This window comes from Balaenoptera ricei, chromosome 16 (assembly GCF_028023285.1).
Source record: "Balaenoptera ricei isolate mBalRic1 chromosome 16, mBalRic1.hap2, whole genome shotgun sequence".
Lineage (NCBI taxonomy): Eukaryota > Metazoa > Chordata > Mammalia > Artiodactyla > Balaenopteridae > Balaenoptera > Balaenoptera ricei.
Genome location: NC_082654.1, coordinates 35,933,030 through 36,221,387, shown reverse-complemented (window position 1 = coordinate 36,221,387; position 288,358 = coordinate 35,933,030). Strand labels below are relative to the sequence as shown.

The window sequence follows — 288,358 nt, the reverse complement described above, 5'->3', positions numbered from 1 at the left end:
GGCAGGAATTCCAGTCAGAGACATTGGAAGCAGCACGATGCGTTCAGGACCCGACAGAGCTAGAGAGGAGACCTGGCAGGGCGTGACAGCGGGAGTGGCAGGTAGGAGGTGAGGTTGGAGAGCAAGCACAGACCAGATTTGGGGAGGTCTGTATGTGGTGCTGTGGGATTTGGATCTTTCCATTTACTTTTTCCTTTATTTATTGCCGTGTTTGTTCTGACCTGTTTAATTATTGCCCTTCTGTGCTCTAACACAGACACAATTTTATTCTGAGGGGTAGAGTTTGCGGCATCATAAACTTCAGGCATCATCAGAACTGATTTCCCACAGTTCACACCAGTAGAAGTAAGACCCAGTGGTACATCCAAACAGTGGAGTAGTATTCAGCACTTTAAAAAAATGAGCTATTGAGCCATGAAAAGGCATGGAGGAAGCTTAAATGCATATTACTGAGTGAAACAAGTTAATCTGAAAAGGCTACATACTGTATGGTTCCAACTATATTACATTCTGGAAAGGGTAAACTTTGGAGACAGTAAAAATATCAGTGGTTGCCAGGGTTTGGGATGAATAGGCAGAGCACAGAGAATTTTTAAGGCAGTGAAACTATTCTGTATGATACTGTAATGGTGGCACATGTCATTATATAGTACGTTTGTCTAAACTCATAGGATGTACAACACCGAGCATGAACCCTGATATAAACTATGGACTTTGGGTGATGATGAGGTGCATCAGCTGTAACACATGTTCCGTCTGCAGGGCATGTGGATAATGCAGTAGGTGCTGCATGTTGGGGGGTGGGGCGCAGTATGGGATATCTCTGTACTTTCCTCTCACAGTTTGACTGTGAACCTAAAACTGCTCTAAGAAATAAAGTATATTAAAAAAAAAAAAAGATTCCAGTGACTCTGAGCGCACAGCTGCCACATCTCAGGCACTGAGCCCTGGGCTCCCAAGTGTCCCCAGGCAAATTCTAAGATTCCCTACAAGATGCTTTCTTACATGTATTATTAAGGTGACCAACTCATCCCAGTTTGCCCAGAATTTCCCCAGTTTTAGCACCGAAAGTCCCATGGCCCAGGAAACTCCTCAGCCCAGGGCAAACAAGGGTGGTCATCCTAAAGTGTGGTTAGGCATCTGTCTGACTTGCTCATGTTTTTCTGCTGAGGGGTCTCCTCAAGTGGCCAAGCCACAAGCCGCTGCCTTAACCGACACCCCAGGGGCTCTGGTGGCCTCTGGCAGCTCTGGGCAGCCAATCTTTGTCAGGCGACAGATGCTACACTTCTGACTTTGGGAAAGGAGACACAGCCCTCCTACTGCCACTCAGCTCCAGGCCTGAATATCCCATCCCCACCCCCTCACACACACCTTAATTTCCCACAGCCCAACAGAGGAGTGACAAAACTTCAGGAAGGTTTAGGGATAATGGAAGGAGAGCTCAGCGTCGAGAGTGATCTCAAGTGTCAGCAGAAGCAGCTCCCTGAAGCACACCTCACCAGAGCCGTTCTCAGTGTTTCTGGTACCTGGCCTGGGCTCCCCACGGCGGAGTCCAGCTCACACCTGCTACCAGAGAGTTCAGGCCCAACTGTCAAATGGCTTTGCGAGAGAAAGTACTTCTCTGTCTCTCCATGTTCAGTCCTGCTTGCTGGAGAGGCAGCAGCTACTCTTGCCCCCCAATATTCATTCTCCTGCCTCCTTAGTAGTAGCACCCCCATTTATTGAGGGTGGCAAAGTGCCCAGGTAAAAGACTATTCCTCAACCCCTCAGTCAGCTTTGGAAGTGTTTGGGAGACTTTAGAAAGGGCTACTTAAAGGAGAATCAGCTGGGCATCCTCACTCTAAAACACATTCACTTACACACACTATCTTTTCCTCTTCCACTTTTCTTCTTTCCAGTCTGTGATGTGGATATGATGGTTGGAGCTCTAGCAGCCATCCTGTGACCTTGAGAATGGAAGTCATTCATTAAGGCTGAGGAGCTACTCTAACAGCTCTGACTGCCTACTTCTAGACTTTCTTTTAGAAAAGAGAAACAAACCGTTATGTGTTTAAGACACCCTTATTTGGAGTTTAACCTAATCCTGATATAATTGGTCTTTCTTGGGAATGATTGATGGTGGGAATTTCTCCTTCCTTAAGGAGCAATCCCAACCCCTACCACTAGGGGGTGACCTTGCCCTATATGCCTCAACATGGCAATTACTTGAGCCCAACCTCTGTACATTCTGTATAATTCAGTGTGCACGTGACAGCTATGGCCCAGTATGGATGGGCTGAGCTGTGCCAAAGTCCGTCGAATTCCTCTAGCATGACACCTGGATCTCAAAGTTTTCTTCTATTTTCTCTACCCAGATCCTCAGCTTCTGCAAGCAATGTCCAGAACCAAAGAAAGTATACACAGAGGCAGCTCTGATTCAGGCAACACTAACTTTTATTTCCAGATGGAACAATGAGCTTCCAGTCTAAATGACATTCAGGTTAATGGTAACTTTACACTTTACAACAAGAAGCAATGGGTTGATACTGGCTTTACATTTGTGTACATGAAAGTACCTGTCTGGGGGGTCTAGTAAAGGAAGATTCTACTGTGAAAGGATGATTGAAATCTTCACTTCCTACGAGGCAGAAAATCGATTGCAGCACTAAGTGACTGTTTTTCCAGTTTACACTCATCAAAGTTTCAAAAATCTCCAGGCAGTGAGTTTCAGTCATTAAAAATCTGTTGCGAGGGGAGTCATTATCTAATTCTCACTCTGGCTCAGGGCAAGTTGCTTTCTCAAAATGAAAGTACAGTACCAGTGCTGTAAAAAACCCACTCACAACTAACCAACAAAGGAATCTGCGGTGGGAGAGGCGGTTGTAAAACAGTCCTCTTTGGACAGTTTCAGATCCTATCGCTTTGCTCTCATCTGTGCTTTCCTTGGGTTCCTCTAGTTTACATCACAACACTGTAGAGTTAAGACTTGGGGGGCTTCATGGAGACCTAATCATCCTGCGTTTCTCTTCTCTGTTTCCTTACTGGATTGCCGTGTTAGGTACAAACAAAAATGTGCCTGTGGAATTGAGAGAGATTCACTTCTTTCTTCTCCCATCTCCTTAAAGATCACACAGGATAAGAACCTGCTGTACAAAAAAATTAAAAATAAATAAATTAAATTAAATTTAAAAAAAAAAAGATCACACAGGAAGTTTTCATATGTAATAAAATCAGTGTTCACTGAGCAATCTCAGAGTAGGAGAAAGGACCAAAACTAACTGCCCACAGGAACAGAATTAGGTATCTACTCCCTCAGGGAGTCCCTTGGGGGTAGGGTTTAGCGAAAAAAAAATACAGGATGCCCAGTTAAATTGGAGGCCCCCCACCCAATATTTGGGATACTCTTATACTAAAAAGTTATGCATCGTTTATCTGAAATTCAAAGTTAATGGAGTGTCCTGGATTTTATCTGGCAACACGGTGTGGGGTAGAGGGAAAGCAGGAAAAAATGAGCAGATTCTGGACCCTCTCAAGGGGACTGCCCCAGGGAAAGTCACTGATTAAAAACAAAATAGCCACCAACCATTAGGCCTGTGGGCAAGTGTCCCAGAGTAGCTAATGTCTTCTTGGTTTGTACCTTGGTAGAGTCTCGGATGCCTTCCTGCGCTGGGTATATTGAGAGCTCAGTTAGGGATGTTGACCAGCTGGCTAGTCAGTAACCACTGAGGAGGAGAGATGAGGTATTTCCTCAAGCCCCAGGTCTTCGGGATTGTGTGTTCTGTACTTTCAGACATCTCTCTGCGTGGGTCTGGGATACGACGTGTCCTCTTCTTAGAGACAAGATAATCAGTTGTTACTAAGAGGTCCAGCCTCCCCAGATGTCTTTCAGAAGGCAGCTTGTCCAAACTATGGGGTAAGAAAAAGATTTGGTTTGACATCTTTCTTGAGTTTGCCTGCTCCGGTGCGCTCTTTCTACCAGCTCTGCCAGGCATCTGTTTTCCAAATGCCTGGCTTACTCAGGACTCCCAGTCAGAATCCATTGGATACAGAGATGGGAAGATACGCATCATCTTCTGGATCCAGGGAGGATACAGGTGGGCAGCATTCCATTTTCTGCCTTTTCCGTGTCCACTCCAGGCTTTGCAGACATGATCACATGAACATACTGAACAATGAGTCACTTTCAGGAGGGAATCCCAGCTAAGGATCCCTTCCTTCATTTGAATTCCCTTCTGACGTTGACCCCTGCATTCAGTAAGGTGAAAGGTATCACCGACTGTAAGTTTCTTGAGTTTCACAGGGAGGTACCTGAAGACTTGGGCCTCTCTCTAGGATGAGGTCCTTCCTCTCCCTGGTTCTGTCCCACTGCTGACTAAGCTCACTGGCCCTCAGGCTTTAGCCCCTCCCCACCCACATTCTTCCTTACATCTTGCCTAATCTTTGCCCCTCTCCTCTAGAAAAAACCTGCCCTTATCTTTTTTTAAAAATAATTTATGAATTATGTTTTTTTTTAATTAATTAATTAATTTATTTATGGCTGTGTTGGGTCTTCGTTTCTGTGCGAGGGCTTTCTCCAGTTGCGGCGAGCGGGGGCCACTCTTCATCGCGGTGCGCGGGCCTCTCACTATCGCGGCCTCTCTTGTTGCGGAGCACGGGCTCCAGACGCGCAGGCTCAGTAGTTGTGGCTCACGGGCCCAGTTGCTCCGCGGCATGTGGGATCTTCCCAGACCAGGGCTCGAACCCGTGTCCCCTGCATTGGCAGGCGGACTCTCAACCACTGCGCCACCAGGGAAGCCCCCGTCCTTATCTTTAGCGGGAGGTATCACTCCCTGGATTCACCCTTCCTTCCCATGCAAGATCTGAAGTCTGTTTTTCAGTCTGATGTGGCACCACTAGATGGTCAGAGATGTCCATTGCCACTGAAATCTTTTATTTTTTTAAATCTCATCATCATGGGTAAATGTGGATCCCTCTGGTCAAAATTTCATTTCATTTCCCAGTATGAGCTGCAGGCACACCAGTCCTTTTAATCATGGATCTGTTAAATTGGGCACATACACTATCTCAGGGATAATGTAGTCTGAATTCTCATCGAGAGAGGCCTGTTTTCCCATTGGCAGGGCAACCCAGCCCTATTATCGTGCAGAAAGGCTTTCCACCAGGGGCCAAACAGCGTGGAGAAAGGAGCTAGGTCACCCGTTAACGGATGCTCCCTTGGAAGAGTCAGGAAGAACGCTAGACTGGATTAAATTATTTAGGTTCAACTTGTCTCCTTCTGGGAAAGGGAAGGGGAGTGAGTTTGGTCGCTGTTCTTCTTATTACATGGACAACAACAAATGTTCACCAGGGCTTAGTTTGGGTCCTCGTTTTCTTTAGAGCAGCTTCACTGAGTTTGGTCCTCTCTAAATTATGAATGAAGTTGCTTTTACAGTGGGTTACACTGTAAGATCAGTCACTCAAAATTAATCTTATTATTTCCACCTTACGTTATTTCTTATCAGAACTCATAGAGTCCAGTTCTACCGTCTTCTGATGTCTCTTCTATAATTCTCCACTCTTTTTCCCATGTACTCATGGTTCCTGCCATACATCTGGCTTTCTTGGACTTATAGATCTGGGCACATACTGTCCTTCTGGTCTGGAATAATCTTTTTTCATCCCTTTTGCATCTGACCTACTCATACTTGTCCTTCTCATGTCAGAGTAGCCATGAAGACCTCCTTAGCAGGGCTTCTCAAACTTTGGTATGCATAAGAATCACCTGGAGATCTTTTAAAAAATGTTGATTCCTTCTTTTCATCTCTGTACTCCTTCACCTAATTCTGATTCCGTGCATCTGGGATGGGAGTAATTTAAACAAGTTCCCAGGTAATTCTGATAGTGCTGGTCTGCAGACCACACACTGGGAACTGCTCCCCCGGACTAAATGAAATTTCCCAGCTCTGTGGTCCTGGAGCTCGCGATGTGTACTCTATCAAAACATATTATTGTTACTATCCCTTTAGTGTCTGTCCTCCCTGATAGGCTGAAAACACAGCAAAGGCAGATTGTGTCTATATTATTTGCTACTGGATCTTCATCAATTAGCACAAGGCATACTATTCAGCACATGGTATGTGCTTAATTAATCCAGTATTCCTAAGGAGGTGGGAGAAACGGAAGTCATTGCATGCTGAGAATCTTCAACACGTGGACATGTGGCTTCCAAGGCCGTTTTCAAAGTGAAGTCCATAAAGTATTGAACTACGGCCTTTGGAAGAAAGATCTAGACAACTCCAACAGTAATTTTGAATGTCATTATTTGCATTATTTCTACTGTCTTTGTGGGGGAAAAAAATCTATGGGACAGTGTTTATCTTTGTATATCTATGGACATATCTGGGTAATAAGCCAGATAAATTCACTCGCTTTCCACTCTGATCATCCCTTGCATGGAAGGCATGGTTGTAGAATAATATGTGGGCAGAGTATGGGCTCTGGAGTTAGACAGACCTAGAAGCCTAGTTCTACTAATTTCCAGCTCTGTGACCTTGGGCAAGTTAGCTTAACTGTTCTAAGCCTCAGTTTCCTTACCTATAGATAAGGATGAGGATAAAACGGTACCCATGGAGAGGCAGTAGGGTGTAATAGTTTAGAGCACAGACTGCCTGGGTTTGAGCCCTGGCTCCTCTGCTTACCAGCTGTATGACTTTGGGCAAGTCATTTAACCTCTATATGCCTCAATTTCCCTATGGTAAAATCAATTCCAAAATTATTATATCGAGTTAAACTATATTAAATTTCTATTTTGTAGGTCAAAACAGTTGAATATCAGTAATTTCAAATGATTCAAATTAATACCTACCTCCTAGGCTTATTAAGAAAATTAAATGAGTCAATTTTTAGGTCAACAGGTTTAAAATGATGACTGTTCTATATTAAGCACCATATAAGAGTTAGTTATAATTGCACAGTTGAGTTTGTTAGGAAATCCGATGAATGTGATAGTGATAACACTTAACACAGGAACATTGTAAGCATTCAATAAAAGGCTACCTGTTGTTAGCTTTTCATACCTATTATAATCCCTTCTTAGGAATATCTGACTTTAAAATTACAAATGCTTGCAAATGGCTGTCTGCGCACACCCCTAAGTCCTGCAGTTCCTGAGTACATACAAGCTTGTTACCATGACACTCAGAAGGAGGCTGGATGGAAGCTAGGAAGAGCAGGGACAGCTCAGGACAGTGGACCTTGGAGAGACAGAAACCCAGGGCAGGGACACTGTACCAAGTGTTGGCATGTTAGCCTCTTGCTCCCAAAATGTTAGACTGAACCGTATGAAACTGTCATTTATGTAGAGCAAAAGTGGCTACGTATTCAAAATTCCATACAGTTAAACATAATAGATTTCTCTAGCCAGCCTGGATTTCTTTCACATTCTTGACAGTCTACAACTGGAGATCTATTATATGACTCTTTTTTTTTTCTTCTTCGCATTTTGACATTTTTGACATTGGGATGCATCTTACAATCATGTGTGTCTTTAATATGGTTGATTTTTCTTTCCCTTCTTTCTTCTGAGTCCCTAGGTTCTGGTAACCCCACGTTTCCCCCTCTTTGCCCAGTGTCCCTAGGAAGGTAGCTGATTTACCCCAGTCCTGGGGTCAACAGCTTCTACCCATAATCTTTAATAACTAGGTTGCCTCAACTTCCATTTTGTTCTTCCAGCCTTGCAACATCTGTGAAACAATTCCATATGTTAATTCTCCTCTGTTCAAAATACCTAGCCTGGGGCTTCCCTGGTGGCGCAGTGGTTGAGAATCCGCCTGCCAATGCAGGGGACACGGGTTCGAGCCCTGGTCTGGGAAGATCCCACATGCTGCGGAGCGGCTGGGCCCGTGAGCCATAATTACTGAGCCTGCGCGTCTGGAGCCTGTGCTCCGCAGCAAAAGAGGCCGCGATAGTAAGAGGCCCGCACACCGCGATGAAGAGTGGCCCCCGCTTGCCGCAACTAGAGAAAGCCCTCGCACAGAAACAAAGACCCAACACAGCCATAAATAAATAAATAAATAAATAAATAAATAAATAAATAAATAAATAAATAAATAAAATTAAAAAGGTATCTTAAAAAAACACACACACACACAAAATACCTAGCCTGGTTTCTATTTTCCCAACTCTGCAAATGTGAATTTTAAAAGCATCTCTTTATTTTTCATTTATTTTTTTAAAATAAATGTATTTATTATTTATTTATTCTTGGCTGCATTCGGTCTTTGTTGCTGTGTGCAAGCTTTCTCTAGTTGTGGCGAGCAGGGGCTACTCTTCATTGCAGTGCATGGGCTTCTCACTGCAGTGGCTTCTCTTGTTGCAGAGCACAGGCTCTAGGCGCGTGGGCTTCAGTAGTTGTGGCACGTGGGCTCAGTAGCTGTGGCTTGCGGGCTCTAGAGCGCAGGCTCACTATTTGTGGCGCACAGGCTTAGTTGCTCCGTGGCATGTGGGATCTTCCCAGACCAGGGCTCGAACCTGTGTCCCCTGCATTGGCAGGCGGATTCTTAACCACCGTGCCACCAGGGAAGTGCCTAAAAGCATCTCTTTAAATGCAAATAAGGGAGTTAAACATTCACATAGTCATGTGAATTATATATGTCAGATTACTTTCTTTTTTTTTTAAACATCTTTATTGGAGTATAATTGCTTTACAATGGTGTGTTAGTTTCTGCTTTATAACAAAGTGAATCAGCTATACATATACATATATCCCCATATCTCCTCCCTCTTGCATCTCCCTCCCACCCTCCCTATCCCACCCCTCTAGGTGGTCACAAAGCACCCAGCTGATCTCCCTGTGCTATGCGGCTGCTTCCCACTAGCTATCTATTTTACATAGATTACTTTCCTTTTATCATGATTTTTTATTCATTAGACATTTATCGAGCATCTAGTTTGGACCAGAGCCTATGCTCCCACCACTGGTAAAAGGATGAAAAAGATAGTTCTTGTCCTAGAGGAGCTTAGAGTGGGGGCAGGCCTGGGACAGCAGAAGAGACAAAAATCACAGTATAATAAGAGCTGTGGGAGCACCCGGGATGAGGGGGCCCTAATCCATTCCAAGGCAGGTGAAGTCAGGGAAGCCTTCTCCACAGTGTCCTGCATGCCCTGCCATGGAGAAGAGGAAGGGGTAGGGAAGATTTTCCAAGAAGAGTGAGGAGGTAAGACCCAGATCTAGAGAGCAGGGTTCTTTTAGGACGCTGAAGTGTTTCCGTGAGGTTGGGGAAGAGGTGGAAGATAACAAGAGCTAAAGCTGGCATGGTAGGCAAGGGATCAGATCGTGAAGGACGGAGTACCTGATACTGAAGAACTATGTGAGACTTTGTCTTTATATTGAGGTCACTGGAAAACCATTGAAAATAGTGACTGGCTCAAGTTTAGAGATAGGAAGTTACCACTGGCTGAAAAAGGAGGACAACATATTTTCTAAAAGCTACCAAATGACCAACTGGCTAATTAACACAAGTTAAGGTATTAATGGATTCTTCTTTTATTCGCCAAACATTTAATGAGCATCCATTATATATCAAACACTATATTTGGTTTGGGAACAAAGATAAATGAATTTCATGCCTTCAAAGAGCTCACCATCTCATGGGGGAGAAAGAATCTTAAGATAGTTGTGATAAGTATCATAGAAATACACAAGAGAGAGAGACCAAGTAGAAGAAAATGGAAGAGCTTACAGAGGAAGTGATAGTGCCTCAGATCCCGAAGGATGGAGCATGGGATGTAAAAGAGCAGGAATACAGCTTTTCAGTGAAGGAGAGCACCCTTTGCATCAGATGGGGACACAGTGCTCTGGATGTGCTCAGGGACTAGCAAAGAGTCTGAGGTTCCTAGGCTACGAGGAGATGAATTGGTTGGAGGTGAAGTCCTAAGACCTGCTTATAAAGAAGCCTTGTTGACAATGATACCTTTAGGCACCAGGCAATCACTGAAGGCTTTTGAGGGGTGGTGTGAGGGTGGTTGATGAATTCGGATTCACATTTCAGAAGATTATTTCTGGAGAACAGAACTGAAAAATAGAGCCCGGCATCAGAGACCAGTTATGAAGCTGAGGCAGCAGTTCAGATGGACGCTGACAAGAACTTGAACTATGAGAAGCAGTAGGGATGGAGAGGAGCAAACCAATCCTGGGTCCATGGACTCCATCCAAGAAAACATGTTCATGTTAAAACACCCATTAGTTCCTAAGGGAAGCCTCAGAAATGTGCTTTTATTCATCTTTCTCAAAACTTGTTAAAATCTGTTGAACTGTGTCTTAAACTTCATGCCCTAGTACAGCAGTCTTTTATCATTCCAAATCCTTTTGGAAGGCCTCCTATGGAACAGCCCGCAGAACTAAGGGAAATGCTGAAAGGGAAACGTGAGGATGCAGAGTTCAAGTAAATACTCCATGGGATGCAGGGAAACAGCTTTTCAAAGAAGAAAGGGGAGAAAGGCTGGGGTGCAGAAGTGGGAAAGACCTGAGTGTGAGTGAGACAAGACACTACGGGGATTCTTTTTTTTCCTTCTGACTGAGGGGGGAGAGAGAGGAAAACTCTGGGAGCAAATGGTGGTCAGAGGTTATAAAGGCAAACACCTCCAAGAACTGGGCAGGTGGCATAAATAGTTCCATGAAGCAGATGTGGTTTAAGAACATGGAAAGCATGTGGTCCATGAAAGGGACAGATACCCACAAGCTCCAGCCAATTGTCACATGGAAATGCAGTGTTGCCAGATCTTGTGACTTTTCAAGAGAAGCCAGAAATCTAGATGTTCCTGTAAAATTACCCAGTGTCTTCAGTGTGAGCAACTAATTCAAATTTTTTCTAAACACCATGCTGGCCAAGTAAAACACATTGGTTACAGTTTGCCCTCGGGTGGCCAATTCATAACCTCTGATCTAGAGGGAGTAGGAGGGTTGTCCTTTGAATAAATCCCACTAGCCATGGCAGATATGCAGCCTACTTCTGCTAGAACATAAACAAGGCATGAGAGGATACTGTTTCCAAAAAAAACCCCATTAAAGCTACTGACTAATTTTGGAAAGATGATACAGAATGCACTGATATGTAAGTGTGGTCTTGTTTTGGTGGGAAAATTTTATAAAGCTAATGTAGAAGGAAGGGAATCAATCTTCTGCGAAGTAGTCTCTATCATATCATTAAAAGCTAGCGTTACAGCAATCCCACCTCTGGGCATATACCCTGAGAAAACCATAATTCAAAAAGAGTCATGTACCACAATGTTCACTGCAGCACTATTTACAATAGCCAGGACATGGAAGCAACCTAAGTGTCCATCGACAGATGAATGGCTAAAGAAGATGTGGCACATATATACAATGGAATATTACTCAGCCATAAAAAAGAAACGAAATTGAGTTATTTGTGGTGAGGTGGATGGACATAGAGTCTGTCATACAGAGTGAAGTAAGTCAGAAAGAGAAAAAACAAATACCATACGCTAACACATATATATGGAATCTAAAAAAAAAAAAAGGCTCTGATGAACCTAGGGGCAGGACAGGAATAAAGGTGCAGATGTAGAGAAGGGACTTGAGGACACGGGTGGGGAAGGGTAAGCTGGGAAGAAGTGAGAGAGTAGCATTGACATATATATACTACCAAAAGTAAAATAGATAGCTAGTGGGAAGCAGCTGCTATCTCGGTGAGATAGCTCGGAGATCAGCTCGGTGCTTTGTGGGATCACCTAGAGGGGTGGGATAGGGAGGGTGGGAGGGAGGCTCAAGAGGGAGGGGATATGGGGATATGTGTATACATATAGCTGATTCACTTTGATGTACAGCAGAAACTAACACAACACTGTAAAGCAATTATACTCCAATAAAGATGTTAAAAAAAAAAAAGCCAGGGTTAAAGAGAGTGACACTTTTGAAGATCATGGTCTAACGTCTCTTTCAAGAGCTAGCACTGGTGACGAAAGTCAATTATTTTAAGATATATATCACAGACGAGGTATGAAGAGTTCCCAGGAATCAATAATAAGGCAATACCTTTACAGAACATGGACAAAGAATGTGCACAGTTCACAGAAAAGGAAATATTATAGATTTTTCACATATAAAAATGTTTTGATTTACTTCACTTATTGTGTAAGAAATCCAAATTATAACAATGTTTTTCACCTATAATACTGGAAAAAGTTAAAAAGAAATTTGGATAATCAGCTGTGCAGACAAATGTGTTCGGAAATGACACTATCGTGCATTGGTGGTGGAATTGTGAATCAGCATGGCTGTTAAGGAGAGCAAATTAGCAGTATCCACTAAAATTTTAAAGTATGTGCACTTCTTGAACCCCAAATTTCTAAAGCAGCTGAAAGGGATAGAGCTCTTTGGGGGAGGAAGGAGACCAGCTTGGTGGAAACAGGGGGTTCATTATATAGGAAAGAAAGGGAGTTCAGTCTAGATAGGACTGGATTGCAAAGGGCCTTGACTGCCAGGTTAAGTAATCCAAACCTTGTCTTACAGGCAGTAGGGAGCCTTAAAAAAGCCTGTAAGCAGGACACTGAAATGTTCAACGTGGTCTTCTAAGAAAATTACCCTGGTGCTCATTTGTAGAAAGGCTTTGGGATGGGGGGAGTGAAATGGGAAGGGAAGGAAATGGGAGCCAGGAACTAACTGTGAGATAAAGGTCTCTCGTAGGGGTCAATGCACTGACTGTTAAAGGCATATTGAATGCAGAATTGACAGAACGCGATGGCTGGGTGTGAGAACTATATAAATGGTATCAATGCAAGACATGGGACTTGGAGTCTGGATGATAAGGTGAATGGTACCATTCACCTGGGTAGGATAGTTTTTGAGATATCAATTTGCATTTTGCTCTTTGAGTTTTTCCCAACTATTGTCCCTACCTCCAATCCCCATTAATTCTGCACAAGTAGGCAGACTTTTCATGCTTCTTCGCTTGAAGGATTTTTTGCCTGAAGAGCTTTCAGCTCTCCTTGTCTTTTTATAAAGCCAAAACTCACAAATGGATGATATTGAATATCCTAGAATGATGAGCTCTAGTAGCAGAGAAAGGAGCTCCTTCAAGGTCAGAGGGAGAGAGGGCAGCAAAGGTGGATTCCAAGAGGCTAGGAAAGCATCCCATGAAAAGCATGTGCCCGGTTCACCACCTCCAGGAAGATGTCTAGCTTCAGAGAGGCTGGTGCAAGACGAACCTGGAGAAAGCAGAAGCTAGGTCCATCTGGAAGAGTTGAAGATTCCTATGCCTCCCATTTAAAAGTGTGAAGAACAAAGTGTGGGTGAGGCGGAGGAGGAAGAGGAATGCTAATTGTTGTGTGAGTATAACCCACATGGGAGAGCAGTTTGGCTCTGTCTGGAAAAACTGAAGATTCTCAGAAATCCCCTAGGTGTATACCCTAGGAAAGCTCCCACATATATGCACAAGGAGACAGGTACAGTAATGTTGATGGGCAGCATTGTTTGTAAGAGTGGAAAATTGGAAACATCTTCAAATCCAAGAGAATGTTTAAATACAGGGTATATATTCACAAAGTGGACCGCTAAGTGAATGAACTAGAGCAACATGGATAAATTTCAAAAAACACAATGTTGAGTATAAAGAACACGTTTCAGGAGGAAATTACCATTTATATAAAGATTTCCAATATGCAAACCGTGCAAAAGTATATCATGTATTATTTATGGGCATACACACAGAGCAAAAGAGTAAAGCCTGCATGGGCTCCACAGTCATTAAAGTCATGATAGTGATTTCATTTAGGGGGATGGGACAGGAGGGAAATTGGATTAGAGAGGGGTCCCAGAAGCTTCAGCTGTGTCTGTAAATTTTTTTTTTTTAATTTAAAGTTACTATAACAAAATGTTAATATCTGTCAAAACAGTGGTGGGTACACAGATGTTTGTTATATTATCCTAAATGTTTGTCTGAACTTTTGAAATATCTCACTCAAAAATATTTTAAAATTACTTTAACAGCTTTATTGAGATATAATTAAATGCATAAGTTTAAAGTGAATAATTTGGTGTTTTGACATATGTATACATCCTTGAAACCATCACTGTAATAAAGAGGATGAACATATCTATTATTCCCCCAATTATCCTCATGTTCCTCTTTAATTACTTTTTCCCTCTCTCCCCTCTCCACCCCCACTCTGAGGCAACCAATGATCTGCTTTCAGTCCCTATTAATTCATTCCCATCTTACAGATATGTACATAATTAGAAGCATAATTAGAAGTGTACATAATTAGAAGTATGAACTCTTGTTTGGCTTTTTTCATTCAGCATAATTATATTAATACATAGTCCCTTCCTTTTTATTGCTGAGTAGTATTCCACTCTATGGGTATACTACAATCTGTTTACCCATTCATTTGTTGATGGACTTTTGGATTGAGATCTGAAAATTCTTTATAAATACTAAATAGAAGTCATTGATCAGCTATGTGATTTGCAAACATGCTTCCCAGTCTGTGGTTTCTCTTTTCCTTTGCTTAACAATGTCATTCAAAGAACAATGCTTAATTTTGATAAAGTCCAATTTATCAATGTGTTCTTTTGTGGACTGTGCTTTGGTTTTGTAACTAAAAAAATCTTAGCTAAGTTCACAAAGATTTTCTCCTATGTTTATTCCTGTAAGTTCTATAGTTTTAGGTTTTATATTTAGGTCTATGATCCATTTTTTAGTTAATTTTTATATGTGGTACAAGCTATAGATTTAAGGGTTTTTTTGTTGTTTCTTGTGTTTTTAATTAAAAAAAACCTTTTGCATACAAATATCAATTGTTATAACATCATTTGTTGCACCTTTGTGGACCATCAGTTACCACATATGTTCAGGTCTATTTCTGTACTTTCTATTCTGTTCCATTGATTTATTTGTCTATCTTTATGTCAATACCACACTATTTTGATTCCTGTAACCTTAAAATAAGTCTTGAGGTCAGGTAGTGTAAGTCCTCCAACTTTATTCTTCTTTTCAAGGTAGTTTGGCAATCCTAGGTCTTTGTCATTTCCCCATGAATTTTAGAATCATCTTATAAATCTCTACAGAAATAAAAGCCAGTTGCCATTTTGATAGACTGCATTGAATCTACAGATAAATTTGGGGAGAATTGGCATCTTAACAATATTGAGTCTTCTGATCCGTGATTCTATTTTTTAGGCCCTCTTTAATTTTTTTCAGCAATATTTTGTTGTTTTCAGTGTACACATCTTGCATATCTTTTGTCAGATTTATCCCAAAGTATTCCATCTTTTTTTTTTTTTTTAATTTATTTTTGGCTGTGTTGGGTCTGCGTTTCTGTGAGGGTTTTCTCTAGTTGCGGCAAGCGGGGGCCACTCTTCATCGTGGTGTGTGGGCCTCTCACTATCGTGGCCTCTCTTGTTGCAGAGCACAGGCTCCAGACGCGCAGGCTCAGTAGTTGTGGCTCACGGGCCCAGTTGCTCCGCGGCATGTGGGATCTTCCCAGACCAGGGCTCGAACCCGTGTCCCCTGCATTAGCAGGCAGATTCTCAACCACTGTGCCACCAGGGAAGCCCCTATTCCATCTTTTTGATGCTACCATAAATGGGTTTGTTTTTGGAATTTCAGTTTCCAGTTGTTCACGCAAACTTGCAAAACTCACTTATTACTTCTAGTAGCTTTTTTATAGAAATTTCTACATGGACAATCATTTCACCTGTGAATATTTATTACTTTATTTCTTTATCTAGATGCCATTTATTTATTTTTCTTGCTTGATGGCACTGGCTAGCACCTCCAGTTTAATGTGTTCTGGTTCTTTTATGTGATGGTCAGTCTGATGCAGCCACAAGAGGAAACACAGGAGAGGCTCACAAAAACAAAGGTTTATTATACTTACAGGTCCTAGAAACAGGAGGCATAGCACACCATGCTGGGCCACATGGGGAAGACTCAGTTGGATAGGTGGCAGAAAGCAAGAGCAAAGATAAAGCTGAGGCTAGAGTCTTTATGGGGGTTTCTGCAGGAAAGGCAAAGCAGGGCAGGGTGAACAGTTTAGGACTGATTAGTTTGAATAACTTCTGCTGACTTTGGGCTATAGAGTGGTCTCTAGTTGCCCAGTACTTGACCATGGAATGATTAAGGCAGAGGAATATTGCCTCCTCAGTGCACAGACCAGATAGAGGAGGTTTGGGTCTGAATCAGTTTGCACATCAAAGGGTACTTCCAACTGAGCCCTTTGTTATCTCTAGGAATTGGCCAGCCCCAAAGATGTAAAAGCATCATAATGTACAGAAAAAAACTTATATATATATAAGCAATACAAATGTAGAATTGAAGTGTTGAGAGTAGATATCCTTGCCTTGTTGCTGGTTTTATGGGAAAAGTATTTAGTCTTTCCCTACTAAATATAATGTCATCTGTAGTTTTTTTGTAGATCCCTTTTATAAGGATGAGGAAGTTCTCTTCTACTGCTAGTTTGCTGGTAACCCTGTTGTTTTAGTGGAGGATGATATTTAGAAGCCAAGATCTGGGTATTGTGTTGCTCACTGCTATTGGAATGTTGCTGCTCCCAGGTCCTCTCAGTGGACAGAGCTAGGAAATCTTCATAGATACATACATAGAATCACAAGCTCATACCAATGCCTCTGATACCAATCCATCGCCACAGGGTCATTCTAGTTTTCTCCTTCCTAACACTGCTTAGGCTCTGACACCCTAGGTTTCCCTCTCATGTGAACACCCTCCTTAAGCCTCTTGAACTCTAACTTTCCATGCCAGACACCCCACTGGGTTTCCTCCTATGCAGATGCCCTTGTCATTCTCCTTGGCCTCTGACATCTTGCTCTGGGACATGATATATTCTGCCACTCACCTCCCCACCCCCAGCATGGATACCAACCTCGCTCTGCCCCATGAAATACTTTTAGGATAGAATTATTCAGAAAGGGAAGGTTAAGAGAAAGAGCTAAAAATATCCTTTTAAAAATAATAAAAAAGAAATTCCTGTGTCTCAGGTGTGACATGGAAGTAATAGAGTGGTTAGATATTAAGGGAACTTGTGAGTTGGGATAAGGAATATCTTAGTGGGCACCTTAAGCTTCCTTAATGCTCGAGCACTGCTTGAGATCCTAGAAGGGACCTCAGTATAACCTTTGAGGAGCAGGGCTTAGACTCTATAGTAAATGAGAGAATTTCTTGCTGGCTTGGAGGGATGGCATTCCAGAGTCAGATTCATACTGATTTTTTTAAATAAGAAATGTAATATTTCCTGACTTCTTGAGTTCATGATTGCAAAGTCATATTAGCTACAAACAGAAATAGAGAAATTGGAAGGAAGGAAGAGTTTGGAGGTAACAGTGGAAGAGTTGACCAGGCGATTAAACATGGGGGACTGGAGCTGCAAAGAGAGATCAGCACTAAAGGTTGTAGATTTGGTGAATGGTTGCCTAGTTCAAGTACTAGTTAAAGCAATGTGAATAGTTGAACTCTCCAAGGGAAAGAGTGGAGACAAGGTCCCTGCCTCGCATGTGCAGTTGGGATGGATGGAGGAAAGGGAAACAGCAAAGATTTAGCCATGCTGAGATAGGTGGGTAAATCGGAATATCCCAATAACCAAGAAGCCAAGGGAAGAAAGAGGAGGTTGATAGTATCACGTGCTCAGAGCGGGAAAACAAATTGAGACTGAGGAGCCATTAGACCCAGTGACTGAGAGATGGCTCATGTTCTTGTATGTGCAAGTTTAGTGTATTGTGAAAAAGTGGCCCATTTCAGAGACTTGAGACAGTGAGGATGAAGACACCTCTGAATAAGTGTAGGTCATTCTAAGACTGGGGCTATGAAATGTAGGGAAATTGAGCAGTGATTTGAGGGAGAACATGAGTAAATGTATAGTCATCCCTTGGTATCTGCAGGGGATTGGTTCTAGGACCTGCCACTGATACAAAAATCCACAGATTCTCAAGTCCTGTAGTTGGCCCTCCGTATGGGCAGTTTCCCATCCAAGGATTCAACCAACCACAGATTGTGTAGTAATGTATTAATGGAAAAAAATTCACATATAAGTGGACCCGTGCAGTTCAAACCCGGGTTGTTCAAGGGTCAACTGATAAAGAAGTTTCTACTGATAAGAAATACCAAAAATGTATGTTTAATAATAACCATTTTCACTATCCTCAAATATTACTATTGTGAAACATTGTTACAATTCCAAAGCTTTATTTTTAGAGAGATGATTCACTCAATTCACTCACCAAGTGTAAAAATAAAGAAATCTGCATTTCAAATGTAGATGTTAGAAGCAATAAATATTTTCAAATCCTAAATACAAGTAGAAAAAATATAATTTTCTTTTTTCAAAATCAAGGGTTCCAGAAAATGCTTCCTTTTTACTTAACAATTGCTAGTGCAAACGAGGAGGGGAATTGGGGTGCTTCGTGAGAGAGCTGTGGAATCAGAGGTGTATGAGATCAACTCGGCAAATGGCCCGGGGCTCAGGGAAGTGGGCCCCTCTTTGGGAGCTTCTGCTGCTTTGCTAGCAGCATTGGAGGAATGCTGGAAGCTTGCTTGTTATCAGCTTTCTACAGCTCACAGTTCTTCTCTCTGTATAATGCAATATGCTTCGTGCATAACACATTTTCAACAGAGCCCTGAGAGAACAATGCAGAGAAAATGGTAGAAACTTGTGTGTGGGATGCTAATGCTCCAGCCCAGATCTTCTCCTGTTTGAAGTCAGTTTGGAGGGATCTATGTGACTGGAAGCAAGAAAATTAAATCTGAATTCACTGCAGATAGATTATTTTTCTATTCCTATGTTTAAAATAGAATGATGAGACCATAAAAATACTGGAGCAGATGAAACAGGACATGGAAGAGAATTATGAGCTACTCATCCTATAAAACCAGGCTACTCAGAGTGTGGTCTGTGGACCAGCCAGCATCAGCATCAGCCGGGAGCTTGTTAGAAAAGCAAAATCTCGGCTCCCGCCCCAGACTCACTAAATCAGCATGTGCGTTCCCGGGTGATATGTCTGCATGTGAAAGTTTGAGAAAGTGCTGTCAAAAACATTCAGGGATGGTGAGAGGGTTGGTACCTTAAGAAGTTCTTTAGGGATCAGACAGCTGAGAGGCAAAACGAGTCTCTCTGGAGGGAATCATCAGTAGATTAGTGAGACATCCAACAGGGATTAATCAACAAGGACTTATAAGGAAATCGTAAAGAGAAGAGGAAGCTGGCAGCTAGGGAAACTGAGTAAGAGGCTGAATGTGAGAACCAAGAATAAATCCTTTCAGCTTATTCATGTTGGCAGAATCTGTGGTCTAAGGAGAGATCAAGTTTATCTAGGACTGAAAAGCTGGACCCAGAACAATAAGGAATTTTGCCCAAGCCAAGTCCTGGAAGTTTCCTAGATATTTAAGTGAGGAGAGTTTGAACAAGGCGTAGGGCTGGAGAAGGAAGGAGGGACCAGATGAGGGTGCTTATCTTGGGGGCTGAGTCAGTGCCAGGCATGGTCTACAAACCCGGCTCACTCTGTCTTCCCTTTTACACTGAAACCCCGATCATGGGACTGGAGTTGTTTGGACCCTCTCCACCAACTGACTACCTCTAAACTAAAACAAGATAGACCAGAGTACAGCTTTCAGGAATATAATTTTCACTGGAAATTCTTTATCCTCCCTGGTGATTGGGAGGATCAGACAGTTACTCCCAATGAGACACAGGTGGCAGGAACTTGGCTGGCAGGAGGCCCCTGTGGGGACTTGGCTGGCAGGAACCTCCCTTTGGGCCACATGCACTTTGTACTCATCTCAGGTCATCATTCACACTTGAGGGGCTGGGCTACTTGTGCCCATGACCCTCCCTTTCTAACCCAGCTTCTGCACCATTGTCCATCCATTCGAGCCTCTAGAATCTGCCTTAGCTGCCCCCGACCCAGCTGCATTCTTCCATCCTCCTGGTTTTCAGATGTTTGGTACCATCAGGATTACCTGGGAACGTTAGTATAAAATGCTGATTCCTGCCCTCCCATCCCAGGGCCCTGAGGGATGCTGATAGTGGGGGTCCAGAGTGGGATTCAGAAAATGCTTCAGACAGTTCCCACCAGATCTCAGAAGCATTGCTTACCACCCTCCTTCTGTGCCACTCCTTCACTGCTCAGATCTTACCAGTTGGGTTGGTGACGGTGGTGAGGACGTGGAGACTAGCAGATATACTCTGGATCCTCTACATTATCCATTCCCTCTTCTACCCTCCCCTTCGTGATGCCAGTTTTCCAGACCATATCCCTCCCTCCCTGCCCCCATCACTCCTCCCCTCTGCCCTTGCTGCCTTCCCCATGACCTTCAGACAGGTGCAATCCACCCATCTGCAAATTTCCAGCCCTCACCAGCTCTCATCCACTCTGAAATCTCCCTAATGTGTTCTCAGTCTTGCTGTTTCCAATTCTTGCTTTTGGAATTCTCCTCTCAATTCCAGCCAGCTTTTACCCTTCTTTTCTACAGCTTCTTCAAGTCTCCAGTTACCTCTTCAAGGGCATATTCAAAAGCCTCTTTATACTCCCCCTCCTTTACTTCACAGCTGCATCTGCCACTGCCAATCACCCTCTCCTCTGAACGTCCAAGCTCTGCTGGGGCGGTCATTTCAAATCCACATCACAATTTGCCTTTCTACGAATCGATGAGCCCAGCTCCTCCACTGTGAACAGATCTCAGGATTTCACAAGCATTCATACTTGTCACTGCCTCACATGCTTCCTTTAATCCCCTGAATATTGGAATAGCACTGGGGAGCCTCAAAGAGGGGTTCCCTCCACAATCAGTTGTCTTACTGGGGAATGCTCAAAGCTCTGGTCTTACTATCACCCATGAAAAGTTGGGTCCCCTTGTTTAAAAAGTATTAGGAAATTTCAAGACGGTGACAGCAGACATTAAGCCAAGCACAGGGCCCTTTGAAGCATGGAGTCCTATGTAATCACATGCTCAGGAAGCCGGCCCTGCTTGCAGTTGCCCCAGCCTATTAGCTCAGTGACTATCAAGACCAGATAAGCTAGTGAGAACAGGGTAATAATTCTGATAGAATCGGAGCTGGCATTCCCAAGTTACCCGCTAGTTTTGCCAGGGAAACCCCCCTCCATGTTCAGTCTTCACTTCTCACGGCCGTCAGATCTCCCACCAGTCTTGTCGTCAGGAGCAGGGAGGGGAGCATGTGAATGACACAGCAGAGTTCTTCATCCGAACGACTCAGGAGAAGCAGCTCAGCAAGGTAGATCAGAAGCCTCGGTATTATCATCACCGTCATCATCATCATTACTGTTCCTTTAAATTGGAGTCTGGAATACATGAAATTTAATCCTAAATTTAATCCTGCGCTCTAGCTTTGGCCCATTTCAAGCCCCTAAATCCCATAAAACCAGACCGGAGATAGAAACTAGGATCTCAGCAGCAGCAAGGCTCTCTGCTTTCTTTGGGGCAGCGCCAAAAAGAGATAAAGAAAGTGTTGTATTAGGCAGCAGTAAACAGGCAAGGGACAAGCAGGCCTTTAATAAAACAGACCTTTATTGGGGCGAAAGTGGCCCCGGGCTGACCCCACCCTAAATCCTGGCAGTGTCCAACGACAGGAATTCAGAGGAACAAAAACGCTGGCATTGCTTGCTGTATCCCGTGCATACATAACAGAAAGCATTGCAGAAACCCGCAAGCAAGGAATACATAAATACCATTATCCAGCATTACAGCCCAAACTGATTTTTTAGTCCAAACGACTAAGCTATTCTCCCTTCTCTGCCTCAGATTTCTGTCCTGTGACTCATAAGGAAGGCCTTGGGGACCATGAAATATCCCAGGGACCTAAAATAGGTCCTTCTTTCTCCCTCGCTCCCTCCCACATCAGGATGAATTTCCTACGGCATCTGTTTTTTCCTTTATTAACCAGGCATGAATGATAATATTGCCTGGGCTTAAGGACTCATCTCTGTCACTGGTAAATATAAATAATGAGCCACGTTCATAGAAAAGCATGCCAGAATTTCATTGATTAACATCCCATGCCACGGCCTCTCTTTGAAATTAAAAACACTTTCAGTGACACCGAACAGAAAAGGCACTGCATGAAAAATATTTTGAAGACGAGGTTGTCATTAAAGCATGCCCAAAATAGAACTGTTTTTATTTAACCATCCTTTCTCCTCTCTCCCACCCCCACCCTCGCAGGCTGGGAGGCTGCTTGCAGTTAAATCACAAGAACTACAGAAAGTAATTCCATCCATTTGAATTTTAGAAGCTACAAAATCAGACCTATGGAGAGTGCTTCGTGACTATGTCTCTTTCCCCCACTGCAAGTGATCACTGAGGAAGGGATCTGGCCAGGCTTTAAATCCAGCTGTTTAGGAATCTATAGGAGAATTTTTAAATATCTTAACTCAGCATCCGACTCTACCCCACTGCCAGTGTCCTTGCTCTGTCCCTCCTCCTCCTCCACACGCGGCCCCCAGTAGGTCTCTTTGCCTACAGCCTTGTGTCCTCTTTCCATTAGGATTCCACGGCCTAAGAGAATTTGCAACCTGGTCATTGGAGGACCAGGCTCACTGCAGACTTGGCTTTGCAAGGATGGTGGGTGCTTTTGTTTGGTTTGGAATTTTAGATTTTGAAGGCCTTTAAATGGAGCCTGTGTCCTCACTCCCTTGTCTGCTCAGCATTCCCTCTGACCTCACGCTCTGGCCTCTGGAGCCCCATCTCCAACAAACACTCCTTCTTCTTCTTTGATGCTCCCGAAGACGTTGCAGTGGTTAACAATGGTCTATGAAGTCCAAGGTCTTCCATCTCTTATTCAACATCCTCCACCATGTCACCCCTGTCCACTTTCCCATCTTTACGTTTCATAAGTCTTCTACCTCTTCCAGCCCTGGTCTCCTCTCCCGCCAGCCTATCCCCCTCTGCACTGGGCCGGGCTCTTCAGCTCCTCACAGCCCCCTTTCCTCCAGTTCCCAACTCTGCCTGCAAACTTGGCTCATCTTTCCAAGCCCAGTGGAAATGTCACCTTCTCTGTGAACCGTTCGTTCATCTTTGCAGTCCAGTGTGATAGAAAAAGCAAGGACTCTGGCATTAGGCAGACCTGAGTTTGAACCCCAGTCTTTCACTAAACAGGTATGAGAACTTAGCAATTTTCTTCATGTCTTTGAAACTCCACTCATTGATTTGTAAAATGAGGTGTGATTTATACTGCCATCATAGGCTTGTTTTGAATATCAAAATAATGATGTATGTTAAAGTTCATATAGAATTCCTGGCACAGATTATTCTTATTATTAATTATGTGCTTTTCTGCTTTCATAGAACATATTATGAAACATATTATGAAATTCAAAGACATTTTCAACATTTGTCTTTGAATGAAGATATTTGTGCAAATGTCTTTCTCTTCTACTGAGAAGGACAGAGCAGGGACCTCGTCTGTTACATCACCACATTCCCCACAGTGCCCACCTTGACACTCAGTGGAGATTTATTAAATGTGTGCTTGCTCAAATTGTCTGTTCTACTTTAATGAAACCGACAGTCATTTGTTTAGCTAATACCCCATGGGAGAAACAGGGCTGAAAAACTTGATGTCAACTCACGCAATATTTAGAATTCATTCCTCATTTTTAGATTTTTATCCACATGATTTAGATTTTAATCCCCCAAATTATAATATAATGGCAATAACTTATTAGTTATACATATATATGTACTTTTATTACTATTCATTACCTATGAATTTTTATTACTTTTATAGTGCTTCCTGTGTGCCAGGAACAAGTCTAAGTGCTTCACATTCATTCCTATGTAATCCTCACAACAGACCTAGGAGGTAAATGCCATTTTTACCCCCATTTTACAGATGAGGAAACTGAGGCTTGGTGAGATTAAGTAACTTGAGCTACGCTGTGCAACCAGCACATGGTAAACTGGATCCAAACCCAGGAGGTCTGGCTCCAGAAAACAAGGTGTTTCTCACTGCCTTGTACAGCCCCTAACATACAACCACCAGATAAACCATGAAACAGAAAGTAAATGGGATTGATCCAGTTGGTTACTGTTTCATGAACACTATAACCTAATTTGACTGATGTTTTGATTGGCCAGACTAGGTGCCCACGTGTGAGCTTGAAAAGGACTGACAGATGCTCTGCCCCCCCGCTGCTCTGGAGGCCCTGGCGAGTAGCACTGGGTCTCCTGGAAGCCCCTTCTCACCTCTCCTGTGGATTATTATTTGCCGAGAAGAGCAGAGGTGGATCCCAGAGGTGTGTGGGAGTAGCAGGGACCACTCTGGCAGAGGCCAGCTCCAGCCCAGTAATCCCAACAGAAGCAGGGGCAGCAGGGAGCAGAGGAATAGGCTGCTACTACAGACTCTTGGCTCAGTCAGTGTCAACCAGAAAGTCTTGGCCCTGAAAATGACTCAAGGCTTAGAGCTGAAGTTGTCCAGAGGATTCATGGAGTTGATAGTGGCAGCCTCAGGCCCACAGAGCTCAGGACCGTTTTGTGGCTCCTGCGGCTCCAGATATACCCCCCGACAGGATGTGACTGCTTTTGTTCCAGAATCTAGGATCACAGCACACCGTTTTCCATGCTGTAATCAGTAGCAGTGCCTATCAAACTTTAACATGCAGACAGATCACCTGGGAATCTTGTTAAACATGCAGATTCTGTCTCAGTAGGTCCAGGGTTGCCTGAGATTCTGCATTTCTAGCATGTTCCTGGGTGATACTGATGCTGCTGGCCCATGGACCACACTCTGGGTTGCAAAGGATCCATGGAACACTAGCTTCACAGGAGAAGTTCATAAGAGATGCTATGGTTCTTAACAGAGGACCTCTTGTGGCGGGGGCATTGCAAATCTTTAAAAAGAGTCTCTATTATACAGAACTTCCAGAATTTATTTACCCAAGAACCCTTTTTAGTAGAACATCTATTAACATCTCTATTAGATTAGGTTCAATTTCTACTGACACACACACACAGAAAAGAAATCCAAACTAACAGTGACTTTTTTCCTTCCACATAAAGAAATCTATATTGTCTACATAGGGTTGGCATGGCTCCTAACAATGTCAGAATCCCAGGTTCCTACTATGGTGTTGTTCTACCCCCTTAGCATGTAGCTCCCACATCAAGGTCCAAGACGGCCGCTCCAGTTCCAGCCATAACAAACTCATATAAACCAGCAGGAAGAAGGAAGGGCACAAGAAGGTCATACACACTCTCCTTTCCAATGACAGTTCCGAGAAGTTGCACATACTACCTGTGCTTTCATCTCATTGGCCAGAACTTCATCACATGGCAAAGATGCAAGGAAGTCTGGGAGATGTGGTCTCTATTCTGAGCAGCCATATTTATAGCTAAAAATCAAGGTTACTCTTACCCAGAAGAGGGCAGTGGATATTGGGAAAAAACAAGCCATTTCTATCGCAGTCTCATAAAGAACTAGTAAAAATAGTTTGGGAAATGATGCTCTGGTCTGACCCCATCATTTACCACAACTTGTTGGTGGATGAGCCAGGACAAGCATCTCTTGGCTTCCATTCCAGGTCTTGCTCATTTACTCCATGGTTCCTCTCTAGACAGCATCCTTCCTATCCCACAAGGCCAAGAGACCCCAGGGAGTCCCTATCTTCGCTGCTTGAAGCTGCAGCCCTGTTAGGAGCCCCCGGGGTGATGGGCTGCCATGCCTAGCTCCCCCTGGACTCAGAGAGCAGACTAGAGAATGTTGTTTTGCTCTTGGACAGATCTGCACCAATGCGCAGAGGACAGCATCAAAAGTCATGTTATCATGCACTTTTATAGTGAACCCAGTCTTTGTGAAGGCGCCTCTGTGAATTTCTCAGTGTTCCATCCTTCCATCCGTGCTTTGCTGTCTTTAAATGTCGATGACCTGCTACAGGAGGCAGTGAGTCTCCCTCTCCAACACTGAATAGTTGAGCAAAATCAGTTATGCTTCAGTGTTGCGATTCCTGTACTAAATAAGAAAGGAATAGGATGGGGGCTGGGGAGAGGGAGACAGAACATTTACTGACTGCCAGCTATGTGTCAGGCACTAGCCTAAGTGTTTATATATGTATCTCATTTAATGCTCGTTGCAATTTATGACCCAGACTGGCAGTGACCCGTCTGGGAGTTGAACCAGGTATCCATGCCTCTCAAACCCATCTCGTTTTACCAGGACAGAAGGTAAGAGCCTTCTACCCTGCTCACTTTCTTTGTCTCCCCTGCTCTACCCTTCCCCCCCACCACATACTTTCACACACTGACTTTGTGTTCATCTTTTCCCAGTAATTAGTAAATTATAACCCCCGCATCTCAAATTCTTGACATTCATTTGCTGTTTCCCAGTAATTCATTCCACTTGGTATTTGCTCTGAAAGAGACACAGAAGTGCTCGCTAATGCGGCTCGCACTCCCTCGCCTGGATGAGGCTCTCCACCTCATTTATCACATTGCACTGTGGTCCTGAAGTCTGACAGGCAATTCAGGCTTTCTGAATGCAATTCAGGCATTGATTTTAATCTATAAAGCTTTGGCGTCTGGGTCCTGGCTGCCATGGAAATGAAATAGCTTCTTGGATACTTTTCTACACGCCGCTAACTGTTCTGAAATGCGGGGCTCCCAGAGACATGTCTGTGCTTCTCCTGATGTAAAAAAATGTCCAATACGAATAGCTTCCTAATTTTAACCATTACTGTTCACATGAAAGAGAAATCTCCAACAAAGACAAATACATGGAATGCGCTCAGATGCGTAGGCCGGCAAACTGAATGTATTGATTACACCGGTTAAAAATAAATTTAAAAATACAGCCAATGAGGTGGCCAATGCATTTGATTTCCAAACAGGAAATCCCTAAGCCTGAACAGGACACTGGGTGCCAGGAAGCCAATGGGGAAGCATGATGTTTAGACTTTCGTGTGTAATCTGATTTTCTCTCACCCGCACAGGGAAGTTGGTGGTGAGAAAATGACTCTAAGATGCGTGCTTTGTCAGGGTGGGGACAGGAAGAGTGAAAGCTTGGTGCTTACACTAAAAGTGTGGTGGCAGGCAGCATGCCCGGGAACATGACACCACCTTTGTTCCAGTCCCTGGAGGCTGGGAAAGTGGGGAAGAAGATCAGAACTGTATCGGGGATGTAAACGCTCTCCACCAGAGTTCTGCTTTCCTTCTCTTCATCAGAAGGTTCTGGCTCTCTGCCTTACCGCTCACGTGGCATTCATTTCAAAATGCGATTCCCTGCTTCAGCTTTTTAAATTCTGACGACATCGGCATTAGCAAAGAATGTGACAAGGCCGTTGATATGTTGACATGTATCCCTAAAAGGACGGAGCTTTAATTTCTTCAAACAAGAATGTGTTCAAAAGTCAGAAACTTTAATTCCTTAAAACAAGAATGAGTAAAAGTAGAAATAGCAAAGGATAAACCTGAGGTATTTCCAAGCAACAAATGACAATTGAATCCACTCATGTAGCTTTATTTTTCCATAGAAGAAGGCTGTCAGACCATGGCTGATTATAGAGAGAGAGTTGGATGGAACATGGGGTTGGTTTCCTAAACCATCACTTCATATGAAATGTTTGGGGGCACATGTAACTCAGCAGGCGGATGCAGTAAAGGATAAACTGGGCTAGAGTTTTTCAGGAGCTTCTACCTGTCCTTCTGCAATTATCCAGTTCTGTTTAGAAAGTCCCTGTGAACTACAAGCGCTACAAATGTAGCAGCAAAACGCTTCTCTTTAGGCTTTGGTTTCCGCAAAGCCAGGCCAGGCTGGGAGATAGAGCTGACATCAGAAAGCACCAGATCAGGGCTTCCCTGGTGGTGCAGTGGTTGAGAATCTGCCTGCTAATGCAGGGGACACGGGTTCGAGCCCTGGTCTGGGAAGATCCCACGTGCCGCGGAGCAGCTAGGCCTGTGAGCCACAACTACTGAGCCTGCGCGTCTGGAGCCTGTGCTCCGCAACAAGAGAGGCCGCGATAGTGAGAGGCCCGCGCACCGCGATGAAGAGTGGCCCCCGCTTGCCGCAACTAGAGAAAGCCCTTGCACAGAAACGAAGACCCAACACAACCAAAAATAAATAAATATATATATATATATATATATATATATATTTAAAAAAAAAAAAAAAAAAGAAAGCATCAGATCAGGGAAATGAACACTGACTTTTTTCCAAACTACAAATTGTGGCTTGGTTTGTAAGATATCAAAACAACAGTGTGATTAAGTCAACTCCATCAAGACTCTCTCAGGGCGGTTGCTTGGAACATAAATACCGTGTGGTTCATCACGGCTCTTTGCTTTTCGTTTTTTTTGAAATTATTTAATTCGTTTTTTATTTTATTGAAGTACAGTTGATTTACAATGTTGTGTTACTTTCTGCTGTACAGCAAAGTGATTCAGTTATACATATATATGTACATATTCTTTTTCATCGTCTTTCCCATTATGGTTCCTCACAGGATATTGAATATAGTTCCGTGTGCTATACAGTAGGGCCTTGTTGTTTATCCATTCTATATATAATAGTTTGCATCTGCTCATCCCAAACTCCCTCTCCCACCCCCACCCCCTTGGCAACCACAAGTCTGTTCTCTGTCTTTTGCTTTTCAAATGCGAACTGTGTGGCCTCAGGTACATTAGGGGTGAGCAGTAGGCAGGAAAGAGAAACTCACTTTCTATTTGGCCAGTTCCCAGCCAGCCCCTTGTGAAACCAGTCAGACAGCTGCCGTGTCATGGAGGGAGGTGTGGAAACTTGGGATAAGCTGAGCGTGGAATGAGAACCTGACCACTATTACCACCACCACAGTCATGATTCCTATGCTCTTAAGGCACTTGGTGCATGTTAACCCTGCCCCAGACGCCCCCTAAGCCTGAGCTCCTCCCCCATTGTAAGGTACACACAATGGGCAGTTGCTGGAAGTTTAGGGACAAGCTCCCTTCAACCCCACCATCGTGGAGCACACACAAGGGCCCTGTGATGTACCCAGAGGTGTACAGGCATTGTCCTGGTCCTTGAGATGCTCACAGACATGTCTTTCTTTCAAGTCAGCTCCCTTCTTATTGGGAACAGCATGACAGGGTATTACCTGTTTTCTCCCAGGAAAAGGCTCTGAGCTCAAATTCCCATCCAGATTCTTGGACGTAACAGACTCCAACTGGAACTCACAGTGATTCTCTGTGAGAATCACTTGATTCTCTGTGAGAGTCAGGGCTTTTCTCTCTCTGATAAAAGCCCTGACTCCAGAGGCTGGGACCCAAGCAGTCACGTCTGTGTTACATGGCCCTGTACCTTGAATCACTGACAGATCCAGGGGAAAAATGAGCCCTAGGTGCATGCATCAGGACCCCACCTTCCTATCCACGATCAGTTACCGTATGGGTAGGTTAAAATGTCAGCAGTTTGCTCACGACTAGCAACTGTCCTTTAAAATTGCCATAACTTTGAACTGGGATACCTAACCTGGGTGGGCCAGCTCATTAGAGTATGTCTACAGAACCAAAACTAAAAGAAGAGGGTCATCTCTCCTCTGGAGGCAGAAGCCACAGGGCAGGACCTTAACCCTGTCAGCAATCTTGTCCCCGCTAACCTGAAGATGATGGTCTGCAGTTCAAGGCAGTGATAACTTCTCTCTTCAGACAAGACAGAGATGAGAGACAGAGACAGAGAGTCCTGGGGACATTTGATCCTTGGGACCCAACTGTCCCTTCCCCCTTGTGTCGGCAGTTATATGAGTCAGCCCCTTATCCTTTCAATAAATTCTCTATTGCCTGTTAATTAGTGATGGGTTTCTATCACTTGCAGCCAAAATGACACATTGGCAACTTTTCTCATCCTGACAGCTGGCCTATCCCACAATTAGATGAGCTTTCCTGTTTGTTTGGTTAGGTGGTTTTGGTTTGTTTTGCTTCAAATCATCCGTTTGTCCCCTTTCCTCAAGGATACCTCTGAGTCACAACCTGCTATATGCGGCACCCAGGTGTTCAAGATTTTTTGAGGACACCATTCCAGGTGGCCCAAAGTTCCCCATGGCATTCCTCTCCCCTACTGCAGGTCGCGGCCTTACCACCCCACTATGGGAGGAATCCTGTGTCTCCTGACTCAGTACCCTCCCATTCTGCTACCTCAACAACCCCACCCCTTCTCTGTGCTTGCTTGGGATTTCTAGCAGGTGACAGCACAAAATTTAACAACGATGCCCCCTCCTCCATCTAGAACTGTGAACTCCCCCTGCCTCTAAGAATTCTAATCAGCCTCCTTTCTTCCTCCTTCCCCTTTCCTCTGTTAGCATTAGATCCAAACCTTTGGACAATTGAAAATTATCTCCTCTTTTTAAAGCCTGAGGGACCCCTGCTTTAAGGCTTCGTTTGAAATATTTGACCTTGATTTCAATAGACTTTTAGGGATCTTATTTCTAAAGATTATATGTAGAGGTCCTTGACGATCTCAGATTGAATACTCACCATTTCCCCATGTGGCAGACATTTTTTTCGCTATAGAACATTTGAATTTTCCTCCTATTTTCCTAAAATTGGTGGAAGAGAGAACCCACCTCCTCCTATAGAAGCTGAAAAGAGCTTCACTCTTCCAGCCTCTCTTGCAGCTAGAATGTAAGCACCCAAATTAGGTGTGGCCCATCAAATGCACACATCTGAGACTTAGAATCAGAAGCTAATTAGGCAAAGACGAAGGGGTCACGAATTATCCATTCTGGCAGTGGCAGCAAAGACAGCAGCAACATCCAGTCTGTAGAGGCAGCCATGGCCTTGATGCCTCCAGTGGGGCCCAATGCCCGCAGCCCGCCAGCAGTGTCCATGTTGGACAACTTCTGTGGCATTGATCTTGGCTGAGGACTGGCTGCCTAGCTACACTTTGTGCCTGCTCATTTTCTCAACTTGGTTCTCCAGCCGTCCCCAAGGATTGTGTAATGCTCCCAGTGTTCTTTTTTCTTTAAATTGTTCACAACTGGAAACCATGAATGACGCACCCTCAAAGTGTTCATGATAGGCAGCAATTTGTTTTTTTCTTGCGGCACAAGTTGAAATATGTAATCTGGAAGGCTAACACGTATGATCTAGTTGCTTCCCTGGTGGGTGAGCCTGACTCCCAGGATCCACAGCTCAACATAACTTGATTCTTTCCTTGTGAAATGGTAATAGACAACTTGTTTCTTTTTCTGGTGGGGGCAGGGGAGGAGCCACAGCGACTCAGTTGGAGCTGTGATAGAATTGATAGAATTGCAAAGAAAGGAAGAGCTGGCTTGGACCCAGAAAATAGCTTAATAAATGACTTCAGTCCTGTACATAAAATATAATCATAGATCTCATGCGATCGCTTCAGCAATGCTTCTCCCATTTTATGGGGGAAATTAGCTTCTGTGGTGATCATGTGACTATTTCGTTTATCAACGAATCCAGGATGGTGTGGACAGTGAGGGGAGATGCTATTAATGGGAATGCTGAAACAACAGACAGAATGGTCACCCTAAGTAGTAGAGTGGAGACTTGGAGATTCTAGTTCTCGGGATCTATCAGGCTGAGATATCAGCTGTAGTGCCTGGCCCACAGCACCCTCTCTATCTTCTTCAACCACCTTCTCCTTCTCTTCCTTCAGGTCCAAAGCTGGAGATTGACAAGTGTCAACATGCCTGCCGCTTGCACACACACCCCCCATTCATGCATCTGGCAATATATTCTACATTTGCATGCGTTCTTACAGGGGTGATTTCCATAGCAACGGTAGGAGTATAAAAAAGGCACCTGAGTGACACCTTAAAGATAAATCACCCTCTTGAAGAAGCCCTCCATCTAGGGAATTACAGGCTATTGCCACTTCAAGTTTCTTAGCGCCCCGTCACATATACACATTTCTAACTCCAGTTCACTGTCTTCCAGTGTAATGAATTACAAACATTCTGGCCTCCCTTTTAGGCCAGAAGATAAAGAGAAATCCTGGCTGGAGAGCTGTGGTTCATGAGTACTTTATGAAACAAGAAGGAAGGAAGAAAAAAACTTTCATGTTTTGAGTACCTACAAGGCACTTGGCACTTTTACTTATTTTATCTCATTTTCATAAAAACCCAGGCAGAACAAGGACTCTTCTGCAGCACAGGCTGAGCCTTGTGCGAAACCGGCAAATTTCACATCCAACTTCCTATTCCTGTGTCTCGTCACTGAGAAAGCCAGGGAAGGAGGAGCATGAAATGGTTAGAAAAAGAGGGTCTGTGTTGGGTGGGGATGGGAATGAGAGGGGTAGGGGACGTGGATGTCAGCAGGAGAGCTGAAAACACAAGGCTCAGGCTGGCTGTTCTGTTTCCAAATCCTTCGTCTCATCAGAGCAGAGGGGACAGAAGGAGGAAAGGATAGTATTGATTCATTTTCTGATCTGAGGAGTGGTGTCCTGCAAGTAAAAGGCATTGAGTAATTGGGACTTGCTTCCTGGAAATCTGTCAGCCTCAATGGAAAGAAATTTCCATTCTAGTCTTCTTTCTCTATTCTTCGTTTTTTTTTAATGGAAAGAAATTTGTACACAGTGCTATATTTTTAAACAAAACAGTGGTAAATTTTCAGCTCCCTACAAGAATCTTTTCATTTTCTTGAGCCTGTGTCACTGGTTTTTAAAAAATTTTTGCACTTGGGAGCAGATGTGAGAAAGGTTTATCTCACGTGTACTTGAAATCTTATTTCGTTCATTTGTTTATTCATTCATTCGCACAACGACTGTTTATTAAACTCCTGCTTTGTGTCGGTCCTGGTGCTTTAGGCTGAGAAATGCACATAGACATGGGCCTTGCCCTCTCAAAGCTTGTCATCTTATTGAAAGAAAGAAAAGAATCAGTTAATTATGCAATTTTATAATTGCAAATTGTGATGACAAGGGCAATGAAAAACAAGAGCGCATGACAATGTTAGACATGCTAGGGCGTGACCCTTGTTCCTCCAACATTCTACCACCAGGATCTATCTGTTTGAAGGGTGGACAAGTTCACACATTGAGTCATTCACCATGTAGCATGAATAAGTTCAATCACATTGTTTTCCATCGAACAAATGTGTGAGATCAGTGTTCTGAGGAAGTGGGAGGATTAATGGAATCAGTGGAGAATAAAGGAATAATTGGGGGACACTGGTTGTTGTTTGGTGGGCAAATCTGGTCAGGGAGCTCCAGAAACCCTATTTGCAGCAAGAAAGCACCAGATGCCAGAGAGGGAGGGAGAAGGACACAGAATGAGAAGCTAAGAGCACAGAAAACAGATCTGTCCTAAGGAGGGCCTTCGCCGACACTGCACAGACGGAGATAAAGGATGACTGCTCTAAGGTATAGAGAGTGATCTTAAATTCACTCATCATTAGTACCTGAGCTATTCAAAGGTAATTTTCAATGACTTCGTGATTAACAATAGACACAGGTGTTTGGCATGCTCTCTGAAATCAAGTGACATCCTTTTATTAGTGGTTTTCCAGATGGCCACGTTGGATTCTGCCAACTAACACCAGATGGGAAGGGTACCCTGAGCTGGACTGAATCTGCACGTCCCTCCAGTTGTTACCTATCAAGCTTGGGCTCCTGAATGAGATAACATGGGATATGGTTGGGTTAAATGAACACTCTTTATTCCTGGTTATAACTTAATCCCTCTTGGCTCCCTTATCTTAGTGAATCAGATCGAACAACATACAAACTCAAAGTCTCTCCCCCTTTCCTTTATTTTAGTCTGAAGTCTAAGCCAGAACGAATTATAAGAAATCAGTCCTTTGGTTTGCTTTGCCCTGGGCTTCCACCTGGCCCTGCATATCCTTCTGGATAAAAATACCTCCTAAGATGACGGCTCAGCCAATGCTGTTTTACCATTCTGAAGGCAGGATTGATAAAAGAGTTTCCCTGGGGTTATCTGTCATTCATTCACCATGAATGGTCTCCATTGCCAAGTCTTGAGGAGGGTGTGTGGACCCTCTACTAGGGCCATGTAAATCTCCTCCCTGAGTTTAGTGCTGGGGAAAGAGATTATGCAAACATTGTCAAATTTAGGGTCAGTTGGGACCGTTCATGCAAGAGCTGTTATTGTCAATAAAGAGCTAATGTGGGTTTCCTCTAGCACTTCCCCTTCTCTTAAGCAATTCTGAACTTCTCTCGGAGTCTAAATGTCAACGGGATATTGCTTTATGTAGATTGAAACCTTTCTCTACTTTTCAACTTTATTTTAAGTTAAGCCATGTCAAAGAGCTCCTTCCATGTGCCTAAGGTTGAGTGATCCCAGGAGGGCCGGACTACATCTTATAACACTTCATCTACACGTGGCTTGCCAGGAGGCTTTGCAAAATAAAAGTTGAACGATTCAGTCATTCGAATATAAGGCAACTTCTCTGCTTTCAGGAAATGTATAATCTGGTGAGAGAGATAAAGGCACGCATACATAAAAAAGATATATAAAGTAGTGTGCTACAATGAGAATTGTTCTAGGCTGGAAATCAAGGGCCCATGTCACAGTGGTGGTTCTGCCATTTGTAGATGGTGACTCGACACTGCTTCTCTGAACCCCAGTTCCCTCCTCTGTAATGTGAAGGATTTGGACTAGATAATATCAGGTGATTCCCTGTAGACTCTCCTTACAGACCACATCCCAAATCTACTCTCTTGCCTCTGTGTCCAATACTGCTCCTGTCCACACTAGCACCATCTCTTTCCTCTACAATCATAAAAGCTCCTTGTCTTCCTGCTTCCATTCTTGCCATCCTTGAATTCATTGTCACAGCCAGAGTAATCTCTAGAAAACACAAATCATATGCCCCTCCCTACTACCTAAAATTCTCTGACCGGCTCCCTACTGCATGTAGACTAAAACAGAAGCCACACAGCAGGCCTTCCGTGACCTCCACGGCCTGGCCTCTGATTAGCTCTCTGACTTTACCTTCTTGTGCTCTCCTCCTCGTTCACTATGGGATGACCACCTTCCTTGCCCAAACAATGCCCATACTAATTCTGTCCCGTTCTTCCATCCAGAAAATTCCCTTCCCAATAGACTCATATCTTCTTGGCTTTTTGCCCCACGCACACCATAGTCTTTCTCTATCCCTCTAAGTGGGACCACGGGACCAATGAGATAAGTAGAAGAAATCAAGATTGGATTCTAATCCAATCGAGAAATTAAGTGGAGGATGGCATCAAGGTTTCTCATTTGGGAGACTAATGGGGCAGGAGACTAGAAGAGGAAGAACAGGTGTGGGACACATTAAAGGAATTTCCAGTGGATCCTTTATTAAACCCTCGCCCTTCTTTTGCTCCCTTTCCCTTATCTAGGATACGTAAGCATAGTCATCGCTAAGCTAGTTGCTATGTTCAGCGTCTGGTCTGATTGGTCAGTGCCAATTTTTAACATCGTGGCTGCTAGTGGTCTTTGAAGTGCCTTGTTCCCCTCTCTGAATCATTTCCTACTCTATGCTAGAAGGCCATCCCCAGGCAGAACTTTTTCCCCCTAAAGGCAGAAATTCCTAAATTTGAGATTATGGGGCCACCCAAGAAACAAGCCGAGTTTATTTGAAGACTCTCTTCTTTAAGCCTTACAATTCATCAAAATTTGCATTCTGCTTCATAAGAAATCTGTATTTGTTTTAATATAAAAATAATGTGTTAAAGTACTACCAAGCTTTGCAGTTTAGAGAGTGGGCTTTGCAGTCAGAATGGTAAGAGTTTGGATCGCTGTTCTGCCTTTTGGTAGTTGTATGACCTTGAGAAAGTGCCTCGGCCTCTCTGAGCCTCCAAACTCCTCGTATGGTTGTTGAGCACATGGTAAATAGTCTATGGATTGTGAACCCTGAGGGCCAGAGTCTGTGTTTTGTTCATCTTTGTATTCTTCACAGAGTTGAGAAGAGTGTCATATCTATAGAAGTCACTTTATATGTGTTTATTCCTCTACAGCAGACATATGCGCACCTACAGTTATCCCATTTTTACCACTAGATGGAGAGCACGTATCCTAGGAATTTCAATCCATTGGTGAGAAAGCAAATGTTTGTCTTTAGTGTCTTAATGAAATCAACGTATGTATTGATGACAGTATCATCAAAACTGGCTCTCAAAAAAATGCAACTGTAAGATACCTCTCAGACCTATTTGTTCTTAAAATAATTAGAAGGCAGAGGCAAGGAAGAAACACTAAGTTCAGGATAGCAGTTACCTCTGGGATGGGATAAATTGGAATTGGGTGGGAATGGCCAGCTCTAAATGTATCTAACTGCTGATTTCTTATTTCAAAATAGATTTGAAGTCCCAAAATGTTAAGCTAGGATGAGTTCTGGGTGGTTGAATAGTTAGATGTATTTCTCTGTGTTTGAAAATTTGAACAACAGCAAACTTTTTTTACTGGGGGCTGAAGGGTGGGTGGGGAAGCCTCTAAGATGAAATTTATCCTCACTGTTTCTATCTCGATACATCTGCCTAACAAGCTTTTCAATACTCTCCTCAGATAACTGCAATTTGCAAGAAAAACTACAACAGAGTCAAAACCATACAGTGTCTCTCCTGTCACCACCCTCCTACTATATTTTGCCCTGAAGTTAAGTCCACTACAGGCCATCACTTAAACTCAGTTGGCCAATTAGTTCTTGTCTCCGAATCGGATTGTTTTCAACTAAGTTGAAAGATGAAGAAAACCAGTTTTCTGTTCTGGTTACATGTCTGTTCTGGTTACTACGGCTATGTAACAAGCCACCCCAAACCTTAGTGGCGTAAAACAACCATTTTGTGATGCTCATGGAATTCTGTTCCATGATATCTGGGACCTCAAGTTGGGAGACCCAAGTTGAGGGTGACTTGACAGTTGGGAGTATCTCGCTGGTTGGGGGCAGAAATCACTGGGAGGTGTCTTCATTCTTGTGGCTGGTAGTTGATACTGGCTGTCAGCTGGAACTTCAGCTGGGGCTGTCAGCTGAGCCATCTACTGGTGATAAACAATGGTTGGCCCAGATTCCATGGTTGGGGACAGAGTCACTATGGTTGAGAGTCACTATGGCCCAGATGCCATGGGAGGGGACAGAGACACACTGCTGTCAGTGGGAGAGGTGTCAAAGAATTTGCAGGCATATTGTAAAACCATCACAATATCTTCTTGACTCTGCTATCACAGTGAAGTAGAATTGATAAACCTGGACCCTGCTTCCTCTTTGTCCACTCAAGTGATCCATATGGAGGAATATCTGAGTGTATCCACTCAATTATCTAGGAACACGTTCGGTCAAGTTCAGGTGGCTCGGGTATAAGCTAACATGGTAATTTATTTTATCAGCTCTATTCCTTTTGAAAGCTGACTAGTTATTTCTTATGACCAGTAAACATAAAGGTCATAAATAACACATATACTAAAATCTTCACCATAATGAAATATTCTCAAAGGGGAACTTTATTAATTATCTATTGTCGCATAACAAATTATTCTAAAATATAATAGCTTAAAACAACAAACATTTATTATCTCACAGCTTCTGTGGGTCAGGAACTTGTGAACAGCTTAGCTGAGTGGCTCTGACTCAGGGTCTCTCATGGTGTTGCCATCAAGATGTTGGCCAGGGCTGTGTCATCTGAAGACTTAACTGGGGCTGAAGAATCTGCTTCCAGAGTGGCTCACTGACGTGGCTGTTGGCAGAAGCCCACAGTTCCTCATCAGTTGTTGTCAGGTGACCTCAGCTTTTCACCATGTGGGCCTCTCCATAGAACCGCTTAAGTGTTCTCATGACATACATGACAGCTGGCATCTTCCAGAGAGAGTGACCCGAGAGAGAGAGGGAGGAGGAATCCATAGAACCTTTTATGTTCAAGTCTCTGTAAGTGACACAAGGTCACACCTGCCATATTCTATTCATTAGAAGTGAGTTACTAAGTCCAGTTACTAAGTCACCCTCAAGGAGAGGGGAGCTAAGCCCCACCTCTTAGGAAAGGAAGCATATCAAAGAATGTGTGATTATATATCAAGACTGGCACAGGGAGTCTGAGAAAGGTTTCTCTCACTCTGTCCTGAAGGGATCTGCCTCAGGACACCTGTCTTTATTTATACAACCAATGTGGGGAAATAAGTAGTTTCCATGTGGAAAATTAGCAATCAATTTCCACTCTGCCATTCAGATGGGAAATACTTCGGACTGCTCTCTTCTACTCTGCTCCTATCTTTATAGGATGGGAACTATTATTCTTGTCAATAAAAGCTTGGAGAATGCTCTAGAACATTGTGTATTTTATCCTTACTTGTAACTGTGGTAATATTACAGAGGCATGGGCATTCCCATGCCTATTTCAACCACCCCATTGACACCAGGGTCAATTTGGCCACCCAAGTTGCCTAGATAGGTATGTTGTTCCTTGTAATCCATTCTACAATGTATGTTTCAAAACTCCAAACTTGAATGGTCAGGATGGTAGATGAGGCTGTGCTTCAGGCCAAGGTGGCTCATAAGATGCAGAAAAATTACCATCTTCGAAAAGCAAAACCCAGAGAAATAAAGTGCAATCTTGAGTAACTGTTTCTCATCCTTCATGAGAGGTAGCAGAAGAGAGTCAATGACTCATTTAACCGAGAAAAGGAAACTTAAGTGGCACCCAATTCGGATATCTAAAATGAAGATCTTGTACGAGTCCTAACCTGGGAAATGCCAGTCCTTGGGATGAGGTAGCCAGGTCCCTGACAGAGAGATGGGGGTAACTCCCAAGGAAAAAGGGTCGAATTGTGTCTGGTTCTGGAACTAATTCAACTTGACTACTTAGCAGTAAAGGTAAATTGAACCCACAGAGAAAACTGCAAATAACATTTTCCTGGCAAGTCCTTCAATGGACTTAGTGTGTTTAGATACATGAGTGGGTGAATGACCTTTTCTGCCCTGGTGTTTCGCATTTTCGTTTTTCCAGGACTGATTTTCCATCTGGCCTAACCAGAGCCCAAAGTTGCTGAATCAAACAGAGCCAATAGGCCTGACTTGAGCTGGCTAGAACATGCGCAGAGCTGGGTAAGACAAATACGCTCCTTTCGGAAAGGCCTATCGAGCAGAAACCTGCTGCTCCCTGCCCGCCTCAGAGCACAGCCCTGAAAGAGAGCCCATCCAGCTCTTCACCACCCCTGCCGGTGGGGCGATAGCAGGCCTGGGGGTGCTTCCATCTGAGAAGCTGGCTGTGTGAAGAGGAAGGAGGGCGTTATCAAGTGTAAGGACACTATTACACAGGCCTGGTTCCCGTCCCAGCGTCCGGGGGTGGTCTACTGATCTCCAGCAGCCCCAGAGAAAACTTGGAGGCACCATGTAACTCCAGAAGGGCTCAGGAGCAGCAGAGTGCTGATAGACCCTGCAAGTATCTGGCAGAAGTAACAAAGGGACAGTGGAGCTGAAAGCAGCTAGACCAGACGGGGTCACGGACTCCCCTGGGATGCCAGCAACCAGAGATGGGATACATCTCAAGAGAGGCAGCCTTTGCCAGGATGCCATGTAGGTTCTGCACGCTGGGGGAGAAGGAGGACGGTAGAGAAAATCCAGGATTAACTGAACTTTGAGATAAAAAGACTGAGAAACGAGAAAGCACAGAGGTTTTGTAGAAATGATTACGATTGCATATTCTGACATTTAGCATATTAAGTTTCATTGCAGAAAATAATGTTATATTTCTTGCCTACCCAAGTTTGTGGCTTAAGAAAATCCGAACTTGTCATTCTTTGTTTCTTCTTATACCTTTCCCTGTTTTTCACATCATATAGAGGGAAAAGGCTGTTTGGGGTTAGTGGGTCTCTCAGCATCTCAACAGATGACTATAGCCATGCAGTGTGAAGTCAGCACCAGAAAGTCTTCTAGATCAGAGGTCAGAAAATATTTTCTTTAAAGGGCCAGATGAGGAATACTTTAGGTTTTTCAGACTATACAGTCTCTGTTGCAACTCTCACCATTGTAGCACAAAAGCAGCCAGAGACAATACATAAACGAATGGGCACCACTGTGTGCCAATGAAACTATTATGGTCAATGAAATCTGAATTTCATGTAGTTTTCACATGTCACAAAATATTATTCTTTCTTTGATTTTTTTTTTTTCAAGCATTGAAAAATGTCAAAACTACCCTTAGCTTTCAGGCCATATAAACACAGGGGGTGGACTGGATTTGACCCATGGGCAGTAGCTTGCCAACCCTTATTTTATACTGACCACTGCTCTCCACACCATCGAAGGGATTAATCTATTCACGTGCATGGCTCTGGGTTAAAAAGGTCAACTCCTTTAAAAAAAATGCCGAGACATAAAGTCTCCCTAGGAATCACAGAATCTTTTCACACAGTATTTCCCTGGGAATTACCCTTTTTACATGGTTTCAAGGCAAGTGACAAGCTTTAAACCTAAGAAAAGCCACAACTCATATACAAACTACTGTTGTGTTAGCAGAAGGTATCAGCTGGGCTCTAAGCCTCAAGTAGACAGGGCCTGTGTCTGTTTTCCCTGCTGCTGTATTGCTGGGGTCTAATGTAGTATCTGACACAGAGTAGGCATTAAATAAATATTTGTTGATTGAATGATTGAGTGACTGAAAAGTCCTTTTCAGCACTTTTCAAAACTGTTTTATTCCATCATATGTGTGTTACATAACTCTCACTTTAAAAATGCCTGTAACTGTGATTTAGAATTCAGAAGAATCATCATGCATAAATAGAAGATCTTCTTCAAAAGTTGGACCAAAATTCCATGCCAGTGTAAAACTGCAAAGCCATTGTTGGCTCTGTTTAAGGGGGGACCTGTTTGCCCCAAGAAGCTAAGGAAAGATAACTGCAAGTATGCGACTGTTCTTGGTAAGAATGGTGTTGCCTGTGTCGCTCTCCTGACATTAATTTTGACCTACGGTGGCCTCCACCATTATGCCCAGGACATGAAAGAGCTACCTGGAAAACTTACCAGGACCCACGACGTGGTAGGAGCCGATTTTGAAAACCCCTTTGCTCTGTGCTAAATTGGCACGTCTCTCCCCATTAAGCCACACAACATCTAGGCAGAAGAGAGCAAACTCAGAGAAAATCACACAGCATTTGGCTACTTTAACTCAGTGTTTAATACGAATAAGCTTCTTAGCTCTCCCTTTAAAGTTTTCTTTTTTAAATCCCGAGTAACTTTGCAGAGGGCATCACGAAAACGTGGGAGACTTTGGTATGATAACTAATGTGTGGTACCAAGAAGAGGCAAAAGAAAAAGATCAAAGAGTTGTTTCTCTAGGCTGGGTGGCACCTTGGCACTGAATCCTGGGAACAGATGCTGGCTGATTTGAATTAAAAAAGCAGGACTAGCCAAAGATAAGAAATAATTGGCTAAAAGATACAAAGCCATACTTTTGACTGGGGACAATAAAGTTTTCCAAGCAGAGGTTGGAATAACTGACTTAAAAAAAATAATAACCTCAAGGAAAACTAGGAGAAGAGAAGCATTGCTAAATATCTTTCCCCTGAAGTTTGAATTAAGACATGGTCAGCGAAGAAGAGACCCTTTCCAAAGCCTCAGCAGGATAAATCAATCTAGTGGAGGTCTTTGTGTTCCTGGAGAATGATGTCAGAACCCATCCCAGGAAGAAGAAAGAGATGTTTGCTCTAAAGGTCACTTGAGAACTATAAAGATAAATGCTATTTGTAATGACTTGAAAAGGCTTCCAGGAAGGAGAGAAGTCAACTAACTGTTTTAGAATCAACGGAAAAGGAAAAACTCTCCTGGCTGAAAACTTTCAGAGGGTCCTTTAGACATTCTTGAAAGTCTGTGAAACTTTGAGGGGAAAGAATCCAAGAGTATGATTATGGAAAAATTATGTTATATCCTTTAACTGTTAAAAGTAGGTTGTATGTTGACACATGTGTTGGTCATTAAAAAATAATTGAAAAGGCTCTGGCAGTAATAAGTCAGGGACTAACAATCCCTCCACACTGGTTATTAATTGACCCTGAGAGTCCTTAGGTCAACCAGATATTCATAGTGCAGTGAGATATCTGGGTATAAAGAGTTAAAAACACTAGCTTGTGATCCAGGAGACCTGGGTTCACATTTCAGCTCCATTACCTTTTTTTTTCTTTCCTTCTTTGTCTCTCTCTCTCTCTTTCTCTCTTTCTTTCTTTCTTTTTTTCTGGCTGTGCCTCGCGGCTTGTGGGAGTTTAGTCCCCCAACCGACTAGGGATCAAACCCGCGTCGCCCCCTGCAGTGGAAGCATGGAGTCTTAACCACTGGACTGCCAGGGAAGTCCCTCTTTTTTTTTTTCTTCTTATTGAATAAAAGATTCTTTAAATTCTGTAGTGCTTTACAATTTTCAAAAATTTCACACACATGATTTCATATAATCTCACAATAGCCATTTTTTCCCCACTCCTACTTTGTCCCTCTCCTCTTCCTTCTCCCCACTGGTAACCACTAGTTTATCTCTATATCTGTGAGTCTGCTTCTGTTTTGTTGTATTCACTAGTTTGTTGTATTGTTTAGATTCCATATATATAAGTGATAGCATACAGTATCTGTCCTTCTCTGACTTATTTCACTTGGCATAATGCCCTCCAAGTCCATCCATGTTGCTGCAAATGGCAAAATTTCATTCTTTTTTATGGCTGAGTAGTATTCCATTGTGTGTATATACCACACCTTCTTTATCCATTCATCTGTTCATGGACACTTATGTTGCTTCCGCACCTTGGCAATTGTAAGTAATGCTGCTATGAACGCTGGGGCACATGTACCTTTTTGAATTAATGTTTTTGTGGGTTTTTTTGGATATATACCCAGGAGTGGAATTGCTGAGTCTTGTGGTAGTTTTATTTTTAATTTTTGGAGAAACCTCCATACTGTTTTCCACAGTGGCTGAACCAATTTACTTTCCCATCAACAGTGTACCAGGGTTCCCTCTTCTCCACATCCTCACCAATATTTGTTATTTGTGTTCTTTTTGATGATAGCCATTCCCATAGGTGTGAGGTGATATCTCATTATGGTTGTGATTTACGTTTTCCTGATGATTAATGATGTTGAGCAACTTTTCATGTGCCTGTCAGCCATCTGCATTTCATCTGTGGGAAAATGTCTATTCAGTTCTTCTGCCCATTTTTTAATTGGGTTGTTTGTTTTTTTGGTGTTGAGTTGTATGAGCTGTTTATATATGTTGGATATTAACCCCTTATTGGTCATATCATTTGCAAATATCTTGACCCATTCAGTAGGTTGTCTTTTAGTTTTGTTGATTTTTTCTTTTGCTGTGCAAAAGCTTTTAAGTTTAATAGGTCCCATTTGTTTACTTTTGCTCTTGTTTCCTTTGCTTTAGGAGACAGATCCAAAAACATATTGCTGCAATTTATGTCAAAGGCTGCTCTGCCTATGTTTTCCTCTAGGAGTTTTACAGTATCCAGTCTTGCATTTAGGTCTTTAACTCATTTTGAGTTTATTTTTGTATATGGTATCAGAGAATATTCTAATTCCATTCTTTTACATGTAGCTGTCCAGTTTTCCCAGCACCACTTATTGAAGAGACTGTCTTTTCTCCATTATATATTCTTGCCTCCTTTGTCATAGATTAATTGACCATAAGTGTGTGGGCTTATTTCTGGGCTCTCTATTCTGTTCCATTGATCTATGTGTCCGTTTTTTGTGCTGGTACCATACTGTTTTGATAACTGTAGCTTTGTAATATAGTCTGAAGTCAGGGAACATGATTCCTCCAGCTCTGTTCTTCTTTCTCAAAATTTAGCTATTTGGGGTCTTTTGTATTTCCACACAAGTTTTAAAATTATTTGTTCTAGTTCTGTGAAAAAGGCCATTGGTATTTTGATAGGGATTGTATTAAATCTGTAGATTGCCTTGGGTAGTATGGTCATTTTAACAATAATAATTCTTCCAATCTAAGAACATGGTATATCTTTCCATCTGTTTATGTCGTCTTCAATTTCTTTCATCAGTGTCTTATAGTTTTCCAAGTACAGGTCTTTTATCTCCTTACATAGGTTTATTCTGAGGTTTTGTTTTTTTTTTGATGTAATCAACTCCATCACCTTCTAACAATGAGAACTGCTACATATCATTTATCCTTTCATAGTCATAGTCTCCTTATCAGTGAGGTGAAGATAATGAGTGTTCCTTGTAAGGTTATTTTTTTTTTAATATTTATTTATTTATTTAGACTACAGCAGGTCTTAGTTGCAGCACATGGGATCTTTGTTGTGGCATGTTCTAGTTGTGGCATGTGGGCTCTTAGTTGTGGCATGCAGTCTTCTTAGTTGTGGCATGCAGACTCTTAGTTGTGACATGCAAACTCATAGTTGCGGCATACATGTGGGATATAGTTCCCCGACCAGGGGTCAAACCCAGGCCCCCTGAACTGGGAGCGTGGATTCTTACCCACTGGACCATGAGGGAAGTCCTCCTTGTAGGGTTATTTTTAAGTGAAGTCCCTAGAGTGGACCCATAGTAGATGCTCAGTAAATGGCCTTGAATCTGTTGCACTTGAATCAACTTAGTAGCTAACTACATCGAGCACTTACTATGTGTGAGTGCTTTGTTCACACTGCCTGGGTTTTCCCAATAGCCCTATGACCAGGGCAGGGATTGCTATCCCCTTTATACAGGTGAGAAAACTGAGGCTCAGAAAGGTTAAAGAAACTTGCTCATGGCACAAGCTAATGGGTAGTCAAGCCAGCCAGCCTGGCTCCAAGGCCTTGTTCTTACCTGACCTGATATCAGGGAGAGAGAGTGTGACTGGACTTACATCCCCTTCTTCCTCTTTGTTCCTATTATGACACAGGGAATGAGATGAGGAGGTTTTCCTCTCTCAGTAGCATAAATAGCTACTGACCTCATTCCAATAACAAAAGTTAAAGGGAGTGGCCTTAAATATAAAAAGTACAGTCAAAGCTAACGTTTTATGGTCTAGGTAGTGTTCTAGATGCTTTATTATATGGATTCATTAATTTTCTCAGCGTTATGAGGCAGTTGCCACCATCTTTTCCTCTTTGTGGAGACTCTAAGCAAACATGGAGCTCCAAGGCCACACTCACCATTACACTGCACAGCCTGTTAACCTCGGGCTTTCTGCAGCGAGCCAACAAGCAATTATTGGAGCTGCCCTGGCTATGTATCGGGGGTGGGAGGAGCAATGTAGTTTCAGAGAGAACTGTAAACTGAAGTTGGAAGAAATATATTTATTGACAGCTTATAATTTAAGTGCATAGGGACATTTTAAGTTAATATGTCCTACCTAGGGTTCCAAGTCCTTGGACTTCACCAAAGATAATAGCAGGGGTCTGCGAGCTATTTTTAATATTTCAAAATGCTTATTAATATGTCACAATCACATAAAATATAGTCTTTGTATATGGTAACAAAGTCTTAAAGAAGAAGACTTTTAGAGACAAATTTCATTTCTAGACTTGAGCAAGGTTTCAAGAATTCCTAACTCTAGAAACGAGTGAATTTTTGTCCTGTTAGAGTTGAAATAGACTTTACAGATGTCAGATTTGCCCTAATAGAGAAGATAACTCATTATCAAAGAGAATTCAACAAGACTTAAAAACTTCAAGAAGGGATTTGCCGACAGACATGAAAGGCAATTTTAGCCATTTACTTAGATTTGCCAGTCACTGTATGAGCAGAAGAGGCATTTTTCTGCCAACTGGTTGAAGCTTGTGCCAGTATGATCCTGCTGTTTCTTAATTGTCCTAAAAGCTGTAGCCAGCAATTTCCCTGCCAAGCCTGACCTCACTTTCATGTTTCTATAATATGCAGATCACAAAGTGTCCCATTCAGAGTGGGAAAACGAGAAATTACTTCCTTGTCTTTCCTCTCTTTGGAACTCACCACCTAATCTGTATAATGTCTCCCTGTAAAATAATACATCAATGGCCATCTCAAAACCTTGGGTACCATTTTCTTAAAAAAAAAATCCTTGAGTACCGTTTAATGTGTGATTAATCCTCATGGCAAACTTATAAGGTAAAGGAGGGGAAAACAGTGTTCCTCAGTTTCTGAGTAATACAGTTTCTGAGTAATAAGCTAACAGAATTATGACTGATGGACATAAAAATCTCTGTGTGATGTATTTAGTTGCAAATTGCAGATGAAATATAGAGTAAACTCTCATTTTTATTAAAAAAAAAGCCACATAAAAACTATGTGTGTGCACACATATGTACGTGTGTGTGTGTGTGTGTGTGTGTGTGTGTTTGGGGGGTGGGCTGTGAAGTCATGGCAAAAATCTTGCAGCATACACTCTAGCATAATCATTGGTTACTTCCCAAGGTGGGAGTGAGTGAAAGGGGCTATAAATAAGGATGTTCACTTTCATATTTGTCTACCTCTGTATTGTTTTAATGTTTTACAATAAACATATTATTTTTATAAATTCAAAAATAATTCTAAAAAAGAAAAAAGTTTGAAGTAGATGATAAATCTACTACTACAGCCTTATCTAGTTCATTCTGTTGGATTCATATTTTCAAGAGTGATTTCAAAGAGATGTTGGAACAACCTGTCCCATCTCTGCAAGGAAATAGTTGCATGGTATCTGAGTCTTGTGAAAAAGCAACCTCTGCTCAACCCTTCTTGGAGGCTTTGCTCCTGAATAGAATGGAGATTGAGTTGGGATGATCAAAGGATTCCATTGACCATCTCTTTGGCTCCAAGGAGTTCTTTGAGGAGCAAAATTTAGATTCCAAAAAACAGAATACAGTCTTCATGATTTGTTTAGGTTTTTGTAAAAGCCTTTGATAGGATTCCATAATAAAGGCAATTTGGGGATGAATAATTCACATGGCAAAGTCCTTCCATCCCAGTAGGAATGTGACCAAGGAACTGTGGTATATTAGAAAGAGGAAAACTTTGGACTATGACAGAGTTACATTCAAATCCTAACTGCTGCTTAAGAGTGGTTTGGCCTCAGAGAGTCTACTTAATTTCTGTGAAAATCTCTTTCCTCTACTATAAAACAGAATAATACAAGGGTGAGGGGTTACATGTAAAGGGCACTGCACTATACCTGGCGCGTGGTAGGTGTTCTAGAAATTAGAGGCTCTCTAATGATAACTTTTTAAAGTGTAAATGAGCTTTAATCTATACCAATACTTATAGTGAACAAATAAGGGAACTTAGAACATGGATGCCCTTTCGACAGCCCCTAGGAGGATAGACAGGAAATGGCAAAGGTTCTGTCCATGGTCTAGTTTGCTAGACCATTATGTTTCATTATGTGTCCTAGACCATTACGTTTCCTAGACCGTTATGTGTCCATTTTGTTTCCTATCTGGCCAGATTAATCTATCACACTGTCTAAAAACTACTTGAAATATATGTCTTACTAAGGAAGGGCCGAAAGTGTCAACTCCACATATGAAACAACTAACATGCAAAAAGTAGAAAGCGACCCATTTGTAGACTTATTTGGGTTGTGTTTGCAATTGGAGGCATCTTGCTCTGCCATCTTCTCCAACATTCTGCATCAAATAGAGATGGCAAATCCTATTAAATTTCTCAGGGACATTTCTCTGATGACTAGACTTGGCCTTGGAAGGTGAAAATCAACCAAAGGAAAATGTCTTGGCACATATTGGATAAGAGGCAAACAGATGACTGAGTCATTTCAACATGACAAATTCAGAGAAAGTACTTGGGAAGAACTAAACCAAACCATATCTACAGGATAATTGGTTGTAGGTTCTCCAACATAACCTTGGAAAGGCATCTGGGTGTCACTCATTCAACTCATATTTGTGAGCAAGATGCCACATTAGGCCCCATGGGAGATTCAACGATGATAAACATGGGTCTTGCCCTCTAAGAACTCACAGTCTTGTCACATTGCGGAAGACCCACAAGATCATCAAAGATTAAAATGTACTGGTTTTTATCTTCATCAAATAGCTTCCCTGGAGAATGTTTTCTGCTTCTATCGTTAGCTGCCATGGGTGCTTTCACATGGAAGAGAGCTCCATGTCTTGCAACAAACAATCAAAGAAGATGCAAAAGAGGACCACAATGACCCTCTGTAAGACCACCATCCTGGAGCTGCAGCCTTGCTTCTTTATTTTCCATCTCCCTTCCTACAAGTTGATGCTGCTACTTCTAGCAGTATCACAGTCAGTCACTGATTTAGAGAAGTGACTTTACAACAACATGAGCAATATTGGAACATATCTCAAGGGAGCCTGGGTCAGGACTAGGAAATTTTAGAATCCATCGTTTCCTATCCCCGTTATTTTTTGGTCTGGCTCCTTGAGTCTGAATTTTTCTCCCCAATCCCACTTGCTGCTGCTTCTCTCCAAACGCTGAAGACTTGCTCTCAGCTCTCCTTGTCCCAAGGCAGTTACACCATCTGATCTGCCCCCTTCAGGAACCACTCGTAGATCCTGAGAAAGTGGGGATCTTGGGTCCCCTGGGAGCCACGAGGGAGATGTTGACACTTCCTAGTCAGCACACCCCGAAGTTCTCCCCTGAACTCGTTCCTCACAGGCATCGACTTCCATACTTTCTCTTGCTTTTCATAACTCTCTTCTCTCCTATAACGGCTGCCAGCACCTAAAGCCTGCACTCTTAATTCAAAGCCTGTGCCAGGTCAGTTTGAATTTAAATTACAATTTATTTAAGTGGACTGATAATCAGATCGTTTCTGTTCTCGTTCTGTCTCCATGGCCACAGGCGTGACGTTTCACCTCTCCAAGCTCCAGGTGACTGGATGGGAAAAACTCCATCATTGGCAAAGGCGTGTTCACCGGGCACTCACATGCAAACATACACATATACACTCATTCTCAGTATGAGTTAGGAAGGTAGTTTGAATCCCAACCCCTCCGTTTACTAGCACATATAATCTTGGGCAAGTTAGTTTTTTGAGTCTCAATGTCTTCATCTGTGAAGTGGAGAAAATATCACCTCCCTCAAAGGGTTCTATAATGATGGAATCTTCTAGGCAAAGCACTTAGGATTGAGCGCGGCACAGAGGAAGAACTTAGTAAATGTCAGTGTGCATCGCAAGCTCTCCTAAGGCTCCCTCCCCCCAATCTTCTTTTCTATCATTTTAACTGACTGATTCTTCAGGTTTTCCCTCTTTTTTTTCCCCCCATTTCTGCTGCAAGTGATAGAGGGCTGGGAAGAGAGTGGATTTGTGTTCTTTAAATGTGCCTACTTACACTAATTAAGAAATATCAGTGCTTGTACCCACATGCTTCTAGCCTTGGTGGCCAAAAGAGACAATATGATTAAACTGTGGAACTGGTCCTGAGGTTAACTGAGACTGTCTAACCATTTAAATCCCAACTTCATGAAAAATGTTTTATTGCCATCACATCATATTCTTGCAAGGAAACGCCAACATCAACATTAGATGACTTCCTAAAAGTATTTTCTCAAATCTTGTTTTTGGTGAAAATTACACTGTAGGAAAAAATGTGGAGCAGTATAATTTTAATAGCCCTTTTATTTATTTTTTTCTTAAAATTTACTTTGGCTTCTCTGACTATTTATTCTAGAAAATTAGAAATTACAGAAAAATATTTGGAGAAGATTAAAATTAAAATTATCCATAATTATACTACCCCCAAAACAAATATTGTTGGCTTTTTGGTATTTCCTTCTTTGCAAATGCTTTTATTTTAAAGTTAAGGACATTTTTGTATACGTAGTTTTGTGTCCTGTGAATATTTTATGATGCCAATAAAAAACTGTTTAATAAACAGAAATTTTAAGATGTGTCATTGTCTCCAGATTTAACCAATTGCCTATTGTAAGGCATTTTGTGGTTGTTTTCAATTTTGTTGTTTTGTCTACCCTACATCCCTTCTCCTTTTTCCTCTTTGATTATTAGTGATGCTAAGTATTTTTATATGTTTATTCACCATTAGTATTTAAGAATTGTCATTTCTGATAATTTTTCTAGTGTTGGGGGTGTTCATGGTCATTGTTGTCATCATATCATTTGGGGCCAAGAATGGTCAAGGCCAGGTTAGCACAGACACTTGGGTAGAAAAGAGAACCATAGGCTAGAACAGTATTTGTCTTCCTGATACTGGCATTTTCCTGGGACCAGGTGGTATTGAAAATAGTTATTTTTGTTGCCAAGAAATCTATTAGAAAGTGAGTTTGCAAGGACACCCAGGCCTGGTGTGGTGCCTGGAGCTGAACAAGAAGCTACCAAGTCATGAGACTTCTCAGGATAGCTCTATGCTCAGCTAAGAGAAGGAAATCCTAGGAAGGATAATTAATGGAAGGAAAACAAACAAACAAACAAACACCGAATCTTTCTTATCTCTAAGGAGAAAAATCATTTCTCCAGGGAGGAATTAATTTTCTCCTAAGTAGTTCTCTTTTTGCATGAGCCTTTACCTGTAGGCTCAGCTCAACTCTACTTGGAAATCTATAGCAGGCAGAGAATAGGGAATAAACACGATGCTCCAAATTTGGGATCGTGCACCAACCAGGACCTCTCCAAGGCCACCTGCCTGCCAAGCTCACTGATCACCAGATGGGACATATCAGGGAAGGCAATTGTAGCTTGAAGACAAGAAGGAATGTTGGCTCATTTTCCAATGATTAAAAACTACTTATTTCACCTGCCACCCTAGAAAGACTGGGCTTTCCTGCAGCATATTTCCTGGCCTTGATGCTTGATGACCTCCACAACTTTGGGGCACAAGAAAACACTTGGTTGCATCTGTGAAGACATAACACTCTTGAAGTCAGAGATGAAATCTACAACTTCTTTGGAACTCTCACTGCAGGGAGCCTGTCCAAAGCTGTTGGACTAGGAATCAGCCAGAAGGCGTATTGCTTTGCTAGATGCCGGGTCTCTGGAGGGCTGGGTATCACTGAAGGGGAGGAAGTGGGCTGTAGCAAAGTCAGAGGCTAAGGATAGCATCAGACATAACTCAGCTCACATCACTGCCCACTCAACACCCTCCTCCCACCCCATATCACCTTGAGTAGAAGCCAGTGTTCTCATGATGTCCTCCAAGGCCCTCCATGATTTGGCCCACAATCCCCCTTGTAACTCATTCTTTTCCTTTTCCTACTACTATTCAGGCCACTCTATGTTCAGTGACATAAAGGAGCCGGGGTGGGGGGTGCGGGACAATGCTGTAACCCCAGCCTGAAAGAGCATGGCCTCACTTGAAAGTGAGGGCAAATCCTGACATCACTAACAGCTGGGTGCTCTCAGATAACTGCACTCTGCATTCTCGGTAGCTGAAGGGCAAGTTTCTTTTTTTCTTTCTTTCTTCCTTCCTTCCTCTCTCTCTCTTTCTTTCTGCTGCTCCGCGCAGCTTGTGGGATCTTACTTCCCCAACCAGGGATCCATCCCAGGCCTTCGGCAGTGAAAGCCCAGAGTCCTAACCACTGGACCACCAGGGAATTCTGCAAGTTCTTTCTTAAAGGGAAATCCATGGCTTCCACTCTCCCCAAAGTAATTTTTTCCAGGAGTCTTTCCCCATCATCACCCCACAACCTGCCAATCATGTCTGGGCTGGATATCCTAACCCTGTCCCTCCCAGCATCCTGGACTCCTGCCTCACTGCACATTCACACTGAGTGCAAGCGCCTGCTCCCTCTCCTCTGCCTCCCACTGGACTGAGGACAGCGGCTGTGTAATTTTATTCACCATTGTATCCCCAACCCTAAGATTTGGCACGTAGAAGACATTCAGCAGATGGCTGTTGAATGAAAATATAAATGAATAAATGATTACCAGCTGTTTCTATTCCCTTAACCTGCTGCAGAATTAATAAACTAATCTTGAACCCAGCAGATATATGAAAATAAAGGTATCACTGAGGACTATCAGGCCAACCTTTCTGTACTGGTTGCCATATTTTGCTTGCTGATTTATGCTAATAATTACTGCTACTTTGACTTTGGATTTGGATGTAAAACGATAACATTACTTGAGAGAAAGCTCCCAAATTTCTAAGCATGGGGACCCTGTGGAGGACATGGAACTTCAAAGGGCTTAGAAGAAATTTCAGTGTGCACACGTATACACACACACACACGCACATACCACTTTGTAAACATCTAGCAGACCACATCTAGTAGAAAAATTCCATAGTGAAATTTTTATCTCAAACCAATTAGCTCCAGACATTCCAACCCCATGGCTGAGCCAAAGATGGCATCCTTGTAAAAATCTGAAGGAAAATATGAGAGAAGGACCCATAGTTTCCCTCTAGACCAGGGTATGTTTCTAAACCTTGGCTGTGCAGTAGAAACCACTGGTGGGCTTTTAAAAATGCCAGTGCCCTGGCCATACCTAAGACCAATTACATCAGAGTTTCTGTGGCTGGGAACAAGAGAATGATATTTTTTCAAGTGCCCCACATGCTTCCTCTGTGCAGTAGGCTTGAGAACCACTGCTCTGGATTCTACCTTGTGCTGAATTCCCTCATGGAGCCCTGCTGTGTGCCAGGCATCGTATGAGGCACTGTCTTCCCCTTAATTTGTTGATATAAAATGGTATTTCATCCATTTTACAGGGACTGGCTTGCACCCTGGAAGGGAACCAATTTTATAAGTCTCATTATTTACCCTATACTGTCAGAGCACAGGAAGAATAAGAAAAAAATTGTGTATACTTGCTTAAACTAGCCCCTTAATGTCTGAGGACAATCCTTTAGCTCAATTTTTTTTAAAGAACATTGGAACTAAAGCCATTCCATAGATGAACTCTATGGAGTTTATTTTTTAAATTTTTTATTTATTCATTTATTTATTTGGCTGTGTTGGTTCTTCGTTGCTACATGGAGGCTTTTCTCTAGTTCTGGCCAGTGAGGGCTACTCTTCATTGCGGTGCATGGGCTTCTCATTGCAGTGGCTTCTCTTTGTTGCAGAGCACAGGCTCTAGGTGCGTGGGCTTCAGTAGTTGTGGCTCATGGGCTCTAGAGCACAGGCTCAGTAGTTTTGGCGCACAGGCTTAGTTGCTCCATGGCATGTGGGATCTTCCTGGACCAGGGCTCGAAGCCATGTCCCCTGCATTGGCAGGCCGATTCTTAACCACTGTGCCACCAGGAAACACTTCAATTTACATGTGATGGGATAAAAATTATGAATGTTTGGGAGATCACAGCATTCTCTCTCCACCTTTGTCCACTCAGCTCCTTAATTCTCCCTCACTTTCTGTGAAAAAAATGGGGAAAATAATCCAACTCTCATGAGAAAAGCCATTAGTAAAGACACAACCCTCCATCCTTAAGGTGCTTTGTGGGACTTGGGGGTGAGTGGGACTCCTCTGGAGCCTTTGTAGAGCTACACGTGGAGAGAGAAGAGAGGGGACCCAGGGACCAGGGCAACAGAGACAGGGCAGAAAAAAAAACTGCAAAGAATGTAAGGGTCCTAAAGATAGAAGAGGACAGGAGATTTTAATGAATTTCTAAGAACTAGGTTTGGGGATCTGCTTAAATGTTTGTGAGAGAGTGAAGTGTAAAAACTAAAACTCCTGTGTGAATCATGCTACCAGCTCTCACCTCCCCTGGGCAGGACTGCAGAGGCCATACCTTTATGGGAGTTACTCAGACATGCTCTGCGTGCGGGTCCTCGGTGTGGATTCTGACTCCTAACTCCCATCCCCTCCTCCCCAGATAACGAAGAGACACATCAGGAGTGACAACTGAGACTCTCTGTCCTGCTTCCCAGGGAATTCTGTTCTTTCTCTGTCACTCTGATTCCTCACCTTCTCATCTTCCTCTTTCTCACTCTCTCTGCTCACGTCTGCTTCTCACGCACACTGGCTGCATCCTGGTATCGGTGTTGCCTAAACAGAGTTGCCCCAACATACATTGTAGTTTCAGATGTGGTCACTTATACTCCCATCTTCAAGGCTGTGCACAAATCAGACCCTTATTTATTGAACACATATTCACTAAGTGCCAGCTGCGTGGCCACCGTGGCAGAAGGTAAGCAGGATAGACACAGTGACACATCCCTGGCCTCACAGAGCCTATACTCCATCAGGGAATGAGGTGTAATTTTAAAAGCAAGAGGCTTTTTTAAGTATTACCTTCAATATAGGGCAAGAATGGGGTGCACACTGCAAAGCCTCACAATCACAGAAAACTGCCTGAGGAAGTGACGTTGAAGTTGAAATTGGTGATGCTAGAAATGGTATTTTAGCAGGGAGGGAAAGTATGTTGGAAGCCTGGTAAGGAGAGCAAAGAATACTCAAGGAACTAAAAGAAGTTCAGCATGCCTGGAGAATAGTGCTTGAGGGGAGGTATGGACTAAGACAGTGACAGAGGTCAGGAAGGGCCAGGTCTGGGTTTTGAAGCTATATTAAGGAATCTGAGCTGCATACAAGGGCAAAAAATCCCCCTGCAGCTGCACTATCCAATAGTGCGGCTATTTTGGTGATGATTGGAATGCTGTATATCTGCTCCATTCAATATGGTAGCCACTAGCCTCATGTGGCTATTGAGCACTTAAAATGTGGCTAATTTAACAGAGGTACTGAATTTTTAATTTTAGTTAATTTAAATAGGCAAATGTGGCTAGTGGCTACCCAAATTGGACAGCACAGCCCTACGGTGTTATAATCACAGGACATTTACATACATGTACATTTGTTGGCACATGTATGGACACCTACGTAATGGAAACGGTTTTATATTTGCACATGATTATACACCCTCATACCTCAAGAATTCACATATAGATACAACTAGACACAACTGCATGAAACAGACCCTTGCCTATTCTTATGGAAGTATAAGAACAATGAAAATTGAAATTGGAAAGAGTACATGGGTCAGTCTAAGGAGATTTGACACAGGAAGAATTGGAGCAAAAAGGATACGGGTGGGTCAGAAAATAAACTGAATTGGGCATGATATTATTTAACTGAAAACAAGAATAAAGGAAAGAAAATCCAATGAGACCACCAGTGGTTTGGGAATCTAAACTTTGTTTCCTTTGTTCTTTTAATCACAAATGGTGCACATCCTTCTAAGGCAAACTCGAACTAATAGGATGGCCATGATGACTGGGAAGAATTCCAAGGGACATAGACAGAGTAGAGGAAGAAAGCACTTCTTAACAAGGACGACCTGATTCTCTAACTGACATTCATCCACCAAGAAGAATTTAGGCACTCTGGTTTGCAGCAGAAATATTTAATTCAAAGGTATTAAAATTATATGAGATGGAATAGATGAAGTTCTAGCTATCAGAATTATTAGTTTACCTGAAAGCTTTACCATCCCATGGACTAGAATATTGCCTTTTTCCTTGTTGAAAAGGTAACTAAATTCTACACACATGAACTAAACAATAACTCCTCCATCTAATAAGTGGTATAATGGTTACCATCTGGAGATGTTATGATTCGCTTTCCAGTGCTCATCTCATCCATCTAAGTCTCTGGATGGCTACCCTTTACCAATACTGGCCTTGCAGTTCTGTCAATGTGCTATGCTCCTTCCTGCCTCTGAGTCTTTGCACATGCTGTTCCCCCTACATGAAACACTCTTCCCAATCTCTTGCTAAGTTAGCTTATGCACATCCTTCGGGTCTCAACTTACACACCACTGCCTCGGGAATGTCATCTCCAATCCATCCCAATTCTCCCAGATTAGATCAGTTCTTCCTCTTTCATGTTATCATAGCATCCCATTCTTCTCTTTTATAGCACATTTCCCAGTTATAATTACCTAATTTTGTCATCATTATTATTATTATTTTTTTGGCTGCTTTGGTCTTCGATGCTGTGCGGGGGCTTTCTCTAGTTGCGGTGAGCGGGGGCTACTCTTCGTTGCAGTGCGCAGGCTTCTCATTGCGGTGGCTTCTCTTGTTGCAGCGGACGGGCTCTAGGCACGCAGGCTTCAGTAGTTGTGGCACACGGGCTCAGTAGTTGTGGCTCACGGGCTCTAGAGTGCAGGCTCGGTAGTTGTGGCATAGGGGCTTAGTTGTTCCGCGGCATGTGGGATATTCCTGGACCAGGGCTCGAACCCATGTCCTCTGCATTGGTGGGCGGATTCTTAACTACTGCGCCACCGGGGAAGCCCTTATTTGTGTCATTATTGGCACAAATTTAATTTAATTTTATCTTGTCCTCAGGATTGTTAGCTCCATGAGGTCAGATATTGTAATCTGCCTTATTCGTCATTTATTTTGTCCCCAGGATTTAGTACAGGTCCTGGCAAATAGTAGATGCTCAATAAATATTAATTAAATGTTCAGTACATGAATGAATGTATTTAAATTTCTTCACTTTAGATTTACTTATCTAATTCCTCCCTCCCTTCCTTCCATCTTGCTGTATCGTAAACGACATCATTATATATTCTATACAATGGTAAACAAGTAGAACGAAACCCTAAGCCCTGTACATGGTTGATTAATTCTAATATTCCTTGTTCAGTTCCATTTAAGATCTGATAGACCATCTGGTGGTAAGTCATTAAGCTGCAGCAGCTATAAACATGTTCAGTCCCAGCATGAACCTGGTCTGACATCCAACCAGTCTTCTGGACGTCGCAGAAATGCCTCCATCTATTTCAGAAATGTGCTTACTACAGAAAGACACTTTGCTATATTTATGAGATACTGAATTTCCAGATGCCTTTCATCAATAGAAAATACACATTCTCTTTTTACCTGAAGGAAAGAGTGATGTGACTGGCTGTGAATTTGGGAGTGAGGAAAATAAGATGGCTCTCAGAGAATTATTTTAATCAGAAATGTGCTAACTTACCTTAGAGAGAATGGCTTGCAGACAGTTAGCCTTGATTTTAATAATAATTATGGAAAAAATTTTAAATACATGATGGTCAAAGGGGATTAATCAGAGGTGGGGACAGAAAGGAATCAACAGACACCAATAAAGGAGGTGTTTGTTGCCCTCACACAACAGACCTTGAGGAGCTATAGTTTCATTGGCAGAACCTGTTCTCCCTTGAGAGAGGGTTGATCAGCTATCTACATCCATTGAGATTAAACATCTATTTCATCTAACTCCTTGTTTTGAATCCAATCACCAAGCTACCTTAATTTGGTTTCTTACATATGTCTGTCTACTGGGAGAGAGTACGTTAATCTTGTCAATATGCACACCCCTTTTGGCCTAACAGTTCCATTTCCCATTGGAAAGACAGGCATTGGTACATCAGTCTTGGGAACTTGGTTAACCTGAGTCCCCCCCACCCCCGCCGAGAGGCACATCCTCTACTCCAGTTGTTGAGAATCAGGTGGCAGAGCATGGACAGCTGAGGCCAGCCCTAAAGCCTGGTGCATCCACCACAGGGCTGCCCTGGCAAGCTTCCCAAAGAGTCGCCTCGCCTCTCCCCTCTTCTGGCAAAACTCCAGCCTTGCCCCACACGATTTCTGTCCAAATTTCAAATGGAGACTAGGGGAAGTGAAATGTCTGTTAAAACTGGACACACTGTCTTAGAGATCCTTTTGAAGATTTCAATTATGAGACATGAAATTCAAGTCATACTATGGTGATGAGAACTAATGCCTCAGGAAAGAAAATGAAAATTGGGAGGAGGACAGGAGAAGGAGTGTGGAAGGAAAGAAGAAGGGGCTAATATCCCCATGTGAGGAACTGTGGAGACAAAAGACACTGTGTCAGAGTTGAGGAGAAATGTGGTGGCATATAAGGAAGTTACATGAATAAGCAATAAAAGAGGTAAAAATAGAGTAACTACACTGTGATAGGTACATAGATGAAGAAAGAACTAAAAATAGTAACTACATTGTAGTAGATAAATACATGGACCGAGAAAGTAAAATGAATCAAATCCAGCTTTATCCTAGCAGGGGGCCAATAGATCATGAAAGTAGAAGGATGTATTTAGAGATCTAGGGGTAAACAGAAAGTATAGCTTTAAAAGTTCTAAGTGGTTACCTCTGGAACTGTGACTGTATAAGAAAGGTTGGGGCAAAGGAAATTTTTTTATGTTATTATTGTTATTATTTGATTTTTGATCATGTGCATTTTTTTGATTCATTCATTCAACAAATATTTATGAAGTACCACCTATGTACAAGGCAGAGTCTAGGCACTGGAGATACAGCACTAAACATGGATAAAAAATCCTGCCTTCAAAAACATAGTAGAGGAGACAGAAAATAAACAAGTAAAATATATGGTATGTCATATGATGTTAGGTGCAATCGAGAAAAATAAAGCTCTTTTATATCAGGTGAGAGATTTGAACACAGACAGGAAGGAGGTAAGAGATGGAACCATGTGGATTCCCGAGGGAAGAGTGTTTCAGGCAGAGGGAACAGCCAGTGCAAAGGCCCTGGGGTAGTAGTGCCTAGTGAGCGTGCAGAACAGCAAGAGGCTAATGTAACTGGAATGGAGTGAGTGAGGAGACTCGATCAGAAGAGACAGTGGTGGTGGAATGGGGGGAGGGACACACTGTATAAGGCTTTGTAGCTATAGTCAGATTCTGACTTTTACTCTGAGTGAAGTAGGGAGCCCATTGAAGGTATTTGAGCAGAAAAGTAACGTGTAACAAGGGTTTTTTTTTTTTTTTTTTAAATTATTCTGACTTTTTGTGAATTGGCTTTTTGGAGATAGTCAAGGGAAGGAACAAAGGGACAAATAAGGAGGGTGAACAGTTGAAAAAAAAATTGCTATTAAGAAATGCAGTGGTAAAAAAAAAAAAAAAAAAAAAAAAAAAAAAAAAAAAGAAATGCAGTGGTAAAAAAAAACTCTCCTCCTAATCTATCATTTAATAAAAAGGTATGTTTTCTCATTTTTAACATGTAAATGTCTTTAAGTGTCTTTCATGACACAGTGGAAGAACTTTCTACAGTTGCCCTTGGAGGTTCTTTAAACATGCTTGCTCTCAGTGGTCATTCATCTTCCCCCACTGCACCTGGGGAGGGGTTTCTAGAAACTGGAGACTTGATCAGCTCCTCAGATATCCCAACCTCCTCCCTTGACTTTGAGTCATAGATATTTCTGTCTCTGTGGTTCCCAAACCTGGCTGAACATCAGAATCACATGGGAGAGCTTTTTACAAATATAGACTCCTGGGCCATCCTCCCAAGAGATTCCAAATATTTTGGTTCGAGGTGGGATCTAGGCAGGGATGCACCAGGGGCTGGGTGTCGGGAGCGGTACACCCAGGTGTAGAAGGTGAGTGGGGAGCACTGTCTTTAGAGAATTAAAGAACGATAATAGAACCAACAAAAAGTCAGCCTGCTTTTCATTACCACCATGTGCTGACAGCTCCAAACAACGTCGGTGAGAAAATACCTCTCCTCCGAAACCTTTTCTTGGTCTACGTTCTAAGCACTTGCTGTTGAGTTTAAGTAATATTTACTCAAGCTTCAAACTGCACATTTTTATTACTTACCCTTTAGTAAATGTCGTATTCGGCATGCACATTAATTTACTGAACTCCCAGTGATACAGTCAGCCCCCAACACACAGTCTCACCTACACATGCTCATTCCCAGAGAAGATTTTTAACGGTTGGAGTCCGAGGCTTGCTTTGGGTTCAGTTCATGTCTCCAGCACCTATAGTACATTTACCTGCATTTATTCAAAATAAATAAGAATCACTCATGATAATAGCCTGAGTTAAGACAAAGGAAAAGAACCTGAATTACATCAAATTTGCCATTCTGTGTAATCATCTGGAGTTTTTATTTGTATTTCAAATTTGAAATGGTGAAATAGAGTGTAAATTATGAAGTACAACATGCTATTTTGGAATGGGAAAATTTTATTCTGTACGTGAAACTATTCTATTGAATAATATTTTAAAATTGAAAGTTGTTATTTCTAATTAACTATAAAATAAAAATGAATCAAGAAAATAATGTTATTTTATATATAACATTATTTTTAACTTTATTATATATACATTATGTATACCATATATTACATATAATATGACTTTTATATATGTTATATAACATAATCAGTTATTGTTGATTACATAACTACTATTTAAATAATTTTGTCACATAGAGGAGGGAGATTTTTATCTGCTCCAGGTGTCAGATGTGCTAGATTCATCATTGGATCTAGAGGTCTTTATCTCTTAAAAGTTCCCCAGGTGATTCTCAGATGCAGCCAGGTGCGGGAACCACTACCTGTAGCACGTGTATCACTTGTTCTCTTTTTCTATATTTCCCATCCTCCTTCCCTACACTCACTCAACCCCCAGTTTTCACTACATTAGGTCCACTGAGGACTCTAGATGAAGGGGTGCTAATTAAAACTCTTGGTGCTTCTAGGCAGTGGTGTGCTGGAAAACACTTAATAACCAGCTCTCTGGGGGATTTATAACATTTACGGATTTCCACAGTGTAAAATACCGCGAACCACCAATGAATCTCAACCTCTGTGGGAAGTTCCCGCAAATTTAACAACCATCTCTCACAAGCTTGTAGGAGTCAACTGCAGCACACCACTGCCCCCAGGGGTTCCTAAGACATTCTGCTAGAAGGATAATGGATGCCCAAGGAAGAGTGTTGTTCATTGTTTAGAAACTATAAAGTCTCGGTTTTCTGAATTCTTTCTTAAATTTGTGAGTGCATCTTTTAACTTAGACTACTCTTACATACACTCTCCCAACAAGGGTCAAGAATAACAACCCTCCATGTTCCTTTCTGTATCCACTTTATGTGACACATGACAGCCCCATATTCAGAAGCATTTGGGGATGAAAAGTTGACTGGCTAGCAATCTGTTGTGGCAGCCCACAGGCTCTTTTTTCTCCCCCTAAGTTTCTAAGTAACGGAGAGAATTTATGCTGCTTCCTCCATCCCCAGCCAGCCTGCTCTTTCATATAACTCAGTTTAAGCCTTTTTTCATTCCTTTTTTTTTTTTTTAAATCTGTATACTGGCTTAAGTGATTTACTTTCCACTTGTGAATTTCTCTTTCCTATAGATTCTTGCTTCTCTTCATGAAGTCTTTCTTCATTCTTTCCTCTTGGAAGGAGGTGCTAAGAGATGAGGCACCTTCCCATCCTGATTTTGAAGCATAAGCTGTAGCCAAGCAGACCTGGGTCCAAGTCCCAGCTCTTTCCACTTACCTGATGTGAGACCATTTACCCACTCCAAACCTCAGGGTAGTCGCTACCTCTTAGGGTTGTTGTGAGATTTAAATGAGATGATACTAGCAAAGTGTATTGCCTGTGTCTGAAATATAGCCTCAGCATGTGCTATTATTCTTCGAATTACCTTGATGAGTATTACTGTAATTAGTCCCCTAGACTTTCCAGTTACCATGGGAATGAATAGCTGAGATGCTGATGTTCAGTGAGATACATACTCAGCTGGACTGAATCCAGCTGAAGGATCTTTTCCTATTGCTCAGTCCTTCCACTTATAATTACTTACCAAGCATTGTTTAGAAGCAATCCTAATGTATATTTTCTCTGTATTGCTTTGTATAAACAAAGTCTCAGTACGTAATTCCTTCTTATTACTTAACTGTTCACGTACGGTGCTTTGTTTTCTTAAGTATTTTGTGAAAACACAGGAGCCAAGTCTCATTCCTCAGTGAGCACCTTCAAGACATTTAGCAGAAGTGCCTTGTATGAAGTGAGTGTTCAGTAAATATTTGGTTGACTACGTTGTTTATAGAAAATGTTTGCACTGCACCTTTGTTGGCTTGCTTTGGTGCTGTAATTCTGTAATATTTCCTTATTCTTTTTTTTTTAACATCTTTATTGGAGTATACTTGCTTTACAATGGTGTGTTAGTTTCAGCTTTACAACAAAGTGAATCAGCTACACATATACATATATCCCCATATCTCCTCCCTCTTGCTTCTCCCTCCCACACTCCCTATCCCACCCTCTAGGTGGACACAAAGCACCAAGATAATCTCCCTGTACTGTGCGGCTGCTTCCCACTAGCTATCTATTTTACGTTTGGTAGTATATATAAGTCCATGCCACTCTCTTATTTCATCCCAGCTTACCCTTCCCCTCCCCGTGTCCTCAAGTCCATTCTCTACGTCTGTGTCTTTATTCCTGTCCTGCCCCTAGGTTCTTCAGAACCTTTTTTTTTTTTCTTAGATTGCATATATATGTGTTAGCATAAGGTATTTATTTTTCTCTTTCTGACTTACTTCACTCTGTATGACAGTCTCTAGGTCCATCCACCCTACTACAAATAACTCAATTTTGGTTTTTTTATGGCTGAGTAATATTCCATTGTATATATGTGCCACATCTTCTTCATCCATTCCTCTGTCAATGGACACTTAGCTTGCTTCCATGCCCTGGCTATTGTAAATACAGCTGCAATGAACACTGTGGTACATGACTCTTTTTGAATTATGGTTTTCTCAGGGTATATGCCCAGTAGTGATATTGCTGGGTCGTATGGTAGTTCTATTTTTAGTTTTTTAAAGAACCTCCATACTGTTCTCCATAGTGGCTGCATCAATTTACATTCCCACCAACAGTGCAAGAGGGCTCCTTTTTCTCCACACCCTCTCCACCATTTATTGTTTGTAGATTTTTTGATGATGGCCATTCTGACCTGTGTGAGGTGATACCTTATTGTACTTTTGATTTGCATTTCTCTAATGATTAGTGATGCTGCACATTCTTTCATGTGTTTGTTGGCAATCTGTGTATCTTCTTTGGAGAAATGTCTATTTAGGTCTTCTGCCAATTTTTGGATTGGGTTGTTTGTTTTTTTGATATTGAGCTGCATGAGCGGCTTGGAAATTTTGGAGATTAATCCTTTGTCACTTGCTTCATTTGCAAATATTTTCTCCAGTCTGAGGGTTGTCTTTTCCTCTTGTTTATGGTTTCCTTTGCTGTGCAAAAGCTTTTAAGTTTCATTAGATCTCATTTGTTTATTTTTGTTTTTATTTCCATTTCTGTAGGAGGTGGGTCAAAAAGATCTTGCTGTGATTTATGACATAGAGAGTTCTGCCTATGTTTTCCTCGAAGAGTTTTAAAGTGCTGGCCTTACATTTAGGTCTATAATCCAATTTGAGTTTACTTTTCTGTATGGTGTTAGGGAATATTCTAATTTCATTCTTTTACAGGTAGCTGTCCAGTTTTCCCACCACAACTTATTGAAGAGACTGTCTTTTCTCCATTGTATATCTTTACCTCCTTTGTCATAGATAAGTTGACCATAGGTGCGTGGGTTTATCTCTGGGCTTTCTTTCCTGTTCCATTGATCTATATTTCTGTTTTTGTGCCAGCACCATACTGTCTTGATGACTGTAGGTTTCTAGTATAGTCTAAAGTCGGGGAGCCTGATTCCTCCAGCTCCATTTTTCTTTCTCAGGATTGCTTAGGCTATTCGGGGTTTTTTGTGTTTCCATACAAATTGTGAGATTTTTTGTTCTAGTTCTGTGAAAAATGCCAATGTTACTTTGATAGGGATTGCATTGACTCTGTAGATTGCTTTAGGTAGTATAGTCATTTTCACAATGTTGATTCTTCCAATCCAAGAACATGGTATATCTCTCCATCTGTTTGTATCTTCTTTTATTTCTTTCATCAGTGTCTTATAGTGTTCTGCATACAGGTCTTTTGTTCTCCCTAGGTAGGTTTATTCCTAGGTATTTTATTCTTTTTGTTGCAATGGTAAAAGGGAGTGTTTCCTTAATTTCTCTTTCAGATTTTTCATCATTAGTGTGTAGGAATGCAAGAGATTTCTGTGCATTAATTTTGTATCCTGCTGCTCTACCAAATTCATTGATTAGCTCTAGTACTTTTCTGGTAGTATCTTTAAGATTCTCTATGTATAGAATCATGTCATCTGCAAACAGTGAGAGCTTTACTTGTTCTTTCCCAATTTGGATTCCTTTTATTTCTTTTTCTCCTCTGTGTGCTGTGGCTAAAACTTCCAAACCTATGTTGAAGAATAGTGGTGAGAGCGGACAACCTTTTCTTCTTCCTGATCTTAGAGGAAATGGTTTCAGTTTTTCACCATTGAGAACGATGTTGGCTGTGGGTTTGTCATATATGGCCTTTATTATATTAAGGTAAGTTCCCTCTATGCCTACTTTCTGGAAGGTTTTTATCATAAATAGGTGTTGAATTTTGTCAAATGCTTTTTCTACATCTATTGAGATGATCATATGGTTTTTCTCCGTTAATTTGTTAATATGGTTTATCACATTGATTGATTTGCGTATATTGATGAATCCTTGCATTCCTGGAATAAACCCCACTTGATCATGGTGTAGGATCCTTTTAATGTGCTGTTGGATTCTGTTTGCTAGTATTTCGTTGAGGATTTTTGCATCTGTGTTCATCAGTGATATTGGCCTGTAGTTTTCTTTGTTTATGACGTCTTTGTCTGGTTTTGGTATCAGGGTGATGGTGGCCCCGTAGAATGAGTCTAGGAGTGTTCCTCCCTCTACTATATTTTGGAAGAGTTTGAGAAGGATAGGTGTAAGCTCTTCTCTAAATGTTTGATAGAATTCGCCTGTGAAGCCATCTGGTCCTTGGCTTTTGTTTGTTAGAAGATTTTTAATCACAGTTTCAATTTCAGTGCTTGTGATTGGTCTGTTTATATTTTCTCTTTCTTCGTGGTTCAGTCTCAGAAGGTTGTGCTTTTCTAAGAATTTGTCCATTTCTTCCAGGTTGTCCATTTTATTGGCAGATAGTTGCTTGTAGTCATCTCGCATGATCCTTTGTATTTCTGCAGTGTCAGTTGTTACTTCTCCTTTTTCATTTCTAATTCTATTCATTTGAGTCTTCTCCCTTTTTTTCTTGATGAGTCTGGCTAATGGTTTATCAATTTTGTTTATCTTCTCAAAGAACCAGCTTTTAGTTTTATTGATCTTTGCTATTGTTTCCTTCATTTCTTTTTCATTTATTTCTGATCTGATCTTTAGGATTCCTTTCCTTCTGCTAAGTTAGGTTGTTTATTTGAGATGTTTCTTGTTTCTTGAAGTAGGATTGTATTGCTATAAAATTCCCTCTTAGAACTGCTTTTGCTACATCCCAGAGGTTTTGGGTCATCATGTTTTCATTGTCACTTGTTTCTAGGTATTTTTTGATTTCCTCTTTGATTTCTTCAGTGATCTCTTGGTTATTAAGTAGTGTGTTGTTTAGCCTCCATGTGTTTGTATTTCTTACAGATTGTTTCCTGTAATTGATATCTAGTCTCATAGCGTTGTGGTTGGATAAGATACTTGATACAATTTCAATTTTCTTAAATTTACCAAGGTTTGATTTGTGACCGAAGATATGATCTACCCTGGAGAATGTTCCATGAGCACTTGAGAAGAAAGTGTATTCTGTTGTTTTCGGATGGAATGTCCTATAAATATCAATTAAGTCCATCTTGTTTAATGTATCATTTAAAGCTTGTGTTTCCTTATTTATTTTCATTTTGGATGATCTGTCCATTGGTGAAAGTGGGGTGTAAAAGTTCCCTACTATGATTGTGTTACTGTTGATTTCCCCTTTTATGGCTGTTAGCATTTGCCTTATGTATTGAGGGGCTCCTATGTTGGGTGCATAAATATTTACAAGTGCTGTATCTTTTTCTAGGATTGATCCCTTGATCATTATGTAGTTTCCTTCTTTGTCTCTTGTAATAGTCTTTATTTTAAAGTCTATTTTTTCTTACATGAGAATTGCTACTGCAGCTTTCTTTTGATTTCCATTTGCATGGAATATCTTTTTCCATCCCCTCACTTTCAGTCTGTATGTGTCCCTAGGTCTGAATCATGTCTTTTGTAGACAGCATATATACGGGTCTTGTTTTTGTATCCATTCAGCTAGTCTATGTCTTTTGGTTGGAACATTTAATCCATTTACATTTAAGGTAATTATCGATATGTACATTCCTATTACCATTTCCTTAATTGTTTTGGGTTTGTTATTGTAGGTCTTTTCCTTCTCTTGTGTTTCCTGCCTAGAGAAGTTCCTTTAGCATTTGTTGTAAAGCTGGTTTGGTGGTGCTGAATTCTCTTAACTTTTGCTTGTCTGTAAAGGTTTTAATTTCTCCATCGAATCTGAATGAGATCCTTGCTGGGTAGAGTAATCTTGGTTGTAGGTTTTTCCCTTTCATCACTTTAAATACGTCCTGCCACTCCCTTCTGGCTTGCATAGTTTCTGCTGAAAGATCAGCTATTAACCTTCTGGGGATTCCCTTGTATGTTATTTGTTGTTTTTCCCTTGCTTCTTTTAATATTTTTTCTTTGTATTTAATTTTTGATAGTTTGATTAATATGTGTCTTGGCATGTTTCTCCTTGGATTTATCCTGTATGGGGCTCTCTGTGCTTCCTGGACTTAACTATTTCCTTTCCCATATTAGGGAAGTTTTCAACTATAATTTCTTCAAATATTTTCTCAGTCCCTTTCTTTTTTCTCTTCTTCTTCTGGGACCCCTGTAGTTCGAATGTTGGTGCATTTAATGTTGTCCCAGAGTTTTCTGAGACTGTCCTCAATTCTTTTCGTTCTTTTTTCTTTATTCTGCTCTGCAGTAGTTATTTCCACTATTTTATCTTCCAGGTCACTTATCCGTTCTTCTGCCTCAGTTATTCTGCTATCGATTCCCTCTAGAGAATTTTTAATTTCACTTATTGTGTTGTTCATCATTGTTTGTTTGCTCTTTAGTTCTTCTAGGTCCTTGTTAAACGTTTCTTGTATTTTCTCCATTCTATTTCTAAGATTTTGGATCATCTTTACTAACATTACTTTGAATTCTTTTTCAGGTAGACTGCATATTTCTTCTTCATTTGTTTAGTCTGCTGGGTTTTTACCTTGCTCCTTCATCTGCTGTGTGTTTCTCTGTCTTCTTATTTTGCTTCACTTACTGTGTTTGGGGTCTCCTTTTCGCAGGCTGCAGGTTTGTAGTTTTTGTTGTTTTTGGTGTCTGCCCCCAGTGGCTAAGGTTGGTTCAGTGGGTTGTGTAGGCTTCCTGGTGGAGCAGACTGGTGCCTGTGTTCTGGTGGATGAGGCAGGATCTTGCCTTTCTGGTGGGCAGGACTGCATCTGGTGGTGTGTTTTGGGTTGTCTGTGACCTTATTATGATTTTAGGCAGCCTCTCTGCTAATGGGTGGGGTTGTGTTCCTGTCTTGCTAGTTGTTTGGCATAGGGTATCCAGCACTGTAGCTTGGTGGTCATTGAATGGATCTGGGTCTTAGCATTGAGATGGAGATCTCTGGGAGAGCTTTTGCTGTTTGATATTATGTGGAGCTGGGAGGTCTCTGGTGGACCAATGTCCTGAACTCGGCTCTCCCACCTCAGCGGCACAGGCTTGACACCCGGCCAGAGCCCCAAGACCCTCTCAGCCACACAGATGTTCGCGGGGGAGGTTTCGGTATCACTGGGTTGCGGAGCCTCCTGCAGTCGGTTACTTCAGACTCTGGGCAGTGCTTAGACTTCTATTTCCTTATTCTTGATTCCCAGGGATTAAGGATTGTGGACAAAACAAAGCTCCTCCTTTCCTTTCCCCAACAGAAATGTACATTATTTATATTAATACAATGGATAGATAGATAGATAGATAGATAGAGATATGGATGTGTTCAGTTAATGAAAATGATATAAAGAATATAGTTTTATCATCAAAATGATAATAATGCACTAAGGATCCTCAGACCTATTGCATTTATCTGTGCCTCTGTTAGTCACTCAATTGCCCTCAAAGGACACTTTGAGAGCTGACCCAGGCTGCCCATGACTGTGTGTGCCCAGGTGATCAGCACCTGCCTGCCTTAAGACTGATCTGGCCATACTGTTTCTATAGTGGAAATGGGGAACAGGAAGCCTAAAGAAATTCTGGAGCCTTTGTACCAGGTGCATGGCTCTAACTAGACGTATAGAGGGTACTTGCTGAACTTTTGGCTGTGTGGGGTGAAGGATAGAAAGAGTCATGGATGGAGCCAGGTGTCTGACTTGAACCTTAGGGACGAATGTAATCTACTGGGTTGGAAAACCCTGGCAGAGAAATAGGTTTTAGAGGGAAGAATATAGTCTAGTTTTGGAAACATGAAGTTAGAGATGCTTATAAGTCATCTAATTGCAGATGTCAAGGAGGAAATTGGACCTCAGAGACTAGAGCCCTAAAGAGGAGACTAGGCTAGATACATAAGTTGGGGGGTCATGAACACAGAGATAGCATTTGAAAACAGAAATGGAAAATTCACCTGGCAATCAAACTGAGAAACTCCTGTTTAGAAAAGGCAACAAGAAGAGTGGAAGCCTGAAAAGAAGCAGATAGGGACTGATGCAGAAGTGGGAGAAAAACCAAGAAAAAGTAAAATCACGGAAGCCAAAGGAGGAGCACTAGAAGAGGAAGGTGTCTCAGGCTGGTTTCCCGGGGAACAGGCTGTGAGAGCAAGCTGCACGGGAAGTGGGGGAGAGCAAGGACCCACTAGAACCTGTGAAGACGAATGGAACCTGTGAGGACAAACCAAAAGCATAAGAACTAACCCAACCTTGATCACACAAGGGACCTGCAGGAAAAGCTGGTGTCCTCTACCGTGGAGATGCACACACAGTCAGGCCCAGGCTGCAGAGAAGCTGAAGGAGCAAGTGCAGTGGGAGATGCAGGGGCTGGAGCCCGGCTGCTACCCCAGGCCAACTAGGGTAGCCAGCAGACCAGTGACAATGTGCAGGAGCTGCCACCGTGCCTGGCGGAGAAATGGCGGCTGCTTTACTTGTCTTCCAAATCTCATCCGCATTTCTTGTGTGGACAACCCTAATCCCAAATCATACAGAGAAGTCCTTTCACTTCTCTCAATGTACACAGTGAAAAGCCACCACAGAGCCCTGGAGAGCACAAGAGCTATCATTTCCTTGCAACAGATAACACAGGTTAAATCCGACAGAGTGACAGGCATACAACTGGTCCCTAATAATGAGAAGGGAACAATAATGCTGTTGATAATAATAATTTGTTAAAATGTTAATTTATGGTTTCTTTTCCTTATATTTTCCTTTATATTTCAAACAGATAGCCCTAATTTTCTCTGATTTATATTCTCTTCTTCTTGCTATTAGAATTCCCTCCAGTCCTGTATTTCTTTTGCAGCCAGGTGTGGTCTTATGAATTAGTTCAGTCAGTGGTTTGGGAATTAAAGTGACCTGAGAACTTCTAGATCATCTCCTTAAAGACAAGTTACAGGTCTTGGTCTTCTACTCGTTCCCCTCTCTGCAGGATGGGTCACTGACATGGAGGTGACCTAGCCTTGGGCATATAGATGAGGACGACCCCCTGGGGACAAGTGGAAGGAGCCTCCATCCCTACAAGACCACATGGAAGAGATAAGCCCCATCCACCCTACTGCTCATCTCCAGGCTGCTATTCGAGTCATCATACATTTGGGTCTCTTGTCATAGTAACTGAGCCCACGCCCTAACTAAAACACATGCTATTTCCTAGCACCCAGGCTTTTTATTTTTCTGAAGGCCTAAAGCAGAAAAAGGATTTTAAAAATAAATATATATATATTTTTATTGAAGTATAGTTCATATATGATATTATAGAAGTTATAGGTGTACAGTATAGTGATTCACCATTTTAAAAGTTTATGCTCCATTTATAGTTATTATAGAATATTGGCTATATTCCTTGTGTTGTATAATATATCTTTGTAGCTTATTTTACACATAATAGTTTGTACCTCTTAATCCCCTTCCCCAATCTTGCCCTTCCCTCTTTCCCTCTCCTGACTGGTAACCACTAGTTTGTCCTCTATATGTGTGAGTCTGCTTTTTTGTTGTTGTTGTTATATTCCCTAGTTTGTTGTATCTAAAGCAGAAATAGTTTAAATTGTCTCCTAGTTTTAAGTACCTAAACTCATTAAATAGATGTTCCTGGGAGGGAAGGAGAGAGTGAAGAATGACTTGAGGATAAAAAGAAAGAGAGCTTTCTTCCAGAGAAGAGGATTGAGATCTGCAGGACTTGTGAAGAGTGGCAACCCTTATTCTGCTCTCTGGCAGAATCCCAAGAGGTGGCAAGTATTAGGGGGAATGATTGCATGGTATCCTAGGGAGGCTGGGCCCTAGCAGACTGACTCCAGTCTCATCATAGATTACCATGGTTGACCGCAGAGATGCCAGATATGGGGGACCATTTGGACTGGGACAAAGAAGCTCTTAGCAGTAACCGTCAATCAATTAGCAGAGAGGTCGTGCTGATGCTCTGCCATTGGAAGACCCAGGAACATTTTACCCAAAGGCAATCAGGATGGAGGCTCCGTAACAATTAAGATTTCCCATTAGTTTGTAAGATGTGGACTTTGAGTTAGATTTAATATTATTTTAAAGAAAATACAGAAATGTGATATTTCTGGCATTCCTAAGTTTGTAGATGTGTATTCAAATGGATACATCATCATTTTAATTATTATCCAAGAGTCATACCAGATGTTGTGTCTATACCAGGGTAATCCCCACCCTGGCTTAGGGACTGACTAAGGCTGATGTGCAGAGTATAGATTATTAGTGTCCACAGTGGGAGGGACTGGGGTTCACCAGGCAGGATGCACTCTTATGGTCTCAAAGGACTGTGGCTCCAGGGTTGAGTACTCTATTCCATAGTTCTTGTGCCTCTGACATCCACTAAGTTATCCTTTTCTCTCCCTAAAGTGCCAAGCTTGACAAAAACAAACAGGCGTAACTTGGAAACAGTGGCTACCCAGTGTCCTCCATCTCAAGCTCCTCTTGGAGCAGTGAGTTCCAGGGTATCGGCTTCACCAGGCAGGTGGGCATGGTCAGGGCATGCTTAGAATTACGGGAGTGCCACAGCCAGGAAGGGCTCTGGAGACCCTATAGCTCAACCTTCCCTTCATCCAGATGACCAATCGAGGCCAAGAGAGGAGAGACTTGCCCACATCTACACAGTGAGCTGGAGGCAGAGATGAGATGGGCACCAAAGCTCTTGATTTTCAGACTAGTCCCTAGTTTATTACACACAGGAAGGACCTAGAGGGATTTTTTTCCATTTATTTTATTGGGGACCATTTAATGGGGGATTCAATTCCCATATCCCCCTTCCATAATCCTGCCAAGGTGCCATACATAAACTTTCAGTATTCATTTCAACCCATGAAGCCTTAAGCCCATAAGCTCTTATGTTGACATAAGCAGGAACAGAGCTCCATGTGAATGTGAAAGGGCATGTGGAGGCCAAAGATGCTGACAGGTGGGCAGCCAGAGGACACACAGGGAAGCTGTCTTCTAGCATCACACACCTCTCTCTCTCTTTTCTCTCTCTCTTCATCCCTCCCCCTTCCTCTTTCCCTCTCCCTCTAATACACATACACCCCATCCCCACCTAGGGGAGGGTACAAGAGGGGCTGGGGTGACAGAATCAGAAGGCCAGCTCAGAAGATAGAGGTCCCTCCCAAGGTAAAATACTGAATTTTCCTAGTGGCCAGTACCACCTACAAACCTTGAGATGTTTCGTAAGTTATAAAGGGCTAACAAATTGTGGAGAGGCTCACCATAAGGGTCTGAAATTTAATGGCCCCAAAGCAGATGTAATAAACACCTGTAGAAGACAAACAAATCTGCTTCTTGGCAGCCAGGTGCACTTGTCCTGGGAAGTGGGGTGACCAGGCCAGCTGTCTGTTCTCAAACCCCTTCCTTCCTTCCTTCCTTCCTCCTTCCCTTCCTCCCTCTCTCCCTTCCTCCTTGCATTCTATCACTCATTAATTCATCCAAAAACATGTATTTGAGTTCCTTCTATGTGCCAAGAACTCTTCTTAGATACTATGGTTACAAGGACAACCTTTAGTCTCTGCCCTAGAGGACATTGCACCATTTTTATAGATTATTCATTTATTTATTCATTCTTTCAAAACACATTTATGAGTTACTGGGTTAGGAAAAATACAGTCCCCCTGGAATTGGAGCTTACATTTTTACATGCCCTCCACAACTAGCAACTCTCTTCTACCAAGCATGCAGAGGAAATACACAGTTCTTCTACAGACTGATTACAGAATCATCTATGATTCTATTCCCCCCCTTTCTCAACTCCTAAATGTACCCTTCTATTCCTGTGTCCACTAATTTTTCTTCCCCAAAAGGGAAATAGTTTGTGCCTGAAATTTTAAACTCCCTGATTTCAGACAAGGCCTGGGAGAGTATAAATAAGCATATGAATATTTAGCAAAAATGACTGCTATGCGAAGCTCGAAGCACTGTTGTCATAATGCAGAGCCCGCTTTAATCACAGCCACAGGGAAAGCATTTGTCGCTGTCTTATCACAGAGGAATGATTTTCCCATTGGTAATGGCAGGCTGCCAGCTGGCTGTGCAGCCAGTGCCTTATTGGTCCTTTGGGTCACAATACCAGTTGGCATGCTCCACCACTGCCAGGCACTGACATTTCTATTTTTGCAGGAGGCACCAGGTCAGGAAACAAAACTGCAGAATCACAGGCTAATTCTTATTTATATCAAATGTGAATCTCATTTTGGCTCAGAAGCCTATGAATTTCTGATCCTTATAGTTCAGTACATCAGGATGACTTGGAACTTTGCTGATCAAAGTTGTCTGATAGTTTTGGATATGATCATTCCCTTTAAATTCCCAAGGTGGGTAGTAGAGAGTAAATGTACAGTAATTTGCCTTTTCTAAATAAAGCAGCAGCTCAGCTGGGGCACCACTTTCATCCACGCCCAGCTCAGAATGAGCACAAAAGAGTGATGGCTTATATGGGGAAACTGAGTCCTCTGGGAGTAAGGTTTGGAATCATCATTAGTTGTCTCCCCCACAGAAGACTGCCAAGGGCTTCTTGAGACCTTTACGTTGGAAAATTCATAGTCATGCAGACTCCCTCATAACTGTGTCTTGGAAATATTTTAAGATTAGATTGGCACTTCTGATTCTAGCCAAGATGGAGTAACAGGGACCAGATTTACTCTCCCACATTAAACAAAAACTAGACAGAGTATATGAAATAACAGTTTTCAAGACACTAAACACCAGGCAGTAAGGGATTTGTGAGAGCTGGGAAACAAACAAGACGAGCACTAGGATTGCCTTGGCTTACTGAGTTGAACAGTTTCACAGGTTGCAGTGCAGTGGTGAGGAAACACAGGTAGAGTTCGATGGACGCCTTGAGTTGAGGGATGTGGCTGAGAGTCTGAGAGACCAAGGCAACTAGAGTTTGCAGGACTGCATACTGGGGAGGAGGAAGCAGCATGCAGAGAGCACTCTGAACATCTTCAGAGAGTCCCCTCTGAGTATTCAGCTGAGTAATGATCAGTGCATGCATGTGAAAAAACTGCATGAGGCTAGGAAAGAAACACCCAAAAGAATTAGAGGTAATACTGCCCAACAATCACATACAGCTAGGAATAGTACCTGTTCCCACAAGCCAGACTGGAAAACCTCATTATTCATGGAACACTGGGTAAAGTACCCAGAAAGGACTTATTTCTGTAGTGGGGAAAAATTAGCCCTCAACTGGTCCCTGCTCAAGTCCTGCCAAATCTTAAAAGCAAGACTCAAAAGGATCAAAATATTTCTAAATAACTTAACTGGGTCTCAGGAAAAAAAGGTCAAGAATATTTATAGGAATACAAAAATATTCAGCACCCAATAAAGTAAAACTCACAGTGTCTGGCATCCAGTGAAAAACTACCAAGCATGAAAAGAAGCAGGAAAATACGGCTCTTAATGAGGAGAAAAAACAATTAATTAAAATCAACCTAGAGCTGACACAGATGTTAGAATTAGCAGACAAGGACATTAAAACAGCTATTTTAACTACATCCCATATGTTCAAAAAGTTAAATAAAGGCTTAGAAAATATATCTTTTTTAAAACTCCAGTTCAGCTTCTAAAGATGAAAAGTACAGTGTGTGAGATGAAAAATACTTTGGTTGGAATTAGTGGCAGTTTAGACGTTGCAGAAGAAAAAATTAGTGAATTTGAAGACAGAACAATAGAAACTATTCAATATGAAACACAGAACAAAAAGAGAATTTTAAAATGAACAGAGTAACAATGAGCTGTGGGAAACTTCAAATAGCTTAATATAAGTGTAATTGGAGTCCCCAAAGGATGGGTGGGAGAGAAAAATATTTGAGGATAATGACCCAGAATTTCCAAATTTGATGGAAATTATAAATCCACAAATCCAAGAACATCATCAAACCCTAAGCACAAGAAATATTTTTAAAAAGTACACCAAGGGTCATGAAATCAAATTGTTCAATATCACTGATGCAGAGAAAATCAGGGGGACAAAGGAAAGGATAACAGTAGATTTCTCATCAGAAATAATGTGAGTGAGAAGACAATGGAGAAACGTCTTTAAATTACCTGAAAAAAACCTTCAACCTAGAATTCTATACCCAGAGAAAATATCTTTCAAAAACAAAAGTGAAATAAAACCGTTTTCAGAAATAAAGAAGCTGAAGGAATTCATCACCAGTGCACCCACACTACAAGAAAAATCAAGGAAAATTATACCAGGTGGAAATATGGGTGTATACAAAGGAGAGCTTCAGAAATGGTAACTAGATGGGTAAATAAATAAGATTTTGGGGGAGACCTTCAAGATGCCGGAAGAGTAAGATGTGGAGATGACCTTCCTCCCCACAAATACATCAGAAATAGACCTACATGTGGAACAACTCCTACAGAACACTGACTGAATGCTGGCAGAAGACCTCAGACTTCCCAAAAGGCAAGAAACTCCCCACATACCGGGGTAGGGCAAAAGAAAACAGAAAAAACAGAGACAAAAGAATAGGGACGGGACCTGCACCAGTGGGAGGGAGCTGTGAAGGAGGAAAAGTTTCCACGCACTAGGAAGCCCCTTCACTGGCAGAGACGGGAGGTGGTGGTGGTGGGGGGGGAAGCTTTGGAGCCACAGGGGAGAGTGCAGCAACAGGGGGTACAGAGGGCAAAGCAGAGAGATTCCCGCACAGAGGATCAGTGCCGACCAACACTCACCAGCCCGAGAGGCTTGTCTGCTCACCCGCCGGGGCGGGCAGGGGCTGGGAGCTGAGGCTCAGGCTTCGGAGGTCAGACCCCAGGGAGAGGACTAGGGTTGACTGTGTGAACACAGCCTGAAGGGGGCTAGTGCACCACAGCTAGCCGGGAGGGAGTCTGGGAAAAAGTCTGGACCTGCCTCAGAGGCAAGAGACCATTGTTTCCTGGTGCGTGAGGAGAAGGGATTCAGAGCACCGCCTAAACGAGCTCCAGAGACTGGCGCCAGCTGCGGCTATCAGCGCGGACCACAGAGACGGGCATGAGACGCTAAGGCTGCTGCTGCAGCCACCAGGAAGCCTGTGTGCAAGCACAGGTCACTCTCCACACCTCCCCTCCCAGGAGGCTGTGCAGCCTGCCACTGCCAGGATCCCGTGATCCAGGGACAACTTCCCAGGGAGAGCACACGGCATGCCTCAGGATGTTGCAACATCACGCTGGCCTCTGCCACCACAGGCTCGCCCGGCATTCCGTACCCCTCCCTCCCCCCGGCCTGAGTGAGCCAGAGCCTCCGAATCAGCTGCTACTTTAACCCTGTCCTGTCTGAGTGAAGAACAGATGCCCTCAGGTGACCTAGACACAGAGGCGGGTCCAAATCCGAAGCTTAACCCCAGGAGCTGTGCGAACAAAGAAGAAAAAGGGAAATCTCTCCACCAGCCTCAAGAGCAGCAGATTAAATCTCCACAATCAACCTGATGGTACCCTGCATCTCTGGAATACCTGAATAGACAACGAATCATCCCAAAATTGAGGCAGTGGATTTTGGGAGCAATGATATACGTATATTTTTCCTTTTCCTCTTTTTATGAGTGTGTATGTGTATGCTTCTTTGTGTGCTTTTTGTCTGTATAGCTTTGCTTTTACCATTTGTCCTAGGGTTCTGTCTGTCCGGTTTTTTTATTTGTTTGTTTGTTTGTTTTAGAATAGTTTTTAGCACTTCTTATCATTGGTGGATTTGTTTTTTCGTTTGGTTGCTCTCTTCTTTCTTTCTTTCTTTTCTTTTTTTACTTACTTTTTAATTTTTTTATTTTTAATGATTATTTTTTACTTTAATAATTTTAATTTTATTTTATTTGTTTCTTTCTTTTTCTCTCCCTTTTCTTCTGAGCCGTGTGGCTGACAGGGTCTCAGTGCTCCGGCCGGGTGTCAGGCCTGTGGCTCTGAGGTGGGAGAGCCGAGTTCAGGACATTGACCCACCAGAGACCTCCCAGCTCCACATAATATCAAATGGCAAAAGCTCTCCCAGAGATCTCCATCTCAATGCTAAGACACAGCTCCACCCAATGACCAGCAAGCTACAGTGCTGGATACCCTATGCCAAACAACTAGCAAGACAGGAACACAACCCCACCCATTAGCAGAGAGACTGCCTAAACTCAAAATAAGGTCACAGACACCCCAAAACACACCACCAGATGCGGTCCTGCCCACCAGAAAGACAAGATCCAGCATCATCCACCAAAACACAGGCACCATTGTGCTCCACCAGGAAGCCTACACAACCCACTGAACCAACCTTAGCCACTGGGGGCAGACACCAAAAACAACAGGAGCTACGAACCTGCAGCCTGTGAAAAGGAGACCCCAAACACAGTAAGTGAAGCAAAATGAGAAGACAGAGAAACACACAGCAGATGAAGGAGCAAGGTAAAAACCCAGCAGACCAAACAAATGAAGAGGAAATAGGCAGTCTTCCTGAAAAGAATTCAGAGTAATGTTAGTGATGTTGATACAAAATCTTAGAAATAGAATGGAGAAAATACAAGAAACGTTTAACAAGGACCTAGAAGAACTAAAGAGCAAACAACCAATGATGAACAACACAATAAATGAAATTAAAAATTCTCTAGAAGGAATCAATAGCAGAATAACTGAGGCAGAAGAACGGATAAGTGACCTGGAAGATAAAATAGTGGAAATAACTACTGCAGAGAAGAATAAAGAAAAAAGAATGAGAAGAAATGAGGACAGTCTCAGAGACCTCTGGGACAACATTAAACACACCAACATTCGAACTATAGGGGTCCCAGAAAAAGAAGAGAAAAAAGAAAGGGACTGAGAAAATATTTGAAGAAATTATAGTTGAAAACTTCCCTAATATGGGAAAGGAAATAGTTAAGTCCAGGAAACGCAGACAGTGCCATACAGGATAAATCCAAGGAGAAACATGCTAAGACACATATTAATCAAACTATAAAAATTAAATACAAAGAAAAACTATTAAAAGCAGCAAGGGAAAAACAACAAAAAACAAACATGGGAATCCCCAGAAGGTTAAAAGCTGATCTATCAGCAGAAACTATGCAAGCCAGAAGGGAGTGGCAGGACATATTTAAAGTGATGAAAAGAAAAAACCTACAACCAAGATTTCTCTACTCGGCAAGGATCTCATTCAGATTCGATGGAGAAATTAAAACCTTTACAGACAAGCAAAAGTTAAGAGAATTCAGCACCACCAAACCAGCTTTACAACAAATGCTAAAGGAACTTCTCTAGGCAGGAAACACAAGAGAAGGAAAAGACCTACAATAACAAACCCAAAACAATTAAGGAAATGGTAATAGGAATGTACATATCAATAATTACCTTAAATGTAAATGGATTAAATGTTCCAACCAAAAGACATATACTGGCTGACTGGATACAAAAACAAGACCCGTATATATGCTGTCTGCAAAGGACACAATTCAGACCTAGGGACACATACAGACTGAAAGTGAGGGGATGGAAAAAGATATTCCATGCAAATGGAAATCAAAAGAAAGCTGCAGTAGCAATTCTCATATATGACAAAATAGACTTTAAAATAAAGACTATTACAAGAGACAAAGAAGGAAACTACATAATGATCAAGGGATCAATCCAAGAAGAAGATATAACACTTGTAAATATTTATGCACCCAACATAGGAGCCCCTCAATACATAAGGCAAATGCTAACAGCCATAAAAGGGGAAATCAACAGTAACACAATCATAGTAGGGAACTTTTACACCCCACTTTCACCAATGGACAGATCATCCAAAATGAAAATAAATAAGGAAACACAAGCTTTAAATGATACATTAAACAAGATGGACTTAATTGATATTTATAGGACATTCCATCCGAAAACAACAGAATACACTTTCTTCTCAAGTGCTCATGGAACATTCTCCAGGGTAGATCATATCTTCGGTCACAAATCAAGCCTTGGTAAATTTAAGAAAATTGAAATCGTATCAAGTATTTTTTCCGACCACAATGCTATGAGACTAGATATCAATTACAGGAAACAATCTGTAAGAAATACAAACACATGGAGGCTAAACAACACACTACTTAATAACCAAGAGATCACTGAAGAAATCAAAGAGGAAATCAAAAAATAGCTAGAAACAAATGACAATGAAAACATGATGACCCAAAACCTATGGGATGCAGCAAAAGCAGTTCTAAGAGGGAAGTTTATAGCAAGACAATCCTACTTCAAGAAACAAGAAACATCTCAAATAAACAACCTAACTTAGCAGAAGGAAAGGAATCCTAAAGATCAGATCAGAAATAAATGAAAAAGAAATGAAGGAAATGATAGCAAAGATCAATAAAAGTAAAAGCTGCTTCTTTGAGAAGATAAACAAAATTGATAAACCATTAGCCAGACTCATCAAGAAAAAAAGGGAGAAGACTCAAATGAATAGAATTAGAAATGAAAAAGGAGAAGTAACAACTGACACTGCAGAAATACAAAGGATCATGAGATGACTACAAGCAACTATCTGCCAATAAAATGGACAACCTGGAAGAAATGGACAAATTCTTAGAAAAGCACAACCTTCTGAGACTGAACCACGAAGAAAGAGAAAATATAAACAGACCAATCACAAGCACTAAAATTGAGACTGTGATTAAAAATCTTCCAACAAACGAAAGCCCAGGACCAGATGGCTTCACAGGCGAATTCTATCAAACATTTAGAGAAGACCTAACACCTATCCTTCTAAAACTCTTCCGTAGTATAGCAGAGGGAGGAACACTCCCAAACTCATTCTACGAGGCCATCATCACCCTGATACCAAAACCTGACAAAGACGTCATAAACAAAGAAAACTACAGGCCAATATCACTGATGAACACAGATGCAAAAATCCTCAACAAAATACTAGCAAACAGAATCCAACAGCACATTAAAAGGATCCTACACCATGATCAAGTGGGGTTTATTCCAGGAATGCAAGGATTCTTCAATATACACAAATCAATCAATGTGATAAACCATATTAACAAATTAAAGGAGAAAAACCGTATGACCATATCAATAGATGCAGAAAATGCATTTGCAAAATTCAACACCCATTTATGATAAAAACCCTCCAGAAAGTAAGCATAGAGGGAACTTACCTCAATATAATAAAGGCCATATATGACAAACCCACAGCCAACATCGTTCTCAATGGTGAAAAACTGAAACCATTTCCTCTAAGATCAGAAACAAGACAAGGTTGTCCACTCTCACCACTATTCTTCAACATAGTTTTGGAAGTTTTAGCTACACCAATCAGAGAAGAAAAAGAAATAAAAGGAATACAAAGTGGAAAAGAACAAGTAAAGCTCTCACTGTTTACAGATGACATGATCCTATATACAGAGAATCCTAAAGACGCTACCAGAAAACTACTAGAGCTAATCAATGAATTTGGTAGAGCAGCAGGATACAAAATTAATGCACAAAAATCTCTTGCATTCCTATACAATAATGCTGAAAAATCTGAAAGAGAAATTAAGGAAACACTCCCATTTACCATTGCAACAAAAAGAATAATATACCTAGGAATAAACCTACCTAGGGAGACAGATGACCTGTATGCAGAAAACTATAAGACACTGATGCAAGAAATTAAAGGTGATTCAAACAGATGGAGAGACATACCATATTCTTGGATTGAAAGAATCAACATTGTGAAAATGAATATACTACCCACAGCAATCTATAGATTCAATGCAATCCCTATCAAACTACCACTGGCATTTTTCACAGAACTAGAACAAAAAATTTCACAATTTGTATGGAAACACAAAAGACCCCAAATAGCCAAAGCAATCTTGAGAAAGAAAAATGGAGCTGGACGAATCAGGCTCCTGGACTTCAGACTATACTACAAAGCTACAGTAATCAAGACAGTATGCTACTGGCACAAAAACAGAAATATAGATCAATGGAACAGGATAGAAAGCCCAGAGATAAACCTACGCACCTATGGTCAACTTATCTATGACAAAGGAGGCAAGGATTTCCAATGGAGAAAAAATCTCTTCAATAAGTGGTGCTGGGAAAACTGGACAGCTACGTGTAAAAGAATGAAATTAGAACACTCCATAACACCATACAGAAAAATAAACTCAAAATGGAATAAAGACCTAAATGTAAGGCCAGACACTATAAAACTCTTAGAGGAAAACATAGGCAGAACCCTCTATGACGTAAATCACAGCAAGATCTTTTTTGACCCACCTCCTTCAGAAATGGAAATAAAAACAAAAATAAACAAATGACATCTAATGAAACTTAAAAGCTTTTGCACAGCAAAGGAAACCTTAAACAAGAGGAAAAGACAACCCTCAGACTGGAGAAAGTATTTGCAAATGAAGCAAGTGGCAAAGGATTAATCTCCAAAATTTACAAGCAGCTCATGCTGCTCAGTATCAAAAAAACAAACAACCCAATCCAAAAATCGGTAGAAGACCTAAGTAGACATTTCTCCAAAGAAGATATACAGATTGCCAACAAACACATGAAAGAATGCTCAACATCATTAATCATTAGAGAGATGCAAATTAAAACTACAATGAGATATCACCTCACACCAGTCAGAATGAACATCATCAAAAAATCTACAAACAGTAAATGCTGGAGAGGGTGTGGAGAAAAGGGAACTCTCTTGCACTATTGGTGGGAATATAAATTGATGCAGCCACTATGGAGAACAGTATGGAGGTTCCTTAAAAAACTAAAAATAGAACTACCATACGACCCAGCAATCCCACTACTGGGCATATACCCTGAGAAAACCATAATTCAAAAAGAGTCATGTACCACAATGTTCATTGCAGCTCTATTTACAATAGCCTGGACATGGAAGCAACCTAAGTGTCCATCAACAGAGGAAAAAGAACGGATAAAGAAGATGTGGCACATATATACAGTGGAATATTACTCAGCCATAAAAAGAAATGAAACTGAGTTATTTGTAGTGAGGTGGATGGACCTGGAGACTGTCATACAGAGTGGAGTAAGTCAGAAAGGGGAAAACAAATACAGTACGCTAACATATATATATGGAATCTAAAAAAAAAAAAAAAAAGTTCTGAAGAACCTAGGGGCAAGACAGGAATAAAGGCGCAGACATAGAGAATGGACTTGAGGACACAGGGAGGGGGAAGGGTATGCTGGGATGAAGTGAGAGAGTGGCATGGGCTTATATATACCACCAAATATAAAATAGATAGCTAGAGGGAAGCAGCCACATAGCACAGGGAGATCAGCTCAGTGCTTTGTGACCATCTAGAAGGGTGAGATAGGGAGGGTGGGAGGCAGATGCCAGAGAGAGGAGATATGGGGGTATATGTACATGTATATCTGATTCACTTTGTTATAAAGCAGAAACTAACACACCATTGTAAAGCAATTATACTCCAATAACGATGTTAAAAAAATAAGGATTTTTTCTTATTATTTAAATCTCTTTTAAAGGATAATTGTTTAAACAGAAAGTATAATGATGTAGTATGGGATTTATAGTGAGTGTGTGCACACATGCATGTACACACACATGCATGTGTGTAAAATGTATGACAACTGTACCATAAAACCTGAGAAGGGAGAAGTAAGAGTATATTGTCATACAGTTCTTATACCCCACATGAAGTGGCATATTATCACTTGAACATAGAGTCTGATAAGTTAACGATGAATTCTCTAACCCCTAAAGTAATGAGTAAAATAACAAAACAGTTAAAACTAATAAGCCAACAAAGAAAATAAGACGAAATTATAAAAAATTCAATTCCTCCCCAAGCTATATTGTCTAAGATATTAAAAACAAATCTCACTGAAGTTTGAGGGAGCAGTTGGCAGGACATGAGAAGTGGCAGAGGATCAGAAGGCTGTGAGAAAGAGAGCAATTGACTGAGAGCAGGAAATGGATACTGGGAAGGATGGGAGGGTAAAGAAGGGGTGTAGGAAGAAAGCAAGGGAAATTGCAGCAACAGAAGGTCAAGCATGAGGGAGGTATTTGATACATCTACAGTTTACCATTTTTAAATGATAAAGCCCTGCCCCTTTCCCTAACCTTGGATTATACAAAAAACAAGTTAGTCACTACATCTTTCCTCACTTCTCAATACTCCTCCACCCCTACATTCAACGGATGACTTTATCTCATTTTACATTGGGAAAAATAGAAAACATTGGGTGGGAACTCTCTGATCTTCCCATGAGCAATTTTACCATCTTACTACATCTGCCCCTAACTGCTGCTTCCTGCCTCCTGGTTCAAATGAAAAAATATTGACCCTCCTTTCTCTCCTACTCATCTTACCTATGATTTGGCTTTTTCTTTTGCATCATTGTCTCTCCCTGATTACCAGGTCATTCTCTGTGATATACATGCATACTCTACTATCCCTATGCACCCTGCTTTCCACCACATGATCACTGGGCTAAACCTCCTCCCAACCTCCACCATGCTGACCCAGTTTTGTGGCCAATCTTGAGCCTTGGTTGCCTGCCATGAGCTCCAGTTCTGACCCTTAACCACTGGGAATTTTGACTATAGCTCTGAATTTTGCCTACATCACATACGTTCTCTCCACAGCCATGTTCCTCTTCCTTGTTCCCTGTCATTTGTGACTATATTAAAATTATCCTATGATACATGCAAAGAAAATAATAATATCCCCATCTATGGATAACAAAACTTAGTGAGGTTGAATGATTTACCCAACATTACACAGTAAGTGGAAGATCTGGGATTTAAGCCCAAGTGTTCTGATTACAAATCATTTTATTACCCATAAGCAGTTAAGCTAATGGGAATGGCCACTGTCTCAGGTGAGCTTTGAAATTCTGACCCCTCTTTATTTATTTATTTATTTAATTTTTATTGGAGTATAGTTGATTTACAATGTTGTACAGTACAGTAGGTCCTTATTAGTTATCTATTTTATGTATAATAGTATGTATATATCAACACCAATCTTCCAATTTATCCCTCCCCATCCTTACCCCCTGGTAACCATAAGTTTATTTTCTATATCTGTAACTCTATTTCTGTGTTGTTGATAAGTTCATTTGTACCCTTTTTTTTAGATTCCACATATAAGCAATATCATATGATATTTGTCTTTCTCTGTCTGACCCCTCTTTAGAGTGTACCTGATCTGGGAAATTTCTGAGAGGCTGATTCCCTTTAACAATTATGACAGCTCTCCTCTCCCCTCTGCTATTCTTCTATCCCTCCAACTCTCAGAAGTCCAGCCCTTGGGGAGGAGGAATTCCTGTTTTGTCTTTGACTATAGGTTATTTTGATCAGGGATAGGGAATGAGGTGTAAAAATCAGTATAAACCAAGTTCATACAAAATGTCCTAACCTACCTGAACGCCAAGAACCGACGCAGCAAACTTGTGAGAAGGGGTCCAGAACACCATTTATGTATGTATGTATGGGTACATGCATGCATATTTGTATCTATCACTTGAACTAAAATGCAGTTCACTAGATATTTAATAAAAATATGAAAAGAATACAGCAAATTGGAGTACTTATATTACCAGACATGAAGACTTACTCATAAGTTAAAGTAATCAAAATAATGTGCCACTAACACAAAGAGAAATTGAGCAAAGTAAACACAAATCACACAGTGTAAGATTTTATTTAAGCTCTAAAAATAGAAGGCATAAGGTCATTATTATTCCTACCACATATAATATAAAATAACATGAAGGACCTAATTTCTAACATATCAGTCATATCAACAATTGTAAACAGGCTAAAATCATCTGTTAAAAGATAAGACTAAATTCAGTTTTACAAGATTCAAAGAGTTATGAAGATGGATGGTGGTGATGATAGCATAACATTATAAATGTCTTTAATACCACTGAACACTTGAAAATGGTTAAGATTGTAATCTTTATATTATGTGTATTTTACCACACAAAAAAATTTTTACTTATAAAAGATAAATCCAAGTGTATATTGTTTATGAGAAACATATGACAGAGGACACAAAAGACTCAAACAAATAGAGAAGTATGCTTTGTTCTTCGATAGGAAATATCAGGTCATAAAAATTACAATTCTCCCAAACTTGGCCTATCATCTTTAAACACTATGCAATAAAATTGCTAATAGGAATTATTTGAAACTAGACAACCTAGTTCTAAATTTCACATGGGAAGAAATTTAGCCAAAGGTATTCTGAAAAAAGAAAAGTAATAGGAGTGGGTAGTAATATGTGTTATGAAGCTACAATAATTTAAGCAATGTGGTAAATGAATTAGCAAATAAGTAGATCAGAATAAAAACCCAGGTCATATCCAAATAAATTGAGAAATTTAGTAAATTTTTAAAAGGACACTTCAAGTTAGTAAGAAAAAAGTATTATTCAACAAATAATGCTCAGACAAATGGGTAGCCAGCTGGAGAAAAATAAAATTGAATCTGTGGAGCATACCATACACCAAAATAAATTCCAGGTAGATCAAAGATTTGAATGAGAAAGTAACCCATTAAAGTATTAGAAAAAGAGAACTCTCTAAGTTTGACACAAATTCAGCCATAGAGTGTAGGTTGATAAATTTAACTCTTTAAAAACATGCACGTGCACACATAATACATATTTACATGTCAAGAGACACCACCAAAAAGCCAAAATATAAATGACAAAGTGCAGGGGCGGGTATCATATTTCAACAAAAGCTTAACATAATAATAGCAAGTACAAATCAAAAGAGGGACAAGAATGGAAAAATGAACAAAGTTATATTTTTCAGATATGTATTTTAAAATCCCCTGATGCAAGATGATTTTCTTTCATTTTCCAGACTTCTATCCTTCTAACACCTCTGATATTATCATTGTTACACTTTATTGAAAACATCACTAATTTTCCAGATGTTCTTTCTATATCTTCTCTGTTTACTCATTTAGCCATCCTAAGATACCAAGTACTCAATACAAATGTCACCATTGCTGGCTTCCCTGATAACCTATGTCTTAATCTGTTTGGGTTGCTATAACAAAATACCACAGACTGGGTGGCTTATAAAGAGCAGACATTAATTGCTGACAGTTCCGGAGGTTGAGAAGTCCAAGATCAAGGTGCCAGGATGGTTACCTTCTGGTGAGGGCCCTCTTCCTGGTCTGTGTCTGGCACCTTGTCTCTGTGTCCTCACATGGTGGAAGGCACCAGTAAGCTCTCTGGGGAATCTTTTATAAGGGCACTAATCCCATTCATAAGGGCTCCACCCTCAGGACCTAAGCACCTCCCAAAGGCCCCACCTTCTAGTACCATCATATCAGGCATTAGGATTTCAACATATGAATTTGGGGAGAACACAGACATTCATACCATAGCATCCTTTAAGGACAAGTCTAGGGTTAAGCAGTAAATTCAAGTTGACTCTCTTCTACCTTCACAGGCTACCCAGATGCATCATTAGCTTAAACCCAAGTCTATTTAACTTCTCAATATGGGTTCTTCTCATTCCCAATCAGTAGGTCTGTTGGATATATCACAAATACCTGCCACATCTCCTGCTATTACTCCTTAGTAGAAATCACTAATTGATCACATCACTCTTTCATGTTGAACCCATAAAACATTACTCTTTTTCAAGACAGACTGCAGCACTTCAAAAACATGGTAACATTCACAGTTCCTGCCCAGGATGGATCTAGGTCAGCTTCCACCCTGGGTGGCATTTACCATGGAGTTCGGGGCCTTCATTCAGCCCTCCCCCAAATGTTCCAGTTGCACTCACAAGGCCAGTGCTCCAACTGGTGCCCTTCTAAGTTCATTGATCTTCCTGTGTTGATGAAAAACAGTAACATATTTTTTATTTTATTTTTGTTCTACTTCTAATCCAGAGGAGTCCCTAAACCCTTCTGCCTACAGGATCCCCATCAGGTTTCCACATCTGTAAGTATTTGTCCTGAACCAAAGTCAGCCTGGATTTATATTTGAAATTTCCTAAAATGTAGAGAAGAGGAAGAGGAAGGAAAAGGATGTTATTGTTGTTGAATGCCTATCCGCTGAGAACAGCAGAAGGACCATTTTTGGTTTTGCCAAAATTAGCATTGCTAGATAAATGAGAGCCTTGTATCTTCCCGGTTGCCAGGAGAGCATGCCATCTAATTTTAGCCCACTGTGTAAATATAACCGGCACTGGTATGCACTGGCCTTTAACATTTGACAAGGCTCAATGACATCCGGTAGCAGCCAAAGAAGTGCCTGTACTGCCCCACGATTGACCGGGCTTCCTGGGGCCATAGGCCCCTGCTCCTCCTAGACATACTGATTTTCCACTTGGAAATGACTTTGGAGATCCTTTGGCCTGACCCCATGCATGGAGTGTGGCCTTCTCCACTCTCCAAGCAGAAAACTGCCCCAGCAAAGGCAATTTTAATAGGCAACATCCTTAATGAGTTGATGCTTGAGTTAATATGGGTAAAGCATTTAGAAGAGTTCCTGGAAGATGATAAACACTTAATAAATGTTAATTATTATTTTATCATTGTTGTGGGTTGAAATCACAGCTCCTCATTTACCAGTTGGATGACCTTAGGCAAGATGACATAAGCCTTGATTTCCTCATCTGTAAAATGGTCATAAGGAAAAGCCCTACCTGATAGTGTTGCTGTTAGGAGCGAATGAGTCGAAACCTATAAAGGTCCTGGCTTCTGCCTGGTACCTGTGTATGCCCAGGATGTAGCAGTTGCTCTTGGTATCTCTTCAGACACTCGAGAGTCTGAATTTTCAGTCGACAGTCATACTGACAAACCACTCAACTTAGATTTTTCCAGAAACAATTTCAGAGTGACTAAAGAAATTCAGAGGAGATGTATATGTGTTCATTGTCACCATTTTTTCTTGATGGCTACTGAGATTAAGATCATGATAAAGACAAAATGGTTCTCAAATATGTAAAAATAATCATAGAAAAGGGTTCAAGAAAGAAAGGAAATATTTCTGGGTTGGTTTTTTTCCCCCCTTTATCTTGTTGTTTCTGGGTGGGTTTGGTTTTGTTTGTTTTTATCTCGAAGTTAGTTACAAGAATAAGAGTGATAGAGTAATGGCTAGAGTGGACTAGCTATGCTGCCATTCTACTCCGAAGGTCCTTGAAAGACGTAGATAATAATTGAGGTAGGTAAAAATGGCATATGACTTCTCTACAGATTATGTGTATCTGAAGAAAGCCCTGAAGGGACTAATATAAACTGATGGATAATCCCCCAGGTTTTCTTCATTGGTTTAAGTGTGTATCATGTTATTTCTTTTTAGCAACCAGTTAATTGTGCTAGCTGTGTTTTTGCTTAGGCTAACATTAGCTGTCATTATTTCCTGAGCCAGCCAGGCAATTGGTACAAGATAGCGACATGAGAAAGGAGTTGGTTCAGAGTTTTAAAACTGGCAACAGAACAACTGCAAGGCAAATAATTCAGTATTTAAATGTGGAATATTGCTAGATCATTTTCTTTTCATGGAGAAGCATTTCTTTTCGGTAAACTATTTCTACTATTACAAAAGTGTACTCCCAGGAGTTTTCCCTCATTTGTAGTTTCTTTTAGAGGCAAAGACATCATGGTAAAGACAGAATTGCTAAGTGTGCTCTTTGGCAAACACCTCTCTCCTCCCTCTCAGGGACTCTCAGGGGAGCCATGGTCAAACTGTGCTCCTGGGTAATAACAGGTCATGGCAAGTAGGGAGACATTTCCCCTTTCTACCTCGAACCCAGTATGAGGAGACTTCTCTTTATGCCTCTAGTGAAAAGAGGACAAGGCCCAGAAATCAGACAGACTGAGTTTAAAACCCCACTCTATAATCCACAAGCTGTGTGACCTAGGGCAAGTTACTGAACCTCTCAGAACCTCTAAACAGGAACAGTGGTCCCTGCTTTGCATGCTTGCTTTTAGCTCAATAAATGTTAGTGCTTTGCATGCGTAGTTCTGTTTAAGCCTCCCAACACCTCTGTGAGGTGGGTATTAGTATTAGTCATATTTCATAGATGAGAAAACCAAAGCTGGTCAGTGGTTCAAAAGTCATGCGTTGCTACCGTGAGGCTTCTAGCATGCCAGCCGTGAATGCTGCCCGTGGCATGATGAATTACCCTCCCTGATGGAAATTTGGTTCAGATACTCCAAACAGATGCACAGTACTTGCCACTAGCAGGAGGCAGAAGGGAGAAGATGAATATAGCCTCGCTGCATCCAGCCTCCTTTCTGCCGATCCGGCTCCCTCCCCTTTCCCCGCTCTATGTTAATGACAGTTTTTCGGAACTGTCAATTGAGTTGACTAGAGTAGCTGTTCTTCTTAAAGTAGCAAGATTTGCATCTCATCTCTCCTGTTAACAGACCTTGTTGCTCAGTCCCCCACTGCAACCCCACCACACACACGTGCACACACACGAACCGCTTGGAATAGGCCTGTCTGCAGTAGGGGATTCAAAGTCCAACACAGAAAGAAACAGAGACCAGCAGAAAAGAAAAACGCATGTGAAGGCAACTCAGGCCTCTTAAGGAAAAGGCCATTGAGTCCCTGTGTCTGAGGTCTCTGGGCCCTGCCCTCCTGAGGCCTGGTTGTTCATCTCTTTCTTCAATTCTGCAAGCTTCTCAGAATCCCTCCCTCCCAGCTACCTGAACCTGAGTTTGAGAAAGCAAATTGGAGTTGGGTATTTGCAGCCAAAGGAGTTCTATTTTAGTGTACTCAAGTCTTCCATCAGAAAGTTGAGGAGAAAGAGAATTCTAAATGTAAATATACTTTTCACATTTCTGAGGATGGCTCTACACTCGTTCATTCAACACACTTGAACTGAATGCTGACTCCTTGCCAGACACTGTGCTAAGGGCTGGCAGTCCAAGGATGGATGAGACACGGTCCCTGCCAGAAAGGAGCTTACAGTCTAGAAGAGGAAGATGGACACTGAGTAAAAATGCAATCAAACATCACCTGTGTTTCAATAAAGGTCATGGGGAACTATAGGTGTGGGAAGAAAACAAGTAGTCAATTCTTCCTGGACGTTCCAGGAAAGGCTTCAGAGAGATAATGACCCTTTGCTGACATCTGAAAGTCAAGTGTGGTCCAGGACTTTGCTGTTCAAAGTATGGTCCAGGGACCAGCAGCATCAACGTCTAGAAATACAGAACCTGTGGCCCCTCCCGAGGCCTAATGAATCAGCATTGGAATTTTAACATGATCCCAAGGTGATGCCGTGGGAAACTCTGAGAAGTGCAGATCTAGGCGACAGGAAGGGCAGAGGAAGAGGAATTTCAGGCAGAGGGAAGAGTTTGAATGAAGGCTGGCAGATATGATAGCACATGATCTGTGAGACTATGAGCCACAGCAGAGGGTTTGAGGGAAGCTTTGTGGCAGTAATGAAGGCCGGTCCAGCCCATAGAAGGCCTTATAATCCATGCAGGGAGAGCTGGGATTTATCCTATGGGCAGTGGGAGTCAATAAAGTACGTAAATTAAGAGTGTGACAACATCAGATTGCATGCTTAAAAGCAGAGTAAGAAACCTTTCTGTCAAGCAGAGCAATAGATGAAGTTTGGACATGATCCTGATAGGAGGGGAGCCACGGAGAGATTTAAGGAAAGAGAGTACAATGATTTGATTGATTCACTGCCATGCGATTTATTTTCAATTCTTAAAGCTCAATGCCTGACAATAGTGTGGAAGACGGATTAGAGAGAGGGTCATTTGAAAGGCAGAGAGGCCAACTGGCATTCTCTTATCCTGGTAAGAGGTGATGAAGATCTAATCTACAAAAGCAGCAATGCACATGGAGAGGAAAAGATGGCTTTCAGAGAGTAAATGAGGCGGAATCTGCAAAACTTCCTCCATGCTGGGAAACTGCACTCCAGAGTTGGGTGGAGCAAGGATTTCTGGCTTATATGACAGAAGAGAAGAGTCAGTACTGGAAGCAAAGCTCCTAAGTTCTGTTCAGGGTCTGTTGAGTTTGGGCCCTCTGTGGGACGTAGACGTGGAGATAAACAGACACGACATGTTAGCATCAAACACCAACCTTCATGTACAAGGCCTCTCTTGAATTTCCTCAATTAGAACCTTCTTTACTTACTTAGAAAGTATTTAATTAATTCCATAAATAATTAGCTCCGATGTAGAATTCAGTGGCGGTGAACACAGACTCCACACCTGGAAGCCAACCTTCTACCTCTTCCCTCTGCTTCCTGCGCACATGGCATGCAGAGCCATCGAAGGGGCAGCCAAACACAGAGTGTGATGGTGGGGACAGGACAGAGAACTTCTTTCTGTCCTCCCTAAATGCCCCCAGATCCCTGAAGCCTTAAGTACAATTCAATTTAACAAGTAATAATTGAGCACCTGGCACGGCTCAAGCCCTGTGTTAGGCACTAGGGTTACAACAATAAACAAGAGGAAAAGTGTTCTTGCCCTCACGGGGCTTCCATCTAGCAAGGAAGACACTAGTTAAACAGAAAAGAAATGTGGTGGATGCAAAGATCTTCGGTTCAGTTCTCCCTTCAAGAAAGGACTTGCTGCCCAGCTGTAAATAGTGTGGTTAGGGACTTCCCTGGTGGCTCAGTGGTTAGGAATCTGCCTGCCAATGCAGGGGACACGGGTTTGATCCCTGGTCCGGGAAGATCCCACATGCCATGGAGCAACTAAGCCCGTGCACCACAACTACTGGACCTGCGCTCTAGAGCCCATGAGCCACAGCTACTGAGCCCTCGTGCCACAGCTACTGAGCCCTCGTGCCACAACCACTGAAGCCCGCACACCTAGCGGTCACGCTCTACAACAAGAGAAGCCACTGCAATGAGAAGCCCGCATACCACAATGAAGACCCGATGCAGCCGAAAATAAATAAATAAATAAATAAATATTTTTTAAAGTGTGGTTAGCTAACAGCCTCCAGCACTTAGCACCTTCAGGTCTACCTCAGCCTATAAGCCAAAGTCACTATTCTCACAGCAGCTCCCAGACGATGGCTGAGCAAAGCAGCGGTAGCTGAGAGCATGCACTTCTTGGGGTGACCCCCAGCTAGAGTTGCCAGATTTAGCAAATAAAAACAAAGGATACCCAGTTAAATTTGCATTGCAGATAAGCAGTGAATATTTTTTAGTTTAAGTATGTACCAAATATTGCATGGGACATGCTTATATTTAAAAAATTATTTATCTGCAAGCAAATTTAACTGAGCATCCTCTGTTTGATCTGGCAACCTTACTCCCCAGCCTATGGCTGAGCGAGTCAGTAGTATACTCAATCTCAGATGGTATTAGCAATCTTTCCTCCAGAGCTCTTGTTGGGTTGGCCAAAACTTTGTCATGTCTTTATCCTGGTCTACGGCTCTCTACACAATCCTGATTTGTCTCCTTTTCCTTTCACAGGTGTTACTCTCCAATAAATTTTCCACACTTCTAACTCCATTTCAGCCTCTGCTTCTCAGAGAACTCAACTTCGACAGTTGGTATCAAGAATGACCTGAGAAAGCAAGTGACGAGACAAAGGTCTGGGGACTGGATCACTCACCACCCAGCTGGTTATGAAGACCCGCATCCCTGGTGGTAGGTAGTGTGCAGATAGCCCTTGGTATTAGATGGTGGTCCAGTTGTCAGAAGTTTCATCAAGGGTGAGCTGGGATGGAACGTAGGCAGGGGGGAATGTACTGATTCAAGCATTTGAAACGAACATTGGGATCTGTAAGTATAAAGATGATGGAATTGGATGATTATCATTAAGTTCCTTGATGCCCTACAGGAAGATAATGAAAAACTGAGAACAGTTAACAGTTGAAACTAAGTGTGAAAGGAATCTCTACAAAGAAGCCCTCCTACTGTGGGTGAGCAGAAAAGCTGAAGATGGAACACAGGATTTAATCGTGTCACAGAACATCAGAAACCATTGAATGTCCAACCAAAGCGGGGCTGTTATGCCAAAGGCACGGCCTAGTTGGCACAACCTGGGACCGTGACATATGGGACTGGAGCATTTGGGTGGTTGCTCCCCCAGACACCTCTGAACCTTCGGAGCCTGTCGGTGCAGCTCACCTCTGTCAGGTAAGAACTAGCATGCTTCTGTGCGTGTAGACCGTACAGCGGGCTTACCGCGAAGAGACAGCACATGGCTCCCTCTTCCTCTCCTAGACATTGCGCCTATCATCAGGGTTAAGTCACAGCATAACCCAGCCAGGGATGTGCTGCGCCTGATAAGGGAAGAAAGGGGCCGCAACCCCAAAGGAACTGCAAGACGGGATCGGGTGGTTGATCAAGGGGCCTGGAACGTGTGTCTAGATAAAGGAGAGTGTCTGTTTTTTTAACTTTGGTCACTCTCTTAAGATACAGGAAACACCCCAGGAAACAATACAAACTTGCTGCTAGGGGGGATCCTAGAAGCCTGGAGAAAACAATGGCCCATACTGAAGGGTGGACATGCAGACATAGACGAAGAATGAAAAGGCGCAGGGAAGTGGGCTTGCAGGGATGGTTGTATTAGTGAGGCCAGAAGACGCATCAGAGGACACACTATCTCCCAAGGCCACTGAGAATGTGCTGGAGAGAAGGGAGTGGCCAGCATCACTAAGCGGTTCAGTGGTGGCCCTCCTGGGGCCGGGGCTGACAATAGAAGAATCCATCACAAAACTTGGCTCACTGATGGCAACGGGGGTGTTTCTTCCCTCTTCTGGGCTGAATGGTGGCCACTGGGTACATACATACATACATACATACATACATACATATATATATATATATATATATATACACACACACACGCACACATACAGGGTTGGCCAAAATTTCGTTGGGGTTTTCCCGTAAGATGTTACAGAAAAACACGAACGATCTTTCTGGCCAACCCAATATATATCCACCTCCTAATTCCTGGAATCTGTGAAGATTACCTTATTTGGAAAAAGAGTCTTTGCCTATCTGAATAAGTCAAGGATCTGAAGATGAAGAGATCATAATGGATTATCTGGATGGGCCTTAAATGTAATCACATGCATCCTGAGAGGCACACAGAAGAGAGAGACACAGAGAAGGCAGAGGAGGCGGAGACTGGACTTATGCAGCCACAGCCAAGGATGTCCAGAGTCCCCAGAAGCTGGAGGAGAAAAGTAACCAATTCTCCCCTGGAGCCTTCAGACGGAGTGCAGCCCTGCTGACTCCTTGATTTTGGACTTCTGGCCTCGAGAACTGTGAGAGAATAAATTTCTGTTGTTTCAAGCCACCCACGTTTGTGATAATTCGTCGTGGCAGCCACAGGAAACAAATACACTCCCCTTTTCTTTTCACAACTGACACTCCCCAGTCTTTTCCACTCCTAACTACAATTCTGCGTTTGCTTTCTGGAGACCCCAACCTGCAACAGCATGATAGAATACAGCTAAATTGTATGACTGGGGAGAGTACATAGGAAGGATGCTTAGCCCAGTCTTGGGGGAGTGGGAGGGCTTTCCGGAGGCAGTGACATCTCAGGTGGCCTGAAGGATGGGTAGAAGTCAGCCAAATAAAGACATGCCAAAGAGAGTGTAACATACTCAAGGAAGCAAAAAATATCCATTATGGGGAGGAGTTGTGGGAGATAAGGGCAGTGAGGCAAGGAGAGGCCAGATCAAACTGGGCTTTGTAAGTGATCCTGGGTCTTTGTACTTAATCCCAAAAGGATTTTAAACAGAGGGTGCCATGATTGCAGCATTTCACTAATAAAGATTAATTCCTTTGACTTAAAAGAATTGCCAGAATACAGCTATTCCTGGGACAGATACGACAGTAAAACCTCCTCGTGTAGCGACGTCCTTTGTGTGACTAGCTGTATCCAGTCCTATCCTAAGAATGTTTTTGCTGGGGAGATGGAAACATTATGATGGCCTCAAGCAGCCCTTGCTTCAAAATTTGATAAGGACAATTCACAGCCTCTTCTCAATCTTAATATAATAAAGTGCTATGCAAAGGCAGTTTCAAGTCCTCCCTTCCTTCCAACAAGCTGGGTAATCCTAAATCCCTTCTATTAATTAATTTATTTATTTAATTTTGGCTGTGCTGGGTCTTCGTTTCTGTGCGAGGGCTCTCTCTAGTTGCGGCAAGCGGGGGCCACTCTTCATCGCCGTGTGCGGGCCTCTCACTGTCGCGGCCTCTCTTGTTGCGAAGCACGGGCTCCAGACGCGCAGGCTCAGTAATTGTGGCTCACGGGCCTAGTTGCTCCGCGGCATGTGGGATCTTCCCAGACCAGGGCTCGAACCCGTGTCCCCTGCATTGGCAGGCAGATTCTCAACCGCTGCGCCACCAGGGAAGCCCCTAAATCCCTTCTAAAGAGACATTCTGGAGCTGTCTTTGGCCATGGCCTTCCGGACAAGAAGAGTTTTCAACACAGGGAGGAGTAGAAAGGATGCAGAAAACAGCACCACCATCTGCCACCTTGGAATCCTCCCCAGGGACTGAGCCCCCGGGGACTGCAAGGGGTCGTTATCTCACCAGCAAGTGAGCTAGCACAGCTGCAAGATATGACCAGTCCCAGGCAGGAAGAGACATCAGCACCCACTCTAGGAAGGCCTAGCCTCCACAGGAAATTGTTACCTTACCTCCCTTGGGGAACAAAGAACAAACTTTGATGCGGCATCAAAAACGAGTGACCTGAGGGCCATATCTGTGTACTTTTTCTGGTCCTCCAGTGCTATTGTTGTCGTTTGTTATGGAACCAACATTCATTTTAGAAGAGTTCATGGGACGGTCCAGACTTCCGGGTTCTCTTGTCCAATCAGGAGCCCTGGCTTCAATTCACCCTCATTCCTGCAGTGACTAGAGTGCAGCGGCCACCCCCTTCACAAGGGACAAACCAGCTTCCACCTACACTGTCCCTGCCCTCCCGATTTTCTCCTCATCACAGAGCCGAGTGTTTTGTTTTTCTAATGCAGGTCGAAGAAATATTTATCTGTAGTCATATTCCCAGCCAAAGTGGGAAAATGAATAGTACATTGAAAAAACCAGAACTTCTAGACAAGCAGACAAGGCTACACAGTGTTTTCCCTCTGACAGCAGCCAGCTTCATTCATTGAATTCACGTGACCAAGTTTGTGACCCTTGATTTAGATGTTTCTGGGGCCTCAGCATCCGCCCCCGGCCTCCTGGTCCAGTTCCTCTGTTCTGCCTGCAGCATTCCCTCCCACCCTCCAGGACGAGCCTCCAGGCCTTGCCTGCATCCCGGCGGCCGAGCATCGCTGCAGAGTGGAACCACACCAGAGATATATCAAGGGAGACGTTCCTGGGTCCCTGGGGAAGTGCAAACTTCTGGGAAGAAGCCACAGACAGAAATACTGGGGGAACGGCAGGGAGAACTTTGGCAGAGAGGCTCTGATCAAAAAGGAGATTATTTCAGTTACCCCTTTCTTCTCTGCCTTCCCTAAGTTATGGTTAACCCACCCGGGCACCCAGTCTAGAATTGCCTCACTGTTCATTGTACCGAGAAATGGAACTAGAGTCTGCTCCTGAATTACCCTTCCTTGTTCAAAACCACTGGGGCGGGGGTGTGATGGGGGGTTGGAGGGGATGATAATTGACCCAGGAGCTCACAGGCAGGGTGGCCTCGTGGTGGGAGGGGTGCAGTTTCATCTGCTAATTCTCCAGGCCAGAGTGTCCTGCAGGGTAGGGTTGGGGTGGGACAGGTGAGAGGTGAAGCAGAGCTCCCTGGCAGGGAATATTTCATCACTGATATTGTTCAGAATCTCCGGCACAACTCGGTATTCACTAATTCAGTGTTGGCAACAATGCTTTCTATTCCGTTTTATTAGTGCTTGTAAATCCTCCACAGAAAGGGTGCCCTCTTATCGCCTGCACCCAGGGCAGCCCACCCACCCTCCTCTACCTTGAAGTGCCATTGCTCCCCTACCTCCACTGAAGCTCCAAGGCCCTCCCAGAGCCACACAGAATAAGCCTATGAAACCAAACCTCGCTAACTCACATCTCATCGGATTGAATCCTCCCAGCACCCCGCAAGGTCCTGTAATCATGCTCACTTTTTCAGATGAGGAACTGGGGCTTAGGGAGGGGAAGTGACTCTCCCAAGGTCACAACTAGGAGGTGGTGAAGGACAGATGAATCCAGGTTCTCAGGACTTCAAGTGCTTGTGCTGTACTGACCCGCTCACCCACTTGGTTTCTTTCCGGGCAGGCTCCCAATCTTGCCCACTTCTGGCCTGGCACCTGCACTTTCTGTTTCAGCCTCGGCTCGCCCACTGAACAGAGCGCCAGGGCACCTCTTCCCTGACTCAGACCTTTGCTTTTCTTCTCCACCAAGTTTAGGATTCTCTCTCTTTCTGTGTTGCCTCTAGAGTTCCCCAGGAAGATTCCCCCACCCAATCCAACCTGGCCGGAAGGAGGTCCTCCTACCTCGTGGGCTTGCCCATCTTCTGTGAATACGATTTGAACTGCCTGGTAATGCATGTGTGTGGGCAGGGGTGGGGGGGGGGGAGTCTGGGGGTATGGAATGGTATAGATGCATGGGATGGGGCAGTCCTATTAGGACAGAGTAGGTAGGTAGAGATACCAGGAGAAAACTAGGAGTAACAGACTTGCCTGGCTGCCTGTGAACGCTTTATAAGCATTTCTTCCACACAGATTTCCTGCCTGCAAGACCATTCCTTGAGTTGGCCTCTCCTCTTCCTGCCTAATGCTATTCAGGAACAATTCCTTTGTTTTGCTTCCTGAACGCGCTGTCAGTGCTCAATCCATCAGTGCAATTCCCCAGCAGCAGGATAATAAAGAGGCATTCCTCCTTGGCCCTTCACTAGGTCCTCTATCTCGTCTCTCAGACCCAGGACCTTAGGAGCCGGGCGTGGGCACCTGCCACCCCTGTGCTGCTATGCAGGGAGGACATCGCGGTGTCCTAATACGAAAGAAGGAACAGGGAAAAAGGTATATTTTAAATGAACAATGCCATTTAAGTACTACAAAATGGTTTTAGAAGTGGATTTTAACTTCATAAGTAATGCATATTCATTGAAGAAAAATTAGAAAATCTATTTATGCAAAAAGATAAAAATCTCACCACACATATGGGAACCATTGATAATCTCTGATTGCATATTCTCCAAGACTTTTCCCATTAATATGATTATGTATGTCATGTATGTGTTTTTATAACAAGCAGGAGAAGTACAGGCAGTTTTATAACCTGCTTTTCTAAGGAATTGATTATTACTCCTTTGGTATAGTTCAATCATTTTCCAGAGATACAGGTTTCCCTATACTACACGCTAACTTTTTGTAATTTAATGCATCATTTACCACACAAGTGACTATAGGTGGGCCAGGAACGAAAAGAATTAATTTTTTTTAATTATTATTTCTGACCTAAGGTCAGCCTATTATGTGCTGTGAGCTGTATGCACCATCTCATTTAATCCTTACATTAAGTTGATTTATCACTCTCATTGTATAGGTAGAAAAAAACCTGGGCTTAGAGAGGTTCATTAACCTTCCCAAGGTCACACAGCTGGGAATCGGCAGATCCACTCCTGTCTCTCTGACATCAAAATCAAGCTCTTTCCAAATTAATGATGTCGATGAAATAGACCTTGACTTGGCGCCGGCAGGAGACATGTGTACCAATACTGATCATGTGACGTAGACCGTAAAAGAAAGCACCCACCGTTACCATGGACCCATCACCAGCACTTGGTGTGAATGTCTCTGATGGAGGCCCACGCTGAAGGTCAACTTCAGTCTCTACTGATGAGCCTTCTCTTAAGCACGCCAGGCAAACTGAGGCAGCTGAGCCGGCTTATTAAAGGGCAGAAGCAACTTGACCTTCTCGGTATATAGAAAAGTAGGCACATATGATCATCAATTGGGATAACATCTCAACTGGCTGGAGCTGACTGGCAACTGTACCAGCCCTGAGATGGTCTCCAGGGAACCCTGGGCTAGCACACTCAGGCGCCATTAAATTCAACTTCTCCTTGGGAAAAGGGTCCCTTCCATTTCTTGTAAAAACTTAGGATAAAACAGGCGAATTTCCCGGTGGTCACCCCTGGACATTGGCTGACCATATTCTGAATGAGCAGGACAAACAATTACTCCATATTAGGGCATCTTTTTTTCTTCAGGGGATGAAACCCAAGAATGCATGTGCCCACTTGCAGACTTTGGTATTTCTGCTGTAAAGTTGGAAGGATTAGCACTCTATAACTTTACTCTTTGCTTGTATGGGGAGTAATTATTTGTTAGAACAACAGCCATTTGTTTCCTTCAATGTTGCAGTCATAACTAAACTATTTTAATGTCTTTGAAGAGAATTAATTAGCTCTTCTGTTGATACTTCTAAAGAGCTTTAATACAGGTCTGTTATTTTTACTCAGCCTTTAAAAGAACTTCCATGGCAGCCGTTTAACAGATAACAGACTTTTCAGGAAATGCTCAGTGCTTTGTAGCATCTGAAAGGAATCATGTTTGATAGACATTTGTGCAATTAAGAAATATAATTACTCATTGATAAAAGGGTACTGTTGATGAAAATTCCATTTAAAATTAAAGGTATGTCTTATACTTGATTTTGTTCTTAGTCAAAAAATAATGGCATGGCAAATTAATTATAAGGAAACTTTAAAGGATAGGGCAGTACTCAGTGTCAGGAAAAATCACACATTATTTAAAATCTCCAGAGTAAAATTCATTATTTTTCCTGGTGGTATATTCCTATGTCTGACAGACAGTTTCATTTCCATTCTTCTTTTTAATGTATCCTGAAATCAGATTTATTGAAAGCCAGTAAACACCTGCTATATGCCAGTTTAATGTGGCAATTATTATTTTAAATAATTCTCAAAACCGATTCCATACAACAGGTAGTAGTAAAGTCACAAAATACCCCCATTTTCCAGATGATAAAACTAAAGTTTGGGAAAATCAGTTGACATGGTCCAAGTCACACAATTCTAAGGTCCAGAATCAGAATTTGCACACAGATCTTGAGCCTCCAGTGCCCAGCTAGCCACAGCTGCTTTGCTGTGTGCTGTGGAGCTGCCGTGGAAGGGTAACCCACTCAGTCGCAGGCACACCCGTCCCTTCTCTCATCCTTTTCCCTAGGCCAGGGCTCAGGGGCTACTTCCCAGGCCTACTGATTGGGACCCTTGGCTTAGACCCTGGGCATCTTCATTTTTAAAGCTTTCCAAGTCATTTTCAGGGAGGAAGAGTTGTGAAACCTGAATAAATTCCATGAATCCAATGCCTTTGGCCTCTGCTTACAAATCTCATTTTCTGCAAACCATCTTCATTTTGCCGCGGCTCCCTTTGGGACTTAACCGTCATAATTAACGTGGAGTCGCCCTGTAAGAGCCCGCCAGCTTCAGGAGACAGAATGACAGAACTTGTAGCCTGTTTCCTTCCTGTCAAACCTTCTCAATATGTTCTTACTCATTCAGTGTTTAGGTAAAAAAGTTCAATGACTTTTTTTCAGAAGCTAAGAGAGGTCTGTAGGTGTACGTGTGGAGGCAAAACACATCCGTGTAATTGAAAGAACATGGAAAGTCAACAGACTTTTGTTCAAATCCTTGTGATGTGATTTTGGCTACATCATTCACTTCCTCAGAATCTATAAAATAGGGATAATCACAGATACCACTCAGAGCTATTGGGAGTCATGTATGGGCCTCAGATAAAACTCAAAAAAAACTTTCTGCTTCCCACCCTGCCTAGGCAGAGCGTCAGGCTCAAAAGAAACAAATCAGTTCCAAAATATCTTGAAAAGCAATGTCTATCTATATGGAGGTCTCTTTAAATATGACAAGCAGGGCTTCCAAGTGGCAGGACACGTATGAATAAGCCATGAACCAAACTGCCTAAATTCAAATTTTGACTCCCTTCCTTCTTGGTTGTGTGTCCTTAGGCAAGTTGTCAGGTCATTTCCATGCCTCAGTCTCTTCATCTGTGAAATGAAGGTGCTAACAGTACTTCCCTCACAGGACTGGAAACTCCAAGAAGTAGAACAACCGTAGCAGAAGGAATCCTTTCGAGGCCTACTGTCTTGTTTCTTGGAAACCTATCTTAACTGTAGGCACACTAGACAGAGCTTGCAGAATTTAGATGCAGGGCCTGTGTCTGCCCCCTTTCTCTTTCCTATGGTCCTCACCACCACCCCGCCTCTGCCCTAACATCCGCTTCCAATGGTGCTGAACCTCTGGGGGCTCTGCTTCTCCTACAGCCAAGGCCTAGAGTCTAGGATTAAATGTATGACTAGATGTGAAGAAGAGCACCTGGGAATAGTCTAGAAAGTGTTTGCCATGGTAGCTATTGTTGCAGCCTGTGACACAGAGCAAAACAGCCTTAAAACCCTTGACCCAAGTTAGTAAGTCCCTAAGGCGCCACATTGGGTAGCAGCTGCCCCAGTCTCTCATCTCTTCTTCTCCTTAATACTCGTGTCTGCCTAGCTGAAGCCTCCACCTGCCTCTCAGACATCTTCGACCCATTGCCCTGTCCCCAGAGGCTCCCACTCTTTCATAGGCAATGTGGTGTACCCCTTTCTCTACTTCTCTTGTTTCTCTAATCTAGCATCCCTCATCTTTACTCCCATCAGCCTACCAGATGTTGTCAAGGGCCTGGGGAGGCAGAAGGTGGCAAGATATTTTTGTCACACACACACACACACACACACATAATATATATATGATATATTATAAATAGATATTGAGTGTCTGGCGGGCACTCAATAAATATGAGTTTCCTTCTCACTTTAATATCATTTACAGAACAATAAGGGCAAAGCGACCCATTTCAGATGTTTACAGAAAGTGTCCGATACCACCAGTTCCTCCTCATTCACAGAATTAAGACACCCACCTCATGACATTTGTTCTGAAAACCAGGAACAGAAGCGGATCCACAGGCTCAGGGCATATGCCATGTGAGGATCTAGGGTTGTGTTCTACAACATGATAGCCACTAGCCATATGAGCCTATTCAATTTAAATTAATTAAAATTAAGTAAAATTGAAAATTCAGTTGCCTCAGCCATATTAGCCATAGTTCAAATGCCCAACTGCCAGATAGGACTAGTGACTGCTACATAGGACAGCATGGCCATGGAACAGTTCTGACACAGGAAATTCTACTGGGCAGTGCTGGTCTCTAGAAGATAAGCACATCATGACTCGGATACCCTCCTTCCAGCCCTTCCTGAGCCTCGAGGCCTCGGCTGTAGAAGAAGCTGAGCCCCAGAGATGTAAGGCCATTGGAAGTGGATGTCACGGCAGAGGCCGAGGTGGTGGTCAGGATGGTGGGAAGGAGAAAGGGGACAGACACAGGCCCTGCATCTAAATTCTGCAAGCTCTAGTCTGCTTTAAGATCAAGATAGGTTTCCAAGAAACATGGTAGCATGCTTTGAAAAGACTCATTCTTCCTCAGCCAGAGGTACCTCTGAACTACCCCTTATAACTGAACTGCTTGGGAAAGGAACTCCGAGGTTATTTCTTGCCTTTTATAGTGAAGTGGCAATTGGGAGCAATTATCAGGCCATTTCAAAGAGAAAAATGTCTGAAATAAGTTATCAGCATTGTTGATGCAAAAGTAAGTTTTCTCCCCTGAATTATCCAGATTATGGCTTTGATTCTTATGTAGACACAGTCTGAGAATGTGTTGCCCACCCTTGCTTGTGATTTCTTCCCACTGTGACATGAGAACCATAGGAGGTGGGAATGGAAAAGACAGCAAAAAAGATGGGCTGGCAATCGTGGGTCGGGCAGGTGGCAGAATGTGCAGAAGGGGGTCTTGGCTATCAACTGGTTCTTTAGAGGTTAGGTTTGAAAGGCTGCGGAAACTGGTTCTCAAAGACATTCTTTCCTTTCCAGGGCCTCCTGCCTACGGGGCCTCTCTTTGCCACTGTCTCCGGGAGGTTCCCAAGTGCGGAGCTGATGAGTGGGGATCGCCAGCTTTTTTACAAGGTGTATTTCATCAAAGACTTCCATTCAGGGAGGATCTGCACTCAGGCTCGATGGGCATGGGTGACATCTCAGGTACTTCTAAGGTGGGATAGCAGCTGTCCCAAGTGGTCGTGTGTCTGAGGGGGGGTGAGGGGGGTGCATGGAACCTACCACCTCCAGGCAGGACTGTAAGTGTACAAAGCGGGTCAGCAGCCTTGTTGGCACCTGGCAGCTTACGGAGACTTCTGAAGCCCCTGCCTTAGTTTCCCTTCTTATTCTGTCCCCTCTTCCTACACAGGACCACAGAGAGACACATCCTGGCACTTATACAACATGTGAGCCTTCTTTAGGAAAAAGGGTAAAAAGCTGTGAACACAAATTAGGTAGAAAAGTGAGTATTTATTTAGACTTCAAATTTCAGGAATCAGAAAAATTCAGGACCTTTCCCCTGAGACCTCTTCAGGCAATTTACCAGAGATGCTTATGAAGACATGCTTCCTGGCTTTTCCTCTCTACCTAGAACATTCCATAGCTCCCCATAACAACTAGCACTCACAGGAACCATACAAGCAAGGGGCTCTGAAGCTCCGGATTTATTAGTTTCACAGTAAATCCACCTCTGGCCATAAGTTACAGGACTGTGGATAAGATTATAGGCTGACCCCAAGTATTCTAGCCCTTTATTTTTTTTCCAAATAAGAAAACGACCCCAGAGGAGTAAAGTTATCCCATCGCTTTTAACATTAGGGATGAGAGCCAGGTCTCATTCCCAGCCTGCGTTCTGGTCTCTAAAACCACTTTGTCTGATCAGATGTAACATCATGAAGTAAGTGGTCAGAACTCGAGCTTAGAGTCTGAAGATTCAAGTTACAAATCCTTGACCTACATCTCAGGGGCAGTAAGATCTTGGGCAAATCATACAGCTTCTCTGAACCTAGTTTCTTGGTCCAATATGTGTCTCTTGGGTGCGTTGTGTGCATTAAGTGAAATAATGTATTGAAAATGTATAAAATGTGGTAGGTGCTTAATAGACATTGATTGCCTTATTGTCTCTAATGCCTTCCCTTGGACTCTGCCTTTCTACACGAGGATGTGTTTTGTTTGTTTGTTTTTAATTAATTAATTAATTTTTTGGCTGCATTGGGTCTTCATTGCTGCGCACAGGCTTTCTCTAGTTGTGGCGAGCAGGGGCTACTTTTCCTTGCAGTGCACAGGCTTCTCATTTCGGTGGCTTCTCTTGTTGCGGAGCACGGGCTCTAGGCACGCAGGCTTCAGTAGTTGTGGCATGCGGGCTCAGTAGTTGTGGCACAGGGGCTTATTTGCTCCGCGGCCTGTGGGATCTTCCCGGACCAGGGCTCAAAACCATGTCCCCTGCATTGGCAGGCTGATTCCTAACCACTGCACCACCAGGGAAGTCCCCTGAGGGTGTGTGTTTGAGGCAAGAGAATGTGAAATTAAATGCCACAACAAAGCTTTCTTAAATCGTTTTTTGCAAGTCTAAAGGAGAAAGAATCACATATCGCTATATCATTTCTGCAATTCAAACAACCCAGGTGTCGAGTTCCCAGGGTAAAATATGGCTATAAAATTAGCTCTAACCATCTAGGAAAATAAAGTACAGAAGTAATTTACAATTAATATATTCTCCATTCTGCTTATGAAATCTTCATGGCTAGTTTAATGTATTTAAAAATATGAATTCAAGCCAATATTTAAAATATGGGGTATTGATTCTGTTTCCTATTTTACCTCATGACAAAAGAGATTTCGTGCTGTCATATACACATTCAAGCAGAAAGCCATTTTGCTTTTTCCATTTGTTTTCATTACTTTTTTTCTATATTTGTTCTTTGACACTGTTTGTATTGAAACCAGGGTTTGCCTTTTTTTCACTTTATCTCTCCATGGCAACAGATAGATTGCAATACCACACACAAAAAATGCAGAATTACAACCTCCCGGCCAGATCAAGCAGAAAAAACTGTATACAGTGTAACCAGTAATGGAAACTTGGGATAGTTAATGAATAAGCCAAATCCTTCTCTTTCAGTTAGAACATAAATCACAATTCCTTTTTGTATCTTCTCTTTTCTCCCTGGAAAAGATCCTGTAAATATGTGTAGAATGAATGACGGATTGACTCTCACCCTTTCCTTTTCCAAGCTCTCACCAGTCAACTGATTAATAATGTATTTGAGAAATTGTAACTCTAATTATTATAGCTTATTGAATGCTTTCCATCTACCGTGCACTGTACTGAATGCTTTACATACATGAGTTTATTAAATCATTGCCACAGCCCTAGGAAGGGGTCCTTATCGTCTCCTGTTTGCAGATGAAGAACCCGAGGCTCCGAGAGGATAAGTGATATGCTCATAGCTACAAAGTGGAGGAACTGCAATTTGCTCCTTCAAAGTCTATCTGATGCTAGAGCTGAGGTTCTTAACCTCTCTGCTGGCGTACTCGTCCAGAATTTTGCTGGGAGATCAAGGTCAATTCTATAGATCTATTATTTCCAAGTGCTGCTGCCCCCCACTTCTATTTTTTTTAAAGAGGGTACAGTTATTCATCTCTAATGTGTTCCCCATGCTTCCTCAGAGGTTTCTGACAGTGGCTCCACTTTACAACCCCAATCTCGTTGAATGTCTAGGATTTGTTCAATACAGACACCTTTACTCATCTGAAAATAGCTACATGCCTTCTTTCTTTATGGTGTTTGGTATCATCCTTCCAGTGTCAATCCAAGTTCTTTGCAGAAGATTATTTTCTTTGATGATTCATTCTCCTTAGGAATACTTACAAGGTATTGATTGACATGAGCATGTGCTTTGAGCTCATGGGGTTGAATCCTATGTGACTTGTCAGGTTCTAGAGCTTCATGAGCCTCAGTTTTCCTCTTCTGTAAAATGGGAATTAGTAATGTGGTATAAACCTTTTGGTATTCTTCAGTGCTCAACAAATGTTACCCCCTTCTTTGTTCCTCTTAGGACAGAAAATCAGGAATTTGGCTCATCCTTCAGTCTCATCTTATATATCACTTAAATGGAGCATATCACCTCACCACTTACTCTAAGTAGAAACCCTTCCCCTTGTCATTCTCTGTTACCTCTCACTATTTTTTTTTTTCTTGGTAGTGCTTAGCTACAACTTGTCTATTTGTGTTACTTACTACCCAAGCTCCGTGAGGTCGGGAAACAAAAACTGTTTTATTCACCACCTAGTACAGTGACTAGCACATGGTGTTTGCCCAATACATATTTGTTGAATGGATTTAAAAGTGAATGAATGAGTGAATGCATATTCTTGCCTCTCCACCAGTTCCTTAGCAGAGTCGGAACAGGCTCTTAAACAACCAGCCTCAGAACTCACGTGCCATGTTTTCTCCTCCTCTAGGACTTACTCCCAAGTCCTGTTGATTTTTTCGCTACACCCTCATTCAAACCTGCCCTTTCTTTCCCAGTTCTGTAGCCTCTATCAAGTCAAGACACCCCTAAATTATCGCAACAGCCTCTTGAACATCTTTCTTTAAGATCTCCATCCCACCCAGTCTCCTGCTAAAACATTTGGGATTCTGCTGTTTAGGAACTTACTGCAGCTTTATGTCTCTTCAAGGATAGGTGCCAAATCCCTTCACCATCCTCCAACTAACCCATTTTCTCATTCTTCCCAAGGTCAGACCTAGAATAGCAAATCTATAGGTCTCTAACATAGGGCTTGCTCATCTCAGCCTCTAAACTCCCCCTGTACCACTCTTTCGACTGAAATTTCCTCTCCACTCCTTTCTTTCAAAACTTATCCTTTCCCTATAAATCCTTAGTTTGAAATTTACTTCCATGACTAGAGACCTAGCTTTCCTCTCAACTCATTAACTAGTTTGGGATCATGGGTAAGCCTCTTAGATTTTTATCTTTTTCTGGCAATTAGCCAGAAATGCTTACATAGAAATGTTTCCCCAAAGATTGACTGTCCTGGGCTTCATGGTGCCCTGGTGGATGAAGGCTTCCTTTTGGCTTGGTGCCCAGGAGGTTTTACACCTTGAAGCAAGACACCAAAGAAAGATTTTAGATAAACAAGGACTATGTCTTTTGTAAAGTGGGAAAACGGGCCACTTCTCAGGCAGATCAAATTTAATAATAATGATATAGAAGCTAAGGATGTGAAAGTAGATTCTCTTCAAATATCCAATGAAAAATCTTCTCATTGCCCTAGAAATGCAAATCCTCCAGATTAAAGATCACTGGGACTAGAGGGTACTTGAAGTCTTTTCTGATGATAAGATTCCATGCATGTAATCTGCATTTAAGCTTATATCTGGGCATCCTGTAAAGTGCAGATCCTGAAGCCAGTTGACTGACATTCAGATGTTGGTGTTTTATCACTGACCCCCTATGTGACCTTGGGCATGTTACTCATCTGTTCGTTGACTAAATGGAAATAATAATAGTACCTCTTTCATAGAGATGTTGTGAATAATAAAGGAGTTAGTGCAAGTAAAGCACTTAAAACAGTGTCTGGTGCATACATTATGTGTTTAATAAATATTAACTACTCTTACTACTATAATGAGAGAGATGGCCTAGCAAGAGCTTGAGAAGTGAGTCATATGTGTATGGTTGAGGAGGTATCGGCACACAGGTGGTAATGAAAACTGTATGCAATGATGCTTCTAAGAAAATTCTTTCATTCAACAAATGAATATTGATCACCCACTACTTCTGTGCTAGCTGTTGAAGAACAGATAAGTCAAAGCCCTTGCCCTTCAGGAGCTAAACCTTGGAAGGGAAGGTTAAGTCAATGCAGGTATCATGCAATTAATGGGCAAAATGGTTGGTAGACCATACTTGCTACAGGAAGTCAGAAAAGGGAAGAACAGTAAGAGCTGAGGTTAAGGAACTGACAATGACCTCAAGGAGGATTCAATTTGGATAAATGTGGAGAGGGCTGAGAATTTTACCCATGGCCAGAACATCAAAGGAAGAAGACGAGTTAGTATAGAAGACTAGGTTGGTGAGAGAGAGGATAGGAGCTTGCAACCAACACTGAATTTTAATGAGAAAGGGAAAGGGCACCAAGCCAGGAAGATGGCAACTGATAGTGATAAATGCAAAGTCCTGTGTGCATGTTCAACATGTCAACTGCACAAATTCAGGAGTAGGTAACCTTAAACTGATGGCAGTTCATGGGAAAAATCCAGGAAGAGGGAAATTAGGGACCAGTTGATTGGATGGTAAGTTCAATATGAGTAAGATTTTTCCAGCCTGAGCTGAAATTCCTAACCCAGACTAGGAGGCTATCACAGGATCAGGAAGATCATTGTTCAATGTGAGGTTTTTCGTTGCCCTTGAAGTGACTTTTGAAAAGACTATTCAGGGTTAATTTTGGTTTAAAATTTTGACATACAGTGCTTTACAATATCTATTTTAAAAATCTAGCTCTTAAGCTTTTAAGTTAAACTTGCAAAATCTATCATTCAATTCTAGTAGATTTAACAATTATTTTTAAAGGAGTTTTGAATAATATTTGGCTCCAATTAAATTTAAAGACCTTAAAAATATTTAAACTATGTTTATAAATGTAATACAGCCTGTTATATTTTTAAATATATATATATTTAAAAAATAATAAATGGTATTTATAAATGTGATGACCCAAATTCTCTTAAATATTCTAATACTGTATACACACTTATATATGTGTCAATTCATTGATATAAAAGTATTAATATCCTTGGTTTGATTTTCTTAAAACATGTTACACAATTCTAAATCTTTCCAAGGATGGAATGAGTTTAACCCTTAAGTTAACTACATTATTATACAATTTGGGGGATTACCTTCTGGGGTACTGTGGGGAATGGCTTCCTCTGCATGAGATTACAAAATGATCCGAGATTTCAGTGGGGGGCTGTCTGCATTTTCTTCTTTGGAAAGCTTGATGGAATGCTTTGAACTCAGTTAGCTTTTATGGAAATGACTCCATAACTTCAAAGTGTTTATGGGGTAGAAGAAGGGGGAGAAGAGAGGACAAGTAACCCATTTCCCTGGACTCAAGTTTTATATATTACCTAATTTTCATTCTTCTCACAGATGTCTGCAATTCCTACCCAAATTAACCATTTGGCCCAATTTTGCATTTTTTGTTTCTTAAGAGAAGTGTGTTTTTCTTCTAATTCTAAAAGGTCTTATACTTAGTGGCATATTCCAATGTTTTTCATGTATTTGTGATAGCCTTAGGATCACACAACTCTTGCAATTAATTTGTAATAATATATATAGTTAGATTCTGGATATCTCTCTAGGTTTTGCCTTACCTTTCATCCCAACCTACAGGGCCACACTGGTGGTCCAAAATCACCGAATTTGGTGCTGGACAGACCATGTCAGGTGTCTTCTGTCCAGTGCTGCTCCAGGTGATTTAAAAGATCGTGACAACACAGTGAACGGCTTCCAAGGACAGCCATCTGGACTGCAGTGTTGACATTAACGCTGAAGGGTGAAATAGGGGGTTTAGGGAGACATAATAACTCTCTGCAAACGTGTGACTGGCTATCCCATGAAAGAAGGATAGACTTCTTTTATTTGACTCCTGACACCACTGGATAGATGTGACAGAGTAGCAGACTCAGTTCAGCATAAGGAAGAACTTTCTAACAATTGGGTTTCTCACAGGGGAAGAGATTACCTAGGGAGATAGCCCTTAGTCACCAAAAGAATCCAAGTGAACCTGGGTACTCATCTGTCAAAGACGTACTAGAAGAGAGTCTGTCAACAGTCACAAGGTTGATGTAAATGATTTATAAACTCTCGTTCACCTTTAAGAATCTTTGATTACAGAAAACAGTTCACAAAGCTAGATGGCTCGTAAGAGGCATCTAAATGTCGAAAAAGTAATGGTGTCATTATATTGCCACACCTACTGCAGCATGGGCATGTCAAACCTCTTGATGCTGAAAGCCTTCCTCTTTCCTGGGACAGAAAGCATTTTGAGTTTTACAGAGAGATTAGAAATGAGACGGACCAGGGAAGTGGTGGAGGGAAAAGGGAGGGGAGGCGTGGCAACAACAGCTGGAAGAAATTAGAGCCACAGTAGAAATCAAAAGGAACAGATACCCTGAAAGGAGAGGAAAAAACAGTACCACTGTGCAGTTTGGAAGGGGGAAATAGTGGAAAAAGCTTTATCACAAGATAAAGCCCTTGAAGATATAGGCATGCATATATAAATTGGTGTCTGAGTGTGTGTGTGTGTGTGTGTGTGTGTGTGTGTGTGAAATACACAATGAGAATTTGACCTAAGGATAAGTTAACCAATTACAATTTATCAGGTGTGGGACAAAATAAGTCATTTGCACACTTCATCATTAATCATTATGTTATATTTTCATATTACTATTAGCTGAAGTTTATTTAATGCCTGCTTCAGGACAGGGGCTACACCAGGCATTTTCCATTTTCTTTCCTGTTCCACACCAGTGGCAGTTTCAGCATGACACAGCGATCAAAGAAGACAGGAAAGCGTAAAGAACATTGTAGAGAGATGTCCATTGACCACTCTTCAGAGCCCACAAGCAAACTTTCAGATTCTCTAGTCAGGTACCTGGCTTTGAAAGCCAGCTCCACCATTTTGCTAGGTATGGAAATTTTAACTTCTTAAAACCTGTTTTCCTAGATGTAAAATATGGATAAATAACATATCCATTATTTCATAGTGTTAAAAAGAAAACAACAAGCCCAAAATGGAGTTCCTTACGTTAAGCCCCGTGTCACCAAACCAAGATTTAACTTAATTACAGTTTTGGCTCTCCCAGAAATGGAATTTTAAACCAGTCAATCAGGAATTGCCTGATCAACACTAGTTAAGTACTCTGCCTGATGTATCCCTGCCAGCCCCTAAAGGAGAGTAACCTTGCAATAACTAACCCACTTTTTTGCCTAGTATAACTTCCTTGTTCCTGTTCCTTCTGCCTTTAAAAGTCTTTCATTTTGTACAGCTCCTAAGAGCTCCTTTGTATCTTCTAGATTAGATGTTGTAAGATTTGAATCAATTTTTGCTCAAATAAACTTAAAATCTTTAAATATGCCTGTTTATCTTTTAACAATAGGAAGAGTTGTAAAAATTGAGTGAGGAAACTCATGTAAAATTATTTCTATAGTACTTGCACACAGTAAGTGTTCAAGAAGTAGAAGTGATTCTTCTCTCACAGGGATAGGAAAACTTCCTCTGTAAAGGGCCAGAGAGCAAATATTTTAGGCTTTGTGGGCCATTCACACTCCGTCACATCTACTCAACTGCCCGATTACTTCATTTATGGACACTGAAATTTGAATGTCATAAAACTTTCACATTTCCTATAACATACTTCTTCTTTTATATTTTCAACTTTTTAAAAACACGAAAACCATTCGTGGCTCACAGTCTGGGCCATTGTTTGTGGACCTCAGCATTCAGAACACCTTTGCCTCCATCCACGGTGGTCATGAGCAGGGGTGCTCAGGCCTCAGACCATATCACCAGGAGAATTCTCTTCCTCCTTGAATATCTCATCATTTCTTCTCAGCTATAAAATGGAAAAAAAAATCTTTGCTAAGCATCCCCACTGTGCTAAACGTTGCAAGAGAAACAGACTGCCCTTTGGTACTTCCAACCCTGGTAGAGAGACAAAGGGTAAACTTCTGGAAAGCCAGTGGCCACTTTTCCTTCCTCTCTCAGCATATCTGTCAAAACCTGTCTGCCTCTTCCTCATTAGGGCATCTTCACACTCCATTTCTTTCTTCCTTCCCCAACCTAGATCCCATGGTAACTACTTGAAGTTGACCTTTCAAGCAACATGGGCTCCATTAAAGTTTTTTTTTTTAATGTACACAGATCAATAAAGGGAAACACACAGCTTGACTAAGCTCCTTTTGTGGGCTTTCATTACCACCTTTTTATGGGAACCCTGTTCATGGAAGACCTCTCACATAAATTATTATTTCTATCCTCATGCAGATTGAAAGGAGCCAGCAGCAGGCATTTTACAATGCACGAAGGTGTACACACAAATTCCCTGGAGAGTGACTTGGCAATATCTATCGAGAGATGATTAATGTTGTGGATCCTTTTGACTAGGTAATTGACCTTCTAGGAATGTGCCCTAAGGAAGTCGTCATACACACACACACAAATTTATGAACAAGATGTTCATCACAGCCTGTGTCCCTCAGACTAAATTCTTGAGAGAGATTAATTAATTGCTATAGCCGAGTGTATGGTTTTTCCCCCATGTGTCAGATGCCTACTTCTGGTCAAATCAGCGACAACTGAAATGGTTGAGAGGCGAGCAGGGTCATGTGGTAATCAGGGCTGTCCCTTCCAGGGGTTGTGGATAGGGAAACAGTACTTTTCATACACTGTTTCATGACACAGGAAAACAGTCATATCATGGCAAGTGAAAAGAGGAGGATATAAACTGTACATATGATAGACCTTAATTTTAAAAACACAAAACTGTTTGAAAAGAAATGGATACTTACAAAAATGAATCATGTAGAAATTAAGTTCTATATGAACATATAATCAAAATCTATTTCTACTCCTACAAACCATTAATATGTGCTCTTCATGCCACGCTGCCCCCATCAGTTCTACAGTCTAACTCATTCTGGCATCACCATCCACAGTTAAAGTGACCGTCGGGATTTATTACTTCAGTTCCTTAAGGTTATGAATTAAAGTAGTACAAACATAAAACTTTTTGACATATGCCTACAGGTAGAAGTTATATGGTATAATGAATGTTGTAATTTGTTCAATTATTTTTTAATCAACCTGCAGATATATAACACACACACATATACACTTTGCACATGCACACAGATACACACACACAGAAAAAAGAAAACACTAGAAAGATGTACACCAAAATGCAAATGGTTATTATCTCCTGGTGATGGGCTTACCATCATGGTTTGTTTCCTTCTTTGTGTCTTTCAGTATTTTATAGATTTTCTGCAATACACATGTATTTCTTTTTAAATAATAAACAGTAAACATTATATTTTTCTAAGATTAAAAAAAGAACTATTGAAGGGGATCAGAATCTGCAACCCCAAAATATGACTGTAAGAGTTCATGACATACCACCCCAAAATAAGCCTCTTTGGTATATTGATGATTTTGAATTGTAGGCACTTGAAAAACAGCAAATGCAGTGAAAGGCTTTCTCTGAACTCCCCTTATCTGCCTGAAGACAGATCCTCCAAAAAGAACTGAGTTATCATCAGTCCTCTCCCCAGGAGATTCATCGACCAGGGAAGATTGACTCTTAACATAGGAGAGGAGTCTAGAAGTTGACACCACACCCAGACAAACTTTTTCACAAACTATCATATCTCCCATCTCTTCCTCTAAGGACCCATTCATCTTTACTAGAAATCATTTACTCCCCTTCCTTTTCCCTATTAAGATGGTATTTAAGCCTGAATTCTAAGCCACCTCAGGGAGTTACCCAATTTTTTTAAGTATCTCCTGTGTATTAGCAAGGTGTACATGTTAATAAACTTCTGTTTGTCTTTCTGTTGTTAATCTGTCTTTTATGACAGGGGTCTTGGCTGAGAATTCAGAGGGTAGAAGAAAAATTATTTTTCCTCCCCCACGGTGTTCTTTTGCAAAAAAAATAAATAATGACCACGCTAGGTACCAGCTCTGAGCCACAGCCTCCCACGCTGTCTTTTCTCTGTTCTTATATGTTGGAGGTGGAGCCTCATTGTTGGAGGAAGATGCAAAGCTGTATGGATCAGCCTAGAAATGTGCTCTATGCTGAGACCTTCCATTCGTTTCTCCAGATCCACTCTCTCCTCTACACTGCTCTGTAGACTAATCTGTATAGATCCGTACTCACCAGGCTCCTTTGCCCTCTGGCATCAGTTGGATCTGGCCAAACCCAAGGCAGGGAAATTGAGGGCAGCAGGATCTGCCAAAAACCACAGTTCCCCAGTTCCCACCAGGCAACTCTCTCTGTTAACTTTTCTCCTAAGCCCTGGCAATAGGTCTGCCTGTCCCTGCAGGCCTGGGAGTGATAAAGGCTCCCCACGATGACCGCTCCAGAGTCCTGCACCATTCCTTGTTAAGTTCCCTAAAAGGTTGAAATCAACCTTTTCTTAGACTCTTCTTCTTCTTTTTTTTAAAATTCTTTTCCATTATGGTTTATCACAGGGTAGTGAATATAGTTCCCTGTGCTATACAGCAGGACCTTGTTGTTTATCCATTCTATAGATAGTAGTTTGCATCTGTTAATCCCAAACTCCCACTCCATCCCTCCCCCCATCCCTCCCCCTTGGCAACCACAAGTCTGTTCTCTGTGTCTGTGAGTCTGTTTTTGTTTCATAGATAAGTTCATCTGTGTTCTTAGACTCTTCTTAATGACCCCACTTGAGTGTGCCCTGTGTCTTCTGCTGAGTTGCTGACTGATAAACACTCACATTGCTCTACATATCTGGCCTCGTAATACTCACCACCTGTTTACATCCATCCTCCTGACTTTCCAGGGTTCTCCCACGATGAGGTCCTCACCACATGCCCAGCTGTGTCCTGGAAGTCCTCAGGCCTCACATATTACTTCCCTCTCAGCTCTCTCCCCCTGAGGTCAGCAAGTCAGAGGACGAGGCCTCTCATGGGTTCATGGAAACAATTCCCCTGGACAGTCTCTGCTCCTTACTGCTGCCCCAAAGTAGGCCCATTGCCCAGACTGCCATGACACCCTAGGTGTCACACCACTGCCCTTTTCTCCTTTCCATTTCATGGTATATTGTCCACTTTTATTTTTAATCCTCAAATCCAACCTTTATCTTGCCCCTCCCCACCATGCACACAGAGGCTTTGCATATGGTATTCAGCTATTTGTGAAACTAAAAAGGAAAAAAAAAGAGAGAGAAGTATTTATATACTCAGGATACTGTCCTTTGTTACTTGTATGTATTGAAAATGTCTTCTCCTAGTTAGTGACTCATTTTTCTACACTCGCCACCTTAAGTTTCCCTAAAATCACCCTGGTGTACCTCTCATTATATTCAAAATGCATATGAATTTGACCTCCAGCCCTCATCCTGGAACGAAGTTTGTGCATCTCAACTCTCTTTCTTGGGAAAAATTCCTTTCTATCAGACTAGAGACACTCACGTAAATAGACTCCCAGTAGGCTCACCCATTCCCAAACATGCCCAGAAAGATATGAATCTTCATGAATGGGCCAAACAATCCAGGAATGGAGTTAGTGAATGGAGTCAGCCGATAGAATGAGAAGCTTACAGCTCCACAGTGAGGGTGATTAGCAGACACACAACCTGCAGGGAGCTAGAGGGATGGAGTAAAAGGCCGGGTTCAGGTTCACTTCCATCCACACTATGGAAAACCACCTCTCTCCTTGACCCTTCAGTCTCAGTTGTTTTCCCTCCTCTTTTCCTCTCCCCTTCTCTCCTTCTGTCCTCATGACCTTTCTTCTCTTCCCATTAGGGTGGTGCTGTTTACAGACCACGGCAAACGCAGGGCAGCCTGGCCTAAGACATTTTCTCATCACATTGACAAATATACCAAGTGTTCAACGAAAACCTTGGTGGGAACTTTCAATCGAGTTTTGACATGCTTGCTGTTCCACAGCCTGAAGATCTGCCATGATTTGGGCCTCTTCAGAGCATTCCACTTGCGAAGGTACCTGTGTGCAAATACGTTTTGTTCATTTTCTCCTTCGTGTTCAACACTGGGAGCATTAGACTGTATCTCCTCTGAACCTCCCCGGCTGACCTTCAGGATCACCTTGGAGGAATCTTCAGTTCTTTTCCTCTAATTCTAAATGCTCATTGACTCTCTCTATGAACCTAAGCTATTTCAGAAAGCAACATGGGGATTGCCATCTAGGTGGAGAACATTGGTATAAGCACTGTGGAGTATGTAGGGTATTAACAGGGAGCTTCCTAGCGAGTTGTAATTTTTTTAAAAAAGACGTGTAGTGAGGAAGTTAAATAACAGAATTTAGAAACAGTTCAAGAAGGTCCTCAGAGCAGGAACTACGCCCTTGTTGCTAAGGTTTTCTCTATAGAGTGCCTGGCATGTAGTGGTAGCTACAAAAATGTTAGTCAATTAAAAGCCCAAAGAAACCTCCCAAGGTGCCCCACAACCAGCCCCCTGGTGTCTCACCACCTCCCTGGCTCTTCCTCACCAACTTCAGCCCCATCCCCATCTTCAAGAATCACTTCCCACCTGTCTTAGTCCATTTGTAATACTGTAACAGATACCATAAGCTGAGTGACTTAAAAAACATTGATTTTTGATAGTTCTGGAAGCCAAGAAGTCCAAGATCAAGGCACCAGCAGAGAGCATGCCTTCTGGTTCATAGATGGCCATCTTTTCACTGTGTCCCCACATGGCAGAACAGAGCTCTGCCATGGGAGCTCTCTGGGGGGTCTCTTTTATAAGGGCACTAATCCCATTCACCAAGGCCCCACCCTCATAGCCTAATCACCCCTCAAAGCCCCACCTCCAAATACTATCATATTGAGATTTAGGGCTCCACATATGAATTTTAGGGAGACACAGACATTCAATCTAGAGCACTACCCATCCCACTTGGCATATTCCTCTCAATTTAAATGTTCAGGCTTTCACAAAAACAAGGAAAAGAGTGTCACCTCAAGCAGCTTCTGAAGTACAGTCCTACAAACACCCTGGAGGACAGGAACACCAAGGAACAAACACTGGTTAAGAGCTCCATGTATCTCTCTGCCACACCAGTCAGGAGAAATCTCCCTCTATCCTGCTGTTCTGAGATCTCATTGGTGTCAGGACTGGGCAGTGGGGTTAGGGGGTAGGCTGTTGGTGGTAGGACAGTGAGATACACCCAAGACTGCAGAGCCTTGACCATTTGAACTGCTTACTTAGATTTGGATCACATGTTGCCTCATGGCGATTCTGTTATTGTCTTGCAACCCTGTTTAGTTCTTGAATTCTCATTTCCCTTATTACAGTTATATATCCTACCTTGCCAACTACACTCTAATTCTTCTAAGAGCAGGGATCTGGATATATACCTCCTTATATGACACACAAAACTCTACAGGTGCTTGATAAACACCAATCAAATTAAACTGTGACTTTTTACACTTTAGACAAACCCCCTCTCTTTCCAAAGTAAGATCCTGATTATTTTAGTATTTCTTCTCTTATATGTGGTTCCGCCAATCTTGAATAATGATAGTTACTAATCTCCAAATAATCTCCCTTACATGCAAAGAAAAGTGTTTCAGCTACAGAAGAGTCATGTTTTTAGAGACACAGGTATTTTTTAATGAAATACTTTGTATTTAAATTCCAAAATTAGGCTGATGAGACAGAGCATCTTCTTGGCCATCTAAGATGAGACAGTGTACTCAGGGATCAGCCTAAGCATGTGGTTCTCAAAGTCCCTGGTGTCCCTGAGACCCTCCCAGAGGATCAGCAAAGCAAAAACTATTTTCATAATAATACTGAGAAATTATTTGCATTTGTTACTGTGCTGGATTGGCACTGATGGTGCAAAAGCAATGGTGGGTAAAACTGCCATCGCCTTAGCTCATTGTGTTCTTCACCACCATGCACTCCTGGTTAAAAAAAAAAAAAAAGCCAATTTCACTTAAGAATGTCCTTGATAATGCAGTAAAAATTATTAATTGTATTAAGTTTTAACCCTTGAGAACACTAACTTGTGCGGCAAAATGAAAACTACATAACTTCTGCTGCATTATAAATATGAAGGTTGTCTTGAGGAAAAGCACTCAGGCATTCGAATTATGAGCTACATTTGGTGCTTTTTCATGGAATACCAGTTTTACTTGAAGGATGCGTGACCAAATATGGCTACAGTATCTGGCAGATACTTTCTCCAAAATGAATGAAGCAAGCCTGTCACTTCAAAGAAATAAAACTGACGGTATTTGTTGCCAATGATAAAATTGGCATTTTCAAGCAAAAATTAGAATTTTGGAAAACATATATCCTTTACCGAGAACTGGACAACTTTTCGATGCCTAAAGCCTTTTCTGATGAGATCTGTAGCGATATTAACAAATGTGGGTGTTTATATTGTAGAATAAAATATCAACATTTGGAGGATCTACAGAACTCAGTCAATCAATAATTTCTAAATAAATAATCCACTATGTTACACAAATTACGCATGGATTTAAAGTTTTAAAAAAATTCAAAGTGCAAGGTAAACCAATGGATTTTAATATAACAGAATATCATAAGATAGTTAGTATGGTTTCAGATTCCACATTACAACTAACCTCTAAAAAACCACCACTTGGTGAGTTTTAGTGTAGTATCAAAGAAGAATACCCACAATTACCTAAAAAAGGCTATGAAAATATACTCCTATTCTAAATATACTACTGTGTGAGGCCACATTTTCTTCATCTACTTCAATCAAAACAGCATTGCAACAATTGAATACAGAAGCAAATATAATCTACCACTCTTTTCTCCTAAGTCATATATTAAAGAGATTTCTAAAAATGAAAAAACAATTCCATTCTTCTCACTAATTTTTTAATTTGGAAAAAATAGTTAATTAAAATTTTTTATTTATATTAACATGTAATGGATTTATTGTAATTTTAAAATAAACTAATAAATAGCTCTTTGGAGTCCTCAATAAATTTTAATTTCTTGGTCCTGGGACCCACATGTTTGAGAACCACTGGTCTAGGATAACTCAACTTGTAGGTCTTCTTTGATCATAACTTACCAGCAGGGCATAACGTCTTTAATGTATTCACCCAACATCTTTAAAGTATAAACCAGATTATTTTTTATCCATGTGTCTGATCTGACCCTGGCCTACACTGAGGCTCCTGAGTGGTGTTTATGGTGGCATTTATGATGGCTCACAGGCATGATTGAAGAACGTCTTCAATCCATTTCTCAGAGGTGCTTAGAGTTACTTGAAAATTTGGAGGTCTTGCCTTTCCAGGTCATTCATAAAGGTATTGAGTAGAATATCCCTCTATACTTATTACCTTTGAAAGGCACCCATTTAGCTTTATATGTTTTCTGTCTCAAAGACATCTGCCTTTGACTAAACGTTGCCCTCAGTTTCATGAAATCTTAACATCAGGATTGTCTGTGGTGTGCAATCTAGTGAAAGGCTGATCATTGTCGATATAGACCACATCCATGGAGACCCCATTCTCAGTAGACATATGTGACCCCTCTGGGGGTTCCTAGGGCATTTTTCAGGCATGATTTCTCCTTATAAAACAATTTCCCCAGAGAGTTTATGCTTGATTCAGTATTCCTTGATCTCTTAGCTTGAGTGATTTATTTCAGAGTCCTAGTCACTCAGAGCTGGCTCATATGAAAATGGTGTTCCTCGTTCTACATGATCCTTGAACTTCTGACTAATTTTTGATGTGAATTTGATCTGATAGAAGTTATATGCTTTCCTGTTTCTGTCATTTGTGGAATGTCTCCCTTCTCCTGTGAAACTCTTTACCTCTCTCTAGTGATTTCATTTACTGCTCTAGTCAACAGCGTAGGATTTTTCCTCCAACATCTAATTTGTACAATTGGTGACATTCATTTCTTAAGAAGGTATTTTTAAATTCTTTGTATTATTTAAGAAATGAACTACAGGTATTTATTTCAATCTAACAATTTAATCTTATTTCCTTTTTAAAATTAAGCAACTTAATGGATTTTTTCCTTCCTTTTCCTCTCCCTCTAGATCCTGAATTCAATCATGTTGTCACTGTTACATAACAGTTCACCCACAGCTACTTCCTGTAGCTGTTCCTAATCACCACTCAGGACAGAATACAATATGTTTCTTTCCTGTGGATTTAAAGACTAACTTTTTACAGAAAGAATCTGTATTATCCCAAACTCTTTATTTCTTTATCTGGTCCTGATTCAGGAAGAATTGCTACAATTTGTATAAATCCTTCTTTGAGGCTAGGTCCCTGGCTATATCATTTGGTCTAATTTTGTAGCTTCCCTTCTTATTACAAAATACCAGCTCATGCTCATCATTCGATCCAATAAATGTGTGTTGAACACACACTGGAATAAGTGCTATGGGGACACAAATATCAAAGACAATATAAAAGCCTAGGCACACCATGGTCTCTGACCTTCCAAGAGTCCATTCTAATGGGGGAGACCAAGGCTGACATGAGCAACTCCAGCCGACACTTACAAAGTGCTTTGGGAGCACAAAGGAGGGCAATAGGAACTGTGGTGCCATTGCTGCATTACCGGAGGTGACTGCCTTCAAGGTCTCTATTAACCACTTATGTAGACCTTACTTCCCTGAACTATACCGGTCTTCGCATCTAAGAGGCTCAGGTGATAAGTGCAAGGGCATTTGTGTACTTCCCCATGTACACCCTTCCCGTGGGTTCTTTGGCTGTTGTCATTCCGCACTGCTTCTTCTAACGCATGCCCAGAAGCCCACTGTACCCCAACACTGCGACCATGCCTTCCAGTGCCTTTGGTGCTGGGCTCTACTGCCCTTACTGCAATCACTGAAGGAGTTCTAGAAGCTGGGAAAATATTTTAATCCAGTCTTTGAGGTCTGAGAAAGTAGTCAATTACAGTTATTGGGTTAGCCAAAAAGTGCCTTCGGTTTTTAAGTAAAAATAAAAGACACGTTTTTCATTTTCACCAAGAACTTTATTGAACAACGTATTCACCCTTTTGTTCCACTACCTTCTGCCATTTTTCAGGCAACTTCATAATTCCATCTTCCCAAAACTTTTTATCTTTTTGAGCAAAAAACTGTTGCAGGTGCCTTTTACAGTCTTCCAGGGAATTGAAATTTTTTTCCATTAAGAGAATTTTATAAAAACCGAAATAAATGGAAATCCGAAGGTGCAGTGTCTGGTGAATATGGTGGATGAATCAGAACTTCCCAGCCAAGCTGTAACAGTTTTTGCCTGGTCATCAAAGAAACATGCGGTCTTGCATTATTCTGATGGAAGATTATGCATTTTCTGTTGACTAATTCTGGATGCTTTTTGTCGAGTGCTGCTTTCAGTTGGTCTAGTATCAAAGAATAATACCCAGTATTGTTGGAGTACTTGTTGGCATTAATTGTTTGGTTTTCCGGAAGGAGCTCATAATAGAGGACCCCCTTCCAATCTCACCGTATACACAACATCACTTTCTTTGGTGAAGACCAGCCTTTGGTGTGGTTGATGGTGGTTCATTTCACTTGTCCCACAATCTCTTCCATTCCACATTATTATACAGTATCCACTTTTCATCGCCCGTCACAATTTGTTTTTAAAATGGAACGTTTTCATTACGTTTAAGAAGAGAATCCCATGCGGAAATATGGTCAAGAAGGGATTTTTCACTTAATTTATGTGGAACCCAAACATCAAAGCAATTAACACAACCAAGCTGGTGCAAATGATTTTCAATGCTTGATTTGGATATTTTGAGTATGTCAGCTCTCTCCTGCGTGGTATAACGTTGATTGTTCTCAGTGAATGTCTCGATTTGATTGCTATCAACTTCAACTGGTCTACACGACCCTGGAGCATCATCCAGCGAGAAATCTCCATCATGAAACTTTGCAAACCCCTTTTGAGACGGTCGATCAATCACACCACCTTCTCCATACACTGCACAAATCTTTTTTTCCTGCATTTCAGTTGCATTTTTACCTTTCTTGAAATAATAAAGCATAATATGCTGAAAATGTTGCTTTTTTTCTTCCATCTTCAATATTAAAATGGCTACACAAATTCACCAATTTTGATATCTTTTTTTAAATGCACACTGATATGACAGTTGTCACATACAACCTAACAAAATTGTTTTGAATGAAGTTAAAGACAACTAAGTGCTACTAGAGCCATCTTATGGAAAAAAACGAATGAACCTTTTGGCCAACCCAATATTTTTAAGTGCTTATAATGGCCTCTTTTGCTTAGCCCTCAGGAGAGGGACTTGGTGAAAGTTCTGCAGAGTGGGGATGGAGGTGGGAGAGATGACCTAAGAGTCATCATCATATGCATTGAGCACTCATAAGTATATTTTTTTCTCCTCACAGTAAATGCTCTGCCTTCCTAGAGGCATACTGATCCCAGAGGTTGGGAAATTTTATCTCCTCTCTATTGAGCTATACTACCTAGGGATCCTAGAATCTGACTATCAGCTTCAAAGTCCCTTCAAGATTTATCCCAGGAATCAAGTCTCCCATGCAAATAGGAGTCTTGATGGAGATGGCTTGACTATTTCCACGTGATGTGGGTGGACTAGTTATACGTTTCTAAGATCCGTGAGGGCAGGGACAGTGTATGTTTTGCTCATCACTGTAATTCTAATGCCTGGCACATAGTAGGTACTCAATAAATATTTTTGCCTAGAAAACCTGATAGAGTGACCAACTGTCCTGGTTTGCCTTGGACTGAGAGGCTTCTGAGGACATGGAATTTTCAGTGCTAAAACCAGGACAGTCCTGAGCAAACTGGGACAGTTGGTCACCCTACTTATCAATAAACCCAAATGGGCGAAAGAATGAGTGTCCACATGTATTGAAAAATTCAGTTTAGTCTACTGCCTTTGTACTGTGTGCTTCCTCCCTGTGACTTTTGTTTACTATTCACACAAAACACTTTACTTGTGGTCACCAGATATGTGGAGGTTTTCCCCCACACCAAACAATTCTCTTTGATACCAGGTGGATGTCCTACAATTTAACTCAATTCTGACAGTATGAATCCCATAGGTTAAGGGCTCAGATCCCATAGGTTAAGGGCTCAGTCCCACAAGACTGCCCACCCCCCCCCCCCAAAACCCCCCACACTTCAGAGGCCAGTCAAAAGTCAGGTTATCACCTGTGCTTCAGACCAACCGGCTATAGATCAGAGGTTTCAATGACGCTCTCTTTGGGTTTGATTAAGTTGCTAGAGTGGCTCACGGAACTCAGGAAACACTTACTCATATTTATTAAAGAATATGTTAAAGGATACAGATGAACAGCCAGATGAAGAGATACACAAGGTGAGGTCTGGGAGGATCCTGATCACAGGAGCTTTTGTCCTCATGGAGGTGGGATGCATCACCCTCCCAATGTGGATGCATTCACCTACCTGGAAGCTTCCCAAACCCCATACTATTGGGATTTTATGGAGGCTTCCTCACGTAAGCATGATCAATTATTAATTCCATTTCCAGCCCCTCTTTCTTCTCTGGAGAATGAGGAGTGGAGCTGACAATTCCAAGCTTCTAATCATAGCTTGGTCTTTCTGGTGACCAGCCCCCATCCAGAAGCCCACCCAGAGTCACCCCATTAGAATAAAAGATGTTCCTAATGTTCTAATTACTAAGGGAATTCCAAAGGTTTTAGAAACTCTGTGCCAGGAACTGGGGGCAGAAACCAATACATATTTTCTATTGTCTCCCACCATGGTTAACCGAGGAATAAGCTGTTGCATTTAGGATTAAAAAAGAAAGTGAAAATTTTCATTGAGTTTGTTTTTGTAGGTTATTAACCAAATCAAGCTAACTTAATGAAACAGTGCCTCTCCATAAATTATACAGTGATATTTTAGAATCTATAACAACATTAAAACCACCAAGAGTTTGCAGAACTTATAAATATAAGATTCTCCCTACACTATGCCAACACAATCTAACAGCATCCCAAAGTGAGAAACCATAAAAGAATTTTCTTCATTAAATTGCAAGTCACTGCAATGTCTTCTCTCCCAAAAGTAATCTGAAAAAAATCAAAGGCCCTGTTGCTCTGGAAATGAAATAATAGTGAAAGAATACTCGTCTAATAAAACAACTACTTCTGGTGAGAAATGTAAGTAATGAATTTGTATTACATTCAAGACTCAACAATTAATTTTTCTAAGATACCCTGAACAGCCACACAGATTTTCTATTTCAAATTAATATTTATTACATTCAAAATGTGGGGGAGGGGACAACAGCATAGCTTATTTAATAAGTAAATAATATCATTTACCACAAAGTGTCCTGTAATTTTCCATGATTTACCCAGCCACAAACACAAATTCCCTCAGCATTCCTATATATTGATAACTTTTCACTTCCAACTGAAATCTTAGTCTCACATGTGGCTTCTGCCTCATTCTTCCTCTATGTCAGACAAGTCTTAAGAGTCTGCCTTTATGATACTTTTCTAATTCTTTTCTTCTGCCCAAATTGATCCTAGGTCTAACATAATGAGAATAGAAATAGAAAGTGGATCAATTTATAGTATTTTTGGGTTTGTTAGCCAAGCAGTGATGAAAAAAAAAAGAAAGAAAGAAAGAAAGAAAATACCATGTACTGAGTACCTACAATGTGCCAATAAATAAGTTTATTTAATCCTTAAAATAACTCTGCAAGGGGGGTATTGTTATCCCTGTTGACTTATGAGGAAACTGAGGCTCAGAAAGTTTGAATATACTGAATGAGGTCATTCAGCTACCAAGCTGTAGAATTCAGATTCAATTCCAGTCAGTCTATCTCTAAAGGTTATGCTCTCCCACTGTATCTTATCTGGGTGAACATACCCAGGTGGCTTGGTAGTCTATGATAAATGAATAATTTGGACTCACATAATTAGAAAGTGAATTTTCCTGGTTTTAACTAATAAGAAATGTAAGAAAATTACCTTGTATAAATGTGTAATCCTACTTTTAGATTTTATTATGGACATGATTTTATAACTTCCTATTTTGATTAAGGTCAATTAATAAGCTGCCTATATAATAAATTTTGCTTGCCCCTCTCCCCAAATAATAAAACTCACCACTTTGTAGATAAACCTGCTCTCTTATTTTAGCTTCAGTGTATATTAGTAGATTAAATTGGGATTTTATATTATCTCAGAAGTTCATCTAATTTAGGATATCTCATTTTGGACCAAATTATCTGATACATGATGCAATGGATCACCCATAAAGCCACCATTGCTAAATAATGTTTCTTTCATTCAAAAAATATTTAGCCTCAAATGCTTAGCTTTATTAAAACTTACTTTACCCTGTTATATTATATTCTTTGTTAGATTATTTTAAAATACTAATTTTATTTACTTTAAATTATTTTTAGGTTATGAAATCTAAAATATATGTCATTATCACAAATTAAACAATTCAGATGTGTATAAAGAGAAATGTTATAGAAGAGATGAGGTTAGAGAAACAGGCAGAGGTCAGTTTATGTTTGTCCTGTGGGTCAGATAAAGGAGTTTGGATTTGACTCATATTCGGTAGGAAGCCAATGGAAGATTTTAAGCAGGAGAATAACATGATCTGATTTATGTTTTAAGAAAAACACTCTGGGCTTCCCTGGTGGTGCAGTGGTTAAGAATCCGCCTGCCAATGCAGGGGACATGGGTTCGATCCCTGGTCCGGGAAGATCCCACATGCCGCGGAACAACTAAGCCCCTGAGCCACAACTACTGAACCTGTGCTCTAGAGCCCATGAGCCACAACTACTGAGCCCATGTGCTGCAACTACTGAAGCCCACGTGCCCAGAGCCAGTGCTCTGCAGCAAGAGAAGCCACCACAATGAGAAGCCCGTGCACCACAATAAAGAGTAGCCCCTGCTCGCCGCAACTAGAGAAAGCCCACACGGCAACGAAGACCCAACGCAGCCAAAAATGAAAAAAAGAAAAGAAAAGCACTCTGGTTGCCATATGAAGGGTGGATCACAAAGGAGGGCAAGAGTGGGATCCAGAAGGCCAGTTGAGATGTGGGCTTAATGTTAGGGAAAAGACAGGGGTAACTGAAAATGATGGGGAAACAGTGGAAACAGACAGAAAGGATCATGTTTGGTACCTTATTCGTGGGTTGAATTGAAGGTTGGGCTGGCTAGAGAGAGCAAAGTGTCAAAGATAGCTACTAGGTTTGAGGACTGAGCTATGGATGGCAGCGTTTTCTGAAACAGAGAATAAGAGAGAAGCAGGATGCTTCCCTTGTTGCAAGATTTATATGTGTGCATGCTTGGGGGATGGAGTGGCTCCTAGAATTTAATCCTACTCTACTGCTCACATACATTTTGTAATTTTTCAATTGTGGCCAGTAGACTCTAGGGTGGTCCCCATGATCCCAACTTGCTGGTGCTCATGCTTTGTGTCATCCTCTCCCCTTGAGTATTGATACCCATGATTTGCTTCTAACCAATGGAAAGTAGCAAATGTGACAGAATGTACATGAACACATATTCATGGCTCCATTACATAACATTGTAACCCATTTTTTTCTAGGAAACTCTCTCTCTGGTTGTCTTTGGAGAAGCAAGCTATTTATTATGAGCTAGCCTATGAAGAGAGCCAAATGGCAGCAACTAAGGGCAGTCTCTGATTAAAAGCCAGCAAGAAACTGAGGCCCTTAGTGCAACAATCTGAAATGAATTAAATGCTGCCAATAACTACATGAGTTTGGAATCAGATCCTTCCCCAGTCGAGCCTCAGATAAGACAGCAGCCCCAGTCAACACCTTGACTGTGGCTTTTTGATACCCTAAGGCAGCTAAGCTGAGCTCAGATTACTGATCCACAGAAACTGTGACATAATAAATGTGTCATTTTAAGTATATTTGAGGTAATATTGCTAAGTAGAAATAGATAAGTAATATACCAATTTTCTTAAAAAAAAATATAGTCATAACAGGATTCAGATTTCTCCCATATATAAATTCCCATTCCTGTTTTGAAAATTTTGCTTTTTATAAGTATATAATATTTGTAAATGTGTAAGTCTATATACTCTTTCCAATAACATACATATAAAAGTATTGCAAATATCTGTCAATTTAACACTTATAGAATTATAAGCTACAAGGAAACTTGGATAGGTGAAGCAACGTGCCCAAGTTCCTACAGCTAGTTAGTGACAAATCCAAGAACAAAACTTACCACACTGAAATGTGATTTTCACATTCACATAACATATAGGAAAGTCTTGACAACCTTCCACTTTTAAAGTGTATACTATCAAAACCTTTCGAGAACTCCCAAAAGGCAAAAATTTTCTCACCTAGAAATTATACTGCCACACGTGAACTTTAGCATTATGAAACTCATCAAAGCTGAATCAAATGGCTTTTATTGTATTTGACTCCTTCCTTCACTCTAAATTTTTTAATAAGAAAGGAGAAAATGGTTTTTAGCTTTTATATTTTACTCAGGATCTTATTAAATACACATGCAGCCATAAGAGATGCTGGAAAAAAAAGGAAAGCACAGCCTCTGCTCTCAAAAAGCTGCTAGTTTGAAGTGGCACAGATAGATGTCTTGGCTTAATATAAGGCTGTCTTAAAATGTTTCATTTGGCCCTGATAAGAAAGCATAAATGATAATGCATGCAAAGTGCCTGGCACAGAGTAAATGTACCCATTACTGTTATTACCAAATGGAAGGGACAAGGGAGGTGCCCAGGGACAGTGTGTACCAAGTTCTAAGCAAGTGATGAACCAAACCTCACCACCCTATTACTTCATAATTACCCATAATTTAACTTTCAACAGTTTGTCATCCTATTTGATAAAGACCTTGATGAAAAGAAAAGAACGTTCAGCAGCAGTAACTGGAAATGATTCATCAAAGGGAACAATTGCCCAACCCTTGCCAGGTGGAGAAAGTAGCAGAAAGTTGCACCAAAACAAACAAATACTTTTGGGCCGACGCTAGAAGCCTGAGTAATATTTATAGGCAAACTGCGGGGTTTAGCAGGCAAAACCTGATAGCTCTTCGATTCTTTTTGGCAGACATATATTGAGCATCTACTGTGGATCAAACCCCGTGCTAGACACTAGGGATGTAAAAATGATTAAGAGGCAGTCTTTGGCTCCAAAAAAAGAAATTGTAATAGAGTTCTGTGATCATGGGGTTTCTTTATGGGTTGATGAAAATGTTCTAAAACTGATTCTGGTGGTGGTTGCACAACCTTGTGAATATAGTTAAAACCATTGAATTGTACATTTTAAATGGGTGAGCTGTATGGTATGTGAATTCTATCTCAATGAAACTGTTAGAAAAAAAGGCACAGTAGATGTTGGTTTCTTGAGTGCTCAAATGGCCTGAATACTTCACACCTCTCTGTGTCCATGCCCTTTGCCATGTGACTTTCCTGTGATGGGTGGGGAAATGAAAGAGTCATTTCCCCACCCATCAAATCTGGGTTCACCTTATGAATTGCTATTTCTCATAGAATGCAGGGAAATGACTTGGTGCCAGTGCTGAGCCTGGGACTCAAGAACACTTGCATGTTTCCATTTGACATTTGCTTCACTGCCATTGCCATGAGAACATGCTTAGATAGGAGAAGAGAGACATGTGGTGCAGAGCAGATTCTCTTTAATCATCCCAAGGTCATCCTAGATTAGCCAAAAGCCAGCCAACTCCCAGACATGAGCCCAGTCACGACAAGAAAACCACCCAGTCAAGCCCAACCCTAGTGGTCAACGTTCAAACTTACAAACTCGATATTTTTGGTTTAAGCCACTGTGTTTTGAGATTGTTTGCAGGATTTTTTTTTTTTTTTGGTAGAAATAGGTAACTGATACAGTGGGATAACACAGCATTCAAGTGTCGTCCCATAAACTTGAAGGAAGGCGATAGGATAATGAATGAAATTCAGAGCTTCCTAGTCACCTTCTCTTACAGAGGAGGGGTGGAAGGATTAGAATACATATATTCAATTGTGTGTGTGTGTGTGCGCAAAAACATACATAAAAATATAAAAATACTCGTCAAAAGTAGTACAAGGTGGTTGGAAATTCCACAGTGACATTTCAAAAATGAGAACGTTACCTTAATTTTTTCAGCATAAAAGTTTTGCCAAACAACATCACAGATATGACATTCATACTAAAAAAAATGCATAACCTCAATCTATGCATGAGAAAATGTCAGAGTAATCCAAATTGTGGAACATTCTAGTTAAAACAACAACAACAACAAACTGGCTGGTACCTAGAAGCGTTAAGGTCATGAAAGACAAAACAACAACAACAAAAAAAAATTGAGCTACTTTACAAGATGGGAGGAAATAAAGGAGACATGACGATTAAATGAAATGGGGAATCCTTGGATTCTAGAACAGAAAAATGACATTAGTGTAACAATTAGTAAATTTTGAATAAGATCTGTAGATTAGTTAATAGTAAAAAGTAGTAAATCAATGTTAATTTTAGGTTTCAATAATTGTTCTATATAAATAAGTTCTCAACATTTGTAGAAGCTGGGTGAGGGATTATATGGGAACTGTGTGTACTATTTTTGTAACTTTTTTCTAAGTTTAAAATTATTTCAAGATAAAAGTCTTTTTAAATAAGAAAGTTAGGCCAAGGGTAACGTGATCACATTTATATATATATATATATATATATTTTTTTTTTAAAGAGGGAAGAGTATATAAAAAACTGTTAACAGCAGCAAATAATGTGTTGACATGCCAGGCACTATTCTAGATATTGGTGGTATAGTAATCAACAAGACAGAAAAATCACTAGGCTCTCTTGTAAATAGACATATACAGGATAATTTCAGCTGGTGCTAAATACTATGTAGAAAATAAAACAGGCTAAAAGTAGAAACGGATTGGGTGAGCTACTTTAGATTAGGTAGCCAGGAAAACTCTTTTCTGGAAGTGTTACTTGAATGAGATCTGACTGACCCAAAAAACCAACTTTGTGAAGATATGGAAGGGGCATTCTAGACATGGAAAAGCAAAGCAAAGGCCCTGGGGCAGAAGCAAATATGAAGAATGCCAGGAAGAGAAAGGCTAGACTAGCCAGGGTAGAATGTGACCAAGTCAGACTAGAGCATAGGCATTATCCATAGTAGGTAGGCCTGGGTAAAGAGTTTGTGTTTTATGTAAAAAATGAAACCACTGGAAGGTTTTAAGAGGGGTCGGACATGTGACTGACATTCTTAAAAATGTTGTTTCATTTTTTGTGGAAAATGACCAGCAGGTAGACAAGAGTGGAAAGAGGGAAGCCTGTTGGGGGCAACTTCGACAGTCTAGAGAAGGAGGTTGGTGGCTTGATTAGGGTGGTCACTGAAAGTGGAAAGCAGTGAATGATGCCAGATATATTGTGTTGAAGGTGGAGCTGACTAAATTTTGCAGATGGATTGTATGTGGGAGGTGAGGGAAGGCAAGGAATCTAGGATTCCTTGTTTTCTTGTGCAACTTGGAGGGATTTGGGTGCCAATTACCTTGGAAGAGTGATGGAGGAACAGTATTCTTGGGGGAAAAAAATCAAGAATTCTGTTTTGGATACATTAGAGACATTAGACCTTCATTATTTCAGGGTGTGTGTGTGTGTGTGTGTGTAAGTGTATTTTTTTCAGGAACTTACAGTTTGGAAAAATAATGAAGTTTAGGAACATTCAAAATATGTTAGACCAACCAGGTGCCCCAATGATTCAAATAAAGACAGGGAGCGTATCTCACCTGGAAAAGTTACTGAGCTGAGACTAATATATAGGACAGATGGCTCCATCCTTAAAACAAGCAGTTATAGAGGTCACAAAGAAAAGTGATGTATTAAATTTGTTCCTGAGCGTGAACAATGGTGGGCATCCATGGGTGAACCTTTTTACAATTGTCATCACCCCTGTAAATACGACACCTTTCACGAGGAAAATAAATGAAACCGTGCACATGTTCTCAGGTTTAGGAAAGGAAACTCTGACCAAATGTGCACGTAGTTAGAGATATCATGGTGATTTCTTTTTCTTTTCTTTTCTTAAAGGAACAGTGCACAGGGAACCTGGGGACTATAGGAGGGTAACTATTGGAGGGACTATGGTATTGCGGCCAAGGGGGTAGACTGTTGAGCCCAAAAACCTGCCACTCCGCCACTCACTGGTGGTGTAGCTTGCAAGTTCCGTAACTTCCCTGTGCCTTAGTTATATCATCTGTAAAATAGGGGGACGATATACAGTAGACCCTGTAGCGCCTGCCCCTTCCCTTCCCCAGATTCCTCTTCTCGGCTGCTGGAGTGTTTCCAGAAGATGGCATTCACGTATTAGCCCTCTTTGGGCATTGCCATGGCTGAGGAAAACTGTCTCTCCTAAGGTCACACCCCCTTCCACGGGCAGCCCACATCCAATGACTGATCAAAAAAGAGTATAAAGGCCTGAACCTTCGCCCCAATTCAGGGCAGCTGGAAGAGCCTTCCCAGCTCCAGAGCTCCATGTGGGGTTGACTGAAGGCTTCACTGGGCTTCAACCTCAACATCCCACCCTGCCCAATCCTGCTTCCTTCTCCTCCCTTCCCCAAGAGTGGATCCCAAGACCTCTCTCTGAGAAACTTGCAATGCTAATCACCCTCACAGAGTCTGCTTCCTAGAGAGCCCAGCCTGTGAGGTAAGAGTACCCTCCTCCTCTTAGGGGGATCCTTAGGAATAAGTAAGTCACTATAATAAGGCACTTAAAAGAGTGTGTGCACACAGTAAGTGGGATATAAGTGTTAGATATTGTTATGGAAGTGTTTTCTTATGAGATTATCAATGCCTACAAAACTACAAATAGTTTTCCCCTTTAGCCATAAAAGGTTCATCACAGTGGTTTGAGTTAATTTTCCATAATTGTGTTACATACAAATAAAGTTAACTTGCTTGTTTTAGGTGATGAGAGGGAAGAAATGTATTTCTGGCCTATTTGTTGCTACTGAGATCCCCTCATTCTTGATTGTCAGGGGGCATCTCTGTTTGCAAACTGACTATAAACACTTTCTCATTTATACATTGGGCTTTTCTTTTTAATGGAGAAAAGGTAGATGTGAATTATATTTTTATTAGGCTGTGATTACATACATCTCCTTGATAGAGACTTCTTCATGCCAGGAATTGGCATTTGTAGGGTCTTCTGAGATGAGGGTCTCATCCTCTGAGATGAGAGGGAACAAATGTCTTGAGCTTAGCCCCATTCTGTTCAGACAGAACAGTTGTGATAACCAGAGGGAGGGATGGATATTAAGCTCATTTTGTCACTGCATTTTTTTTTCCTGGTTCATAAGTACTTGATCCTTATGGACTAAAATAGAGATGGAACTTTTCCCATAAAACTGAAGGTTCTAAAACAAGAATAACCAAAGAGCTTCTGTACTTGAAAGCAGTGAATACAAGATCACATATAGCTAAATTTGAAAAACAAATGTTAACCCAAAAATCAGATTATACATTAGATTAAACCACAGTCTAACACATCAGGAGAAAGAGAGAACTGACAAATGCAAGCTGGATGAAAAGTAGAGGCTATTGTGGGTAAGAATTTATCTTTGTTTTACCCGTAATTCTTCAAAGAGCATTAGTTGTATGATTTGGTTAAAGCCATGTATACAATGTATACAATGTATATAACATGGCTGTATACATTGTATACAGCCATGTATACAATGTATACAATGTATATAACATGGCTGTATACAATGTATACAGCCATGTATACAATGTATACAATGTATATTATATTCTTCTTCCAATTAGAAAGCCAAAAAGTTTGTGATTCCATTCCCCCATATGGGTCTAATATTATTCCCTGATACAAAGCCTCCAGCCTGTGAACAGTTTGGGAAATAATCACCAAAAGAAGTGATCCTCCTGTCCTGTTCAATGGGAGTTCTGAGCTGTTTGCTTCTTATCTACCTGTGTTCATCTGAAGGCCTATGGCTTGCATGAGACTCCATGCCACTACCCATGGCAGTTGGGGTACACGTCTTCACTCCAGTGGGCACCTCGTTTCTCAGCCACAAGTTGAATAAGTTGGGAGTGGCTGGCATAAAGCTTGAGTTTATCATTAATGTCCACCCATCCCACTTTCTTGGCATCGTCACCAGCTTCCAGAGGAAGATGACCCATTGCCTCCCCTGTTTCATCGTGGTAGTTCACAGCCTCTGTCTCCATCCACGTGTTATCGTGTTCCGAGGATCATCCACATAGCCTTTATAGACCACAAATTGTTCCTGGCTGAATAGTTTGTGCAATTGTTTCTCCAAATCCTGTGTTTCTGCTCTGGATTTCTGTAAGGAGTTCATGGCTTCTTCACCAAATTCTCTCTTCATTGTGGTACTAATCTTCTCTCCTGGATCCACCATCCCCCCTGGGATGGCCCATGCCCCACAGTCCTTCCTTTTGTTGGCTACAAATTGCAGGATGTTTCTCCCAGAAACAGGGTGGGTAACTGTATTTCCCTTGCTATCCTTTTTCCACCTGGTTAAGATGGGATCTGCAGCATGATTGGGGCCCCAACGCCCCAAAAGCCCTCAGCCAACCAGCCCTGGCCGACGTGCAGGATTTCTAGGTCTACCATTTTCAACCTCATACCAACCGTTCTGGCTCCTTCTCTCAACATGCCCATCCTTTTCATTAAATTTAAGAGAGAAGTTTCTTTCACCCAAAAGAGGGTCTGCCCACCTGGGTCCGGCCAAGACTGAGCCGGAAGTGTACTCAACAGCCTTGTACTCTGGCCACACAACCAGCCAGCTCACTTTCTCGCTGGGGACCTGGCTTCGCCCCACTTTACAGCCAGGGTAAGGCGATGTCCTGGCCTTCTTGTGGGGCGTCTCAGCAGGGCCGTTTGAAATGGACATGATGAAATTTGGAGGAAACCCATGTGAGGAAAACGGGCTCTAGCCGGCTGAGATGTTAGGGCAGCTGCTGGGCCTGACTGCCGCAGAGGCCAAGGCCACAGAGAGAGACACGGTCGCTAAAGCCTTTGCCAAGCAGTGTCCAGCCATTCACCACCCAGCAGGCTGTAAGGATTTCCGTTGCTCTCAGGTGGGGCGCTTCCAGTCGCAAGGGCAGGGCTCCTGAACTTGCCAGTAGGGGGCCAACGGCACAGCTGAGCAGCGGGGGATGAGGGCCTCACCACAAACCCCGCCCAGCGCCCCCTTGGGGCCATTGCTGCGTTTGTACTTCATTACATTGAAAGATTTCAACGTCTGGAAGGGATCCTAAAGGGTTGAGAACATTGTTCAAACACCACCAACAAAATCAGCACACAACAACAAAAGTGCTTTCTTGCTTAGCAGGGTATTAGCCTTATGGGTAGACTTAGTCACTAGTCTAGGACCAGTATCTGTTTGGGAGAAGGCAGAAAGAATGTGTTGGAGGCTCTGGGGGACAAAAGGCTCCTTATCTGGGATACTCAAAAGCCTGGTGAGGATGCCCTTGAAGGAGAAAGCTCACTTGGTGCACCCTGCATGGTCCTGGTGAGAAATCTATGAGGTGTGCACACATGGTATGGCGGATGGTTCCAAATCTCAGGCCCATCATTTTACTAGCTGAATGGCTTAGGCAGGTTGCATAAGCTTTATGTTCAAAGGAGTAATAGATACCGCATACCAGGAGCTGTCAAGCACAGAAGATTGTACTGAGGTCTGGACCATAATGCCTCTGCTCTTAAAGGATTCTGGTTGAGGAGGCAGCACATACATTTAAAAATAGAAGTAGGGACTTCCCTGGTGGTGCAGTGGTTAAGAATCCACCTGCCAATGCAGGGGACACAGGTTCGCGCCCTGGTCCTGGAAGATTCCACATGCCGCAGAGCAACTAAGCCCATGTGTCGCAACTACTGAGCCCGCAGGCTGCAACTACTGAAGCCTGCGTGCCTGGAGCCCGTGCTCCGCAACAAGAGAAGCCGCCGCAAAGAGAAGCCTGCGCACCACAACAAAGCAGCTCCTGCTCGCCACAACTAGAGAAAGCCCACGTGCAGCAATGAAGACCCAACGCAGCCAAAAATAAATAAAGAAAAACAAAAATAGGAGTAACATGGGAAGGGCAGTGCACAGTAATCCTTAAGAGTTGAACACAATCAGGTTCAAGTCCCAGCTTTCCCTCCTTAACTGGGATCTTCTTGGGCAAAGTTACTTAAGTTACATAAGCTCACTTCAGTTTCCTCAAGTGTAAGATGGAAATAGAAATATCTACCTCATAGAATTCTGGTGACAATTAAGTAGGTTGTTACATGTAAAGCTGTTAAATAACTGGTCCATCATACATATTCAAAAATGCTAGTTGTCATTACTATAGTTATCATTAACTTTTTGACCCTGCACCTTGCAAACTGTAGATCAGAACAGGACAGTTGAAATGATCATGGGAATTGAGTGTGGCTCACATATAAGACCAGAGTTAAATAAGCTACGATTCTCTGTCTGGAAAAATTCAGGCTGAAAAACAACAGCGTCTAGGTCCTGAAATGATATGTGAAGCAGCGGTACAGGCTAAGTCATTGTATCTAAGAAAACAAACCCTAGGGAAAGGTCTCTGAACATTTGAAACAGATAGTTCTAGGACAAATGGAGTACTATATACTCTAATTTAAACCCAAAGGATATTTAACATTTCCCAAAATTTGTTCCATGTTACACCACTCCTATGAGAAAGATGTTCAAGGAATAAATGATTTGATGGTCAAATATGTTTGGGAAATTCTACATATTTTATCACCCTCCTTTAAGAATTTAGGATTCATAGAATGTTTTAAAGATCCTGTGAATTCCAGTAGAAACAAATCAACCCAACAGTTTAATTCTGTTTCATCCAGTATTTTCCAAACTACCTGACTAGAGAATGCAATAGCTGGTATTATTTTTAAGAACACACTTCCTCAAGTCTAGAAGAGTTTCAAAATACATATGTGTGCTTTGGGGTAGATCTCTAATCATTTGAAGTTATCATCATCATCATCACTATTGGAAGACAGCTACTGAATACCCACTCATCACCCTCATAAACTGAATGAGCCAGGCTTCCAAAAGGCTTGAAACCCAGAAACAGCTGGGACTATAGAGAACAAAATGGTAGAAGAGAATTGAAAGCAGACAAATATGAGATCTGATCATCATTAACCATTGTCATCATAGTTGAGAATTTGCTGTGTGCACTGTACAAAGTACCACTAGAAAAGAAAGATGATCATTAAGGGACATGGTCCCAGCTCTGAAACTCATGTCTTCTTATGGCTTCATTTTTTCAATCATGGAATTCCTATTCTTCTGAGCCTCCCGGAAATGTATTAGGAAAACCACTGACATGAAAATTTAAACATTTTGGGAGAAGACACTTGTAAATTCCTCATATTATTATTTCCAGGTATCATAATCTAACTCGCAAGAAACAAATGAAGCAGAAGTATTGGGTCTGGTTCTAGCTTCCCCATCATAGGCTGTGTAGCTCTGCATCCGACCTTGGCTTCCTTGGGTCCTGATTCTTCATATAAAAGGAATCAGATGGCCTCTGTTATCTACAAAAGTCCTTCTGGCTTTAAAATTGTATGATTCCAGGATGTATGAAAATCTCATCATTGGAAGGCCAAGGTCAAATGCTATGAAGCAAAAAGACCAGATGTTCAAATATAAACAACCAGATGCCAGGGGGCAATGACACTCAAGGAAGGCAAGGGAGCAAGGAAGGCATGGTGTGTCAAGTAAATTCAGAATTAGACTGGGCCAAAGAAGAATTGATGGAGCACCTGGAAAGGAACATCAAAACCAGTAATGAGGGGTTTGTTTTGCTTTTAGCATCATCAAAGGGAAGAAGACTTAAATCAGACCATTTGATGATCACAGTGCAAAAGGTGCCCTAAGGGAAGGAAATGAAATACTATAATAGAGACCAAAAGAATTATTTGTTGGGAAACCACTGGGGAGATTCTCTTTCCTAAATTGTCTTCTGAGGCAGAAAAACAGAGCTAGACAGAGAGAATGTTCTGGTCCCATCCACGAGAAAGCCCTAAAGGAACTCTAAGTACAATCAGAGAACAAATCTTTGACCTGTCACTATGAACTATTCCTGGACTAGGGACTGCCTGTGTGATTCCCATTTTATCAAGAATATTATGGGGACGGGGAGGACCAGGGTGATTACAGGGCCCTAGCAGCGCAAGAATCCCTGATCATCCTTCCAACCTCACTTTGGGAAGCAGAAACAAGTGGTACCAAGCCAACTGGATTATCATGAATTATCCACCTCTTCCCAAAGTGATGCTAAGGCTCAACTTCTGAAAGAAATCTGGAAGGAAGGCAGAGAAAAGGGTTTCTCCTCTCTTTAAAGTGATAATACTCATAACAAATAACAACAATAAAATAACTATCATTTACTAAGTGCTTTCTATGTACCAGTCTGTGGCTTACAGGTTTGCCCAGGTTTGACTGCCCAGTTTTGAATCCTGGTTCAGCCTCTTCTTGGCTTGTTGATCTTGGGAAAGTTTCAGAACTCCCTTGGACCTTAGTTTTCTCATCTAGAAATAATAATGGAATCTATGTTAAAGGGTCACTGTGATATAATTCATTTAAAGAGCTTGGAATAATGCCTGACCCATAGTAAGACCTCAACAAATATTACCTATTACAATGATTATTATTAATTACTTTACATTTATTATTTCACCTAATTCTCAAACAACCCTATGAGTTAGGCACATATACTAATAATATCACCAATTAACAGACTGAGGATATGGCAGTTCACAGAAGTTAAATAACTTGCCTAAAGTCACACAGCTAGTTACTGGTACATGCTTCAGAATTGGAAAAGCTTGACGATAATAAACTTGTATTTCATTGATAGCATAAATGCATGTTGGATTTGACTTTATATGGCAAAATGTCACTTTATTATACCTATTAAAAAATTTAAGTTATATTAAGATGGTTCTGCTAGGTTCACTCTGTATAAGAGGAAGAGATTGGCGAGAGACAATGAAACCATTAGCAACCTTATTGTAGTGACACAATTGTAAAGAGAAAATGCCCTGAATCATGGGCCAGTTCAGACTAGAAAAACAAGTCAGAGATATCCTGATGTGGAAGGGGGAGGCCTGAAGAGAAGGAAGAGTCAAAGACCACCCATTTTAATCTTAAAGGGCCCAAAGGATGGTGGTAACAGGTAGAAACAGGGAAGTCAGGAGGACAGTTGGCAATGGGGAGTTCGCTTTTAGATGGACAGAGCATGGGGTGATGGCTGGGAATTCGAGATTCTGCCACTGACATCTCTGTGCCTTAGTTTCCTCTCCTACAAAATGAGGAGTTGATCTAGAATTAATCCTTTGGAGTCCTTCCAGCTTCCTAGAGGATGCATGTAAATGAAATAGAGGAAGTGGAAGAAATATCGGGGCTTAAAGAGTCAGTGAGTGCTCAAGGTATTGGGTCATTAGTCTGACTTTGATTTAAAAGAGGAAAATGGGACAATGATTGACATTTTTAAGATTAAAGAAAACTGTGCCTTTTAAGAAATTACTTAGGTGGGATAATTAATACAGTCATATCTAGAATGGAGGCTGTCTCCAAATTAACCCAAGAAATCTAAACTAAAATGTATAAGAATCAAAGTCAAGTAGCCTTTATTTGTCAGAGAGATAAACTTCAGTTTGTGTGGTGTGATGTGAAGGTGTTACGAAAGTCCAGCTGCCCCAAAAATATCTTTCTGATCCTCTTAAAATGTTGCCTGGATTTCCACCATTAAAATAAATCCCTTTGAATGTGGTTTGTCTTGTAAAATGCACATTTATTTCACATTCAGCTGTTGTCATGCTTTCTGGTGAATTAGTGAAGCAGGCTGACAACTAGCTAAGGACAACCAACCGAGGAGACAAAGCTTTGGAGGAGGAGGTGGAAGGGATCCTTTCTTTTTTTTTTTTGACATCTTTATTGGAGTATAATTGCTTTACAATGGTGTGTTACTTTTTGCTTTATAACAAAGTGAATCAGTTATACATATACATATGTTCCCATATCTCTTCCCTCTTGCATCTCCCTCCCTCCCACCCTCCCTATCCCACCCCTCTAGGTGGTCACAAAGCACAGAGCTGATCTCCCTGTGCTATGCGGCTGCTTCCCACTAGCTATCTATTTTACGTTTGGTAGTGTATATATGTCCATGCCACTCTCTCAGTTTGTCACATCTTACCCTTCCCCCTCCCCATGTCCTCAAGTCCATTCTCTAGTAGGTCTGTGTCTTTATTCCCGTCTTGCCACTAGGTTCTTCATGACCTTTTTTTTTTTTTTTCCCTTAGATTCCATATCCTTTTGATATGTGTGGCATTGCTCACATCAGTCAGTTCAGCGATGTGTGGGCTCCTGTTGTGCCCAGGTCCCGAGCTACGTTCCAGAGGTGAAAACGTTAGTAGATTGTGGTTCATTGCCTCAAGATGCTTACAGTCCAGAGAGTGGGCTGCATGAAGGTCACGGAGCTGGGGGAGTTTTGAAAAGCGGGACCAGAGACTCAGAAAGGAAAGGTGGAGGAGGGACAAAGAAGATTCTCTACCATCACAATCTCATTGAAGGATTGGACACTTGATTCAAGGAAGGCTTTTTCTTGATCTCAGTGAGTTCCCCTAAGGAACCACCAAAATTTAAACTGGCAGGTTTGATACTACATTGGCTGCAGAATGACAGATCATTCCAACTCCTTTAATTAAATGATTTTTTTGGTCCTTTGAAATTTAAATTAGTAAAATTTGACTATATCAGAACTTGTCAGCTATATTGTTGACTACGAAACACACGTCCGTTGCTATTTTTCATGTCCCTCTCCTCTTGCAGAACTTCACATATGCAGGACTGACCGCACAGTGGGATTGCTGAGGCTGGTGGAAATGTAGAGGAATGGGAGCTAGAAGGATAACTGAGCACTTCTTTAAACAGCAGACCAGAGGAGCACTGCAGTCCCATAGATGGCATTCAACAAGCACCCTGAGACATAACTTCTAGTAATGGAGGGGATATTCAACTACGGCTTAAAAGATATGGGGGACCAGTTGTGGCTCTGGTATTTGCTAGCTGAATAACTATAGGAAAACGTTACAATACTCACCTATATTTATTGAAGACAGACTATATGACAGGTACTGTGCTATGTGTTTTACTTGTAAAAACATTTAATTCTTTCAACAACCCACTGAGGTAGGTTCTATCATGTTTCCTGTTTTATACATGAGGAAACTTAAACACAGATAACTTCAAGATCATATTACCTAACATTTGTCAAAGCAGGGATTTGAATACAGGTAGTCAAACTCTAATGCCCGTGGTTAACTACTATGATACACTAGTTACCTAAGTCTTTGAGGCCTCAGTTCCCTTAAAAATGGACATGTTGGGTCAGACAATGTCTAGATTTCTTTCTGGCTTTAAAATGTTATGATTCTAATTATATGAATTATACCTGTACTTAATGTACTTAGGGTTAATCTCTGTTTCTGAGTGGTCTGTCTTAGAGAACTCAGCTCCAAAGACAAATTTCTGAAATCTGGTCTTATTTCCTAGCCATCTCTTGTGTTTCATTCGAGTTGGACCATATTATTCGCTGCTCCACCAAGAATGTTCTTCCTCAATCTCCATCTATTGAAATTCTATCCAGCCTTCAAAAACCAACTGAAATGCCACCTCTTTCAAGTAGCCATTCTCAATCTTTGGAGATTTAGACTGGAGATGTATTAGACTGTTGGGGGTTGAGATCTAGGAAAAATATCTGTGGTAATGAAAGGAAAAGATGTAGGATAAGGAGAAGAAAGGGTGGAGGGAAACACTTGGAGATGAGGAAGGTTAAGAGGACCATCAGCAGTGTCGTTGGTGACCCACACCAGCAAACCCTTTCCTGAGATACACAATCATGAAGCCACCAAAGTTCTATTCAATGATGCCTAGCTAGTAGGTGTGAGGTGAGGATTAAAATGAGATAACATAGGTGAAATAGTGTCTAGAGAGGCAACAATGTTATAGTTCCGAACTCCGTTACCTACATAGGAACTCGCTCATCTCCTTCATGCTGAAGAAGGCTGCCCGCCTGCCCAGGAAGGAGTAGGACAAGCAGAGGTGGGACGGGACTCAGTGGGGGAAAAAGAGGTCAGGAGGAGGTGTATGGGAACGCAAGGAGAAAAATGAGAGCCAGAGATAGAGAAGTAAGAGAGAAAAAGTAAACATACAGGAGTCATGGGAGAGAAGAGGATGGAAGGAGAAGTGGAAGCAAAAGGGCAAAGAGAAGAAGAAAGAGCAAGGGAGTTCTGGGGCTTGGAAAGAAAAAGTTTGCGCTGCCCTGGCAAAACCCATCCCCCAGAGGAAGAGTCCTGGAGGTAAGCAAGTGAAGCACCCAAGTCCAGAGCGCTCTCAGATTCCTTCTCGTTTCTCTGTTCTCATCTGTTATTGGAGGGGTTCTGACCCCTGCCCTCTGCTGCTTTCTACCACTGGGTGGTCCTGGAAGGTGAGAGGAAGGAAGGAGCCAGGGGATTCCTTCCACTCTCTCTGCTTTGGGAGGCATCTCCAGCAGTAGTTGCACTTCCTTCATGGCTCCAGCTCCCACTGGACAAGCCTTCATGGTTCTGGCAGCCTCCTCCCTTTGTCCCTCCAGCCCTAGGGGAGGAGATGTACCCAGCAGTTGCTAATCTCAGGGTTGCCTCACCTTCTCCTGGTTGTAATTCTAGTTCTTTCAACAGCTTTGTAACTAATGCACTGCATTAAATTATCACTATTGAAGTACCTGGAAAAGAAAACTTTACTTTCACTTGGATTCACCCTTGGAGTTCAAAGACAGCTCTCTCAGGGAAAGCCATGCATTTCGTGAGAGAAAGAAATCCAGCCATCCCAAGAGTTACGAAGGGTCAGGGGCCACTTCTCCAGTATTTGATTAGAGAGTGATGAATCCACAGTGGCTGCCAGAGTTGAGGAACTCTTAGCCAGGGAATTATCTGTAAAATGACTGGGTTTGTGGCCATTCGTGTCCATTCCTTCATGATTTACTGTACTCACTTTGATCACCTTGAACCTCAGCATACGGAACATCTCAGTTTTATTCCTCCAAGGGTTATTAAGTGCCCGTGATGAGTATAGAGGGCACATAGCTAGGTGTGGTGAGGCGGAGACACAGAGACATATTGGGAGGACATTCTCAGTTTTTGGAAGTGTTTGCTTTTTGCAAGATAAGGTTTGTGGATGGTCTATCAAGAGACCCTTTTGATACTCTCGTGAGGTTTTGCAGTTCCAGCAGAGCTGCAGACACTCAATTTTATTCTTCGGGCGTTCATCTCTCCCATCCCCAGAGCCCTGTTAAAACCAGGTTCCTGTTCTTAGGAATTCACAGCCTAGTGGGGACACAGAGTGGGCACACGACTGACCCTCAGGCCAGGCTGATGGCAGCCACAAGGGAGGATTCTGCACAGGCGTCGGGGAGGCTGCACAGAGATGGTGGACAAGTTGAGTCTATTAAAGTTTGACAGGTAGAGGGGGCTACGGGTCTTCTGGCAGAGAACAGAGCAGGATCAAAATCAATTGTGAAAGAACAGGGGCATCTGAGGTGTTGTCTGTAGACAAGGGTTTTGGGGGAGAGGGTTGGGCACTGGAAGAGAGGCTGAAAGGTGGAGGCCCAGCTATGGAAGACTCTGAGACTAAGCAATTGGGGTTTGAGGCTACGGGAGTCATCGGAGGATATTGAGCATCATGTGGCAAGGTCAATTCTGGGATGGCAACTTCGAATTCTGCGCGGAGGACGGATTTACACGCAGAGAAGCTGGAGACAGGCGAAGGAACTGCGAGGTCCCAGAGATAGCTCATACATGGGAAGCCTCAGCTTGACCATCACCAAAGGGGCATGTAAACCTCAACTGAGCGGCTTTTCTCTCCACCAAGGGCAAGCGTCCTCCGTCTCTCTCTCTCTGTGTGTGTGTGTGTGTGTGTGTGTGTGTGTGTGTGTGTGTTGGCGGGGGGCGGGGGGGAAGGAGAGAGGGGGAGGGGGGTTCCTTCTACGGCTGGAAGATACGAGGACTCCAGCCTCCGAAGTTTCGAATTTCTCCTTGCCAAGGTCGGGCCCCTACAGGTGGGCGCTTTCGAGCCCCGGCCCAACGTGCGGGCTCCGCGCCCGGCCGCCGCCGCGGCTCGTCCCCTCCAGGCCCGGACGCCGCCGCGGGCCGTGCCGGGCAGGGCGCTCCGGGAGCTGCGCGGCGGCTGCTCGAGGAGGCCTGGCGGGCGGCGGCGAGAGGCTGTGCCCCAGTTTGTGTCCAATCAGGGAGTGCGGGCTGTGCCCCGAGCCGGGCAGCAATGCGTAAACAAACCCACTGCAACTCCTCCGCCCCCTCGGCGCGCTCGCCCCGCGCCCGCCGCCGCCGCCGCCGCCGCCGCCGGCTCTGCTCGCCTCGCGCCCGCCCGCCGGGCCGCCCCCCCAACCGCCCCGCCCGCGGCCCCGCCCCGCCCCCGCCGGCGCGGGCGCCCTCACCTACCGCCCCACGCGCGCGCGCTCGCGCACCACGCGCCCCGCGCGGCCCGCCCGGCTCGTGGCCTCCCGAGAGCAAGGTAAGGGCGATGCGCCGGGACGCGGGCGGTTCCCCCGCCCGGCGTGGCCGGGGGAAGTTTCTGGCGTCGCCGTATTCCGCCGGGCCGGGAGGAGGCCCCCGGTGGCAGGGGAGCCCAGTGAGCGGGAGGGGGCCGCCAGGCGCCTGGGGGTCACAAGTTGCCTAACCTGCCATCGGGGCGGGCTGGCGGGCTGCGCGGCGGGGCGGGCGTCGCGCCGAGAGGGGCTGGAAGCGCGGCGGGCGAGGGGAGGGCCCCGAGGAACTTTCTCCTCCCCGGAGGGGCTCCTGCCAGCCCCGGCTGCGGCCCGGCCGCCGGAGCGGCTGGCTCCCCGGCTGGAGGGAGCCCGTGAAACGTGTTTGAAGAAGCTGACGCAGTTTGTGACGCTCGCGGCTTCCTGACGGGGACCGGCAGCGGCAGCGCCTTCTCCGAGGAGGGACGAGCCGAGGCGGCGCTCGGGCCCTTCCCCCCGCCCGGAGCCGCGCGCCCCGGCGCCTAGTTGGGGGGCTGGGGGCTCGGGGCGCGAGCATCCAGTGGAGGCCGGGAGTCGGGCCCCGGCAGCGCGCGTCGCTTCCGTTTTGATTAGCTCGGGTTATTATATAAGATGTCACGGAGAGGAAAGGGGCGAGCGGGCGGCGCGTTGGCCTTCCGCGAGGGGCGGGGAGGGGCGGGAGGCAGGGCGGGCAGGGACCCACCTGTGCGCCCTCCGCGCCCCCTGCGGGTGTTGCCCGCGCGCCTGCCGGGGACGGGGAGGTGCGGGGCGGCGGCCGGGTGGACCGACGTGCCCGCCGCTCCCCTCCCGCCCCCGGGAACACTCGGGCAGCGGCCGAAACGTGCCGTTTCCTCTCCGCCGCCTTGCCTGGGTCGACTCGTTTCTAGCTCCGGGCGTTTGTACTTTGAAACATTTGTTTAATATTAAAGAAGCTGCGTGTGCGGCCGTCCTAGTGCGCCCGGAACGTGTGGCCGTGGGCTCCGGGGCGGTGAATGAATCATCGGTCCGCAGACTGGGCGCCGATGATTCCTGCGGGGTCCACCCCGCGCGTACTCGCCGTGTGCCTCTGACCCAGGGACGGCGACCCTTCCTCGGCGGTGACGCCTTGGAGGGCCGCGGGAGAGGGAATGCAAAAGGGCGGCGGCTTATTTTTCCCCCTCCTTCCGCAATTTGGGGGAACTTTGGGGGTGTCAGAGTCCCCACATTTCCCGAGGCTTGTTTCCCGTTCTTAGAAGAGTTACAAGATTCCACCTGGCTGTGTTGATGAGTCGGTGGAGGAGCGCTGATTCGCTGCAGGGTTGGATCCTCTCTCATTCAGAATCTGGATGGCTCTGAAGGAATCCTTCTAGTAATTGCCTCTACTTAAGTACCAATAAAGTAATTAGCAAAAAGTTTAAAAGTTAGCGGATCTTAAAAGAAAAATCAGTGGCTCCTAAGTAGAGGAGTTCTACTTAAAGGTTTAGGTTTTGGGTTTTGTTTTGTTTTGTTTTAATGAGCCAAATCCTAAAAGGAACCTAGTTTGCCAGAAATTAAGAACTTTTGACCACTGTGACCACCCTTGAAGACTCAACTTGACTCATTCCCACCATACCCCCACACTTGTAGGATTAAGAATAAAGTCTTCTCATCATTTAGGACTCACCTCAAACGGCATCTACTCAGCAAGGCCCTCTTGATCACCTTAAGTAACCTCTCACCCCTCACCCCAGGGACCACCCCCAGTCCTATTTTATTTTCTTCATAGCACTTAATCGCTATCTGAAAGGATTTTCTTGGGTGTTCTTTAAGTCCTGTCCCTCTGCACTACAAGGTAAGCTCTACTCTGGCAGGAATTTTTGCCTGATTTGTTCATTGCTATAACTCTAACACCTAGAACAGTGCCTGGCATATTAGGCAGTCAGGATTTGTTGACTAGTGAATGAATAAATTCCTTTTTCCTGATTTCTTGGTGGGACTATCTTTGACAGTTGAAATTTACTGCCTTGTGTGGGCAAGGCACTAAGATGGTACAGTTCTAATTTCTTTTCTTCCAGTTTTCTTTTGATTGATTCATTTCCTCCTCTATGCTGTTAACTTACAGCACAAGATGGGTTTGAGCATCATATCCTAAGATGCTGAGTACCAGGCATGTGGAGCCTTGTCGAGAGAAAGGGTGTTAGCTGTATAAGTTAATGGATGATTAAAAATATTATCTATGCTAGTTGAAAAAAAGGTACAGGATATTGAAAGGGACTCGGCAAAGTCAGATTCCCACAGTGCTATATGTTTCCACTTGTACTTGAAATACTGATATTTCTATATTCCTCCCTCTCCACTGCCTGCACACCAACCTCAAATTGAGCTGCAGTTTGGGAAGGTCCATAGTAGGTAGCATTTACTATGAAGTATTAATTTAACTAAACAAATACAAGATATACATCTCTGCAGGGGCCTTAACTCTGTTGTTGTTAGTGTCAATGGCTTAACTCCGTAGAAGAGTAGATAGAAGGAGTTATTTTAAATTATATTTTAATTTTAACATCTTAAATGAATTGTAAAGAATTAAGTTAAAACTATGTCAGTGATATAATGGAAGAAGGATTAGAATGTCGTGCTTCATACTTCCTCCTTTGAGAATAAATTTTAGTAAACTTTTTTATTATAAATAACAAACTTTGGAGGCATATTAGTTGGCTTTATACTTGTAGGAATATTTTCAGAACTCAGTGCCTCCAAAGTCACTGCCAAAGAAGAGTGGGCTTCCAGGAGTTCCCTTTCCATAGCAGTAGCTGCGAGCACTTTCAGAAGTGTAATCTCAAGAGTGAGCTCAGACATAATACAGTTTGAAAGCTAAAAGGGACCTTGAAATTGGTTGGCATAGTTCATTCCTTTTTATCAGTCCCTTTACTGAGGTAACTAAGGCACAGTGAGATGACTTGTCCGGTGTGCAGGTCTGGGATTAGAACCAAGGGTCCTGACTTCTTGTTGGAAGCCGTCAAATCAGCCAGAGGTCCTATAGTTGGGGGACGAGTGGTCCCTCTGGTTAGTGGACTGTCCGCCTCTTGCTGGTGAACTCTCAGGGAGTGAAATGAGGTCGTATTCAACTTTGTAGCCTCCGATGTGCCTTGGACATCTAGGGGCTCAACACATACTTGTTGGGTGTAGTTGGACAAATGTATTTTAAGTTGAAAATATATTTAAGGATTGAGAAACCAGAAAAACATATCTCTTTTCCAGAATGAAGATGTTTTTGATAAGAAAGTCAGAACGTTGGCAGTAATTAACCTTAGAACTTTTATAGTAATGAGGTTGCTGTTTAATTTTCACGCCTCCAGAATTTCAAATAAAATGGCTTACAACTTGTGAGTGTGTGCACTTGCTTAGGTGGCATAATTATTCACTGAAGAAACAATCGGAGGCTGTTTCAGGACACCTGGTAGGTCTTGCCTTTGCCACGGTGTCCAATTAGAAAAGCCTACAGCCAGATAGAATTGGGACCTAAGCTCAGCTCTGCCCCTAACAAGTAGGGCTCTCTGTAGCAAGTTACTTAACTCTTTTGAGCATTCTCTTGTCTCTGAATGGGGGTAATACCACCTACCTTGAAGGACTGTTGTGACACTGGGGTAAGGTATGGAAAGTGCCTCATGTACACTAGGCCCTTAATAAATGGTAACAGTTGTATTATGATTTCTGATTTAAGTGACCAGGGGAGCAGCTTAATTTCTTAAAGCTTCAGTTTTATCAGCTGGAGAGTTGGTGATTGGCTTGGAAGGAGGGGAATTAAATGATCTCTAAGATCTTATCTAACTGTATAGTTTAAGGAACTGATAAAGAATGCACAGTTCTACAATTTTAGTTGAAATGATTCATATATCCTTGATCTAACAAGAGCAACTGCAAAAATGGTTAATTTCTAGGCCTTCCTAAGAATTTGGCTTAATTAGCTTTGGTGATATTAAGTACATCTTCATTATTTTATATGCTATATGGTGGATACAGAGTTAACTTGAATATATCCACCTCTCATTCAGCTTACTATATATAAGGCAGTATAAGGAGTATATGGGTTAATCAGACATAGGCACCCTTTCTTTGAGAGGCTTAAGAGGCATGTAGGGCGCATAAGACAGGTGACCAAAGGCTTTATTATATGGAGGCACTGTTACAGAGGCATAAAGAAAATGCTTTGTTTTTTTTGCTTTTCGTTTTTTTGTTTTTGGCCACGCCGGGCGGCATGCAGGATCTTAGTTCCCCCACCAGGGATTGAAGCGTGCCCCCTGCATTGGGAGCACAGAGTCTTAATCACTGGACCAACCACCAGGGAAGTCCCAAGAAAATGCTTTGTGATTTCAAGGAAGGAACACACTATTTCTAGGCAGAAAAATTGGGGAAGATTTAGTGAAGGAATCTTGAGCTTTAAAGAATTGGTAGAACTTCAACTGGCAGAGATGTAGGGCTCAGCCTGTGCTAAGACTTGAAGGAAAGAGTATATGAGCATATCCAGGAATGGAGAGGAATGTGGTTAAGCTGGAGGGAGAGGAGCCTTGAGGCAGGATAGTGGGACAGCAGGCTGCCTGGTAGAGTTAGGACCATATTGTGGGCATCTTGAACACTGGGCTCAGGAGCCTGTTTAGTAGGCAGTAGATAACTATCAAAGGTAGTTTGAGTGGGGGAATTAAAGCTGTGCTTTAAGAAGATTAATCTGTATTGGGGGAGTCATGGATAATCCCACTTTGAAAGCTATTAAAATAGTTCCTGGGAGAGAAGCAGTGAGAACCTAAATTAGAGTGGGGGCAGTTGGGTGGGTGAGACCCTGTAGAAATAGTAAATGCAGCAGGACTTGTTGGCTAACTGGAGGAGGGAATTGAGGGAGAAGTCAGAGACTGAAGCGGAGTGACTTTGGATGGTGATGGCAGAAATTGAAATAGTTGGAAAGGCCACTAGTAAAGCACCTGTAAGTAGTATGCAGTCAGTAAATATTTGTCTAATGGAAGTTTGGATTTGGATATGTTAATTTCTTTGTGCCTATGAAGCTGTCCAAATGGATGGCAGCCATTAAAAACAGAGATGGATTTGAGAGCATCCTTATGAGGGGGGATGGTGAAGCTGTGAGAAGGGTTCAGAGTATGGGTGAGAAGAGTAAAAGACCAGGGCAGAGTCGGAAAAACCATGTTTTTGGGTTTGGAGGGAGACAGAAAGAGGCTGACAGGATGCCGAGAGGAAAGAAGCTGGAAGAGAACAAGGAAAAAGGTAGGGTAAAGGAAGGTGAGGAAAGAGAATTTAGACGGGACAAATAACGTCGAGGCACTGAGATTGAAGACTGAGAAGAGGTTAGATTTGTCAATGAGACCATTGTCAGTAGCCTTTGCGGATCAGGGGCAGTTGGGCAGTGGAGATGGAAGTCAGCCAGCTACCTGAGAGGTGCCTGAGCAGGAAGGAAGCGGAGAGAGTAAGTGTAAATGAGGATTGGTCTGTGAAAATTGGAGAGGACGATAACTTGAGGTGATGAGAGGGCCAGTGAGACGGTCTTAAACAAAACCGTGAGAAAGGCCCGAGAGTGTTGTGGGTCGAGTGGTTGTCAGTGGAGAGGAAGAGGCTGAGCATCAGGAGAGGGAGTAGGAGGGTGGTGCGTGCTCCAGGTTAGTGCTCCTCAAGTAGGAGGGATGGGAGCTGGAGAAGGTGACCACACACCCGATTGCCCAGGGCAGCCTCCGTTCACACCTGCTACCCCAGTTCAGTTATAGGATAACAAATAATGCCTGTTTTTATTCTAAAACAAAGTCCCTTTTGGAATACTAAATCATTTGATCATGACAAAGATAGTTATTCATGGAAAAACAGATGTGACATGGAGGGAAGAAGATTAAATGAAGGCAAAAAGAAACAGACTTAGAGAGGAAAGTTGGAAGCTGGGAGGGAGTGTGACTGCATTTTAAATGGGTTGGTTCCCCTTTTTAAAAAGGAAAGAAAAACAGAGGAGGCCAGTTCTCTTTGCTGAGAGTACGTTGAGAGTGAGAGGTAAAGCTGGGAGGTGGAGGAGAGGGGGAAGGGTTTGGAGTAGCTGTGGATATGAGCGTGACGAGAGCCAAAGGTGATGAGGGCCTGACAGGTCGCAAAGGTGCCTTAGCCTTGTGATAGAACGAGTCATGCCTGTATTTATGACTTTCTCCAGCAATACTGAGAAAATTGGAAGTGGAGATGGTGTGAGTTTCGTTCAAACTGCCAGCTCCATATGGGTCCCGGGTTGAGTAGGAAGGCAAGTGAAACTAGTGTTGATGGGCTGGGAGAATGAGCAGGAGATGTGAGATTAGACTGTGTAGTGGCTGGTTGGGCAAGAATGGAGGAAAGGGAGAAATGGGAGTGTGGAGGGGAGTCCTGGGGCTGGTGGCCAAGGGCCTGAGGGACTTCTTGAGTAGCTTATCATGATGGAGGGATCAGTAATGAGCAACGATGTGAATTCAAAGCCTGGCTGAACCTGGGAATGGTGAAATGACATCAGCATGAGGTAGAAGCTCATTGATCTTCAGGAACTATGAGGCCAGGGTGTCAAATGATTATATTATGTATATCAATGTCTATAGCTGTTGTAAAAATTCTGGAATACATTTATTAAAGCCTTTCTGAGCTTTTAGTCCGTAGAGTTGGAGAGTACCCTAAAAGAGGGAAGTTATTCCTTCATTTAAAAGATGAGGAAGCTAAAGTCTTTTAAAGGCTTTCTAGGAAAATTGAGACCTGCCCCAGACTGCAGATGTATGTGGCAGAGCTGTCTCTGGAAAGAACCGGAATCCCTGAATTTCAGTTCAGTATTGCCCTCCAGGACAGAAGAAGTAATTAAAGTATCCACTGAACAAAGTTTTAGAATGCTTCCTCACCACACGGCCTGCCTACTGCTTGTAGAGCCCCAGTGTTTGCGGGCACAGAAAGCCGCTGAGGAGAGCTGTGGAGTCGTGTCCACGTGCTCTGACTTCTAACCGAAAGGCAGGTGATGGCGTCTTTGAGGAGGACACATGGAAAGCACCCCTTCTTCCCCACTAATTAAAAAATCGATAAGAAGCAGCAGGTTGTCAAAAAACTAACTTCGTTACTGATGCAGCCTAGGCTGGAAGACACAGCTTGGTGTGAAGCCCACGTTGGTCTTGTGTACCTTCTACACCCTAGGCTAGACTTTGAGACAGCCTGCTGGATGGAAAGTTTGAGGCTGCAGAGCAGCCAGAAATGCCCAGGTTTCTGCCTTTCACTGTTCAGACAGAGAAACAGAAAAGAGGCCAAATCTCTCATGCCAAATATCTTTGATAGAAAAACTCCATCCATTTGTAAACTGAGAAACAGACCCATGGCTGTCACACACCAAGCAAATAAATTCCTCCTCCTCTGTAGGGAGAGTATGGTGCAGGGCAAGAAGACAGGCGTGGATAGGGGATATCCCCCCTTTGGAAACCCTGTGAGTGGCAGAGAGGCGTTTGTTCCCCTTGAAACAGGTTATAGACCACTCATAACTTTTGTGTTTGTGTTTGAGTTAAACTGACTTCTGAGGCAGCAGGTGCATTTTTATGTTAACTAGGAGTGAGCGAAATGACTCAGAAGGTTTGAGCATAGTCCTTAGTTCATCGATTTCATAGAAATGCCTAGTTGTTTTCTCATTCCTCTCTGGGGAATCTCAGGAAGCTCACAAGATATCATCGCAGAGACCACCAGCTTTGATATCCTGTTTCTGAATCCAGGACTTTAGAGAAGTGGAAAGTTCTTTCTCCTCATAAAATGTTTAAGGAGCCTTTCATTGGACATACGGCACTTGGAATTTGTCCTGATTCTGTCACTGTTAGTGACCTTACTAATTAACTATTACAGTTTCCTCATCTACAGCATGGGAGAACATAATGCCTGTTCTGTTTCCCAGGTATTTGATGTGAAAGCTCTTTGCAAATGAATAGTGTCATGCAAATGTAAGGTATCAATATCACCATATGGTATACAAGGTAAATTTTGAAGTTTAAGAACTTTTTAAAAATAAAATGTTTCAAATAAAACAACTAAGATGACTATTGAAATTTGATGGGACCCTGGTTTAGGCACTAAAGGTAAATCATGATAACTTTTCTCCCTTTATCCATGTCAGTGTGTATAACAATTCTGGCTAAGTGTGATTAAAGCACTGTGTTTCATGACAAATGAAAAATTTGCCTTTTTATCTGTTTCTCTTTTAACTGTTAAAAAGGTCTTTTTTTTTTAACTGTAAAATATAACACATATATAACTTTTGAAATGTAAATGTATAGTTCAATGAATTATTAAAAAGTGAACATCCATGAAACTACCTCCCAGCTCAAGAAATAGGACAATTTCATCCCCCACCCCTACCTACCATAGGAGTCTTTTTTCTTTGTTAGATGCTTGGTTTTCTTTTCAGGGAAGTTTTGAGTAGTAGCAGGAGGCAATTATAAATATTGACAGGTCCAGAATATGTGCTTCTTTGAGTGGAATTAGATCAAAGGTGTAATATTAGTGTTTTACTCTAGTTATTTCTTATAACCATGAATTTAGTGTTTCGGACAAGTCCTGGGTTTTCAGCCTTACAGATCAAAATCTTCAGGCTTAGAGCCTTCAGATTTGAATGGGAGTGAAAAGGTTGTGATCCTTTGGATGTGAGAAAACTTCTAATGCCTAATTATTTGTTCTGATCATCCCTCCTTTACCTGTTTTTAGAAGCAAAATAACTAAGACTCCAGTACTGATGATGACTTTGTACAGTAGTCAAAGGTCTTCTTGGAAATACTTGAATATTATCAAGGCAAATACCTTTCAGCTCAGGCCACCATAGGCTAGATTTGAAGTCGCAAGAAGGAGTCAATGAAAACAGCTTTATTGCATGAAAACAACCTGTATTTTCTTTAATTATAATCTAGTGTTCTAAATTCTACCATCTTTTAAGGCTTAATTAATGAGTCAATAAATCAGAAGTATTTTGTGGTATCCAGAAAAGGATTCTCTGTTTTGTTTTTTATGCTTTTATGATTAAGACAGAAAATGATGGTAAACATTAAAAGAATTGGGAAAGTATCTTAGCTAATCAGATGCATCTATAAAAACAGAAAAAGCATAAGAGTTTCAAAAATTGATAAGGAAAGGATCATCTTTTGGGGGCAGTTTCTGTGGTTGTAAGATTGAGTTATTGGGATTCAGAAATTTGGTGAACTGAACCTGTGTTTATTGTCTGTCCCTCCTGAAGCGCCACTAGAGTGATGGTAAACAAGAGATGGGAGACACCAACACATTTTTGGAGGATGAAAAGCAGACAGACCTGTGGCAGCTGACTTAGTGTAGTGGAAAAAGTTGATACCTAAGTGCCCTTAAAGGAGGTTGGGAATAGATACTGGGAAGAAACAGCCAATTTATCCCTCAGAATCCCAGAAGGGCTCTGGAATTAGAGGCTCTGGAGCAGGGCATGGGGCTGAAAATAAGGGATTGATTGAGAGTCCATAAAAGGAACTAGACTCTCAGTTCACTTTCCCCATCCCATATAGCAAGAGGAAGTCCTGGACATTTTTTCTCTGGAGAAATTGAAATATATTAACAGTTCTGGATTTAGGGATAGCAGGCAAAAAAAAAAAAAGAGGGTAAGGGTGAAATGCTGAACTGAAAACAGAGGAGTTTAATGAAATTATGCATACCAAACAGTGAGACCTGGAGTGTTCTTTTTAACCCACCCCCAATCCTAGGATAACCAGGTAATCACCAACCCAGGCAGCATATTGAGGAACTCTTTTCTGGGCAAAGTGAACAGCCCTAGAGAAAAGACCTACAGATACTGATATATGAGGTCCCACAATGAGAAAACTGACTTACTACCCATTCTTCCTACGGTGAACCCTCGGCAACAACCCAACTCCCCCTATTCTGTGAACATGGAACTTGCAACCAGTTTTTTAGTACCTTACTCTTAAATACAAATAGTCAGTGAATATGAGACATTTGAAGAAAGCATTCAACAACAAAAAAGGCAGTAACCAGAACAAATGAGAAAAAAATCATGGAGGAAACAGAAATGCAAAAAGAAGAAAAAAAATGGAAATAATCAAAATCAATCCTCCTAGAATTAATAAAATAAGAACTGGACTGTAAAAAAGTAATAATTAGAGAATAAGAAATAGGTCTTGGAAACGAAAAATAAGATGGCAAAAAAAGAAATCATTGGAAGGACAGAAGATAAAGTAGAAACAAAAGCAAAAAGATAGAAAAAAGAGGGAAAAAGTAGAATTAGAGGGTCAGTTGATCAGGTATTATATCATATTAACAAGAGTTCCAGGCAGAGACTACAAAAATAAAAATAAATCAATAATCAAACAAAAATTTACAAAAAAGAAAGAAAAAAAAAGAGATTACAGGGAAAAGTAAAGGAGAGGAAATTACCACAGACATAGTACAAGATATTTTCCCAGGACTGGAAGACATACAATTGTAGGTTAAAAGAGTTCACAAAATAGCCACATGAATGAATGAAAAAAGATCCACACAATCAGTGTATAAGACATATCATTGTAAAATTTTGAATACTAAGGAAAATGAGAATAAGCTAAATTCTGTGGAGGAAAAAACAGATCACATACAAAAAGACTGGGAATTGTAGTGGCACCTAAAGAACAATGGATTAATTCTTTCAGAATTCTGAGGAAAATTATTCTTAATCTAGAATTTCAAACATAAACTGTCAAGTGGGAGATACAATAAAGACATTTTGAAAGTGTGAAAGTTCTCAAAAGTTTACTCTCTGTGCATCTTTTTACAGGAGGCTACTGGATAACATCAAAATGTGGGCATAAATGTACTGAAACATACAGACTATTAACCCTGACCATACATGACTGCAAAAGAGGCTGGGAAAAAATGTTGACATAACTATATCTTAGGAGTCTGGGAGAGGATAAGCTAGTGCATAATAGGACATCACTAATTTTATTAATTACTGAATTAAAGTCAAAAGTAAATCAAGAAATATTAGTATATGCATACTGTTTAGGAATATAAAATTAAATATCAAGAGAGAAATAGCTAACTAATTTTAAAGTAGATTGCCTTTGGGAAGTGGGTTTGGGGGTGAGTGGAGACATGAGAGGTTACTGCTGTGTTTTCATTTTAAGCCTGATAGTACTATTTGTTTAAGTAATTTGCATGAGTTATACTGGTAAAAATAAAGTTAGTAGGAAAAAAGAAGTAATGCAGTTCTAATAAGTGAATTAGAGAATGATTTACATGGATCCAGAGCTTTAAAATATATACATTTAAAGTTAAGAAATATTGTTTCGAAGTTAGAATCCTCCCTCACAGCTGATTCCAGCCCTCTGGAATCACCCTGTCTCAGAATCATTTGAGGGAGCTTTAAAAAAATTCAAATTCTCCCTCCATCCCAAAATTCGGACTTATGTGGCTTTGGCTGGGCCCCAGGGAATCCTTAAGTTTTAGAAGAACCCCAGCTGCTTCTGAGGTATATCTAGGGCTGACTCCTAGCCAAGTAGTTTAAATACCCTTGCTTCTGCTGCTTAAATGTTTCCTGTATTCTTCCTATCCTCTCTCACTGCTTCTGCTTCAGGCCTGATCTTCTCTGTCTCTCAGTTCTGAACCAATACGGTCTATTTGGGGTTGGAAGAGTAGGAGGAGAGAAAGAAGAGACATGGGAGAGGTCATTTGGATGACTAAATAATGAGAATGGCTGTACAGAGAGCTGATATTTGTTTCCTTTTGTTTTGCAGAAACTACTTAAATTGATGGCCTTATCTTGAATTTCTGATGGAGTAATTTTAGAGTTCAAGTAAATTTGAAGTTTATGACATTTTGTTATTTCTTTGTTGCCTCCTGGGGCTAAATCTGTTCCCCCCTAGGTTGCCCTCAAGTTTTTTTAATCTCCCCTAGGTTTTGCCCCCAACGCTCCCAGCTGTGGTCTGTCAGATGTTCGCCAATAGCATTTCCATTTTGCACCTGGGATCACCAACAGTTTTCATAGCTCTCTAGTTTTCTGTGAGGGAATTCTTAAAAAGGAGATTAGCAAGCAAGAGATGAAGGAATATAAGAATTATGTAATTTCCCAAGGTTAGAGGTCTTGTTGAATTAGGCTTTGACTACAGAGATTTTGTATACCTTTTTTTTTTAATATAAATTTATTTTATTTATTTATTTTTGGCTGCGTTGGGTCTTCGTTATGGTGCACGGGCTTCTCATTGCGGTGGTTTCTTTTGTTGCAGAGCACGGGCTCTAGGCGCACGGGCTTCAGTAGTTGTGGCTCGCGGGCTCTAGAGTGCAGGCTAAGTAGTTGTGGTACACGGGCTTAGTTGTTGCACAGCATGTGGGATCTTCCCAGACCAGGGCTCGAACCCTTGTCCCCAGCATTGGCAGGCGTATTCTTAACCACTGCGCCACCGGGGAAGTCCCGGATTTTGTATACCTTAAAGGAGAAATGTTTGTTGTGTGGATGAGAGAAACAGTTGAGACCTAAGGGAAGAACTTCTTTTTTAAAAAAAAAAAAAAAAAAAGAAACCTAACTTTAGATTTTTTTAAAATATCAATAATTATAGACATAGTTTCTCTTGTACCTTTTCCCAGTCCCATTTCTGCCTCCCTAGATTGAACTGCTCTTGTGAATCAGGCATCAGTGATCTGCTTGTAACTGTTTCACATCGGGCCAATGCCCTGCACCGTACAGTGAGAGGACTTACCTCTAGCATTCTGTTCAGTATATAAAGAGCTGTCCTGGCTGGTTTCTGAGGGGTTACTTTACATTTAATACATTTATGCAGCAGGGCCAAAGTGTGATCTTTATCACACTTTGATAAATCCCATCAATAAGTCTTATTCAGAGCTTGCCCACTTAGTGCAAGTCTCTTCTAGGTCAGTGCATCTCACACTTCAGTGTGCACGCAAATCACTCGGGATGGCGTTACACTGCAGATTCTAGTTCAGTTGCTCTCAGGGGAGGCCTGAGATTCTGCATTTCTAGTAAGCTTCCAGGGGATGCTGCTGGTCCTCAGACCACACTTAGAGGAACAAGGTTCTGGCTAGTGGTTCTCAACTCTGGTTGCTCTGTAGAATCATCTGGGGGCTTCTAGGACCTATCCCTGGTGATTCCCATACAGTTGGTCTAGAGTGAGGCCAAGATATGATATGTGTGTGTGTGTGTGTGTGTACATATATATGTGTGTACGTACATATATGTGTGTGTACATATATGTGTTTACACATGTGTGTGCGCATATACACGTGTGTAATATGTGCATACACATATGTGTGTACATATATGTATTTTTTTCTAACTCCCCAAGTAACACTAGTGTGCAAATAGGTTTGAGAACCACTCTTACAAGCTCTGCACACTTTAACTGTGACTCACAGGTAAAGATCTTCATGTGTGGACTTTGTAGCAGTCTGGGAAGTATCCATAGCCTTTACATATGGATACACCTGCTTTATGGATAGTCCATGGAGAAGGGATTCCTCTTGGATTGCTTGGTTCCTAAAGAGCAGATAGAGGTGGCTATCAGAGGGGGCATACCTAAGAAGAAAAAAAGGCCTTTTCATTAAAACCACATGTCACTTGATATAGGAAAGATATTTAAAGTGATGAATAAATACAAAGTTGGTATCTCTTTTTTCAGGGGATCCTTCTGTCTTCTACATCCTTTCAGTAAGAGATCATGGGAAAATTATGTTATAAACTTTGATGCTTCATGTTTTCTCCAGAGAAGGCTATACATTTACTTACTATGTATATGTTTACCTATAAATATATGTACTTGCAAAGGTTCGGTATAGCTAGAATTCTAGTACTTTTCCTTTGCCAAATACTTAGAAAAATTTAGATTATCTCCTATACGTTTACTTTTAGGTCTTAACTTGTCCTAAAAATTGAGTGACTTACCATCCTGGTGAAGGAACAGTTGTTACTCTCAGGATCTTCCAGTGCTGATGGCAATTGAGGACTCGATTTGCTCAAAAATCATAGGCCTTAGCTCAGTTCAAATGTTAATTGTTTTGTTATTATTACAAAGATGATCCTAGAAGCAGATGATACAATTTTCTGTATATTAAAATTATGTTAACTACAATTTCTTGGAAACAATAAGCATTAAAACCAGTGGATTAAAATTAAATATAATTGTGCTGCTAAGAAATTGCAATCCTCTCCTCCACCTCCCCACCATTCAGTCATAAAATAGGACTTTGATTTTATTTCCTTAACATTAACTTGTCTACTTCATGGCCTCTGACTTCGATCAGATTCTTATTATTCTCATTCATGTTAATTTCCTTACTGGACCTCCCTCCATTCTTGTTCCTTACAGCTGTTCTGCCAGAGTCCTCTATTGTGGAGGTAAATCTGTGGCTTTCCCTTGTCTGAGGGTAAAGTCGGAATCTCCAGAGTATCATGTAGAGCTCTCTGCCCTAGCCCTACCTTTTCTCTACCCTCATCACCTGTCGCTTCCCTAGACAGTGGTTTATTCATCCCTTAGCTGAGATTGAAAGTAGGGGAGAAAATATTGGAGGCTTGAAAGAAGGTAACGACATGGAAGAGTGGTTTAGGACGGGGGGTGGGTGGTGAGTAGATCGCACTGGGGACATGAACTGTGATTGCTGGGCAGCAGTGATGGTCTCCTGAGGTAGGTGATGACGGATGTAGAGTGAGACCGGCTGGCATTGGCTGCAGGGGTACAGGTGTGGGGAATGTGAAGCCTTGCATCCTGCCAGTTGCCTGACTACGCCATCCCACTTCTTGTCTCTACTCTTGCACATGCTGGCTCTCCATCTAAAACACTTCCCTTGTCTTTGCCTGGAAAAAAGTCTCTTAAGAAACCCCATTGGTAATTTTCTCCCCTTTCCAGACATTCTCCCTTGACCCCCATGATATCTGGTCATCTCCCTCCATCCCGTCCCCACTGTTCCATTAGTCAGCTGCTGTTACTGCACTACCACGCCATGGCAAGCATCTGTTCTTACTTGTCTCTACTAGACTGTGGACTTAACAAGGGCAGGGATGCGATCTTTCGATGTCCAGTTCATATCACAGTGCCTGGCACGAAGTAGACACATATAATAAATTCTGGATGAATCAACACAAGATTTCTCTGTAGAGTGTTGAGAATCTGTTCTTGCTGGATTGAAGGTCACTTTAAAAGTGAATTCCACTTAGTAGTAAATGACACGAAAAATTGTGTTGCTTTAAGTTTTAGTCTGATCTACCCCTACCAAATATCCAGGTTAACAAGATCTTTCCAAATGTACACACATATGTGCATGTGTGTATATATACATACTTATCTACATGAAAATGGAGGAAAGTATAAATAAATATTAAATGTCTGGGATAATAGATGTCACAGAGGCCTGCGCAATGCACATGGTTTATCTGTTCTCCTTCAGATGGGCCTCCTTGGCTAGTAGGAAACAGGTTAAAACCTTAAGGAACATGTGAGCCAGTATTAAACACATCTATGTTTTCAAGTTGCATTGAAGTTATGAGTATAAAAATGTAGTTTTGAAAAGGTTTTTCCCAATTGTGTAGAAACATATGGAGATCTTAACTGCCAAAACAATTTCATGGCATTTACAAATGAATAAAACCTGGAGAGAAATTAAGGGATACTTTTTTTTTCAGAGGTAACAATTTCACATTTTTCCTTAGGAGTGAGGGGACTTGAGTTCTGTCGTGATGTATCATTAAAGGGCTGTGGTGTCAGACAGTCTCCCCACCTCCCTAAGCTTTAGTTTCCCCATGTGTAAAATATGAGATTTGGTCTAAATTATTACCAAGGTCATTTTGAATCATCTGTGATTCTGGAAACTTATGAAACATGTCCTGTAACCATGGAGAGGAAAGTTGATTGGTGACTCCAAAAACAGACTTATTTTCTCCTCCTGCATAATGTTGATGCACTCCCATTGAGGAAGTCACTCTGTGTATATTGCCTTAATCAACCAATTTCTTGACTTTTTTTTTCTTATTGCCAAGAGCTCAAAAGTGAATGAAAGATTGTCTTAAGAAACACCAAACAAATAGCTCTTGTCTCTTGTTTTAAATATAGAACTGAACTATTGTGCTCTTTTGCATTCCTGTTGTAGGTATTCAGAAAGCAGAAGGTGGTGATTTGGTAAATTTAGAAACTATTTCGCATCATTTCCTGCTGTCTTTTGTGTTTGTGTGAGAACCCCATTCAAAATATGTCTTATTTATTCTTCCCTTAAAATATGCTTTCCTTCATTTTTGCCTTTCTGCTGGCAACAAGTCCATGTCTATATATACTTCCAGGTTTTGTCAAGATCCTTAGGTAACAATTACTTTCCTCTATTAACATATAAGTAATCTAGTGAGGTATCATTATGTTTTATCCCTAAGCCCTTTGATTTCTTAGTGTGTTGCAGCATCAGCCTGTCCTCAGTGCAATGATGTCCTGAGGGGGCCTCCTCCAATCACTCTGAGGTCGCAAGGTCTGTGTCCACGCCAAGACCTCAGGGACTGTCCCCTCTCTGGAGCACTCCACCTGGAATGAGATGTCTTGACCTAGTTGGGCCAAGTACGGTGCTGGTAGGCAGAGTCTTCCTGTCTGTCAGCATCTGTGCTGGATCCAACCCTTTGAAGCAGAGAATCAGCTCATTAAACGAACATTTAAAATACCTAGAGAGGTTACAGAAACTTAATTTTCACTGTCTCTAGTCTGTAAGAATATATATCCAAAGTATCACATCACTGACTAGCTGTGTGAGGTTAGACAAGTCATTTACCCTCTCTGAGCCTCAGTTTCCTCCTCTGTGAAGTTTGGATTTGATCTCTAAAATGACTTCGGCTTCAAAAAATTTTTTTTCTTTTCTTTCTTGCTTTGTCATACTCCCTCTGACCCTAAACTGACTGATGGCAACCAGTAGTCTTAAACTTCAGCAAGTATCAGTTCTTTCTCATGGTACTTCCTCAAACCAGTTTGGTTCATTTTCCCACCACACAGGCATTTATGGAGATATTTAAAAAGCATTTATGATGAATTTAGTCATTTATTTTTCTGTGCATTTTGAGACCAGATGAACTCAACAACTCAATTTGTTTTGCCTGTGTACCTGGATAATAGCATAAAAATAAAGCATTCTTACTTGTGTAGCAATAACAAACATTTTTTTCTAGCAAACATTGCTGTCTTTATAAATGAGAACTGAGCTAGTTAGATACTATTGACCTCAGCTATGGAGCAATGTTAAGAGAGCAGTCCTTTGATATTTATCCATATTCCTCATCACCAGTCAAGATCTTTGTTCTAATAAGTGGTTTCAAACTATTGAAATTAAAAACAATCTGTGGAAATAGGGTTAGAGAATGTTCTAGGACAGGACAAGTTTATTTATTCATTCAAGAAATAATCACTGAGTGCCTTCGAGCTAGTCTTTGGATTATCAGTGAACAGAACAAAGATTCTTGACCTAAAGGAGTTTATTTTCTAGCAGGGGAAGACATATGATAATCAGTAAGCATAATAAATATTTGTTATATGGTTTGTTATAAGGTGGTCAGAGCTATGGAAAAATGAAAAAATTGAGCAAGAAAGGGAGATGAAAGGTGATGGGGAGTGGAGAGCTGGGTTGCCGTATAAATGCCATGGTCAGGAAAGGAGGTGTGGTGGGCAGAAAGGCTCCCAGAATGTCCATGCTCTAATCCCTGGAACCTGTAAATAGGTTAAGTTCCGTGGCAAAGGGACTTTGCAGCTTTTATTAAAGTTACAGGCCTTAAAATATGGAGATCATCCTGGATAATCTGGGTGGCCCTTAAAAGCGGAGTAAGTGGTTTGAGTCAGAGAGATGTGGCTGAATTTGGAGCAGATCAAATGTGAGAGAGACTCAACCCGCCAGTGCTGGAGAGGGGCCGCGTGGAAAGCGTGAGAAGAAAAGAGGGCAGCCTTGAGGAGCAAAGACCAGCAAGGAAACGGGACCTCAGTCCTGCCGCTGCAAGAACCTGAATCTGGCCAACAACCTGAATGAGCCTGGAAGCATACTAATCCCCAGAACCTCCAAAAAGGAATGCAGCCCTGCTGACACCTTGTGAGGCCCTGAGCAGTGGACCAGCAGAGCCTGGCTGTACCCAGACTCCTGACCTACAAAACTAGGAGGTTATAAATGGATGTTGTTTTAAGCCACTGATTCTGTGGTAATTGCTCATGGCAGCAACAGAAAACTAGTACAGCGGCTGAGGACAACTAGCCAAGGGAAAGAATATTCCAGCAGAGAGAACAAGGAGAGCCAAGTTCTAGAGTGAAGTCCACCTGGAGGGTTAGAGGGATAGTGAGTGGCCAGCGTGGCTGGAGTGGAGGCAGCTAGGGACGAGTAGGAGAAGTAAGTGAGAAAGGCAACTGGGGAGGAGGGTAGGGACCCTAGGGGGCTTCGGCTTTTATTCCCAGTGACCCAGGGGGTCCTTGCAGCATTTCGATCAGAAAAACAATGTGATTCAACTTAATTTTTAAAAAGATCATGCTGGCTGCTCTGAAAATGGACTGTAGGGGAGAAGCCAGAGACCAATTAGGAAGTGACAGCAGAAATCCTGATGCAAGATGGTGGTGGCTTCGACCAGTGGTAGTGGAGATGATGAGAAGTGGCCAGATTATAGATATTTTTTGAAGATAAAGTCTACTTGTTTGCAACTTAGATGTGGGATATGAGAGAGAGAGAGAGAGGAGTCGAAGATGATTCTATAGTTTGGGGCCTGAACAACTGGAAAGATGCAGTTGCCATCAACGAAGATGTGGAAAGCTGTGGGTGGAGGAGATCTGTGATGGGGGAGAATTGGAATTCAGTTTGGACGTAGCGAGTATGATGTCTGTTAGATATCCATCTGGATCTCTGCGTGTGGTAGGCAGAATAATGGCCCCCAAAGATGTCCAGATCCTAATCTCCAGATGCTGTATATGCCACCTTAGGTAGCAAGAGGGAGTTTGCAAGTGTGATTAAGTTAAGGACCTTGAGATGGAGCGATTAACCTGGTTTATCTGTGTGGGTCCAGCCTAATCACATGAGTCCTTAAAAGTGCCTTTCCTTTGGTGGTCAGAGGGAGATGCAACTCCAGAAGAATGGTCAGAGAGGTGCCATGTTGTTGGCTTTGAAGACAGAGGAAGGGGGCAATGGGCCAAGGAATGCAGGTGGCTTCTAGAAGCTGGAAGTGGCAAAGAAACTAATCTTCCCCAAGAGTCTTGAGAAAGGGACACAGCCCTGCCAACATCTGATTCCAGTGAAACTCATATCTGATCTGCAGAACCGTAAGATAATAAATTTGTGTTGTTTTAAGGCACTACATTTGTGGTAATTTGATACAACAGCCGTAGAAAACTAATACACAGAGTAAGCAGTTGGACCTGAGTTTGGAGGGGAGGGAGAGAGGTCTGAAAGCATAGAGATGGTATTTAAAGTCCCTGGGGGCTGAAGAAGATCACCAATAGAATGAGTAGAGAGAGAAGAGAAGAGGACACAGCACTGAAACATTGGCACTCAACATCAAGAGGTCAGGGATAAAGAAGGAAATAGCAAAGCACACTGAGAACGATCAACCAAGGAGATAGGGGGCAGACAAAGACGGGGTGCTGTCCTGGAAGGCAAGTGAAGACAGCATATCAAGGAAGAGGGAGTGGTTGCTTGTGAGAGCTTCTGCTGATGGGTTCAGACGAAGAGTGAGGCAATGCTAATGAAAAGATTTGCTGTGAAGGGGAGCAAAGAAAAGGGGTGGCAACTGTCAGGAAGAGTGGTGTGAAGAGAACTTTGTTTTTACTTTTATTTTTATTTATTTATTTATTTTTAAAATTTTATTTATTTATTTAGTTTTGGCTGTGCTGGGTCTTCGTTTCTGTGCGAGGGCTTTCTCCAGTTGCGGCGAGTGGGGGCCACTCTTCATCGCGGTGCGCGGGCCTCTCACTGTCGTGGCCTCTCTCGTTGCAGAGCACGGGCTCCAGACGCGCAGGCTCAGTAGTTGTGGCTCACGGGCCCAGCCGCTCCGTGGCATATGGGATCTTCCCAGAGCAGGGCTCGAACCCGTGTCCCCTGCATTGGCAGGCAGACTGTCAACCACTGCGCCACCAGGGAAGCCCCTGTTTTTATTTTTTTAAGGTAGCGTTCAGGGCATGTTTGTATGCTGATGTGAGCTATTCACTAGAGAGCAAGAGTTGCTGGTAACAGAAAAAGGGAGAATTGTGGGGAAATGTCCTCAGGTAGGCAGTAAGGATGGTATGTTTGTAGGGCATGAGTTGGTATCTGCTTTTGGTAGGAGAATGGTGAGTTCATAGTGGAGGGTGGGTGAATGTGGTGGGAGTGTGTGGGCATTCTCTTCTGATGCTTCCATCTTCTTAGTGGAATAGGAAGCAGATGAGAATGAGAATGGAGAAGGTGGTTTGGGGGATTAAACAAATTAGGGACATATGGTAGGATCACCTGGCAGCATTAAAAGCCCATTAGAAATCTGTGATCATGAATTCAAAGGACTAAGTGCCACCACACACCTTAGAGAAAAGTGCCTCCTAATATTAGATATCGCCTCCCTCAAAAAAAAAAAAAGCCAAATATTAAAGGAAATTGTGAAGTGCAGTTATGCAAGGAAAACCCAATATTTCCTTATTTTCTTATCATTTCTATCACTGCCTACATTCCTGAGGCTAACTTGCCTTAAAGGGTTATTAATATTCCTAAATTGTTGAATATAAATCATATTTTACTAAATCAAATTTAAATGCTGTCCTAGCCTGGGTTCCTCTAAGTAACAAAACCTGGACAAGGCTTTATGGACAGTTTATTTTGAGGAGTAATCCCAAAGAACAGGATTGGCCCCTGGGAAGAGTTAACAGGGAAGGAAGGAAACTCAATCCAAGATTTATTCAGCAACTTGGTCACCACTGTGGGTAGCTGGGACTTGATCCCAGAGGGGACCCTCCAGGAATGTGCCTGAGAATTGTCTGATGGAGAGACAGACTGGAGGAGGGGGTAATTCATTTTTCATTCACTTGCTCCCTTCCCCTGCTGGTCACGGGTTGTCCCATGGGGTGTTAAGTCCATCACAGGACTGTGCACATGTCAGAATACTCAGTGGTTCCTGCAGGTGACATGAGGGTGCAGCTAAAGTTCCATGAGGGTAGCTTGACCACAGGATCCCCAGCACCACATGGAAGGAGCTAAGTCTATACTTGGTTTTCATAATTCATCTTCTTGTTCATTTTTTTTCCATGCCGTGTGGCTCATCTCGCCCAGCGAAGCCGCTTACTAAGTGAGGAACTCTGAGGCCTTGGGGATTCACGGGTGGATAAGACACAGTCCCTCCCTCGAGTCTCCCACTCTGCCATGGAGCTTCCCGGTTCTTTTTATCCTCTGCATGACGTGGAGCTCCACTGGAGTCCTTTTTAAACAGAAGAATAACATGATATGGTTTCTATATTAGAAGCAGACAGGGGCTTCCCTGGTGGCGCAGCGGCTGAGAATCTGCCTGCCAATGCAGGGGACACAGGTTCGAGCCCTGGTCTGGGAAGATCCCACATGCCGTGGAGCAGCTAGGTCCGTGAGCCACAACTACTGAGCCTGCGCGTCTGGAGCCCGTGCTCCGCCAACAAGAGAGGCCGCGATAGTGAGAGGCCCGCGCACCGCAATGAAGAGCGGCCCCCGCTTGCCTCAGCTAGAGAAAGCCCTCGCACAGAAACGAAGACCCAACACAGCCAAAAAGAAAAAAAAAGATTAAAAAAAAAAACAAATGTTCAAGTACAGTTGGTGTCTAAAAAAAAAAAAGAAGCAGACAGGGAGTCATTAATGGCAATGCATAGGGTGACAGACCCACCGCAAGACTTGTCTCTCATGGTTTCTGTGGGTCAGGAGTTTAGAATCTGGTTGCCTATGTGGCCTGTCCCCATAGGCTCCAGGGCTGGGAGCAGCATCGTGTTAAGGCTCGCTCACTTACCTGGCGCCTGGCCTGAGACAGTTGGGCTCCTCGGACATGTCCGTCTCTCTGTGTGACCTCTCCATGTGGTTTGTCCAGCATGGAGGCGTCAAGGGACCCAGACTTGTTACATGGCGCCTTGATGCTCCCAAGGAGCATGTCCCAAGAGAGAAAGATCCAGAGGAAAGCTATGTCGCCTTTTATGATCAACCTTGGAAGTCACATAGAGTTACTTCTGCCTGGTCACAGGCCTGCCCAGATTCAAGAGGAGGGTTCACAGACACAGCTCTTGAGGGAGGAGTGTCTGCACCGCAGCGTAAGGAGCCATGTGGGATGGAAGGTACATGTTGGTGTGGCCGTCTTTGGAAAATAAAATCTCACGGACAGTAATATCATTGCAGTGACTGCTGACATTTGCTGAGGGCTTACTGTGATCCAGGCATTGTGTTAAGTGCTGGATGTGTTAATATTATTTACCCCCCAGCAGGTGCGATTTGTAAGGTAGCCCCCTTTTTACAATGAAACGGGGAGACTCAGCTAGGTTAAGTGACTGGTGTAAGCTCACAGAGGATTTCTGAATTCAGTGATGAAATGGCTAAAGTTGGTGAGGAGGAGGTGGGAGCTCACTTCCAGAGGGAAACGGAACCTCGGGTCCCTCTCTGACTCCTTCTTCAGCAACTCCTGACAGACTCCCCCGACCCCCATCCCTTCCCTCTTCTTCCCTCCAGTATGAATATATTTCCATTTTGTTCAACTAAATTTCAGTGATGTTTTCCTATACCATTTTCCCCTACTGTGCACGTAGATCATTTCAGTTATGTTTTGAGTCTGTGGGTTGATAGGGAAACATAAGTATTATGAAAAGATACCTAAACTGATTTTAAAAAACTTTCTAGATCATAAACTATTGGTATGTTGGAAACCTTTATATATAAAAAGGACACACTTCCTTATACTGGTGCATCTCAAACTTTTTTTTGCACCCAAAAGGCACCCCTGAGAATCACCTAGGTAAGCGATTTTCAAAGGGGATTCTGTATGCTGATAGGGAGGGAACTGGTGTCGTTTGTAAATGCTCTCCTCCCTTCCGCTGCTTGCCTCCAGCCCTGAGAACGGCCAGCCTGTTGCATCCAGGAAAGGCAGTCACTCTGAATCCTGTTCATTTTAAACCTCATTATTGAGCATCTCATAGACACTGTCACTCAATATGTGTTTAATGAATGATTTCCATACGTGTAAAACCTCCCAAACTGCTGATGCATCTGTGGTTTTCCCCGCATTTAAGCGTCCAGGTTTTAGAAATTAGAAACATGTTTTTAATCGTGGGCGCCTAGGTGCCTAAAAGAACAAGTAGATAATTTGTTGTTTTGGCCTCACAGCACTGATTGAAACAGCTTCAGAGGAAGTAGAAACATTATTCTCTTTGTCTGAATTCATCTTGCCATTTAGAAGAGTTCTTCAGGTTCTTCTCAAGATGACCCATTCATTCATTCATTCAATAAATGTTGATTATCTACTAAGTGGCAGACGCTGGGGGAATCTACAGCAGTGAACAGAACAGACAAAAATCATCTGCCCTCATGGAGCTTACATTTTAATGGGTTGAGACAGTCAATAAATATGTAATGTGTATACTTTGTCAGATGGTGAGAAATGCTGCGGAGAAAAATCAATCCAGAGAAGGGAAATAGAAGTGTCAGATTATGTCACTCTACCCAGTTGTGTTCCCGGGCCTTCCCATCTTCTCCAAGTAGAAGCCACAGTCCTTACCATGGCCCAGAAGGCCCTGCATGACTTCGCCCCTCATCTCCCTGACCTCAGGCCCTCTCAGTTCTCGGCCACACCAGCCTCCCTTTTGTTCCTCGGGCATCGGTGTCATTCCTGCTTATGGCACTTTCGTGTCTCTCTGCGTAGCCACTCTTCCTTCTGGTAATCATAAGACTAAGTCCTCATCTCTTTTTGGTCTTCGCGCAGATGTCATCTTCTCAGTGGTGCCTTTGCAACTTAACATCTTATTTTACATTTCAATCTCCCTCCTTACCCACCCCTGGCATCCCTTCTTCTCCAGGAGGTCATAGCCCAGCAGAGGGGGTGACTGGATGCCACCAGCTGGGCACAGCCATTGGCAGAGCAGCATCAGTGGCTTTCTCTCCAGGGAGCAGCTCTGCCTGTAGTTGGAGAGCCAGCTATGTCACTCAGTATTGTTGGGAAAGTGTCAGGAAAGGCCCTGCCTGTGGCAGCACGATGGGACTCTCCCCAGCCTGTTCAGGAGCGTGATCTAACCCTGAGCTTCGTTAGTGGGAACTCCCGGAACGGCATTGGCCTTGGTCATACCGGGGGAGAGTACCTCTCACGGGTTGGATGTAGTCTCCTGAAGTCGAGGGCCCTCTTTCAGATGGATTATGTCTACCCCATGATTATTGACTGGGTGTGTATGGTATGTTTAGTCTGTTTCTTCTCCTTGGCAAGGACATTCTTGTTTTCCTTCTCTGGGAGAGATTTCTCTCTTTCATCGCCCTCTGTGACTGCTTCATCTGAGTTCTCAGCATTCAGTTTCACTGACTATGCTGACCTTTTATGTATTTCTTGTTTTTGTTCAGAAACCGAAACTGCATCTCATACCATACATAGCTTGTCTGTATCTGCCTCATTCCCATTTTATTAAAAACTTTGCTTTATTTCCCCCTTGTCTCTACCGCTTCCTGGTCTCACAGCATTAAAAGGAACCTCCCTGCTTCCCCAGGCAGAGTTCCAGAGTCTGTGATTTTCATGACATCATAAATAAAATTTAAAATGAAATTGTCACAGGTGGGGTCCCCTAGGAAGCAGACTGTGAAGTGGGGTTGAGCGCTCAGGATGTTTATCAGCCCTTCGAAGGGTGGGGAGGAGGCAATGGGGCCAGCCCAGCGGCAACCTTGGCGGCCCCCTGGGGAGCTCTGGGGCTAGAGTGGCCCCTCGGACTTGGCTGGACTTGGGGCTGAGATGACCAGGCCTTTCCACGCGTGCATCCCTCAGTCAGTGCGTGATGGCGACCTTGGGAGTGTGTGACCTTGGGAGTGTGTGACCTTGGGTGAGAGGATCTCTGCACCGGAGGCCATCCCCACAGCAGCCACCGCAGCCCTGCGAGCTCGGCCAGAAGGACCTCGCTGACGGGCATTCGGGCCGTGCCGCCCGCTCCCTCCGCCTTCACGGAGCTGCGGCTCCAAGGTGGGGTATAGTGTCTCGTTTAAGAAGTAGCCTCCATCGTCAGTTTTAGTTCGATGTTGCAACGTGCTTTACTTCATTGAAAGCAAAGGATGTTAGAGCCTGAAGAGGCCCTAGAGATCCTCTATCCAGCTCTGGTGTTGATCAGATGGAGAAATGGAGTCACAAAGGAGAGCAGATCTCAGTTTGCCTTCCCCAGAAAGAGACCCCAAGACAAGGATTTGAGAGCAAGCGGTTTATGTGAGAGGTTCTCCCAGGAGTGTCAGCAGGGAAGTGGGCAAGTGGGACAGGGCAGAGGAGGAAGCCTTAAATCAAGGTGCATTTTCAAGAGAATTACTGCTGTGGGTACCTGGAGCTCAGTCCCTCGAGGGAACTGGGGGCAACAGTCCACACACTTGAGCGTTATCCTCCCCCAGGGCAAGGGAGCGGGAGCACTCGCCCTTGACTGAGGGCCGTTTCCTGGAGGCATTAGCTGCCCTGCACTCCCAGCTCACTCTCTGAGCCGGCCCAGCCTGCGCCCAGAGCCACCGCCTAAGCGCAGGGCTCACAGAAGGCTGCCTGCAGCATGGAGAGGGGAGGCTTGAAGACCAGGAGGGGTGGGGGACAGCAACGGCATCTTCCACAGGGCATTGCCCCAGGCGGGACTAGAACTCAGGGGTCCCGACTACGGCCAGGACTCTTGACGCTGAGGGTTGGACATCTTCCGACACTGTGCCCAAACCCATTCTAGGTGATCTAGTGAGGAGAGTGAGGATGTAGAAGCACAGGGGAGATGGTCCCTCGTTTTGAGAAACAGCCTAATTGGAGGGCCAAACACACATGTGTGTCTGAAAGAACACGCAAGATGATTTCATGAGCGTCAGCATCAGCGTGTGTAGATGATATTGTACTGAGAGCTGAGCATTGCGTGTGTGAGGTGCTGCTATGAAGGGCTGCTCCAGAAGGAAAGGGGCTTTGTGTTCTGTTTTGGTTTGGTTTTGAGAGGTTGAGTCTGGAACAGTGTCTCAGGGAAATTTTGAACAGGGATCTCCTGACTGAGAGGCAGGACAGCGTACTGGTTAAGAGTTGGGGGCCCTTCGGGTGGGCCATCTAGTTTTTCATCCTACTTCCATCACTCCGTGGCCATTGGACAGTGAGCTGCTCTATAAAGTAGGGCCATAGTAGAATCTAATTCACAGGGGTGTTGAGCACAGTCAGTGAAGGAGTTACGTGAAAACATTTAACCGAGAACCTGCCGTGTAGAAGGAGTTTGGTAAACGTGAGCAGGGGTGGTGACGATTGTTGACAGAGGAGGATGGAAAGGTAAGGTCGTGTGGGAAAATGATTAGGGCATGAGCTTCGAGAAGGAAGAGGAGAAATGCTGTGAAGTATTAATATACCTTCTGGGATGCTGGGGAAGTGATGGGGAAAGCTTTCTGAAGTTGAGAAGGGCTGCCCACTCAGACCGAGTTCTCACGGGAGCCTAGGTCCCATCAAAGCAAAAGTTTATGGGGAAATCCAATATGTAAAAAATATAAACAGAACTGCTTGCTTGAAGGTGGAGTGGGGAACTGGGGTCCTGTCTCTTCCCCTTCCCCATCTACCCACAGCCCCTGAGGGAATTCTGAGAAACCCCAAGCTACAAGAACAAAAACAATTTCTACAGAAAGGTTTTAAAAAGCTGCTGTAACACCTCATTTGTTCTGTATTGAGTTTGTTTTCCAGAAAAATATTTTTTTAGAAATTCATCTTGGATGAAATTTTGCTTAAGTGTGTTACTTCTTTGCCTTCTTAACAAGGCTGAATGAAAACCTTTTAACCTGTTCTCGATGACTTTTGATTATAGTAATGAACATTTCGTTATGGGTCTGTGCTTTAATGTGGTTATTTCCAACCTCAGAGGTTCTAAAGAGTTAGGACTGTTTACTTGTGTTATGCTTTTCAAATTGTTACAAGAAGCAGCATGGCATCAGGGGAAGGTCCTGGACTTGGAAGCCAGGCTGTCCAGGTTTGCGTCTCAGCCTTGCATCTTCTTAGCATTGTGACCTTGGGCAAGTATACTTAACCTCTCTTTGCCTCAATTTCTTCTTCTGTAAATTGGAAATAATAATCATACCCCAGAGGGTTATTGTGAGAAATAAATAAGTTCTGTATGTTCATTGCTTAGAATAGTGCCTACATATAAAAAGTATCATACAAGTGTTGTTACTGTTAATGTATCTGTTTTTATAATTCTGTCTTCTCCATTGATGTAGCATAGTGGTTTAACCGGAGGGCTCCGAAGCTGAATAACCTGGATATGAATCCCACCAGCATTGTGATCTTGGGAAAGTCAATTTAATTCTCTGTGACTCAGTTTCTTCATCTGAAAAATGGGGCTGATAATACAAACTAGTTCGCAAGATTGTTGTGAGGATTAAACAGGATGAAATTTGGAAAGCCCTTAGCACAGTATCTGGCACATTGTAGCATAGCCATCATTACTATAAACTATTAAGGCTCTAAATGAGGGATACTGTAACTGTAATGTAATATAGAGCCAGAAGTTTTTACTATATTGACCCCTTAGGAAGAAGCCTTTAGAAAGTTCCTTCTTAATTGTTTTCCAGTTAGGAGAATTAAGTTATTATCTTAAATAACAAATATTTCATTATGGTTTTTAATATTAGAATAAGGGGTGGTTGGGTAGAGGGATTAACCAGTTATGCTATAGAATATGATGCTTATTATCAAACTCTGACTTAAACTTTTAGATGTATTCATGTTGAAAGAGTTAGATTTTTTTTTTTTTTTTTTTTTTTTGGTTAAAAGATTGACATGATTAGCAGGAAATTTTCTGAGATAGAAGAAGAGAGGCCAAGTGTGATAAAAGCAGGCAAGCAAATAAAGAGTGATTTTGCAGCCTTGGCGGGGGGTGGGGGGTGTTCATCTACCAGCCACCAGTGTATGCCTTGCTACTAGCATTATAAGGGCTAATTTAGGTCTCTGGACCATGCCATTATCAAGACTAACCATACATGTGGGTTTTGTATAGTCAAGGTTTTACTGCATATTAAAGTGTTAAGAAAAATCATCCAACACTTGGGAATGAGGCACACTGGTGATTGCATGTCCTTTCAGTGATACGCTGAAGCATTGGCAGACATACCCAGTCACGGATCACATAATTTGCTAGGAAACTGTACCTTTGTTTAACTTACTGTTTACTATTGATTAGGACCCAGATTTTGTGAAGTTCGATGTTCATTGTAGATTGATAACTTGCAAATAATTTTTGTCTGATAGAGAAGATAACCCTGAAAGTTATAGTTTTATTGACCTATAGCATATTAACCAGTCTTATATATGTATTAGCAATCTTATTTCAGTATTCTGTCTTTCATTGACTATATATACTTCAGGCTTTCCTATACTCTACTGAACTGGATGTATCATCCTGCTGATTTCATCATTAATGATTTAAATAAATTTTTGACACATGCTCAATTTATATTTGTATGAGACTTAGGTTTTTAACTCCTTGACAGTGTATCCTAACAAACTATCTATCTGTTAATGGGAATTTCCTTTCTTACTGTTTCCTGCTTTCTCTAACATTTTTGTTTATTCTACATTGTAATTTCAAAATTGAAATATATTTTATAGCTCTTTCATTCTTTTGATGTGGGCATTCTGTGAAGAGCAGAAGCAAGTGTAGGTAGTCAAAAGCTTTAAAACTGATTTTTTTTAGGCTGTTTACTTGTGAACCTAATGATTTCAGTAAGATCCACATTTCTAAAATGAGTGTTATGTTAATATAAGCTAACGTGACACTTTTATGACAGTTTTCATAATGTGATTTTGCAACTAGTTACTGTTTATTGAAGGTGTTTGAGTTTATGGAGCATGACATAAAAAACTGTAAAAGTGTTCCATTTAGTGTAACCAGAACTACAAATGAGGTAGTGATAAAATTTAAAGAACATGTTTTTAAACATGTCTAGTTATTGGCTTTTATAAAGAAATTTTTAAAAATTATGAATATAGTGTTTAATTTGTGTACATTTCTATTCTTTACTCCTTATAGAATATTCTGACAAACCTTGCAATAGAGAAGAGGGCTATTTGTTAGGGATGTCTTAGACAGGATCCCAGAATTGGATAATACAATGCATTGAACTTAATGACCTTTAAGGTCATTTTGAATCATTGAAGTTATGTGATCCTGGGGTTTTTATGAAAAACTTTTTATATTAGTCCCTTCTTTTGTTAGAAGTTTGCTCTCAGCTGTTTTAGATCCTCTTAACTGTGATATGTACTTAGTAGATACTTGTTTAATTAATATTCAGTTCCTCTGGAATGTAAGCTCCATGAAGACGGGGCCATGTCTGCCTAATTCACCTGTGTATTCCAGGCACCTGGCCCAGTGCCTGGTACAGGGTAGGCCTGCAGCAAAGTAGTTGTGGGGTGATTGAATGACTACATACTCACTTTCACTCCATTACAAAATAAGAACCGTGTTTAGACCTTGATAATAGATGATTTTAAATGCTGACTGCATTTCATCCAGCGCCTTACCAAGCTAGGAGAACCATAGAGCCATATAGCACAATCCTTTACATTCTCTTCTTAGTCATCTGTATCAAACTCTTTTATTTTCTGCAGTGTTTTTGTTTTTGTTTGTTTTTAACTAGGCTGTTTGGAAATTACTAAAATGGAGAATAAATTGATATGAAATGGTGGAGCCATTTCTATCCAGGCAAACCTTTGCCTCTCAGGAGTTTTGGAAAGTGACACACATAAGAACCCAGAAAATGCTAAGAGGGATAGCTCAGAGAATAAAACTTTTTGTACATAGCAAAAGTTCCCCCACTCCCAATTCATTGTTCCTGTGTCCTTTTTCTCTCTCTTCCTTAAACCCCATTCCCCTTTGACTGCCTCAGTTTCTTTTTCTGAAAATGAGTACTTTTGGTATTGATTTGGTACTGTGTAGGTCACCAAGTTCAAGAAAGGTAATAAACTGCCTTTATCTGGGCACAATGTTGAAGGTTTCTTTGGTGTTCAGATTTTAGCTTCTTTTTCATAAAATGCCAAAAAAAAAAGAAGATTTTCTTAAAATTCAGAGTGTGTAGCTATATTTAAATTGAGTATATATCTAAATTATCTAGTAAGTTTGTAATTTTTATCTATATAAACAACTTTTTAAAATTTTATGGGTGTAAATCAAATCGTATGTAAAACAGGTTTAGGACCCTAGTCCTTCCAAGTCCAGTGAGATCAGATCTGTCAATATAACTGTTTTTAAAGCATCTAATATATTTCTGTCTGTCTTTAGAGTCACTAAGTTGGGCAAAATCTTTATTTCTTTGATTCTCCATGTCATCCATCCTTGAGCACGGTTGCTCCCAAATAGTTTGAAAGGATACTATTAAATCAATCTCCTTTCTTTCTGAGTTTCCAAATTACTACAAAAATTTAATCTCTGTACACTTGGCTTCATTCAGCTAACAGGGAGCAGATATCCGCCACTCCTCCCCAAATCAGTCATGATACTCTAAATCCCTCATAAACAGTCTGCGAGTGAAAACATACCTGCCATCCCAGATATCCATTTTACAAGTGACAAGGTTGTATTCTGAAGTTCATTTATGAACTAATGGTTATGAACCAAGCTCAAGGTACATTTTTTCCTCTAGAAACAGTGTTATAAATATTATAAATGATGGCTTTCACAGGCCAGCCCACACAGCTCCTATCTAATGTGTGGTCGGTCATCAAGTTAACCATCCCTCCATCCATCAAATACCTAGTAAGTTCCTACTGTGTGCCAAGCACCACGTCCCGCATCAGACTGCATCTGAATCAGTTACAATATATTTACAGTTAATAGAAATGAGAGGTACAGTATATTAACATTTTGGCAACCTCCATCAGCTTAATTAATAAGAAATTGCCTTTTTAATCTTTTTCCCATAAAATGCTGTCCCACAAATATTTATTGATGAACTACTATATGCTAGGTCCCTCGCTTGTCACTAGGAATAAAAGAGTGACCATGATGACCCCTGCCTTCAAGTTGCTTAACAGCAGAACTTGAAGAAAAGCAGGTTTGATTAAAGGAGAATGGAGAGGTAGGTGCCAGTGTTTTCTGAAGCACTTTCTGGGCATTTTCGAAGACTTTTTTTTATGCTAACGGCGCTAATGCTTTGTTGTGACTCAGCCCCCTTCAGAACTTAACATCTGGGAAGGGATAATGACTTCTGTGAGAACCAGCACTGGATGTTATAAATATGGCTCTTAGGTTGATCAGCTATGATGGGGCTCCTTTTTTTTTTTTAAACCTCTCAACCCAAAGAGAACCTTTTGGAGACCTTTGCATGAGGATTAAATGGGAGTGGAAGGAGAAAGGAATTGGGCAGAGTGTTTTTGAGTACGGAGCCTGAGGAAGAAACAACCTGAGATGGCTGGCAAAAAGGGGAATCGTGCTTGAGCCTCGTGCTGAGCAAGCACACTTGGCTGCTTCCCCACGGCAGTCCCTTCATTACAGGGCTGGGTAGTTGGCTGTCCAGAGTAAGATGGACAGGTGGGAGGCCCCAGTCAGCGTACCAGAGTAAACAAGAAAGTCTTGATGATGGTCTGGGAGGGACTCCATGACCTCACCACCTCCAGTCTCCCCCTTAGTCTCTCTGCGCCAGCTTGTGCCCCATCCTGCCGTAGTGCCTTTGCACGTGCTGTGCCCTCTGCCTGGTATACACTCCCCCCAGCCACCCGTACAGTTTAATCCCTCACCTCATTCAGGTCTCTGCTCAGTGTCACCTGGCTAGAGTCCTTCTCCAAACATCTGTTTTAAATAGCACTCCGTCTCTGTCCCTGTCAGCTTTATTTTGCTTTATAGCACTTAACTACTACCTGACATTGTTTGTTTATTGTCTGTTTCCTTCTACCAGAACGTAAGCTCCATGAGAACAGGCCCTTTGCCTGCTTCACTGCTCTATTTCCTGTGTCAGGAACACGCCCTGCACATTGTAGAAGGAATTAGGAGCTGCACTTTCAAAGAAGAGGCTTGTAGCCTAGAAAATGCTTTTTCCTAAAACTCTTATAAAGAGGAGTTTTATTCAGCCTGGCACTTACCTGTATTCAATTTCAAGACCACTCTAGGTGGGGGAGGGTACAGTCGGTAGTGGTATTCTAACTCTTCTAGAAGGTTGTAGGATGAAGGCCATTTTTAATTGCATTACTTTTTGATCTTTTGCACTTTTTTTTTTCTATTTCCGACTTTTTATTACTACAAATTCAAAATCTACAGAAAAGTTGCCAGAATAGTTCAATGAACACCCATGTACGTTTCACTTAGATGAGCCGTTTGTTAACATGTTGCCACATTTGCTTTGTCTCTCTCTCTATATATATACATATTATTACAGATCTCACTGAACTATTTAAGAATAAGTTGCAGATATGACCCTTCACCTCTAAATACTTCAGTTTGTATCACCTAAAAAGGAGATATAGTTACCTTATTCTGGAAATGTAACATTGATACAGTGTCATTAGCTAATGTGCAGACCTGTCTCAATGATGAACTCTTTAACAGTAATATCCATATAACAACAAGAAGGAAGTCTCAATCCGGGAAGAAGCCTGGGATCACACATTCCATTTAGTTATCAAGCCTCTTTAATCTTTTTCAGTTTTTCTTTGTCTTTCATAACATTAACATTTTTGAAAAGTACAGGTCGTTTGCTTTGTAAAATGTCCCTCAATATGGGCTTATTTATGTTTCCTTATGATTAGAGTCAGGTTTTACATTTGGGGGGAGAAATATTACATAAGTGCTATTGTATCCTCCTAAGTGCATCGCCTCAGCAAGTACGTATGTCAGGTGGTCCTGTTCCTAGTGATGTTAAATTTGATCACTTGGTTTAGGTAGTGTCCAATAGATTTCTCTACTGTAAAGTTGCCTTTATCCTTTTGTAATTCATAAATAGTATGTGGAGAGATACTGCAAAACTGTGTAAATATCCTAGTCCACCAACAAACGTTCACCTAATGGCTTTAGGATCCCTGGAGATTCTTGCCTGAACCATTATAATGATGGTAGTTGCAAAATGGTGATTTTTCTAACTCTTTCATCACTTATATAGTTATAAGTTGGCCTTCCATTGTAAAGAAGAGCTTCCACTTACCCCATTCAGTCATTTGTTATAAATATGGACTCATGGCTTCTTTTCTTTAAATTCAGTGTGTTATAATCCCTTACTATCATTCATTTTGATGCTCAGATCGTCCTAGGCTTGGCCTAACTGCACTGACCCCTAGCATGTGGGGAGAAATACCTAATCCCAGGAGTAAGAAATATTTTTAGTACATTCACAGTGCTTCTGAAATTTTAATTGCATACGAATCACCTGGGGCCCCAGATTCTGCATTCCTAACAAGCTCCCTGGTGGTGCTGATGCTGGCGGTCTTTGGACCGCAGTTGAAGGAGCAAAGGTGTAGGGGTTTGTAGGCTGATCTGGAAGACTTAAAACTGTCTTGCTCTCCCTGTATTACCATGAAAAATTCCCCTCATTAACATGGAAGAGACTGATTTTTTTTTTTTTTTTTTTACAATTTAGTGACATTTTTTCTTTTTCAATTTTTTAAAAAATTAATTTTTTTTTTTTACAATTTAGTGACATTTTTTCTTTTTCAATTAATTTTTAGCGGAGTATAGTTGATTTACTATGTTATGTTAGTTTCTGCTGTACAGCAAAGTGAATCAGGTATACATATACATATATCTACTCTTTTTTAGATTCTGTTCCCATATAGGTCATTACAGAGTATTGAGTAGAGTTTCCTGTGCTATACAGTAGCTTCTTATTAGTTATCTATTTTATATATAGTAGTGTGTATATGTCAATCATCAAAAAATCTACAAACAATAAATGCTGGAGAGGGTGTGGAGAAAAGGGAACCTTCTTGCACTGTTGGTGGGAATGTAAATTGATACAGCCACTATGGAGAACAGTATGGAGGTTCCTTAAAAAACTAAAAATAGAACTACTGTATGACCCAGCAATCCCACTCCTGGGCATATATCCAGAGAAACCCATAATTCGAAAAGATACACGCACCCCAGTGTTCATTGCAGCACTATTTACAATAGCCAGAACATGGAAGCTACCTAAGTGTCCATCAGCAGAGGAATGGATAAAGAAGATGTGGTGCATACATAAAATGGAATATTACTCAGCCATAAAAAGAACGAAATAATGCCATTTGCAACAACATAGATGAACTTAGAGATTATCATACTGAGTGAAGTAAGTCAGAGAAAGGCAAGTATCGTTTGATAGCACTTACATGTGGAATCTAAAAAAATGGTATAAATGAACCTCTTTACGAAACAGAAATAGGGTCACAGTTGTAGAGCCTGATCTTTTGAAGAGTGTATGAGCTCTGGTAGGCATGGGGGAGAGAAGAGCCATGCCCCTGCTACTTGATTCCCAGAAATCATGATGATGAGGAAAGCTGTATTCCTCTCACTCATCTTATTTTTGCATTTCTCTAGAAATCCTGACCTTCCAGGGAGCTGGCTTCAGCTGATTCCTGGGATCAGGAGAAATAGTGACAACCTCAGTGGAGGGCGTCTCTTCTGGTGTTCTCCATTAGTCAGATGGAACCTTATTGATACCAAGGGGAGATAGGTAGTTTCAACTCTCCTCATCAAAATATAAATGTTCATTTTCTTCCCCCTTTTTTTTTCCTCTGTTGGAGTTATGAGCTTCTTGTCATTGGTAGATTTCAGTGGCCTTTATTCAAATAATTTCCTTTTTCCCATTAAAAGCTATTTCTAGACAGATGGTTGTTGGCACCTTGGCCATCTGCAGTTTGTGACCACTACATTCATAAAAATTCCAAATGTATGTGGTATTTTGTACCTGCTTAGTCATCTTGTATAATCTATTTACATTTTTATCAGTAATCTTTTTTTTTCTAACATCTGGCCTCTAACTTTCATATTTCCCCTACTTTATCCTATTAAAAATTGATGGTGTCTTCCTTACAGAAGCGAACTTTACAAGTGTGGGAATCCCTCTATGGTGGTCTTAGAGGACACATGACAAATCAGAGGACACCTAATCTTACCGGCTGAATGTTTGTGTCCTCCAACGTTCCCAGTGGTGAAATCATGTCTCCCCACCCCCAATATGATGGTGTTAAAAGGTGGGCCTTTGGGAGAGAATTAAGGTTAGATTAAGTCCTAAGGGTGGATCCCTCATGAGTGGATTAGTGCCTTTATAAGAATCATGAGAGATGGGACTTCCCTGGTGGTCCAGTGGTTAGGGCTCTGGGCTTCCACTGCAGGGGGCATGGGTTCAAATCCTGGTCGAGGAGCCAAGATCCCACATGCCTTGCAGTGCAGCCAAAGAATCACGGGAGAGCTTGCTTCCTCTACTCTGCTCTTCGCATGTGTGAGGATACAACCGTGGTCGGCCACCTGCAAACCAGAAGAGGGCTCTCACCAGCACCCAACCATGGTGCCACCCTGATCTCAGACTTCCAGCCTCCAGAACTGTGAGAAACGTTTCTGTTGTTTATAAGCCATTCCAGTTTATGGTATTTTGTTCTAGCAGCCTGAACTAAGACACCTGCTGTTATCAAGTTATAGTCTTCCTCATTTAGCAGGTACTGATCAGGCTTGGGGAGTGAGTCAGTGTGGAACCAATGTGCACATGCCAGCTCATTTAACAGAGTTCAGAAGATTTCCAAAATGAGTGTTTGTTTTTGTTTGTTTGAATCTCTACCATTTGTATTTTCTGCTCTTTCTCACATTTAAGGAGACAGGTGATAATAGTAGTAGACTTCAGAAAAGCTTGGGCACTTTCTCACTTATGAATTGTTTACAACTTCGTACATCCCAGGGCTCTCCCTTCGCTTCCCCTTCTTTCCAGGAGGCTGGCCCCCACCTCCCTGCTGAGGGGTGCTAGGCCCTCTTCCCCTTATTGCAGGGAATCTACCTGCTGTCAGAGCCCCCTTCTCTGCCAGTAAGTGCCATTGCTCTTGTGATTCCTCTCATGGTCACAGCACATATTTGTGTGCTCCTTCAACTGTGCGGAGTTAGTAGGGATTTTATTCTCCCTCTGAGTCATGTATGTGTTACAGAAGGGTATTTAATATAGCCACACTCTGAAAACATTACATCTAAAAGCTAACCTGGCAATCTCCTAGTAAGATATATCAACAAGTAAATACCCTTTAAGTGTTCTTTGTTAGAGTATGCCACCTGAAGGTTTCTAATATCAAGCTGTATAATTGGCTTAGCCCAGTAAGAGATGATTGTCCCACAGAGGTTCAGTGGTTGCCATAGAAGCATGGGGCCAGCAGAACCTGCGGTCTGTGCAGTCCACTGTTAGGGTACTCAGGGGCTTGGCCGTGGCTGGGTGCCAAGGCCCTGTGGGAAGCAGAAAGGCTATCCTAGTGCCTCGTGCTAGACACCTGGTACCGATTAGACCACACCTGCTTTCTGCTGTTTGGTCCCTTTCTTTCCCTCTCCTGTGAGTTACTCTTTAAAAAAAATCACGGAAAATCAGAAATGCTTCAGATTCTGACCCATATCTCTGTGTATCTTTATAACTTCTCAAAACTGCGTTTGAATTCTGATGATATTCAGAGTGCAAGTTTCACCTCATTCAAATGTAAAAGCATAAATAGCTCATTCTGACATTGAAAAATTCTCAGGTGAGCTGCTTCACCAAAACCTGTGTGGGACTATGACAGCATCCTTCACAGTGTCCCAAACAGTGTTTAACGTGTAGGTACTAGGAAGAGTTTGTTAAATAAATGATCCAGAGCGAAAAAGAACGGCAACTGGGTGCATTTGATTTTCATTTTCCATCTTGTCAGCCTTTTCAAAACATCATTTTGATTCCAACAAACTGGGATCCCTCGTTCTCTTTCCAGTGCTGTGTTTGAACACTGCTCGAGTGTCAGTCCCTGGCTGTTTACACTCTCACATATGCATAGACTGGTGCTATCTAAACGCAGAAATGCCTTCTTAGTTGGCATGATCAGCTGGGGAAATTGGTTGTTCAGTTGAAGAACACTCTGGAAGTTATGTGCGCCTTTACTTGTGCCCCAAAAGTCTTGAGATGATTTCCCAGGTGTTTCATGACAGGGTGCTGCATTCATTTTACTTAGTGTATTGCCGTGAGGTTGTTATAAAATCAGCAGCATGTATTGAGCATCTGCTCGGTTCACGAACCTATGCTGGGTCCTGTCTGTCCCTACCTCCAGGGTGTTTTCCCACCTGACCTGGTAGACCGCATAAACACCAAACGTCAGTACTCATCCTAAACTCGCTAAACATCAGGTGCACGGGTCTCTAGCAGTTCTCAGAAAAGAGAGACTCAAATGAGGTGGGAAGGCTGGAAGAAGGAACAATTTGAGAAGATGTAGAATTGTAGTTGGCCTTCCTGGATGGTGAGGAGGAGGAACTAGAGCATCCCATTTGGTGGGGAGCGGTACAAATAAGCCAAGGTTAGAGGTTGGTGTTCACATTGTGTTTGCGGGACAGTGAGAAGCTCGCTGCAGCTGTGGAGAGGAGGTGCTGTGTCGGAGAGAGTGGAGCTAGGGTGATGAAGGTTGTCTGGTTCCAGGCTCCAGAGGTGCTATGCTTATGCAGGGCAAAGTGGTCTGGAAGGTGGTCCAGCAGCACCAGAGCAGTTCTGGAACTGCCCTGCGGGGTTCCACGCCTCCTCCATCCGTCGTGAGCTGTATGGTCCTAGTTGTCATGCAAACCCTCTGTGCCATGGTTTCATTTGTTAGATGAGGACATTGCTGGGTACTTGGTAGAGCTCACTACATTATTTGTTGTTGACCAAGGGAGAGAAGCAGTGGCTTTAGAAAGCTGACTCTGAACTGTAGGATAGGTTGAGTGAAGCTTGAGGAGGGTTCGTGGGGCTGCCTTTTGCCTAGATGGCATCTGAGATAGGATTTTAAAGGTGTCACCGAATTCCAGCCTTTATGTACAAGAAGGAGCAGGAAAGCATAGAGGATGACGGCTTGAGTGAGGCCATTCCGTTCCCACCACATCTCCATTTCACAGATTTTTAGGAATGATCATGCTTGACAGTCATTCAGGAATGATTTGGTCAGAGTAATTGGCAGCACCCCTCAACGGCCACAGGGAACTCTTACGCTGGTTGGTTAGAGGAAATGAACTATTGGGCCAGAAGTAACTGGAAGTTTGTTTGCTTTTTTTTTTGTCCCCACTTGGTTAATATTTTGTACTGCGTACCCAGAGGCTGCGGTGCTGACAGGGATGAGATAGAGAACTGAATCTGAATAACTCAAAGTGGAAAATAACTATGAATATCCCTACAAGGATTGTAGTGTCTAACTGCGGTTAACTCATGCATGCTACTTCTGTCTGTTGTCTTTACACTTTGGGCGGGTAAGAAAATGGAAGGCAGCTCCTTATATAAAAACAAGAATTCTGTTTCATGCCTTTTCTTGAAGCTTTTCTTTCTTTTAACTATAAAACCTTTAGCTGAAAATAAGTTGAATTCATCGTTGTACTAGGAAGTTTGCATTTTTACTAAGCTTGGTGTCATCTGTCGTTGTAAAGATATAAGTTGCACTTCAGTCCTATCTTCATGGTAGAAACTGTATGAGAAAACTTACAGCATGAGCATTATACTACATGAAGAAACAGTATCTTCAAAGGATAGCACTGCAAAACACTCACATTTTTGTTTATCACAGTAAGTTTTACTTCCTAAGTGCTACTTGTCTATATTTTGATTCTGAATATTATAGATGTTACCATATGTGGTATAGAGTGTTCTTATGTGCAGTTTAAATGGTTTCCAGGGTCAAGGTTTACAAATGCTTGTAGTTCTGATACATTGCTGCAAACGTAATGCAGGCATTGACTGGCATCATCAGCTGTTAATTAGTCTTGATATTTGTCTCTTATAAAGCATAAAAGTGAGTGTGAGTCTACTGTTTGAAGAAATACATCTCTCTAGTTCTTAGCCCATGCAGTCTTTAAAATATACCATGCATATGTGTGTGTACATGTGTGTTTGTGTATATATGTATCAAGTAATCTCTGTAACTGTTTGGTTATATGTAGCACAAATTAATTCTATGCCAGATATTGTAAATATTAATCTATATCAGATTTCCTGTGAACTGATCAAAAAGAATATCTAGAATTAAGTGCAGTATAAATTGATTTTAAAACAACCATATTCTGGCTTGTACACTTGGGAAGATTACATGAATGTGAATGGGGATTCACTACTCCTCCCTTGCTTTTCAGTTCAGTTGGCCCCTTCTTTGTCTTCCTCAGACCCTAACGTAATCACCCTTAGCTTTCTCTCAGCTCCATTCCTATACCCCATGTGTCTCCACACGTGTTAGCCTTTTGGTCAGTCCATTCATCCGTTTGTCCGTCATGGCTGTCTGCCAATCAGTACTACTGGAAATATGGTCACCAATTCAAGTGGATTCTCAGTGCTGGGTTTTTTGTTTCTTTGTTTGTTTGTTTCTAAATCCTTCTATGTGTGCCTGGACAGGTTCTCTCTCATGTCCTGTAGCCGTGATCCGAAATTTGATCAGTGTCCTTGAGTTCTTTAACCCAGTGGTAGCTGGGTCGTAGTCCCTCCCGGTGGAAACACGCCTGGAGAGAAGTTCCCTCCCCTGCGGCGTGCAGTTCTGCTGCTGCTGCTCCAAACTCTGCTGCTGTCGCCAGGTGGCCGTCTTCTCTCTGCGCCTCTGTGTCTTCACATGATGTTCTCCCTGTTTGTCTGTCTCCTATTCTCATAAGTACGCTAGTCCTCTTAAAGTAAGAGCCCAACTACTCTAGTATGACCTCATTGTAACTTGATTATACCTTCAAAGGCCTTTTCTCCAAATAAAGTCACATTCACAGGTTCCAGGGGTTAAGACTTTTATATATATCTTTTGGGGGCACACAATTCAACCCATAACAGGCATTTAGAAGAAATCTGTGCAGATGTTTAACATGTAATATTTAATCTTTAATGTGGCAATTAAAATAATGACGTTAATGAATAAAGTACAAAAGTATGAAATGTTCACATTGTTGTTGACTATGGGTATTATAAATGTCAACTTTTAAATTTATTTATTTATTTATTTATTTATTTATTTATTTATTTATTTATGACTGCGTTGGGTCTTCGCCTCTGTGCAAAGGCCCCCTCTAGCTGCGGCAAGTGGGGGCCACTCCTCATCGCGGTGCGCGGGCCTCTCACCATCGCGGGCTCTCTTGTTACAGAGCACAGGCTCCAGATGCGCAGGCTCAGCAATTGTGGCTCACGGGCCTAGTTGCTCCGCGGCACGTGGGATCCTCCCAGACCAGGGCTCGAACCCGTGTCCCCTGCATTGGCAGGCAGATTCTTAACCACTGCGCCACCAGGGAAGCCCCGATTGTTGGATACTTCTAAAGTGAATTAACTTATATGACATAAAGGCTTCATACAAGCATTCATGCCAATGCTAATAAATTCAGTTTCTAACTACAGAAATTCTTTCCTTTTCCAGTAGAAATGAGTACTTCACCTAAAACTTCAGGCTTCATTGGTAAAGAGGGTTAAAGAACAAATTGTTCAGGAAATACTGTAAAGGAAATGGTGGTTTACTAATTTATAATCATCAAATTCCACTTAACTTCCTTGTCAGTATTTGTGATAAGTATCATCCTTCTTAAATTTTAGGAAGTGAAATATCATTGTAAGTTGTTCAAATCAAGAACAATTCTTGACAAAACTTACCTTTTAAAAGCATAAATGAATACATGTAATTACGTCTCTTCCTTGGACTTTTCTGCATTGTTCTTAATTTAGTAAATTAAAAATGTGGGCATTTACATGATCTAATGTCAAAGCCTCCCCTTTTGTAATTCAACAATATAGTAGTGAATGGTCCTCAGTCTTGATGACTTGAGTGAAAAGTACTTTGAAACTCTTGGGCTGTGTAAATTTCTCTGTTTAGCATCTGTAGAAATCGAAGCATCCCTCCTTGTCCCTAGGCTATGAGGCCAGATCTAGTTCCCAGAGACTCAGTATTCTTATTTCAAACATGCTCTCTCTTGTTGCAGCTGTTGTCCTTCAAAGGGCAAAGGAGATGGGAAGGTGAACGCTCACCTCCCCGTCCTTCAGGGCTTCTTCTGAGACCAGGGTCCAGGCCGCAGTGAGGCTGAAGATGACATGTACACACACTCCAGCGTGGCTTCTCCGGCTCAGGCCAGCTTGCAGCACTGTCCGTCAGTATGTAAGCAGAAAGCTTACCCCTCGAAGCCCTGTGTTTTCTCTCAGATCAGCACTCTAGAATCCCAGGTAGAATGGGGAAGTACTTCTTTAAATGCCACTAGGACGATTTGGTGTTTTGAAGTCGGAGGTGAGAGACTAAGCCTGCTTGCTCTTTGGCAAACAGGAGAGAATGTTTTTGTTTAATATTCCTTTTCCTTTTGTTGGTAAACTTTCTGCATCGTGACTTAGGAGAAATATCAGATTATGCAAACCTTTACAAAGAGGGATAAAAGATTGTTTCTAACTCTCCCAGCTGTTTGATGATGATGACAGTGATGAGGACGACCCCCTTCTCATAGTTAAGCCACTATATCCTCCTCATTGCCTGGGAAATAGAAATCTTAAAGTTAGTTTAAAATGTTGCACTAAAAACATTGTGGTTTGAGACTGTCGTCAGAAGCTTTTGCCACTATAGAAGTTTTCAACCCTGGGATATAGGTAAGATTTTAATTGCTGTCATCTATGCATGTTCACAGAGATATTCTCTAAGTCAGGAGCTGGCAAACTACAGCCCAAGGGCCAAATCTGGCTCACTGCCTGTTTCTTAAATAAAGTTTTATTGGAAAATAGCTACATCCATTTGTTTACATACTGTCTTTGGAAGCCTTTGCCCTATATGGTCAGAGTTGCGTGGTTGAAACAGATATCATATGGCCCACGAGGCATAAAATGTTCCCACCTGACTCATTACAGATGCAGTTCGCTCTAGGTAGTGCTCCCAAATTGTACAACCATATAATTGAAGATTTTCAAGGCCCATTAGAGATGATGTATCCCAAGTCTAAAGCGGTTTTATAGATGGGCAGATCAGGGCTCATGAAGTGACTTGCCAAGGGTCTTACTGTTTGCTGGTGATTTCTTTTTCCTTTTTTAAAAAAGGAAGATCTTTTTTCCCAGAACTTTTTAAAAATTGTGATAAAATAAACATAACACAAATTTTACCATTTAACCATTTTTAAGTGTACAGTTCTGTGGCATTAAGTACATTCATATTGTTGTACTGCCATCACCACCATCGAGCTCCAGAACTTTTTCATCTTCCCAAACAGAAACTCTGTACCCATTAAACAATAACTTTTCGTTCCCATCGCTCCCCCCTGCCAGCCCCAAGCCCCTGGCAACTCCCATTCTACTTTCTGTCTCTATGAATTTGACTACTCTAAGTACCTCATATAAGTGGAAAAATACGATATTCATCCTTGGTGACTAGCTTATCCATAACTTTTTAATTGAAGGAACTATGCTTTACAGAAACAGGAAAATCCTAGCCTTCTCCCTGACTGACTCACCACTTGTCTTGGACCCAGGGTAAGCTGATCAGCTTTTCTTAATATCTGAGACTATACCCAGGTCACTCAGTTGAAGTTTTAAATGTTCATAAAACTCTACACTGCTGTGTACATCCTATTTCTTGATTTCATCTTGATGAGTAATTTAAGCCATGATTTTCATATTTTACACACTTACCACTTAGAGAGTAATCTTTTAAAATTCTTGGAGGAGGAGGAAGGACACCTGGTAGGAAAGTTAGGTGACTGTTACCTCCATGTACATCCTAAAAGCAGATAAACTGTATGAAGGCATTTGTTCTAAGTATTTGTTTCTCATCAGGCCTTAAATTATGTCCTATGTTTTCATTGTTTTGTCTAGATATGAAATTCTTAAAATTAACTCAGCAAGCATTTGTTAGCTTACTATGTACTAAGTGCATTACTTATAGTATCTCATATAATCCTCATAAAAATTCCTCTGAGGTATGTACTTATATCCATTTAAGCAGTGAGAAAACTGAGGCAGAAAACAGTTCTTTGCCCTAGAACACAGAGTAGTACGAGATTGTACCAGAATTTGAACATGGGCAGTTGGCTGCGAAGTCAGAATTCGTTTATTTGCTTATACTTTCCTTCATTCAACACATATTTAATGAGAACCTATTATGTTTTAGACTTTTTTTCGCCACGCCGTGCGGCCTGTGGGATCTTAACTCCAACCAGGGATCGAACTCATGCCCCCTGCGGTGGAAGTGCAGACCACCAGGGAAGTCCCATATTATGTTCTAGACTTGATTCAAGGGATACAGCAGTAATGATAAAGTCCTGGCCCTCATGGGGTTTATGCTCTGTTAACTGTTTTCTATACAGCCATCTTGTATTCTCATTCATCATCTAATCAAAGACGCTTTGATACTGGTGCTTTTTTCAGCTTCTCTTCAAGAAGGTATCAAAAGAAGGTTTGATAACTGGCAGGAGTTTTTCCAGTCATCCGGGAGAACCCCTTTCAACAGACAGAAATGAAGGAACCGTTGAAGACAAATACTGTTTCTCTCTTCTTGAACCATCAAGAAGCTTCTGAGACTATTATAGGGTTTGTCATCCTGCAGGTCAAGAATTAAGAATGCCTATAGCTAATCCCTCCCTCCCCGCCACTGCTTTAATTAAAGCCGGTTTTCTCTTAGCTTTTCTGCAAACCTGGACAAAACTTGTTCAGTATCTTAGTCATTAAGTCTTTGAATAGTTCAAGACAGTGTGAAGACACTAACTTGCCTTTTGTTTTCAAAAGGTCCTTTTTTGTTTTTGTTTTTAGTCCAAGATGGAACTGTGAAGCACAAGAGAGAAGATTGTCTTTGGTGGTTTGGCATCCTCCTCTTTTCAGATCTGCTGTCCTTCCTCCTGATGGCTCCCCAGCCTCCCAGCCAGCAAAGTGTTACAGTTAATACCCTGCTAAAGTGTTAACTCATAACTAGAGCCTCATGTCCTTCCTGTCTGTTCTCCCTGCCTATGGACTAAGAATCCTACTAATCCTCGTTAGCTGAGAACAGATAGCTCGAGATGGCTCATAAGGGCTTAATTATGACCCTGCCTGGAGAATTTGCATTTTAATGGAAAACATTTTTGCTACCCCTTCATTCAAGGGGAGTGAACAAAGATTTAACATACCACTTTGACAATGTTGAACTAACCCAAATTATTAAGCATTTTTGTGGAACTAGTTTTCTTTGTACAACTTTGAATTGCTCAGTGAATTATTTAGGTTTCCCCATCCTTTTTGTAAAAATCGAGTGTGATGAGTATTGAGCTCAGAGGAAGGAGTGCTTTCTGACCATTGCATGCCTTACTTTATGCTGTGTCCTGGTTCCACTGCCCTGCCAGGAGTGTCTCACTCATTCTACAAACATTCTTGGATATATCTTACTATCAGGGCCTCTGTTGGGTGGGACAGGATCACTAGGTACTACCCAACTGCTGGTGGTCCACAGAATTCCTACTTATACTTTATATTTTTGCAGTCCTTTATCATTTACAACTTACAAAAAAATTTCTCACTTATCTCATGTAATCTTATATATGCTCATTATAACAATGCACAAGTATAAGAGAAAATCTTCCCTGTAAGCCAGTGATTAAGGTAATATTAGTCTCAATTTTCATAGGAAGAAAATGAAGCCAAGGGAAGTTAAGGGACTTGTTCTTACTAAAACCAGGTTCTCTTGACTCTGGGTACAGTGTCCTTTCTTCTAAACCACAGCTACCTGTAAAGTTAGGACTTTTTTCAATTCGTGTGCCTGCTTTTCTCTGATATTTGAATGTCGATGTCACTAAGTTTCTATATTGCATTTGCCCCAGTTGAATTTCATATCTTTTTTTTTTTTGGATAGAACATTTTTTTCCTAATTTTTCTATTGTCACTTCTAACTTAGAATCATCTACATTCAGATTTGATGGAATATTCTAAGTTTCTAAGTTTCTGCATTTAAGTCATTTGTGCATTTATGATCTTCAGGGATTTAATCTGACCTCTCAAAATAACAGTTGTGGTTCTGTACTGATGTTTTGTTTTGTTTTTTTAAATTTTTATTTATTTATTTATTTATTTATTTATTTATTTATTTATGGCTGTGTTGGGTCTTCGTTTCTGTGCGAGGGCTTTCTCTAGTTGCGGCAAGTGGGGGCCACTCTTCATCGCGGTGCGCGGGCCTCTCACTATCGCGGCCTCTCTTCTTGCGGAGCACAGGCTCCAGACGCGCAGGCTCAGTAATTGTGGCTCACGGGCCTAGTTGCTCCGCGGCATGTGGGATCTTCCCAGACCAGGGCTCGAACCCGTGTCCCCTGCATTGGCAGGCAGATTCTCAACCACTGCACCACCAGGGAAGCCCTGTACTGATGTTTTAAACTATGGTAGCCCTGATGGAGTAAATCCAGTTTTTCCTTATAGTCTGTGCCTATTTTAGTTCCATTCTCTGTTCTTCCAGTATAAGTGGAACTTGCTCCAGCCAACTGTTGACATCACAGTGAGGAAAATACAGCTAGTTTTTTCTGCCTCTCAAGGGAGAAAAGAAAATTTGGTTGGTTTGTCCCTTTAGCGTAATATATCTAAAGCACTTTAAAATATTTATTAAGCTAGTTGCACAGTCTTTAGCAGACTAATCTTGTCTCTATTCCTAATGCTATTTATTTGTTCTCACTTTTAGTATTTTGACTTACTTCTCATTTCTTCTCTGGCTTTCTTGTTTATTTTTCATATCCATAGCTTTTGGTATTTTGCCTTGCTGTCTTTGTAACTGGCAGAATCTTAAGCATGCAGGGCTAGTTTCTTGACCACCCATAGTACTTCTTTCAACTGGAGTTTTTGTCATTTGATTCTCTTTCATTTGACACTTTTTTAATAAATTTGGTGTACTGCTCCATAATTGTTTCTTGTGGATAAGTCTCTACTCCCTGGTGTGATTTTAATTAGTAGTCCTGGAGGGCAGGGATTAACGTATCCTTTGTAAGGATCCCTCCAAGAAGAAATCCCCCCCAAAATACACAGAATGTCTTAGAGTGTGTGCAGTTATTCAGTTTTTCAGTCAATATTTATTTGAATGATTACTGTTTGCCATCCACTCTGCTAGGCATGCCCAGTCAAGTGATGGGTCCACTGGGCTTATGCGCTAGCAGTTGGTTCAGACAAGTTAACCAGGTAATACAAGACAGTGTAATGTGGGACTTGAGAGAATAAGGATGAGTTGCCATATATATATATATATATATATATATATATATATATATATATATATATATATATACACACACACACACACACACACACACACACACGGCACTATATATATATGTGTGTGTGTGTGTGTGTATATATATATATATAGAGTGTATGTATATCAAGGAGGCGCCTCAGCTACTTTGAGGTTTCTGAGAATGTGGCCTTTGAGATCATCGGATACCCAAAGAATAAATAAGGGTTGGGCAGATTTAGCAAGGGTGGGGAGGGGATTGGGATGGGATTGGGACAGGATGCTCATTTGAAAGAACAGCCATCTCTAGCGCTAGAGGGTAAAAAGGTTCATTATGACTGCAGCATGGAGTTCAATGGAGAGGCTGTAGAAGTGACAGGGATATGGGGTGGGCTTATTAGGTATTTGGGCTTTATCTTAAGAGCAAGGGGTTTTTTAAGTCAGGGAGCAGCATGATCAAATTTTCAGTTAGAAAGGGTCCTCTCTCTGCCTGTGCTATGGAGAGTGGTTTGGCGGAGAAGAGCTGTAGGGAGACAGTCTAAGAGTTCACTGAAGTACTGGGGGGTGGGGGTAGAAATGATGGTGATCTGAACCAGGGTAGGTTAAGTTAAAGGATTCAAGGGACATTTAGCAGAGAGAGTCCTTGAGAATTATTGATTACAAGGGAGGGTTATGTTAAGAGAAAAAGACACATGGTCAAGGGTGATTGGAAGTCCTTCAGTTCTCTGTTCCCTCCCATTCCTCCATCATTGATTTTAGGCAGTCATAGATTTTGAGCTGTAATATCCATGGTCATAAAATAAATACATTTAGGCCCAGTAGGACACTTTAAATTTTAATATTTTCTAAAATCCCTGTAGGATGACTTTTAGATTACAGGGGGTAGTTTTATGTTAGAGATAGTCTATGTTAAAAGCTTAAATAGCATACTTAGGTATATAAAATAATTGACAATCATGGAAAAGTCATTTAATATTTCAGGGAAATGTAAAGACGTAACTCTTTTAAAATGTTATGCTATTAAACATCTGTTCATCGATGATGTATTTATTAGGCAAGGAAGGAATGTGAACTTTTCAGTACAGAATTACCCATCCATGGCCCAGCCTTAACTGAAATAAAACTCTAGACATAAAGTATAAAGTAATGAAAACATTTGTTAGGTATGCAGATAGCTCCAAGTAGTTCCAAGGGTTGTCAAGAGCCAGTTGTGGTTTCCTGGAAGAATCTGGATCAATGATCAAATGAAACAAGTTATCACTGTGGGATTTTGCTGCTTTGATGGGAAATCACCACTGGCCAGTTCACTGCTAAGTACTCTGTAGTCGCTATTTCCCTCCCTCCCTTCATTTATTCTTCCCTCCCTTTGTTCCTTTATTTCCTTGTAAGTTCATCTTTTTCTTACCTAACCCCTCTTAACTTCTTGGGTTTGAGAAGTTCTCTTAAGACGTGTAAATAATATGGAACTGGTACCTTTGTTTTGGTCTTGGCTTTACCAAAATGAGCTCTGTGATTATGAATTTGCCACTTCTCAGGATCTTGGTTTCTACATCTGTAAAATGAGACAGTGCAAGTAGATTAGTGATAAGGGGACTCTCAGCTATGATCTTTTATCTGCCTTTTCTCTTTCCTGGTCCTGTATATCTAGTTGCTCCCAGGCCTTTGTTTACTTGAGGGTCCCACTGGTTTTTGACATTTGTTATCAAAGCCACCCCCTCATACTGAGGCTTCTATGGTTTGTTCCAGTCCCCACAGTCAGAACCAAGGGACTAAGGGGTGAGTTACTGGAAAGTGGAAAGCAGTCGCAAGGGAGGAGATGCCACACAGCAGCTAAAAGTCCTATGTTTAAATCCTCAGAACTTGAGTTACACATGAGTCAGGAAACTTGCCCCTTCTTAACATTCCCTCTCGCCATTTTTTTTGTTATCTTTTTAACCAGACACACATTTGAGGTTTTGTTTTTTCTTTTTTTTGTGTGTGCATTTTTTTTCTTGGAACGGGCAAGGTGGGGTGGTAGCTGAAGAGGGGAAAGGAGAAACTACTGAACACTTTACTACAAACTATGCTGCCTCGGGACACGAAGCACAGATTTTCTTACAAAGGCTGTTATTCTCTCCCTGCTTTCAAGTCCACCATTTGCAGTTTCATTATGGCAACCCCACCTCCATGTCTATCTTCAGGTACTGCTCTGTAGCATATTTGTGACCCCTCCCTCCATTACTAATGTAAGTCCTCCTAATATCCATCTCAAGCTCTTCTCCTCAGGGAATGCTGATTAACCCCACTTAGTGTTGATTGCCAATAACACTTAAGCCCCCTGGACTTCATTAAGTGTTATTCTTTAAAAATACATTTAAAATAGCTTCAGATGCAAATTAGGAAAATAAGTCATAATGTATATGTTGTAGTTTATACAGTGATATCTTCCATTACATATTTTATTTTTTTTAATATTTATTTTATTTATTTATTTGGTTGTGCCAGGTCTTAGATGCGGCAGGTGGGTTTCTTAGTTGCGGCATGCACGTGGGATCTAGTTCCCTGACCAGGGATCGAACCCAGGCCCCCTGCATTGGGATTGCAGAGTCTTAACCACTGCGCCACCAGGGAAGTCCCCCATTACATATTTTAAATATACTAGAAATAGGGTGACTTTTCACGTATTGATATGTTTAGTTAGTTTCCAAGATGAAAGATCTGGAGAGGAATCCTGCAGCTATAAAGTCATTTTATCGGACTTGTTTTCTTTGCTTGTTGTGATTGCCGGGACTTGCTGAAGTTGATCCCAGCTTGGAAATTGGCATGTATACTTTTGCAGAATGGTTCTTATAAGGACAATGAAAATGTGGTCATTGAAAACTGTTTCAGAAAATGTATTGCTCCTGCTATGATGTTAAAAATGGTAATTTTTAAAGGTTATGTCCACTCTACCTAAGTTTAAGTATAAATTGGATGTTTTTTAAAGCTGTCTTGTCTACTTCTTGGTGTATTTTAAATTCGAAATGGATCTTTGAACACTTGCACCCTGCTAGACCAGTGGTCACTGGGTTCCTTGGTTTGCCACTAGAGCCATCTCCACTCTGGTAGAAAGTAAGGTGACTCATGTCGTTTGGAGGTAAGGCAAATACTTTGCACTAATTTCCCCCCATCCCTTCTCCATTACTGTCAGCTCCCTAGCCATCACTGCCCTCACTTCTCCAGAGGCAAAGATGATGTAATTGCAGCACCTTTTCCTCTTTCTAACACAGAAGATTTAAAGTTGCCCTTGGCAGATACCCTTTGGGATGTTCTTTTGAACTTTTGTTTACTGGTGGACACCACGCTGATTTGCCTGCTATTTTAGGATTACTGGATTGCAGTCTTCTAAACAACAAAGAACCAAGTCTAATTTATGTTTAGCAAAATACTGGTTGTAGTAGAAATTTGTAAGTTTGTGGAATGCAGTATATTAGGATTGAATGACTTTGAGGAATCCTTTAATGTATGCTTTTGAATAAATTTTTTGCTCTTGTAGTTCTTAAAGTCCACTAGAAAGAGAACTGGGGTTGGTTGGTTGGTTGGTTGGTTTTGAACCTTGCAAGCAGTTAAGAACTCTTCACCTTTCCACGAACACCCCCCACCCCCATCGTTCTCCCTTGCTTCCAGTTGTCGTTGATCCTGATCTCCAGACCCCCCACCCACCCCCCGCCCAGTAACGAGTTCCTTAGTGGTTCTTAAATAGGGTGCAAATCAAGCGGTCTTCGTCCCCACCGCGGCCCACGTGGGGCTAGTTTGGGGAAGACGCAGCTGAGTAGACAATTTCGCAGGGTGACTCATTCTCAGCACCGACCATCGCTTGTAAACCCGCCAGGGAAAATATGCCAGGCATTGTTATGATGAAAACAACTGGGAGGGGTCGGTGGTGAGGAGAAGAAGAACTGAGATAAAATTTGGTCAAATCTACCGTCGCCCTGGAACCCGGGCGGCGGGGCGGCCGGGGTACCTGTGAGGAGCTCGGGCGGGCGGGCGTGGCCTGTGGGCGTGGCGGCGGGGGGCGTGGCGGGGGCGGGGCCGCGCGGCGGCGCCGGCGGTTGGAAGGGGGTGGAGTTGCCCTTGGAGGCGGCACCGGCCCTGGGCCCGAGGCCCGCCGCGCCCTATCGGGCCCGAGTCGAGTGGCCCCGCGGAGCCGGCGCGCTCCCGCCTGCAGGGGGAGGGCGGACGGGGCGCGGGGACCGGCCAGGCCGCGGCAGGCGCTGTTTCTCTTTCACTTTCCTTCCCTCTGAGGCCGGCGCGCTGGCGGCGAGGAGCGGCGGTGGCGGCAGCCGCGGGGTAGGTACCCGGCTGGCTGGAGAGCGGCCGAAGGGCCGGAACTCGGCCGCCCCTGCGCTCCCCGCCCAAGTTTGCGCCGGGAGCCGGAGCGGCACCTCCAAGCACCTGCCGCGGCAGGCCCCGCCTGGAGCCGGGAGAGCTCTTCGGGGGCGGGGACGGGGGTGGCCTGCCGGGGTCTGGGGGCTTCGAGGTCGCGCCTTGCGCTCGGGGGCGGAGAGGGCGGCGGGCGCACGGCCCTGGGAGAGGCGGCGCGTCCTCCCAGGCGCAGCCCCGGCCCGGCCCGAGCGGCGCGTCCGCCGGGCCCTGGCCGCGCACCTGCCAGGCGGGCGGGGAGGCTTGTGCTGGGACCGCCTAGGGCAGTGCTACCGGGTCCTGCCGGAGGACGAGGAAAAGTTCCCTCCTGCCCCCGCCCCGTCACTGCAAGTACTTGTTTCCTTTAACCTTCTTGATGACAGGGCTCTATGGTTTAAGATCATAATCCCACCCCGGGTCGGGACTGTGCATGTCTGCTTTCAGAGGACTTTGTCTGACTTTGGAGCTTCGTAGCAAACCTGTGAGAAAGGCAGGGCCGTTAATCCCAGTATATAGAGGAGGAGGCCGAGATCCAGGCACGGATAATAAGTGCCTTGCTGCAGGTCATACAGGGGCTCAGGACCAGAACCCAGACCCCCCGTCTCATAATTACGCTCTCTTTCTGTTACACCCTCGACACGATTTCCTGAGTGCATAGGATGATTACTTGCAGAACCTATTCCGTGCATATTCTCAGTGGCGATGTGTCTGTCGATGGAAGATGGAACGATGCCTTTTACCTCTCCGGTTGCTTTGTACTTAATCTATGAGTTAATAGCTGAGATAGAAAAGTTTTTGTTTATAGAATTAACTTGGGAAGTCCACACCTTTTTTTCATGTTGTGTTATCTAAGAGGACACGTTTGTTGTAAGAAACCTTTAAAACTTTTAAAAGTAACCATATGGACAAGTCATGCTAGACGTTTCTGGAAAAAAAAAAAGTTAAAAGTTAAAAAAATTAATGACATTCAGTTTTTACAGTGTGCTAGCTATATGTATGTTGTCTCATTTAATCGTCACAACTGTAGGAGGCGCGCATTCTTGTTTTCATTTTACAGTTTAAAAAACCTTAAGACTTAGAGACGATAAGTAACATTGCCCAGGTTATACATTTACTAAATATGACTGCTGTCTGTTTAAGATTTTGCAGTCTAATAGAGGAGATTAAGAATGAATGTAACTGTAAATAAAAATAGAAGGAAAACGTAACAGGAGAGAAATAAGGGTAAAAAAAAAACCGGGGAGATTACACTGAGGATAGCTTTGGAAAAGGGTTTGAAGAATAGGTAGGCTCTAGATAGGGGAGCAGAAGGGCTCTTTGGATGGAGGGCATAGGACCTGCAGAATGCACTATGGAAAGAGCCATCCTTCCAGTTTTCCTGAGCTTTGAATGGTATGTTAAGGTCAGTCTGTGGAGGGTCTTATACGACAAGCTGAGAAATTTAAAGGTTTCTCTGTTACAGAGTAAAGAGGAGACACTGACATTCTTTGAGAAGAGGATCCAAATGTGACAGAATAAAATAAACTTGGTAGAACATAAGTTGGGCTGCAGGTGGAGAGGTAATATTTGAGTAGGATGGCTGTGGATGGAATGGAAAAGGACATCCATTTGATTTGATTACCAACTAGGTGTGGAGTACAGAATGGAAATAGGGAGCATTTCGATAGGGAGGATAATGACTTCAGTTTTGAATCTTTTAGCTTGTGTTGGCAGAAACTCCTAATAGAGCAGTCAAGCAGATAGTTAAAAGGCATTACTCAAGAGGTAAAGACATCAAAACTGGAGTTAATAGCCTCAGGCGTCATTTGTATAGAGGTGACAGTTGAGGCCTCAGGATTGGGTGAATTTGTCATTATTCTGACTTAATCATAGCAGGTTTACAAATTAATGTTACAGTGAGGGAAATGTTCTGTTCACCTGTTCACCCAGTTTGGAACATGTAATACTTGCTGCTAATACATTGGTGTTAATAGAGTACGAGGAATTTGACACCTTTTTTTCTCGTCTTTTTAAAATTACTGTGGAAGAAGATATGGGAAAGCAGAACCACCAAAAGGAGTGATGACCAGCGATCTCATGAGAAGTCTGGATGTTAGTTCTCATGCCTCAGGACATCCAGTTGGGAACTCCACACCAGCTCCTGGGATCAGACTTTCATACACTTAATACCCCTGTTTGCCTGAACTACTAGAGCCAGTCCTAGCTAACCACGAATGGCTACCCAGAGGAAACACTTGGTGAAAGATTTCAATCCTTACATCACTTGCTATATCTGTAAAGGGTATCTGATCAAGCCAACTACAGTGACGGAATGCCTCCATACCTGTAAGTATTCTTTATTTTGTCATCTACCTGTCAGAAGTTTTGGGTTACACTTCTTCTTTTAAAACTACCACATTTTGGGTTTCTTTTTCCTCCAGATTTTAACTTTTAAAGCAATGAATATTCTAAGAATTAACTTTGCATTTATTTTCAGAATTGAATTTCTCTCTGGGATTCCAGTGGTATGAATTTTTTCTTGTTTCTTTTTTAAATTGTTATAGTTGACTTTTATCTGATTTTAAAATGTTCTGAAAATCATAAGCAGTTATTGGTTATAGTTTTTTTTTTATGTGAACTATTTTAGGTTTTCTCTTTTTAAAAATTTTACTGAAAGAATTAATATGCTCAGATTTTTTTAGGATATGCATACTTTAGTTCATTGTAGGTTTTTTAAAATCACTTTATTGAGGTATGGTTGACATAAAAAAGCTATATGTGTTTAATGTGTATAACTTGATGAGTTTAGAGATAAGTATATATGCATGAAATCATCACATCAATGCCATAAACCTTATCCATCACCTCCAAAAGTTTTCTCTCACCCTCTTGTTTGTTATTATTATTATTGTGATAAGAACACAACGTAAAATCTACCCTCCTAGCAAATTTTTAAGTGTACAACACAGTATTGTTAACCGTGGGCACTGTGCTGTACAGTAGATCTCTAGGACTTATTCATCTTGTATAACTGAAACTGTACCCTTTGACCAATAACCAACAGCCTCAGCATCCCCTGGGAACTTGTTAGAAATGCAGATTATCAGGCCTTCCCCCAGAATTACAGAAACACTCTGGGAGTAGGCCCAGACATCTGTGTTTAACAATCCCTCCAGGTGATTCTGAAGCACGCACAAGTTTGAGAATCACTGTTTTAACGAATGATCATATCTGGAACTCCTGACAAGTTTCTTTTTCACCTGTCCTATCAGTAGAGAAAGAGACATTTTTATAGCCACTTAGGCCAGGATTTCACCTATTTTTTGTGTTTTTGCCAATATGAATTTATTTTCCTATTTCAGTGAAGGTAATTCCAGTAAGTTCTAGTTTAATGCCTGTTATGTGCACCAAAGTAGATACTTTATATACTTGATTTCATTTTAGCTTTACAGTAACCTTGAAGCAGTTTGGAGGGGATGTGGGGAGACAGAGAGGGTATAGAGATTATCTTCACTTGCGGGTGTGGAAGCTTAAGAGCTAAGTCACTTGCCCAGTCTCGCAGCTTATGAGTAGTAGACCTGTATTCAGCTCCAAAGCCCATGCTCTTTCTAAGATAACCTGGGACATTTTTTTAATCCCCCCTGCAGCTATTCTCCCTCTGCTTAACTTACATACTATTATACCAGTAGTTTTAAACAGGGTTGCAAAAAAAGAATCACCTGTTAGTTGTTAAAATGGCAGATTTTATAAATATTTTACCACAAAAAAAAAATAGTCACCTAGGAAGCTGTTTAAACATAAACTTTTTCACAACTCCACCTGGAGAGATTGGTGGGTGTTGTGATGAGGTCTGGACATGTGTATTTCGGAAAACCTCTCCAAGTGATGTTGATGTATACTTTTTGGAGGTATCACTGGGCCCATGCTGTTCAATTACCAGTTAACTATGAACTGTCTTGAAATGCTCATTTACTGTTGCACTGTATCATTATCTAACTTGAACAGTTATCAGTTAAACATCATCAAACAGATATTTATTGAATACCTACCGTGTGCCAGGCACCATTCTAGGCACAGAGGATACAGCAGTGAACAAGGTAGTCAAAAATCTCTGCTCTCAAGAAAGGGGAAAACCAATAATAAACATGCCACGTTAGATTGTGTTAAATGCTATGAAGAACAAAGAAGGATTGTAGATAGTAGGAGAGTTGGGGTTATTTTATATAGTGTGTCAGGGTTGACCTCTTTGATATGATGACATTTGGACAGAAACCTGAAGGGATTGAACTCTGGATATATGGGAAGAGCATTCCAGGCAGAGGGAAAAGCAAGTACACAGCCTTGAGGTGGGAATGCCCTTGGCAAGTTTAAGGAACAGCTAATCAGTGAGAAGGCTATTGCTGCAGGTCAGCTGAAAGATTATGGGGCCTTCAGCCAGGGTAATGAGGTGTGAGATGGAGGCAGGGAAGAATGATTGACTGTGGATGTATTTTGGAGGAAGAACCAGTAAGATGTGGCTACTCTAGAGTGGGGACTTTGTCTTATACTTTCCTGTTTCCCACTACACGAAACATGGCACCTGGACATGGTCCACAGTCTGTTTTGTTTTGCTTCTTCTGACATTAGTGCATTGTTTTTATATTTGGATTTCTCCAGCAAAACCTGCCAGTTCTGTTTGGCAGATGAGAAGAAAGCACAAATTCTCCAGTTTTTATCTATATAATACAGATTTTATATCTGTTCTTCTGAAAGAAAATTTTCTTTGGGACATAATGAAATCTCAGTTTAAATGTTATTTTTTTTAAATAAATTTATTTTATTTATTTACTTATTTTGGCTGCGTTGGGTCTTCATTGCTGCACGCGGGCTTTCTCTAGATGTGGCGAGCGGGGGCTACTCTTCATTGCAGTGCGTGGGCTTCTCATTGCGGTGGCGTCTCTTGTTGTGGAGCACGGGCTCTAGGCACGTGGGTTTCAGTGGTTGTGGCACTCAGGCTCAGTAGTTGTGGCTCGCGGGCTCCAGAGCGCAGGCTCAGCAGTTGTGGTGCACGGGCTTAGTTGCTCCGCGGCATGTGGGATCTTCCCAGACCAGGGCTCGAACCCGTGTCCCCTGCATTGGCAGGTGGATTCTCAACCACTGCGCCACCACGGAATTTCCTAAATGTTACTTTTTTTGAAGGGAAAACAAAGGATTCTAGAAGTATAAACAATAAGTTTATAAGCAAGGGTTATGTTTATGTTTGCAACGGCAATTTACGGTCTAAAGGGATAGGTGACCGTTTAACAGCTCGTGTCATTCTGGCCTGAAAAGTCCCTTGGCAGTCAGCAAGCCCCTTTACTGAGAGAGAATGAACATGGCAGAATTGTGATTAAAAGATACAAATATGGCCTCTTTCATCCACAGAGAACACAGAACAGTAGAGTAAATGATGGTGGAGTCAGGCACTCAACCCAGTGTCTTAGGAGACCTGAGGATTCTGTGCTGCTAAGCTTTATGCACTTTCTGGTCCTTGGATTTCTATATATTTTTTGGTTTGTATTCATACTGGGGCTTATAGGCAAAAACTATCCCACTTGCAAAATATTCCCCTATTTGTGTTGATAAAATAAATAGTACTGTATAGCATGTTCCTTAATCATTGGTTGGCTCTTTGATGTTACCTGGTTTTCTTAGGTATAAGGTGGGACAGATATATGTGGTACAATGATTTGGGATCAGTATAGAATAGAGAAGATGGCCAAATGGGACAGGAGGAAAGTGAGAAGTGTTAAGTGACATTGAGGTACCCCCTAATAGTTTCCATCTTGACTTTGGCATATAAAAAATATCTTATTAAAATAACTTTGTACATAGACTATAATTTTATGATACTATAAGTAAAGAATGGGTAAAGAATAGTTCTTATTATGAAAACTCATAATAAAAGAGAAAGATTTTGTTCTTACTATTCGAGTTTGAAATGTGTAAATGGAGCTTTATTATTGGTGAGCCAAATCAGACTTTAGGACCAGTCCCTTCAGAACTCTGGTCAAGTGAAGGAATAGTAATCAAGTTAGGGAATGTATAAAATATCAATAAATTTGGATGCTGGTAAGTGCGATGAAAATAAGGAAACAGAATGATGTAATAGCAGATATATGTCAGGATGTTGCAGCAGAATGAATGCCGGAGAAGGAACCAAAAAGAGTGTTTTCTGAAATTCCTAAAGCCATGGGCCCAAGGCCTTCTCAGGCAGGGACATAAACGCTTGGGCCTGGCTGCAGTGGGGCGCTTTGGGGTGGGAGGTGCAGAGATCATGAGTGGCTCTCCCTGCTTTGATGTGGATAAACGGAGTTACTTTACTCTTTCAGATTACTCTGCACATGCATCTTGACTCTTTCTCTCTCCTCAAATCAGTTTGTTGATCCCCTGTTCTCCCATTAAGAAATTCTGGAGCTAACACTGCCTGGCTTCCCTGTGGATGTAGAAACAAGGGCCAAAGTGACAGCAGACTCTGTCTGACTGCAGCAGCCCTTGGTGTTCTTAGCACTCAGCTCTGTGGAAGACAGAGAAAGGGGCAAGCCAGTCAGAAGGAAGGGGGAGGCAGAGATGGCAGCGCAGAATGTCCCAAGCTTCTGACAAGGAGTCGCAAAAAAAAAAAAAAAAAAAAAAAGGGCTTATAAAAGCCCCATCTGTAAGTAGGCTCATACCTCAACTACTAATACCAGCTCCCTTCAGCAGACCAAGGACGTTTGATAAAAAGATAATAGAACTTTAAAATGAGGTAAAAATTTAAAATACAGATGAGTTTTCCGTTTAAATGATCACTTAATGCTAGATGAACTAAATCCACATGTCTATGAGGTAATTTTAACAACCTAACAAATGTATGGTTTGTTAGGTTACATGTGGTTACATGTCTATGAGGTAATTTTTACAACCTAACAAACCTAAGGAAATAAACTTGTTCACACAAATAATTATTGAATTCTCTAAAATAAAGAATTAGGTGTCAGGCACTTTGCTAGCCGGTGGAGTAGAGTGGTAAATAAGATAAATTTGGAACTTAAACTCTGCTAAGCAAAACTCAGAAGCCAAGAAGAAACTTCTACAGGTGTATTTGGATCTATTTTTTTCTTTTCTATGTGAACTCACCTCCTCTGAGACTTCAACTACCTATGCTGATGTCTGCCAAATCTTTATTCTGAGCGTCAGAATCCCACTGGATGTCCACTTAGATGTCCTGAAGCCTCCTGGAACTTAACATTACCTTAAAGTGAATGAATGGGATGCCAGTTCAGTTGTCCAAGCAAGAAATATGCTCCATGCTTGACTCTCCTTACCCTCACTAACAAAACAGGGGCAAAGTTCTGTCTGGTCTCTCTCTGTAATCTCTCTTGAATCTGTCCCTTCACTCTCATCCCCTGTGACCTTTCTCGCTCAGGCTCTCATTCCTTCTCACCAAAGTCCCTGTAGCCCACTCCTAAGCTGTGTCAGTGGTGATCATTTACAAGGGCTTACTGTCTTCATCGCTCACACTTCGGCCAACCCAAAATTTCCTAAAGGTACTCTACTGCCCTCAGGATAAATTAAAGCTACGCAGCTGTGACTGATTTCTGCCCTCTCCCTCCCCCCACCACCTGACACACACACGCTGCACACACATGGTTCAGCTGCTTGCTCTGCTTGGAACGTCTCCTGTATGCCTGGCGAGCAGCCGCCCATCCTTTAAAGCTCGTCTACTCCAACATATGCCACCTGTCTACTCCCATAGGCAGATTTAGCTTAAGTGTATCCTTAGTACCTGGTACTTGAGTGCTCAGTAAAAGCTTAAATGAATAAATAAATGGTCAATCAGTTGATTAGTTTATTGTGTGTTTTTCCTTTCCAAGATGCAAATGCAGTGAAAGGTAGCTTGAAAGGCATGTAGATAGTGTGGGTTAGGAATTACGGATTTTGAAAAACTGTCTTCTAAAATATAGGTGGGAGCTTTGTGGGTCATGGGTAGGGAGAGGGAGAGACGCAGGACTGGGGAGTAGAGATTGGTGGTTCTAAATTAAGGGATGCCCTATCTCTTGCACCAGGGTCCTGAGAAATCTTTGAGGTTGCTTAGAGTGTGTTTGCTGGTGGTTGTATAGGTTGTTGACTAAAAATGAAAGACTTTTCACTTAAACTAAGAACAAAGGAGCTTTGTTCCAGCAGCTAAAATGTGCAGAACACAGTGCATTGGTTCTTAACTCTTTTGTGGCTAGAGGCCTCTTTAAGAATCTGATGATTCTTTCCTCAGAAAAAAGGGAAGGTTATAGACATGGAATTCTGTGGTACAGGAAAAGAAAGCTTTCTTCTTTCTGCCTTTTCAGAAATTATGGTGGTAGTCCCTTAACTAAGATGAATTCTTTGGAAAAACATTGTTGTATTTAGTTTTCAATTTATGTAAAGAAGGGTTAATTGATAATTAAATATAATTGATGTGACAGTTAAGGGACTTGGTAATTTTATGTAGTACTGTGTAAGAATGAAGGAATAATTTAATCATAAGATGGTAAAATTTAAGTTCTACCATCATTTATTGTTTTTTGAACAAGTATCATAAATACAAAAGTATTTAATTAAGGTACAGAGAACTGCTGATATGTTGATACTCATTGTTTAAAAATCTTATGCCACATATAGTTGCTATTCAAAGTGCAGCCTCCAGACCAGCAGCAGCGTCACCTGGGAGCTTGTTAGAAGTGCACATTCTCAGGCCTTACCATAGACCTGCTGAATCCGGATATCTGGGGAGAGGGCCGGAAACTGGTGTAATAACAAGCCCGTCAGGTGATTTTGTGATTCACTAAAGTCTGAGAAGCACGCTCTGGACCAGACATTAATAATAACCAGCGTCTCTAGAAGTAGGCAGTTTGTACTTTTAATCATACAGTAATTGAAGTAAATGCTAATAAAATTAAGATAATGGCTGTTATTTATTGAATGTTATATTGGGGGTCATGGGCTTTACGTGCATTGCCTTATTTAATCTTCCCAAGAACCCTTCTAGTTAGGTGGTATTATTAAATCAGTCAGCAAATGTTTATTAGCACCTACCTTGTGCCAGTCATTACTCTAGGCAGTGGGAAGACAGCAATAAACAATACAGATAGAGTCTGTCCTCCTAAATTTATGTTGCAATAGAACAGACAAAAAGCAAGTGAATGATATAATTTTAGATTCTATGTATAACACATGCTATGAAGAAAAATAAGACAGAGTAAGGTCTTGCTTGGAAGTTACCATCTGAGCAGAGAGCGTGAATAATAGGAAGGAGCAAGCTATGAAAAGTTTGAGGGAAGAGTATTTCAGATTTTCATGCTAGTGTTTTTCACAGAGACAAAACTCAGAAAGGTTAAGTAACACAGCTAATAAGTGCTAGAGCTAGGTTCCTATTCCTGTCTGACTCAGGTACCTCTTCATAATAAATTGGGATATTTGCTAATTTTATTTTTTCTTCTTTCTGCTAGTCTACATTTTCTAAAATTTCTTTAAGCAGCATGTGAATTTTCAAAATATATATAGTAAGCCTCTTCTAACTATGTTTTCATGACTGTATACCTGTCATTATGTACCCAATCAGGATCTGAATTTATTAATAATTCTGAATGATAGCCATTATAATGAAGAAGAGATATAAATTGAACTTTCCAAGAATGTATTCTTTATAAAATTTGATTTTTAGAGTCAAGACTTACTTGTTTTTAGAGTAATAATCAAAGGCCTAAATAGGAACCGTACTTAAACCGTACTTAAACCTAAATAGAAACCGTACTTGAAACTGTACTTTCAGTAGGTGCAAATATAATGTTCTAGGGTTGTGGTAGAAATGAGGTCATTGGTATAACTGATGTTACATATTTCAAACAATATTTTGGCAGAAACTAGTCATTCATGAAAATGATTATAGTGTTCATTTTGATGATTCTTTTTAAATAGGAAAGAATAATTATAGGCCTTAAACAATCTTGGTGTCATCTATTATTGGTAATAATGTTAAGAAGAATTATATCAGATGTATGGTTCTTTTAGCTTTTGAAACTATGCATTAGATAGTAAAGAATGTTTGAACAGCTGAGCAAAGATTCATAGTGGACACTAAAAGACAAAACTAAGGGATAACAAATAAGTTGTCTTCTGTATTGGTTTCTGAGAATAAATTATATCTAGGTCAGGATGAGTTGGAACTGATACCAGTGATGGATTGAGAGAAAAATATGTAACCTAAAAACCAAATGTATTCAGAGTTAGAAATCGTGGGCGGTGTACAGGTATGTTTAAGAGTCTAGCACAAAGGTTGAGTGTAAACATTATGAACAAGTGGAGTCCAACCAGTGTAGAGGAGGCCAAAAATACTTTCTGTTTGGGTACTTTGAAGATGTATCATATCTACTGGTGTTTTATAACATACTGGTTTTTGCCAGACTTGTGTGTATATATATATATCAGAAATTCAGAAACCAGTGAACAAAGCTGTATTCTCTCAGAATGCTCAACCACTGACATTACTCGGTTTAATAGAAAATGATCATTTTATTTTAGAAAATTATGTAGCTTATATTGAATTAACTCATTTTAATTGTCAAGAAAATTACTAGTGAATTCAGAATCTCTTCCCTTGCCTTAGTTGAAAATCTAGGCTGATTTCTGACTTGACTACAGTAGTACTCCTGTGAGTCCTAAAATCGTGGCTCCCTCTGCTATTCCTAACCCCTGTGTCCTTATTTATTCCACAAATATTTACTGAGCACCTCCTCCTCCAGGTACTACTCTGGGCACCTGGGACACATCAGGCAGCATAGTAGGCAGTAAGTCAGAGTGTATAAATGATGGTACACTCTGGTGATAAATGCTACAGAAAAAGGGAAGGTCAAGCTGGGTACAGGGAATTGGGCAGTCAGTGAGAAGGTATGACCACTTAAGGTAGGCCTGTGCTCAGGGTAGGCCTCATCAGGAAGGTGGCAGTTGAACAGATTTAAGAAGGTAAAGGAGTTGGCTGATCAGATACCTGATCCCAACCAGTTGGGAGTTGGACATATGAGTCTGGAGATGATCAGCATTTAGATCATATTTAATCAGTGAGAGCGTCAAGGGAGTGAGCATAGATGGAGAAGGGGTGATGGCCAAGGCTGAGCCCTGGGTGCGGAGGGGGAGGAGGCAGTGAGGTAGGAGGAAAACAGAGTGGGTCCTGGGAGACAAAGCAAACACATAGTGTCGGGGAGGAGGGACCGGCCGAGTCAGTTGTGTTGAGTAAGATGGGACCGAGGAAGGCCCAGGCTGAGCAGCACAGGCGCCATGGATAATCTCGCTGAGCACTTTCAGTGGAGTGGTAAGGAGTGGAAGTCTGGGTGGGTGTGAGAGGATGGAAATGTTTTAATTTCATTGTTTTGATAATGTACAATGATTATGTAAGTCTTTCACCTTAATGAAGGTAAAGAAGGGGTGAAAAAAGAATGGGAAGAGAGGTATTAGAGAGAGAGTATAGGTAACTCTGAAATGGAGTGATAGCTGACAAGGGAAGTAGGGTCAACAGAAGTTTGATTCTTTTTTTTAAAGATGGGGAAATAATGTGTTTGAATGTTGATAGGAATCTTCAGCAGATAGCAGAAGACTGACACAGGCGAGAGAGAAGCAATGGAGCAATGTTCTCGGGTTGTTGGAAGGGGGTCTAGTGAACAGAGCAGAGATTGACACATGAAAGTTCTAGAAACAGGCAAGACCACAAAGTTTAGATGTTAGTGAGTGAGTAGGTATGGTGATATAAATTCTGTTTCCTTTTTTTTTCTTCTTTCCTTTTGTTTTCAGTAGAACAGGAAGTGAGGTCATCAGTGGAGAGTGGAGATGGGGGAGGATAAGTGAGGGCTTGAGGAGAGAGGAGAAAAGGTATGAAGTATTGGTGAAGAGCATATGGAATTAGGGCATTGAGGGTGACTGCCTGGCAGATGAAGGACCCATTTTTGAGGGTCATGGTCATGAATTTAAGGTGAGAGACCAATCAGCGTGATGCATGTTTTTCTCCCACAGTGTTCAGCTGTAATCTTGCAGAGCAGAGTATGCAGAGAGTTGGATTTAGCTAGGGTTAATAGTTTAACTGAGCAAGTATGACAAAAGAAGAGAAGGGAAGAAGAGTTGAAGTGTAGAGCAAAGCTATTTAGAGTCTGTGTGAGGAAGTGATTATCTGATTGGTCATGGAATTTATGTTGATAAGGAAGGGAATGAGGTCATTATTACACTCACTGACCTACTAGAGTCTGCCCTCACCCTGGAGTCCCACTTGACTCCATAAGCCTGTCTGTGGAAGGCCCTCCTGGACTCTGTGGTCTCCTGACCTGCTTGGTCTCAGATTCCCCTACGGTGCTGAAGCCCCAAGACTGTGTCCTGACCCTGTCCAGCGGGCTCTGCCTTGCTGCCTGTCCCTCTGTCCTGGCAAAAACAAGAATAAAGCATTCTCCTCAGTAGAAAGTAATGCTATCCTTAGTGTTCTCCAAGAAATTGCAGCTCATGTAGGCCTTTGAAAACTGTGCCACGTATAACATAAGATGTTCATTAGTTCCTTATATGAATAAGACCAGGAGATACTGTCTCATGGAAGCAAATTACAGCTATTCTGGAAAACTTTAAAAATAAATAATGTCAGTTTCACATGTAAGTATGTATCAAAAGCAGCAAATTGATACCTCTTCTCTTTGCAGATGACCACAGTTTACTTATAAACTGTTAGTAGATAACAGACATATTTTTCAAAGGTGAACTGTATCAAATGAGTGTTATTAAGAAAGGCACATGAAGATAGTGATGTGCTTAAGGAAGGAGGGAAAAATATGCTTCTATGTTGACAGATAAAACCAACACACTCAGGTGATTTTAACGAAGTCAGCCTTTGATCACTTTTAATAAACAGAGCATTACTAATGAATGACACGACCAAGGACATGAGAGAAAAGACTGTTATTGGTTTATTATCAGTGATAGCAGAATTGGTGCTCAAGAAGAGAAATTTCCGTAGATCACTGTGTCATTAAAAGCTGGGAAGTTAGCTTTCTATGAGAGATGTGGGCAGACCATACATCCAAGATAGCAACAACAAATGGGCTTTGTACCTGTTGTGAAGAACCCGCTCCCCTCAAGAACTTGAAAATACAAAAAATAGGATAGCCTTTTAATAGTTAAACTATGGAATCAATATAAAATGATGCTTCAGAGCAGGTATATGCAAAGTGATCAGGAAGAGACACAACAGGGTTTCTCCTAGACCAGTGGGACTGTGCTAGAATTGTACTAAACATATAAAGTTAAGGAAGGAGTGTATAATGTGAAAGCGTTGGTCAATCTTGGACCCTCAACCCCAGAAAAAGAAGTATCATACATGCAAAGATAGGCAGTTCCCACTCAGGTGAAGCAGTGTGCCATAAATATCATACTTGAGTTGCAAAACTATCTCTAGGGTGAACAGGGCTGCAGAGGGTTAATACCAGTACATGATAGACATTTCAAGTTCCATTAGCAAGGTCATCTGTTACTTAAGATACATGCGTCAAACTAATCATGCTCTGATGCCATTCAATATTCGATTACTGATTCTTTTTATTATGATTTTATGCTCATCCAGCAATCTAACTTAGTGATAGCTCGTATTTATTTAAGTTACCACTCGTTTACACATTTTACATATATTATCTCATTTAATCCTTCTAAGAACCCTGTGAGATAGATACCCGTGTTATCTCCCAGTACAGAGAAGCACAAAGTAATTTGCCTAATGGCAGAACCTGGGATTCAGATGCAGCTGTCTGCCTCAAGATTATCTTTTATCTAGAACAACTGTGCCATACTGCCTGGGCTTCTCATGTAAGTCTGCATTATAGAGAGAGAACACATTAATCCCATATTCTTTTGATTATGTTTTGTCCTGTGTCGGTGATTCCCTAGTGGTGAATGATAAAGTGGCTTTGGTTAGGATTTGGCAGAGGGCCACAACCTGGAATGGGGCGGCCTCACTGAGGCAGTAGCCGGGAAGGATTTTGTGGCGGGGTTTTCCCGGTTGTCTTCTGGCTGCTTCGGTGAGCGCTTTGCACAGTTAGAGTCCTGGCGCTCATCTCCCAGAGATTTTGCTTTAATTGGTCTGGGATGGGGACCATGAATACGTTCTTTTAAAAAATCTCATTGGTGATTGTGGTGTCCATCTGAATTTGAAAACCACTGCTTTAGATGACACAATGACTCTTTCCCTGCTAATTTGTATAACAACCTAGTTCAAATCTAAGACATGGTAAAAGGAACGATTTCACTTAGTAAGCTTTGGCTGCCCAAATGGTTTAATGATGGTTGTGATGAGCTAAATATAAAGATTAGTTAAAAATATGAAATCCTGGTGCTCGGGACCAAATGGTATTGATTTTAAGATGTGTTGCGTAGTGGTTTGGATTTTAGGCCTTGAGCCGCACATCCAGCGTGGGGTTGGGTGCCCTGTCTGCTACACGGCTGGGCAGATGTGGGCAGCCTGCTCAGGCTCTCCGGTATCGCACTCCTCCTTTGCCAGAGGAGGATGATAGCAGTCCATACAGTGAGCCACACAAAGCCCTGAGCCTGATACTTGGTTAATGCTCAGTAAATGTTAGCACTTGTTACCATTTAAGTGCTTTTCCAACTGGGGATATCTTTGGTGAGCCTAACTCCCTTTCTGACCAGGTGTTTCTGCTGGCTCCAGCATCTCTCTATACAGTGCCTGGTGAGGATGAAGTCTCTCCTTGGTCTCCACACACAGTCTTAACCGCAGACTGGGACCTTTTAAAACATCATTCTTGGACCAGTTGAGTTAGCCAGTACAGCAGTTGAGCAGTTAGACAGCTTAGTATTAAATCTTTAAGATATTTTTAAAATGTGTTTTTCAGCTTGTATAAACCAAATTATAAACTAAGAATCAAAGGTCAGTTTTGTAGTGATGAGTTTTTTTTTAAGCGTCTAAGGGAAAGCAAATTCTCATTTTACTTTTTTTTTTTTTTCAGTTTCACTGAACTTCTGGCCTGTATTTCCTTAGGTTCTAATTTATATAAGTTTGTGCTTTATTTAACAGCTTTTAAAAGCATGTGGGAGATGTATTTTCTAGAATTTTTTTTTGTAAGAATATATAAGCTACTTAAAAGGGCTATTTTGTGCAAAATATTCAGTTTAAAAGGAGTTCTAATTCTACAAGTGGACATATTTAAGGCTCCCAAATTAAGGGATAAGGCATTCTTTTTCTGTATACTTTAGATATATAGATATAAAGTTAGAAGACAATGTAGCATATAGGTATGCATTGGGTAAGAAAATGGGCTCTTGATTCAAATCCTGGCTTTCGCCACTTACTGGCTCCATGATTTCTGGCAAATTGCTGAAGTTCTCTATTCAGTTTCTTCATCTGTAAGAGGCCTAATAATATTACCTAATTAATGGGGTTTTAATGAATATTAAATTGTGAAATTGTGTCAAATTAAATATATTTTGAAGTGTTTGGGTGGTACCTGTTACATAAACCTTTTAATTGTTAATGATTATGATGAAAATGATGGCATCCACCACCAAATCATCTGAACAAAAAAGAAAACTAGAGTAAAAATATGATATTTCAACATCTTAAATTTTTCTCTTAAACTATTTGAAAAAAATTTAATTAAAGACAATTATGGGCCTTAGCATCTGTAAAAAATTTTTTTTAATTCTTTTAATGTAATATTTTATGTAGTAAGGTTAATTCCTATGCCCTATGGGATGGCTTATCTGTCATGTTTACTTGGTGGTCAGATTTAGCAGAGATGCTAAAGATGTTTTGGGGGGATGGTATTTCTACATTACATTCTTTTCCTTTGTAAAGTTAAAAACATTTTTTTTAATCTGCAAAATTTGATTTCATATCAGAAAACCTGGATTCAAGTCTCTATGCTGCCATTCATCAGGGAAGGCAGGTTACCTAGCTTGTAAAAACCTCTTCTCCTTCATCTGCAAAAGAAGAATAAGATACTGTATCTCAAATGTTGGTGTGAAAAATAAATTCACCGCCTGATGGGGCTTTCTATCTCCCTCTGTTCAGCACTGTTCAGTAGAAATAAAATGTGAGCCACCTGTGTAATTTTAAATTTTTCAGTAGCCACTTAAAAAAAACAAATGAAATTAGTTTTAATATATTTTATTTAATTCAATGTCTAAAATATTATCAATTCCACATGTAATTAATATAACAATTATTAATGAGATTTGTTTCATTCTAAAAATCTGGCATGTGTTTTACACTTACAGCACATCTCAACCTGAAGCAGCAACATTTCAAGTGCTTGGGAGCCACATGCCGCTAGTGGCTATCACGTTGGACCGTCCAGATCTAGAATACAGATTAATATGCCCCATCAGCATCCCTGAGCACTGGGGCTGCCTTGGCCTTAAGCAGCCTTATTCTTGAAACTGTGTGCACCTCTGGACAAATGAGCCTCACATTTCTTTCTTGAACAACCTAGATTAATATCTTTGCCCCTGGGAGGATAGGCTCCTGCCCTTAGCCTTTTGGCTGACCCAGATGAAGACTTGCTCTGGGCAGGTCATGTGCCTCTCTGTTTGGCCAAGGCCGGTAGACAACCAGGAATTCCTGAATACCTTGAGCATGATAAACCTTTTGAACAACAGAGCCCCAGGGCAGGATCAGAGATTCAGGACAAGATCAGGCTTTATAATACCCCTTCATTCTTGCCTCTTATCTGTACTATTTGCCTTCTTTCCCAAATTTCAGAGATTGATCTAGTGTCCCTGGGAAAAGAGCAAATACCAGCAATCTGCAAAAGAATTGAGCTTTTTTTCCTTCTACCTCAGTATGGCTTAGCAAGGCAGCCCTCCCTCCCAAACATTAACTTTTTAAAAGACATTTAGAATGTTTTGGAGGCCAAGAAATTTGGAGGACAGATATATTCATATCTACGCTTTTTCTGTTTTAAGGTTTTCTAATACTGTCTTCATCCAAATTTTGTGAGAATTATAGTAAAGGGTTGTTACCGTAATAGCTGTATGTCATGGTAGAAAGAGGTAGAGAATAGGGGACTCGGGTGTACTCTTACAACAAAAAAATCTGCTCAGATGTTACCTTCTTAGGAAGTCCTACCCTGATCACTCTTACCTAACACATAGCTACCAGCCCCCAGCACGCACGTGTGCGCTCTCTCTCGTGCTTTTTCCCCTCTCTCTCTCTCTCTCTCTCTCTCTCTCTACCTCTCTCTCTCTCTCTCTCTCTCTACCTCTCTCTCTCTCTCTCTCTACCTCTCTCTCTCTCACCCTCTCCCCCTCCCTCCCTCTCTCCCCCTCCCTCCCTCTCTCCCTCCCCCTCTCCCTCCCCCCCTCTCCCCCTCCCTCCCTCCCTCCCTCTCTCTCTCTCTCTCTCTCTTGCACACGCACACACACCCACTCTATCATTTTTCTGTTTGTTTTGTAAATATCACTTATTACTAACTAAAATTCTTTCACTTCCCAAATAGAACATAAGCTCCATAAGGGTATGGACTTTGTTTTGTTTACCCCTGCACCCCCAACTTCTAGTACAATGCTTGGCTATTGAATCAATGAATAAATAAGTGAAAGGAAATACCAAGATATTATTCTCTGTATGTATTGATCATTTTAAAATTAGTTACTGAGGAGAATTCTTCCCTGACCATTGTTGCTCTGACCAGTATGTGTGATGTGTTTGAATTTTCAGACCTAATCTCAGTGGTAGGAATCCTAGTGTTTACTCTTGATCAATTGTTTACTTAAACTTTTACTTCTTTTAGATAGTGTGGGGCTTAAGGAGGGGGGAAAGTAGTTTGTAATGGAGTTGTAAAAGGGGGAGCTGATCAGTACCAGGTGAAAATTTAAGATTACACAGGGTAATAAAATGCAGGAGGAAGTACTGGAATAGGGAATTGGACTGAAAAATTCTTACAGTTCAGATGCTGTAAATATGTCAAAGGTTTTTGAGCAAGACAGTTGGTAGGTAAGAAGCTTAGGGAAAAGGTGGGAGAGATTCATAACCAGAAAGATTAGTATTATTTGAATCTTAATTATCCCTTTCAGATTCTCAGTCATTCTTTCGGTTTACCTCTTGTGCTTTTGTACCAGCTTGATGTCACCACCCATACTTCGTGCCCCTTGGAATTACAGTGTCTGTGAGCACAGACTCCTCATACTCTGCACAGGCCAGGAGTTCCGTTGTAGCTCCTGGCTTGTCCCAGGAGCACCCTGCCAGTAAAAAGTAATCCAGACATACTGAAAACTCTCAAGTATTATTAAGAACTATTTATGTTGCATTCAGATAAACTTTTAGTAAAAGAAATAAATGCAGGCTTACCAGCTTTTTTTTTTATAATATGTATATTTTTATTTTGCCATCCATCAATTTTGCTAATTTATCCAATATCCCCTTGGATACCAAAATCTTCTAAGGCTCAAGTCCCTTACAGTTGGCCCTCCATATCCGTGAGTTCCACATCTGCAGATACCATCAGTCTTCTAAATAGAGCTACATAGAAAATCCATGGTTTTGTAATTAATAATTTCACACACATAAATATTTGAATTTGAGATTCTGTATGTTCAAAGCTTACGAGTACTTTCTAGCCCTATTTCATTTTGAGATAATTTTAACAAGAATATTTTTTTCGGGGCTTCCCTGGTGGTGCAGTGGTTGGGAGTCTGCCTGCCAACGCAGGGGGCGCGGGTTCGGGCCCTGGTCTGGGAGGATCCCGCGTGCCGCGGAGCGGCTGGGCCCGTGGGCCACAACGGCTGGGCCTGCACGTCTGGAGCCTGTGCTCCGCAGCAGGAGAGGCCGCGATTGTGGGGGGCCCGCGCACCGCGATGAGGGGTGGCCCCGCTCGCCGCGGCTGGGGAGAGCCCTCGCACAGAAACGAGGACCCAACACAGCCAAAAATAAATAAATAAATAAATAAATTTTAAAAATATATATATATATATTTTTCATATTTCCAGTTTGGGGGTAAATTTCTAAAATCTCTAAAGATAACATACTAGATTTTCAAGTTTTTTCAACATTGCATGGAAAGTGAATCTTTAATTTACACAGATTTTGTGCTTCAGATTTGATTTTTATTTGGAGAAGACAGGATGGGCTTGACTTACCAGCTTTTACCTTTCCTTGTCCTACTTCTTTAAATGAAAATCCTATCATTTTATGTAAACGCATCAGCTTTTTTTATAGTGCTATGAATGAATTGTTTGGCTTGTGAATATATTTAAGAAAAACAATAAGCAGAATAGTCTGTACTTTTTGTATTGTGGCAGTAGGCTTTACTTCAGTTGGGTTTTTTTATAGTGTTATAATGTTAAGGTTTTATTGATTAAAGAATGGCATTTTACATGTAGTAGATAATTTTTAAGGACTATTTCTAATTACATTAAGTTCAAATGATGTATTTTAACCTAACATCTTTTTTTCTTCTCAGTCTGTAAGACTTGTATTGTCCAGCACTTTGAAGACAGCAATGATTGTCCAAGGTGTGGCAACCAGGTTCATGAGACAAACCCGTTAGAAATGTTGAGGTACGTAAATGTATTTTTAGTTCAACTAACTTAAATAAATTATATAAACTCTTAATTTTTATTATGCATCATATTCGTTAGCTCTTTGACTCAGTTAATGTAGGTTTTATGATTTTCATTTTAAAACATTTTATTTCAATTTAAAGTATTTTATTAAGAGGAAACAAAAAATAAGGCTGTGCATATTAAATATTTAAGAAACACATTTCCAAGTTAAAAATTATAACTTTATCTCAGGCTCTAAGTTACTTTAAGTTGCTTAAGTTACTTAAGTTGTAGTTATTTTCAGTATTTTAAATTTATTTATTTATCTTTGGCTGTGTTGGGTCTTCGTTGCTGCACGTGGCTTTCTCTAGTTGCAGCGAGCGGGGGCCACTCTTCGTTGTGGTGTGCGGGCTTCTCATGGCGGTGGCTTCTCTTGTTGTGGAGCGCGGGCTCTAGGCACACGGGCTTCAGTAGTTGTGGCTCACAGCTCTAGAGCGCAGGCTCGGTAGTTGTGGCACATGGGCTTAGTTGCTCCGCGGCATGTGGGATCTTCCTGGACCAGGGCTCGAACCTGTGTCCCCTGCACTGGCAGGCGGATTCTTAGCCACTGTGCCACCAAGGAAGTCCCCTATTTTCAGTATTTTAACATTCTACAAAATACTCTATATTTGCTGAGCTACACGGTAGTGGAAAGAGGGCAGACCTGATGGTCAGGGAGACTAACCTTGATACTATTAATTTTTTAAAATGTATCATATATTCAAAAAGAGTGTACAAACAAACATTCATGTAAAATTTAAAAGAATTTTAAAAATGACTACCTTTTTACCATTTACTTAGTGGTATAATCATTATACCAAATAAATAGTAATAATATAAAGAAGTATAATCATATATTTTTAAAGATAGAAGTGCTACCTAAGATCCTAATCCAAATCCTTTTTCAAGATTAGAAATTGAAATTTATAGAAGTGACAACATTGCCTAAGGTCCTAGCAAACTCAAATGTCACTTCCCAGCTACAAGCCAGGTGTCCTCACCACTAAGCCCGTTTTCTTCCCACTGTTCCTATCATAGCTCTACCATAGATCAACTGTGCAATCTCAGGAAAGTACCCATTGAAAAACAGAATTAGATATTCTCTAGAGAGCCCTTATTAACTTCATCTCTATGTGATGTTTGCCATCCTGTAAGTCTGGATTTGCAAGTCTTACATTTTAGACTTCTTTTTTATGTTAGTGCCTATAGTTGGAATAATTTGTCTTTAAGTAAATGTCTGGCCCATTGGTTTTCAAAGTGTGGTCCCCAAACCATTAGTATCTTATTAGAAACGACAGTTCTTGGGCCCTGCCTCAGACCCTCTGAATCAGCAGCTCTGAGAAGGTGCTGCAAGTGAGGGGCATCAGGGGTGTGAAGGGAGGGACAGATGCCAGTTTTAAATAAAATGGTGAGGATAGGCCTCATTGAGAAGGTGAGATTTGAGCACAGAATTGCTGTCTCTGAGGGAATTAGCCATGCATAAGTCTGGGGAAAGCGTGCCTGTTTCAGATCAGGGGAGCAGCCCGTGCACACGGCCTGAGTCAGGAGTTAGGAGGGCACCTGCAGCTTGTCTGAGGAGCAGGAAGGGAGCCTGGGTAGTGGGCCAGGAGCTCAGAGATTGTGGACCTGATCTCTGACCTGAGCAATTAGAGAATGGGGTTGTCATTAACTGAGCTAAGGAAGACTAAGGATAGAGCAGGTTTGGGGGACAGGTAGATGGGGAGTTTGGATTTGGACAAGTTGAGTCTGTTAATCATTTCAGAGAAGAGAGAAGTTGGCAGGTGAATATACATGTCTGTGATTCCAGGGTGATTCCAGGGGAGAGGTCTGGCTGGGGTTAAATATCTGGTAATCTTCAGCATGTAGACAGTATTTAAAACTGTGGGACTGGATGAGATCATGTAAGGGTGTGAGTGCAGAGAGAAGAGTAGAGGACCAAGGATTGATCCCTGGAGCATTCCAACATTGAGAGGTCAGGGAGAGGAGGAAGAACCAGCAAAGGAAACTGAAAAGACACAGTCAGTATAGGAGAGGGAAGATCCAAGTGTGCGGCTTGGAAGCCAAGCAAAGAAGAGGGAGTGATGGACTGTGTCTGATGTTGTAAGGTGAAGACAGAGTTGACAGTTGGATTTAGCAACTTGGAGGTCATCAGCCTTGACAAGAGCACTTTCAGTAGAGCTGTGAGGCAAAAACTTAACTGGATTGTTACAAGAGAGAAAGGGAGGAAGAAGAATTAGAAACAGTGAGTATAGACAACTTTTTCAAGTTTTGCCACAAATGGGAGTGGGAGCAAAGAAATGGGATGGTAGCCATTCAGAGAAGTACAGTCAAGAAGGCTTTTCTATTTTGTTGTGATGTGGGAGAAATAATGGCATGTGTGAAGGGACTAATCCAGGAAAGAGCAAAAAGGTAATAATAGGAGAGTTGGGGAGAGGGGGCATTGCTGAAGCAGTGTTCTTGGGTGGTTGAGAGGGAGTGAAATCTAATAGAAGAGACTGGCTTCATACAGGTCATGTGTAGCAGCAGGTAGGAGGGCAGAGTAGACATGGGTGCAGATGCCATAGGTAGATGTGGTGGTCAGAGTCTGTGCAAGTTTGTGTCTCACTGAGGAGAAGATGTTTATCAGCCAAGAGTAAGGACGGAAAAGGCAGGTGTAGGGGTTGGCGAGAGAAGAAAGTGTGTTGTCCAGGAAAGTAAGAGAATAAATGGACTGGGAAGTGTAGTGTGAGTCCTGGCAACCTGAAAGGCACACCTGGGCTGTAGTTACGAATTTGAAGGGGTGTGGTTGGGCTTTCCAGCCCATGGGTAGAAGGTGATGGAGAGCTGGATTGGACTGGTGGTGTGGTCACACCAAATGATTTTGAGCAAGTGAGGGAGGGACAGGGGAGTCAAAAGTGCGTGCACGCTGTGGCTGTAACGGCTGCTGTGGGGTAATCCTGAATGGACGGCGAGGGCAGCGAGAACATGACGTTGGTGAGGAGTGATGTCCCACGGGGACAGGAATGGAACTAGGTGATTCCTGAACCGTTTGTGCATAGTAAGAAGAAATTCTTTCAGAGAATTTGGGAATGGGTATGTAGCAGATGAAGAAAAGAAAGCAATTACTAACACCAGGGAAAGAAAAAAGTTGAAGGAGGGGATATCTTTAATCAGAGTACACTGTGAATATTTAGATAATCCTAACCATGTAAACACTCATTATTTTTAAAATGGCAGTAAGACTATTAGGAAGATGAGAGTTGGGAAAACATATGTTGGGGGGAAAGGGGCATGGCAGGATGATATCAGAGAGCTAAACCTTTATCTCCCACAGAAGGAGGTCAGAAAAACCTAGACAGCAGAGAAAGAATGGCTTTGTTTTTTAATCTATCATCTGTCTATCTATCTATCATATATATAGAAATATGAAAGTAACTACTAGACGAAACAGCTTGGATTTGAAAGAAGTTGCCCCTGGGGTTGTAAGAATCAGGAACAGAGAGGGCGGGGCATAAAAATGTTGTATTTTCATATAAGGTTACGGGGAAGTTTGATTTGTAAATTATACATGTGTATTACATTGATAAAACAAATATTAAGAAGAAGAGAAATAATACTTCTCTTCAACACTGCTACTATTAAATAGTCTGGGAAAACTTTGTGAAGGAGTTAGTAGGTAAGTCCTGAAGAATCAGGTAACATCAGCTTGGTTGGAGAGTAGGAACTGGAAAAGAGTATTTGAGCCAGGATGAAGAGCATGAGGGAGGAAAACAGATTGGAAAAGGCAAGGCATTCTTGGGGATAATTGAGCAAGTCAGTTGGCTAGAGAAGAGTGACAGGAGAGCAGCACCAGTTACACTTTGTAGGTTGGACTCAAGTTATATAAACACTTGAAGCCAGGTGGTAGGAAGAAATTAGTTCCTGAGCAGGCAAATAATGATCAAATTAGTGCTTAAGGAAAATTCATCATGAGCATGTCAAGGTAAGGGGAAATCTCTCTATGCTGTCCTCTAAATAGGGTGGTAAGTGAGGGAACGGAAGGATGGGAAATGTGGAAAGACTGGGTGGGAGAAACATTGAGAAGCAGCTGTCTGGGGCTTGGTGAGTAAATATGTGAAGCAGGAGAGACAGGTAGGTTAAAATAATGCTTGCATTTTGAGCCTATTTGGGAATGATATGGTATCATTTCTAAATTTAATTTTTAAAAAGTAAGACAGAGGTATTCAGTATTTTGTTGAAGGAGAATAGATAAGATAGTCTTGACATATATGAACAAAAGGAGGTGCTTGGGATATTCAGCATCTGTTGGAAGTATGGAACTTGACTCAGCAGAGAGATGCAATGTGTGTGTGTGTGTGTATATATATGTTATCTGCCTATATGTTAGTTTTGAAGTCACAGAAGTGGGTGAGATCTTCAAGGAAGGCAGCCTGTAGAAAAGGTCAAAGGGTGCAGAGAGCAGAGCAAAGGAGAATACTCAGATGTAGAGGTAGTTGGAAAAGAAAAATCTCTTGGGGACAAAGGGAGTTGATAGAAAAAAAGAAAAACCAGGAAAGGAAATTTTCAAGGAGGCAGCGTCAGGCAGCACTGATAAACTGCTGCAGGGCAATGAGGAGAAAAATGACTTTAAAAGTAATTAAGATTTTTTAAATTTTAGCTCTCAAAAAAATTTTAAATCTATTCATTATGGAAGTTATGGATGATTTGAGGAGTTCAGTCGAGTAAAAGAAGCAAAAATATGTGACAGAAATAATGTCAACTGTGACTTCATAGTTTTTCCAGTTGGAAGAAGAGGTTGCGTATCTGCTAACAGCTTGAAAAGACAATAGGTTAAGCCAAGGTTTGGGGGTTTTGTAGATGTGAGAAACGTATCCGTGTTTTCAGTTGGAGGAGAGTAATGCAGCTGAGCAGGGTGACGGAGATGAGCGGAAAGGGTGTTTCAGGAGGACAAGATAAAGAAATGACAGCCATGGAAAGGAAGAGTTATGCTCAGATACAGCAGGAAAAGGAGACGAGAAAAATGTCGAGATAAATATTTATGGTTTTTATCTAGGAAAAATGGTCTAAATTTCTCAGAAGAGAAGACTGGAGATTATTTCTTTCATAGGAAAGAGCCAGAGTTGTGGTAGAGATTTTGAAAGCAATAGCTGGCTGCATCAGCTATTGCTGTATAACAAACCACCCCTAAATTTCATGCTGAACACAACAGTAAAAGCATTTATTATTCCTCACAGTTCTGTGTGGTTCACAGATCCAGGTGGGTCTGCTGGTCTTGGCTGGGCTCGCTCAGGTGACTGCAGTCAGAGGCTGGTCAGTCGCTGCTCTGCTTATCCTAGCCTGGGTTCTGTCCTGTCGGGTTGGGCTGTCCATGACCTAGTGTGAGATGGCCTCAGCAGGGCAGCTTGGCTCCTTGGACATAGTGTCACGTCCTCCAGACTTGTTCTAATGGTGACAGGATTCTAAGAAAACACACCAAAGCACGTGATATGCATCATAAGGCTTGCGCTCAGAGCTAAGCAGTGTCACCTGTGCCACATCCTTTTGGCCCGAGCACGTTTCAGGGCTGGCCCATATTCTCAGAGTGGAGAAATAGACTCCATTCCTTTATCAAAGTCCTGTTCAGAGGGGCAAGATTGTAGAGAGAGCTGGGGACGGGACCATTTTTGTAATCTGTGTTCCACCAGGACAGGCTGGAAATAGGTGTGCTCCACTCGCAGAGCAGTTGGGTGTGGTACTTGTGCCAAAACTGTGTATGTTCTATATTTTGTAGTATATGTGAGATGCAGATCTTAAATGGTTTACCTATTGGATTTTGATGTCTTCATTGTTTGTATATTCTCTTTTTTCCTCTTTGGAAGGTTGGATAACACATTAGAGGAAATTATATTTAAGTTGGTCCCTGGACTACGAGAACGTAAGTTGCTCTTTGGGTTCTTGCAGAGTTTTGTGTTTTGTGAAATCACCATTTCTGTTAAAGACTTCATGATTGTGTTTCTATTACTTTTATAATTTTTTCTTTTAAATTAGAAGAACTTGAGCGTGAGTCTGAATTTTGGAAGAAAAACAAGCCTCAAGAAAATGGACAAGGTGATTTTTTTTTTTTTACTTCTATATCTGATGGAATCTCTCAAATGGGTCAGCTTTTTGTAGCTGTGGTGAACTAATCTCTCTCTTCAAGCTCAGGTTTCTCCTGTACAAGGGGTACAATTCATGTACCCCTTTATATTCTGAACCTTTCTCTGATTATGAACTTTTTATATAGAATCATGAGATTTTTATATAAATGCATGTAAATCTGGAGTCAGTCCAGTTGAAGGTAATTGGAAATTGAGGAAATTGGGAAGAGAAAAAGGAGATAAAACAGAAAAGTGACCGCTGATTATAGCAATATTAGCTGGAGAGCTAAAGGAGACTGAAGTAAGAAATAGCCATAGCCTGCAACTAAACAATGAGGCGTTTGCTGTTTTATTTTATTTTGTATGTTTAATAGGAGAGGGAACTGGGATGTAGCTGAGAGCCAGATCAGAGGATCTTGCTATGCTCTGATAATCTGGAATGAACTTTTCATAGGTAGAGCTCAGATGATGCAAATTTATATATCCTAAGATTTGAAAAATATTTCTAGGCACTTATGGGAATTTTCCCCATCACCTGTGCTAAGTGACCAAATTTCCCTTTTGGGTCCCAGGAGACCCAGAAATCAGTAATTTTTAATAAGTAAGGAAAGTGGCAAACATTACTGGGCAGAGTAATGTTTTTAGTATGTATATAATTCACACAAAAGAAAAAAAAGTACAACGTACCTGAAATTATAAGGAAGTAGTATCCTTTCCTATTGACATTAAATATGAGGTTTGTTTCAAGATGGCCTAAAAATACCACTGAAATCTTTCAAGGATGTATGTCTGTTTTTATAGGCTCACTTGTGAGCTCAGTCTTCCATCCCTGGTTTTTCCTTAAGATTCACAGGATTGTCAATTACATATCATTAAAATGGCTTTCTCTCTTCATATGTAAAATGGGGATCAGAGTTTTTTTAGTTCAACTTAACTGTGCAGGGCTGGCTTCCTATATAGCAGGGGAGGTTTGAGAATAGTTTTGAATGATTGGAGTAAGGTAGCAAGGGATTATTTTTAATCTATAATCAAAACACCGAAACGGGCAAAGAAGCCAAGCCTGGCAAAAAACGACTTAACTAAAGGCTTGTTTTACCCAAGTGTAAATTGCAATTTAGACAGTAGTTCTATACTAAAAATATAGGTAAAAATTGACTGAATGTTCCAGTTTTTGACTACTTTTTCGAGAGGACAGGAGCCAGGGCTTGTCATCAGAAGCTATGTGGTCGGGTTAGTCCATGACTGTGTGTCTTACAGATGAACTAGCGAAGGACTGTAGCCTACTTTGTGTTTATCTCCCTTTTCCCATATTTCTGCCTTTTTAAAGCATTTTATCATATTTGGTCTTTAGTTTGGGTGAAGAATTTGGACCTTTTCTTGGAGCTGGATCTTGGTTCATAGAAGGCAGCTCCTGTCTATGTGGGTTCTATATAAAAAGGTAGAAGAGAGAACCCACCTGCCCTGTATGATACATCTGTAATGGTTTTACTACAGTCATTAAAGAGGAGCTAAGTGGTCTTTTTTTTCCCTGGGATTTTCTATACTGTAATGCTTGGCTGACTAATTCTTTCAAGTTTCAGCTTACAGACATTTTATCTGGAAATCTCCCCTGAATCTCTGCTTCACCCCAGAGTTTGGGTTTATTAACTCTGTTATATGTGCCCACCTGGTCTATCTTACCTCTTATATCGAAGTCCTTATCGACTTCTCCGTCTGTTTTCTTTACTTGCCTGTACCTCCTTCTAAATACTCTGACACGATGAGGGTGAGGATGGTAACACTACAGCTTCAATATTGTTTCCTCAGGCTTAGTCTTAACAGAGTTAAAGGCACTCAGTAAATGAATGAATCAACATATATAGTTGCATTATATGTAGCCTTCTGGTATTTCATAGGTTAAATACATTTGTTTATAATATGCTACTCAGATTTCTTTGATGGTGTTTTAATGTCACAGTTACATACATGTTAAAAAAAAAAGCTAATTCATTCTACTTATTTCACTAGCTAATTTTATGAATATCTAATAATTTGAAATTTTGAGAACTTAGAGAATATTTTAGTTTGAAAAGAGTACTTGGTTTTAAATTTTGAATATATATAGAATTTGGAAGTATTTTTATATCTTATCCATTTGTAAGTGGTCTCATCACTAATGGCAGTCATTTTTGTGACCAAATATAGCTAGTCCTGAATCTTTCATTTGGATGTCCCAGTGAGCCTAGAAGTCGTCAGCTATGTTCATAAGTCACTGATGGTTTTTTAAAAATATTTCCATTGTTGAGTGGTTGGGACATTTAAAGGTACTAAAAGTTTCAGTTATTCTTCATCAAAAACTGTTAAGAAATGTTTTTTAAAGTTTATTTTTGTTTTCATGGTTAGTATAGTGTTGCTTAACTATAAAATCAACTGAGTTAACTTAGCTTTATTTAAATTATACAGATGATACTTCAAAAGTTGACAAACCTAAAGTAGATGAAGAAGGTGATGAAAATCAAGATGATAAAGACTATCACAGAAGTGACCCACAAATTGCTATATGTCTAGATTGTTTACGAAATAATGGACAATCAGGGGACAATGTAGTAAAGGTGAGTGGACAAGTACAGTTGTTTTTTTCATAATCATTTTATAGTAAACCTTTCATAACTTGTTGATGAATTTTCCTACTGTTTCAGAATGTTTGCTTTCAAATTTTTATTAACATAAACAAATAGAATGTCATTCTCCGACAGTCTCTTACCTGCAAATAGCCAAGCAGTTGCTTACTTCAGGCTCCTGATTTCTAAACCTCACAACTGAACCGTCCTGGGTCACTGCCACCACCTAGTGGCCAATGAGGAGAATCACGCCTGTATTTCTCTTTCAACCTCCTTTTATACCTTTGTTGGGAGTTCATATACACTGTTTTTCCCTTTTTAAGTGTAGTCACCAACTCAGACTCAGATCATTTCATGTTGGGAAGCATCTTCAACCTTTTATTCATCCTCTTCTGATTTTCTGTTTTGTTTCTCTATTTTTATTTGCAATTCAAAAAAACTATCCATGTCATGGCTAATACATTTTATGAACAACATAATTGGTTTTGATGGATGTCATAAAGTACCTGTGAACTTTTCCTTTACTTCCTCTGTGTGATCTGTAGGCCAGTGAGTTGAATTTTTTACTAATACATTTAATGAAATTTTCCTGTTAGGAAGTTAAAAACAAAATTTTTCAACTCTGATTAAGTTTTCCCAGCATCTTGCAAAAAGAAATAATGTGTTAGCATAGTGATTCAATGAATGTTTATCCACTATGTGGATAGTAGTCAGTGAAGATGTAAATAATAAGTATTTTCACTCAAGGACTTTTGGTTGGGTCTTACACATACAAACAGTTATAATACAATAAGATAATTGATTTAGTTAAGAGAAGTTGGTTGGACAAGGCATGTAATAGGGTACAGCAGTATTTAGAGAAGTGGCCACTGTACCTATTTATCCTTCCAGGCTTCTCTATTGGCTTTTATGCCCTGGTGCAGCACCCTTTCCTTTTTGTCAGTCTTTTCATCAATTTTTAATAACTTTACATTTCTCTCTTATTCCCAGTCATTTCTGTAATCCTCTTTTGTGGATGTTTTTCTTAATAGAGATTATGATCATCCTTTAGCTCTCTAGTACATGAGTTATTATCTTGTAGTGAAAATTAAGTCAATAGACAGGTGGAATATCTCTTCATAAATAAATGTGATGTCTACTTCTCTGCAGGATTTCTAGCATGAAAGTTATAAAACATTGCATTTTAGAAATTCATCTGAAAAATTAACTACCCCTTGCCTTGATATTCTTTTTGGCATCTTGGACGCTTTGCCATTCCAGTTGACTTTTTATCTTTTCACTCTTTCCTTTATAGACTTTTCTCCATCCTTGTGCCTTCATTCTTAAAACAACTTTTACAGCCTACATGACATATACTGTGCTACCCCAATTCTCACCTTTTCTCTCTGGTCACTCCTGTACTGTCTCCACTGACTACTTATTCCTGTCTTCTGCTTTATATATGTGAGTATAGCTAATACCTAGTCCTCCACTCAATTATTCTTTCTCTACAGTCATCCTAGGAGGTCACTTCTATTTTTTGTGTTTTCAGCTATTCAAAGAACTTTTAAATCCCCCTTTCCAAACCTGCCATCACTCCCAAGTTGAAGTATTATATCTCTAACTACTTTCAGTATCCTAGTTGGGAGTTTCACTAATACATAAAACTTAACATGTTTAAAGACAAATACGTTATCCTGTACTTCCACCTAACTTTACTCCAAACATGCTGTTTCAATTATAACTACCATCTTTTTTTTTCTTTTTAAAGTTTTATTTATTTATTTATTTATTTTTATTTAACACCTTTATTGGAGTATAATTGCTTTACAGTGGTGTGTTAGTTTCTGCTGTATAACAAAGTGAATCAACTATGCGTATACGTATATCCCCATATCCCCTCCCTATCCCACCCCTCTAGGTGGTCACAAAGCACCAAGCTGATTTCCCTGTGCTATGCAGCTGCTTCCCACTAGCTATCTATTTTACATTTGGTTCACTACTATCTTTCAACCAATCATAGAAATTCAAAATCTTGGACGTTTTTGACCTTCTACCCTTCAACCAGTCATAAGTCCTGCAAAATTCCCCTCAGTCCACTGCTGCTCACCTTATATCTAGATTTTTGAAAGTAGTCTGAACTGTTTCCTGTATCCTTAATTTCTTTTATTATCCAGGGCTGAGGCTTCAGCCTGAGTGTGTGCAAGCACTCATGGCCACTATCAGGGTCAAGTAGTAAGTACTTTGGGCTCTGTGGGCCATGTGGGCTTTGTTGCAACTACTCAGCTTGCTTATTTTAGCACTAAAGCACCCATAGACAATAGTGAACAAACTGGCTTGGCTGTGTTCCAATTAAACTTTACTTATGAAAACAGATAGCCAGATTTGGCTTGAGGGCCATGGCCATAGTTTGCCACATTCTAGAATCAAGTATTAACTCCTTGTGTTAGCATTCAAGCTCTTTCACTAACCCCTATCTTGATGAGTTTATCTCCCATTATTCCCATCAGTGACTCTGTCTCTCAAGACACATGATTATTGTCATTTATTTGTGAATACCAACATAAAAGTTGGCACCCATATTTGACAAAGGATTTGCATCCAGAATATATAAAGGCTTGTATTAAGAATATTTAAAACCCTCTAAAGCTTTGAATAATCCTTCCTTTTTGGCATGTTCTTCCCTCTTCTCACCATTGTCCTAGACTGCTGTCAAGACCCAAGAGACCTCTATTTTTTGTGACGTTTTTTCCACCTTAGTGAATCCCTTCTGAAATTCTATAAGACTTGCATTTATTTATTAAGTCAGCATTTATTTTGTTCCTAAAGGTACCAGGCACTGATATTGTCTTTTCTCTTTTTTGGTGTGTGTTTTGTCCTTGAAACTGGATTATATACTGCTTAAAGACAGAGAAGTTATGCCTGCATTCCTTTATAGCCTTCTCAACCATCTCATTCCTCTGCAGTAGGATGAGATTCTCAAATGCGGTGGTGTAGTAGTTGCATGTATTGTTTATACAGTATACCTACTTCAGTTCAAAAGTCAAGAGCAAGAAGGTAATGAAAATAGCAGGGTAAGGACTGCCAAAAATTTGCTCCTCCATAAAAGCAGTGAAAAAACTGGCAAAAACTTTCAGAGTCAACTAGTAGGCCCTAAACTGTCACCTTTGGCTGACCTTGAGGCTCTGCACAAGCAGGAAGTGAAGACTTAGGCAGAGTTGTCAACAACCTGGTTGAGTGTTGGAGGTGTGCCCCAAAACTCATACAGAGTCCCTCAGCAAAGACCAGGAGACTTAACTGGGTCCAGGTGTATAAGGAAATCTCTGTTCAGTTGTTAGCTGACCACTAGGTAGAAACTTCAGTGGCCACATACTGTAAAGAATACAGGCTTTACAGAATTAGTTTAGGAAAGTTGTTAAACAATGAGAAACAAGAAAAAGCCACAACAGCAATCCCTGAGGAGCAGGCAGGAATTTGATTTCCAGTGTTACCACATTATTTAAAATGTTCAGTTTTCAACAAAATATTATGAGACAGATAGAAACAAGAAAGTATAGCCCATATATAGGAAAAGAAGCGGTCAATAGAAAATGTCCCTGAAGATGCCCAGACACTGAACTTGACTAAATATACATTTAAAAATCATCCATTTAAAATATGTGCAAAGACTACAGTAATCAAAACAGTATGGTACTGGCACAAAAACAGAAATATAGATCAACAGAACAGGATAGAAGTCCAGAGATAAACCTGCATACCTAGGGTCAACTAATCTGTGACAAAGGAGGCAAGATATACAATGGAGAAAAGACAGTCTTGTCAATAAGTGGTGCTGGGAAAACTGGAAAGCTACATGTTAAAAAATGAAATTAGAACACTCCCTAACACCATACACAAAAATAAACTCAAAATGGATTAAAGACCTAAATGTAAGGCCAAATACTATAAAACTCTTGGAGGAAAACATAGGCAGAACACTCTGACATAAATCACAGCAATATCTTTTTTGATTCACCTCCTAGAGTAATGAAAATAAAAACAAAAATAAACAAGTGGGACCTAATTAAACTTCAAAGCTTTTGCACAGCAGAGGAAACCATAAACAAAACGAAAAGACAACCCACAGAATGGGAGAAAATATTTGCAACTGAAGCAACTGACAACGGATTAATCTCCAAGATACACAAACGGCTCATGCAGCTCAATATCAAAAAAAACAATGACTCAATCAAAAAATGGGTGGAAGATCTAAATAGACATTTCTCCAAAAAAGACATACAGATGGCCAAAAAGCACCTGAAAAGATGCTCAACATCACTAATTATTAGAGAAATGCAAATCAAAACTACAATGAGGTATCACCTCACACCAGTCAGAATGGCCGTCATCAAAGAATCTACAAACAATAAATGCTAGAGAGGGTGTGGAGAAAAGGGAACGCTCTTGCACTGTTGGTGGGGATGTAAATTGGTACATATATCTGGAGAGTACTGTAATTTGAAAAGATACATGCACCCTATTGTTCATCGCAGCCCTATTTACAATAGCCAAGACATCAAAGCAAATTAAATGTCCATCAGCAAAGGAATGGATAAAGAAGATGTGGTACGTATATACAATGGAATATTACTCAGCCATAAAAAAAAGCACAAAATAATGCCATTTGCAGCAACACGGATGGACCTAGAGATTATCATGCTAAGTGAAGTAAGCCAGAGAAAGACAAATATCATATGATATCACTTACATGTGGAATCTAAAAAAATGGTACAAATGAACTTATTTACGAAACAGAAATAGAGTCACAGATGTAAAAAACTTATGGTTACCAAAGGTGAAGGGAGGGGGAGCAGATAAATTAGGAAATTAGGATTAACAAATACACACTAATATATATAAAATAGATAGCTAATAAGAACCTACTGTATAGCTCAAAGAATGGGTATTTGTATATGTATAGCTGATTCACTTTGATGTACAGCTGAAACTAACAACACTGTAAATCAACTATACTCCAATAAAAAAAATTTTTTTAATGTACAAAGAACTAAAAGAAATTATACCTAAACATCTACATGAAAGTACAAGAACAATCTCACCAACTAGAGAATGTTAATTAAAAGGTAGAAATTATTTTTTAAAATGTTGGAGTTGAAAAGTGCAATAACTGAAATGAAAAATTAACTGAAGAGGTTCAGTGGCAGATTTGAGTCATAGGAAATGAACCCCAAAACTTGAAGATAGACTGAGATTACTCAGTTTGAGGAACAGAAAGAAAAGTAATGAAGAAAAATGAGTGGATACTCAGAGACCTGTAGGATAGCATCAGACTTACCAACATACACATAATGGAAGTCCCCAAAGAAGAAGAAGAAGAGAAAAGGACAAAGTATATTTGAAGTTTTTGGCCCAAAACTTCCCAAATTTGATGAAAAACATTAAACATCCCAGAAGCTCAACAAACTCCAGATATGATAAACTCAAAGAAATTCATAGCTAGACTCATCATAATCAAACTGTTAAAAGACAGAAAATCTTGAAAGCAACAATAAAGAAGTGACTCATCAGTTACAAGTGATGTTCAATAAGGTTAGTAGCTGATTTCTCATCAGAAGCTATAAAGGCCAGAAGGCAGTAGGATGACATATGCAAAGTGCTGAAAGAAAAAAACCTGTCAACCAAGGATTCTATGTCCATCAAAAATTTATATCCTTCTAAAAGGAAGGAGAATTTAAAATACTGCCAGGTAAACAAAAACTAAGAGACTGTGTCACTACCAGACCTTCTCTGCAAATAATGAAGGGCGTCCTTCAGGCTTAAACAAAAGGACACTTAGACAGTATTCAAATCCACATTAATAAATAGAGACCGCTAGTAAAGGTAACTGTACAGGTAAATATAAAAGACAAAAGTAAAGTATGTTTTGTGTGTAAACTTTTTTTCTCCTATCTGATTTAAAAGATGACTGCATAAAGCAGTAACTCTAAATTTATGTTAATGGGCACACTAAGTATAAAGATGTAATTTGAGACAGTAACAGCAGGGGGGCTGGGGGGTGGGAAGCAGCTACATAGGAGCAAATTTTTCTATGCTATTGAAATTAAGATAGTATTATTCCAAAGTAGACTGTTACAAATTTAGATGTCAGTTGTAATCTTCAGGGAAATCACAAAGAAAGTCACTTGAAAATACATAGTAAAAGAAATGACAAGGCAGTTAAAGAGGCATTTTGTAGTATATCATTTCAACACAAGATAAAACAGTAATTGAGAAACAGAGGAACAAAAAGACCTAAGATACAACAGAAAACAAATTTTTTAAATGGCAGATATAAATCCTACCCTAACAGTAATTATCTTGAAATGGATTAAACTCTCCAGTTAAAGGCAAGTATCGGCAGACTGCATTAAAAATACATGATACAACTCTATGTTGTCTGCAAGAGACATAGCTTAGATTCATAGACATAAATGGGTTGAAAGTAGGGGAATGGAAAAATACCATGCAAACAGTAACCAAAAGAGCAGGCATGGCAATAGACTTTCAGACAAAAATTATCAGAAACAAAGATGGACATTTTATAATGATAAAAGTGTTAATCCATCAAAGAAATATAACAGTTATAAATGCACCTAATAACAACAGAGCCCCAAAATATATGGAGCAAAAACTGACAGAATTGAAGGGAAAAATAGACAATTCAACAATAATACCACTTTCAATAATGTACTTCAATACCACACTTTTAATAATGGATAGAACAACTAGAAAAAAAAGGTCAATAAGGAAATAGAAGATTTGAACAGCACCAAAATTAACTAGACCTAATAGACATCTCTAGACTGCTGTACCCAACAACAGCAGGATACACATTCTTTTCAAGCTCATATAGAACATTCTTCAGGATAGACCTTATGTTAGGCTACAGAAGAAGTTTCAATAAACTTAAAAGGATTGAAATCATACAAAGTATATTGTCCAACCACAATGGAATGAAATTAGAAATCAATAACAGGAGGAAATTTGTCAAAATTCACAAGTGTGTGGAAATTAAGCAACAGATTCCTAAATAATGTGTGAAAGAAGAAATCACAAGGGAAATTAGAAAATACTTTGAGATGAATGAAAATGAAAGCACAACATGCCAAAACTAATGGGATGTGGCGAAAGCAGTGTTTAGAGGGAAATTTATACTTATGAACACCTACATTAAAACAGAAGGAAGATCTCAGATTAATAACCTAGTCTTCTATCTTAAACTAGAAAAAGGAAAAACTAAAAGGAAGCAGAAGAAAGCAATTAATTAAAAGATTTGATTGGGGAAAAATGAAAGAGAATAGAAAAGCAGCAAAGAAAGTTAATGAAACCAAATATTTGTTCTTTGAGAAGATGAAAATTGGCAAATCTTTTACTAGACAAAGAAAGAAAGAGGACTCAACTTACTAAAATGAGGAATGAAAGAAGGGATATTACTAGCAACCTTACAGAAATAGAAAGGATTATAAGGGAATGCTATGAAAAATAGTATGCCAACAAATTAGATAACCTAGATGAAATGGAAAATTCCTAGAAAAACACAAACTACCAAAACTGACTCAGGAAGAAATATTAAAATCTGAAGACCTATAACAAGCAAAGAGATGAAATTAGTAATTTAAAAAGAAAAATGTTCCCGCAAAGCAAATCCCAAATGTTTAAGAATTAACACCAGTCTTTCATAAACTCTTCCAAAAGATAGAAGAGGAATACTTCCCAACTCATTCTATAGGCCAGTTATTACCCTGATACCAAAACCAAAGACATCACAACTTCTGTGCATCAAAAGACACAATCAAGAGAGTGAAAAGACAACCTACAAAATGGGAGAAAATATTTGCAAATCATAACTTTAGGGGTTTTTTTGTTTTGTTTTCTTTAGACTTCCTTTTTTTTAAAATTTTTTTTTATACAGCAGGTTCTTATTAGTTATCTAGTTTATACATATTAGTGTATACATGTCAATCCCAGTCTCCCAATTCATCCCACCAACAACAACAACCCCCCCGCCACTTCCCCCCCTTGGTGTCCATATGTTTATTCTCTACATCTGTGTCTCTATTTCTGCCTTGCAAACCGGTTCATCTGTACCATTTTTCTAGACTCCACATATATGTGTTAATATACGGTATTTGTTTTTCTCTTTCTGAGTTACTTCACTCTCTATGACAGTCTCTAGGTCCCTCCACGTCTCTACAAATGACCCAATTTCATTCCTTTTTATGGCTGAGTAATATTCCATTGTGTGTATGTACCACGTCTTCTTTATCCATTAGTCTGTCGATGGGCATTTAGGTTGCTTCCATGACCTGGCTATTGTAAATAGTGCTGCAGTGAACATTGGGGTGCATGTGTCTTTTTGAATTATGGTTTTCTCTGGGTGTATGCCCAACAGTGGTATTGCTGGGTCATATGGTAATTCTATTTTTAGTTTTTTAAGGAACCTCCATACTGTTCTCCATAGTGGCTGTATCAATTTACATTCCCCCCAACAGTGCAAGAGGGTTCCCTTTTCTCCACACCCTCTCCAGCATTTGCATAACTTTAGGGGTTAATATCCAGAATATATAAAGAACTCTGAAACTCAACAACAAAAATAAATAATCCAATTAAGAATTGGGCAAAGGGGTTAAATAGACATTTCTCCAAAGGTGATATACAAATGGCCAACAGGCATATGAAAAGATGCTCAATCAACATCACTGATTATCAGAGAAATGAAAACCAAAACCACAATAATATATCACCCTTTAGGATGGCTACTATCAAAAACAAAACAGAAAATAGCAAGGGTCAGTAAGGACATAGAGACATGGGAACCTTTGTGCACTACTGGTGAAATTGTAAATTGTGCAACCCCTGTGGAAAACAATGTGGCGATTCCTTCAAAAATTAAACAGAATTACCTTATGATCCAACAATCTCATTTCTGGGTATATATGCAAAAGAATTTAAAGCAGAGTCTGGACACCCATGTTCATAGATGCACTATTCACAATAGCCAAGGAGGTGGAAGCATTCCACATATCCATCAACAGGTAACAAAATGTGGTGTATATAGTGGATACAGCCTTTAATTATTCAGCCTTTAAAAGGAAGGAAATCCTGTCATGTCCTACAACATGGATGAACTTGAGGACATTATGCTAAGTGAAATAAGCCAATCACAAAAAGACAGATACTATGTGATTCCACTTGAGGTATCTATTCAAATACATAAAAACAGACAGTATTATGCTTTTTACTGGGGCTGGGAGGAGGGGGAAAAAGGAGTTGTTAGTGTAAGGTTTTCAGTTTGTCCCAGTGAAAAAATTCTAAAGATCTGTTTCACAACAGTGTCAGTATACACAACACTGCTCAAGTATACACTTAAAAACAGTTAAGACGGTAAGTTTTGTGTTTTGTGTTTTTTACCACAATTAAAATTGCAAAAAAAACTTTAGAAGAAAGGAAAATTATGACCAGTTTTCTTCATGAATACAGATGCAAAAATCAACAAAATACTAGCCAACTGACTCCAGCAACGTATGAAAAGGATTGTACATCATGACCAAGGTTGGTTCAATGGTGATATACCATGTTACTAGAATAAAGGTGTGAAAACTACATAATCATCTCAGTAGATGAAGAGAAAGCATTTGACAAAATCCAGTACTCTTTCTTGGTAAAAACACTCAACAGATTATGACTAGAAGGGAACTGCCTCAACCTGAAAAAGGTATCTACAAAAATCCCACAGCTATCATCATAGTTAATGTTGAAAGCTTTTCCCCTTTGATCAGGAATAAGACAAGGATGTCTGCTTTCACCAATTCTGTTCAATATTGTGTGCTAGAGTTTCTAGGTAGAGTAATAAGACAAGAAAAAGAAACTAAAATCATCCAGACTAGAAAAGAAGTAAAACTATTTCTGTTTGCACATGGTATGGTCTTGTATATAGAAAATCCTTAGGAGTCCACAGAAAAAGTATGTTGGCTAGAAAACAAGCTTAGCAAGGTTACAGGATACAAGAACTAGGAATAAATGGGAAATGTACAATCCAAAAATGAAAGTTAAAAAAGTGATTTCATTTTACAGTAGCATCAGAAGGAATAAAATACTTAGGAGGAATATGTTTAACCAAAAAAGGTGTAAGATTTGTGTACTGAAAATTACAGTACAGCAAAAGAATTTAAGAAGGCCTCAATAAATGGGAGGGCATCCCATGTTTCTGAATTAGAAGACTTACTTAATATTGCTAAGGTGGCAGTCCTACCCAAATTGCTCTTCATATTCAATGAAAATTCTAACCACAATTCTAACTGCCTTTTATGGGACCTGGAATAGTCAAAACACTCTAAAGAACAAAAACATTGAAGGACAATTTCAAAACCTGCTTCAAAGCTCTAGTAATCAAGACGGTGTGATACTGGCATAAGCGTAGACATATAAATGAGTGAAACAGAACTGAGAGTCAGAAATAAATCCATATATCTATGATGAGTTTATTTTCGACACGGGGCCAAGTTAATTCAAGGAGAAAGAATAATCTTTCAACCAATGATGCTAGAAGAACTGAATATCCACATGTAAAAAACGAACTCGGATCCCTACCTCATGCTATGTACAAAAATTAATTCGGAACGGATCAAATACCTAAATGTAACAGCTGAAACTATAAAACTCTTAGGAGAAAACACGGATAAGTTTTCATGACCTTGGATTTTGCAGTGGATTCTTAGAAGTGACACCATCAGGACAAGCATCAAAAGAAAGTTAAATTAGAGTATCAAAATTAAAAACTTTTGTACATCAAAGAACACTATCAAAGTGAAAAGACAACCTGCACAATGGGAGAAAGTATTTGCAAATCACATGTATGATAAGCCTTTGTATCCAGAATGTATAAACTGCTTTTACAAGTCAACAACAAAAAGATAATCTTTTTTTTTTTTAAGTGGGCAAGGGATTTGAATTGTATATTTTCCTTGGAGAAATGTCTGATAGCCAATAAGCACATTAAAAGATGCTACACATCATTAGTCGTTAGAGCTATGCAAATAAAAATCACCATGAGGTACCACTTCACATCCACTAGGATGGCTATAATTTTTAAAAAAGGAAAATAATAAATGTTGGGTAGAATGTGGAGAAATTGGAACCCTTATACATTACTGATGGGAAGGTGAAGTGCTGCAGCTGCTGTGAAAAGCAGTTTGGCAGTTCCTCAAAAAGTTTAACAGAGTTACCATATGACCCAACATTTCCACTCCTGAATACATGCTCAAGAGAATTGAAAACATATGTTCACACAAAATCTTGTACATGAATGTTCATAACAACATTATTCGTAATAGCCAAACAGTGAAAACAGCCCAGATGTCCATCAACTTATGAATGGATAAAATGTGATAAATCTACCCATTGGAATATTAGTCAGCTATAAACTGAATTAAATACTGATACATGCTACAACATGTACAACATGAATGAACCTTGAAAACATTATGCTAAGTGAAAGAAGCCAAACACATATTGTATGATTCCATTTATATGAGATGTCCAGAATAGGCAGTTCCATACACAGAGAAAGTTAGATTAGCAGTTGTCAGGGTCTGGGGACAGGGAAGAATGAGTAGTGACACCTAGTGGGTATGGAGTTTCTTTGGGGGTGATGAAAATGACCCGGAACCAAATAGTGGTAATGGTTGCACAGCCTCACGAATATACTAAAAACTGCTGAATTGTGTGCTTTAAATGGTGACTTCTGTAGTGTTTGAATTATATTTCAATTTTTTTAGAAGTCAAAAAAAGTCAAGCTGGACAATTGTGTTAGCTGGTGGAGATACTAACCATACCATTCTGAAGACGAGAGAAAAAACATTGTAAGGTGTTTGGGCTTAAAAACAAAAACAAAAAATTCAATAATCATTATCACAAGAACTAGAATTTGTTGAAGTGTATCCTAGAACTGGAAGCCCGTCTAACTTGTGACATGGACCACTATCTGACTTCAGATCTAGTCTTTATAACTCTTCTAAAAACAAAGGGATAAAGAGTAAAAAAAAAGCCTCTAGGGGGGCTTCCCTGGTGGCGCAGTGGTTGAGAATCTGCCTGCCAATGCAGGTGACACGGGTTCGAGCCCTGGTCTGGGAAGATCCCACATGCCGCGGAGCAACTAGGCCCGTGCGCCACAACTACTGAGCCTGCGCATCTGGAGCCTGTGCCCCGCAGCAAGAGAGGCCACGACAGTGAAAAGGCCCGCGCACCACGATGAAGAGTGGCCCCCGCTTGCCACAACTAGAGAAAGCCCTCGCATAGAAACAAAGACCCAAAACAGCCAAATAAATAAAGTCAGGAGCTCTTTAAAAAAAAAAAAGCCTCTAGGGTAACCACCTTAGAAGCAGAAAGGAGCCTTTTTGGAACTGTTCCTCTTCTGGCCTGAGTTAGAAGGGACAGGTTAAAAGGCAAGGGGATTGTTCCGTGAAAGGGGAAGTTAACATTCTTGAAACACAAACCAAACCTTTTCCATGTATTACTTCTTCAAATGTACAGGTGTGCTGAAATGTTGATCCCCTCAGGGCAGCAGAGCAGGATCTGGGCTACACATCCACTGCCCCAGGGGTCTCCCTTTTAACCCCTCTGCGTGTAGTATGAATGTTTCCATTTCCTATGTGTGTCATGAAATGAAATGGTTAGGGAAGAAGCACTGCTCTTAGGGTCATCTCTTTAAGGTTCTCCCCACCTGCCTTATCATCATCTACTGATCGCCCTTAATTGTCATTACTCCTCTTAAAATATGTCAACTACTTTTCAGAGAGCTATACAACAGTTCCCAAGTGCACCTAGCTAGGAAACAACAAGGTTAATTTGGTGTAGTTACATTTTTATAGAGAGAATACATATATTTCCAAAGTACTTACAAATCAAATATTAAATAATCCAAGATGGAATTTTGTTAGCGATCGATGTCAAACCTTATTGGATTATGAATTCCAGAAATAAGCTTTTGCCTACTTTTTAAAATCTTTGCTCTTCTGACATCTCTATACTTACTAATAATTTTAAGAAGGTTGTAAGTAATGACACCAGGTCATTTCTGCAGGTTCTTTCAACATTAGACTTCCTCGCGGATAAGAATACACTTAAAGGGTCTTCCAGTACCCTCACATTATTCTCTGACTTAACTGGGACCTATGAAACATGCTAACAATTATTTATTAGCTGTTTAGAGCAAGAAAACGATAGGAAACCTTGATGAGGTTGAGATGATGTGAGCAGATAACAGAGAGAACGTCTATGTGTGTATCTATCACTTTGTTTTCATGCTGACTAGAATGTCAAGTCTTCCCATTTGAAATGGGTAGAATACACGTCTTGCTTTAGATGTGACTTTTAACTTCTGTTTTCTTTTAATGGGTACTTTACCATGTGAATTGTGATCAGGTGTCATTTGTAGGTTAGTTTCTTTTGGTCTTGGCTGGGAAATATATTTTGCTAGGAATATATTTTGACTGGATAGTTCTACTTTTTGACTTAGTGAATTAAAGAACATCTCCAAATTGTTGACCTAATTTCCTAAACATAAGTAGAAGTAACACTTTATACCTTTAAAAAATTCAATTGCTGGGTTTTGGTTTTGTTTTTAGTATTGATAACTTTTAAGGTTTGGGAATATAGTTTTGTTTCACAAATTGGTTCATGTTTATCATGTCTACAACCTCATTTTGACTCATTTTGGGTGTCCATTCTAGATTGGTTCTTATATTTTAGTGACGTTCAGGCTTAATGAATGAATTAGTACTGCTAACGAAATGCGAAAAATCAAGGCATACACAACATTGTTTTTCCAGTAAAGTACTGCCACAGCCCATCAGACACTGACTGGGCATATTTCTCCCCAACCAAGAGTTCATACTACACGACTTCTAGTTGGTGGGGATCTTGTGGCCTAACTGGCTTCTCTCTGTTGAATCCAAAGTCTCCTCAGAGCCCCATTTGAAATCACTGCTTTAAAAAAAAAAAATTTATGTTTGACAGTTTTTTTTAATGTGCCTAATTCTTTCAAAAGTGACAAAATATTTTATATGCTTTTTGTGACTTTATTTTCAATTAAACTCATGATGTATTCTTTACCAAAAGGTTTAGAGGAATGCAGATTGCATGTTTGCAAGGATTTTCCTAGTACACATGATGGTACATGATATTTTTGAAGAATATCATCTAAGTACCCAAGAATTAGGAACATTTTTACTCACAAGTACTAAAGAGCTGTAAATTGAAACATTTTCAGAATAAATCTTGAAAATACTCAAAATGATAGTGGAAATGACACCTGTAGTGTTATTAAAAGCGAGGTAAAATATTTTCATTAGTAATCTTTATTTCCTTTAGGGTTTAATGAAGAAATTCATTCGGTGTTCTACACGTGTAACTGTGGGAACTATTAAAAAATTTCTAAGTTTAAAACTAAAACTTCCAAGTTCTTATGAGGTAAGTTCATAATCTAATCTTGATCATTTTGATAATTCTAATGTGAAGTAAAATTCTAACAAATTAATTTTGTGGAAACTTTGGTTACTTTCATGTTAAAAATTTTTGGAATGTAATATTCTATTTGTTTAATCTGTGTTTTTGAATTTAACGTCCTGACTAAAACATGATACTAATAAACTTAACGTTTTATAATTAGAGGAGATATTTAAATAACATTAAGTATTCTTGAAATAAATATCCCAGCTAAATGGATACTTTTTTTTTTTTTAATGCCAGCATGCTTTATGGTATGTCTTTTTTTTCAGTCTGAGACCTTTCAATCCATTTTAATGAATTCTTTATAGACTTCTTTTTCAGAATGTAAAACATTGTCTTTTTATCAAAGGGATTTTGTAACGTTCATTTAGTTCTATAACATGCAAAAATGATATTTGCTTAGACCTAAGTAAAACCAACATACTGCATCTGCATACATGTAGTCTATGAGTTTCTTACAGGAGAAGTCAGTTGCCCTGATGTTGATCACAGTACAGCTTGTAATGTGTGCAGTGTTAGAGAATGTTTATGACCCTATAGCTCTGGCTATCCCTTACAAGGAGATGCGGCTACCATTTCTCACCTGCCCAAACGGCAGTCTTGCAACTTGTATGAATTTCCTCTTCCTCCCCTTTGAGTTCCACTAGTCGCATCTAAAACAACTAAAGATCGAGGCTAGCTTCCTGTATAAACAGAGACATCAAAGGAAAAATAGTTTTTCAGGCTTATATACAATAGTATTCATATGAACAGTCACAGCAGAAATTAAACAGGATTTGAACATAGGCATTGACAAGTATTAAGTCTGTATTTTGAGGAAACCTCTGAACCTGACCTTATTTTAAAATGTCTTGCAGATGACTAATTAATCTATGGATTAAGAATTAATTCTTATGTGTTTGGTCCTATAAAAAAATTTCCAGAGATAGTAACTTTGACATTAGGAAAAAAATTGTGAATGTTAAAGCCATATGTACTTGATAAAAGTAAAAGAAAAAAAAGATTTATAGATATAAACACAGTGAAATAGAAAATGAAATTGTTTTTATAATTTGGTTTTGCTCTTTATTCTCTTCTTGCAAAATACCACCTGCAGTTTTATTTCCTTACTTTCAAGTGTGACTCATTGAGTTATTTTCTAGTTTTCAGGAAGTTGTTAGAGCTGAGAGAACTGTTACTCTCATAGAGTCTTACCGCTGGCACTTACTATATACATTTCTCTATAGACTTTTCTATAGAAAGGATGGAAGGGGGAGAAACTGAATTCACTGACATCTTATCTATCCCAATGCAAAGAACTTTCCCTATGATTTTTAGTAATATTTACTGTTCCCCCCTTATTTTGCTGCCCCACATGTAAGGGGATGATTTAATGAAATACCTAACAGCTGAAGTGTCTGTAACAGCACTGGTAACTGGGGCAGGATGGTTTGGTTTTCAAATGACAATAATAGAAGCTGCGTACCTAGTTGGGAATTGCATCCTAAGTAAGTCCCTTTACCTCTTTGCTTATGAATTTATTTTACAGGCAAGATAAAGAAAATAAAACTATCTACTTTGTTCTTTTAAAAATAAAATGGTGTCTGAAAAACATTCTGAGGTCCATTTAAGTCACCATAAATCATCCAAAAATCAATATAATTTAGCTAATAATTTATCTAGTACAATTGGAACTATACTCATTTTAGACTTAAAGTTCAAAACTCCAGTCTCTCTCTAGCCAGACAAGAATTATTTAAAAGCCATTCTTCTTCCTCCTTTCCACACTTTAAATTAAATCCTATCAGTTTGCTTTTAATCTCTAGAGAACTGAAATGTTTTATTTATAGGGATCTATAATAAATGCTTGTTTAATGATGCTTTGTTGAATTTGTAAATCATAGCCACAGCTCCTGTGGCCTTGTTAAGGACTTGTGGGGAGCAGGGGTTGTTTGGTTGCTGCAACTCTAGAGCAAAAGTGAGCATTGATAAGTATGACCCTTTTTTGAAGTTCCATACAAGGTGGGAAGATGGCATGGTAAATATTATGCAGGTTACCAGCTAAGCAGAGCAGAGAGGTGGAGAGCCCTGGGAGACGCAGGCCTGTGGCCTGGTCCTAATTGTTCTGTCAGCTTGAATGCCTTGAAGACCCCAAAAATCATGTATCCATATCCATTCATTTACCCGCTGCAAATATAAACTAATGCAGAGGAGGAAAGCAGCTCCTTCAAATGAGAGATGAATTCATAAGCCAAATGTGCCATGAGGAATTATAAGGTTTCCACAATTTCTTCTCATTCAGTAAGAAATCACAGAAATATGTCTAAATCTCAAAGGCTGCACAGAGACATAGACTAAGAAAGTTCACATTACGTTTCAAAATTAGGTGATGAACTTGAGATAGAGGTATGTGGGACAAGACAGACAGTGATTCATGTTAATTATATCTGAATTGTTAATACCTATGAGATGAGGCAGTGCTTTTAATAGAAGGATCCGGTGTTCTTTTCAAATAATGGACACTACTTCTATTTTGATATAAGTATTTGAATCTTTTTTGAAATTTGGAAAAAAAAGTGTAAAACACTTATGAATTGAGAATTATTTATGTTAATGGATCTGTAACTGTTCTTTTTAAAGTTGGATGTGCTGTGCAATGGTGAAATTATGGGGAAGGATCATACTATGGAGTTCATCTACATGACAAGATGGCGACTAAGAGGCGAAAATGTAAATTGCTTTTATATTTACCTACGTGTATATTTAGTTCTTTACCATTATGTTATTCAAATTTAACAGTTACTTAGACACTTTAAAAAAAAAAAAAACTAGCTTGGGAGAGAAGAAACTGGTTCCTCTTATTGTTTCTCAGCTACTCCATGATAGTTGGTCCCAAGTACAAGGCCGAGATGTGTGTTAGATGTGGTTTTGTTATATTTAAGGTAAGTTTAAAACATCAATTTGAATATGTTCAGAACTCAGCTAACCTAGAGACGGAGGAGATAGCACTTACATTTTTTTAAACCCTAGTAAATTATGGGAACTTTTGAGTTCTGCCCTGACTAGTATGTTTAATGGTTAAGATATTTTTTGTTTGTGGTAGAGGAAACAGATAGGGTAGAATCTAGATAATCTTTTTTTCAGGTACCACCTTTACATTGAAAGTATAAAATCGGACCGAAGGGTAAGTGAGTTTGCAGTGGTTTCTGATGCCAGAATTAGATTGTTGTGCCTTAGGCCCCAGGCAATTTGGGAGAGATAATTAAAAGGAGGAAACTAAGAAAATTTTTTTAAAAACCCAAAAAGAGTTTGTATTTTGAACTATATCTTTGATTAGGGTTAATTAGAAGGTTCAAGTGTATCTTATCTGAGTTATATGTAACATTGATATTAGGGAAATTTGAGGGGCTAGGGATTATAACGCTGATATGTAGCAGTAAGGAATACAGTAGTAATTATAAAAAACACAAAATTAAGAAATGCAGCCTCACACAATTACAGTGGCTCAAAAACATACTTATGTTGAATGTAAACATCTATGGAACTTTTTTTTTTTTTTTTTTCAGAAGAACTGTCTTGGTATGATACAATAATAAATGAAGCACGTAACTTCTTAATTCAGAATTTTTTTCTATTCACATCCCACTTGGATGACGCCTTCCTTGTGAGGCTGAGTTCTCGTGACCAGGAGGAATAAGTTATGTTCTAGTCCCAGCCACCAACTGGTTGTGTGCCTTGAGGAACTCATGAAACCTCTCTAGGGCTCCTTTTTTTTTTTATTCTAATTGTCTTTGTATTTGGTAAATTACTACTTGCCTATGACATTTTATATATTTTTAAATGGTTGTACATACATCACTCTCATTTAATCCATCTAACCAGAATGTTTCGGGTACCAAGTGCAGATTACAGATGTAGTCAGTTCTCTTGCCTGGCCCTGCTGGGGCCTAAATATTGTGGTATTACACATAATAGTAATACCACAATATTGGTATAATTTTAGCTTTCTTTGATAGTTCATTGGACACTTCAGTATGTGTTAGTGCCTGATATCATCATTATGAATAGGTTTGCCTTAAGGTTGAAGAGCTGTAACTCGTCATCCACTGCAAGACATCTACTGATACTCACTTGTCCTTCACCAGATCCCTTCCCAAAGGTCTCCCACACTGCCAGTTATTTTAATGTCAAAGCATGAAAGAGCTAATTCATAGAAATTGTTATTAATAAAGAGAAACCAGTCTACTACAGTTGTGCTTCTGATTACACATTTCCAAATAGTTTAAATTCCCTGGTTAAGGCATATTTTAATAAAAATTGGTTCAAAAAAATGGTTTAGTACCTTATTTTTATTCAGGTAAAAACAACCAATAAATAGAAAAAAATACCACATTTTATACTTAGTACAACAGTAAAGTAATAGCCCATTTCATTTTTTTGGCTTGACAGCCCTGTTTTTTGTGTTCTCCTCCTCTAAACCTGTTTCTCCCTCAGCCTTCACATCCTCAGCAGTTCCAAGATTAATAGTTCCATTTTTCCAGTTTCTCAGACCCAAATCCCTAAAGTCAGTCCTGATGAGTTTCATCCATCCTTAGCAAATTCTTTGACCTCTACCATCAAAATACAATAATGAGAATCCAGTTACACCTTATCACCTCCTGTTCTGTCACTCTGGTCCAAGCCACTGACACTCTTCTCCAGAATTTCTATAAAAGTCTCTTAACTGGGCTCCATGCTTCTACTCTTTTTTTTTTTTTTTTTTACATCTTTAATTTCTCACAGCTATGTGTTTTAGTTTTTTTTTTTTTTTTAACATCTTTATTGGAGTATAATTGCTTTACAGTGGTGTGTTAGTTTCTGCTGTATAACAAAGTGAATCAGCTATACATATACATATATCCCCATATCTCCTCCCTCTTGCGTCTCCCTCTCACCCTCCCTATCCCATGTTTCTACTCTTGCTGCCACCTGTGCCCCCTCCCATCTTCACCCAACACAGCAGCCAGAGTGACCCTCTTAACACAAGTTAGAACATGTCGCTTCTGTGCTCTAAATTCTCACTTACCGTCTAATGGCATTTAGATAAAAGCCAAAGTCCTTCCAGGGACCTATAGATGGTGGACCCCACACAGTTTTCCCCAAAGACATCTTTGCTCTTAACCCTTTGCTCCCTCCTCTCGCTTCACTGGCCTCTGTGTTTGTTTCCTCTAACATGCCAGGCTTGCCCTTGCCTCCCCAAATATCCACCTAACTTGTTCCCTTTACCTCCTTCACTCAGAGGATTTTGCTTCTACATCCCCTCCTCAGTGAGGCCTCTGACTTCCGTTAATAGTCCAACCCCTCTCCTGATCTGGCACTCTTAACCCCTTGTCATGCCTTGCCGTTCTCCACAGTATTTCATACCATCACTATGCCTCTTCTGTATGTTTATTGTTTGTCCCCAACTAAAATGTAGCCTGAGGGTAGGGATGATTATTTGTTCACTGCTCAGTCTCCAGCACCTAAAGCAGTGCCTAGTACAGATACTCAGTAAGTATTTGTTTGAAGAGTAAATTGAATGAAAGTTTTGTCTTTTATAAGGTAGTAGTTAGGCAAAATATAGCCTAAAGGTCACTTTGTTTATTTCAGTCTGTTTCCCATTTGTTTTCTGTTAAACAAATTTTAAATTTTTGCTCACGTTCCAGTTAATTATGAGTTATTATAATTGATGAATTCTGACAGTTAGAGTGAATGGACAAACTAACAATAAAACAATTCTTGATTAAGCCCCTTCCAGCATATTGATTGCAGTCACATCCTTTCCCATCTCTACCCTTCATTGCCAGCAAGATGCCAGATTGTCTGAAAAGCTCTCGTTACTGTCTCTACTGGCATTGCTAACTGGCTCTGTCTTGGGCTGGGGTCGGCATATTTCCTAAACTAATGACCGCCTTATGGTTCTTTCACTTACTACTGGTACTTTTTTATATTAAACATTTTAATCTACCTGGGATTTGTTCATTTACGCACACACACCTACAACAAGGCTAAGACTCTAAAACTTATTCTAAGAAGTTTTTGCCAGAAATAGTTTATTGCATAAGTCATACTTTGCCTCATTGTTTTGAGATGTCACCATTATCTGTGCATATGTATCTAGACATATGTGTACACATGCAGATGTGTATATCTATGTTCCTGGACATTGTTTTGTTCTTCTGAGTAGGACTTATCCTACACCAGCATTTCACATCATAGCTTATATAAAAATCTGATCACATAACACCCCTATCTAAGACTCCTCAATTGTCCGTTTTCTGTGGGATATATTTAAATAAAGTCCAAACTAACTTATAAGGAAAATAGTTGGGCCTTCTAGGTTACTTTATGATGTCTATCAGCATCTGTTAGGAAAAAGCTCATTATTATTATTTTTTAAATTGTGTTGGCTAGTTTTCCCCCTTTATTGTTTAGGTGAGCTTGAGAATGGGATTGTGATTGGCATTGGATTAAATTTCTTGATTGACTTGGCTGGCATTTGCAGTCTTTTATTCTGTTCGGTGCTGTGGGGTGCCCTCTGAAGTTCTGGACTCTTCTGTGTGTCTCTGAGTAGAGTCTGTGGTTTTCTTCCTCTTCATGTTGGATGCCACCTCTGCCTTTCTGGGTCTTTTGCCGCAGGCAGGAGCCCCCGTATTCACATCACCTCTTGGCCTTGTCCTCTTGCTAGACTCCTAGGGGGAACCTCGGGGAGTCAGTTTTGCCTCCACTCCTCAGGAGCAGGACATTTCTGCCTGTGCCACACAGCATCTGGGCCACTCCTCCCCTTTATCCTGGGACGGTTTCACTTCAGGCTCAGCCTGCTTTCTGTCCTCTGTGCTCTTTCTGGATCCTTGTCTTCATTGTGATGCACTTTTGAAAGACTTTTATCTTTAGGAATCAAATATCCAGTCAAACTTAGCTAAGTCCCAGAAATTTTTCTGTTCATAACAGTATTTGCACCTCAAGATTGGCGTTCATCTTTTGCTTATTAGTGGGAGAAAATGTACCTTTTTTTAAACCATTGCTTCTCAAACTTTCATGCAAATCACAAAACACCTGGGGAATCTTGGTAAAATACAGATTCTGATTCAGTAGTTCTGGGGTGAGGACAGAAATTCTGCATTTCTGACAAGCTCCCAGGCGTTGCCGGTGCACCTGATATTTGGGCCACCCTTTGAGTAAGATGATCTTAGGGGACATGATCCATGACCACTGGCCTGCCCTGTAGTTTCCACATCCATAAATTGAGGGTGTAGAATTGAAGAATTAGACCTCAGTTTAGAAGGGACTTAATCACCAATCTAATTACATGGATTCTGTTTATAATATCCATGCAGTGTTCATCACATTTTTTGAAACATAAATGGGTTCATATGTATTGTTTTGCAGCTTCGTTTTCTCATTTGTTAATATGTCTTGTGGAGAATCAGTAAATTTTAAAATAATTATTTGTAACAAGTTGATAGTATTCCACTTGTGTGGCTGTAGCATAATTTGATTAATACACTCGTTTGATTTGACTCATTTAGATTTTTTTCAAATACTTTGACATTACAAACAATGCTGTATTCCAGTGTATATATCTTTTTGCACATGTGGAAGCATATTTATTTATTGGCTAAATTCCAGATGTGGATTTACAGCAGAGTATGCATGTTTAAAATTTTGATAGATACTGATAAATTGTCCTCTAAAAAGTTCTTAGCAGTTTATAGTCATACCAATAATGTATGAGTGCCCATTTTCTGATACCCTCACCAACACTTCATATTTTCAATTTTGTATTTCTTGTGTGAAGTTTCTTTCCATATCCATTGCCCCTTTTTTCCATTGTGAAGTTTATCTTTTTCTTACCGACTCCTAGGAGCTCTTTATGTATTCTGGATATTCATCTTTTATTATGTATTTTGCAGCTATTTCCTCCCAGTTGTATCCCGCTGCATAGTTTTGCCTCAGTTTTTTGGTCCTTAAAATTGGGGTAATAATACCTATCTTGAAAAATTTTAGTAAGAATTAATGAAATATTATATAATAAAGTACTTAGAGTGCCAGACATAATAAATGTTATTTTATTAATAGCTTATGTATGTTTGCTTTCATTATTATTATATAATTCTCTCCTCCTACACTTAGTCTCATGTCTGCAAGCTAACTGTTAATATCTCTGTCTCTTCAGCCTCAGCTTTCACCATGAACTCATGTTCTTCCTGCTTACCTTTCCTTGGGTAGGTTGAGTACCTACTCTCAGGACTCCCCCTTTTCCCAGATAATCCTGGTTGGTTTTCTCTCTTCCAACAACCCCTGCCAGCCCCTACCTAAAGTTACCGCACCACGTTTGTCTTGCTTTGCTTTCTTTGCATTACCAAGCAATTTTAGGAAAAACAAACATCTACCTTGACTGATACCAAAGAGATTAATAGGAAAAAAAACCAAACAAACAAACAGTGAAATTTGCCTCTTTCTACTCTGTTTACTTGTTAAATGCTATTTGGGACTTGCATAGTTAGGCGAAGTCTGACAGGCCCCATTGTGGAGAGTCTTCGGGGAGAAGGGGGAAGGTTGTCAGCGATAGCAGTGCTGGGCGTGTCTTACGGCATGTTGATGAGCCCAGTACAGAAGTTCAAGGACTAGCTTCTAGGGAAAAAATTGCTAAAGTCTTTCAGGAAATGGAAAATACCTAAAATTTTATTTTAAAAGTTACCATAATAATTGCTTACTTAAATATTCTTCCAAAGTATATTTTAAAAACCTGCTCTGGGATGTTAGATTTATCCTGGTTAATTTGTATCTCACATATTTTTAATCTTTTTATTTTTCTGTTTTGAAAAAGCACACGATGTTGAATTCATATATGCATAATTTTAAAGTGTGTTATGTTTCACAATTCCATTACAGTTAAAATGTTTATGCTTAATAAGGGTTCAGGATAATATTGAAAAATCAAGATTTAGGAATGATTTTTTAATATGAATGGTTAACCGTTAAAAGATGGTAGATTTAGAAATGAATCTACTCACTAGTTTAAAAATATGTTCATTCATTGATTTACTCATAAAACATTTGAGTGGCTGCTGTGTGCCAGTTCTGTGCCTTAGCTCTTAAGATTGCAAACATGAATAAGATTCAGACTCAAAGAGCTCACAGTCTAATGCTATTAAAATAGTTATGGAGACTAAGAGTCTAATCGGAGGAATATAAAGAACCTAATCTAAAACAGAACATGGATCGCTTACAGGCTGAGGCAAGTTCCCTGCCCCTCTCAGAGCTCTGAGATCCTCAAACAGTGTTCCCTCTCAGGGTGGTTGTAGAGGAGATCTAGGAGAGATTACTCACAGGAAAAGTTGGAAGAAAGAGGGCCCCTCCTGGATTGAGAAGGCGAGGGTTTTCTCAGGAATTTAGTATTTGAAGAGGAGATGGAAAGGATAGGTCACCGTTTTGGTAAATATTTGCAGAATATTAACAAAACTCATATCTAGAGACTAAAATAATTTCAAGCTAAAATTTACCAGTCACTAAGTTATTAAAGACTTTTTCCAAAAACAACTACCATATTTTGGAAAGTGTTTACTTAATCATGTTGACTCATGTTTGACGTTAAAATATTTTAAATATGTATCCAGTTGTGGATGCCTCTTATCTGATGAGTTCATCTCCTCCGCAGTTTCGGTGTCTGAACTGCTCAGCTTCGCAAGTCTGCCCTCAGGATGGCCCTTTGTATCAGGTAAGAGGCACTCACGACTGTACATATGACCCTATGATGCCTGCCTGCCACAAAGGTGACTGCTTTCACCCCAAACTCAAGTTCCTAAGACATGTAACTTTGCAAAACTAAGACTTACTTGAGCTACAGAACTTCATCTTTTCAACTTATATCCCCAAAGTTTCCCATTATTTTAGTTCTCTTGAATTATCTATTTAATTTTGCCAAACTAAAAATGAAGTTATAAATGTTAAGGCCATTATTTATGCCTCAGGAATTTTTAATAATTACTGGTTTCAGCCCATGAGAAATCTCTGCTCCGTATTGGATCTCTGCTCTATACTTAACACTTCTTTGTGTGTGTGTTTTTTTAATTAATCATTCACCCACAAGTGAAAGATAAAATGCCAGATTAGGTGAAGCTAAATAACAGCAACAGCTAAATGCAGTTGTGAGCTTGCTTACTAGGCCCTGTCCTAAGGACTGTACTTGAGTTACCTCTTCTAGCACAGAAATGATAGTGAACTGATTTAGTAATGCACTGAGAAAACGGGAACATACCTCTGAGAAAAGTTTATCTAATATAAGTACATTTTAAAAATTTGGAAAACAGAAGAGACTAAGTGTAGAATAGTAAGGATTACTGTTGAGTATAGAGATGATCTATGATCAACCTTAATCCATGGATTAACCATGGCATTTCTTAAAAATCTCCATTGTTCTTTTATCCCAGAAATTAAAGTAGTCTTCATAATTATTTCCTTGGAGCCAAGAAAGGAGAATTGTAATTATATAACAAACTTTACTAGCAAACTTACCTCTGATGTTGCAATTTTAGGGTTGGGACAAATAAATATATGTTAAGTATTAGAAGAACCACTTCAAATCAAAAATGTTAAATTAGCATTTTATCTAGAATTTCCCTCAGTCTCATTGTCAGTGCTGTGATTGTGGAAATCCCCACACTGTCATTAAAATGTGTGTTTCTTAATACACACTTTTTAAGTCCTGTTGTTTTTAGTAATGGAATAAGCACATTTAGCAACTATAAAGGCCAATAGAAAATCATTTGGAGAAAAAAAACTCATCCTTCTCCTTATATTATGCAGTTGAGGGTGAGGGGTGAGTAAATAATTTAACTGAGCTGGTGAGAGATGCGTAGATGTTTCAGCTGACTTTAGCTTCACGGCTGATTTGGGGATGAATTGTAGTGCTGCTCCTGCCTTTAGTTATAACTCATACATACATGGCTTTTTGCTTTTACTCTTGGCACTGATGTCTATTTATTTCCTGAGAAATAAAGATATTCTTAAACTCTGATCTAAAGTTTTAGATAACTAGAATAAGACCAAATTTTTAAAAATCCACACACACTTCCTTTTCTTACTTCAACACTTCATTATAGAGTATAGTCCTGTCAGAACATCTTTAGCCAAAAATCACCTAGAAAATTTCAAGGAAAAAATTATCACTATTATAAGAAAGTATTATATGTGTAGCTTTATACTATTACATGTTTTAATTTTGTGAAAATTTCATGAAATAGACAGTTTTATAGGAAAATAATAGTGGACCAACATTCACCCAAGAAGAAAATGTAAATCACTAAATTATGGAAGACGTAAAAAAAATTAAATTACAGATACCTAAATATAAAACTACTTTTAATGGTCACGTTCTCTCATATTTTCAAGGAATAGATCATTCTCATTCTAAATTGGTTTAAGTCATTGAAAAAGATGGAATTTTTCCAAATTCATTTTACAAAAGTAACATAATCGTGAAAGCAGAAACTGACAGAGAACCTGCAATTAGAAAACAAGTATCAAATCTTATTTTGAACATAAAAACAAAGATGATAAATAACATACTAAATATACTAAAATAATATGCTAGAAGAATAATAAACCAAGACTAAGTAGTATTTTTATCAGAAATGCAAGAATGGCTTCATGCTGGGGAGAGGGAAATTATATATATATTATATCCTAAAAACACTAAGTCAGATAACTACTAGTAGATGCTGAAAAGGCATTTGATAAAATTTGATGTTAAGTCCTAATTTTTCCTGCAAGCTTCTTATTTTGAAAAATTTCAAAACAACAACAAAGTTGATGTAATACAAAGGAATATCATTTACTTTTACTTAGATTTACCAATTAACATTTTGCTACATTTTTTGCCCCCCTTTCTCCCTCTTCCTCTTCTCCTTATCTTGTTCATCTGTTTATAAATATATCTATTGTTTCTTTACAGAGCTGCTTGAAATTAAATTGCACGTATCATGACAGTCGACCTCTAAATACTTCAGCATATGTTTCCTAAGATCAAAGACCTTCTCATATGTAACCACAATCCCACTTTGCACACAGGAAATTTAGTACATTAAATATTATAGTGATGTCAGTTCTTCCCATAATTAAATTATGAAGTTTAATATAGTTTCAAACACATTTTTACCAGATTCTTGTTTAACTTGACAAAGTCAGTCATTCTGAAGTTCATCAGGAAATATAACTTGGTGCCTCTGGTCAGTCCCATTTTTAAATGAGTAATCACGGGGCACATGCATGGCCACCTACTGAAATGTATTTTAAAGCCAAAGTAATTAAAATCCGGTACTATCCTAAACATAGACACATGAATAAAAAGAATAGCTCAGGAACAGGAATCTATCAAGAGTATTTCAAATTAGTGGAGGGTAAAAAGATTAACAAATATCTATTAAGCCCTTAATTATGCACTGGGCAATCTTCTAGGCCCTGGGAACACAGAAGTAAAAAAAAATTCATTTCCTTCATGGAACCTATACTCTAATGATAACAGATGAAAGATAAATGAGTAAAATTTATAGTGTTAGAAGAAAAATTAAAGTAGATAAATAGAATATTTTAGATAAGATAGCCAAGAGAAGACCTCTTTGAGTTGGGGATTTTTGGTCAAAAAGAAGTGAGAGTAATAGCTGTGTGTCTATCTGGGGTAGGGCCCGCTAGGCCTAGGGCACGCAGTGCAAAGATCCAGAGATGTGGTCGTGTCTGGTGGTTTGAGGGCTGCAAGGTGGCCAAGGGCCTGGAGCAGAGACAGCAGTTGACCGGGGAATCGGGGAACTTGGAGCATATATGTTGGGGTGGGATGTGATCTAGTAGGGTTTGTTTTCAGTTAATTGTACTGAGACTTTTGGTGGTGGTGATGGGGTGGGGGGATTCAATCCATACCTCCCATTATAGGTGTTTTTCATGGCTAAAATGGTACACATTAAAAATGATACCATCAAAGATCAGGAAGAAAACATAGCTAACTAACCTCAGAGTGAGGATGGCCTTTCTCATTGTACTTGTAAAAGGAAAGAAAACAAACCAAGTTGACTACTAATACTGAAAAGTACATGGCAAAAATACCATAAATAAGGGATATTTGCAATATATGACAGAAAGATTTGCTGCCCTAATATGTAAAGAATCCATACAAATCTGTAGGACAGGGTTCACCTTTCCATAGAAAAATGAACAAAAGACATGATAAGACAAATCACAAAAGAAGGAAACACAACTGGCTAGTAAACATATAAAGATGGTTAACTTATTTAGAAGTCAAAATGGAAGAAGAAATAAAATACTATTTTATGCTTATTAAATTTCCAAATTAAGAGAGAGGAAAGGAACAGCACTCATTATTGATGAGGCTACTGAAGAATGAGCACTCATATTTCTTCCAGAAATGTAAAAATAGGACAACTTTCTTAAAGTCCAGTGTGATAGCATTTACCAAAAAGCCTTTTAAAATGCTTATGCTGTCTGAATCAGCAGTTCTACTTCTAGGAACCAATCCTAAGGGTGCAGGGGAGATAGGGTGGGGAGTGGGGAATAGATCATTGGGTCACAATAAATTTATAATAGCAAAAAAAAAGAAATTAAAATATACAGTAAAAGATTTGTTGATAATTTATTGTACATTTCTATAAAGGTATCATATGTAGCCTTTAAAAATGATCACGTATTACCATATTAAATACTGTAGAAATAAGTTTACGAAATTTTTTTAATGGACAAAATTCTTTTATGGACAAAATTATTTCCCAAACAATATGTGTAGCGTGATTCCAGTTTTAAAAAGAAAAATAATGTAGACAAAAAGACTAGATGGATGTACATTAAAATGACTCTGGTGGTTATCTTTGGGTGTGGGATTTAAATGATTCTCCTTTTTTTCTTGGTGGTTTTCTATATTTTCTAAATCTAAAACCAAGTTACTTTTATGGTAAATAATTTATTTTTTAAGAAAAAGAGTACATCAACCAGTCAATTTTTATCGTTTTCTAAAATTATCACATGTGAAACATATATACTTTGGAAGTATGGCTTCTTTTAGTAAATGACGAGACCGAGGACTGGCAGTCTCCCCTCAGCGCAGCCCCGTGACACTAACTAAGAGGAGCGATAGGCCACGCTGCATTGCAGTGCGCGCTAGTGCCGTTTTACTGCGGAAGGCAAGCTGAAACACAAATAGGACTTAAGGCTTACCTTAACCACTCCCAGTTTTGTAACACCAATAATGCTTAAACTTCACGTTGTCGTAGGACACACACACGTACAAATGGCTACTTGGAGGAGAAGACAAAACCATTTTCAGCCAAAAACTGAGAAATTCCAACCACTGACAACCAAGCCATTATTACTTCCCTCTCTTCCTACATCCTAGTAGAATTGGTGATGGATTCTTCTATGCATGATGAATAGATTTTTGAACAAGTGACTTAATTATTTGCAGAAAGTATGCAGATTCAACAGGAATGGAAAGCAAAGCTAGAAAGATTATTATAATGAGAGGCAAGCTCTGGGTTGGGTCAGGTAGGATGGGAAGTAGTCAAGTTAGGTTAATACGATGTCTAGGTAGCAGTCTCCAACTCTGCCTGAACTTCAGAAAACCCACGGAGTTTTGTAAAATACAGATTTCTGTGTCCCACTCACAGATATTCTGATTCAGAGGGAACAGAATAAAGTTTAAATAAATACAAGGAAGCAAAATTTAACCACAATAGATTTAGACCATGGAAACCCTGAGAGACTGTGACTTTTACTCCAGTCCTTAGAAAACTGTAGGGCATCACCTTACTTCTTCAGCTGGGAACAGCAAGATCTAGGAATTTTTATTCCTATCCTCCAGTCCAACCCTGAGCTGAATGGTGAGAGAGACTTCCCAGGATGTAGCATAGCGATGATACCTACAAAAACAGTCATTTTCAGGGTTCTGGAATCTCAGTCTACCACTTTTGTCTATAGGAAAGAAAGACAGGATTTTTGCATTCACCTACACAGAGACAAGGGGGGAAACAAGTCAGTAGCCATCTCAGCCCTTTCTTGTTTTCATAAAAGTAGCTCCTGGAAATTTCATTTTAAAAAGGGGAATCTGCACCTTTAAGAAAAGGAAAACCATTGGTTCTTCAGACCCTTTCTGACTTTGATGTTTGAGTTCTATGTGATATGACAAAACAGAGGGTAAAAAAGACGAAGTAGCAGTGTGGCTTTTACCACAGGAAGCTGTTTCCTCTCTAGTGCTGATTCCATCTCTATGTTGATGTATGATACCTTCCCTACGTAGAGCAAAACCGAAGGACAGTCTGAACCATTCAGTTATATAATAGTCAAGTCCAAATATTTAGTAGTATCAACTATTGAAAGGAGGCGGTTTCGTCTAACAGTTACTTGTTTTTCAACATTTTTAAAATGACAGTTAAGTTTTAAATCCTAAAAAGAAGTGTCAAAGTTAAGATGTGTGATTTGTAAACACTATCCCAGTTTTCCTAGATTCATAGCAGGAGGTCTTTGTTAATTCGTGACTCAGTGGGCTCTCACAAACAGCAGCCCTGACGGAGTCCGGCCTGCGGGCTTGTCTTGTTCAGCCCCACAGGTGACTGCAGGTGAGAGCTTTCCATCCTCCACAGGCCCTGCCTCGCCCTAAGTATTAACATTAGTACTATTCACATATGCAAGCAGTATGACATCTGCAGGCCTTCCAGCTTGACCTTTGTTGCCAGTTATGGAAAACTTGACTGATTCTAGAAAATAGTAGCCGTTTAAAAATATAGTCTTAATTACAACCTTAATTGTCATAATCACCAGTACCAGGAAATACTGTAAGCTATAACTGCACATTCTTAAAGTCTTTTATGTATAATCTATATTGTTTTTATATCAACAGTCTTATTCATCATCTGCTTTTATTTTATAGTCATACCCCATGGTATTGCAGTATCGACCAAGGATTGATTTTGGTTAGACCACGGGGCCTAGATCCCACTGAACGAATCCTGCACTACGTGTTTACTCATCGACAGACTGCACAGTGAACGGCGTGTGGACTGGGGGGGGCACAACCAGACTTGCAGCATGCGAATAAGGCCATTGTCTGTCTCTAGATTGTCAGTTGCATTTTTGTTGTTTCTATTAAGAGCAAACCAAGTGCCATTCTGCTACTGAACCGTCTGCATAAGGTATCTGTGCTGTCTCACAGTGTACAGTACAAGTCATGGTTGAAATCAGTTAGGTGTGCAGCCACGATCCAGCCTTCTGAATATTTTGCTTGCCTGTTCCAAGACGGTTCTAATGTTTGATTACACTAGTAATATGGCTCAATCTTTGTGGTGTTGCAGTTTTCACATGCTTACTATTTGATTAATTCTTGTTTAAAAATAGAGTACTGTACAAGGAACTAATAATTATTATATCTTGAAATTATTTTGTATGGGAAATACATTTAGAAAAGTGGTCCTTGAGCCACTGTCCTGTTCTCAGTAAGCTTTTTGTGTGCAAAATAGTTCACTCTTGAGTGTGCAAGTCCTTTGGGGAAGAATTCCAATTGTTCTTTACATTAGAGCACATTATAATTGTAGGCATTTTGAGTCATCTGTCTGTGTAGTCTACCAGTCGCACAGGGAGGGCCTGTTCACCCTCCAGAAAACGTATGTGACTTCTTGGAGAGCTGAAGTGAGATTCACAACCATTTGAAATGTTGGCAGCTGATCACATTTACTTCTAACAAAATTAATGTGTAAGTGAGGTTAATCTTTCATAATGCCTTATGACGAGCGGGTGCTGCTTCATGAAATGTCATCGCCGTCACGTAGCGCCCTTTATGTGTGCATTGTTATACTGTGGCTCTTATCTAATGAAGTACATTGTTTCCCTTTTTCAGTTGGCCTTAGGTGTGTGTCATTGTGGCATGCAGAAGGTTATGATGATTTAAGTATTAGGATTTTTAGAGCAGGTGACATTAGCTATTTTATGGATTTCAAAAATCTCAAAGCAATTGTAGATTAAAACTGTTAGTAACCTGTCACATTTCCAAACCATATGCATAAAATAGAAAAAATGCAGTGTAATAGATAAATATGCTAACCAGAATTAATGGTTTGAGGATATTTCATTTTAGATCCTGTAGTAATCAGGGGGAAATGGGATTATTGTTTTATACATAAGTTCTTTAAGGTCAGAGCTATGATAATGTCCTTGAGTTTGCATTTTTTTTAAGTCTTCCATTCATTTTGAGATGAGTCTGCAAGTCAAAAAAAGTCTTGTCACCTTAAATTATATGAAGAACTTCATTTTAAACCTCTTAACATTTACATTATTTTTCATAAACTTCTTTGGAAATTAAGTTTTAGTAATTGCTTTGAAACTTAGGCCTATTTCCTCAGTTTCAAAGTTAACCTCTGAAATACTTAGGAAATAATCTTGAAAGTTAGGAAAAAATATTTGTTCTAGAAATCTGACATGAGCACAATCTGTGTGTTACACACACAGTTTTTATACTGTCTACATAGTAGATGTGCTACATTTTCCGGTAAAATGTATCACAGGGTAATGCCTTCTGAATCTCAAAATGCTTCTTAGAAATAAAACAGTGTACGACCAAGAAACACATACAAAATACAGCTAAATCTTGATGCATTTCACAGTATAAAAGGCTGAAACATCATAATTATCTTTTCCTTATATCTTTAAGTCAAAAAGTCTAAAGTTTTCTGTTGTTTTTGGCCTGACTTTTGTGAAAAAGGTTATGGCAATACTTTTAAAATTTCACTTTGTTAGACTGTGTTTGTGCTTGGAGGGGCTCACAAAGAGAATTTAAAAGGCAGATTTTTGTTAACTCTTTAAAAATGGTTGGCACAGACCATTACCCTAAACCAGAAACTGAATTTACTCCCCAGCTACAGAAATTATTTTGCTACACTGTCAAATGCAGTTCCTTGACATCCTAAAGAAATTTTTAGATTTCTTGTAAACTTGTCACATCTAGGTCAGTGATTACTTATGGAAGCTGATTTTAATTAACTCAAAATAGAGAGTGCATTTTAAAAACCACAAATGAGACCTGGATGTTTTTGGGTCCCCAGACAAAACTTGCAGCCTTAAATGAGTTTTATATACGTGATCTCATTAAATTTGGCTTGTTGCCTCATCTTATGTAATGTCACTATTTTCCAAGGAAATATATAGGAAGCAATTGTGGAATTGAGAATACTTTTATATAAAATTTCTTTATTTAATGTTAATATATTAACACTTTTATTGAAATGCAATGGAATATGTGCCAAAACATGTGAAAACCTTGCATAAAGAAGGGCATCAGTTATATGGGGAAAGGTACACGTTTTATGATGGTCCTGAGTAATGTGGTATTACTATTAGAACCACAGACTTCTTCATATATATTCAACTATGGTTTTCTAAGTATGGGACTACTTTCATGTCTAGTAATACACTAATCCCTAGTTAATTATCCCCTGAGTCAGGTTATGGAATTTGTAAGAAACGAGGTATAGAAAAATTTACAGGCAAAAATACACAGGTGGTTAGTTTTACAAACTTGGGGTGCTAGTAAGATAAACTCCTTATACAAATAGCCTATAGGAATAATCATCTGAATGCAAAATTGGAAAATAAAACTAAATTAAGTTTTTCTTTAATCTCTTGTTTCTTAAGCAACAAACTGAAAGAACTTTACTTCCATAAAAGATTTTGTGATCTGTTTTCTCTGCTTTAGATATCATAGATGTACAAGGGTCAAGGAACCTTGGATCTAAAGAAGGCCTGTGCTTTATTTATAGATATCACTTTAACGGAAGTAATCACATTAGTTAACAGAAAAATCCAAATATGGCCCTTTCTCCAGATTAACAGAATACTTTTAAGAATAAAAACAAATAAGCTAAAAGATTCACTGATGAGGTAGTATTAGGTCATTCAGTCTGGGGTCCAGATACCTTGGGGTGATGTCTTTTAACTACTTTTAGAAAAGTATTTTTCTTTATGCATTAAAAATCTGTCCCATATTAATATGCCACATTTTATAAATGTAATGAGTTTGCTCAACTATGTGTAACTTAAAATGATTCTTTAAGGGGAAAAAAGTATGTTATATAATATTGTGAACTGTTTAGCTTTATTGAACTATTTAAGAGAAAGTGCCTCATTGCTAAAGTGCATTTCTGTTTTAGATTTACTGCATAAATTTTGAGTTTTCTGTCCCTGTCTCTTATCAATGGTTTTGTATCTAAATAGGCTCTTGTAAGTTAGAATAATCTCTTTTTGAAAGATTTTCATAAGAAAATAGTTATCACCAAAGACATTTTACTGTTAATAACCATGTTAGAGAGACAGTTTAACTGTTTGGAGGTTGGAAATTTTTAGACTGCAAGTTACTTTTATATAATTAGGCAATAACCTTGAGTAATTGCTAAAATATCACCAAAGAAAGGCTTTAAACTTAATTTTCATGGTAAGATCAATCAAATGCAGGTTTTTCTTGCAATAATCAGAACATACTTCCTTTCAGCTATGTTTCTTGTTTTTCCAGCACCATCTGACAGATCTTAGGAAATCCTCAAAGGTGAAAAAGAGATTAACACAACAAAAAGCCTCCCTCTGGATGAAAAGTGGGAGAAATACATACTTTGAAAAGAAAATTGAAATTGAGATTTTAAATTCTAATTTGAGAAGCTTTTTATTCCATGGAGGCGATACAGACTAAAATTATGCTTATTTAGTTCCTGGGTTCTTAGTAATATGAGAAATTTTATTAAAGACAGACTTTGGTAAAAGTGCAGACATGCTTACTTGTAATAGAAAATAGTGCATTCTGTTGGATTCACATAAGTAAATGCTTTTTCTGTATTCAAAAGCAAAATTTTCCTAAAGGCCTGTGGTTTTTTTTTTTTTTAAGTAACTCTTTGTCTTGTTTCTCAGCAATGACTTTGTTTTTAGAATCTAGCCATACAGCCAAATTCGGCAAGATAAGCCCCAGATAAAGAGCATATACACCAGGTTAAGCCCTGTCCTCACACCGATCTTTTGGGGAGCCCATGCTGTGGGCCACCTCAAGTAAAGCTCACATTATGAAGTCTTCCTGACAGGCCACCTGGTAAACCGCATTGGATCGGATAAAGATGGATGCATTCCATTATATACTCTGGTTTACCATAAGGAGTTTTCCAGCAGGCTATGCTTTATACCAGTGAGATATAGATATTGGTTGTGGGAATTACAAAAATGAGTGAGTTTGCCGTAACTTTAATTTTCTGGGTTAGAAACATAAAAACATGAAATGCTATTATTTTAAGATATATACCTATCCCTACAATAAGGAATATAACATGTCTGCCAAATCTGGTTTATAAAAATTGAAAAATATTAAATATACTAGAAACTCAAACCCTTTGAAAGCACAAAATAACCAACTAGTTCTGGATTTACTTGATATACCTAGTTCAATAGTATTTTGTTGAAAAAAGTTCAGATTGAAAGTTCATTAAAATGTACTCAAATATACATTACAGGGTTTTCATAGTTTTTTCTTAAAACAGTGGCATTTTCCCAAATAATTTAAAAGTGATTCTCTTCCTAATGTAATGTAGTTTTCACAAGTAGTGTGTTTATTTGCTATCCTTACTATATTTTCAAATAGAATTAAAATGCTCGAGCACTTCCTTTTCAGAAAGTTACGAAATTAAACAAAAATAAATTATTTTAAATGCTCATTAGAATGTGTCTGAATACTTGTTATGCCCCTTTCTCTAGGATTCAAAACTTGAGTCATTATTCAGAAATGCTTTTTAATTTTAATTACCTTTAAATCTAGAATCAAGTGAAACATACTAAATACTGGGTCCAGTTTTCTTCCATCTTTCAGAGCTTCACGGAATAAGAAACTAATCTAGTACAAACTGAAGATTAAATATTTCTGGGCAGTGCAGAGATAGTGAATAGATTATGTATCCGTGGACTTCACATCAGTCCAGCAGAGCAGGAGCTCTGCACATTAGAAATGGAATGGGATCAGCCTAACGTTGTTTGGGGTTGGTTTTCTTTCGCTGTATTTTTTTGAATGGGGATGGGGGCCCAAGTGTCCTTATGAAGCTGTGGTCGACAAGAGCTTGTGGGGGGAGCACCAGTGTTCTGCTGCGTTCCTGCATCTGGCAACACAACAGCAAGCACCAGTTTTCAATAGAGTAGCCCTCACTTTAAATAAAACCATCATAGACTATATTGTACAGTTATGTTGCTAATTTTCCTTTGAAATATAAAATATTTTAAGCTTTTTTTTTTTTTTTTTGGTCAAAAGTGGTAACATCTTAATACAAATAAAAACCTTTTTGTGGTTGTAAGATTTAGCTTATAAATCATTCAAATTGAAGTGAAAGATTACCAGGTCATTGTTAATGACTTAGTCTATTAAGAATATATGTATTTTTGTAAAGGAAAAGCACTTGTAGATATTTAATCAGTACTATTTGTCTGTTTTGCAGAAATAAAATGCTGCTTAGAGATTCTCTTTAAATATTTTTTATTTTTGTGCTCAACTGTATTTTCTGTTGATCTATGGAATGTTCTGTACAAAGCTGTATGGTTGTACTGTTGGGCTAGACACTTTTGTTTTTTAAGATCTGGACTTAGCCAAGTATATTTGACCATGTTAAAAATAGTATCTTTGTTATTAAAATTTTGATTGCATAATTTATTGCTGTCTGTCATTCTTCATTATCATTAGTTGCAGATCATAACCTTCATTTAAAAGTTTCCATTAAGTATTACTGTAGCAAATTTTGTGAATATTTGTTGAATGTTTGAGACGATAAACATTTTCTAAAGATTTCTGAACTGTTTACTTTTAAGATGGCAGACTGGCCCTCGAATAATACTTGAGGTGTGTGTCCACATACACTTTAGAACAATTTCTTTTTTTGTTAAATTAATCTAATCCAAATCGTCTCCTGAAAGTAATTGAGTACCAAAGAAAGGCCCAAGTGATTTGAAAGACAGTCTGCTTTCTTCAGCTACTTAGATAACAGCTTTGTTTCATTAATAACCTCCCTTGTGAATTCTAGTTGAGCTGAAGACATTCAGGTCAGAAGGTTGCGAAGATTCATATCTCTGCCCCATTGTTACAGTGCCTGCAGCTTTGTTTTAGGTTAGTGACACCATGGAGGTGGCTGGAGACCCCAGGCGTTCAGCGAGGTAGGAAAGCAGCATCCTCTGAGCAAAACTCCCTTCACCTTTTAGCATCACCCTTCGCAAGGCTGTTGCAGAGTGGGGAAGAACTTGGGAGGACTGTGCGTGGAAAGTGCTCAAAATGTAGCCCATTTTACTTTAACCGCATGTCAGGGGCCAGAACAGGGGAAGGCCTCAGGGAAGGCTGGAGGACACAACCAAGGAAAAAAGGAAACAGTTCTCTGACCTGCTAATCAGTCTCTGCCACGCCTCCGCTTGAGAACAGAGCCAGTTTACCCAGTTCTTAGCGTTTTGTCAACACAGGCTCAGCTCTGATCTTTTCACTAGTTTCGAAAGTTACGAAAGTTACGGAGGAGTCCGCACCCCAGCTGAGTTTAAGAGCCAGCCTCTGCTTGTTGTGTGGCCGAGGGATTTGCTGACAGTATTTTGCTGGAAGCCATGTAGAGCCCTGCTTGCCACCCAAACCCCTGCTGTGGGATTTGGGGTGCCAGGATTACCATCAAATGGAGAATCATGCCCAGAAGGAAGAAATAGCAAATGATCGATCACCCCCCCACCTCCCACCAACCAAAGCCCTGCTCCTACCGAGCCCAGTTCAGATCCTATCAACTCCAGTAAGCTGAGCCAAACTTTCTCCTTCTTCTGTACCACTTAGCACTTTTATCACAACCACACTAATTGATGTTTGTTTGTCCTCCCATTAGATTATGAGCTTTGAGAGGGATGTTGACAGTCATTGTGGTATATCCTCACCCTCACAACACAATTTGCATAGTAACTGGCACCAATAAAACCAATGTAGTGAAAGAATCCAGATTTCAGGAAGCAGAGGCAGTGCTAACAAGTCTCTAGCCATTTCCCCAATAGTCTCCTGATCGTTTCTCTTCTTATATGGACACCAGTCATATTGGATTAGGGCCCCACCCTTATGACCTCATCAACTTCAATCAAAGGCCCTATCTCAAAGACAGTCATATTCTAAGATCCTAGGGTTAGGGCTTCACTATTCAGTTCATAACAGCCATGTGGTGCCCCATAGACCTGGGTTCAAATACAGGCTCCTTCTGTGGTATGACTTTGGGCAATTAACTGGTTGAGTCTCAGTTTCCAAAAGCAGGAACAAGATCCCTATCCCATAGGTTGGTGGAGGAATGAGAGGCCACAGGAAGTGCTCAGAGCAATGCCAGTGGAAACAAAAAACAGCACAGCCGTTTTCCATCTCCATCTGATCATCCACAGATTGCAACCCAGTGTTACCCAATGTTCTCTCTGATTTGCCGGGAGCTAAAATGCCAACAAGTAACTCAAATTTTGCTTACCTAGAGCTATTCCAATCACATGGTCGTTCATAAAACGTATTCCCACTGAATGTACTAATATGTAAAGGATGCAGCACAGGGTCTAGCACATACTTTACAAATGTCTTCCCTTACTCTCACCCATTTAATCATGAGAACAGACCAGTGAGATAAGAGCAAAAATAAACAAATGGGACCTAATCAAACTTAGAAGCTTTTGCACAGCAAAGGAAACCATAAGCAAAATGAAAAGACAACCTACAGTATAGGAGAAAATATTTGCAAATGATTCGACTGATGAGGGCTTAATTTCCAAAATATACAAACAGCTCATACAATTCAATAACAAAAAAACAACCCAATGGAAAAACGGACAGAAGACCTAAATAGACATTTCTCCAAAGAAGACATACAGATGGACAATATGCACATGAAAAGATGCTCAACATCACTAATTATCGGAGAAATGCAAATCAAAACTACAATGAGGTACCACCTCACACCGGTCAGAATTGGCCATCATTAAAAAGTCTACAAACAATAAATGCTGGAGAGGGTGTGGAGAAAAGGGAACCCTCTTACACTGTTGGTGGGAATGCAAATTGGTGCAGCCACTATGGAAAACAGTATGGAGGTTCCTCAGAAAACTAAAAATATAGAGTTGCCATATGATCCAGCAATCCCACTCCTGGGCATATACCCAGAAAAAACTATAATTCGAAAAGATACAGGCACTCCTACGTTCATAGCAGCACTATTTACAATAACCAAGACATGGAAACAACCTAAATGTCCATTGACAGATGAATGGATAAAGATGTGAGATATATATAAAATATATTCCACCATATATATATATATATATATATATATATATATATATATATATATATATATGGTGGAATATTACTCAGCCATAACAAAGAACGAAATAATGTCATTTGCAGCAACATGGATGGACCTAGAGATGATCGTACTAAGCAAAGTAAGTCAGAAAGAGAAAGACAAATACCATGATATTACATGTATATGGAATCTAAAATATGAAACAAATGAACAAAATAGAAACAGACTCACAGATAGAACAGACTTCTGATTGCCAAGGGGGTGGGGGTGTGGGAGAGGGAAGGATTGGAAGTTTTGGATGAGCGGATGCAAACTGTTATATATAGAATGAATACACAAGGCCCTACTGTATAGCACAGGGAACTATATTCAATATCCTGTGATAAACCATAATGGAAAAGAATATGAAAAAGAATATATATATGTATAAATGAGTCACTTTGCAGTACAGCAGAAATTAACACAACATTGTAAATCAAGTAGACATCAATAAAATTTAAAAAAACAAAAAAACAGACCTGTGAGGTAGGCACTCTTAGCCCAGTTTTAATGATGAGAAAGTGATCTAAATAACTTGCAATCACCAGACATGTATTTGGATCTTCACTGTGGGCCTGTCTATTCCCTAGGGTGAGTCTATTCTCAGGGGCCCTGGCTCTTTGCATCTGAGAGCTGAGAGCTCTAGAGAAGCTTATGCTCAGGCCTTCTGGCCGCTCCAGGATGGATTGCATAGAGGATAAATATTCAGCAGCCAGTATGTGCCTGAGATGACTGTGGTCAAGATGTTGTTTTGAGCACCCACTGTATACCAGAAGCTGTGTGAGACTCTGGGGGTCCAAGTGGTGAGCCGAACAGATTTCACCCTTACGCTAATTGAGCTTCCAGTATGGGAAAGAGATACACGTTAAACAAAGACCAGAAATACATAATAAAAGGACGGATAAGTTGTCTGAAGAAAATAAATTCTATGAGAAAGAATGGGAGGTCCAGACCCTTCTGAGAAAATGGCATTAAGTGGAGATGAGAGAGAAGCTGGAGTTGGCCAGGAAAGAGTATTCCTGAGAACTAGTAAGAGCAGGGAAAACTCCATGCTGCCCGGCCACCTGCGGGAGGTGGAGAGGGGAGGGGTGACAAGGAGGAGAACAATGGGAGAGAATTCTGGAGAAGAAGGCAAGGGGCTGGGTCATTTAGACACTTTTAGGTCCCCTTGAAAACCTATTTTATTCTGAGCGCAATGGGAGGGTTTTACACAGGAGCTTGACAACATCCTGTTTACATGTTTAAATGATCACACTGGGAGCTTCGTGGAGAACAGATGGTAAAGCGTAGAAGCTAGAATAGACATGGGAAGAGGCTAAAAGCCTAGAATAGTAGCCCAGGTAAGAAAAAGCAGCAGGGTCCCAGACCAGAGCCATAGACCTCAGGATGAACCTAACTGGCGATGGAGAGAAGAGGGTTTCTTTGCACGTATCACACCCACCCCGGCTGCAATGTGCCTAAATTTAATGAAACCTAAGTTTTTAGGTCATAGGTGAAGCTCTAGATGGGGGTGGGGAATTCAGACCAAGAGGGTGGGAAGAAGCCACGAAACTGAGAGGAGCAGCCGTACCCAAACTCCCAGCACTTCCTTAGGAAACCTGGAGTGGGGAGGGTGGCCAGAGCAGCGGGAGGATGTTTGGATGGGAGAAAAGGATCCTGAAAAGCCTGGTAACCAGGGCTCCCACCGACCCCGCTGCTCTGCTAAGCACCCACCTTTTCCCCGCCAGGCACCTCCTCCCCACTAGAGGCCCGGCCCCACCCCCTGCTCAGGATGCAGGATGCCTTCCTCAGGAGCTGCTGCTCTCCTCCCACCCAGAGGTGGTCCTTGCCCGTTCCTTCCCCGTAACCCTTTACACAGCCCTGTCCTGTCACGGGCATTGGAGCAATGCAGCCCCAGACTCCAGTAAGGGCTCTAGTAAGGGGTCTCCCGCTGATTAACTGAAGGATGGGTGAATTACATATTATCTCCTCAATGGTGACTGAGACCCTAATGTAAATGTGACACTAAACCAGCAGAACTCACGAGATGTAATTAACACACCTACTTCTTGAATCTGTGCCTCTCACAGCCCCCTTCCACTGGATGAAAACGTCAGTAGCCCCGGAACTTTCTCAGCACACTTTAAATCACAAAACATGGTCTCAATTGAGAAATCAGAAAGTCCAGTTCAGTATATTGATCAATTACTCACTATTTTATTGCAAGGTTACACTTCTTCCCTGCTCCTAACTAGGGCCCGGTAAAGGGTTACCTACTTTCCAAAACTAGAGGGTGGTGGTCCCTCCTTCCCTGATTTGTTCTCCCTGGTTTGGGAACATACTTGGTGGGGAAGGAGGGGAATCCGAGAACAGCAGAGCAGCTTGTAAGCCGGCTCCAAGCAATCTGGACCTGACTGATGCTCACAGCCCCCTCTCTCGCAATGCTCTTTCTGGGTTCTTTGGAGGGTCCCCTCCAGAACCTTCAACCATCACTCTCCTTGCCAGGAGCCGTGCCTGTGTCAGTGGGCTGTTCCTGGTGCCCCTGACCTTCTATGCCAGCGCTACAGCCCACAGCCTCTTACTGCAGGGGTTTTCTCTTCCACAGGCTGCCGTCGTCTTGTACAGGGTCCGTTTAAGTGGCTCCCTGCTGATACTCCTGCTGCCGGTCCCTTACAGGGCCCCCTATGGGCCATGTAGCGTTGACCCACAGTCAATGTTTTTAACAGCCCAGCAGGCCCTCTCGCCCTCTGCCCTCCCCAATAGCTCCAGGCTGAGAGGCATAGCCTCTGGCCTCTAAATTTTTGCGGGTGTATTGACTCCAGGTCAGTGTCCCCACAGCTGCAGTATCGCATACCAAGCCTTCCTGGGGTGCTGTTGAAGCCCCGCCCCCGCCAGCACCCTCCACCTCTCCGCCTTGAGGAAGGGTGTGCACAGCCCAGCTCACTCTGCATAAACGCTCCCTCCTTATCTCCTGCAGTATTCCTTGGAAACTGTGAAGGAAAGCGCACCAGGTGACCGGAAGCCTGGGTGGTTTCTGATCACTGAGTCTGAGGGGACTCTTCTCTCTGTCTTCCCTCCACCATGGCTCTCTCCCTGGTCACCTTGTCCAGAGGCAAGATGGCACTCAGCCTGTCGGCCACAACACAGCTCCTGATGATGCCAGCAGATTGAAAAGAGATCCGCCTGCACCCTGCCTTGCAGCATCCAACCCAGACTGAGAGACTGAGGCCCCGGCACCAGCCCAGGCCAGACTCTTCCAAAACATGTGCCCCCTGAGAGATGAGGGCTGGGCTGAAGGGAGGGAGAGTGAAGTCATGTCTGAGCCACCGGAGTCCAATTCAGCCGCTGACTCTCTGAGTGAGGACAGAGTGACCCAGCCAGGGCCTGGGAAGGAGTAAGCGAAACCAGCATTGGGTGCTGTAGATCCTACAATGCTGGAGGCTCGGCCGCCTGCCTGTGAAGTTGGTACCAGCTGTTCTGGGCTGGTCAGTACAACCTACCAGCATCCAGCTGCCTTGATTTCTCAAGCTCCCCACCGGGAAGCAGTTGGGTGATCAGCAGCTAGAGGGGTGGAGGGAGTGTTCTGGGAAGTTCTCCCATTTGGGCTGACCAAGAAGGGAGATGGAATCAGCCCAAGGACAGTGTCTCTCTCTGGCTGTTAGAAGTGTGCTCACTGAAGAGCGTCTTGGAGCTGCCACTGGGGGTTTCCACCCGAGGCAGACCCAGAGCTCCAGGTTATATGGAGTGGTGACGGAAAAGTGAGCAGAAATCCAGGAGTGGAGCCAAGGAGGGCTTCACTCCCAGTTCAGCCACTCCCCAGCTGTGTGACCTTGGGCAAGTCACTTCCTCTCTCTGGTCCTGCCTTGGATACTTCACCCTGTACGTCCCCGTTCTTGTGACACTCATCTCAACTGCAGTTGTGTGTGTAGCATCTGTCTTCCCAGCCTCGCTGCAAGCTCCCTGAGCACACAAGACAGTCTGTGTGATTCAGCTCTACGTGGGCCTGGCCCATGGCAGTGCTCAAGGAGAAAAGAGAAACCTCAATGAGTAATATGGGCAGCAACCCTTCTATACTATGAACTCACAGATACTGTCCTTAGTAGAAGAACGTCTGCAGTACCACCATCATCCCTAGACTGGGGCAAGAGGGGCCCCTGCCCTGGGCCTGACTTTTAAAAGACCCTGCATGCACAAGCTCCAAAATACAAGACTTTTTTTTCCTTTTTGGTCTTTTAAGAAAATGTTGAAAAATTCAATAACCAATCAAGTGAAAAAGAATTAGGGAAGAGGAACATGCCATCTAACTGGGGCTCTCAGGCCACAGGATGCTGGAGGGAGGGGCTGTGGAGGATCATGGTCTCTGCCCTGGGAAACTAGAGAAGGGGGTGCTGCTTGGTTGAGGTCACATACCCCAGATCACCCCAAGTGAGTGTCCAGACAGACAGACCACTGCACCCCTTCCCTTGCTTCTGCTTGGGTGGGGTAGTTTTGGGAGGCCCTCGCTTCCTAAGGATCCTGACAAGTCAGTCTCCATCCTAGGCTCAGGTGGGTTCCAGTGGGTCCAGATAACCTGGGCTCCTGGGCCTCACTTATCTCATTAATCCTCATAATGTGTTATCTCCCTTAATCCTCATAATAAACTTATGAGGTCTGGTTATGGTTCTCATTTTGTAGATGAGGAAACTAGCTCAGAGAGGTTAAGTAATTTGCCTGAAGTCACATAGCTAATGACTGCCAGGGATGGGATTTGAACCCAAGTCTGTCAGATTCCAGAACTTACGCCTTTAACCACCATCACTTCCAAAAGCAACAACTGTGCATCTTCTATGTGCCCAGCATTGTTCTGGGTCATGCATGCCAAAGGATCTTCCGGGCATTCATTATTCTGAAAAGGAGAGCCCTACACGTACCACACACTTCTCAGCTACTAAGAAATATCAAACAATTTCAACAGCAGTAGGGGTATATTTGTGATAAATTAAGTGAAGAGCCCCTCTCAAAAAAGGAAATATAAAATATCAAGGTGCAAGACTGGTTGGAGGCTGCCCTAGGAGGAGGGATGTAGGCCATCAGGTCTGCTCAGTGTGGAATAGTGAAGAAAGGGCGGGGCACAGGGAGAGGGGATTGGAATTTATAAAACAGTACAAAGCCAAGATGAGGTGATCTTCAGCAGAACCATCTCTCCATCTCCCACAGGACACAGATAAATCCAAACAGTATTTTCCACGCCCAACTTATCTCTCCCCTTAGCAGAATTCAACAATGGTGACCATTGCTTCTTTCTCAAAAAAATTCTTCTGGCTTTCATGATATGACTCTCTCCTGATTCACGTTATTCCTCTCTGGCCAGCAGGGAAGGGACTAAGTGGAGGCAAGTGAAACGTCTAGGGTACAAAATTTAAGGAGACATTTACTCTCAAGATTATGCAAATGCTTTCCTCTTCTGCTGCATCTTTAATTGTAGACGTTCCTCCAGACTTAACCCTGTGCTCTCTTCCCTGGGAGATCTCACCCAGGCACAAAGCTTCAATGACCACGTCTATTCGGAGGACCTACAGATTGATCTCTCCAAACACCATCACTCCTCTGGGCTCCAGAGCCAAATAGCCCACAGCCCACTTGGAAACCCTTCTTGGCTGTTACAAAGACATCTCAAACTACACATTCTCAAAGCAGAATTTAAGATACCCACTCCGCAAATAGTCCTTCCCAGTGCCCCCAGCCTCAGTGAATGGTTCACCATCCATGCAGTTGCCCATACCTAAAACCCTGGGGTCATTCTTGATACAATCCTCTTCCTAATCCTCATCCAATCCACCAAGCACTGTCTCCTTACCTCCTTAATATCTCTTCATGAAGCTTACATCTTGTCTACCACCACCCTAGTCTAATCTACCATGTTCTCTTAACTGGATGCCTGTAAAAGCCTTTTATCTGGTTCCCAACATGGGCTTTCACCACACGCCCACCCTCATGCCCATTCTCTCTATGCTGTTTCCAGAAAAATATTTTCAAATCGCCAATCTGAATATGTCACCACATCCTCTAGCCTTCCACAGCTCCCCTCCCTTGCTCCAGAGCCTTTTAAAGGCTTCCCACTGTTCAGTGGATAGATCAAAATCCTTAACATGATCTATGAGGATCTTCACGTTCTGGGCTCTGCCTGTCTCTCCAGCCTCATCTCGCCTCATGCTTGGTCACTAATAATTCAGCACCCAATTCCAGTGTGGGTGGGTTCCCACAACAACACATTCTCTGTGGCACCAACTGGGTGTCCTACCATTCAACTAAACTTTGACACTATCTATCTGGAGGTAGTTGTCAACTGTGCTTCTGACTGACTGGCTACAGATTGGAGGTTCCAAAGTCCCCCTTTTGGGGTTTGATTAATTTGCTAGAGTGACACACAGGACTCAGAGAAACATCTTACTTACTAGATTACTAGATTATTATGAAAGGATATAACTAAGGGACAGCCATGTGGAAGAGATGCACAGGGCAAGGTAGAGGAAAAGGGCATGGAGTTTCCATGCTTTCTCTGAGCAGGCCACTCTCCCTAAGTCTCCAGGTGTTCACCAACATGGAAGCTTTCTGAACCTCATACTTTTGAGTTTTTATGGAGGTTTCATCACATAGGCATTATTGATTAAATCATTGGCCACTGGTGATCAATTCCACCTCTAGCCCTTCTCTTCTCCCTGGAGGTCAGAGAGGACTGAAATTTCCAACCCTCTAATCACATAGTTTGTTTCCCTGGCAACCAGCTCCCATCCTTAGATGCTTTCCAAGTCACTTCATTAATATAAACTCAGGTGTGGTTAAAAGGGGTTTGTTATAAACATTAAGACACCCTTATCACATTTATCACTTAGGAAATTCCAAAGGTTTTAGGGGCTCTTGGGGGTGAAAACCAAATATATATTTATTATAAATCACAATATCACAGTCATGATATACAAATTCTACCCAGACTTACCTGGCTTTCTTCTACCCCTTATCCTTGCTAGTTTCTCCTCATTACTGAGCCTTTGCTTATGCCTTTCCTTAAGTAACTTCAGACAACCTTCCACTCAACTTAGCCATCATTACCTAATTTACCTGCCCAGCTAAACTCGGGAGACCCTTCAGGGAAATCTTTCCTGACTTCCATGACCTGGTTAGCCCTCCCTTAAGAGGCCCAGCACAGTGCCTGACACATTGCAGGCACTCCAGGAACATTTACTGAATGATTGAATTAAATAAATTCAATGTAATGTATGGAAGAATTCAATACATGTTTGGTGGTTTGAATTTGACAATGCCTACAGGGCTTCCATAAAACAGAGTCTGACTGAGGACAAATAGCACCAAATGAGAACCATCTGACACTCATTTCATGGTACTCATTTCATGGTGCTCAGATCAGATAACTTGGCCCAACTGTGGAATTTATGGGGAATTCACGAGAGGGCTGACAAAGAGATTGGCCAGTTACATTCTGTGGTCAATTATACTCCCATCTTGTTCTGTTTGCACTCTTCACTAAGAGCTACTTTTCCTGGTACTTGGTTTTTATGACTCTACACCCATCCTTCCCTTTTTCACTCCTATGTGACTTTCAAATGACTTCACTATCAGAAAAATCAATCTAATAATATGTATGCCCTTTGCTCTAGACATCCCAGCTGAAGGATTCTAGCTTATAAAAATATTATCATTGCAAATGGTATAATACAAAAGAATATTCGCTGCAGCATTTTTATAATGATGAGAAAAGAGAAACAATATAAATGTCCACAAATAGAGAAATGGATTAATAAACCCATACTATGGCACTGTAAAGAATGCAGTAGATCTGCATGCTCTGATGAGGAGAGTTGCACATCTTAATTTAAAAGGGAAAAAGTTGAAGCACAGTATGTACATTATGATCCCTCTTCCACAACTAATATATGAGTATATGTTTGTAAAATCATGGTGAAAAATCTGGAAGGATACACATTAAATTGTAATAGTGGTAACCTGTGAGGAAAGAGTTGGAGGGACCTTGGGAAGGTAAACTCTTTTCTTGCTTTATACTCCTCTGCATTATCTGAACTTGTGACAAAAGCACGTGATATTTCTAACTTTAAAACTCCAACAATATAGGTAATTCATTTACTTGTTTGTTTACTATCTGTCCCCCTCACTAGGATGTAAATTACATGTGGTCAGGGACTTTGTCCATCTTTTCTTGTTGCCAGACTCCCTTGTGCCTAGAACAGTGCCTGACACACAGTAAGTGCTCAGGGTATATTTTTAATAAATGATGGATCTTATTTTTGTTTTTTTAGGCCATGCCACACAGCTTGAAGTTCCCTGACCAGGGATCGAATCCCCAGCAGTGAAAGCACGTAGTCCTAACCACTGGACCGCCAGGGAATTCCCATGATGGATCTATTTTTAAAAGAAAATGCCATTTTAACAAAATTAACAAACGATGTCTTCCACATCCCCTCCTGCTGTGTGTCCTTATCTGGGAAATTGGTTGGGTGCTGAGGAATCTGAAATTTTCTGTATCCACATCATAGGCCCTGAATCAAGGTTGGCCTCTTATCCACATCATTGATTCCCACAGCAAATGAGTTGAAAACCCACAAGGTCCTCCACTAATGAGTGTAGAAAAGCCTGGCAGGTTCAATGTTCTCAAGTGATAAAGCTTCAAATGACAAAGAACTGGTGGTTTTAAGAGAAACTTTGAAAATGAAATAAAGTTCATCCATTCAAAAAACAGGAGCTAAAGAAGAACACAATGAATAACAAACAAGGAAGAATGTGCTGTCACATCACATGTTCAGTAAGGGAAAGGTCACGACTGTTTAACCACCAAATAGTTTAAGCAGGTTAGAAGAACTGAACAAAACCACAAAAGTATAATAGATTATAGCCTAGGAAAAGATCTGCAAAAATACGTACTGAGCTGTATTTTGTGGTACTGTTTCTTTTTAGCTTCCCTTCTGCTTTACTGCAGAACACATAGCAATGCAAAGGAGATACATGATCTCAAGGACACATGGGCTGTCTCTCCTTTTCTTCATTGCAGTGCTCCTAAAGTTGAGAAGCCACAGTGCAGAGAGGGAAGTTGGTCAAGCCAAAGCCAAAGAATCCCAAAACTTAGGGGATTCCACCTTTGGGCAACGGGGGAAGGGAAGGAGGGAGTATGTTTGTCCATATCACCTAAACTTAATGGTTCTGGGTTTGGGAATCCTCACTTCTTGCACGTCACAGTTATATAATCTATAACTTCTGTGGTTTTGGTTTTTTCCTTCCTACATCAACAAGCTATTGGAGAGGTCAGTGCATAGTCTGGCCATTGCCAACCAGAAAGATACTCAATGAATTCTTAATGAAAGAATGCAGACACACTTGATCCCTATTGAGAGGTGGGGGGAAATGTAATTTGTTAACTGCTAGAAGCCAATGGAAATAAAATGCTAACAGGCTAAAGAACTTCCAGCTCAGTATCTGATTATTTTATACCTGGGATCTTTATTCATAAAAGAGAAATCTACTGTCTTTCCAGTGTCTTTCCCTGTGACAGCAGCTTAATGCGATCACATCCAGTGTGGGCGAAAGTTAAATATTCTTTAAAAAATAAGTTTGCAAGAATACAACTTAGGGGACTTCTCTGGTGGCACAGTGGTTAAGAATCCACCTGTCAGGGCAGAGGACACAGGTTCGAGCCCTGGTCCGGGAAGATCCCACATGCTGCAGAGCAACTAAGCCCATGCACCACAACTACTGAGCCTGCGCTCTAGAGCCCGCAAACCACAGCTACTGAGCCTGCACGCCACAACTACTGAAGCCCACGCACCTAGAGCCCATGCTCTGCAACAAGAGAAGCCACCGCAATGAGAAGCCCACACACTGCAACGAAGAGTAGCCCCCACTCGCCGCAACTAGAGAAAGCCTGCCCGCAACAATGAAGACCCAACACAGCCAAAAATAAATAAATAAAATAAAATATATAAAAAAATACATCTTAGAAGTATTGAATACAGAGGGATGTGATTAAATTTTATTTTAAGGGGAATATTTACAAAATAATAAAATAAGGCATGTGGTTTGAAGTGAGGAGGAAGCAAGAGAGAAATTTTCACTTTTAGCTTCATTCTGTTCTATGTTGTTTGAATTTATTTCAAGGATCAGGAAATACATAAACATAAAGGGATAAAAAGTGAATTCAGAAAGGAAACAATCTATAGTTTTCTCCAAGTGCTGTAGCTAACATTGTCCCATAGGTCCCTTGGAATCTTTCTCAGGAAATCATTTCTCTCCCCATGAGGGTCAGCCAGCACTTGTGGCTTCTCTCCAGTGGTCCTCGATAAAAATCAGCTCAAGGTATGATGGCAGATCAAATCTGATCTCTGCTGGCAGACTGGGAAATTTACAGGGAACATTTGAACTTTATCAGAGAACAAAATTTGAAGTCACAGGAAAGAAACTGGAGGGGGAGGAACTGTAGACTGTGAAAATATTATTGAAATGGAAATGGGGGGAGATGCTTATAAAATTTTAAGCAATATGTTTTGATAAGGTAAGAGATCATATGCAAAACAAACCCAATATTTGTGGTTAAGAGCACAGGCTTTGTGGTCACAGAGACCTGGGTACTAATCTTTCTCTGCCAGTTGCCATTTGGGCAACTTATCTGCCTCTCTAAGGCTCACTTTCCTTTTTTCTTTTTTTTTTTTTAATCAGTTGGGTATAATGAAAAGACAGTGTTGCTCAGAGGAGTACATAAAAGTGCTCAGTAAAAGGTAGTCATTAACCAAATCTACAGACTCAGTGCAATTCCTATCAAAATTCCAATGACATTTTTTATAGAAATAGAACAAACAATCCTAAAATTTGCATGGAATGACAAAAGATCTCAAATAGTCAAAACAATCTTGAGAAAGAAGAACAAAGTTGGAGGCATAACACTTTCTGATTTCAAACTATATTACAAAGATACAGTAATCAAAACAGATTCATAGATCAATGAAACAGAATAGAAAGCCCAGAAATAAACCCACATTTATGTGTCAATTAACTTACGACAGAGAATATACAATGAACATACAATGTGGATTGTGTATTCAAGAATACACAATTATAAGCCAGGGATGGGGAAAGGACAATCTCTTCAATAAATGGTGGTGAGAAAATTAGACAGCCACATGAAAAAGGATGAAAGTGGACCACTATCTTACATCATACACAAAAATTAGCTCAAAATGGATGGAACTCTTGAAATGGATAAAAGACTTGAATGTAAGACCTGAAACCATAAAACTCCTAGAAGAGAACACAGGCAGTAAGCAATTTGACATCAGTCTTGGTGATGATTATTTGGATTTGACATCAAGAACAAAGGCAACAAAAGGAAAAATAAACAAGTGGGACTACAGCAAACTAAAAAGTTTCTGCACAGCAAAGGAAACCATCAATAAAATGAAAAGGCAGCCTACCAAATGGGAGAAAACACTTGCAAATCAATACCTGATAAGGGGTTAATATCCAAAATATACAAAGAACTCTTACAATTCAAGAGCAAAAAAAAAAAAAAAAAAAATAGTAATAATAATAATCCATATAAAAAGGTAGAGGGTCTGAATAGCTGTTTTCCAAAGAAGACATACAGATGGCAAACAGGTACATGAAAATGTGCTCAACATCACTGATCATCAGGGAAATGCAAATCAAAACCACAATGAGATATCAACCTCACACCTATCAGAATGGCTATTCTCAGAAAGACAAGAAATAACAAGTGTTGGCTAGGAAGTGAAAAAAAGGGGACCCATGTAAACCGTTGGTGGGAATGCAAATAGGTGTAGCCACTATCGAAAACAATATGGAGGTTCCTCAGAAAATTAAAAATAGAGCTACCACATGACTCAGAAGAATACAACCTTCCAAAACTGAATCAGGAACAGACAATCTGAAAAGACTGAGCATTAGTAGTGAAATTGAATTTGTAACTTAAAAAAAGTTCCAGCAAACTCAAGTCCAAGACCAGACAGCTTCACAGAGTAATTCTACAAAACATATAAAGAAAAGCTAATTCCTATCCTTCTCAAACTATTCCAAAAAATTGAAGGGGTTGGAACACTCCCAAATTCATTCTACAAGGCCACCATAACTCTGATACAAAAACCAGACAAAGACAGTACAAAAAAAGAAAATAGGCCAATATCTCTGATGAATATAGATGCAAAAATTCTTAACAAAGTAATAGCAAAGCAAATCAATAATATATAAAAAGGATCATACACTATGATCAAGTGGGATTTATTCCAGGGATGCAAGGATGGTTCAATTTTTGCAAATCAATGTGATACACCACATTAACAAGAGGAAGGATAAAAATTACACCATCATCTCAATAGATGCAGAAAAAGCATTTGGCAAAACTCAACATTCATTCATGATAAAAACCCTCATCAAAGTGGGTATAGAGGGAACATATCTCAACATAACAAAAGATATTTATGACAAACCCACAGCTAACATCATAGTCAAAAGTGAAAAGCTGAAGGCTTTTCCTCTAAGATAAGGAACAAGACAAGGATGCCCACTCTTGCCACTTCTTTTAAAAATAGTATTGGAAGTCCTAGCCACAAGCAATCAGAAAAGAAATAAAAGGCATCCAAATTGGAGGGGAAGAAGTAAAACTCACTATCTGCAAATGACATGATACTATATGTAGAAAATCCTAAAGTCCCCACCAAAAAAAAAAAAAAGTATTAGAATAAATGAATTCAGTAAATTTGCAGGATACAAGATTAATATACAGAAATCTGTTGCTTTTCTATACACTAACAATGAACTATCAGAGAGAGAAATTAAGGAAACGATCCCATTTACAATCACATCAAAAAGAATAAAATACCTAGCAATAAAGTTAAACAAGGAGGTGAAAGACCTATCCTCTGAAATCTATAAAACACTGATGAAGGAATTTGAAAGTGATACAAAGAAATGGGAAGATATTCTATGTTCTTGGATTGGAAGAATCACTATTGTTAAAATGTCCACAGTGCCCAAAGCAATCTACATATTTAATGCAATCCCTATAAAAATAGCCTTATTCACCAGAGGGCAGACAGCAGAAGCAAGAAGAACTACAATCCTGCAGCCTGTGGAACAACAGCCACATTCACAGAAAGATAGACAAGATGAAAAGGCAGAGGGCTATGTACCAGATGAAGGAACAAGATAAAACCCAGGAAAAACAACTAAATGAAGTGGAGATAGGCAACCTTCCAGAAAAAGAATTCAGAATAATGATAGTGAAGATTATCTAGGACCTCGGAAAAAGAATGGAGGCAAAGATCGAGAAGATGCAAGAAATGTTTAATACAGACCTAGAAGAATTAAAGAACAAACAAACAGAGATGAACAGTACAATAACTGAAATGAAAACTACACTAGAAGGAATCAATAGCAGAATAACTGAGGCAGAAGAATGGATAAGTGACCTGGAAGACAGAGTGATGGAATTCACTGCTGCAGAACAGAATAAAGAAAAAAGAATGAAAAGAAATGAAGATAGCCTAAGAGACCTCTGGGACAACATAAACACAACAACATTCACATTACACGGGTCCCAGAAGGAGAAGAGAGAGAGAAAAGGCCCAAGAAAATATTTGAAGACATTATAGTCGAAAACTTCCCTAACATGGGAAAGGAAATAGCCACCCAAGTCCAGGAAGCTCAGAGAGTCCCAAACAGGATAAAGCCAAGGAGAAACATGCTGAGACACATAGTAATCAAACTGGCAAAAATTAAAGACAAAGAAAAATTACAGAAAGCAGCAAGGGAAAAATGACAAATAACGTACAAGGGAACTCCCATAAGGTTACCAGGTGACTTCTCAGCAGAAACTCTACAAGCCAGAAGGGAGTGGCATGATATACTTAAAGTGATGAAAGGGAAGAACCTACAACCAAGATTACTCTACCTGGCAAGGATCTCATTCAGATTCGATGGAGAAATCAAAAGCTTTACAGACAAGCAAAAGCTAAGAGAATTCAGCACCACCAAACCAGCTCTACAACAAATGCTAAAGGAACTTCTCTAAGTGGGAAACACAAGAGAAGAAAAGGACCTACAAAAACAAACCCAAAACAATTAAGAAAATGGTCACAGAATATACATATCGATAATTACCTTAATCGTGAGTGGATTAAATGCTCCAACCAAGAGACACAGGCTTGCTGAATGGATACAAAAACAAGACCCATATATATGCTGTCTACAAGATACCCACTTCAGACCTAGGGACACATGCAGACTGAAAGTGAGGGGATGGAAAAAGATATTCCATGCAAATGGAAATCAAAAGAAAGCTGGAGTAGCTATACTCATATCAGATAAAATACACTTTAAAATAAAGAATGTTACAAGAGACAAGGAAGGACACTACATAATGATCAAGGGATCAATCCAAGAAGATATAACAATTATAAACATATATGCACCCAACATAGGAGCACCTCAATACATAAGGCAACTGCTAACAGCTATAAAAGAGGAAATTGACAGTAACACAATAATAGTGGGGGACTTTAACACCTCACTTACACCAATGGACAGATCATCCAAAGTGAAAATAAATAAGGAAACAGAAGCTTTAAATGACACAATAGACCAGATAGAGTTGATATTTATAGGACATTCCATCCAAAAACAGCAGGTTACACTTTCTTCTCAGGTGCGCACAGAACATTCTCCAGGATAAATCACATCTTGGGTCAAAAATCAAGCCTCAGTAAATTTAAGAAAATTGAAATCATATCAAGCATCTTTTCTGACCACAACACTATGAGGTTAGAAATGAATTACAGGGAAAAAAACATAAAAAACACAAATACATGGAGGCTAAACAATACGTTACTAAATAACCAAGAGATCACTGAAGAAGTCAAAGAGGAAATCAAAAAATACCTAGAGACAAATGACAATGAAAACACGATGATCCAAAACCTATTGGATGCAGCAAAAGCAGTTCTAAGAGGGAAGTTTATAGCTATACAAACCTACCACAAGAAACAAGAAAAATCTCAAATAAACAATCTAACCTTACACCTAAAGGAATTAGAGAAGAAGAACAAAACCCAAAGGTAGCAGAAGGAAACAAATCATAAAGATCAGAGCAGAAATAAATGAAATAGAAACAAAGAAAACAATAGCAAAGATCAATAAAACTAAAAGCTGGTTCTTTGAGAAGATAAACAAAATTGATAAACCATTAGCCAGACTCATCAAGAAAAAGAGGGAGAGAACTCAAATGAATAAAACTAGAAATGAAAAAGGAGAAGTTACAAAAGACACCGCAGAAATACAAAGCATCTTAAGAGACTACTACAAGCAACTTTATGCCAATAAAATGGACAACCTGGAAGAAACGGACAAATTCTTAGAAAGGTATAACCTTCCAAGACTGAACCAGGAAGAAACAGAAAATATGAACAGACCAATCACAAGTAATGAAATTGAAACTGTGATTAAAAATCTTCCAACAAACAAAAGTCCAGGACCAGATAGCTTCACAGGTGAATTCTATTAAACATTTAGAGAAGAACTAACATCCATCCTTCTCAAACTCTTCCAAAAAATTGTGGAGGACGGAACACTTCCAAACTTATTCTATGAGGCCACCATCACCCTGATTCCAAAACCAGACAAAGATACTCCAAAAAAAGAAAATTACAGACCAATATCACTGATGAATACAGACGCAAAAATCCTCAACAAAATACTAGCAAACAGAATCCAACAACACATTAAAAGGATCATACACCATGATCAAGTGGGATTTATCCCAGGGATGCAAGGATTCTTCAATATATGCAAATCAATCAATGTGATACACCATATTAACAAATTGAAGAATAAAACCATATGATCATCTCAATAGATGCAGAAAAAGCTTTTGACAAAATTCAACACGCATTTATGATAAAAACTCTCCAGAAAGTGAGCATAGAGGGAACCTACCTCAACATAATAAAGGCCATGTACAACAAACCCACAGCAAACATCATTCTCAATGGTGAAAAACTGAAAACATTTCCTCTAAGATCAGGAACAAGACAAGGAGGTCCACTCTCACCACTATTATTCAACATAGTTTTGGAAGTCCTAGCCATGACAATCAGAGAAGGAAAAGAAATAAAAGGAATACAAATTGGAAAAGAAGAAGTAAAACGGTCACTGTTTGCAGATGACATGATGCTATACATAGAGAATCCTAAAGATGCCACCAGAAAATTACTAGAACTAATCAATGACTTTTGTAAAGTTCCAGGATACAAAATTAATGCACAGAAATCTCTTGCATTCCTATACACTAACAATGAAAGATCAGAAAGAGAAATTAAGGAAACAATCCCATTCACCACTGCAACAAAAAGAATAAAATATCTAGAAATGAACCTAAGGAGGTAAGAGACCTGTACTCAGGAAACTATAAGACACTGATGAAAGAAATCAAAGGTGACACAAACAGATGGAGAGATATACCATGTTCTTGGATTGGAAGAATCAATATTGTGAAAATGACTATACTACCCAAAGCAATCTACAGATTCAATGCAATCCCTATCAAATTACCTATGGCATTTTTTACAGAACTAAAACAAAAAATCTTAAAATTTGTATGGAGACACAAAGACCCCAAATAGCCAAAGCAGTCTTGAGGGGAAAAGCGGAGCTGGAGGAATCAGACTCCCTGACTTCAGACTATACTACAAAGCTACAGTAATCAAGACAATATGGTACTGTCACAAAAACGGAAACATAGATCAATGGAACAAGATAGAAAGCCCAGAGATACACCCATGCACCTATGGTCAACGAACCTATGACAAAGGAGGCAAGGATATACAATGGAGAAAAGACAGTCTCTTCAATAAGTGGTGCTGAGAAAACTGGACAGCTACATGTAAAAGAAAGAAATTAGAACACTCCCTAACACCATACACAAAAATAAACTCAAAATGGATTAGAGACCTAAATGTAAGACTGGACAATATAAAACTCTTAGAGGAAAACATAGGAAGAACACTATTTGACATAAATCACAGCAAGATCTTTTTCGATCCACCTCCTAGAGTAATGGAATAAAAACAAAAATAAACAAATGGGTTGATTCCAAAAAAAAAAAATACCCCAGACATTTTTTCACAGAACTAGAACAAATAATCCTAAAATTTATATAGAATCACAAAAGACCTAGAATTGCCAAAGCAATCTTGAGCACAAAGAACAAAGCTGGAAGTATCACCCTCCCTCACTTCAGACTGTACTACAAAGCTACAGTAATGAAAAGAGCATGGTACTGACACAAAAAACAGACACATAGATCAATGGAACAGAATAGACAGCCCCAAAATAAACCCACACATTTATGGTTAATTAATCTGCAACAAAGGAGGCAAGAATGCACAATGCAGAAAAGTCAGTCTCTTCAGTAAGTGATGATGGGAAAACTGGACAGCTACATGTAAAATAATGAGATTAGAACATTTCCTCACACCATATACAAAAGTAAACTCAAAATAGATTAAAGACCTAATGTGAGAACTGAAACCATAAAACTCGCAGAAGAGAATATAGGCAGAAAACTCTGACATAAATCGTAGCAACATTTTTTTTTTTACATCTTTATTGGAGTATGATTGTTTTACAGTGCTGTTAGTGTCTGCTGTATAACAAAGTGGATCAGCTATATGTATACATATATCCCCATATCCCCTCCCCCTTGAGCCTCCCTCCCACCCTCCCTAACCCTCCCCTCTAGGTGGTCACAAAGCACTGAGCTGATCTCCCCGTGTGATGCAGCTGCTTCTCACTAGCTATCTGTTTTACATTTGGTAGTGTATATATGTCTATGCTATTCTCTCACTTCATCCCAGCTTACCTTTCCCCCTCCCCGTGTCCTCAAATCCATTCTCTATGTCTGTGTCTTTATTCCTCTCCTATCCCTAGGTTCATCAGAACCTTTTTTTTTTTTTTTTTTAAGATTCCATATATATGCGTAGCAACATTTTTTTTGGACCTATTTCCTAAGGCAAAAAAAATAAAAGCAAAAATAAACAAATGGGACCTATTAACCTTAAAAGCTTTTGCACAGGAAAGGAAACCATAAGGAAAATGAAAAGACAACATGCTGAATGGGTGAAAATATTTGCAAATGATATGACAGATAAGGGATTAATAACCAAAATATGTTAACAGTTTGTACAACTCAACATCAAAAAACAAACAACCCAATTTAAAAAAATGGGCAGAAGACCTGAATAGACATTTTTCCAAAGAAGATATACAGATGGCCCATAGGCACATGAAATATTCTCAACATTGCTGGTCAGAGAAACGCAAATCAAAACCACAATGAGATATCACTTCCCACCTGTCAAATGGCTATCATCAAAAGATCAGTAAATATCAAACGTTGGTGAGCAAGTGGAAAAAAAGGGTCCCTAGTACACCATTGGAGGGATTGTAATTAGTGCAACTGCTATGAAAAACAGTATGGAGGTTCCTCAAAAAACTAAAAATTGAACTAGCCTATGAGCCAGCAATTTCACTGCTGGGTATACATCTGAAGAAAATGAAGACACTAATTCAAAAAGATACATGCACTCCAATGTTCACAGCAACATTATTTACAATAGCCAAGATATGGAAGCAACCTAAGTACCCATCAACAGATGAATGGACAAAGAAGATGTGGTGTATATATACAATGAATATTAGCCATAAAAAGAATGAAATTCTGCCATTTGCAACAATGTGGAAAGACCTAGAGGATATTATGCTAGTGAAGTAAGTCAGACAGAGAAAGACAAATACTCTGTTATCAGTTGTATGTGGAATCTAAAAAATAAAACAAACAAATATATATAAAAAAACAGAAACAGACTCAGATAAATAGAACAAACTAGTGGTTACCAGTGGGGAGAGGGAAAAGGGAATGGGACGATAGGTGTGTGGGATTAAGAGACACAAACTACTATGTATAAAATAAATAAGCAATAAGGATACATTGTACAGCAGAGGGAAATATAGCCATTATTTTATAATAACTTTAAATGATGTATAATCTATAAAATATTGAATCACTACATTGTACCCCTGAATATAATATTAAAAATTAATTATACTTCAATTAAAAAAAGAAAATATGGTATATACACACAATGAAATATTATTCATCCATAAAAAGAAGGAAAGCTTGTTATTTGCAACAGCATGTACTGACCTTGAGGACATTATGCTAGTGAAATATGCCAGACAGAGAAAGACAAATACCATATGATCTCACTTATATGTGGAAACCATAGAAACAAACAAAACCAATAAAACCTGGAACTCATAGATACAGAGAAGAGATTGGTGGCTGCCAGACGTGGGGAGTTGGGGACGGGCAAAGTGTGTGAAGGTGGTCGAAATGTACAAACTTCCAGTTATAAAATTTAAAACTCCTGGGGAGGTAATGTTCAGCATGGTGACTATTGTAAATAATACTGTATTGTATATTTGAAAATTGCTAAGCAAGTAGATCTTAAAAGTTCTCAACACAAGAAAAAAATTTGTAACTATGTGTGGTGATGGGTGTTAATCAGATTTATTGTAGTGATCATTTCACAATATATATAGATATGCAGTCATTATGTTGTGCACCTGAAACTATTATCATATTCTACGTCAATTATATCATTTTTTATAAAAAAGGTAGCCATTACTTTTCATTACTTTTTAGCTTTTATGAGATGCATAAGCTGTTTTGATTAATAAAAAATCACAGAAAACGTACATAAATGAAAATTAATGTTTCTTTGGCAAAAATTCTGGATTGTTGTTATTTAAGGAATTTTACTACGAGTGAAAAGTGGAACCAGTGCTAGGCCAGCATGAAATCTAACTCAGTACACTGTATACACCTTCTTAAATGTCTGCGAGACCATGAGTGTCCCCCACATGCCAGTAACTTGTAAGAGCTGCTTATTTTCTCTTTTCTCTCCTCTCAGAGCTCTTGCAATCCTCCTGATTGCATGGAAGAGAAAGCCCCCAGGAGAGCAACAGCCCTGGGCCACCCCCAGGTGCTGGGAGTACAGTGATCAATTGTCCTGATTTTCCCCATACTGTCTCAATTCTAGCCCTTCAAGTCCCATGGCCAAGGAAATCCCTCAGTCCTATGTACTGAGATGGTTATTCAGGCACCCAGACCAGGCCCTGCATGTCTGCACTCAGTTTTACTTCAACGTCAGTGGCATTTCTTTCCCTTAGTAATTTCACTAACACCACTGTGAGTCTTGTCAGATGTGATTAGAGTTAAATTTGGGCAATACAAATGGAATGAATAGAGGGAAATGGAATTGTATTTTCCCCTGAGATAACCGGTTAAAAGTTGAGATGATTCAAGGGATTAAGAAGGGGTATGCATGCCTCTGGGTGCTTTGTTATTGATGTACATCCATATATGAAAGTGTAAGTGTGTGTGTGTGTGTGTGTGTGTGTGTGTGTGTGTGTGTGTGTGTGTGTGTGTGTGTGTGTGTGTGTGTGTTATACTCAGGAAGAGACAGACCAGGCAAGGGATCTGACCTGGGCACTAGTCCCTGAAGATGGTGGTCAAGACCACAGTTGCCCACACTGGCCTTCAGGGGGTGCCATCAGCCTGCAATAGTTCTGTTGCCTTTGTGGGGGGCAAGTCAGGAGGAAGTAGGCAGATATTGAGAGTGAAGACAAGAGGATGCAACCCGCCACCTTTAGTGGTGGGGCCTGCAAGAATGAGGTTTTACAACTCAGAAGAGGGCTCGAAAATCCTTCTCATTAACCCCAGCTGAGATAAGCACCTCCATCTCCTAAGACTGAGGCTCTCTCCTTCCTGCTTTAACTTTGCCAGCCTCCTTTACTTTGGAAAGAATGAGAAACCTCATCCCAGCAATCTCTCAGGGATCTGTACCCTCAAAAGAAAGAACTCTGACAGGCTGTTTATGGCAGGTAATGATGAGGCCAGGCCTCCCACTTGGTGTCCCTGTCTCCCGGCTGCTTTCACATGTCACCAGGCACCTCTGGGTCACCGGCTGGAATGAATAGGGAGCTGATTGCTGATTGCCACTCCATGCTGATTGCTGTATATTTATTCCATTTGAAATGTTCTGAGAAAAAAAAACGGTCGCTTTGAAGGAGAGCTTTGTGTGAGCACAGTGAACATTAGGGCGAGATTCCAAAACCACCAGGGGGTCAGCTTCAACGCGAGAATGTGCCACAGAAAGCAGAAGCAGGGCGCCCAGCATCCTCTGGGAATCTGGGAACACCTGTGAGAAAGGATTGCCATAGTCTCCTTGTGTCAAGCCCATCGGTGGGAATTGTTCAAAACAAGACCACAGGCCCCCAAATGGAGTCATGCTAAGCCCCACATCATCAAACTGAGACTTAACTTATAGTTTTGGCTCTCCCAGAAATGGAACCTTAAACCAGTCAAACAGGACTCACCAGATCAGCACTAGTTAGGTAGTCTGATAGACCCCTGCACCCCCCCCAAAAGAAAGTAACCTTGTGATACCAACCTGCTTTTTTGCCTACTATAATTTCCTTGGTCCTGCTCCCTTCTGCCTATAAAATTCTTTCATTTTTTTTTCCAGCTCCTTGGAGCTCCTTTGTATCTGCTAGATTGGATGCTGCCTGATTCGAACTGATGTTTGCTCAAATACACTCTTAATTTTTAATATGCCTCAGTTTCTCTTTTAACAGAATCAAAAAGTATAGAAGCTGGTGCAGTGCTAGTTCTGGTGTCGCCTCTTCTGTGACCTCTTGGCAAGCCACATGAAACCTGGACTTCGGTCTCCTCATCTGGAAAGTGACTGAGCTGGGCTGTGTGGTACCCAAAGCCCTTCCAGGCTGGCACATCATGAGTTCAATATCATTCACCACAGAGGTAGTACCAGTTCTCAAACTACTTGCCCTTAGGACCCCACTGCAACTCTTAAAAGTATTGAGAACTCCAAGGAGCTTTTGTTTATGTGGGTTATATCTACCAATATTTATCATATTAGAAATTTACATGGAGAAAAATTTAAAACACAAGGATACACAAGTACCCGTACAGAGTGATGATCTCATCACCCATCATATATTCTCCAGAAAATTCCTCTGTGAGAATGAGAGTGAAATGTAATAACATCTTAGTCTTATTATGAAATAGTTTCGATTTCATAGACCCCCTGTAGGGGTCTCTAAGACCTCAGAGGTCCCCAGGCCACACCACTGTGAGCACTGCTGGAATGCTAAAAGCCTCTGGAGCCAGAACCTGCATTTGAATCTTGGTTTTGCTACTTGCTAAGTAGGTGATCTTGGGCACGTGACTTAACCACTTGGTGCTTTTATTTCCTATAAAACCGGAATAATAAGAGTACTTAGTTCACAGGCTTTTAGAAGGTTAATTAATGCATGAAAAGTACCTTGACAAATGTAAGTGCTCCCTAAATGCAGGCTATTATGAATTAATGAGAGAGAAATTTTCGTCAAAAAAGTATATTTGGAAACTTCTCAACAGAAAAGGGGGGGAGAAAAACTTACCAAGCAACAGAATTGCTACATTTTCAGACAGCGTCTAGAAAACCAGGCTTGTGTAGGGGGTTTCACGGGACATCAGGCCAATACTTCACGTCTCTGTGCTCGAGCTGCCCCTGCTTTAGCAGAGTCTGGAAGGAGTGCACTGGGCCTGGCCAGAGCTCTGTCTCCACTGACAGTCAGTGGTAACTGCAGCCGACATAGGAGCTCCCAAATTACGCTCAAGCATCTTCACCGGTAACTCCCTCCACAGCTGTATGGGCCCAGCACATGCTGCTTAATAGACCAATTTCCTGGCTTTCAACACCTGAGCCCCCATAGAGCTATGGGGGCTTCTTTTGCTATTGGGCAGTCAGTACTGATCACGACTGGCTCGTTGACATATAGAAATTTTGGTTTATACGCCATAGGTCTAAGTCTCTCTCCAAGCCCCTATCTCTACCCCTCACGTTTTTCATTTGCCTTGGTTAATGTAACACAGTGGTTCTGAACTCTGGATGTGTACTGGAATCATCCAGAGGGCTGAAATACAGCCTGGGACACACGGCCCAGAGATTCTGATGTATTCGCCTCTGCTGGGGCTTCCAAGGGTACTCTAATGTGAACCAGGCTTGAGAAGCACGGCTTTCATAGCCCTGTGGTTCTCAAAGTGTGGTCCCGGGCCAGCAACATCAGAATCACCTGGAAACTTGTTAGAAATGCACATTCTCAGGCCCACCCCAGACCTACTGAGGTGGGGCCCAGGAGTGTTTTACCAAACCCTCTAGGGGATTCTAATGCACACCCAAGGCTCAAGATCTTTAATGAGACCCAGTGCTTTTTTTTTTTTTTTTTTTTAACATCTTTATTGGAGTGTAATTGCTTTACTGGCCCAGTGCTCTTGATTGCCACACCTCAAGTCCCACTTCCACCATTACCTCCATCAACCAGGTAAGCCTGTGAAAAGAAAGTGCCAGGTTCCTGTCTTCCAAGGTGCAGATGCCTGTGTGGCCTGAGGTGGAGCAGCTCTGGTGACTCTGACCTCATTTGCCTGCCAAGTCCTTCTGCAGAGCTGCTGGGTTCTTGAGTGAACCAATGAACCAAAGACCACTAAATGTCTCACACACACACACATTCAATTCAGCAAACATTTATTGCACAAACATTTACTGAGGCATCAGGCTACTGCTGAGGGCATTAGAAAGATAGGCAGGTCTCAGCCCTGCCCTAAGGAGCGTGTGATCTAATAGGCACGGCACATACACAAACAAGATGCAGGATACTAGGGCCTTCAGAGAGACATAGAGTTAGAGCGACACTAAGATCACATGATAGCTAACATTGATTGAGCACTTTCTATGGGCCTGGCCAAGTGCAGGGAGTCTATGTGTAAATCCTCTTAACAACCTTCCTTGATCCTCACACGTAATCCTCAAAACAACTTATGGTGTAGGTTCTAGTATTATTCCCATTTTGAACACGAGGAAACAGGTTTAGCAAGAGTGAATACATTGCTAGTGACACAGCAAGTGGGGAGCCAGGACTTAAAGCCACATTTGTCTGACCCCAATCTTTATAATCACATACCTGCATGTGCTATTTTTAACATGGAAAGGGTGTACTAGAGATTTTTGGAAACATTCCCTAGCTAATTCTGAGAAAAGAAACTGTTCTTAAATGTTAAGGTTTGTGTAAATAGGTTGCGATGACGGCAGATTTCAAACAGCTTCTAGTTAAGAGGAAACCAGAGGAAGAATCTAGGTTCTGAATATTCATACCTTCACCACCTGCACAGAGGACACTTCAGAAACGCTGGCTGAATGATTTCCCAGGGCCTTGTTTGCAGCCATTCTTCATGGTGTGTAGGGATCGTGCATCATGCCCGCTCTGCCTCCACTTTTGACACATAGGAGAGGCTCTAATGCTTAGGAATCCTGAAGAATAAGGGACCCTCTGGCAGAAACGCCAACAAGAAAATCACAGCCACGTCCAGGCTGTGCTAGCCTCCCCAACAAAGTTGCTGAAAACAATGGAAAATATTTGCGAACATACAATGCTATTTGAATATTTAATAACTAATTCTATATTCTTAGTTTTTCTTTATAGAAATTCCATTTTACTATGAAAACAATAGACTAGTGGTTGTAGTGAAGATTTATAGGATTGTCTGCCCAACGCTTACTATACTTGTTTTTCTAGAAACTGCCACCGATCCCACCCATGTTTCTCAGGGGAGCGGATATATACATATATGTTTGTTTTTTCACACGACCCACCAGCCCAGCCACAGTTAGTTTTTCCCAAGGTGGGCTTATGGACTTCTTTGCTTGGGATTTTTTAAATTTCACACTGAGAGTCTCCCTCTGGTGACTAAAGCTGGAATGTGCACAGCACAAGTTCGAGCATGTTTCTGGCCATGTAGAGTGATCCAGTCTGTAAGGAAAGAGAAGATAGCTGACAACACACAGAGCAGCAGAGGAGAGGGAGAGGATCCTCACGCTCTTTGAGACCCTGGCTTTAGTTATTCCTGAGACGCATCTGCCTCCCTGCTCTTTCCCAGTCTTGGTCTTTAAAAAACAGTCCCCTTGATTTTGTTACTCAACTCATTCCCCTTTGAGATGAAGCTATTTGGAATTATGGTCTGTCACTTGTAACCACAGCCCTGACCAGAACAGGTATATGAAGAGCTTTCAGGTGATTACACAAGAGAAATGAAGCAATTGTTCTAACTTCTCATTCTCTGCTGCCTCATGTCTTTCTTAAACGTGTGAATTTCAGTAGATATCCCCTATAAGGGTCAGTTTTGTAATTTCTTTAAGCAAAACTTGTGTTGAATTATAACACACACACACACACAAATCCAAACACTGATACATCATGATTTTTCAGAAAATACATACACTGGTGTAACCAACACCCAGATCAAGAATGAGAGCATTTCCTTCAATATCCTGTGATAAAACATAATGGAAAAGACTGAAATAGAATACATGTGTCTAATTGAGTCACTTCATTGTATAGCAGAAATTAACGAAACACTGTAAATCAACTATACTTCAATTAAAAAAAAAAAAAAGGGGGGCTTCCCTGGTGGCACAGTGGTTGAGAATCTGCCTGCCAATGCAGGGGACATGGGTTCGAGCCTTGGTCTGGGAAGATCCCACATGCCGCGGAGCAGCTGGGCCCGTGAGCCACAATTACTGAGCCTGCGCGTCTGGAGCCTGTGCTCTGCAACAAGAGAGGCCGCGATAATGAGAGGCCCGCGCACCGCGATGAAGAGTGGCCCCCGCTCGCCGCAGCTAGAGAAAGCCCTCGCACAGAAACGGAGACCCAACACAGCCATAAATAAATAAATAAATAAACCCAAAAGTTAAAAAAAAAAAAAAAAAAGAATGAGAACATTTCCCACAGCCCAGGGGCCAATTCAGGCACTCCCTGCCAGGGGCATATTGCCCCACCTGAGGGCAGCCACTCTCATGATGTCTGACATCAGAGATTAGTTTTGCTTGGTTTTGTGCTTGAAGGAATCATACAGCACATTCTCTTTTGTGTCTGGCTTTTTTTCTCACTTGTGAGAAGCGTCCACGTTACTGCGTGTGGTTGCAGTTTGTTCTCATTGCTGAGGAGTATCCCAGCTTTGTATTTTAAATCTTATTTTTACTAAAGTAAAGTAAGGCTGGAACTCAGTACTGAGGACCTAACAGAAGTAGCTGTTTGTTCTCCTGACGATCTACTGATACTGATGGCAAAAGACCTAATTTAGGCAAGCTGCCTGGAAGTTTGCAGAAGAGAGAAATTGCTCTTCTGATGTTGGAAGTTTCACTAAGATTATTATACACTTCAGCTCAAGTGAGGACACACAGGCTGCTTCCTTCTTATGAAGGAAGAAAAACAACAAATGACCTGCCTCCTATCCTTGTTCAGGACAGGACTTTTGAAAGAAAAGCATGGCATAGCTCTCCTCAAAAGTTACCCTTCCAACAACCTAATCAGACCATACATTGTTTATTTCAGCAAATAGCATTCAATGACTCAAAAGTGTATATATGCTATATACAAGAGACCTACTTCAGACCTAGGGCACATACAGACTGAAAGTGAGCGGATGGAAAAAGATATTCCATGCAAATGGAAATCAAAAGAAAGCTGGAGTAGCAATTCTCATATCAGACAAAATAGACTTTAAAATGAAGACTATGACAAAAGACAAAGAAGGACACTACAAAATGATCAAGGGACAAATCCAAGAAGAAGATATAACAATTGTAAATATTTATGCACCCAACACAGGAGCACCTCAATACATAAGGCAAATGCTAACAACCATGAAAGGGGAAATCGACAGTAACACAATAATAGTGGGGAACTTTAACACCCCACTGTCACCAATGGACAGATCATCCAAAATGAAAATAAATAAGGAAACAAAAGCTTTAAATGATACATTAAACAAGATGGACTTAACTGATGTTTATAGGACATTCCATCCAAAAGCAACAGAATACACTTTCCTCTCAAGTGCTCATGGAACATTCTCCAGGATAGATCATATCTTGGATCACAAATCAAGCCTTGGTAAATTTAAGAAAATTGAAATCGTATCAAGTATCTTTTCCAACCACAATACTATGAGACTAAATATCAATTACAGGAAAAAAAAACTGTAAAAAAATACAAACACATGGAGGCTAAACAATACACTACTAAATAACCAAGAGATCACTGAAGAAGTCAAAGAGGAAATCAAAAAATACCTAGAAACAAATGACAATGAAAACACTACCCGAGGGATGCAGCAAAAGCAGTTCTAAGAGAGAAGTATATAGCAATACAATCCTACCTCAAGAAACAAGAAACATCTCAAATAAACAACCTAACCTTACACCTAAAGCAATTAGAGAAAGAAGAACCAAAAAAACCACAAAGTTAGCAGATGGAAAGAAATCATAAAGGTCAGATCAGAAATAAATGAAAAAGAAATGAAGGAAATGATAGCAAATATCAATAAAACTAAAAGCTGGTTCTTTGAGAAGATAAATAAAATTGATAAACCATTAGCCAGACTCATCAAGAAAAAAAGGGAGAAGACTCAAATCAATAGAATTAGAAATGAAAAAGGAGAAGTAACAACTGACACTGCAGAAATACAAAGGATCATGAGAGATTACTACAAGCAACTATATGCTAGTAAAATGGACAACCTGGAAGAAATGGACAAATTCTTAGAAATGCACAACCTTCCGAGACTGAACCAGGAAGAAAGAGAAAATAGAAACAGACCAGTCACAAGCACTGAAATTGAAACTGTGATTTAAAATCTTCCAACAAACAAAAGCCCAGGACCAGATGGCTTCACAGGCGAATTCTATCAAACATTTAGAGAAGAGCTTACACCTATCCTTCTCAACCTCTTCCAAAATATAGTAGAGGGAGGAACACTCCCCAACTCCTTCTACGAGGCCACCATCACTCTGATAGCAAAACCAGACAAAGATGTCACAAAAAAAGAAAACTACAGGCCAATATCACTGATGAACATAGATGCAAAAATCCTCAACAAAATACTAGCAAACAGAATCCAACAGCACATTAAAAGGATCATATACCATGATCAAGCGGGGTTT

The 288,358-nt window shown here is 41.0% G+C and overlaps 1 protein-coding gene, 1 long non-coding RNA gene and 1 pseudogene across 6 annotated transcripts; 1 reads left to right on the top strand and 2 right to left on the bottom strand.

The window, feature by feature from the left end:
* Positions 1 to 52,713: 52,713 nt before the first annotated feature.
* On the bottom strand, positions 52,714 to 74,864 carry LOC132351092 (uncharacterized). The gene is made up of 3 exons (XR_009498082.1): positions 74,791 to 74,864; positions 53,641 to 53,721; positions 52,714 to 53,087 (listed from the first exon to the last, which is right to left on the bottom strand). It is a non-coding gene; the product is annotated as an uncharacterized LOC132351092 (long non-coding RNA).
* A 56,795-nt stretch (positions 74,865 to 131,659) lies between these two features.
* Positions 131,660 to 132,705, bottom strand: LOC132350853 (ADP-ribose pyrophosphatase, mitochondrial-like; annotated as a pseudogene).
* A 9,464-nt stretch (positions 132,706 to 142,169) lies between these two features.
* Positions 142,170 to 257,511, top strand: PCGF5 (polycomb group ring finger 5). 5 transcript variants are annotated; one of them, XM_059899760.1, is made up of 10 exons: positions 142,170 to 142,251; positions 195,047 to 195,341; positions 212,462 to 212,558; positions 218,420 to 218,475; positions 218,592 to 218,648; positions 221,120 to 221,268; positions 235,666 to 235,764; positions 238,423 to 238,512; positions 245,462 to 245,521; positions 251,729 to 257,511. In XM_059899760.1, exons 2-10 carry the CDS (start codon positions 195,230 to 195,232, stop codon positions 251,774 to 251,776), a joined length of 768 nt encoding a protein of 255 aa, XP_059755743.1. In that variant the 5' UTR covers positions 142,170 to 142,251; positions 195,047 to 195,229; the 3' UTR covers positions 251,777 to 257,511. The 5 variants fall into 5 exon arrangements, with proteins under 5 accessions (XP_059755743.1, XP_059755739.1, XP_059755744.1 ...); XM_059899756.1 differs by having other exon boundaries at positions 218,589 to 218,648; XM_059899759.1 differs by having other exon boundaries at positions 142,181 to 142,251; positions 195,044 to 195,341; positions 218,589 to 218,648.
* The last annotated feature ends 30,847 nt before the right edge of the window (positions 257,512 to 288,358 follow it).

What these genes read in the sequence shown, in the direction of transcription:
- PCGF5 (XM_059899756.1), top strand. Translation starts at nt 195,230, where the DNA reads ATGGCTACCCAGAGGAAACACTTGGTGAAAGATTTCAATCCTTACATC. An exon ending in AACTTCCAAGTTCTTATGAG is followed by an intron (nt 235,765 to 238,422) that starts GTAAGTTCATAA and finishes TTCTTTTTAAAG; the next exon opens with TTGGATGTGCTGTGCAATGG. An exon ending in GGCGACTAAGAGGCGAAAAT is followed by an intron (nt 238,513 to 245,461) that starts GTAAATTGCTTT and finishes TCTCCTCCGCAG; the next exon opens with TTTCGGTGTCTGAACTGCTC.